At 37.0% G+C, this 241,109-nt stretch overlaps 1 protein-coding gene across 6 annotated transcripts; it reads left to right on the forward strand.

Annotated features, from left to right (window-relative positions):
• The first annotated feature begins 70,143 nt into the window (after positions 1-70,143).
• TBC1D19 (TBC1 domain family member 19) lies at positions 70,144-217,585 on the forward strand. 6 transcript variants are annotated; one of them, XM_036900553.2, is made up of 21 exons: positions 70,147-70,455; positions 87,656-87,728; positions 88,708-88,753; positions 93,105-93,180; positions 120,605-120,679; positions 128,207-128,270; positions 129,262-129,308; positions 131,787-131,897; positions 137,500-137,572; positions 142,491-142,529; positions 144,047-144,159; positions 155,133-155,207; positions 158,452-158,514; positions 184,036-184,120; positions 185,873-185,917; positions 199,273-199,305; positions 202,751-202,860; positions 205,001-205,092; positions 211,984-212,099; positions 216,299-216,369; positions 217,378-217,585. In XM_036900553.2, exons 1-21 carry the CDS (start codon positions 70,357-70,359, stop codon positions 217,450-217,452), a joined length of 1,581 nt encoding a protein of 526 aa, XP_036756448.1. In that variant the 5' UTR covers positions 70,147-70,356; the 3' UTR covers positions 217,453-217,585. The 6 variants fall into 6 exon arrangements, with proteins under 6 accessions (XP_057358122.1, XP_057358121.1, XP_057358123.1 ...); XM_057502142.1 differs by lacking the exon at positions 70,147-70,455 and adding an exon at positions 92,992-93,025 and having other exon boundaries at positions 87,679-87,728; XM_057502139.1 differs by lacking the exon at positions 120,605-120,679 and having other exon boundaries at positions 70,144-70,455.
• Positions 217,586-241,109: the final 23,524 nt, after the last annotated feature.

Raw genomic sequence — 241,109 nt, forward strand, 5'->3', positions numbered from 1 at the left:
CCTCTGCCAGGACCCTGACCGGAACATGTTTCCCTGTTGGGCATTCAGATGGCCCCCAGGTTTCTCCTTTCATTTACTCTGCACCTACATAGCACTCACTATGATTTGTAACATCACATTTGTGCCATTGCCAGGTGGTCATCCATCTCCCCACTAGCCCGAAGCTCCATGAAGACAAGGACCCTGTCCATCTTGCATGTCACTACAGTGACTCCTCAATGTAAGCATCCAGCACAGTTCCTCGTAAAGCCTCTATAGAGTTGTAATTACATATTATTATAATTTCCTCCTGCAGATGAGAAAGATTAAGTCTCAAAGAGATGGTAGATGCAGCATCGATATTCAGACCAAGTAGGACTAGTGCCAACATCTATGCTCATTTCATTACAGGCTACAGCATAAATACTGCATGGCAATTCCCAGAGTCTGATGGCAAAAGGGGCCACTATCTGACTCCCCACTCTGTCTGCTCCTCAGTGCGGTTGTGGAGGGGACTGTGCATCTTTAAGACCCAAGGGCATGCATCTCAGAATGGAATTTCATCATGTATGACAGACTGGGGGAGACACCTGAGGACAGAGGCTCTGGTAGTTTGAGAGTTACCAGGAAGACAAAATAGAGTAAGCTTAGAATTTTCCCTTTCTTTCCTAGTACCTCCAAGGGCCACTCAGAGAAGGACATCAATGGGCAACTGCTGGGAGGTGAACCCTCGAGGACCCAAGTGTGTGTCCTTAGTGCACCCTCTCCATGATCTGGCTTCCATCAATCCACCCTTGACCTTCATCCCTCTGAATGTCCAGTTCATCATCCGTAAAGTACAGATCATAATAGGAAACCCACAGGGTCAGGCGAGGATCCTGTGGGACCAGGTATGTGTGTGAAAGTTCTGTCTGAACTCTAGAGAGACACGTGCGTGACAGGAGCACCATTTCCTGAGCACAAGTGCTCCTGCAGGCACTTTATTCTTCTGTTTCTATTCCTCTTGCCACCTCATGAAGTAGCTATTATTATGCCATCTTACCAATGGGGAAACAGAGTCCCAGAAATCTGACCTGCTGCCTCACCATGCAGCCTCCTCCAGCTACATGTGGGAGCCCTCACGGTGGGGCTCAAATGCACCTACAAGCCTTTCTCTCAGCTACGGGTCCCTCATGACATGTATCATTTTATCTCCCACCCTGGGTCCCACAGTGGATGTGTGTTACCCTTACAACCACTGGAATCCTATAAACTGTCATGAGAAAGCTGTAGCCCCTGGGAAGGACAGTGTCTCCATATATCTTCACAATGGCAAGTCTAGGGCACCAGTGTGCACAGGTGGGAACCGGGAACCCAAATGGCTCTACTTGGGCCAGAACCTCCAAAATCCTCCTGTGAAAATAGTTCCCTCAGTGCTGGTCCTCATGTCCCATCCCAAGGCGTTCCCCGTCCCTCCATCTCCTGCTCTCCTGCCGTGTTCTCCTAGTGCCTTTCTCCTCCCTAGGTTAAATGCCAAAAGCCCTTATGGAGTCAAAAGGAGTATCAATGGATGCAGAGAGCTGGATGCGCCTCTCTGGGGTGGTGGGGAGGTCTGTGTCCCAGCTCTGCCAGCCGAACGTCCTACGACGTGATTATTATTGTCATCATTCAGTAATGGGTCCTGATTATGTCAGGAAGAGGCTGCTGCACACTGTTAGGTCACCAGAAACCTGAGGTTCGCATGCCGCAGAGGTGTGAGGAGCCAGCAACACCGCTTTACGGGAATGTTTCGGAGAGTGGTTCCTGGCTGGCATCTGATCCCCCCACGTGTCCACTTGCTATTTTGGGATTGTAACAGCTACTGAATCCATTAACTGGACTAAAAATGAAAGCAATTGGAAGCACGAGGACCTTGAAATGTTTAAGCACCATAATGCTGATCTGGCCTCGTTACTGCTGAAAGTAGGGTCAGATCGTAACTTTTCAGCTCAATGCCCTTCATGCCCCAATAAATTAAAGGAGAAACATCAGATTTAATGATTAAAAAATAGAGTTTCTATGCCTGTCAATAATAAAAGCTTGGCTTTGAAATTCTATTACTTAAGAAAGGTACTAACAGTTCACAGAGCGATTATAACACCTGAGCTCCTAGTCTCAGAGCTTTCTCTGTGGTGATGTGATTCCCCTCTGGTCTGTCTGCACAGCGGGCCCCAAGCTTCTTGCTGGCAGGGCCCTGTTAGCCATATTTGCGGCCCTTATATCTGCAGCTCTTCCTACAATGTCTAGCACATTGTAAGTGGTCACTAAATGTTCGTTGGGTTAAAGGATGAATAGATAGGAGGATTGATGTCACCTAATGTCATTTTATCATTCTTATGCATGGAAGAAAATTTAGGAGTCTGAAACTGTGGGATTTTCAAGACTGGATGGAGTTATCTTCCTTATTTTATTTGTGATATGACTGTTTGGAGAGCTCATGTCTCTTGAATAAAGTGCTCTTTTCAAGACATTAATAATAGCAGCTACAAGGAAAGTGATAATAATAGCTAACGTTTCCTGACTTCTGTTTCAAGAGCTTTACACACATTGACTCATGTATTCTTACATTAACTCATGAGGCTGGAACTATCACGAGCCCTATTTCCCAGGGAGACTGAGTAGCTTTTCAAGGCTGCCACAGAATAGGAACCTGTTCCACTATAGCTGCTGTTGACCTTTGGGTCTTGAGTCTTCCTTAGGAATCCATTATTATGAATCTCCACCTTGGGAAAAATATGCAGTCCTCAAAACACAGTCACAGACACCGTTTCAGGAAGGTGATGAACTTGCTAAAGTCCAACCATGAACCAGTATCGCTGGGTTCTGGAGGCAGACGCACCTGGGTTCTGTCTCTGTTTTTAAAGATTGTCAATTATTTATCCTCATTCAAACATTACTTTCATTGGTCTTTCAATTTTTCTTCAGTCTGATGGCTGAAAAGATATATCTTCTTTCATTTTGCATGTTTGATTACTCATGATGTTGAGCATCTTTTTGTGTTTTATTGATCATTTGTGTTTTTTCTTTTGTGAATTACCTGCTCATTTCTTTTACTCCTTTTTCTATGTATTTTCTTTTTGGCAGTGATTTATGAGCTGTCTACTACATTCTGATACTAAACTGCTACAATATTTTCCCTCAGTCTGTTTCTTGTGCTTGTAGTTTGTGTACCTGGATTGGAATCCTGGCACTAACATTAACTGACTTGAATAAATACTTACTCCTCCGGGCTTTAACGTCCTCATCTGCAAAATGGAAGTAGTATTTACCTTAATGGTGGTTGTTAGCATTAACTGAAATAGTGACTATAAAACGGTTGACCCAGTTCCTGGCATATAAGAAATGCTCAAAAATTAAAATAATTATTATTCATTGCTCATCTTTAAAAGATTCTTCCATGTGTAAGCCAAAACAATGCTTACCTTCAACTTTGCCCATTGGTTGTAGATCTATTTTTTTTTACTGGAAAACAAAAATGAAAGCCTGGAAGATCTTTTAGGGTGAATAGTAGAAAAAAAGTCACATCTGATTTTACTTTGTAACTTCTACAATAGATCTCTTTTACTTTCACTTCCAGCCAATGTTGCAGAAATGAAATTGTTAGCACAGCAGGGGAAAGCCTGACTAGAAGTAAAATTCAGTTTTCATTAAAAAAACAAACTTTTAAAACAAATTTATAAAATCATTTTTCATAGCAGCCTGGAAGATACAGAGACAACCAATCTTCTCCTTCCCCCTGTAACATTACCTACAAAGTCATTGTTCTTCAAACCACCCATTTGCTCTCAGAGACCAAACAGCTTCTGCTGAATCTGAATGACCATAGGACTCCCCATATGATTGGGCTGTCTGTACGACTCTCCGTATGACAGGCAGGTCTATGTCACAGACCTTCTTATGAACTTGATCCCTTCAACAAGCATCTATTTGGGGCAGGAAGAACTATTTCCTTAAACTTCCAAATGAGGAAGCAGAGGCTCTAAGAGCAAAGCTATCTTTGACTCTCCCAGTCTGACTTGGGGTCCCATCCTAGGCACCATGTACATACATCTATCAAACCATGTTCAAGTCATGCTTAAAAGTCTTGGTCTCATTCATTAGGTGAGTTCCCTGTGAGAAGAAACTCTACATACTACCCATGCATCCTGATACATGCCTAGCTTGAATGCACAGATGGACAGATGGATGGAGGGACAGATGGATGAGGGGATGAATGCAGGGATGTATGTCATACCTGCTAAGAAGTGCTAGCCAGGTTTCCATAAGCCATATCAAAGCATTCATATTTTAGATGTATCAAGTAAGAATTTTTAAATGACTTAAATGATCATATTGTTCAATTGACTTTTGGGGTTATGTATTTAGAGTTCTATAAATTTAGGACATGTACAGATGCCTGTACTCAATGCCAAAATCAAGTGATAGAACTGTTCCATCATCACAAAAATCACCCTCATATTGCTCTTCATAGTCACAATCTCTCCCACCTCAGCCACTGGTCTGTGCTCTGTCACCATCATTTTGTCTTTCAAGAATGTCCTATGAATGGAATTCTACAGTATGAGCCTTTTGAGACTTGTTTTGTTCATTCAGTTCAATGCATTTGAGGACCATTCAAATTGTTGTGTGTATCAGCAGTTTATTCTTTTTTATTGCTGAGCTGTGGCTGTAACACAAGGTATTTATCCATTCACTTATAGAAGATAATTAAGGTTGTTTCCAGTTTGGGGCAATTAGATGTAGACCTGTTATGAACACTCATATATAGGTTTTTATGTGAACTTAAGTTTTAATTTCTCCAGGGAAAATTCTCAGAACTGGTATTGCTGAGTCTCATGGTAGGTGTATGTTTAACTTTTTAGCAAATTACCAAACAGCTTTCCAGAGTGGCTATATCAAGCATTCTTACCTTTGTACCATAAACCTTTTTGAAAAAGTTCTCCACTTTTCCTCTCTTGGGATAGGATGTGTTTCCCAGGCTTCACTTCCTCCTCAGAAAGCTAGGTGCCCTCCTGAAGTCCAGGACCAGGGAGTCAGCCATGCATCATGGTGTGTGGGAAGGGGCTTTAGACGGTGCGCCCCTCCAAGCCTCTCCCTCTTGTGGAAGGAGCACCCTCCTTCCACAGCACCAGATTCTATCTTTCATCCTTGTTAAAAAGCAGATAGTCAGTACTGGGACCACAGTGAGCTCTCCTAAGTTATATTCTCCTTAGAACAAGCCACGTTCAGGGTTTTCCCAAGTATGGACCTGGTACGGGAAATGGAGCAACCAGGAGGAGGGCATCCAGAGGGCCTGAGGGGAAGGCAGAGGGGCCCCGCTTGTCTGTCCTGAGCCAGCTTTGCTCCCTTACACACTGACTCTTGGGAAGGGGCCAGGGAGACCCGCCCACCCTTTTTCCTCTGCACTTCAACTTGAGGAGCACAGTACCACTGGTTCCTTTCATTCAGCCTTTCACACTGTTGTGATTAGTGCAGAGAACCCATCTAGATGCTTTTGGATTAAGGGATTATAAGGCCCCAATACAATGGCATCTCACATCATAGCTTCTTTCTTTGGGTCTAATTATGTATCCCTCCTAATTCAACATCAGGATGGTGGTGCAGAGGCAGAGGCTATAATGCAGCTAAATGATATGAATCCTGATATGACCCAGGCTATATGATGGAAGATGGTCCTGACCCCAAAACTGTGGAACAGACACCACTGTCTCTTAAAATAACCTATGTATAATATTTCAAGCATCATGTTATTTATTTTATGTATGCTTTTTAAACACAGCCTTGGCAGTAAAGTATGATTATTTCAGACTTCATAGCCACAAACCATGATGTTATTTGAGTTGCCTCATTCTTGACAAACTTCACAAACACAGGGGATGGAAAGAAGAGGCTCCTTCTGTCTTCCTGGCTTTGTGAAATCTCGACACTATGCAGATCCACATTCTTCTAACAGGCCTCGGCCAGCCTGGTGGTGGTGCAGTCTGCCAGTGAAGCCCTGCTAGTGTTCACCTCTGGGAAGCTGGGAGGACCTGGGCCTGCTGGTGCTTCCCTTCCAGAGATGGTGTTTCAGGTAGACCCGCCACACTGATCCCCTCTGACCCTCCTCCCCTGCACGCTGGCGTGCTCCCCCCTAACTGGCCTGCTGGGATTTCAGGATGCTGACTGCCCAGAGGCTTCACAGGGCAAAGTCCTCCCTGCTGTGGCCCTTCCTACACTGGCCGGGCACCAGAAGCTCCTTTGCTCACCCCAGCTGGACTTCATTGCCCTTCCTCTGGGGCTTACAGGCTAGAGAGCAGTGAGGAGGGAAGACCAAGTGTGATGGCGAGTCTGATGGGGTCATGACCAGACAAACTCCCATCATGGGAGAGTGGGAGAAGGGGCACGGGGTTGCGGAGTCTACTGTGTGCTGTCAATCCTCAGCCACTCCGAATGCCCTCAACAAACTGAGTGCCAGGGAAACAGCCCATGCCTTTCTGTGCTGGGTCTTTCCTGCATCCTGAAGCTAACCACTTACCAGGGAGAAAAATGACATTTAAATGTGTTCTCCGAACACTAAGCTAAAGCAAGAAAAAAAAAATCTGTTTCCATGAAGAGGAAGATAGTAAATATTTTTGGCTTTGTAGAACATGTGTTCTTTTTCAAAACTATTCACCTCTACCTGGAGCATGAAGGAAGCCAAGATGACATATAAATAATGTGCATGGCTCTGTTCCAATAAAGCTTTATTGACAAAAACAGGCAGTGAACTGGATAGGGCCTGTGAGTGGACCATAGTTTGCTGACCGCTCATCTAGGGGATGGGAGATGAGACAGAAAGATTCTAGGTCCCCATCGTATCAGTTTTGGATTACTTACAGTCTGTTAAGTGAAAGAGAGATAAATATCTATCTTGTTTAGGCAGCTGTATTGTGGGGTCTCTGTTTGAGCAGCCTATGCTGTATTTGCCTGGTTTGCACCCTTACTTTATTTAAAACTTGTACTTGAAGAAACCTGAGAGACCTTCCCTGACTACCTCATGTAAAATAGCATCTCCTATCATCTCTAGCTCCTTGAACTGCTAAATTTTTTCATTGTACCTATTATGGTGACTTTCAATACTTTAAGTAATTTTTTGCTATCTATGTCTCCCAATAAGTTCTATAAGGACAAGGAAATTTTCCATCTGGAGGTTGTATTCCCACACCTGGAACAGGGGTAGCACACAGCAGGTGTTGGAGGGGGAGCGTTGGGCATTTCCTCTCGTCCTGCCGCAACAAAGAATTGAAGGGCAGAAACACAGTAATGAAGTGTAAAAGTTTTATTTAAAGTTATTTAAAGAGAGAAAAAGTGCAGACGACCTCAGGGAGGAGAGGCGCCCTGAAAGGTTTAAGCTTTATTTAAAGAGAGCAAGTGCACGCTTGGAGAAAGGGGCGTGTGAGCTACCTCACAGAAGAGGCGCGCTGAAAGGTTGAGATGAAGTTTTAAGACTAAATACTTAGAAAGTGTAGGCGACCTCAGAGAGAGAAGTGCACTGAAAGGCTGGGAAAGAGTTTTAGTAAAGTTACACACATAGAAAGTGTGGGCGACCTTGGAGAGAGGAGCACACCTGAGGGGTTAGGATCTGGGGTTTTGTAGGTGGTTGAGGGTTTTCAGAAAAGGGACAGAGGGCCAGGTGCAGACCTGCCAAATTGTCCCAGAATGTTCATCTTTCATAAGACATAAAGTTTCTTCTTTTTTAACTTAACACAAGAAATATACTGCTTTGATTCCTTTCCAGGATTATCAGCTTCTGTCTGGAAGCATATCAATCAAGACTGTCTGCCTTGTCTTCAATTTGGGCTGAGCCACTGTCCTTTTGATGAAAATGCAATCTTAGCTTTAAGATAGAGTTCTTCCTGAATAAGCTGGGCCTGTTAGCAGGTGCTAAACTAAATTTTACAATGGTATGTTCTAACTGACACAGTGAAGACATAGGCTATGCTGAGATACTTTTCCTTACCTGGGGAGTATTCAAACTTCTAGGCCAAGTTGCTCCTGGCTTTTTTGAGTTTTAACTGCTTAACTCATTAACTCTGGGTCTTTTTTAGTGGGCTTTTCTGGCTTTATTCTCTTTCCACCCTGCTCATATCTATTTTCCTGCCTAACACAGGTACTCCATGAATATTTGATGAGTGAAAGATCCAAAAAATTAATAACCTTAAAAGATCTGGAAAGTTCAAAATATAAGAGACAAAAACTGGTATACAAACTTTTTCATCAGGCTAAAACTTTTGAGCATGTACCTCCACTATAGGTCTATTTATTTATTTATAAATCATGTAGGAACTTTAAAAGGATAAGATTAAAAAATGGAACTTCCTAGCCATCAATGAATTGTCCCGGGCACCCACCTGGAGTCCACTGACTTAGAGGCAGTGGTAAGAGAAGAAGGCCTTGATAAAAGTTGGCCCTGGGGATGGAGGGAAAATGTAGCTATCAGTGCAAATCCAGCAGTGATTTATCAGATCACTGAAAATATCTTTGAGGGCCTGTCTTCCTCAAATCTTTGCTGATGGTGCCTATCAGCCAGGTGAATGGTTCAAGCAGCTGAATACTCTTCACAACGAATATAGAATCTGTGGGATGACCCCAGCCACAAAACAGCAAAAACGTATGCACAGGTTTTAGGACCAACAGGAAAACAAACTTTTCTTTAGCAGAGGAGTTTGAGGGTGGGGGTGGTCTCTCCTTTCCTGTAATTTCCTTACTGTGTAGAGTGCTAAATGCTACTTTTATTTTAAATAGATTAGCTCTATTCATTTGTTAAACAGGGTCTACAATGCCAAGCACTACACTAATCTGGGGTTAAATTAAAAAAACAGGGCTCTCAAAACCTCAGAAGCCCCTCCTCACTTTTGAATTAAAAAAAAAGCAGGAGGAACACAGATATGGATGATGCTTGTGGCTTAGAGAACATAGAGAACATTTTATAGGGCATTGAACATTCCAGAGACCAACCGAGGTGCTGTTCAGGACCCACGAGCTGCTCCTGTCTTGCTGGCGATTTTGCTTCTCCTGCAGGAACTGACCGCGCAAACCCTCTCAGCCTGCTCTTGCTTCTGGCTGCACTGAGAGGGGCTTTATTTGTGATTAACATTCTCCACACTGTATCTGTGTTTGGAATGTCTTTCTTCTTCACTTTATTAAAGCTGGATATGCTAACACTGGATCTTGCCATCCTTGCTATAGAAAGCTTGTTATTATAATTCCTTCTCCCAGAACTCAGGTGTGAATCCCAGGGGAGCTGGGTCAGAAGACAGGCAGTGGAAGTGACTCTGGACTCCCAGGCTGAGCTCAGACCCTCCCTCCATGCTAGTCCTGCTGAGCTTGGATCACATCTGCACACTTGGCTCCAGCCTAGAATGAGTGTTTTCCCAGGAGGATCCTCGTTCTTCATGCAGAAAGGGTCTTGGTATGATTCTCCCCACTACTTTTCCAGATGCATCTGAATCCTAGATTAAACACCCACTGGAGTCTCTACAGATTCATATGCACACACAGCATGTACCAGTTTGGTTGAAACAGCACAAGCTTTGCTGTCAGCCAGAACTGGAATTGAAGGAGATTTTGTGACTGCTCCATGTGTGACCTTGGTCAAGTCATTCAATATTCATGGACCTTGGGTCCCTTATGTTCATGTGATAAAGAAAAAAGGAAAGACATTAGATAATGATGTGGATAAAATGAAGGTTCCCATGGCCAGAATTCTCACCTGGCCCTGGCTGGCTAGCTCACCACACATGTGTGGGCAATGCATCGTTATTGACTCTGTATAGAGAGTCCTGCCCAGTGCCCTGGGCGACACGGTAGCACGGCTAGAAGGCTGCAGGAGACCAGAGCAGAGGCTGGAGAGGTGGCAGTGCCAAAGGCAGAAAGGTCCAGAGGCAGAGACCGGCTTGCTATATGCAGACTCGCTCTGAGTGACCGGGATTTTAGTGATTGACCTGCCACTGTGGAAACAAAGTTGGGTATAACCCTTTCACCCCAAGAACATTCTACTGTCATTTCTTTGGTCACACTGAATCCAGAGTGAACTTGCCTGGGGCTGAAACCCACTGGCAAGACAGTGAATATTGCACTCGTCTCTACTCACACTCACACACACATTCCACAATACAACACACCTGAAATAAGGATATTTGCTTGTTTACTCAGTTATTAGGCTTTGGATGGGTTTCATCAGGGTGGGAGGTGGAGAGGAGAATTAAAGAAACCAAACAAGGCCAGATTACATTATTTAAGAAAGATATGAAGGGGCGGTAGTGAGCCAGGAAACAGCGAACGGGAGCCTACTTCGTGGCTAAGTACAAGCACATGGGAGCTTTGGAGCCGGGACTTAGATGTGTTATTTTGGAGCTTCCAAGAAGCAGATGGTAAGATGTAATCAAAAGAACAGAGATTAACTGGGGCCAAATGCCTGTAGGATAAAAGAAAGAGGAAGCAGGAGGAGCAGGAGGGAAGTTTAACATCTGCGAGGAAAGAGTGGGAGGGAGGAGAACCGAATACGAAGCTTCAGTCTGCAGTACAGCGCTGAGGAAGCCTTGGCCGGGCTGCTGGGTCCCAGGCCGGGAGGGCGTGGCTCGGCCCTGTACACCCACCACGCGCAGCCATTGGCTGGGCAGCCCAGAGAGGGGGTGTCGGGCTGTAGATGTTACGGATCCTGAAGGTGCAGCAGCTGGAGGTCCTTGGCTGTGACGCTCCTCACAGCAGGTTCCGTCTGAAGGGAGATTACAGCGGGGCTCTCCCGTGTCTGCCGCAGATGGTGGTGTGCAGAGGGCCCGTCCCCCAGGACGCAGGTGTGAATCCCAGGGAGCTGGGTCATCGGAGCGGCAGGGTGGGTGGTCACTGTTGCTGGGTGTTCTGGTGCGGGCCTAACGTTCTGGTGCGGCCCTAACAGTTATTGCAAACCTAGAGGCCTAAAAGCTATTATCTTACAGTTCTGGAGGTTCAAAGTCTGATGGGAGTCTCGCTGGGCTTATTATATGCAAATGCGAGCAGGGCGGTGCTGCTTTCTGGAGGCTCTAGGGGAGAATCTTTGCCTTCAGCTCTCCCAGTTCTAGAGGCCCATGGCCTCTTTCCTCCATCTTCAAAGCCAGCAACAGCAGGTGAGTCCTTCGTACCTCCCTCAGATCTTTCTTCTGTAGTCACATTTCCCTCTCAATCTCTCCATTTCTACTTCTATTCCACTTGTGAGGACCTTGTGGTTACACTGGGCCTGTCTGAATAATTCAGGATAACCTCCCCATCTCAAGGTCCTTCATCGCATCTGCTGTGTAAGGCTGCGTATTCAGAGAGCCCAGGGATTAGGACACTGACCTCTTTGGGGAGCCACCATTCTGCCTATCACAGTGGATGGGAGTTTTTAGTTGTGGTCATGTGTCCTGGCCTTCCATAGGGAGGCAGTCTGGTTGTGTGGCAAAGATGTGAACTCCAGTGTCGGATTTTTATCAAGAATTATATAGGAAGTTAATGATGGGCATATCTGACAAACCATGTCCTAAAGATAGCTATGTTTAGGCAAAAATGGGAAGGGGATGATCCATTGGAGGGGGATGATCCATTGGAGGGCAGAAGTCGCTGTAATAAAATTCCGTCTGTGAAAAGAATATAAATGTAGCAAGTTGGATGTTTTCATCTGATGTTAGTTCTTTTTGTCCAACAGCCTTTTCCCTCAAGGACACATACTATCACCCACATGATCAATTTCCAAAGAAACAAATTCACATTAGAGCATAAAATAATCTAACAAAGAAAGAAAATCTTGAAATACAGTGAATTTGAAATGGGTTGAACTATTTTGCTTAAGAGCAGTGATTTCATTATGGGAGGAAATTCTCTGACAGTAAGGATTATGGGATGGCCTTCATCAATATTCAAATGTTATCAGCATCGTAAAATTGATCATGGAATAACAATCTGAGGATATAATAAATGCAGGGAGGTCTTTAGCCATGGATCTCATCTTATTCAACATCAACAAATATATATGCTGGAGAAAAAATACTATGGATACAAAAAATGTGAAAGGCTTTTTAGCCAATGCTCAATGTTTACTTTCTATAAGGGGTTTCATATTGTAGATAAAGCCTATGCATGTGAATGGTATAGAAAGGCTTTTACCAAATGCTCAGACTTCACTAGGCACCAATGAATTAATAATGAAGATGAAACCTATAAATAGAATGACTCAGAGGCAAGGCCCTCTGCTAATGATTCGAGCCTGGACTGGAATGAAAGAATTCATATTGGAGAAAAGCCCAATGAATATAATGATTGTAGGAAGTCTAGGCAGAGTTCAACCATCCATCAACATTACAGAATTCACACTTGAAAAAAAGCCCACGTAAGTAATGAATGCAGAGAAGCCTTTACTAGACATCAGCAATTCACACATTGAAAAACCCTATAAATATAAAGAATGTGGGAACACCTTTAGCCAATGTCACTCTTTATGCTTATCAGAGAATACATACTGGTTAGTGAAAGTGGAACTTACCTTAGTTATAAATTTCATTAATTTAACATCAGAAAATTCACAGCAATGGGAAACCTCTGAGTTTGGCAATGTCCTTTATTACAGCTCAAACTTACTGAAAAGCAGATAATTCTTACTGGGGAGATATCCAAATCATGGAGCAAGTGAGTAATTTAAATATACAGCAAAGCAGGTGAAATGTGAAGAAATCTGTTTATCTCTGTAAGTACATGGTTTTCATTACTATTTGGCAGTAAATATTGCTAAATTAAACCCAGTGTCTTGGAGTCAAAATCAGCTGAAGTAAGTGGCTAAAAATATGCGTCCTTTCTTTTGCAACAGAGAGACAATTTCTTTGTTATAAGGAAAGCCTGTCCCATCTGTTTGTAAAGGCCTTGCTTTCAATAATTTGTATGATAGGAACCATAAATGAGTTCATTTTTTCATAAGAAAAAGTAAAAGTCATGGATCTATTCTGAACGGCTCTGAGGAGATACTGAACAACTAATCACTCCAGAATTAAGAGTTTCCAGATGAGAGAAGTCCTGGTATCCAGGAGCAGCCAGTTTTCTGATGATAAGTGTAAAAAGGAGGACGCAGTCTAAGGCTGGAAGAACCCAGTGATTTTAGAGCAGAGAGCAGAGTCACGATGGTGATGAGACTTGACTTATGGGGGAGAAAATTAAGGACAAGGGTCACGATGGAGATCTGTGGAATCTGAGGGAAGTGTTTCCTTCAGGGACAGAAACCATGTCTGGAAGCAGTGTGGCCACGGCACATGGCGGTGAAGGGCCGAGGTGCTCCGGGAAGACTGTAGGGCGCGTGTGTGTGGTCCACAGTGAACATAAGAATTTGGGATCATGTTATTGTTTCACCTGAATTTGTAATTTAACATATTATACAAATAGAAGTAATTGTTTTGGAAAAAAAGAAGAAAGATGTCAGGTTACCACAGGGAGAAAAGATGTGAGAGTGCAGAGGAGAGAGGAACAGGGAATGACAGGTCAGGTGTTACGGGGAAGAGAGGAGAAGCGCAGCTCCCTGGTGAGTGGAAATTTGAGCTATGGAAAGGGTCTTAGTGGTGGCACAATGTAATTCCTTCTTTACCATTATGTGCTTCCCTGTCCTGCTCCCACCCGGATACAAACTACAGGAAAAATTGACACTGCTTTCAGTTAGGTGGCCTTATTTGATTTGGGTTATATGTGAAATGGCACTGTCACCTACCTTTTGCTATTATAAGGAATAAAGAGGTGCATGTGGGACTGCTTGACACACAGCATATTGAACATCTGACATGTACCTGTCACTATTATATGTGGTATGAATGAAGCAATGAACAGAATAGATATAGTCCTGGCCCTCATGGATCTTCAGAAGTGGTGATTTTTCTTATCTTCCTTTTCTTAGTGTCAGGGGGCATTTCCATTTAGGAGAGAATGCAACCAAAACGGACATTTTAGATCTCTTTGCAATCCTGACTTGACATAGGTGCGGTGTGAAATCCTTGGCTGGTATGATCCTGGTTAATTATCATAACAATCTTAGCACTTGTTGCTTGTGTTGTAGCTTTCGTGTGTTCACGCCCTGAATCCTCACAGCATACCTATAGAGCAAGTGTCTGTGTTACCCCTATTCTAAAGACAGGGAAAATGAAGCTCAGAGGTCTTGAAGCATTTAACAAGGTTTTGGTGGTGAGATTTAAACCAGATGCTGGCCTTCAAATCTGCAACTCTGTGGAGACTCTGCCACTGGAGTGAAAAGGCCTCTTTCCTTTGGAGAAATAAACATTGTCTAATGACCCTGTCCATGCAACCCCTACCAAGTTAAATGTTGGACAAATGTTTGCTTTTCAAAAAACAAACCTTAATGCCTTTATCTTTCTAAATGTGTGTAGTGCTGGACCCAAGGCCATTCAGGGAGCCAGGGAACAGAGGCAGGCCAAGTAAGCCTTTATTTACATTTTGAGAAAGGAGTTCAGCATTTTTCATGTCTACAGAAGAATGCCAACATCTGTCTTTGGAGCTCATTTTGGGTCCCACTGCTGTTTACTATTGCTGTCCCCAACCCCTGGCTGCCAAAACGGATTGCTCCCCTTCATCTCATGAGGCTGAGATTTCCCTTGCTCCCAGTGCCAGACAGGTATTTCTTATGCAACAAATTGATATTTCCTGCAACAAATTGCTGTGCTACTCCTTCATTTTTAAATTTGTAGTCCTGGTTAATTTTTCCCACTTCCATATTAATTTTTCATGTGAATGACATAAATTTTTCTGGATTTATTTCTACTTTTTTTTTCTCTTGGCTCATTTATTTTTTTTAATTGGCCCATCACTGCAAGGTCAATAGTGATATTAATATATTTGTATTAATATTTTATATTTGAATTACAAGTGCTTCCATTTATATTACTTTAATCCTCTCAATAGTTTCATGAGATGGATATTTTATACCCATTATATACATGAGGAAGCTGAGACCAGGGCACTCTTGGTGATTTGTCTAATGTTGACTGTAGTGGATGTTTGTTGTTTGCCTAGCCTCCATTTCTTTTCTAACACCATCTCAATTTTTGATGGAGTTGACTTTCCCAGCCTCAAGTCATGAGTACCGTGTGAAGCTGAATCATTCAAAGGTTCCACAAGTGAATATTAGAATAACACACCACCTGAGCAACATAGAAAATTGGTCAGTGACCCCCTCAGAGTTAGCCAACCTCATCCAGGTCGTGCCCTGGAGAAAGACTTCCTTTTTATTGGACATAAAGCTTGAGGAGGGGCCACAGGAGGAAAGATGCGACTGAAATAGTTCGTGGAGAGCTGAAGACAATCAACTTCTTTGTAACCCAGATCCGGCTGGAAGTTTCAATTGGGCAGGCCAAGGCACTGCCTCCTGGCTCACGCCAGGTGAGCGGAGTTTCTGTGGCCAAGCCCTGGTCAGGCCTTACGTGCTCAGAAGCAGCACAGCTGATGTGACCCAGCTCACCTGATTCCACCCCAGGTGTGTTTGCCCTGCTCAGAGCCACCTTCAGGGGACCAGCCATCCCACCAGAGTGTGACTGAAAGCCTAAAGGACCGCTTCGTTATGAAGTCACTCCTTCCTGTGCCCCGAGAATTTCGTGTTTATCCAGCAGCTGCACTTCTGCTTATTTAAGGATCTCTAATATTTTTGCAGTGATAAAAACAGAGTTAAAAAATGTCTAGCCTGTAAACCCAAGGTCATCCTTTTTTCATTTTGAGAAGAGTGACCTTTTCTCATTTGTTGAGAGCTTCCTTTATCCTTCTGAAGAACGAAAGAAATAATAGTTAATGGCTTTGCAGTCATATCTTTCCATTCCCTGAGTACCTTAGAATAAATGCCATCAGGCTGGGCTGATTGGAGTATGCTCAGCTTCTAAGGACTTCCCAGTCGTTCTATTTGTAGAGACAGAGATTAAAGAGAAAACAGTAAAAGCTGACGACCTTAGCGATGACACCTTTTTATCTATCTCTTTTGCATTTTGTTTTGTTTTTCTCTGATTTTTGTTATAAAATTAATAATACTTCCTGCAAAAATTTCAAATAAAGAACATAAAATCAAAAACATATTCCCACCTTCCACTAACCTACCCTTCCAATCCAACTCTCCAGAGATAACCACTGTTAACAAATTATGTTTGAATCTTTTCTGATAATTTTTTAAACATTTCAAACATATTCTCTGAAAAAAAAGTACATATATATAAATATTCCCTGTCTCCATTTTCAATTTCTCTCCCTTCAGGTAGCAGTTGGGACTATTGTATACCGTTCTGCAGTAGTTTTGATTTTTACTTAAGAATACATGACTGGCTCTTTCCAGATCCACATACATAGTTCTTTCCAAAGGCTGCATAATAGTTCCTAGTTTATTTATCCCATAATTTATTTAAGTATTCTCCAATTGAAGAGCACTTAAATTGTGCTTATTTTATATGATTATAGACAATAAAGTAATAAATATTCTCAGGCACATTTCTTTCCATACTGGGATAAGCATTTCTGAAGGTTCAATTTCTAATTTCTGGTTCATATATTAAGCACACATATATTAAATTATGCTCCACAAAGACTTTATCAGTTTATACTGTCATAAAGTATATGAAACTACCTGTTTCTCAACATGCTGGCCAACACCAAAGGTAATTGGTTTTTTAAATATTTTTTCCAGGCAACAGGTGGAAAATGGAATCTTTTTGCTATTTTAAACCCTCCTCTTTTACTTTTAGTAGGAGTTTTCTCCTTTTTAATATTTACTAAGCATTACTATTTCTTCAGTGAATTTCTTTAATACATCTTTTGGTCAGATTTCTATTGAGTTGTTTGACTTTTTCTTATTGATTTTGTGGGAACTTTCTATATTGTTTCTTTTTTTAATCTTATGTACCCCAAAAACTTTCATCTTATTGGATTATTTGTGTTGTGTTTTGTGGTAACTCATTTTACTCTAATTTGCCAAATGGAAGATTTCCCCCATTTTTATGTAGTTAAATTTGTTAGTTTTTCCTGACATAGTGTCTTCTTGGTTTCATCTCATCATTAGGAAAGTCAACTTCAATTAATAACTGATTTTTCTCCAATACATTTTTAGCACTTTCCAATTTATTTTTATTTTATGTTGTGTGAAATAGGAACTTAATTTTAATTTAATAAATTAGTCTCCAATTATTCCAACACACTGTATAGAATAGTTGTTCATCTTGTGTTTAAGGTAGGCCCTACGTCCATGACAGATGTCCTTGTGAGAAGGGAAGAGGGCACAGGGACGCACAGTGAAGAAGGGGATGTGACGATTAAGCAGGGCTTGGAGTGATAGTCTGCAAGCCAAGAAGCACCAAGGAGTGCAGGACACCGCTTGAAGCAAAGTGAGAGGCAAGGAAGAGAGTCTCCCTTAGAACCTCCAGACCGAGCCAACCCCACTGACTCCAGGGTTTCAGATTTCTGACCTCCAGAACTGAGAGAATAAATGCTGTGTCAAGCCACCCAGTTTGTGGTTAGTTGTTGTGGCAGCCCCAGAAAATTAAGAATCCCCTTTAGACCCTGCTGGGGCTGTTGGACTGCACGGAGAGCCTGCTGCCCAGCATCACACAGCCAGTTAGTAGTAGAATAGGATTTGATCTGGGTCCTTATGGGGCCCAAATTACGACTCTTGTTGCTCTACCTCTCTTAGGAGTATTTATGTGGCAGCACCTAATGGAGTGGAGAATGAGGTAGCAGGATGCCAAGAGCCTCACCAGTATCCACTTCATAGAGTTACTGGTTCAATATACTTGGTACCTAATTTCTACCCTTCCCACAAAGAAAAGAGAGAGTTGTCCACACCACCTGTTCTACACAATGAAATAGAAAGATTCTGTTCCTCATCTGAATTTTTATTTGCTAGTCCCGAACAGCTAAGTAGCAGAATCTTATAATTATCATCAGGATGTTTGCTTGGCGCAGGTATGGAGAGCATTAGACATCTCCACAATTGGCTTTGTTGAAGGAAAAAAAAAACAGTGGTGTCTCAGAATATTAAAAATCACATTACTTTAAATGATATGAATAGCAGTCCAAGCAGGAACACAATTATCTGTAGATGGAATCAAAAGCAGAGAGTCACAGTCACAGTCCGCAACAAGATTTGTGGTTGTCTGCTTTCCTTCCTTTCCTAGACAATTTAACTGACCGTTGATCAATCAAATGCATCTGAGATCACAGAAATGGACCCCAGTGTATTTAAGAAAATTAGATGGTCACTTAGTCTGTTTGGGTTGCTATAACAGAATACCATAGACTAAGTGGGTTGTAAACAGCAGCAATTTCTTTCTCACTGTCCTAGAGGCTGGGAAGTCCAAGATCAGTATGCAAGCAGATGCAGTGTCTGGTGAGAGCCTGCCTCCTGGTTCATAGAGAGTTGTTTTCTCTGTGTGTCTTCACATGGCAGAAGGGGCAAGGGAGCCAGGGTCTCTTTTGTAATGGCACTAATCCTATTCCCAAGAGCTCCACCCTCATGACCTAAGTACCTCCCAAAGGGCCCACTTCCACATATCACATTGGGATTTGGATTTCAATACATGAATCTTGGAGGGTTACAAACATTCCATCTGTAGCAGATGGCACTCCAAGTTAGTCAGGGGGAAAATAAATGATAATTATTATTTAGGAATTCATATAGGAGCAATTGGTTATGTATTTGAAAAAAGTTAAATTCTATTCTTACCTTTCAGTGCATTTGAGTTAGTGTTCTTGGTTGCAGGCAAAAACATGTCTCTAGCTAGTTTCAGCAGAAAAGGAAACTGTCAAAGGATAGTAAGTAGCCCTGAGACAGTCTAAGAAGGCCAAAACTCATGCAGCCAGGAACGGCCCAAATTACAGCACAGGTCAGCCCTCGTGGATACCCTACTGCTTCCCTCCTGGGTACCAACCTCCAGGCCTCACTGCTGTAACCAAAGAAAGTCGGGTCACCAGAAAGTCTGTCAACACTGTCTCTGAGATCTGGGGGCCTGTGCCACAACCAACCCCAGAAGGGGACTTTAGAGGCCCCCTACTATGCTCAGCACTGGTTTCTAAGTAGAAATTCCACAGGGATTGGTAGACCCTTGGTCACAAGCTGTGCCCTATTTACCTAAGCAGCTGAACATCAAGTTTCTGGCTAATAGCATGGGGAATTACAATCAGATAAGGCAGGAACACCCCCATGTGCACACACACATGCATGCGTGCACGCATGCACACACACACACACACACACAAAGGCTGTGTCCAAGTTGCTGCAAGCCAAACACATAATAAAAGTTCACTATAGTACTTGAGAATAAATTCTTGGAATTAAAGAGTTAGCCATAAAAAAAGGGAGAATCTGCATCCTGGTTCTGGGAGCCCTGAAAAGCCTGGAAGAAGATAGAGGCAAGTATGGAACCTGTCTCTGGGCAAGGAAGGACTTTCTGAGCATGAAAGAAATAGAAAATCACAAAGGAACAGATGAATAGATTCAACTCCTTACAGATCTGACCCTTCTTACACCAAGCAAACTATGTATGAATAGTTTGACTGGTTATCCCAGTGTTGTTTGCCCCCCTTAAAATATGCACATGCATAAGACTAAAGTCGACTGAAAAAAACATATTTGGAAAGTCATCAGATCACATAATTTGAGTCCAGATGAATCCATTTCAGTCCTCTCAGAATTGAGGGGGCCTGTGCCACAACTAACCCCTTTCAGTGCATTTGAGTTAGTGTTCTTGGTTGCAGGCAACAAAATGTCTAAACACCAGCTCAGTTCTATTCCAGAAGGAGCTTCTGTTTTCCTAGTCTCTTAAGAATTGCTCTTACATATTTGGGAAGTTTAATTATTTTTATTGTCCAAATTATTTTCTGTCTTTTAGAGGAATTTATGTCTAGACTTATGAGATTCTTTTAATTAGAAGAAGGATTGATTTGGGTCACAATGCAGACTTTTCCTCCAGTTCCCTCAGCCCTGTTTACAAGGTTATTGCTGACTGTATTATTGCTAAAGTGGAGGCCCATGTAGGGCAGTTAAAAAGAATCCTCTCTATTCCTTTTCATTAGAGCTACTGGAGAATGTCTGGGCTTGGCTTGTGTGGTTAGCTAGGGTCTGACAGTTGCTTTTTGCAGGCAACATATAATATATTGCCTTTTGATATCTTGTCAGATTTACAATGTATCACTCAGGTGAGAATATATTTAATCTGCAAAGAAAATGCAGGAAAGAAGATGAGCAAATCAGGATCTTGACCTAGAAGTGTGCCACGGGGAGTGATGCTGGGGACCTGAGACTGAGAGCAGCCCAGCCCACTGTTGGGTGGGACAAGGGATGAACCATAGCCGGCAGATGGGGAGGATATAGAGAAAGGTCTTTCAGTCAATGTGATCTTTATTGTTTTAGTGTTTATGACCTAAGATTAAGCAGACGAGGGCACTTGTAAGCAGATATGAAAATCAGAGTCTATTCCTAGCCAATACGTTCCACCCTTTGCATCCCCACCCCTGTAAACCTACCAATGTACCCATTTCATTCCAAGAAATGGGAAAAGTCAGAAAATTTTATTCTGGAATTTATAGGCCAAGTACTTTGAATAGGTAACAAAAATAATTTTGCTTTTGACAACCCTTTTTGAAGATGATGGGTATGGTGAGTTAAAAATGGCCCAAATTATTCACCCCCTTCTCCTCTTAACATGGTTAGCTCTAGTTTTGACCAATAGAAAGTAGAAGTGTTTACTGTAGAACTTCCAAGACTGGGTCTTAAGAGGCCTGCAGCTTTTGTGTTCAAGTGCTGGGAATGCTCCCTCCTGGAACCCCGTTGCCATACAATGAGAAGCCCAAGCAAGAGGAAGGGCCACATGGTGGAGGGCTGATTGGCTCCCGTTCAGCTCCCAGCAGCAACTGCCAGCCACGTTGAATAAACCATCATGGACATTTCAGCCTCCTGAGGCCTGCCAGGACATTTGGCACCATGTGGAACAGAAAACCATCAGGCTGAGCCCAGCCAACCCAAAAAAACTGTGAGAGAGATAATAAATGCTTGTTATGTAAGCCAGTATGTTTGGGGTGGGTTTTTATGCAGCAATCTGTAACCAGACAGTGGGCTCTGATAAAATAACCAGAGGACCCTTTGTTTGCTGAGTAGTGTGTCAAATTTGCATGTGTTAGTGGAGAATTCAGAGCTGGCTTCAAGCCAAAGTAATATGGTAATAAAAGTTTGATGGAGCTGTTTGGAGTGAAAGACCTTGGAGGGAGCAGGAATCTAAATGCTGAGAGTACATGGAGTTGGGATATAAAAGAGGAGAAAGAGAAAGAAGTGCAAACCACCATCCCACACTACCCCATCCGCTCTTGGGGTGCGTTAGCAGAGAAGGGAGTTGGGGAAAGAAAACTAAGTCATTTGCTCTGGTGGGTGATGTGTAAAACTCTTCTGCATTGCCCCCACACAATCTTCAGTAAAGTCCCTGTTACTTACAAATGCTCTGTACAAGTGCCTTCCTTGGTGAACACTAAGAAGTGATTTGAGTTTTGCACGTAAGTGAGTGGGGAGCAGTTAGACACAGCAACTACCCAGAGTTAGTCAGAAGCTACAGGACAAGAGGCAGAGCACAGGGCACAAATATTAGGCAGCATCTCATCTTGTCAACAATCCATAGGAACAGGATATCATTCAACTTATTGGCAGATGAACAAACGGAGCCTTCAAGATGTGAAGTAATGTTTCCTAAGCAGTGCAGCCTAGAAGTAGCAGAAGTGGGATACACACCCAGTTCACTCTGGTACCATTGCCTGGATTTTTTCTATCTCATCTTATTTTATGTGCCTTTTCTCATCTTTTATTGTTCAGATAAACAATCCTCAGACTTAAATGAAAGTTTCATATGCCTTTTATACCTTGGTTTCTCAAACGTTTTATTTTCTGTAAATACAATGCCCAATAGTATTTAAATACTGTTTGGGTGACTATTAGTCTAATGGTCCCATGCATAGATTCTGGAATCAGACTACCTTAGTTCAAAGCTCAGCTGTGCCACTTACTGGCTTTGTGATATTGGGCAATTTCTTTCACCCTTTTGTACCTCTGTTTCCTCACCTGTAAAATAGGGATGATGTTTTCTACCTCTTCAGTTTATTGGAAATTTTCAATAAGTTAAAGCCTAAAGTTCTTACAGCAGTACCAACTGCACACTAAATGCTACACAAGTATTGGCTCTTGTGATTATGTTCCCTGCACTGTTTCAGTTCCTTCCTGAATATGGAAAACTAATTTTTCTCAATTCCTTGGAGCATGGTGCTGCTATTCTTGGTTTGTATTAAAGATGAGAGGCAAGATGCTCTCTCCTTGCAGTGATCCTGCCCTGCCTACTCCGTGAGGTGGTCAGACTGTCCCCAGCAAGTAGAGAGGGAATTCTGTCCCAGGGTAGCAACTGTGGACTAATGAAGAAGTCCACTTAAGACTTCCTTTTCTTTATATTGAATGAGAAGAAATAAGTCCCTCCATAATTTAAGGTGACAAATACATCTCGGAAGAGCACACAAACAAGCTTATTAAATAAGAACTATAAATTAGGGATTTCTGTATGACACCAATTATCTTTTATTAAGGGATACTTTGTGACTTTGGTTAGCATACCTTATTTAAGAACCTTATCTATTTCCATGAGAAGGAAACAACATTACAGTCTAATGTCAGAAGTGTCAGATGCAATTTGGGTATTTGTCTCTAGGCTTTCTTCTATAAGATGAAATATACAGAAAGAGTCATGGAAAACAAAATATTAATGGTGAGAAATTTGAAGGTATCCCCCCAAGATCAAGGCAAGGAGATGTCCCCTTGTGCCCCTCCTACAATATTGCACTGGAAACTAGCTTTTTGCAATAAGGCAAGAAAAGGAAATACAATGTATATAGATTGGGAATGAAGAAATAAAATGATCTTTGTCCACAGATAACATGACCTTTTATGTACAAAATCCGAAAGATTTGACAAAATACCGCTGACATTAATAAGCTATTATAGCAACTTTGCAGGACACAGAGTTAATATACAAAAGTCAATTGTTTTCCTATTTTTCAACAGTGAACAAGTGGAATTTGAAATTAAAAACACCATTTAAATTAGCACTCCAAAACTTTCAACCTAGGTGTAAATCTAACAAAATATGTGTAAGATTTATGTGAGGAAAACTGCAAAACTGATGAAAAAAATCAAAGAACAAAATTAATGGAGAGAAATTCTATGTTAATGAATAGGAAGATTAAATACAGTCAGGATGTTAGCTCTTCCCAACTTGATCTCTAGATTCAGTGTAAATCCAGTCTAGTTCCAGCAAGTTATTTTGTATAGATGGATAAACTGAACCTAAAGTTTATACAGAGAGGCAGAAGACCCATATATATAGCCACAACATTGAAAGAAAAGAACAAAGTTCAAGACTGTCACTCTTTTACTTTAGGACTTAACTATAAACCTGCAGGAATCAAGATAGTATGTTATTAGAGAATGAATAGACAAAGAGATCAATGGAACAGAATAGAAATTTCAGAAATAAATCCTCTTAAATGTAGTCAACTGATCTTTGACAAAGGAGTAAAGGCAATTCAATGGTGCAAAGATAGTGTTTTCAACAAATTGTACTGGAACAATTGGACATCCACATGTAAAAAAAATGGATTTAGACACAGATTTTACATCCTTTGCAAAATTTAACTTAAAATGGATCAGACCTAAATGTAAAACACAAAACCGTAAAACTCCTAGAAGATAACATAGAAAATCTAAATGATCTTGAATATTGGGATGACTTTTCAGATACAACACCAAAAACACAAACTATGAAATAAATACTTGATAAGCTGGACTTCACTAAAATTTGAAAACTTATGCTCCACTAAAATATGAAAGATAGTGTCAGGAGAATTAGAAAACAAGCCACAGACTAAGAGAAAATATTTGCAAAAGACATGTCTGATGAAGGATTGTTACTCAAAATATACAAAGAACTCTTAAAACTCAACAATATTAAAACAACCTGATTAAAAAATGGACCAAAGACCTTCACAGACATTTCAAAGAAGATATACAGATGGCAAACAAGCCCATGGAAAGATGCTCCACATTATATGTCATCAGAGAAATGGAAATCAAAACAATGAGATAATCACTATATACCCATTAGAACGGCCCAAATCCAGAACATTATTAATAACAAATTCTGGTGAAAATGTGGAGGAACAGGAACTCCTATCCATTGCTGGGGGAAATGCAAACTTGTGCATTCACTTTGAAAGATAGTTTAGTTGTTTCTTATAAAACTAAACTTACTCATACTGTATGAGCCAGCAGTGGTGATCCTTGGTATTTGCCCAGAGAAGTTGAAAACTTATGTCCATGCAAAAACTTGCATACAGATGTTCATAGCAGCCTTATTCATAATTGCCAACAGTTGGAAGTAACCAAGATGTCCTTTGGTAGGCAAATAGATAAATAAACAGTGGTATATCTAAATAGTGAAATATTATTCAGCCCTAAAAAGAAATGAGCTATTAAGCCATGAAAAGACAAGGAGGAAACTTAAATGCATATTATTGAGTAAAAGAAAGCAATCTGAAAATGCTGCACATTTTATAATTTCAACTGTATGACATTCTGGGAATAGCAAAACTGTAGAGACAGTAAAAAGATCAGTGGTTGGCAGGGGTCATGGGAGATGTAGGGATGGAGGTGGAGCACAGAGGATTTTTAGGGCAGGAAAATACTTTGCATAGGATGGACATATATTATTATACATTTGTCCAAACCCATAGAATCTACAGTCCCAAGAGTGAACCCTAAGGTTAAGGTCATGCCTGATTATGACATATTGGTGTAGCTTCATCCTCAGTAAGAAATGCACCATTCTGGTGAGTAATGTTGATAACAGGGAAGGCCATGCATGTGTGGAGGCAAGAAGAATATGGGAAATATCTATACTTTCCCTTTTGTTAGGAACCTAAAATTGCTCTAAAAAATTAACAGTGGTCATCTCTTGTGAAAGCTAAACTTTTTCCTTTATACTTTTTGATATTTTCTGATTTTTTTTTTAAAGAACATGTTTTGCCCTTATTGTCAATATAAACAAGAAAGCCATTTCAAATAAAAAATAGCTCAGAATTAACTTTTACCTTGGGATTTATGGATTCACCAAGAAGTCTCAGCTCCAGTAACAATCTTTGTTACTCAGCTGAGCCTACCTGTCCTTAGTTGACAGAGAGAATACCTACTCATAGCCCTTAATGAAGGTCTTTCCTCTTGTTGGAAGGTTATTATGATGTTTCATCCTCTTTCCTTGAGGAAAATGACACCAATTTTGTCAGTCTTTTCTCCTAGAGCCATTTTTTCCAACCCATTCATCATGTTAACACCTCTCACTGGCAGCCCCACCAACTGTAAAAAAAAAATTACATTTCACTGACCTCCATTAAAGCAGGTTGACCGTATCCTGCAGCAGACATTTGGAAATTCTGAAGTAAAAACTTATCAGAACGTTTGTGTCTGAGAAAGGACTAAATAAGGTGTAGTGACTAAATGGGGTTCTGATGACCTTCAGCAATGCCTGCATCACTACCAAACCTTCAGTTTGCAACTCTTTTCCAGGGGCAGGCTTTAATTTGGTTTGTAATGAGATTTGTGAACTGGACTATTCCATTGTCAATTGTTCTTCCTTAATAATAATAATAGTTCTGATTATTAGATTAATAATAGCAAAATGATCAGATTGGCGTATTATTATTGCTACTATTACAATCAATTTTTGTTATTTGCAGTTGTTGTTTTATCAAGTTGCCAAGAACCTTAAATTTAATATTTAGTTGATACTAAACCAGTGCTCCTAAGGGAAGTGAAAGGTTAGGTACCTGCAAGCCTCTGGTACATTTTCATCCATTAATCAATACATACTTTGTTTCATGTGTGTTTCTGCTTAAAGACGCCTACATAGCAAATATTGTTGATTCATAAAGATTGAACTGATGACTAACGGGACTACAGCTCATGCCTGAAAGAAGCTATCTACCACATGCATTTTTTCTATAAGGCACATCATAGCATTGCACTTAGGAACATGACACAGCACTTCACCCGATACATGGGAACTATTTTAAACAGATAAATTACCAACTGAAAGCACAGCAATGCAAAAAACTTTGGTACTAAATAGATGGCAAAAACGACAGTTGTTTACCTTAGGAAAGTTGAAACAAGAAGGCAGAGCATTGCCTTGCTCCACCTCAGCTGGGAACGTTCTCATTAAATTCCTCCCTAATTCAAAGGGACAAAAACGTATCAGAAGAGCAAATGAACATGCTTGCCCAAAAAGAACTCCTTTGTCTTATTTCTCAATTTGTTCAGAACTTGGGGACCCTGGCGAATACCCCCAACACATAGTAGGAGTCTGATGGAAGCTCCTGGAATCTGAAACAGCTGAAACTTCCATCTCTGACGTCTGAAATTATCTGACCTACCCATTTTTCAAACACATCTGGTTTCCCGGAAAAAGGAGATGCTTTATACAACAGACTGAGAGAAACCATTGAGCAGTTCACAGCAACCCTTCAGGCTTGTCTTGCGATTTCACTGTACTCACTGCATATGCCAGAGGTTGGCTTAACACATTAGGATTACCCATTTCACAGTCCTAGTGCATGCAGACTTGACAGGGTACCCTGGTTATGTAGGACTAAATATTATCCAAACATCCGCCAGGAACTGGATCGCTGGTTACAAGCCAGATACATTTCCTTTGTTTTGTTTCAGAGTATATTCTCAGTCTCCCCAGGGCACTTTATATTCCGAAAAGATCTTCCTGGGAGCGGTAGGTAGCTTTTATAATTTGACAATGTTTATACAGGACTGGGCTTGAGAGCGGCAGAAATGAAGTAAAATCTCAACCTCATTTTTGTTCCGAGCTATTAGTTTACCTTAAAGAAGCAGTGCACTGCCTACAGAATAAGAGCAACCAACCCACAGGAACATGAGATGTTAAGTTCAGTTTAAATTTCTGGCAAATTCATTCTCTTATGAGGGCCTCTCTCCAGAGCCATTTGTTAATTAAAAACGTAAGTCTAAAACAGTTTATAAACAGGTTGGACATCTCTGTTGTAAAATAAAATGAAGTCAGAAGATCTTTCCCACTGAACATTTAGTCTTTCTGAGCATGGTACTAGATGCTTTCACAGGTAATATTCCCTTTCTGTGAATTGCACATTACTACTCCATTTTACTGGTAAAGAAACCAAGGTCCAAACCTATAACATAATTTGCCTGTAGTGACTTAGTTAATAATGAGAGAAGTGGAAGGGGAATAAAATGTTTAAGAGCATGTGTAGGATAAGTCTTTTTTTTTTTTTTCGCCAGGGTGAAAAGAATGACAAATAAGACTACATTAAGCAATCAAACAAATAACAAAACCTTGTACATGGCCAAATCACCATAAGTTAAAAAATGTCATGAACCTCCACATGCCAAAGTGAGCTGCTGGACCATCTCTGTAGGATTTGTGGAATACTTTGAAAAACCTATTTTGTGACCCCAAACTGAACCTGGAAAGTCAAAGGTGAAGAGAGCTGCATGTACTGTGCATTCTGTCTTCCTTCAATGAGGGTGGGGAGGAGAAGTCCGCCTGCCAGCTTTAAGTCAAACTAGGCATGTTGCAAGAGAGCTTGGCATGTGTTTGCTGGAGCATAGGGATTTGTATTTCACCCACTTCTGAAGAGTCTACAGGTAGGTAGCTAGGTGATGCAGCCTTCGGTGGTTGAGTAGAAAGGCCCACACTGGGGGCATATTGTAGTTTACTGATGGGGAGCACAGATGCTTCCTGGGGGACCAACTGGCAGACAAATTGGAAGGATTCAGCTTGGAGTCATTTTAGATTGCACCCCAAAGAACTTTTTGGAGGACTAATATTAACAGAGGGAATGGAATGCCAGATGCCCACAGGCTTAAGAGGAATTATAAGGAGACAGTGAAGGGGGAATTCTCCACATTTAGGAAGCTGCAATCACACAGGGCATCTCTGGGGAATCCATGAAAGCACCACAGGAGAGAAAGAATCAGCTTTGGGAATCTCCAAGAAGTGGAGACAATAGTAGCATTCCAACTCTCTGGTCCAGAGTTAGGCCACATTTCCCAGCTGCCCTTGTGGGTGGGTGGGATAACGTGACTGAGTTCCGACCAATGGAGTGTGTGCAAGAGAGGGTAGCAGACACCTTCCCAACTAAGGTACATCCCACTGAATCCTCTGTGCTTTTTCTTCCTTTCCCAACAAGAACAGAGCAGGACAAGGCCCTAGACAATAGAAAAAACCACACATTGGAAGAAGTTGGGCTTTGAATGACTGTGGTGATCAGGGTTCTGCCTCCCTCCCTCCCTCAAACACTGATGCACATTGCCTGTGACATTGGTTAGAGATAAATGTTCACCGTTGAGTCACTCTGATTTGGAGTTATTTGTTATTACTGTTAGTGTAAATCTGATTAATACACTCCAACACCTAGAGGACACTGTTGCCAGATTGTATCTGTGACAAACAACAAAGCCTTTTCTGTCCCTTACCTCTCATTTCTCCCCCCACCCAGTCCTCCAACGTGGAGAAGTCAGAGGCTGACTTGGGGTGGGGCAGGGAAGAGAGGAGCCAGGAAGGAAAATCAGAAGCAGCCAACTATGCCCCCTCCCCTACTGCGGATTTCCAACCTGTGGTTGTGGGGAGGTGGCATCGTTAAGTAGAATAGGAATATGACAATTTTAATATTACCCCAGGCTGGATATTCAGGCTAATACAATAGGGCCTATCTTGTAACTAAAATTACTAAGGGCATTTTTTATATCTAAAGTATCTGGGGAAAAAAACATTTGAGAATAGTTTGTAACTTCATCAGGGACAGAAAAGAGCAAGCCCCACCATGAGAGAAAAAATAAAGTAATGTTTTTATTGTTTCCTATAGAGTCAAGATCATTTAACACAAAGGTCAACACACTCAGAGTATTTCCAGTTTATTGCTACAATGCTTCAAGGAGTAACTTTGCACATACCTAATTTTATAGGCATGTGAGTAGATGCCTATAGGCATAGGAGTATGATAAATTCCTGAAATTGGAACTGCTGGTTCAAATGATGTGTATGTATAAAATTTTGATAAATATATTGCCAAATTGCCCTTCATAAAAGTTGCCCTCCAATTTATTACCCATCAGTAATGTGTGAGAGAACTGGTTTCCTTACACTCTCCATCCCTGAGTTTTGTATTGAGTTTCTGAGGCCACCATAACAAAATCACAAACTTGATGGCTTAAAACAATAGAAATGTATTCTTTCATAGTTCTGGAGGCCGAAAGTCTAAAACCAAAATGATGGCAGGGTCAGCTCCGCCCAGAGGCTGCCGGGAGACTCCTTCCGGCCTCTGGTGGCTGCCAGCGTTCATTGGCCACCTTGGCTTGTTGTCGCCTCACTGCAATCTGCCTCCACCTCCGCATGGCGTTGCCCTTTTCTGGCAGTGTAATGTCTACCTCACTCTCATAAGGACACTTGTTATTGGGTCCATCTGTATAATTCAGGATGATTTCATCTCAAGATTCTCAACCTAATTACATCTGCAAAGAACCTTTTCCCAAATAAGGTACCACTCACAGGTTCCAGGGATTAGGACATGGACATACTTTTTGGGAGCCACCATTCAACCCACTACAAGTTTATTAAAACTTTAGAAAATTTTTACCAATCTTACAGATGAAAAAATAGTGTCTATGTATAGTTTTATACTCCCTCCATAAAATGCACTTGGTCCTTGATCTCTGTGACCTCACTCCCTCGGGATCCCTCCTGCCTGCTCCTCTTCAGTCACATTTGCTCATCTCCCGTCATTTCTTCATGTCCCTCCCTTGGGGGTACCCTTCAGACCTCTCATCTCCTCTACCTTCATGGTGTTCCAGCTGACCTCAACCAGTCCCATGGTTTAAATACATTTGTGCGCCCACACTCCTACATTTATGTCTCCTGCTCCAACTTCTCTCCTGTGCTCCAGGCTGTATGTCCAGGCTCAACATTTCCACTTAGATGCTGCATCCTCCTGAGCATATTGACGCCTAGGACAAAAGCAAACATGGGAGCCCCTAGATATGCTTAGCAAAATCACCTAGTATTCTGAACCAAGTGCAAAAAGGTAATAAAAATTCTAAATTAAAAAACATGCTTGTATGTAAAGCTATGTGTTGCCTAATCTGTTCAGATGCCATTGTCAACCCCATAAAGAGGGGCAAGGAGTTCTTCAGGAACCACAGGCTGATGCAAATAATTACCCTGTTGCATAATAATGCAGGGTCATCCAACAAACAACAGTCTATCTTTATTTAAAATGTTGATACTTTATTCAACATAAATTTTTTTGCATTAATTTTTATTTTAAAATGCTATGTTAAAATATTACTTATCTTGATTACTGAGTTTTTTTGGTGGCCCTTAAATTTCCTGCCCAAGGTAAGTGCCACACTTGCTTCGCTCTGATCCCGGCCCAGCTTGTTATGGTAAAACCAAATTCTTGATTCCCCACCACACCCCCAATCTCAGCTTGTTCCTTGTTCACATCAGTAAATGTTAGCTCATTCTCCCAGTTGCTCAGGCCAAAAGCTTTTTGAATCATCCTTGATTCTTTGCTTTTTTCCAACCCCCTATTTAATCTATTAGTAAATCTTGTCAGTTGTACCCCCAAAATTACCCACAGTCTGCATTTGTCTCCATTTCTATCACTACTCACATAATCCAAGCTACCACTGTCTCTCAACTGTATCACTGCAAAAGCTTCCTAAATGGTCTCTCTGTCATGACTTCCTAGTGGCTCCCTGGCTCACTCAGAACAAGACCCAAAGCCATTCTATGTCCTGCAAGACCCTACATGATCGGGCACCACACCCTCACCTCGTCAACGCTCTGACTCGATCTCCTCTCCTCACCTCCCCTTCCCCAGTGCTCTAGCCGCACTGGCTTCCTTCCTGTTCCTCAGAAAGAGGGCCCTTGCATGCACTGTCCCTCTGCGCTGAGAAGTGTTCCTGCAGACAGCTATGTGGCCAGTTATCTCACTCCATTAGGATCTCTGCTCCAGTATCATTTCATAAAAAAGGTATTCTTGACCATTATTTCTACAGTGATATAATCCACCCATCTCCTACCCCCATACTTCTCTATCCTATAACCTGGTTTTAATTTCTTCATTATGACCAGTAACTACCTAATGCAATATATGCATTTTTATGTTTATTTTTTGTCTGTTACCTCCCACTAGATTGTAAATTCATGAAGGCAAGGAGTTTCTATTATTCAGTCATATATCCCCAGTGCCTAGAACAAGATCAGGCTTGGAGTAATTTCTTGGAGCTAATATCACTCAAACTTGGTTCCCATCTAAAAGACAGTTAAATATATTATCCTTTGCTTTATTTATAGCAACCTACTTGGCTTATTCAAGTTTATATATTCTGGATGTCTTTCCCTCTGTAAGCAAGATCAGGTTTTCCTGATGTCATCCCTGCCTGGCCCCCCTTAGCACTGCTTCAGGCAGTTAATAAAAATCCAATGATGATAATGATATTTCTCATTAAATCAGGAAGATGTGGTACAAATAGACTGACAGGTGGCTGAAAGTCACCCCAGAGAAGCATGCTGATTGGTACCCTATGAGATGGAGGTGAAAATGATTTAGTTCTTATTACATGAATGAAAACACTTTAAAGCTTGTTTATATTGCTTGTTGATGACTCCACTGAGCCTGTTGTTAACACACTGGGGAAAATAAATGTAATTCAAAGTCACCTTTACCAAAGAGAAAATGATCCATCAGGAATAAAAGTAAACTTCAAAAGGAACAAGTGAGATCGTTTTTGGGGAAAAAGAATGGCAATGACTCAGGTTGTGAAGGATGACTGTGCACAGGACAGATGGAGGCGTGGTGCCTTAGTCCAACTGGACTTAACAGTATAGAAAGACAGCAACTGGCATTTGTTGGGCACTTTTTAAGAGACAGCTACTATGGAATCCTGTAAGACTGGTAATGTTATTATCCCCATTTAACTGATAAGCAAACTGGAGTTCACAGAGGTTAGTGACTTGCTGCAGGTCACATAGACTAGAAGAGGCACACCCTACCTGGCACCACATCTGTGCCCAGGAGGATCACAGGAAACTGCGGAAGCTCTTCTTATCATGAATTAGAGTTTTGGGTCCCAATTCATTCTCTCTTCTTTGGACAGAATTTGAGACACCCTGAGAAGGAGTCAAGAAAAATGGTTTAAAGCAATGGACATGTGTGAAGAAAGCATAGAAGTCAGTCTTTTCACCCTAAAGGAGGGCAAGGGTGGATATAGTGTTTCCTAAACCTTCCTGCTCAAAAATGATTTCTTACTTTGCAACTGAGAAAAAGGTATACTGATTGGCTACTTGATTTAGACTTATGAATGGGCATACAATAGAATAGGAAAGGATAATTATACGATTTCTAAAATTGCAGTGTACTTTTAAATAAACTGTCCACCTACACATTTGGGGTAGTCAAAGGACAGAGGCAAGTGCCATTTAAATATGAGTTCCCCATAAACTTTAATGACAAAATGAAATTGGAGTTACAATGTAGTATTAGAATTACTGCATCCTGCATATAATTTTGTCATTGCTCTCGTCATACTATACTGTAGTTATTTGGTGAGTGTTTCCCCTATTGATTTTGAACATCATAACACTAATATCTACTTCTTTTTCATCTCTATAGTTCCATCGCCACATCACTTGTTGATTTTACTTATAATAAATAATGGTACCGATTTTCCTGTTAATTAGAGATAAATTTAACCCCCTAGAAATCCATCAATTGGAGTTGAGCCAGCTTGTATTAGTCAGGACTGCTGGTTGTAAGGGGTGGAATTTTAGCTCAAACTGGATGAAGTTAGTTGTGGATCCTATAATGGGCAGTTCACAAAATTAAAACAAGTTTTACAGGAATCATGGTGGCTCCAGGGGCATCTGGGATTGGAACCGGACCCCAGTGCTCCAGGACTCTGCATCATCTGTCTGCCATATTTTCTGGTCTCTATTTTTACCTTGAAAATGAGCTTTCTCCACATGGGAGGAAAGAGCGTCCCCAGCAGCTGCAGTTTCCTATATTTTATCTCCCTGTTCCTTCAACTCCAAATGGAAAAAAACCAAGGGAAAGGCCATGTTTGTCTCAGCCTGGCCAGGGGAATGGGAACCTGTGGCCTTTCCCAGAGGGATGGCTGAGTGACCAGGGAAAGGGGTAGGAGGGGGTTATTGCTTTACTGAAAGGGGAAGATCCATTCCTCTGTTTGGAGGAGATGCACTGGATAGGCAAAAACAACAGTTACTTCAGAAATGTTTTGCTATATTTTGGAATAAATTTTCCACCAGTAGATATTTACTGAGCTCCTGAAGCTTGACACTGTAGGTTGGGTACAGCAAAAGTTTGAGGCTCAATGTCTGCTCCAGGCATTCACATACCATTTCGAGAGACCCAAGGCCATGGACCATGCTGAGTTTACCTTCTTATCCTTCAGATCCCAGCTTAAATGCCAGTTTCCCTCATTGCCCACCTAGAAGCCTCCTTTTGTTACATACTCTATACTATAGAGGTCATCCCTGTCTTTAAGGCAACTTGCATTTATACATTTGCTTGTGTGTCTTTTTTGAATAAGTTGGTGTCCCTCCCTGGGGTGTAAGCCCATGAGGAGGGGCCATGTGGATTTAAGCTCTCCATTGTATCCCCAGCACTGAGCACACACTTAGAATAAAGGATGGATGTCATTGCTGAAGAACTCATCATGAATAACCTGTTTGAGGGAGCTGAAGGAAAAGTAAAACTGAGAGCCAGGGACTGAGCCTTGGGAAGGAGAATCAAGGAGGAGGAAGAAGAGGTGAATGATGAACCAAACAGAGGTGGGCCCAAGGAGGGAGATTTGCCCTATCTAGCAACAGTCTAGCCAAGATAGGATAAAGTTGCAAAGAAAATGGCGAGATGGCAATGATTACTGCAGTGAATCAGAAAAGGAAAAAATGTTTTTAAAAGTCATAGCTCCCAAGGTTTGTTTTAGAAGAAATAGATGAGACTCAACCCACAATCACAATTCCTCTTGACCCAAATAGAGACTGGTCTCTCCATGAGTTAGGGAAAGCTCTCCCACATAAAAGAAGCCATGAGCACTTTGCCTTGAGCCCAGCCTATGAACTGGATCTGGTGTCTTTATAGTTTTTAAGGAAAATGAAGTATTTCAAAGTTTCTCCTTGTTATATATTTTGCTAAAGGTCATAAGTTGGGATTCACTTCTGGTGGGACAAAGGAGTGATTAGGACTTTAGCTGTGCAGAAAGAGTGCAAACTCTTAAACTGGAATTGAGAAACCGAAACAGTGAGCAAGGCAGCTGGGGCTGCACACTGAACCACACAGGGAGCTTTTGAAACATAGTCACCCCTGGCCCTGATTCAGAGCATGTGTATCAGAATCTCTGCAGGTATGGTCCAATCACTGGAATATTTTAAAAGCTCCTCAGGTGATTCCAGTGTGTAGCCAAAATTGAGAACCACTGAACTAAACTGTTTTATATGATAAAATAAAAGTGCTATCATCCTTGGGGGCAGAGATTGTATGAGACTTTTGGAAGTCTAGCTTCCTGTGCATGGGCCTAGAGATGGGAATTTGGAGCTTGGGAGAGAGAGAAGAGGAGGGAGGTCTTTGATTTAATCAAGGAGTAGCCCCTTTGCAACATGGTGGCTGGCCGGGGGCTCAGAAAATATTGGAGGCCCCCCAGTCCCACTTCCACTCTTGTCTCCTATGAACACAGCCAGTGAATGCTAGGACTTACAGTATCTACTTTATGATTGATGTGATATTTAATGTTTTTGCCCTCCATGATCATTCCTCACAGTAAACTTCTGTCATTTAGCAGGGCCATGGCAAATGAGGGAAGGCACTGTGTGGCAAAGGTGTTGGGCAGGAGTGGCAAGATGGCAAGAGGTACCCAGCACAGCAGCCTGGCCCAACCATCTTGAGGGGGGTGACAAGCAGCTCTCACTCAGTAATCTTCAACTCTGTGTGTCAAGACACTGGGTTTCCCACAGTAATATGGGCAAATGTTTTATTTGAACATGGTTTTTAAAAGTAACATGAAAGAACAATAAATCCAATTGGGACAAGGAGGTCAAGAATGAAGGTAAGATTTTTAGATTTGGCATTAAGATGTGTGGGAACATCTGACTACCAGGTTCAGAGGCATGAAGTCATATTTGTAGGGTCTTGTGAACAGGGGCTGTGTGTGCATGTGTATGCTGCAGATGGTGGGGAAGACAAACAAAGGCAGTGAAAGTATAGTTATTCAAGCAACAGAGGCCCCACTGATGTGCACTGAGTCCAGAAACTTGGCAATTAAAAGGAGAGAAATAGAATCTCAGCTAGTGATGGTTATAGGATCCAATGAGGATACTCTTGTGTTTTTGTTTTCAAGACAGGATAGAGGTATGCATTCTAATAATAGAAAGGAAGATACACCCACAATGATTTTGGTAAAGATGTTGCAGAGGATGGGAATAGGTTAGGTGTGAGTCTACAGAAATAAAGTTTTAGGTGAGTGGTCTTAAAGCTTCTGATTGTGCCATTCCTATTGGTAAAATGTTTTTGAGCATTCATTTTGAATACAAATATGTTTACTTATTTATAAATTGCTTGCATGGGCATGCCAGTATTATATACATTATAAAATTGTGAAAGATTGATATTTTTAATGATATAAAATAAAATAGTTTAAAATAGATTTATTGATACATAAATCTTTTGTACTCAAAATATTATTTATATTCATTACTATATATCATTAATAGAAATAATATTTTAGTGGCTGCAAAGTGATTGAATATGCTTCACTAGTTTTGAAAATCTTGATTTAACATTTTGTATTATAGCAATTCAAAGGTCTGGTTCTAATTTCAGCTCATTTTGAGACTTGATTTTATGTCTGTCATAGCTGAAAAAGATACCTAACAAAGATATGTAGATATGACTGAGAGTAGTATACCATTTGTTTTGCTTACTAAATCATGGTGCTCATTTTTCATTCCCATCCATCAATTATGCAAGGGTTGTTATTGAAACCAAGCTAGGAAATTTCCATCTTCCCTGATGTCAATCATTTTTTCTTGGAAACAAATTGTAAGGTGTCTCTATATTTTTAACAAATAGGTTTAAAACTTTTAGGAAATTCTGTTTAGAAAAAAATACACAGTGAAATTACTAACTGTAAGCTCTATTGAAGATTTTTAAGCAGCAGAAAATTCAGTTTCCAAGTTTTCAAGTGTGAAGATGGGGCTGTTTCACCAGTAACTAACATGCATTGTTTGGAACAGCAACGTGAAATAACTGTGGAAAACTCCCAGGACCAGTTTCCAACTGATCTCTCTTCAATAAGTAGTATAGTTTTAAAAACAATGACTTTTTTACTCATCGTTAAAATATCATGTTTACTTTGAAGACACAAATTAAATGAATTTCCTTGTTTTGAAAACATCAGCTTTTGAATTCTAGTGACATTAACTGTCATCACAAAAAAGGGTCAGCTGATGTGTAATATTTATACTTTTTGTAAAATAAAAATGATTATCATCTGTAAGTTTAACAATGACTTCACCTTGAGATAACTGCTTTCTCTGTGGGGTACAGTATCAGTCTACTGTTCTGTAGTGATGCTGCTAGACAAACAACTACAGGACCTCAATGGCCCGTGGCATAAGCATTATTTCTTGCTCACAGGCGTGGGGAGACTCTGCTCTGGCTGTGGGTGACTGAGCTCGGCTCTGGGCTGCGCCAGGCATGTTGTTCGAGAGCCCGGGCTGGCAGGTAGGTATCAGCAACCCCGGCATATTCTCTCCTGGCTACCGCAGTGAGCAGGGATTGGCTAGTGCAGTTTAAACTTCTGTGCATGCGACAGCCTCTAACATCCCATTGGCCAAAACCAGCCATACAGTAAACCCAAGGTCAGGAGTGGAAAGCACACTCCGCTGACCTCGAGTCTATGTCAAGGACAGAGAAGTGTGATTTCTAGCAGGAGAATGAAACCAATCATTTAGTTCACCACAGGTTTCGGAGATGTTCGTGATCACTTCTCATCTCACTGAAACGTATCATACAAACTCCACCACAGGGAGTACTATCTTTGTAACCTTTCTTCAGAATATGTTTATTTATTCTTCTCAGTGCTCTTGTCCTGTCAGGAGTTAGGCTAACACATCTTTTGACAGAAACTTTTTTTTAATGGAGGGCATTCCCTATTGACTTCTCTGTTCAATTCTTCTCTCAGACACCTTTCTTTAGAGGTTCTCATGCACACACAAAAGTAGTCCTTCCTTTGTTGTTCAGTGAAACAGAATCCTGCAACTACCAAGAGAAGCCTGCTGGCAACGGTTCTATTTTCCCCCAGCAGAACAGCAAACTTCCCAAACCACTTACTTGCACTAATACTAATTTATATAATTTTGCTGCAGGTTTTTTTCATATCTTCCAACAGAATTTTCTGACAGATGGATGTATGTTTGTTTGTAACCATATTGTTTTCAATATATTGTTTCAGCCATTTTCACCACCTTGGGAAGAACAAGTGTTTTCACTGGTGGTGTGTGGCTTGTTTGATTTCAGCCCTATGACATTTCATATAAGCATTCTAAATGGTTGTCATTCAATGTAATGAAATATTTTCAAGTACTAGATTACTATCACATAATTTTAGATGTTGCTGAATGGTGTTAGGGGTTTTACATGCTTTGCCTGCTTGCTTTTCTTTTTTTAATGGGACTTGGTGTACTGTCAAAGGAGAATATCCACAAGATCTGAAAAGGATATTAAAACACTTCTCCCTTTTCCAGTATGTTTCTGTGTGACACTGAATTTTTAAAATCAACCAAAGACAACACTCACTAGAGATTAAATATCACAGAAAATTGAAGAATCTAGCTATCTTCTATTATGCCAGACATCAAGGAGATTTGCAGAAATCTAAAACAATGCCTCTTTTCTCACTAGTTTTTGTTTCTAAAAATACACTTCTTTTAAATAAAAGATTTAGGTTAATATATAATGAGCTTGTTATTGCTATTTTTAAATGAACTAATAGGCAATCCTTTCAGTGTGCTAAAATATACATAAAATTTACCATCTTATCCATTTCTAAGTGTACAGTTCAGTACAGATATTAATAAACATTCATATTGTTGTGCAACTATCACCACCACCTGTCTCCATCTATCTCCGGAACTATTTTGTCTTGCAAAATCGAAACCTATACCTATTAAACAATAATTCCCCATCTCTTCTTTCACCAGTCCCTGGCTACCACCATTTTGCTCTCTGTCTCTATGAGTTTGATTGATTACACTAACTACTTCATATAAGGGGTGTCATTTGTCTTCTTCCTGCCTAGTTTATTTCACTTAGCATAATTTCTTCAGGGTTCATCCATGTGTCATAATTGTTTTCCTTTTTAAGGCTGAGTAATATTCCATTGCATTCATATACCAGATTTTGTCTATCTGATCATCCATCAGTGGACACTTGAGTTACTTCCATGTTTTATCTATTGTGAATAATGCTGCTATGAACGGGTGTACAAATATCACTTTGAGACCCTGCTTTCAATTCTTAGGGCATATACCAAGGGTGGAATTGCTGGATCAAATGGTAATTCAATTTTTAATTTTGAAAGGAACTGCTATACTGTTTTACACAGCATCTGTACCATTTTACAGTCCCTTCAACAGTGCACAACAATTACAATTTCTTTTTTATCTCTGTAGAATCAGTAGTAATGTCCCCACTTTGGTAACTCTGGAAATCAGATTCTACCTCTTTCCCAGGATTTGCTGTGTTTTGTTTTGTTTCGATTGCTACAGGCTGTCTCTGTGCCAAGGATCAGCCTAAGGTGTAAACTTAAGACTTTTTTTTATGTCTTTTCTGAGCATACACCTTTCCCTGGATGGGTGCAGTGACTTTCCAATCTCCCCTATATGCATGGTTGCTTTTGAATGTTCTAGTCTTTAATGTCTGGCTCCAAAAAAGTGGAAAAGAAAAAAATGAAGAGAAAACAAAGGTTCTGGTCCTTTAAGTCCCCTGGAAGTCAGCTGGATGGGGCAGAGCTTGCAACACTAGAGGGCAGAGCAGCAACTGCAGCTATCCACCTCTGTGTGTCTGTACTTTTGGGATCAGAAGAGCAGTCATCAGAATACAGACCCCAGTGTTTGGAGGACCTGGTCCTTATTGCACACCCTGTCTCCCACAAGCTGCCTGTAAGCAGCTCCAGGAATATGTCACAGCTGCCTACCCCCAGGGTGGGTGATAGGTAGCTGCTGCTGAGCCAAGAGCTGAAGCTGACTGAAGTTTACCACCCAAACCTTCCCGAGAAGCTGCAAGCCTTCAGTAGACTCCAGAGTTTTAAAACAGTTACATCAGAGAGATTGGTCAGTGTGATTATTGTCTGAGTGGGGAAGAAGGACAGTGCTTCCTGTTGCTTCTTACTCTGTCATCTTCCCAGAATCCTCCTTGCTGCTTGATTTTAAGGGTCTTACAAATTGAGATGCCACCAGACTGTCAATAACTAATATCCAAACCACAAAATACAATTAGGATGAGGGTCATCGCTTCTGAGAATGGATGTAAACCTATATTTTGATAGACGTATTAATCTTTCCAAGGAGTATGGCCAACTTCTAGTCATATCATTGTTGGTGTTGTTTACAATGTTTTACATTGTCGTATGGTCATACTGTAGTTGTAAAATAATAGCCTTGCGGGGGAGATCAGAAGATGGTGGCGTGAGTAGAGCAGCGGAAATCTCCTCCCAAAACCACATATATCTATGAAAATATAACAAAGACAACTCTTCCTAGAATAAAGACCAGAGGACACAGGACAATATCCAGACCACATCCGCACCTGAGAGAACCCAGCGCCTCGCGAAGGGGGTAAGATACAAGCCCCGGCCCCGCGGGAGCCGAGCGCCCCTCCCCCCAGCTCCCGGCGGGAGAAGAGCAGGCAGAGCGGGAGGGAGACGGAGCCCAGGACTGCCGAACACCCAGCCCCAGCCATCCGGGCCAGAGTGCAGACACAGTACGTGCCCAGGGGGCCCTGAATGCTAGGGAAACAGGGCAGCAAGAACAGTGAGCGGGCACTGGAGGCCTGGCGCCGGAGGACATAAGAAAAGCGAGCGACCAATTTTTTTTTTTTTTTTTTTGCTTGCTGTTTTGTTTTGGTGAGCGCTTTTTGGAAGTCTTAAAGGGATAGGGACCCCAATACTAGGGAAACAGGGCAGCAAGACCAGTGAGCAGATGCCTAAGGCTGGCGCCAGAGAAAAAAGAAAAACGAGTGGCCACCTTTTTTTTTTTTTTTATTAAAAAAATTTTTTTTTTTTGTGGTCGTTGTTTTGTTCTGGCGGGTGCTTTTTGGAAGTCTTAAAGGGGCAGGGCGGGACACTTAATCCAGAGGTAGGGAATCTGGGGATCTCTGGGCACCCTAACCCCTGGGCTGCAGGGAGCAGGGAGGCCCCTTACGGAGATAAATAGCCTCCCAGCCGCTCCCCCTCCAACGCGACTCCACCATTTTGGAGTAGCTGCCCGAGCCAGGCCACGCCCACAGCAACAGCGGAGATTAACTCCATAGCAGCCGGGCAGGAAGCAGAAACCCTGTCTGCGCGCAGCTGCGCAGCACAAGCCACTAGAGGCCGCTGTTCTCCCAGGAGAGGAGGGCCACAAACCAACAAGAAAGGAAGTCCTTCCAGCCGTCACTCGTCCCAGTTCTGCAGACTATTCCTATCACCATGAAAAGGCAAAGCTACAGGCAGACAAAGATCACAGAGACAACACCAGAGAAGGAGACAGACCTAACCAGTCTTCCTGACAAAGAATTCAAAATAAGAATCATAAACATGCTGACAGAGATGCAGAGAAATACGCAAGACAAATGGGATGAAGTCCGGAGGGAGATCACAGATGCTAGAAAGGAGATCGCAGAAATGAAACAAACTCTGGAAGGGTTTATAAGCAGAATGGATAGAATGCAAGAGGCCACTGATGGAATTGAAACCAGAGAACAGGAACGCATAGAAGCTGACATAGAGAGAGACAAAAGGATCTCCAGGAATGAAACAATATTAAGAGAACTGTGTGACCAATCCAAAAGGAACAATATCCATATTATAGGGGTTCCAGAAGAAGAAGAGAGAGGAAAAGAGATGGAAAGTATCTTAGAAGAAATAATTGCTGAAAACTTCCCCAAACTGGGGGAGGAAATAATCGAACAGACCACAGAAATACACAGAACCCTCAATAGAAAGGATCCAAGGAGGACAACACCAAGACACATAATAATTAAAATGGCAAAGATCTATGGCAAGGAAAGAGTTTTAAAGGCATCTAGAGAGAAAAAGGACACCTATAAAGGAAAACCCATCACGCTAACATCAGACTTCTCGACAAAAACCCTAAAGGCCAGAAGAGAATGGCATGATATATTTAATACAATGAAACAGAAGGGCCTTGAACCAAGGATACTGTATCCAGCACGACTATCATTCAAATATGACGGTGGGATTAAACAATTCCCAGACAAACAAAAGCTGAGGGAATTTGCTTCCCACAAACCACCTCTACAGAACATCTTACAGGGACTGCTGTAGATGGGAGCACTACTAGAAAGAGCACAGCACAAAACACCAAACATATGAAGAATCGAGGAGGAGGAACAAGAAGGGAGAGAAGAAAAGAATCTCCAGACAGTGTATATAACAGCTCAATAAGCGAGCTAAGTTAGGCAGTAAGATACTAAAGAGGCTAACCTTGAACCTTTGGTAACCATGAATTTAAAGCCTGCAATGGCAATAAGTACATATCTTTCAATAGTCACCCTAAATGGTAATGGGCTGAATGCAACAATCAAAAGACACAGAGTAACAGAATGGATAAAAAAGCAAGACCCAACTATTTGCTGCTTACAAGAAACTCACCTTAAACCCAAAGACATGTACAGACTAAAAGTCAAGGGATGGAAAAACATATTTCAAGCAAACACCAGTGAGAAGAAAGCAGGGGTTGCAGTACTAATATCAGACAAAATAGACTTCAAAACAAAGAAAGTAACAAGATAAAGAAGGACACTACATAATGATAAAGGGCTCAGTCCAACAAGAGGATATAACCATTCTAAATATATATGAACCCAACACAGGAGCACCAGCATATGTGAAACAAATACTAACAGAACTAAAGGGGGAAATAGACTGCAATGCATTCATTCTAGGAGACTTCAACACACCACTCACTCCAAAGGACAGCTCCACCAGACAGAAAATAAGTAAGGACACAGAGGCACTGAACAACACACTAGAACAGATGGACCTAATGGACATCTATAGACTTCTACACCCAAAAGCAACAGGATACACATTCTTCTCAAGTGCACATGGAACATTCTCCAGAATAGACCACATACCAGGCCACAAAAAGAGCCTCAGAAAATTCCAAAAGATTGAAATCCTACCAACCAACTTTTCAGACCACAAAGGCATAAAACTAGAAATAAACTGTACAAAGAAAGCAAAGAGGCTCACAAACACATGGAGGCTTAACAACACGCTCCTAAATAATCAATGGATCAATGACCAAATCAAAATGGAGATCCAGCAATATATGGAAACAAATGACAACAACAACACTAAGCCCCAACTTCTGTGGGATGCAGCAAAAGCAGTCTTAAGAGGAAAGTATATAGCAATCCAAGCATATTTAAAAAAGGGAGAACAATCCCAAATGAATGATCTAATGTCACAATTATCGAAATTGGAAAAAGAAGAACAAATGAGGCCTACGGTCAGCAGAAGGAGGGACATAATAAAGATCAGAGAAGAAATAAATAAAATTGAGAAGAATAAAACAATAGCAAAAATCAATGAAACCAAGAGCTGGTTCTTCGAGAAAATAAACAAAATAGATAAGCCTCTAGCCAGACTTATTAAGAGGAAAAGAGAGTCAGCACACATCAACAGAATCAGAAATGAGAAAGGAAAAATCACGACGGACCCCACAGAAATACAAAGAATTATTAGAGAATACTATGAAAACCTATATGCTAACAAGCTGGGAAACCTAGGAGAAATGGACAACTTCCTAGAAAAATACAACCTTCCAAGATTGACCCAGAAAGAAACAGAAAATCTAAACAGACCAATTACCAGCAACAAAATTGAAGCGGTAATCAAAAAACTACCAAAGAACAAAACTCCCAGGCCAGATGGATTTACCTCGGAATTTTATCAGACATACAGGGAAGACATAATACCCATTCTCCTTACAGTTTTCCAAAAAATAGAGGAGGAGGGGATACTCCCAAACTCATTCTATGAAGCTAACATCACCCTAATACCAAAACCAGGCAAAGACCCCACCAAAAAAGAAAACTACAGACCAATATCCCTGATGAACGTAGATGCAAAAATACTCAACAAAATATTAGCAAACCTAATTCAAAAATACATCAAAAGGATCATACACCATGACCAAGTGGGATTCATCCCAGGGATGCAAGGATGGTACAACATTCGAAAGTCCATCAACATCATCCACCACATCAACAAAAAGAAAGACAAAAACCACATGATCATCTCCATAGATGCTGAAAAAGCATTTGACAAAGTTCAACATCCATTCATGATAAAAACTCTCAGCAAAATGGGAATAGAGGGCAAGTACCTCAACATAATAAAGGCCATCTATGATAAACCCACAGCCAATATTATATTGAACAGCGAGAAGCTGAAAGCATTTCCTCTGAGATCAGGAAGTAGACAGGGATGCCCACTCTCTCCACTGTTATTTAACATAGTACTGGAGGTCCTAGCCACTGCAATCAGACAAAACAAAGAAATACAAGGAATCCAGATTGGTAAAGAAGAAGTTAAACTGTCACTATTTGCAGATGACATGATACTGTATATAAAAAACCCTAAAGACCCCACCCCAAAACTACTAGAACTGATATCGGAATACAGCAAAGCTGCAGGATACAAAATCAACACACAGAAATCTGTGGCTTTCCTATACACTAACAATGAACCAACAGAAAGAGAAATCAGGAAAACAACTCCATTCACAATTGCATCAAAAAAAATAAAATACCTAGGAATAAACCTAACCAAAGAAGTGAAAGACTTATACTCTGAAAACTACAAGTCACTCTTAAGAGAAATTAAAGGGGACACTAACAGATGGAAACTCATCCCATGCACGTGGCTAGGAAGAATTAATATCGTCAAAATGGCCATCCTGCCCAAAGTAATATACAGATTTGATGCAATCCCTATGAAACTACCAGCAACATTCTTCAATGAACTGGAACAAATAATTCAAAAATTCATATGGAAGCATCAAAGACCCCGAATAGCCAAATCAATCCTGAGAAAGAAGAATAAAGTAGGGGGGATCTCACTCCCCAACTTCAAGCTCTACTATAAAGCCATAGTAATCAAGACAATTTGGTACTGGCACAAGAGCAGAGCCACAGACCAATGGAACAGACTAGAGAATCCAGACATTAACCCAGACATATATGGTCAATTAATATTTGATAAAGGAGCCATGGACATACAATGGCGAAATGACAGTCTCTTCAACAGGTGGTGCTGGCAAAGCTGGACAGCTACATGTAGGAGAATGAAACTGGACCATTGTCTAATCCCATATACAAAAGTAAACTCAAAATGGATCAAAGACCTGAATGTAAGTCATGAAACCATTAAACTCTTGGAAGAAAACATAGGCAGAAACCTCTTAGACATAAACATGAGTGACCTCTTCTTGAACATATCTCCCTGGGCAAGGAAAACAACAGCAAAAATGAATAAGAGGGACTATATTAAGCTGAAAAGCTTCTGTACATCAAAATACACCATCAATAGAACAAAAAGGAACTCTACAGTATGGGAAAATATATTTGAAAATGACACATCCGATAAAGGCTTGACGTCCAGAATATATAAAGAGCTCACACGCCTCAACAAACAAAAAACAAATAACCCAATTAAAAAATGGGCAGAGGAACTGAACAGGCAGTTCTCCAAAAAAGAAATACAGATGGCCAACAGACACATGAAAAGATGCTCCACATCACTAATTATCAGAGAAATGCAAATTAAAACTACAATGAGGTATCACCTCACACCAGTAAGGATGACTGCCATCCAAAAGACAAACAACAACAAATGTTGGTGAGGCTGTGGAGAAGGGGGAACCCTCCAACACTGCTGGTGGGAATGTAAGTTAGTTCAACCATTGTGGAAAGCAGTATGGAGGTACATCAAAATGTTCAAAACAGACATACCATTTGACCCAGGAATTGCACTCCTAGGAATTTACCCTAAGAATGCAGCAATCAATTATGAGAAAGATCAGTGTACCCCTATGTTTATCGCAGCACTATTTACAATAGCCAAGAATTGGAAGCAACCTAAATGTCCATCGATAGATGAATGGATAAAGAAGATGTGGTACATATACACAATGGAATACTACTCAGCCATAAGAAAAGGGCAAATCCAACAATTTGCAGCAACATGGATGGAGCTGGAGACTATAATGCTTAGTGAAACAAGCCAAGCAGAGAAAGAGAAATACCAAATGATTTCACTTATCTGTGGAATATAAGAACAAAGGAGAAACTGAAGGAACAAAACAGCAGCAGAATCACAGAACTCAAGAATGGACTAACAGGTACCAAAGGGAAAGGGACTGGGGAGGATGTGTGGGTAGGGAGGGAAAAGGGTGGGGGGAGAAGTAGGGGGGTATTAAGATTAGCATGCATGGGGGGGTAGGAGAAAAGGGAGGGCTGTACAACACAGAGAAGGCAAGTAGTGATTCTACAACATTTTGCTATGCTGATGGACAGTGACTGTAAAGGAGTTTATAGGGGGGACCTGGTATAGGGGAGAGCCTAGTAAACATAATATTCATCATGTAAGTGTAGATTAATGATACCAAAAAAAAAAAAAAAGGCAGTTCCTGTGTGGTAACCTCCAATGAGTTCTACACAAGGGTATAAAGGGCATATAAAAGTGTAGGCAAAGGGTCTGTTTGTGTTTATACAGAGGATCAAAGCCTAATTGGGCTACCCCGAAAATGAACTAAGATACGATATGAAAAAGAACTTCCAACATCAGCACTCTCTGGAAGACTCATGCCAGAAGATGATCATCAAAAACCCCAACAAAGATCCACGCAGTGCTACAACTGTAGATGCACTCATCCCACCAGTTCCTGGACTTGCCATGGGAATGAAGAAGGAGATATCTAAGCTGGCCTGTGCATACAGTAAAACAAAAAATTTGACTGGATCTATACTGTTGGAACTCAACCAAGAATTAGGAGAAGTGCAAATTGTAGTGCTCCAAAATCTTACAACTACAGACTATTTACTGTTAAAAGAATGTAAGGGATGTGAACATTCCCCAGGAATGGATTGTTTTAATTTGTCTGATTTCTCTCAAAGTGTTCAAGTTCAGTTGGACAATATCCACCATATCATAGATAAGTTTTCACAAATGCCTAAGGTGCCTAACTAGTTTTCTTGGTTTCACTGGAGATGACTAGTAATTACAGGTATGCTTTGGTTATGTAACTATACTCCTGTTATGTTAATGTATGTGCGCAATTTAAGTAGTAGCTTAAAACCTATACATGCTGAAGTTACTGTACAAGAAGATATGTCAAAGAAATAATCAATCTTCCCATGTTTTCTGCCACCTGCTACTTCTATAGCTTTTCTTCTTCCTTCCTAATTACAACCCTTAAATAGAATTCGTGCCTCATATCAAATTTACCGAGTATCATAATTCTTCCAAGTGGTAAAGATACCTCAAGACAAATGCTGGGCATAGAAGCCACAGGGCATAAATATGCAAAGAAGTAAAAAGCTAACCTTTTCAAACAATAAGGCTTCTCTCTCACTTACCAACTTTACATTTCCCTGTATGGCCCCGGAAGATGACTGGTTAGCCAGAGACGGGTAAGATTCCTCAAGGGAGGAACAACCTAAGACAGGCACAGTCGCAGGGGAGCCATCAGGTGAGAAATTGGGGATCAACAGAGGTGAGGCTTAGAACCTCACCTCCCCTGTTCTGAGAGAAATCTTCTGCATACGTGGATGTCTTATTGCCCTTGTCTAGCTTGGATTAACACATAGTCTACAGGCACACACCTGATCATCTACATTTGCTCTCTTACAACACTGAACTATGTTTTCTACCTTTATCTTGTATCTACCTACCACTTCAGCATTTTATTAAAAATAATAATAATAAAGAGAGAAATGTGGTATCCACATATAAATCAAGTATAAAAATCAAATGAATATTCATATTTGAACTGACTGTTTATAGTTCATAATGCATGAGCAAAACCGAAAGTTTCTGTGATGACTGCCCTTGTACTGTTCGCTATGTAACTTATTCACTATGTAAGAATTTGTTCTCCATGTAAGAACTTGTTTGTTATGCCTCAGAAGATTGGAGACTGACGAAAATTAGGCTTGGGGTGGATTAATGATTGTGCATTGAACATTGACTCCCCTATACAGAATTTTATTGTTGTTAACAGCCATTTGATCAATAAATATGAGAGATGCCCTCACAAAAAAAAAAAAAAAAAAAAAAAGTACACACTTCCAATGGTAAAATAAATAACCGGGATGTAATGTATAGCCTAAGGAATATAGTCAAAATATTGTAACAACTTGGTATGGTGATAGCTGGTACCTAGAATTATCATGTATATAAATGTTGAATCTCTATGTTGTACACCTGAAACTAATGTAATGTAATACTGTGTGTCAACTACCCTTCAATAAAAAATAATTATCTACAAAAAATAATAATAATAATAATAGCCTTGCCATTATGGTTTCTTTGTAGGTATTTTAGCTGTTGTTCGCCTGTTTTTGAGGGCTGATTTAATTGAAACATGAGCACAGGATCTGTAAATCCACTTTCCCCATCTCCAGTCCCTGTATCCCAAACTGCTGAGAGTGAAATGCCTGACACTACATGGTCTGCCCTTCAGGAAACCCTTTCCCCAGGACACCAATCATACTGAGTGTGCAGCATGTCCAAAGGATACATGTGTGAAATATAATGAAATTTTTATGGTTCCCCACATGATCCCACAGGCAAGGAAAGCTATGCAAGCTGTAGAGGCCCCTGAGACAGCCAGGACAACTCACGCTGTGCCGTGAAGATGCTATACAGCCATTGCTGCTGGTGATAGAAAGTGGCCACAGCCCCTCACCCGTGGCTGAGGAGAGAATCAGACTTGAATGATGGAAGAAGACAGAACTCAATGGGAGCTTGGTTCTCAAGTTCTTGTTCAAATTCTTTAGAACGAGGACCAAACCTAAACTTGGCCTCGTCTCACACATAAATAGCGCCAGAATGTACATAGTCTGTTCTTCGAAGACACTAACCAAATGTGTCCCTGACACACTGCTCTAACATATTGGTTAATGTATGTGTGCCCTGTTGTAAAAAGCTATATAAAGTGTCCTTTGACAAAAGGCCCGTGGAACAATCTGATCAGACCTCTTTCTCTGATTAACTGTTTCTGGGCCATGGTCCTCAGTGAGACTCTAAATAAAGTCTATCTTTCTTAATATAATAACCATTTTGACTTTGGTTGACACATGTAGTAAATGTGGGCAGTCCTTTTACTATGTAACAGTAAAGGTTAATTTTGTTTACATAAGATAAATGCATATTAACAGAATTTCTAATATTGATCCTATAATCCTGTTTTGCTAATTCAGGCCAAATAGTTACGTAATGGTAAAACAGTTTCTTAATAAAATATTTTAATTATTTGTTCAAGATTATGTTCTGCTGGCAAGGTTGGAAGGGCTACCTCAAGAGTCCTGCTTCTTGCCCCAGGAAGCCTGCTTCCCTTTCTTGGCTCTCTGATGTGGAAGAAGATCTTCATGGACTGGCATCTGGCAGCCAGGTGAGATATCTTCAGTCTAATTCCCACGGTTTAAGCCTTTCTTAGGTCACCTTTGTGACCTAAACAAAATATAATCTACACAGTACAATTTAGAAACTTCTTGAATTTTTTTGCATTTGGCTAAAATTTGTACCTGTGAAAATGGGCTATGAGTTCTTTTATGGCAGAACTGTCTGTCTAGTTTGTTGCAATCAGCTCTGGCAATGTTAAGAAAGCCATTTACAATCAGTTGTTTTTTTTTCCTTCCTGAGCTTAATAGACACCTATTCACACAAAGACCAATAAAGGATCTTTGTATTTCCAGGAAATAGGGAAGATCATGAGACTGTGCAAATAGTGGTCCCAATCACTGTGCAGTAGCTAACAGAATTTTAGGCTATTCAGGAAATAAGAAAGCAATATGAGCAAGGTAAAGAGCAAATTATAAATGGATTATTTCTTTTAACAGAGTATCCAAAGAATCAGACAAAGAACATTAAGTCCCAAAAGAAGAATGAAGAATCATTTGACCTATTGAAATAGTCGGCTCTGAGTCATGGGGAAATGAGCAAGGTTTCTCTTTAGCCATCTGCCTTCCCCAGTGATTAATAATGATTGCTAATATTTTTACAGCACTTTGCAGAGTACATGGAGCTTTTCTTGCTGGAGGCCCCTTGCTTCTCCTGCTCTACTCTGCCCTCATGGGCTGTCATCAGATCTGAGCAAATCATCCCCAGTAAGCAGCTTCAAACCTTTTATGGAACAAGGCAGGGACAGTTTTAAAAAAAATTCATTTAAACAAATGTAAAAGTGACTGAAAATGTTAATGAGTGACCTTTCCAGAAGCATTTGTATTTTATCAGAAGATAAGGCCTAAAGTTAAATAGATGAATCTAATTCAATAGGTCAGGCAGCAAGAGAGGAAGGGAGGGCATAGGACTTAAAGTGTCCTTTTGATGTCCCTGAAATGAAACTAGGAAGTCATTTGTTTTCTGGTAAGTTCTTCCTCTTTCCAGGTCTGTATAGCTGATAGCATACATTTCTTAGGTTGGTTAAATTTAATTAATTAGGGTCCAGTTTTCAAACCATCCAAAATATAGACTCTCAGAATTTTAGCAACTGGAAGAATCTTATAATTATTTTGCCAAACGTCTAATTTTATAGATAAGAAAATTAAGGGCAAAAAAATCTAAATCATTCTGATTATTTAGAGCCACAAGATCCAAATGCTTAAATAATCAAGGAAACTGATAATGTACGGACGAATCATTGATCCAGAAAGTCTCTTGAGAAGCATTGCTGTTATTTAGACACAGGCCAGAGGTAGTATGTTTTTTGCTGTTGCTGTTTCATAAGTTTAACTGAACTACATCTGGACAGATGTTACTATTCTAGTGCCTAACATTGTATTGTTTTGATCTAGTATAACCATGAACTTTTATCCCTAGTTAATCATTATTACTTGCATTAATCATCCCTAATTCTCTGTATATTCATGAAGTTTAATATGTAGCAGAATACTAGAAAAGTCAACAGATTGATTTTAATACTGGGTTCTTTCATCACATTACCAAAGATGTCATTCCTTAACATATAGTATTGTTGAGCAGCTGGACTCCTTGTGAACTTTATATCATCATAGATTTTGATGGGAGATCTTTACAGATCATCTTGTTTAGCCGCATCATGTTTTCAGGTGAGACACTGAACCCAGAGAGCCATACACCTAATTTGTAGATATCTTGAATCCGAGTCCACATCTCCATTCACCACATTTCACCTGGCACCATTTCAAGTTCAGAAGCCCCTTGTAGCTCCAGAAGGGCACTTGTCCCATCTACCTCAAACCTAGAGAATGTTGATTGACATGATTCCTTTGGAGTAAATCAAATTCTGGAAGAGCAAAGGAAACTAAGTTTTCCTTTTCCCATGCTTCATGAGAGCACCAAAATGTTCTCATATTGTGCGTTGGTCTCTATGAGTTTGATTTTTTCCATTCAGATCCCTTTTGTTTCTCTTGGTCTCACAAGGAAGGAAAATGCTTAACTGAGTGATAAAGCTGATAAAATCTGAATCATTCATTTGTTTTATGTTTTGCTCCTTAAGTGTTCCCATGTTGTGTTTAAAATTCAGAAGCTCCTCTTAAAGAGCAAAAGTTACATTCAAGATTAATGTCAAAGAGTTCCTAAGAAAACTGACTGTGAAACCAAGATCCTGGTCCTTGGAGGTTCTTTTCGAGAAAAGCCTGATGATTCATGCTGGTTGTAGAAGTTTGTAATTGGCCGTGAAAATTGAGCATTTACGATTCAAAGATTTCCTCGGCTGCATCTAAACTGAATCATCTGGAGGAAAATTGAGGGGAAAAAACAAACAAACCAGTCATTTATCTGGGTATTTTGGCTACATAATGACAAACATGTAGCTGTTTGCAAGTATCATATGACTGCCTGAATTTTTTATCATCCAGGTTTACAGTCATGGACACAGTCAATTTCAAGCCTGCATTATCATCAAGGAACAATTTGTTTCTACCTGGAATATAATTGGAAATTAAAGACACAGATTTTGATGATGACCAGCTTAATGAATGAACATAACTTAGTTGGTTATGAAATAGCACAACTCATATAATCAAAAATTAGTTGAAGAAAAAATATGTAAGAGAAAGGACTGAGGCAATCCAGCTGCAACTTGTAATCAGAAGCCAGCATACTGTTGGCATAATGAGGTGTATTTTAAATATAAATGCTCATTAAGACAATCATTTGAAAAATTACAATGTAATGGCAGGGCCTCTGCAATACTAAATTCTGAGTTCTGCTGATTACTGAAGAAGAAACAGCTACACATATCTTGCAGTTTCAAGGATTCACACTCATCTGTCCAAGAGTTCAGAAAAGAAACCCCCAGTTTCCAGAAAGCAGGGGAGAAAAAACACACTGAAACAGGAGACTGTTTAATAAATAAGAAAGATTTGTTCCTACATCTATTCATCTGTCTTTAGAAGCTTTACTGCTCTTAGCTACCAAACTTTTAATCACTAGCAGCTTGGGCTTCCTTTCCTTTTCATTTGTTCATACAAGCAATAGTTACCTTCAGGTTTGTATTAACTATTCAGATGATGAATATTATTTGATATCAATGGCTAAGTAACCTAGGTCAGCCTTTCAAATGTCACCACATCAGAGATGCGTACCCTGACCACTCAATCCACATATCAGGTATCTCCACCCATTGCAATATTTTGTTTTCTTCAAAGCAACCATGATCATCTAAAACTGTCCCTTTTTTAAAAATTTCAGTTATGTGTTTACAGTCTACTTCCTCCACAGGATGTAAGCACTGTAAGATCAATTTCCTTGATGGTTCAGGTCACTGCTGGATCTCCAGTGATTAGGACAAAGCTTGGCACTGAAACACCCCCAATAAATATTTGTTAAATGAATATCTGAAAGCCTAATGCACATGGCCTTAATTAGGTATTTTTCTTTCCTTTGAAATGAAGACTGAGTTTTAAGTTGCCATGCAAGGGAGAAAGTCCTCTAAAACAAATGGAGAACTTGGAAAAAGTTAGGAATAACTAAAATATAAGACTGAATAAAACAAGCAGTGCTAGATGGTTGAAAAATAAAGAAAAAATTATTAATTATTATTAAATGATTTCACTGAAATGATTTTACAGGTAAAAACTCAAAAGAAAGCAAAAAGATGAAAAAGCAGAAATATATTTGGCAAAAAAAAAAAAAGGTATGATACTGGATGGCAGTTCCAACTGCAGGGTAAGGAAGCTCCCTGGAGTGATCCTTGAGAATTAGAATTCTGGGTCACAAGGCAAGAAGGGTCCAGATCCTTCTGGCACCGTAAATAAAAGACCAATCATTGGAAACAGCCTAGATTCAGATCCTGGGAAGTATAGATAATTTTGAGATGAGGAGATAAAGAAGATTAAAGGAGATAAACATGTAAAAGTCAGCACTGTGCCTGCTTCTTAGTGAGTGTTCAAAACTATCATATTTTATTGTTTTTTTCCCCCATTCCTGTGACTAATTTAGTTTATAATTTGAAGTTTGTACCTCTTTATCCCCTTTACTTATTTCACCTAACCTACAACACCCCTCTTTTATAGTAGCCAGCAGTCTGTTGTCAGTATTTATGGGTCTATTTCTTTTTTGATTCTTTTTAAGATTCCACATGTAAGTTAAATTATAGAATATTTGTATTTTTTTGTCTGACTAGTTCACTTAGCATAATAACCTCTAGGTCCATCCATGTTGTCACAAATGACAAGATTTTCTTTTTTAATGGCTGAGTAATACTCCTTTATGTATATGTTTCACATCTTCTTTATCCATCCATGTATTGATGAGCACTTGGGTTGCTTCCATATCCTGGCTATTGTAAATAATTTTGCAATAAACATAGGTGTGCTTACATTTTTTTCAAATTAGTGATTTTCTTTTCTTCAAGTTAATTCCCAGAAGTGAATTTCTGGGTTATATGTTATTTCTGTTTTAGCTTTTTGAGAAACTTCCATACTGCTTTCCATAAAGACTTCACCAATTTACATTCCCATCAACAGTGTACAGGGTTCCCTTTTCTCCACATCCTCACCAACACTTGTTATTTCTTGTCTTTTTAGATAGTAGTCATTCTAACTGATGTGAGATGATAGCTCATTGTGATTTAAATGCATGTTCCTGATGATTAGTGATGTTGAGAACTTTTCATGTGTCTCTTGGCCATCTATATATCTCTTTGGAAAAATGTATACTCAGGTCTTCTGCCCTTTTTTTAATAAGATTATTTGTTTTTCTGGTGTTGAGCTTTATGAGTTTTTTACATATTTTGGATATTAGCCACTTATCGGATATGCCACTTGTAAATACATTCTTCCATATAGTAGGCTGCCTTTTTGTTTTGTTGATAATTTCCTTTGCTGTGCAGTATCTTTTTAGTTTTATGTAGTTCCATTTGTTTGTTTTTCCTTTTTTCCCTTGCCTAGGGAGACATATCCAGAAAAAATTTACTAATGTTGATGTTCAAGAGATTACTGCCTATGTTTTCTTTTAGGAGTTTTACCCATTGTATATTCTTGCCTTCTTTGTCATAGATTAGTTGACTACATAAGTGTAGGTTGATTTCTGGGCTCTCTATTCTGTTGCATTGATCTATGTGTCTGTTTTTGTGCCAGTATCATATTGTTTTGATTACTATAGATTTATAATATAGTTTGAAATCAGGGAGTGTGATGCCTCAAGCTTTGTTCTTTTTCAACATAGTTTTGGCCATTCAGGGTTTTTTGGGTTCCATGCAAATTTTAGGATTATATTGCTTTAGCTCTGTAATAACATGTCATTGATGTTTTGATAGGGATTGCATTGAATCTGCAGATTGCTTTGGGCAGGATGGTCATTTTGTCAGTATTAATTATTCCTATCCATGAGCTTGGGATAGATTTCCATTTATTTGTATCTTCTTCAATTTCTTTAATCAACATCTTATAGTGTTCAGCATACAAGTTTTTCACCTTCTTGGTTAAATTTATTCCTAGGTATTTCATTCTTTTTGATGTAATTATAAATGGGATTGATTTCTTAATTTCTCTTTGGGTTAGTTTATTATTTGTACATAGAAATACAACATGTTTCTGTATATTGATTTTGTATCCTGTAACTTTACTGAATTCATTTATGAATTCTAATTGTTTTTTGGTGGAATCTTCAGGGTTTTCTCTATATATTATCATGTTATCTGCAAATAGCAACAATTTTACTTCTTCCTTACCAACTTTGATGCTTTTTATTTCTTTTTCTTGCCTAATTGTTGTGGCTAGGACTTCTAGCACTATGTAAAATAGAAGTGGTGAGAGTGGGCATCTTTGTCTTCTTCCTAATCTTAGAGGAAAGGCTTTCAGTTTTTCACTATTGAGAATGATGTTAGTTATTGGTTTGTCATATATGGCCTTTGTTATGTTTAGCTATGTTCCTTCTATACCCTCTTTGTTGAGTTTTTTTTATCATAAATGGATTTTAAATTTTGTCTAATGCTTTTTCAGCATCTATTGAGATGATCATACAGTTTTTATTCATCCTTTTGTTAATGTGGTGTATCACATTGATTGATTTGCTGATATTGACCCAACCTTGCATCACTGGAATAAATCCTACTTGGTCATGGTAGGTAATCTTTTTAATATATTTTTGAATTTGGTTTACTAATATGTTATTGAGGATTTTTGCATCTATATCCACCAGGGATATTGGTCTGAAATTTTCTTTTTTGTATTGTTTTTTTTCTTGTTTTGGTATCAGGATGATGCTGGCCTTGTAGAATGAATTTGGAAGACTTGCCCAGACTGAGTCTTAAACTGGTGTATGTACCCCGACTCTGCTCCTGGCAGCACTATGATGTGTAGAAGGAATTCAAACAATGGCCCTGGCCAGCACCTCCAATCCTAGAGTGCATTATAGCAGTTCCCTTGCCAAATGACAGGTGTTTTAGTTTTGAAAACTGGGTTCCTTCACTTATGGTCTAGATACACTTTAAACTGCAAAGCTTTTTTCCCTGTGCCTCAGGGCAGAGAATCCGCACCTGGCTGTCTCAGTGGTATCCCCCACACTCCCATTTGCCTATTGTTATTCCTGTTGTCACCGTGTCCATCTCTCCTATTTATTTTTATTTTTATTTTTATTTTGGTATCATTAATCTACAATTACACAAAGAACATTATGTTTACTAGGTTCCCCCCTTCACCAAGTCCCCCCTCACATACCCCTTCACAGTCACTGTCCATCAGCATAGTAAGATGCTGTAAAATCACTACTTGTCTTCTCTGTGTTGCACAGCCCTCCCTGTGTCCCCCACGCACTATACATGCTAATCGTAATGCCCTCTTTCTTTTTCCCCGCCCTTATCCCTCCCTTCCCACCCATCCTCCCCAGTCCCTTTCCCTTTGGTAACTATTAGTCCATTCATGGGTTCTGTGATTCTGCTGCTGTTTTGTTCCTTCAGTTTTCCTTTGTTCTTATATTCCACATATGAGTGAAATCATTTGGTACTTGTCCTTCTCCACCTGGCTTATTTCACTGAACATAATACCCTCTAGCTCCATCCATGTTGTTGCAAATGGTAGGATCTGTTTTTTTCTTATGGCTGCGTAATATTCCATTGTGTATATGTACCACCTCTTCTTTATCCATTCACCTACTGATGGACATTTAGGTTGCTTCCATATCTTGGCTATTGTAAACAGTGCAGCGATAAACATAGGGGGTGCATCTGTCTTTTTCAAACTGGAGTGCTGCATTCTTAGGGTAAATTCCTAGAAGTGGAATTCCTGGGTCATCCCTCCTATTTTTTAATATGATCTTTCTATCCCTTTTTGTATAGGTGTTCACTAAGGTCTTAATTCTACTTCAGAAGGAAATGCTCTCTATGTAGGTGTAGATTCAGTGTATAGGTGGGAGAGGGTGGGCTCAGTCTCTGTCTATATTGTCATCTTCTCAGAATCCCCCTATTCTATATTTTTAAATCAGTCAACAGAGTGCTAGTGAGTGAAGTTGTCTTGCCTCCTTTCCTATAGCCCATCAGCCACCAGGTTGCTCCTGAAGTTGAAGGAATGGAGATTTGTGCAGAATTCCAGCAACCTTCTGCAGACAACACTTTGTACCATATCCTTTCCTCATTATTGGGCACTTGTGTTTGCACTAGAACTCCACACCTGGAATGGAAAACAAGAATTAATAAGGATATGGATTCCATTCTAAGCTCTATAATGACATATGCAATCCATCATCAAAGGTTCACAAATATCTTATGCTAGATAATTTTCACTATAAATTTGATTGAATGTTTCTCTACCTACCTCTGTTAAGGCATTTAACACCAGCAGCTATGTTTATAACCTTTTCTCCTAGAGCAAATTCTTCCAGGGCAGGTGCCTGTCTTACTATTGCTGTGGACTGAACTGTGTGTCCCTCCCACCCCAGTCTTCCCCCGAATTCATATGCTGAAGCCTTAGTTCCCAGTGTGACTACACTTGGAAATAAGGCATCCAAAGAGATAATGGAGATGAAATGAAGTCATAAGGATGAGGCACTAATCTGATAGGAATGGTGTCATTGTAAGAAGAAGAGACACCAGGGATGTACAGGCACAGATGAGAGATCATATGAGGACATAACAAGAAGCCCTGCAGCCATAGAAGCCACAGAGAGAAGCCTCAGGAGAAACCAAACCTGATGACACCCTGATCTTGGACTTTAAGCCTCCAGAAATGTGAAGAATAGATTTCTGTTGTTTAGGCCACCCCAGCCGTGGTGTTTCAGTGTGGCAGCCTGAGCCATACATTCATCTGTGGTGGAAATGGTGGACTGACCCTCAGCATCCCTTGTAACATCCTTCTAGTATGTCCTCCAGAGGTATGGTAGCCGCCAGAGAACTTAGTGTTCTTTTCCAGTCTCAAATGTAAATTAGTTGGCCCAATTAGATGCCCTTGGGAGATGTGGAAGAAGGAAGTGAGGCAAGGGCCATCTTCAGGCTGCTGTGGGTGGTGCTGGACAAGCCCAGTCATTATAGCACTGGGTATCCAGGCCTTACATTTGAGGGTATTGAGAGACAGCTGTGGTGGTCGGGGTAGACCCTTAGTGGCTCAGTGGCAGCTAAGCAGTGTGCCCTCAAACTCGACAGGTCCTGCAGGAGATCTTCTGATTCTCCCACTCCTGACTATGGCAGAGGTAGCAGCCTGCTTGGTAGGTCATCCTGACAATGTTGTTCTGAGAGTAACTTTGGGAACCCTCGTGTGGAAACAGTACTTCAAGGCATTCCTATTCTTTTGTAAGAAATTACTGGTCTGTGTAAAATCTCTTTCTGCTTAAGGAAGCTAGAGTAGTTTCTGATTTTTTCAACTGAACCCAGGCTGATGCCTTCTTGTGTCTTTGGTATTGAGCACACTGCCTGATATATGTAAAAGATGAACACATGCTTATTGTTGTTGTGCAAACCAGTGTTTCTACTCTTTGATGTGTATCACAATCACCTGGAAAGCTAACAAAGACCATGAAGGCCCAGGATCATTGAGGTAGACTAGGGCCTAGTCTTCATGTATTTATCAGGTTCTTTAGGAGATTCTAATGCCCACAAAATTTGAGAAGCTCTGGTTAAACATTCCTTGAAGCCTACCAGGGACCAGGCATACTTCTAAGCACTTGATACCCAGAGACTCACTTAATTCTCATAATAATCTTATGAAGTAGGAAGCAGTATTATCCCCATTTTATCAAAGGGAGACTGAGACAGAAAAAACTTAGAAAAATACCCAACATTATACAGCTACTGAGTGGCAGATTTTAGTATCTCACCCCAAGCACCAAGGGGCTACACCATGAGCCCCAAACTCAGAACTACTATGCTTTTGGACGATTTCACCTCTCTCTTCACAGAGCCTAAAGGTGGATCTCATTTAAATTTAAATCAGATTCCTCCAAAGAGTTTCTTTAAACTTAACAATATCCCATCTCATTTAGTTAGTAATATCCTAAATAGTTAAATATCCTATTTAGTTACTGGAGAAAAATACTGGGCTAACAGAAAAATCTTTCCAGCACCATAATAGTCTCTTGGGGAAATGCGAATATACTTCAAAGTCCAATAAAACCTACTTAAGGAGTAGCATGAAGGAATAATTGCTTTCAGACACAAAACTGAAATTTAGTATTATCTTTGAAGTAAAGAATAGTAAAACTGACCCTTAGATCCATCCATTTATTGGAGAAAACATATTTTCAAGAATAAGTCAAAATACTATTACTTAGCTGCAGAGTTCCACACTCCATTTTTCTTACTAATCATGTTTCTTACATTTTCAAGATTGCATCTCTAAGATTTAATGAAATCTTATTATTCTCCTAATGCTTAGAAATTAATAATGTAGAGGAAGATATTAGAAGAAGAACTTCTTATAGAGATGTGCAGAAATGCACAATGAACAAAAATAAATATTCTCCCCTTTTATATCTCATAACCTCTTTAGTCAGTAAAGGTTCTCATATTTAAATTTATCATTATTAAAAGGGAGGATTTCTAAAAACTTCTGGAGTTTTCATTTCATCACTAGTTGGACTTACAAGACGAAACTGGAACCTGAATATTTTTGAGGCAAAGTTACCTTCATTTGTCCCAGAGAGGAAATGTGATGCCAAACAAGCTGGGTTCAAATCCAAGTTCTGTTATTGTGAAGTTTATTGTGACTTTTTACAGCTTATCTGACTTCCAGTCTTAGTTTCCTGGTCTATAAAACTTAGAGAAAATAACCTCTACCTTATGAAGTATTACAAAGGTTAATTGAGATGTTAGTTTCTTTCCCTCCATGTTGAATCTTTGCAGCTCTGGAGTGAAGAAGAAGGAGAGGGGAAAGGAAGGAAGGAAGAACGATGACACAACAAAGCACTCACACCACAAGGAAACATTCTGAAATCAACGGAACACCTGGGATTAATTGTCAGAAAACTTGGATGTGAACTTGGAGTTCTGCCTCCATCTTGTGTGACATGGATCAACTCTCTTAATTTTACTCTTGGAAAGAGCAAATTTCACTCTTGTCAAAATGAAATGAGATATTTGACCTCTCAGTTTTGTTCTAATTCTGAGTCCATGTTCTAGATTTATAAATGTAATTCTTAAAATTTATTAAGATGTTTACACCTTTACTCATATCTGAAAAACCTAAAAATGTGCTTTTTAACCAACCATATTTCCTGTCCTTTTTATTGGTATCATTAAGTGACTTTGCTTCAGCATATGAGTCTGTTGAGATGAAAACATTTATTTATCTGATGTAATGTGTCAAAGATACTCTTTTAATGTGTTTCTAGCATGTTTTGATATTAAGTAACATCATGCACACACACACAGTCTGACTAAAATACAAGTGGTGAATAACAGCCATCCCTCCTGAAAGGGTATCTCGCTGCAACCCTCCTTACCCCAGAACGACTCAGGAGACATGAACCCATGCAAGAGATTTTATTATCTGAAAGAGAAAATGGCTGCCCCCAGAGAGAGGGAGCAGCAGCTCGTGGGTGAGGAAGCGTGTTTTTAGGAGTAGGGGTAGGGTGTGTTCTGCCTTGGTGATTGGATCTTAAGGTGTGAGTGACCATCTAGTCGGTGGTGATTGGATCTTAAGGGGTGGGGGTCTTAGTGCACCAGAATTTGCCTTCACCTCCCTTTCCCCTAGGGGCTATGGTTTGATTTTGCTACCTTCCCTTTCCCTTAACAGAAGTGCTATTTGACATATATTTCATGTTTAGTTCCATGAATTAAGCTTTGTCTTGTTTTGGGAATCTAGAGAATAAAAAATGCAGTCCCAAGAGTGGAGTCCAATTCAGCAGGGATAAACAAGAACAGAAGAACAATGAAACAAGATAAAGGGCCAAAGAGCCCCATGAAACAGAAAATCAAAGTGCTGAATGTTAGGGAGAAAAAGCGGGGTCAAAGTAGAATGGGATTCTGTAGAGGGAGGTGTCACTAGGACAAGGGCGGTTAAAGAACTATGTTAAGAAAACAGATACCTCTCATGATGGTTAATTTTATGTGTGAACCTGGCTAGACTGTGGTGCCCAGTTGTTTGTACAAACACTAACCTGGATGTTGCTGTGAAGGTCTTTTGTAGGTATGGTTAAGATCTATGATCAGCTGACTTCATGTAATGCAGATTGTCCTCAATAATGTGTCTGGCCTCATACAACCAGCAAAAATTGAGGTTTCCTGGAAAAGAAGGAATTCTGCCTGCAGATTGTGATTGAGAAGTCCTGCTGAGTTTCCAGCCTGCTGCCCTTTGGATTTTGGACTCTAGACCACAACATCGACTCTTACCTGAGTTGCCAGCCTGCTGACCTGCCCTACAGATTCCAGAGTATCCAGTCCCCACAATCTTGTGAGTCCATTTCTTAAAATAAATCTATTATATTTCTATCTTTTTATGTCTATCTTTATCATCACTATATACCTCCTCTATTAGTTTTAACCCCCTGGAGAATCCTGGTTGATAAAACCTCTTTTGTCATTCTTTTTAATGCAAGGATGTAAAATTTGGAAGGCTCTGCTGGAAGTTTAGGCTTAATGTGACAAGACTACGGCCAAGCAGCCCTGCCTGGAGAAAATTGGAGATGGTCATTCTTTTGACCAGCACTTAAAAAGTACTTGCTACCTTCCAGGCACCATACTAGATACTAGAATTAGGTTAGATATCTCCAGAAGCTGACTCTTAAATAAGAATTTGGGAATGATATTGTATTGAGATGACCTCAGCAAATACTGGTAAGGGACTAGAGAAATGAGGTAGAAAAGGAAAGAAGGACAAAACAGGGTATTGTTGATGAATAGAGGACCTCTGTGGGCTTTTAGATTCAATGGCACTGAGACCTGGGACATTATAAGTCCTGGGGACGCTCAGCCAGGGCGCATGCTCAAAACCAAGGACACAAGTAATGCGTTAATTTTCTAGCTGTTGCATTATTTAAAACATTTTTATATTAAAATAATCACAGGCATATTTGGGAATGCACACATAGTCTTCTGAATTTTTTAGATAAAGCATGAGAATTTAAGGATATTTGAGCCGAGAACCAGTTTTAGTATGGTATTTGTCTTTTTTCCTCTCCCTTCTCTGTATCAAACATTCGATTCAATTTTCCATTTGTAAAGTCTTCTCCTTGCCGAGACACCCACTTTGTTCTAGGATCCAGGGCCTTCCTCTTCGCACAGAACTTCTCTCAGGCTTAACTCCTTACAACAGACCTCGGGCCCCTTCCCAGGGAGCCCTTCCTGTTAATAGCATTGGCAGTGGGGTTACTGGTTATATACCAGAGTTCCATGCTTGCTCCTCACTGGCTCTGATAGCAGATGACTGAGACTCTGACATGGTGTGGGTAAAATTGCAATGTTTCCAGAATCTCTCACTTGGCTTTAGTGCATCTCCATATCAGTAGGTGTTTCTAAGGGGTGGAGAGAAGTAGTCCCTCTCCGTATCAATAGGTAATTACATGGGCAAAAAAGGTTTATCTAGACTGGAGAGGTTGGGTGAAGTGTTCTTCTGCTGCAGCCTGGTTGAGAGATGGGACGACTCATCATAAGAAATAAATGGGTTTCTTAAACTTTATTTATTTCTTTGACTAATTTCAGTTTCAAAGGTATTTTGCCCCTGGATTTGCCCCTGGAGTTACACACACACACACACACACACACACACACACACACACACACACATATATATATATATATATTTCTAGGTCATGACTTGATCCCAATTCCCCATCTGTTTCTAATGGACAACTTTTACCTTTCATAATAGATAGGGACAGGTGAAGGGCCCCCACCCATAAGATGGTGAACTTCCTGCTTCTCTTCCGGGTCCTCGGTTCCTGCTAGCGCCACCTGAAGCCCAATCACCCCTCGCCCCCCTAATCCCAGCACCTACCCAATAGCCTCCAGCCCCGTAGAAGTGACACCTCAATCAGCTCCTGCCCCTTCCTATATAACCCAGCACCTTTCCCTAATAAAGTGGAATTCTCCGGTGAATTGCTGCTGTGTGTCGCTCCTTTCCTTTCAACAGGTCCCATGTAACATTCAATTTGATCTCAAGTATGTAATATTATAGCTGTTCTTGTAGCATGTTGCTATGCCTTCAAGAAAACTGGAACAAGAAAAAGATGGCAGACCCTATATAAATTTCCCAGGAGGCAATGGAGGAAAGGCCATAAAAATAAGAAAGAACAATAAGGAGGAAACATTCTAGAATGGAAATGTGTGTGTGTGTGGTGGGGGGGTTGCAGATATAGTTTGGAGGGGAGGGTGAAAAAACAGAGTTGTGATCAGAGAATTGAGGAGAAATTGAGCCAAGCAGATCAAGCTCTACTATGTTACCTGAAACCTAGAGGAAGCTCCCAGAGAAACTAGGTCATCACTTTGCAGTGGCAAACCTCTTTTGCCCCAATCAGTACAGGTTATTTTAGAGAATGGATTATTTCCAATGTTCACTTCCACTTGTACAACCAGAGAGAATAACCTAGAATTGCATAGCTTGACCTCTAGATATAGGGAGGCCTTCACTGAAAGTCATTTATGAATAAGCTACTTTTTTCACAAGTCACCAACTTTTGTCTTTTTTTATAACACTTGAAAATATTCTGATGTTGTCACATAATCTTTTACCCACAGATCTGACTTTGCAAATAGGCCAAACTTTTGTTTTTAGCTTTAAAAAAAAATTATTGAAGTATAGTTGACATACCATATTATATTAGCTTCAGGTGTACAACAATTCAACAAATAAATGCACTATGAAATGCTCATAAGTAAATCTGTTACCATCCAAATTTATTACTATATATAATATATTATTGACTATATTCCCTATGCTGTACTTTTCAGCCCTGTGACTTACCTATTTTATCCTGGAAGTGTTTTGAGCTGCTAAAATGTCACCACGATACTGAGAAAATGCTACATCAATAAGTACTATAATTTAGATTCTGGGTCCTGAACTTTACACAATTAGTTTCATGTAAATGGAAGTGATCTGACATTGCTCAGCTCTAAGTAATTTATTTGTAGTCTTGTTGGCCCAAATACCAGTCAGGGATATTCATTTATAAGTGTTCATATCACAGGACTGTTACAAATGAAAAATCACAGGCCTAATGAGGTCACTTAAAGTTAGAGCCCCCATAAACCAAGACTTAACCCCTAACCTAAACTGCAGTTTCAGTCCCCTTAAGGAGTGTAACCTTAACCAGTCAAACTGGAATTTTCTAGAGGTAATCCCCTGGGACACCCTTTCTCCTTAGGAGGACAACCTTGCCTAAACAATGCATTCCTTCCCTTTACCTTTAAAAATTTTTCTTGCTGGTAGCCTGTTTGAGCTGCTCTCTCTACTTGATAGATAAGATATTGCTTGATTCATGAATCATTTAATTAATCAATTAAATCTGCAAATTACTCCGTTGAGATTTGTTTTTTATACTGAAGTTCACTTTGGACAACATAGTAGAATCAACAAGCCTTTCTTCATCTTTCTTCCACCATCAAGGATAAAAATACCAGATCATTTCTTGCCAGACTCTCTTGTGGCTACAGATGACCATGTGGCATAGCTTCAAGCAGTAAGATGCATGAAGAAGTCTTCTTGGAGAAAGTTTTCCTCAAAATAGACATGCAGTCATTGAGAACTTTTCTTTTGTCTCCTTACGCCTGCCTTTATAGGCAGTGGTAGTGTTAGGCACAAAGGCAGATAGGAACAGGATGAAAAGAGGGTGGGGTGCACCTAGAACTCAGGGAATTAATCAGATAAAGCCAGTGAGTCAGAAAGAACTCACAGAGTTAATGCCCTTTGCAATGTGAGTTTATTCTACATGCTCTTAATCTGGGCTGACCTTGAGATTTGCTCTAGCTAATGCAGGTGAGGTGGGGCAGAGACAAGGGACAAGCATCATGAGTAACTCTTCCTGCCCATGATGAAAAATGCCAGAATATAAATAGTATAGTAAAAAAAAAAGCAGGAGGGACTCCATCTTAAGGCTAAGATTCCATTTTAAAAGCAGAGAGTTGAGAAGTTAAATTCCTACATATTCTTTGGTAATCAGCCAATACCCCATCTTAAGACAAGGCAAGCCATCTTAACTGATATAGTCCCAGTGCTTAAGGGCAGCCACTGTCTTGGAGATGAACAGGAAGTTCATCCTACAGAATTACCTAGAGGACTCGCCATGGATAGTGAGATGATGTCTCTCACTGGATAGAGACATCGTGAGACCATAACTCAAGCCTATGCCCAACAACCTTCTTCCCCCCCTTTACCCAATTCTTGAAAGCCTTAAAAGACAGAATCCTACGCCCTTAATCACTCCTCCTCTATGAGGCTGACCACACTCCCCTTTACTGGAGTGTGAATTTTTAAGACTTCTTCTCTATTTACTATATTTTGTTTCTGTGCTTTTACAGTGCTTTGTCACTTCGCTATTTCATTCTATTTTCCAGGCTTTGAACACAAGTCTGCACTCTCTCTGCCCTACTTCAGGTAAGTCAGAAAGGGCTGCTCTGAAGCTTGCATGTTCCTGTCAATGAACTTCCCTTTTCTCTCTACTTTATTCAAGTAAACCCACCTTTGTTTACCTTGACTCTGGGCCATTCCTCCCTAGAGTGTATTCAAATAAAACTTCTGCTCTGCTTCACTGCTGTGTCTCTGCCCTTCAGTTCTTTTGTTGTGGTGGAAATAAGAACCGAGGAGAATAAATTCAACCCCCCTAATGGTAGGAAAACATGGTATTTGTTTTTTTGATTTTTTTTATTAAGGTATCATTGATACACAATCTTATGAAGGTTTCACAAGAAAAACAATGTGGTTACTACATTCACCCCTGTTATCATGTCCATCCCATACCCCATTGCAGTCACTGTCCATCAGTGTAGTAAGATGCCACAGAGTCCCTACTTGTCTTCTCTGTGATATACTGTCTTCCCTGTGACCCCCCCACACACCATGCACACTAATCATGATACCCCTCAATCCCCTTCTCCCTTTTTCCCCACCCACTCTCCCCAACCCCTCCCCTTTGGTAACCGCTAGTCCCTTCTTGGAGTCTGTGAGTCTGCTGCTATTTTCTTCCTTCAGTTTTGCTTCATTGTTATACTCCACAAATAAGGGAAATCATTTGGTATTTGTCTTTCTCTGCCTCTCTTATTTCACTGAGCATATTTTCCTCTAGCTCCGTCAGTGTTGTTGCAAATGGTAGGATTTCTTTCTTTCTTATGGCTGAATAGTACTCCATTGTGTATATGTACCACATCTTTTTTATCCATTCATCTACTGCTGGACACTTAGATTGCTTCTGTATCTTGGCTATTGTAAATAGTCCTGCAATAAACATAGGGGTGCAGATGTCTTTTTGAATCTGAGAACTGGAAAACATGATATTTGGAATGGAAGCAGCCACATTGTGACTGAGGAAATAAGCTAGACAGTGAAAGCCACTTGGCAAGGGTGGCAGGATAAAAAGAAGGAAAGAGCTTAGATTTTTGATGATGTTGTTGAGGCATCAAACCAGCCTTGGTACACTCCTTCAGACTTGTTGGTAATAATAAATATCCTATGACTGAAACCACTGTTACTTGGATTTTCTGCTAGGAGTTTTATATTTTGCATGGAGTCAGCCCCTGAGATTGTTCATGGAGCCAGTAGCCCAATCTTCCCCATTCACACACAATTGCCTGGGGCCAGAGCCATGAAAGACCGGGAAAGTGGAGGATAACATAGAAGCATAAAAATTTTCCCCTCCTCCTTTCTAGGTTTTGACTGGTTTAATAATTAAAATGATAAAGACAGATTAACAGGAGATAAACAAAATTATGTACATAAGCCTCACAAAGATACAAAGACTCAAAGGGCTGCTGGGTAATTGAGGCTTATACAACATCCTGAGGTAAGGAAAGGGGTAGGAGTCTGGGGATACAAAGGCGAAGGAAGGCCCATTCATGGGAAGGTGGAAATGTTCAGAAAACAAAAGTTGCCCTGTTATGCAGATAAGATTCTTAAAACTTATCTCTGGTAATTGGTCTTTTCCTGGTACAGGTCCCCTTTCCAATGTAAATTTAGGAAGTTGAGGGGGAGGTAAAGCACTTCTCCCAAGTCTGCTGGGTTTTGATTAGTTCAAAATAATCCTGTGCCAAAGAGAAATATTTTGGTGTGACAGAATCTGTTCCCTTTTAATAGCGTGGTCCAATATTCAGCCTGGATACAGAAACGAGGTATGAACACATAGTAAAGAGAGGTGGTAAGCAGAATCAAAAGGGGCTTTGTTCATGAGGGCTTTTGTGAGCTTTGGGATTTAAGTACCTTTGAGTTTTTGCAGTTTTGGGAGCACCAAGCAGCAGCACCCTGGACAGTGGCTTTGGGGCATCCAGCATTGCCAAAGTAGGCAGAGCAGGTCACAAACACCTTTTCTAAGCACACATGTGCCACTTCCTAAGGACTCCCCAAAGTAACAGGAAGAGACTTTGAAGAACCTGAGGCCCTGTGCTAGTATGTGGGGGTTAACTCTTCAGTGACAGGGAATTGATATCACTATGAGGTCATTTGTTCCCAAAGACAATGAGGCTAATGACATTTGTGATACACACAATACACATAATGCTTTTTATTTAAGCAAATTCCTGACAATATACAGTTCAATCTATTCTGCAGACCAGCATGCTAATAATGGCAATGTCTTCTAAAACAGCCTAAGAAAATAGTTTTCTTGTAGATGAACAGAACGTATTCCAGTATGCTCTGCAGTGTGTCTCATTTTTGTGTTGGGCTCACAGGATGTTTTTGATGATCAACATGTGAGGCTATTGATCAGTGGTTTTCAAATGCATCCCCCTATCCTCTTGCCCACAGTGAAATCCAACCCAGTATTATATGTAAAATACATCAAAGCAGAACAGGTCTGAGAAAGGCAGGATTGGGCTGCAAGCCTTGTGCATGTTGATCCAGAAGTGCCTTTGCTCTGAATTTGAAGGAATTTTGAGAATTCTTTCTCCACTTATTTTGTCTCTGTCTATGTAGTTTTAACTATACAGATGAGATTGGATCTTTTTCACTATTCATCTGTTAGGGTGGATCATGGTTTACTCTGAAATGCCAGAAATAGAGATTTTTCAATCATGTCCCACTCTGGATAGAAAAAGGATTTCCAAGACAAAGTTCCCCCTTGTCAGATAGAGATGGAAATCTGCACCTTCCATTTCTTATGGGACAATGACTTTAAGGCAAGAATTTCCCAGATACAAAGGTGGGAGTCTAAAGGGGTCTGTCTAACATTATAGCTGTTTATGTATTAGCCTCAGCCTCCCTTGGGGACTGAGAATTCCTTGAGAAGGTACCATTTCTTACTCATCTTTCTACTCATTCCTGAATGGTCCTAGCACAGAGCAGGTGTTCTGAAAAACTTTGCTAAGTTGAACTGGTAAAAGAGAACAGAAATAGAACTGAATTGTACTCCAACACACCTGCTTCTATGTATGCAAGAAACACATTTTTAATGTTAAGATTCTTTTTTTTTTTTTTTGCTTGGGCATGCCTGCAGAATCAAATCCAAACTTCCTAATTGTTATTTAATTGTCACAAATTATTCTCTCCTTAAACAAAACAAAACAACAAAAAAAGCCTCTATCCATTCAAAGAATTGTGCTGGGCACTTTCACATATGTTGCTACATTTATTTAGTTTCTTTCCATTCCTTTGTCAACAGTATTGGACATTATTTTTATCTACTTATCTCAATTATAACATTTATTAATATTTATTGATATTTTAATACTAGACCCACTTGTTCCTCATAATATCCCTTCACGTGGGTATATATCCTCCTGTTAAAGATGTGAAAGCTGAAACTCACAGGGGGAAGGAACTCATGCCAAAAATACATAGCAGGAAGGGAGCCAGCCTATTTTCTGACTCCAGGCACTGTACCTTTTCTCCTACTCCACAATTTCATGTTCTTTCCCTCAGTGATTTATGACCCTTCTTAACCTAAGCATCCAAGCTTATCTCTTTCATTATTAATCAACCCACCCCTTTTGATCTCAAAAGGACTATCTTCATAATTTTCTTTTTATTTAACATGAAGTTTGGGTTGGAGATTCATGGATGGATGGGGTTTTGGGATGGAGAGACTACAAATTTGAGGAAATCTACTTATCTATGAGTTTGAGAAATTCTGAGTTGTGAAGGATGTTTTGTAGAAAACTACATGTTTTGTAGAATCTGTCATTAGTTGCCTGTAAGTACTTTTTTTTCCTGCCTACTTCTTTCCAAAGTTGTTTTAATAAACAAACCTGACCAAATGGGTTATTTGTAATCTGTGTTTACCACTGTAGTATTCTGAACAGTGATTATGAATGCCAGAGTGCTGTGCATCTGGCCAGAAGTCCAGTCCCTTTGAATTTCTATTGTTTACCTGCTCTAGTCCTTTGCTATTCAGAATGTATTTCTTGAACCACCAGCCCAAGTTACTATCTGCTAAAAGCTTGCCAGAAATGCAGATTAGTAGGTCCCACACAGGCCTATTGAATCAGAAGATCTCATGATTCGTAAGAACATTAAGGTTTATTGTAGTTAGGCTAGAGTAGTTTTTACAGCAATCTTGGTCTGTTTTCTTGGAATCTTAATTTTGCTTTGCTTAAAATATATGCATACATACATTTGAAATTAGTTCTTGATTATTTCTGTTAGGTTATTAAAATGTGTGCATTATTCCATTAGGGATTTTTCTAGCTGCCTTTGGGAATGTCAATTAGTTAAATCAGTTACTTTTTGTTCTCCTAAAAAATCTTTCCTTGAAAGCAAGAGCCATGTTTTATTCACCTTCATGCCCACACAGTTTCTTGTATGTAAATGCTCAATAAGTTGAAAGCTGAGTTTTGAATATATGGTCAAGTCAATGAGTACATGGAAGAAGAATAATATAGATGGTACATCCCTTGAAGACTGGGACAATGTCAGTCATTGCTGAATTGCCAATGCCTTACAGAAAACCTATAGACATAAATACTTCTTGGTTAAGTTGAAGCTATTGGACGAGAAGATGTTTATTCCTGGCATAAGACCCCAGATAATGCAAACAGGAGAAGTGGAAATAAAATGGAGCACTAAGTACAGAGCTAGGCCCCTTCACAATTGTTACCTCAGCTAATCATCACATTATCTTGTGAATTAGGTGTTATTTTACAGAGGTGGAAACCGAATTCTGTAATTTAAACACCTCGTCCAAGTTCACACAACTAGTGTCAGAGCTTGATATTCTTGGGATTAATTTGCTATGTCATTGTGTGCACAGCTCTATTTCTGCAGATTGTAAGGTGGAAGAGGAATAATTTTAATACACAAAATAACACAGCTCTCAAGAGCTCCCCTTGTGCATCAGAGGCGCTGTGGCTCCAGAGGAAGAAGCTCCTTTTCCTGCCTTTCAACCACATTCTGAGCAGGAACAATGAAATGAAAACCTACTCCCTCCCGTGCTTCCCTCGCAGGTCGTTTTCCACCGGCGGAACGCAGGTGCTGGGGTCTTCAGGCGCCAGCGGGGACGAAAGAGGAACGGACACCCGGCCTCGCAGTTGCCTGGTAACGCCCGCTGGAGGAGTCCTAGAGTAATAAGGTCCGGGAGAAGTGTCACTGGCCCTAAGCGAGACCCTGTAGCCCGTTCTCGAGGCGCCAGCGGTCTGTCCCCGCGGCTTGGCGGGCTAGGGCAGGGCAATGTTGCAGGAGGAGTCGGATCTGTCTCTCATCATTGCCCAGATAGTTCAAAAGCTCAAGGGCTCCAGTTTGTACGCTCAGTTGGAACGCCAGGCCTGGGTAAGTGAGGCCGAGGGGGACGGGAGGGAGACGGGCGGGGCCGCGGCGCTGCCTTGTCCCCTGCATCCCGCTAACCTAAGCCGGAGCCCCTCTCTGGGCTCCCCAGCTCCGCCCCTGTGCACGGGAAAACCTCCCTTGCCGGTGTAAGCTCCACTTGCTCAGCATCGCGCGTGGGGTAATCGATATTTAAAGAAGGGTGGGACGCATCACGTCTTTCTTCAGGTCAGAGAAACGCTGAGGCTATTCATTCATACTGTAGTCCTTTATAGGGTCTAATGTTTTAAGGTACTGGAGTCAGTGGAGGTAGGTTGGACCAGGCTTTTCCTCACATTTATCGCCCTATGTATGGTTTGGGGCCCCCGGCACCTTTCTGGTTTCCAGTCAGGCTGTCACCTTCTTGCACTCAATCCTCCCTGCAATGATTTCGCCCTCTATCTGTCCACCCAACCAACATTTATTGAGTGATTTCTCATGTGCTAGGTTCAGAGGAAATCTTTGCCTTTTTTGGGAATGACATATGAATAAAATCATAGAGTATGTAAATTTGTGTGCCTGGTTTCTGTGATCTAGCATAATGTTTTTGAGATTCATCCATGTTGTTGGTATTTCAGTAGTTCTTTTTATTGCTGAGTAGTATTTCATTGTTTGGATGTACTACAATTTTTTTAATCCATTCATTGGTTGCTGGACATTTTCAGTTATAGAGTTATGGGTTGTTGATTATAAATTATGAGTAAAGCTGATATATACATTCTGGTATGGGTTTTTGCTTCAATATTTGTTTTCTTTTCTCAGATAAATACCTAGGAATGGAACTGCTGAGTTGTATTACAGAATCTGCTAAATTTTCCCAAGTGGCTGTGACATTTTGCCACCAGCAATTATGAGAGTTTCAGTTCCTCTGCATCCTTGCTAACACTTGATGTCTGTTTTTTATTAATTAATTTTCATTTATTAATCAAATGATAGGAGTGTAATCATATCCCATTGTGGCTTTAATTGCATTTCTCTAATAACTTAGTGATACTGAACTTGTTTGTATCTTCTGTAGTGAAGTAGTCTGTTTACATCATTAGAAACATTGTATTTGCTCTCTTACTGATTATAGGGATTCTTTATATATGACACAAGTCCTTTATCATATATACATCTTGCAAATATTTTCTCCTAGTCTGTGGTTATCTTTTTGTTTTCACTGGGTCTTTCAAAGAGCAAAAATGTTTAGTTTTGATGACATAAATTTTTATCAATTTCTTTTTTTATGATTTATGCTTTTTGTGTCTTGCCTAAGAATCTTTGCCTAACCCAAGGTTTCAAAAAGTTTCTTCTATGGTTTGTTCTAGGAGTTTTATAGTTCTAGCTTTTACATTTAGATCTGTGATTCATTGTGAGTTAGTTTTTGTATGTGGTACAATATAATGCTTTTTTTTGGTAGGGGGACATGTAGATGTCCATTACGTTACCTATTTCCAGTACCTATTTGTTGACAAAGTTGTCCTTTCTTCACTAATTTCCTTTGCACCTTTATTGAAAATTGATTTAGTATACACATGTGTGTGCACACGCACAAACACACACACACGCATACCTGCCTATTTCTGGCTCTTTATTCTGTTTCATTGATCTATTTGTCTACTATGCTATTACCACACTGCTTTGATTTTTGTAACTTTATAGTAAGTTTGAAATCAGGTAATTAGTTCTCTAAATTTGTTCCTCTTTTTCAAAATTGTTTTGGGTATCCTAGGTCCTTTGCTTTGACATACACGTTTTAGAATCATCTTTTAATTACTACAAAAAAGTTTGCTGGGATTTGAATTGGGATTAGGTTGAATTTATAGATCAATTTAGGGAGAATTGCCATCTAACAATATTGAATTTTCTGGCCTCTGTGAACAGTTTATCTTTCCATTTATTTATATTTACTTTTGTCAGTATTTTATAGTTCAGTATACAAATCTTGCACATATATTGTCAAGATTTTCCCTTAAGTATTTCATATTTTTTGATTCTATGGTTTGGCTAATGCTAGTGATTTTTCTCATTTCAGTTTCAATTTGTTGTTAGTATGCAGAAATACAGTTGATATTTGTACATGTACCATGTATCCTGTGACCTTACTAGACTTATTATAGTAGACTTTTTTGTAGATTGCTTAGGGGTTTCCAAGTACATTCCTTCCAATCTGTATGCCTTGTATTTCTTTTATTTTTCCTGACTTCTTTCACTGACTAGAGCCTCCAGTGCAGTGTTGTACAGATGCTTTTTATTAGGTTGAGGATGCTCTCTTTTATTCCTAGTTTTCTGAGAGTTTTGTTATGAATAGATGGTGAATTTTGTTAAAAACTTTTCTTATATTTAGTATAAGAAATGCTATCTCTATAGAGATGCTCATTGGATTTTTCTTTTTAATATGTGAATATGATAAATAATACTGACTGGTTTTGAATGTTGAACCAATTTTGCATTCCTGAGGTAAATGCCACTTAGTTATGATGCATTATCCTTTTAATGTCTTTCTTGATTCCCTTTGCTAATATTTTGTTGAAAAATTTGCAAGTATTTTCATGGCAGTTATTGGTTTAGTTTTATTTTAGCATCTTTGTCTAGTTTTGATATCTGCTAAATCTTATCTCATCAATTGAGTTGGGAAGTGTTCCCTGTTCTGGAAGAATTTGTGTAGATTTAGTATTATTTTCCCCTTAAATGTTTGGTAGAATTTCCAGTAAGGTTATTAGGGCCAGGATTTTTCTTTGTGGGAACATTTTTAATAAAAATTTAATTTTTAAAATGTATGCAGAACTATTCAGGTTACTTACTTTGTTGAATGTTCTATGTGTGCTTGAAAGCATGAACATTCTGCTGTTGCTCTTCTATAAAGGTCAGGTCAAGTAGATTGACAATTCTGTTCAAGTGTTCTATATCCTTACTGAGTGTGGAGGTGTTGGTCAATCCATTCAGGAGTCAGGTTAGGTTTGAGTTTTGCTACTGCTATCATTGGCTTCAGTATACCACAGGTTCTAATCCAGTAGGCTGGTATAACTTTGTGCTTAGAAGGGATCCTGGGGTATTGGAGAGTTTTTCTGTGTTTCTACTACATCCTTAGCTTTCATCTGTCCCTGCTTGCCTATATCTCAGAGAGAAGTCCACCTTCATTCGCTTATCCCCCTCTCGGCAGTAGTCTGGTGTTACTCAATCTTAAGCTCATGATAGGTACAGCTGTTCTTTTTCCTCCTGGTCCTGTTTCAGTCCATGTGCCTCAGGGTTGGTCTTTCTCAGTGTGCCTTCCTTTTCTTCCTTTGGCAGCCAAGCTCTGCCTTGTATCTGTGGCAGATAATGGATAAAGATGCTGGGTCTGGTCTTTCCTAATGCTGGCTTAACCGCTGCTTTGTACTGGTCTAGGATCTGGGACCCAGAGAATTTTCTTACCTTCCCATGAAGAAGGCAGTTTTTTGCATCTATTTCACCCTCAGAAGCAATGAATGATACCTTGTCTTCAGAGTAGGATGGTTTCTGAACTCTACCCCAGAGGTTTAAGGCCTTTTCCTTACATGAAAGGAGAGTTAGGGCAGTGCAACACAGTTTTATGGTTGTCAAGCACGAGTGGTCTATCCTCTCTTGCGTACCTGTGTCACAAAAGGGACTCTGCAAATTCCCTACTCTACCCCTAGTCTGGTGCCTGATAGAGACTCATGGGCAAAGCCATGCAAGTGTGAATTCCCCTTGTGTTTTGAGCTCCCAGTTATTCTAAACTGACATGCTAGTCCAGATCTAGTCTCTTACAGTTAAAATTTTAGCTGATTTCTTCTTTCTCAGTTATATGGTAGCCTCCTTTTTCCCCCTGTACTCTGCCAAAGGTAAAATCACTGGGAGTACCATATGTCCTTGGAGGGGCTTGTTACTCTTTGGAATTTACTTTACTTGATTGTTTTACAATTTCAGTTTTCTGATAGGTTCAGAAGATATGATTTGTATATGATTATACCACTTTTTCTCAGGGTGGGAGTGACATTCTTGCCTACTGGCTTTCTACATCCAATGCTTTGGCAGAACTCCAATAATGTGTTTAAGGATTGCATCTCTGTCCCTCAGAAAGATTAGTCTGTGACTTTCCTTTCTTGTAGTGTCTTTGACAAGCTTTATGTCAATGTTATGCTGGCCTGATAAAATGAGTAAGGAAGTGTTCCCTTTTAAATTTTCTATTTGCTGCAAGTGTTACAAGAGGTTATGAGATTGTGTGTGTGTGTGTGTGTGTGTGTGTGTGTGTGTGTGTGTGTGTGTGTATCTGTGGCTTCTTTTTTAATGTTTCAAAGAGCTTTCCAATGAAACCTGTGTCCCAGATTTTCTTCTGGGAAAATTTTTTTTTACATTAGTAGTCTTTATTTTTTGCAATAGTTTTAGGTTTCAAGAAAAATTGAGTAGAAGGTACAGAGTTCTCATATATCCCCTTTCTCCTTGTACACAGTTTTCCCTATTATTAACATTTTGCATAGTGTAGTGCATTTGTTATAATTGGTGAACCAATATCAATACATTCTTATTAAATAAAGTTGGTTTACATCAGGATTATTCTTTGTGTTTTACAGTTCTAATGGTTTTGACAAATGTATATTGCCATGTATCCACTATTACAGAATAGTTTCACTGCCCTAAAAACAGTGTTTGCCCCAACTACTTGTCCCTTATTCCTCTCATCCCAAGACCTTGGCAACCACTATTTATTTTTTATTGTCTTTATAGTTCCGCCTTTAAGAATGACATATATTTGGAATCATACAGTATGTAGCCTTTTCAACTGGCTTCTTTCACTTAGTAATATGCATTATGTTCTTCTATGTCTTTTTGTGACTTGATAGCTATTTTTCTTTTCTTTCTGTTTTTTTTTCCTGAATAATTTTATTGTGTGAATATATCACAGTTTATTTGTATATTTATCTATTGAAGGACTCTTGGTTGCATCCCAAGTTTTGGTGTTCATGAATAAAACTGCTATAAATATTCCTGTGTAGACTTTTGTGTTGACATACATTTTCCACTCATTTGTGTAAACACCAAGGAGTGTGATTGGTGTATGGTAAGACTATGATTAACTTTGTTAGAAACTGACAACTTCTCTTCCAATGTGGGTGTCACATTTTGCTTTCTCACCATCAGTGAATTGAATTCCTGTTGCTCCATATTCCCACTAACATTTGGTGTTATCAGTGTTTTAGATTTTAGCCATTCTAATAGATGTGTTGTGATATTTCACTACTGCTTTAATTTGCAATTCCCTAAAGACATATGATTTTGAGTATTTTGTCATGTTTGTTTGCCATCTGTATGTCTTCTTTTGTGTGGTATCTGTTCAGATCCTTTGCCCATTTTTTTTAATTGGGCGTTTCCTTATTGTTGAGTTTTAAGAGTTTGGTGCATATTTTGGGTACAAGTTCTTTATCAGTTATGTGTTTTAGAAATATTTTCTCTCAGTCTGTCACTAGTCTTTCATATTCTTAACAATATCTTTTGCAGATAAATTTTTAAAATTTAATGAAGTCCAATTTATCAGTTTTTTCTTTTATGGATTGTACATTTGGTATTGACTATGTTTGTGTTGGTATTTCTGGGTCTTTATTCTACTACTCCATTGATCTATTTTTCTATTCTTTCACCATTACCACACTCTCTTGATTTTCATAGCTTTATAATAAGTTGAAGTTGGGTGGTGTCAGACCTAGAGCTTTCTTCTTCAATATTGTTTGGACAAGATTTTTATAATAGATTAAAATTTAATAGATATAGGAGTATTCACAGTTTCTGTTCCTTTTATTATCAGTTTTGATAAGTTGTGTTTTTCAAAGAATTTGTCCATTTTATTTAAATGATATAAATCATTGACCTAAAGTTGTTTATAATAAACTTTTATTTCTTTTTAATATCTGGAAAGTCTACTGTAATTTCTGAGAATGGTAATTTGTGTAATTGTGTGTGTATGTTTGAACAGTTTTGCTTGGGGTTTATCATTTTATTAATTTCATGGAAAAACATTGACTTTGCTGATTTTCTCTTAATTTTAGATCATGTCTTTACTATTAACTTATCCCTATTTTCTTTGGGATTGATATGCTGTTCTATTTTTAATTTCTTGAGATGGAAGCTTAAATCAAAGATTTGAAACTTTTCATTTCTAAAATATGCATTTAAGGTTATAATTTTCCCCCAATCACTTCTTTAATTGCATCCCACAACTTTAATGAGTCACATTTTCATTATCTTTTTGTTAAAAATATTTCTTAATATTTTTTGTGATTTTTAAAATTTGATCCAAGGCTTATCCTAAAGCATATTGCTTAATTTCTAAGCAGTTGAATTACTCTTTTTATGTTTTTGTTATCGATTTTCAACTTAATTTCAGTGTTGTCAGAGAACATTCCCTCATGATTAAATACTTTAAAACTTATTGAGGTTTGCTTTATAACCCAGTATATAATCAATATTTCTGACTGTTCCTTGTACACTTGTAAAGAACGCGTGTACTGTTACAGCGGGGTCAAGTTATCTGTATATATCCCTGAGGTTCAGTTGTCCATTATGCTATTTTGAACTCTACTTACATTAATTGTATGTGATTATTTATTTGATTATTCAATAAGTTTTTATTGAGTGTTTAATATGTGTCAGGCACAATTCTAGGCCCAGGGGATACAATAGTGAATAAGTTAAAGTTCTGCCCTCCTAGAAAGATGATAGTCATACAGATAAACACAGGCCCATAATCCCTTATCCAAAACCTGAGGGCCAGATATGTTTTGAAATTCAGTTTTTTTTCAAATTTTGGGAAAGTAATTCATGCATGTTTTATGTTTATTATTTAATATCTCTGCAATCTTACAGCACACTGTAATTATACCCATTAATATTTCTGCAGCAATACATATGAATTTTCACACATTTTGTGCGGAAAAATAAGGACTGTTTTTAGTCTCATGTCAATTTAGATCAGATTTTGCCACCAAATGAGTTCAGCTCAGGACAGATTTTGCTACCAATTCAGTTAAAAAAACTTTGGTTTTCAAAACTTTTCAGGTTTTGGAATTTCAAATAAAAGATTATGTATCTGTATATACAACATTAGGCAGTCGCCTTAATTGCCTTGATGTAATAAAGAGTAAGGCAAAGGAATAGAAAGAAAGTTAAAGCAAGGTTAGGAGATAACTACATGGGAAACTAAAAAACATACATTTGGCTGGTTCTGAAGATAAATAAAATGAAAGATCTATAATATAGATTCATACTTTAAAATAATATATTTATAGATCTTTTAAAAGTAGTAGAATCTTGGACTTGAAAAGATATGTAACCACTTTGCCTGAGTTTATGTCCAGATATTTAATAGAAAATTGCTAACTTTTAAAGAGCAACTTTACAATCAGCTTTAATAATACACTTTCAACAACTGGCTATTTATTTGTTACATGAATTTAAAATTTTAATGAGGAGGGCATTTTCCTGCTACTGGTATTTTCTGTACTGCCTCCATTTTGTATGTTTGAGTGTACTCAGAAAGTGCTAAGCAATGCTGGCCCAACTTAAATAGAAAAATAAAATCACAAAGAATATTTTAAAGCCAAATACGAATGATTCTTAGATTATTTTCCCCTGCCACTATTGTTTCTCTTTTAGTATTATAATTCAACATTGACCGTATTTTAATGTATCCTTTTATATATTGAAGTTTAATTATTCAAGATCTTTGTGTGATAACATGGAATTCTTGTTTCTAAAATGGGATTATGGTTTTTAATTTCTGAGCTTTCCTGAATAATTTTGTTATGAAGTCAACATGCATCTTAAGATTGAATTTGCTCACTCATCCTCTAGACATTAGAGTGGTAGCTTAATTCCAAATTTGATGTCTAGCACCAGATCAGCATTGTTATTTTGCATCATGCATTATTTGTATTTAAAATGGATGTTGTTTAAAACCACAAATGTTATTTCCATTCCATTAAGTGTTTAATAAGTCTTGTTGCTCAGATTGTCATTATAAATAATAGAATTGTGGAAGGAAGGAAACTGAAAGAAGATAGGCTTTGGAGAAAAAGGCATAATATAACTAATAGGATGTTGTCATAAATCTAGAACCACAGAGCATCTCAACGGTAGTGTCCCTTCCTAAGAAACTTCCGAAACTATATCTCAAATATGTTTGTTTTTTGTTTGTCATTATGAGAAATACAAACCACATATAAAGAATTTTGAGATCATAAAAGCAAGAGAAGAAACTTTCATTCATTTATTATTATTTTAGGGAAATGAAAATGAAATGGATTTCATTAAATAGATTTTAGTTATATTTTCTGTAAGTCATAGATAGTGGAACATATCTTGGTATTGAAAGGCCTGTGCCATGATTTGAGCTTTCTATCTTCATTTTTTTCTCTCTGGGGTGGGATTTGGCACGTAGTAGGGGAAGCTCCGGATTGGACTACTGTAGTTGTTATATGAATAATAATTCAGGGACTCTGATTGTGTTTGCTATGAACCAGGGAGTGGTGTCATCCTTACCCTGTCTACCTTGGCTACTGTTGTATCCTTTATCCTGGAAAGTAAGACAGGGAAGAAATGAATTGTGGTGTAAAGTATTTCAAAGTAAGGAACCTCTTGTCTCCATAGAATTTATATACTTGAGGGATAATATATCTTCGTATTTTATTTCAGCACTGAGTTGCTTTGAGAAGGTCAGAAAGGGTTCTGGAATTAGGTAAGACCAAATTGAAATGAGAGGGAAAAGACCAGTTACTATATGTGAACTGAACACTGTTTCGGATGTAAAATGAAAGGAGCAAAGATATGGAGTAATGGGAATAAGATAGCCAGTGCTGGCAGAGAGATGGGTCAGCTTAGGGATTTCAGCAAAAGAAAACCAGAGAGGGATCCATCTGCATCTGAGAAAAACCAAAGCAGAGCTCAAATTACACCACACAGATTGAGTATAGGGCATGGTCAGCTTGTACAGAGACAAAATTTCCAGTTTGAAACTAAAACTCATTCCTGACTGCAATGCATGTCTATTGGGACTACTAGGATTATAGAAACAAATCTATCTATAATTTTCAAAAGAACCATAAGTATTAGGAAGAAATAGGGACAATTCAACATGTTTTAGTTCAGCCTCTCTTCTGTGATAGTGATGGGCTCTTAAGAGAAATTAGAGTCCCAAACAATTTTATTAATGATAAGAATGTTTGGGGATTGATGTGGGAAAAAGGCATTTGTGTCCTTTTTATCACACTTCTCTGTTAGCTTTTTGTGTCCCTCAATACATTGTGAGTTCCTCCAGAGTGAAGGGGTCTATGTCTTGTTTTTCTTTATATATGCACAATTGGCACACAAGAAGTATTCAATTAATTATTAAAAGAAGAATATAAATGAATAGGCATATACTATGGTATAAATATACCATATAAAGGAAATGGCTGGGGATGGATAAGGCTTGGATGGCCCTCAAGGTGGGAAAATTGGAGTGAATTTCCAACGTAGGAAGAGTGAGCAAGCTAAGCAGAAGGTTTCTATTGTAGGGCAGTTCTGCAGAGATAACATTGTGTAGACTGGGTGGGACTAGATTTTTAGAGGATTGTAAATGCTGGAATGAATTTACCTTTATTTTCAGGCAGTGAAGGGGTCACTGAGATATTCTGAGGAGGGTGGAGAAATGAAGGTGATTTTTAGGGAACACTAATCTGGCATTGATGAGCAGGTTAGATAGGAAACGAAACGGAGAGAGTGTTCTAGCTTCATTTTCCACTTTATTCCTATATTTTGTTGTTAATTTTGTTGTTCCATAAACTGAGTGTGCACAAGAACATTCTGTTTGGTCTGTCCACTCAGCCTATCATCCTTTGCCCTCCCTTGTCCATTTTCTTCAATGGGAATTAAGTGCTCCTTTCTCTGTGGATTATACTTCTGTTGCAACATACTCTCTTTCTTATAGTGGGGTTCATTTTCTCATTGGCTATCTTCTTTTCTGGACTAAATATTCCCGAGAACAAGGACAATGTCTTATTTGTCTTGTGTTTCCCATGGGGTTTTGAATTGTTGGTCTAGGGAATCTTTAGTGTAAATGCATTCATGAAAAACATGCTTATCAAGTACTATATGTTGGCTATTGTGCTGGATCTTAGGGTACAGAGATGAAAGACACTTGTCCTCAAGAAGTCTATAGTCCAGTGCAGTGGTTCTCAAAGTATAGTCTGTGGACCTCTGGTGGTCCCTAAGATTCTTTCAGGTCAAAACTATTTTATATAATACAAAGACCTTTTTTCAAGTTTTTAAAAAATTCTTTGTGCTAATGTTGCTCTGATGGTATAAAAGCAATGGTGATGCGTTTAACTTCTGGTGTCTTAGCACAAATCAAGGAACTGTACTAGTATTCTTTACCACCACACATTAACCATAAAAAACAAGCCAGTTTCCCTTGAGTGTCCTTGAGGAACCAGTAAACAATTATTAATTTTATTAAATCTCATTCCTTGAATATACATCTTTTTAATATTCTGTTTCAGGAAGTGAAAAGTACGCATAAGGTACTTCTCTTGTATATTGAAATAATGATTATCTCGAAGAAAAGGACTCCTGTGATTGATTTATAAGCCAAACTGCCTTTTTTTTTTTAAATGAAATAGTATTTTACTTGAAAGAATGAATGAGAAACTTGTTATTCAGACTTGGGTACTTGGCAGATATTTGCTCTAAAATGAGAAAAAGTGAGCTTATCTCTTCAAGGAAAACCATTATGGATTGCCCATAATAAAATTCAAACTTTAAATATAAATTAGATTCTGGGAAACTTGTACCCACCATGATGAAATTGATGACTTCCCAATATTTAAAAACTTTTCTGATGATATTGATGGTAATGTTAACATGTTACTTCTTTTTGATACTGTTTAATGAAATGTGTCCACTACAGCACTTAGTTAATCAATATATTTGAAATTTTCAATGCATGATGTTACAAAATCATGTATAGATAGAAGAATTGATTCAAAAGGCAAGGCATATTGATACATGTGTAAGTAAAAAAGTATGAAAAGTTTGTTGATGTTAAGATTCCACATTGCAACTAATCCTTAGGGAACTACTATTGGTCAAATTTTGATATATTATCAAAGGAGAATAGCCACAATTATCTGAAAAGTATATTAAAAATACCCTTCCCTTTTCCAGTTTTATATATATATACATGACCCTTATTTTTTTCATATACATCAGTCAAAACAACATAGTGCTACAGATGGAATATCACAGCAGATTGAAGAATCGAGGTGTCTTCTGTTAAGCCAAATATCAAAGAGATTTGGAAAAATGTGAAAAGTGGTATTTTTTCCTTTTGCTAGTTTTTGTTTCTGAAAATACAGTTCTATTAAATTAACATATTTAGGCAAATATATAACAGGTTTATATTGTTATTTTTAAATGAATTAAATAATTTTTATTGTGGTAAAATATACATAAAATTTGGCATTTTAACCACTTTTAAGTGTATGGTACAGTGGCATTAAGTTCATTCATGTTGCTGTGCAACTATCACCACCATCCATCTCCAGATCTTTTTCATCTTCCCAAACTGAAACTCTGCACCTATTAAACAGTAATTCCCTATTCTCTCCTTCCCACAACCTATGGGAGCTACCATTCTACTTTCTGTCTCTATGAATTTGACTGTTCCAGGTGCCTCATATAAGTGGAATCAAACAGTATTTGTCATTTTGTGACTGTCTTGTTTCACTTAGCATAATGTCCTCAAGGTTCATCCATGTTGTACATGTGTCAAATTTTCTTCCATTTTAAAGGCTGTATAGTGTTCTGTTATATGTACCTACCACATTTTATTTATCCATTTATTGGCCTATGGACAGTTGAGTTGCTTCCACATTTTAGTTATTGTGAATAATGCTGCTACAAACATGAATGTACAAGCAACTGTTCAAGTTCCTACTTTCAGTTCTTTTGCATATATACCCAGAATTGGACTTGCTGGATCATATGATGATTCCATTTTTAATTTTTTGAGGAACTGCCATACTAATAAATGAATGGTTTGATTTTTTCTGTTTTAATTTCTAATGCTGTAAATATCAGTAGAATACAGTACACATAAACAAAAGTACTCTTAGATCTTCTGTAATTTTTAAGAGCGTGAGGGTCATGAGATTAAAAGTTTGAGAATCAATGGTTTAGTGGAGTGTGTGAAGTAGAGAGGTCAACTAGGAAGTTACTATAGGAGGGGACAAGTTGGATTGGCTTTTGCTCAGATAAGAATGGTCATACAAAGGGAACTTACAGAACCTGGAAACATATGTGACTTCGAGCAAAGAAGCTTATAGGAAAGACCCAATAGCTATCTTTAAATGTTTGAAGTTCTTGAACAGAAAAGTCATTAGGCTTAGTTCTGTGACCTTGGGGTGGGGTTGGGGGATGTGATGGTGGCAGATTTTAAGTTAAGGAATCACTTTTAGCTCATAATAAAGAATTTCGAACACAATAGTTCAAAGGTGAAATTGGCTAAGGTAGGGATGTAGTGAATGAGTTTCTAAACTAGAAAGCTACAGTTTTTAGAGTATCTAAGCTAGAAAACCACTTGGAGAGGAGAGTCAGTCATTAAATGGTTAATTGACCTCAAAGACCTCTAGAGTCTCACCTAAGCCTGAACTTCCGTGATTCTTCCAGCACAGAAAGATGAAGTCCAGGATTAGATGGTGGCATAGTAAGAAGTGGAGAGGATGGGAACTCTTTAGAGGAATTAAAAGACCATTGGAATCCTTTTCGTACACCTTCTATGTTCGGGTTTGTAATTCATGGAGTGTTTATCCTCAGTTTACTTCCCAACTTCTTTGACCCAACTGCAACTTCAGCCACTTTGTTTTTCCAGTTTCCTTTACAAACCAAGTTTAGAAATTTATGATTGCCAGTGGCCAGTGCGATGCAGGAAATATCAGCATACATAAATGGGTGAAGGATGTATGCGGGGCCATGACTACAAACGTACTGCTCATATTCTCACTAGATCATACTTTTGATCATATTCTTCACCAGCTCTTATAGTGTGCTAGAGACATTTTGTTTAAAAGAAGGTTTAGCTTTTGTATATATTTTTAAAACTTCTATCTCCAGTCACTCTTCCCTTCCAAATTTTACATTTATCCCATTGCCATCTGGGCACATCTTATATTTTATAACACAACTTTAATTTATGTTGGACTTCACAGCCTAAAAAAGCTGAAATGTTTTCTATTTGAGTCATGGTAACCTAGTTCAGATATTATTTTCTCTATTACATGAAGAAGAAAATTGAGATACAAACATGTTAAGTGACTTGACCAAGGTAATAAATAAGGCCGAGAGATGATTCCAGATCTTTTGGTGCCAAATCGTACTCTCATTTAGTCTCAAATAGTTTTAAAACTATGTTCTGTTATCTCCAAGGATTCTGAAATGTTCTATTCATTTAAAAATAGTTAACTTAAAAATTATATTGAGAGAGTACACTCTTTCAAATACATTGTTATTTAAATTACTTCATAATCCACTACCATGCTTCCAAATCAACCTGTTTCTTGGGAAGCCCTAGAAAAACTTACCCTGCTCCTTTCATTTTTCTCCATATGTTTGGGATGCTTATAAATGTGTGATAAGGAAGGATGTAATTCTGCACTGGCTTTCAAAATATTTGGGCTTGTGCATGTCTGTTCACAGTACATAATGCAAGTGGGGATACTATGGTAGGGAGTTGCAGTCCTTGGTGTTGGCCAGGCAGAGTGTAGGTGCATCAGCTTAGCAGGAGCTCCCATCCTGCTATACTGCTGAGATGGGGAACAAGAGAGCCATTAATGCATCATGTGGTGATAATACCATGATATGCTTAGTTTTAGCAGTTTTAGGTATCAGCAGCTCTTTGTCTGATTTTTGTATTTATGATAAATATTTTCAGTGATTTGTCTTCAAAATAAAAAATTCCAACAATTTGTCTTTCAATTCCTGCAGCAGTTTAATTTGGGAGTGTGTTTAGATTGCCAAGAAGACTATTAAAACAAACTCTTCTCTCTGTGTATCAGGATTTTTCTTTATATTGAGCAAGCAAAATAAAATCCAAAAATAAATTGGATATTGAGATTACATCAGAAGAAAGCTGTACTTTTCAATGTTAATTGTACCTTAGTCAATGAGAAAATGCATTGTTCTCATTGTCTGGTAATACCACTTTCAATGTGTTTTATATATTAGGTTCCTAATAGGATTCAGATTTCATTTGAAAAAAGGATGATGCTGCTAAATCATGTTAGAGAACTGCTGTCCCTTACCATGTTGTCCTGTCACTGTTGGGCTTTTGATTTTCAGATTTCTCAAGATTTTTGTAATTAGTTTGATGATTAGTAAATTTGGTTTGACTTTGATATAAAAAAAACTATATCTAGGAGGTCCAGCAACCTTGAAGTACTGAAAATTTTTAGAAGGAACAACCAATATTTTCTTGTGAAATTCTTTAAACTGTGCTACCTCTGAGTTATTTCCAAGAACAGGCATAGTAAAAGAAAACCTATTTCCTTCTGCCTTGGTACTTTTGAATAATGAGCAGGGTTTGGAGGTTTTAAAGTCCTAGGAAACAGACTGGAAACTGGTCTCTTCAGTTAAAGATATTCTTTATAGATACCTTTAAACTTTTAAGTGAAAATATTTATAAAATTCTTTGTTTATTTCAGGGAAATTGGTTAAAAACCATAAAACATGGTTTGTTCATTATAGTTTTGTCAAGGAACAATTAATGCCAAGTTAATACCTGGTATGCAGAAATGAAGAAGATACAGTCTTTGCCTTTGAATTTAAGAACCAGAAAAAGAAATAGATAAGCTGAAAATGACAGTATAAGTTGGTAAATGCTGTACTAGAGGGACAGAGTGTACCATCTTTGAAGGCAGTGGGGAGTGGGGAGTTGGGAAGAGAGGTAATATTTGAGGGATGCCCTGGAAGCTAGTAGGTATTTGCCAGGGTGGTGAGGAAGCACATGCATTTAAGGAAACAACATGAACAGAATTTGAGGGGGATCAGTGAGTATAGTTCACCATGACTAGAAGTACAGTGGGTGGCAGGGAGAGGGTGTGAGGAAAAAGAGGATTTTGTTAGCTTGGTGAAAGAGCAGCTGATGAATTTGGAGAGATTAGTTGGTTTGCACTGTGAAGGGCCAGCTGTGCTCTGTTGCAAAAGTTTAGACTTCTCTGTAGGCTGTAGAGGTCTGCAGCCAGGGAAGACTTACATTTTGAAACTCTTATTTATTTATAAAGATATTTATTAAATATCTTTAACTATATGAAGGAAATGCTGAAGGATGAATTGGAAAAGAAAAATTGATTCATTTATTCAATAAACATTTGTTTATTGCTCACCTACTTATGTGAAAGTAACTATTCTAGGCACTCTCTTGGGATACAACAGGGAACAAAAAGACAAAGATACTTCCTTTATTGGAGCTTCCCACTTCTGGTATAAGGCAATAGATAATATACTAATAAACATAGTAAATTAATCATACAGTACATCAGGAAGTAATAAATGCTGAGAAAAAAGAAAAAGTCAAATAAGGGGAGGTGTGAGAATACCAGGTGAGGAATATTTATAATTTAAATAAGGTGGCAGAATGTCCTGAAGCTGTTGCAAAATTGTAATATTCAAATTATATTGTATCTGTTTTAGTTATTAGCTGGAATACCTTTGTAAAGACATTTTCCCTTATCTATTATTTAGTTATCCAGCAATTCCTATAGGAAAGGCAGGACAGTTGTCTTTTCCCTTATTTTCTAATTTTCCAGGTAGCAAGTTGGTTCTCTGTCATCCCCAATTTTTATTACTATGTCAGTGTTTTCTCCTCAGTGTGGCCTTGTCTGGAAAGGGAGTTCTGGTTGGTCAGTTTCAAGAATTCCTAGGTGTTAGGCTCCTCCATTCTCTGAAGACCTTATTTGCTATATTGGATTAGGCAAAACCTCTCCCATTTTCAACTCCTGTTCTAAAATTGGCTTATTATATGTTCCAGTGAAAAAAGTGTTGGCTATTTTGGGGTTCTCCTGTTTTCACATCCATCAGATACCCACCTGCTTCCCTCTGCTCTTTCTTGCATGAATGCTAATACCGTACAGGTCCTGTGGCTGTTGGTTTGTCTGCTACTTCTTGTATTTTAGATTTGTGGTGGATATTTGATCGCAACTTTTGTTAATGTTTTCCATGGGGTTTTGGTTTTGCTATCTAGTTAACTCATCTGTTTTTATGTGGCAGTTAGGGAGTTTAAGGAAAACAACAGCTCACTACCTTCAATGCCACTTCCCAGAAGGGAGTTGAATCCTGGAAGGGAGAGTGAAATTGAGAATAACTCAGTTTCTGACATAGGAGACCTGGTAGATGGTAATTTCATGGAAAGACTAAAACATAGAAGCGAAGTAACAACATTGTGAGTAGAACATAATCAATTTTTGTTTTTTCAGGTTTAAAATGCTTATGAGATACCCTAATAGAGATGTTCTAAAAAATAAGATTTTTGAATTTGATAGAGCTATGTGATGAAAGAGCAACACTTTGAAACTGAAGTCATTATAAGTTGCAGAAATTACTATTTCTGGTAAAAATTACAGCTTGAAAAACTGTACACTTGAAACATGCACTTGAAGGTGAAAGAGACACTAATAAGCATTTGTGAACTGGTAGTTTCATGTATTTTCCATAAATATGCACAACATATGTGGGTTGATAGTGAGCAACAATCCAAAGAGGAAGACGCTCTTCAAAGATCCATTCATATGGATGCAGATGGGCTTTTGGTCATTAGGTACACATGCCATGTATGTTGGGTATAATGTTAAGGTAACGAACTTATAAAATCTAAGTGTTTTTAACATCTAGAAAAATAGATATTAAGTATTTATAAGCAGCAACTTTTATATTTTGAGTAGACTTCAGTGTACTATCACTATTTTAAGAGTGGGTGAAAAAATGTTCTCTTTTATGAGCTCTTCCAGGTAATTCTAAGGTGCTCTGACTCCAAAAGGGGATTTTTAAAATAGTAAGCACATTTGGATGCTCCTTTTTAAATTTTTCATTTAAATATTAACCCAAATGGCTTACCTGTGACCTCTTTCTTTTCCTTTCTTTTTTTTCCTCTTCTTTCTAATACTAGGCCAGTCTTCAGAGACCTGAGATTAAACTTGAATCATTAAAAGAAGATATTAAGGAATTCTTTAAAACATCAGGTTAGTAAGTTGCTTTTTTCCCCTAACTCTTCCTGCGAAATAAGGAAATACTTTATTTGGAGGGTATATTTTATCTCCAGTCTTCCAGTTACTCACTCAAAATTGTGAAATAGTAGCTGGATATGTTTCTATTTGGAGAGGATTAGAAGTTTCAGACATGTTGATAAAATACTTCAAAAATTCAGGAACACTGTGGGAATGACTGCTTTACACTAGTCAGTTTTGAATTCTCTTTGCCTTCCTGTTCAAAGCTCATCCTGAATGTATGAAGAATCTCCTTAGTTAAGCAACTTGTCTTTTACTTTTCATGTGTTGCTTTTTTCCTTCTACACCCTCATTTTCCTCTTTTCTACCCTTTCAAAGAAAACAAAAGAAAATCCTAATTCTAATTCTTTTAGAGCAAGAAGAGAGGTTCCCTTTTCCAACCTTTGCACATGGAAATTGAGATGTTAAAGGGTTTACTTACCAGAAATTTGAAGTAGTTAATAATCAGGCTGATTGCTCTGACTGGTGGTACCTTATAATAATCTGCTCTGTCATTCACGAGTTTACTTACTCATTAATTGTAACAAACTGCTTATGCTCTGTCTTTGACAAGTGCCCAGCTGTTTCTTGCCCCTACCTTGGCACATTCCTCACAGCACCAATAGTACTGTAGTCAAAGACTTAGGCCTTCGTGGTGCACCTTAACTGGTGGAAAAAGGAAATGTCTCTCCCATCTTGAGAAAGTGGTGTAATAGTTTTATTTTAAAAATGGTACCATGTTGATAACTTTGCTACTCAGTGTTTGCCAAGGGATGTAATGAATGTATAGGAAATAATTCCTTAATAACATTTTACACAGCATTTGGCAGCTGATAAAGTTCTTTCACAAATTAATATGATGCTATAGTTTGAGTGAGATAAATTTAATTCTGATGTATGCTTATTTTAAAACTAATATGTCTATATACTATATTCTTCTTTTTAAAAAAAACAGGTTGGGAGAAGAAACTTCAGAATGCTGTTTATTGTGAACTGAGTGTGTGAGTTTTTCCTACCTATTTTAAGATAATGTTATGTTTAGTTATATTTATTTTGTAAGTAATAAATATAATATTGCTATGTATACTCATTGTATTTATTACCCATTATTATTTATGTAGTATTTCAGATAATTTAATACTTTTAAAAATTGCAGTTGTGCCTAATACTTAATAATGAATAGGAAGGTTTTTTTTATGCTATGAAAAATTTTATATTAGTAATTCATTTATTCAGTGTAATTAGGGAGTAAGATATTTCTCATAAGTTATTATTTCAGGTGACTGAAGCTTACTAATATTCTTTTTATTATTGACATTTTGGATATTACCTTTTCCTGTTTTTATAAACCAACCATTAGAAGCATAATTAATTTTTTTTTGCAAAATTGGTGTCATTATTAAGAACATCAGTGTTTTTATCTGGACTTGCCCAGTATGTATAGAGATACCACAGGTTGCTTAAACTAATATGAACCTAGTGATTTATCTTTCTGACTATTACATAGGAAGCTTGAAACTTCACTATCTTTGTCTCTGATACTGATGGAGTAAAAGCATCTGTTGTGTGTAATTCCAGTAGATTCTCATTCCAGTAGATTTTCATCTGTGGAGATATTACTGGTGATGGCTATTTTTGGGGTCTAATGTATTCCTGAAAATTGTTCCATGAGTCAGACTGACCTTTTACTTGATGGCAGAGACAGTGTTTCATTCATTGTCATATCTTCAATATCCTATACAATAGATGTTAAATAAATGTTTTTGAATAATGTGTTGGGATTTTTGAAGGAGTCCAATAATACCTTTTTTTCCTTGGGTTCTGAACAAACTGAGAAACAAGATAAAACATAAAGGTAAAAGGGGGATAAAAATTATACTTCTATTTCTGATAAAAAATAGCAAGAGCAAAGAGCCCTTTCGCTGAACTCCACAATTAAATTAACTGAACTTCCAGTTAAATGGTGTTTGTTCAGTTTATCCTTCCAAAATATAAAAGTTGGATAAGGAATTAAACCTCTTCTGTGGTGTAGTGAGAGAGGCCAAGAATGTTACAGTAATGGAACTCTTTTCACATGGAAGGACACATGCAGAGTGGGGAAGAAGTATTTCCTCTAACATAAATCAGAAGAAGAAAGACTTATATTTTGTTGCATTTTCCATTGGCAAAAACTGTGAGATGGATGGGTAAAGGAAGCAAAAAGTAAAGTAGATGTATTCATTAGGTTAAATAATTGGAGCTGGAAAAATTTATTCTCATGCCTGTTAGAGGTGTGGACACATGTATAGGGCACATCTATTCAGATGATACATGGAAATCTCTCACTTCATTTTATTTATAATAGTAAACGTTCCAAAGATTTTTGTAAGATTCTTATTTAACAAATAGAGCAGAAAAATTTCTGTATTCTGTTACTTATGTGAAACTTGTAACTCTAGCCCAGGTCAGCTCTTCCCATTTAAGATTTCCTACTTTAATTATTGTTGTGTTAGTAACTGTTTAATATAATATTAATGGTAATTTACATTGAATACACACTGTGCTAAGCACTTTATATGCACTGCCTTGTGTAATTAATCTTCATAACAATCCTATGATATAGAATTTATTATTATCACCATTTTACAGAAGAGAAAATTGAGGCTTAGACCACTGAAGTGAAGATCATATAGCTAGTAAATGCTTGGTCTTGACTTCCAAAGCACTAATTCCAAAGTATGTGCATTTTATTACATCTCACATATGTTTATATCTTATCTCTTGCCTAGATTAAAAGTGTTACAAAACAAAGAATTATGTCTTATGTTTCTCTTAGTAGCTCCTATAGCATCAAATAAATGACATTGAGTCAGCAAATAGTTGTTGAGCTACCTACCAATGCGAATATACAATAAATACTTGTTGAATTGAGGAAACTCATATTATTAATCCTAAACTTACTATAAAGATTTAACTAAGACAGTCTGTAATTAAAAAAGCACTGATTTCTTTCTGTATCTTAGTTTTCATTGTACTTTGTGTAGAGCAGTTTATAAAGAATTAGGCGATTTATTTTCCCTTAAGAAACATAAATTAAATCTTTAAAAAACCTTTCTATATATGTATATATTATAAAACATATACCATACTGTAGTGTTATAGTGGGTATATGCAAATGTGTACCATACTTTGGAGAGGTATGAGTTTTGAACAGACAAAAATGTATTTTATTCATTCAACAATGGGTCTAGTTTGTACCAAGTGTTATGCTAGACACTGGGAATACATAACTATTGAATAAGGAAGATGTTGCTCCTGGCTAACAACCAGGCAAATTGGCAAACAGGTTGAAAATAGTGTGGAAGCACGGGACACTGCTTAAGAATCTGTCAGATGAATGCAGGCAAGAGGTGTTCATTGCCTAAAATAGTATCAGTGGTGTGGAAAAAGATGAGATGTATTTAGGGGGATTTAAAACGTAGGAAGAGGCAGGAGTCAAGAATGATGCACAGGTTTCTATGCATTATTCCTATCTGGCAGCCTTTATCGCTTCATATTACTAAATATGAGCTCTGTGAAGGCAGAGATTTTAGCCTGTTTTGTTCAGTGCCATATCTGTATTACCTTGAACATTTAGTGGTTCTCATTAAATATTTCTGAATAAATGAATATCTAACTTCATTTGATTTACTATTAATCATTTTTGGGTTGTCAGTTCTTGTCTGTTTTTATGGATATATTTCTTTGAGTATTAAATCACTTAAGTTCAATATTAAATTTCTAAGTTTTATTCTATTTAGAAATAATTACCATTAAAATTGAAGGATTTTAGAGTGATATTTAATTATAAATCACACATTTCTTTACAAATGATACATTTAGCAGTATGAAATGGATAGTTTTTAAACTATCTTGTATATAAGAAGAAATACTGAGGTATCTAGAGATTATCTTTTTTCATTTTCATTTGTAATTGGGAAAAGGTGATTTATTTAGGTACATGGAATGCAGATTTTAGTGGAAATGACAGCTAGAAATAATCAGTTAGTGACATTGTTTTATAGATTAGGTAGGATAGGCTGTGTTTTTCCATTCCAGAAATGTTTCTTAAGGACTTTTGAGCCTTTTACACTTAGGTTCTGGGATAGGTGCAAAAGGCTTGTATTTCATTAACTCTTTATGTGTCGATGTCCACTTGAGATGAGGAATTTCTTGAGAATTCAAGTGTTTGTTTCTTGATTCTTGGAACATGGTTGCTTTGACATAGGTACAAGTCCTGTGACTAATTTCACTAGGTGTTACATGTTGTGTGAAAGAGATGGGAATTGCTAAGTAAATGCTCAACTATCGTGTTTCTGTTTTGCCTTCTGTTTGTGATTTCATGTCACTTTGTGTCTCAATCATTATATTCCAACCATTCTGGCTCTTTCTGATTTTTAAACATTCCACATATTCCCACCTCAGCATCCTGTGCTTGCTGTTCCTCTGCCTGAAATATTTTTACCCCACTTTGTATGGTTTGCTCCTTCACATATTAACTCCTCTAGATGCTTTCCCTACCTTTCCAAATCACTTCTATCTTATTACTATGCTTTGATTTTCTCATAGAACTTATTACTATCTGATTTTTATTCTGTTTGTTTTTATAATCATTGACTATCTTCCTTCCCTAGAATGTTAGGTATATGAGAACAGGTGATATTGTCTAATAATTACTATATGCTTATTCAGTACATAGAATGGCTCCAAATTTGTTGAATAAATAAATCTGAAATAAATCTGTTTTCTTAATAAAAACAATACATTTTAATATAATTTGTAAAGTTACTCAGAAAATAGAATTCAGAAGACATTAAAATTTTTAAATTTTATTAATTTTGAATTTAAGTATTATATTTTAAACATGGCTATTATGAAAGATAGTATTTGTGTTATATTTCAAATATGTAAAAACTATAATTATATGGAAAATTAAATTGGGAAGAATGAAAAAAGTTGATATGTTAGCTAATGGATTTTTCAAACTTAAAAAATTCCTGTTATGATATTTATATGCTAAAATTAAGTTATGACAATTGTCATATGAGCATTAACAGCTAAGTAATTTTAAAATCACCTCAATTTATGAATTCGATTATCATGCAATTTAAGTTTTGACAAGAAATTAAATTGCTAAGCTAAAACTACAATACTAGCGTGATAAAAATTAAAGTTTTATTAGGCTTTTACACCTTGTGTAAATATACCAAACTGTTAACAGGTACTGTATTTCATCTGTCACATGGACTACCGAGGTAAGTAATTTCTAAACAAGAGAATTAATTAACTAAAAAGAATAATGTTCAATACTTAGCGGTCTCTTTTTTTCCCTAGGTTTCCTTTACCTCATCATCCTGCCGCACCTCCAGAGCATCTTAAAGAACCTTTGGTGTACATGAGGAAAGCACAGGTTGGCAATTGTTCATTTTTAATTTTATTTTTCTATGCCAAGTTATATAATGCAAGTTAGATATCAGAGCATAGATCACTCAGTATATGAAAGACTGGGTAAGAACTACTACTCAGGTGATGTGAACATTTTTTGCATGTTGTTCCTTCTTACTTTCAGTAACCAAGGATCACACCTATTTAATTTTAGTAATCTTGAAAATGTTGAATAGACGAAAAGAAATTATGTACATACTGGCCTGAAATTTAAAATATAATAAAAGTATTATGCAACAGTTTATTTTTCATGCTCTGTAATATTAAAGGAATGAAATGGGAATAAACTGACTCACTCTTCTGTTAATGTTTTGGTTTTTGAAGCCAGTGTTATGGTTACTGTATTGAAATAGATTTGTTCTTACAATAAGCTGGTACATACTAATTGTGTCCTGTTACAAAACTTAGATGAACTTGCTATCTAAAATGGGCTAAAAAAAAGTCATTTTAAAAGTGTAAAATAATTTAAACAGAAAAACTTCAAAAACTGTTTAAATAGAAACTTAGTAAGTTGTGTTACGTGCTTCCAACCCTAAATTGTCCTTTGTCTTGATGCAGCCTGGCCCACCTGCCCTGGAGGTAGTCCTTCTGAGAGCCTCACTCACAGTGCTGGGTAGGACTCTGTGACTGACACTGCTGAGGCATTTAATGGAAGATCGCAGAGTCGACCTTCTTTCTTCTTCATAGTCACAGAAATTTGAAAAGTTCAAATACACCCAAGTTCATGAACCCATTATCCAGCTTCAACAATTATCAAACTAGTTCTGCTGCCTCTGAGAAATGTGCTGCTTTGAGTTACCACATTCCACAGCAGTGGATATTAGGCAGATTTTTATTCTTCAACTTTATTTTCATTTACAAAATTCTCAAAATTAGATGGTGAAAGGCAGCAATAGACACAAAAAACATGGAGATATTTGAGGAAATATGTAACATATTTCTATCTCTAGGTGGTAGTTTTAGGGCCAGCAATCAGATAATGTTTATTTATTGTCAATATATCATAAAGCATAATTGTTAAGTATGATACATGTATAAAAGAATTGTTTAATCTTTTGGTGCACAGATATGCACTCAAAAAATAAAAATAAAAGGTGGATCTAAATATTTTTGATGAACTTTGAAAATCTCCAAAAGGTTTTGAGAAGGTACCAGTTTTAGCATATTAGGTATAAGAAAACACTAAAGCTGGTTTCCCATCATAACTGAAAAGAGAAATAGCGAGGTAAATAATAGGTCTGTTCTTAAAGCCTGCTACTAGCAGCTGAGAAAAATGTATGAATGGCAAGTGTATATGTTGTGTATATGTATGATACTCCTCTCCTTTTTTTCTAGTCTTACCCACTAAATCAGGGGTTGACACACTGCAGCCCATGGGCCAAATTTGCTCTGCTACCTATTTTTATATGGTTGACAATCTAATATTTTTTTACATTTTCAATTTGTTGAAAAATCAAAAGAATATCTTGTGATCTATGAAAATTATGGGAATTAGTAAAATATACTTAATTGGAAAATAGTCTTGCTTATTAATTTACATATTGTCTATGGGTGCTTTTGTACTACAGGTCAGAGTTAAGTAGTTGCAGTAGAGACCTTACGACCGACAAAGTCTAAGGTATTTACTGCTTGCCCTTTTATAGGAAGTTTGCTAATCACTGCACAAAATTATTAATTCTTTAACAGAAGAGACTTTTTTTTTCTTTTTTTTGTCCTCAGCATCCAACACAGTGTCTAGACCAAAGAACACTCTCAGTGTTTGTTGAAATAATTGATTTTTTTAACCATAGTCATACTAAATATCTCCTCTATCAGGTTGTATCTACCTATCTTCCTATATTTGTTTTCCTTGAGTCATCTAGTTCTTCAACTCCCTGTTGTTCTGGGCAGTTCTCTCCTCTTAGAATGAAAGCTGCCAAATCTGGATTGCCTAACTACCATTTTGTCATGTTCTCTCCTGTACTTCATAATCTCCTGCCCCATTAGGCCTCTATTCTGTCTGCCATTTCAGTCCTCTGCCTAAGGCAACCTCTACTGTTTACTTTCTCACTTCTCCCAAACTATTGAATACTTTCTAGGAAAATCACAAAAGTTTTGTTTACCATTAGTATAATCTAAGTCCACTTCTTTATCTTAATGGGTTCGTTTTGCAACCTGTCAATCCTTTTATTATCCTGCTTTCCAGTTAGCATTTCCCAAAGTTTTTCCATGCTTGTGCAGTCCCCAGTTTCCCATCCATCTCATTCATTTTAACATTTGTCATTTATTTTATTAAGAATATTCAGGTCATCTCATTCAAGCTTCCACAGCTTTCCTCTTCTTTGCTGCCACATCTTTTTTGGCTCTAGTCCTCTGTGATCAACAATTTATTGTATATTTATTTATTCTGAAGTTATTATGTTATTTCTAAAATGATTGTCTCTTCTGATCTTCCTATTTCTGTTTACTGGTTTCCATCATTATGATAGTAATTTAGACTTGAAATATCTTTGACCTCAGTTTTCCATATCCAGATAGTCATTAAGGTGTATAAATTATTTCTTCTCATAGTTTTATAGCCTTCTCTTCCTTTTTATTATCAAGGCCATTACCATAGTGACCACCGTGATAAAGATGACAATAATGACTATCTTTTCCTTAGTGCTTACTTTGTTTCAGACATTAAATCACATATTTGCCTTATTCTTAACACCTCCCAATCTTTCTCTCCATCTTCTTAGTAACTCTCAATACAATTAACTTTAACTACAAGCAGATGAACCCTTATAATGTATCTCACTGCCTTCTAACACAGTGACTCCCAATTGCCTAACAAAGTAAGTTCCTATTCCAAAACCCAACATTTAAAAATTTTTACTATTTGTCCCCAGCTTCCCTTCCACTTTATCAGTCTCTGCTGTCTTATAACTGTCCTATGTGCCCTTCCAAATGAGTCATTTTGCCTTTCCCTCTTGCATCCTTAGCACTTACTTTGTTTTCTTGTCATGGAAAACATACCTGCTTTTCATTATGAAAATCCCATCCACTTTGTGAGGGTCAGCTCAGAGAACATCTCTTCTCTGATGTTATTAGTCCTGTTGAAAAGATCTCCCTCTCTCTTGAACTCTTGTAGCACACTATCATTTTATGGCCCTGTCTCACCTGAGGGGGATTGCCCCTGGGCAAGTTTACTCTGGATTTGGTGAACCCTAATAACAACAACTGAACATTAGGGGTAAAAGGGTACCAAGCTTTCTTCTCACTGTGGCAGGTCAAGTGCTAGAGTCACTCTGCCTCTGGGTTGTTCACAATCTGTCTCTGTCTCTGCCACCAGACAGAGCACTGAGGGAAGCTCTTTATATAGTAACACTGACAATAGTGGCTCATTGCCAACAGGTGTAAGCATTAGCCTACTCAATAGGCCAATTACATCATCAAACTGTTTAAATCAGGTGAGGATCTGGCCATAGGAACTTTCATTTTCCTACAGGCCCTTATCACAAATAGCATGCAATTATAATAATTTCTGTATGCATCTTCCTGACTTTTGTTATAAGCTTCTTGAAAGCAGTAGCAATTTTTTTATTAAAGTATCATTAATATACAATCTTATGATGGTTTTAAATATACAACCCAGTGGTCCAACTTTCACCCATATTATCAAATCCTTACTCCCTCCATTGTGGGCACAGTCAACATAGTAAGATGTTATAGAGTCATTAATTGTATTCTCCATGCTAACATCCCCATGACCTACCTATATTGTGATTGTGAATTATTGTGCCCCTTAATCCCATTCTCCCTTCCCTGCTATCCTCCCCAACCCCTTTTCTTTGGTAATCACTAGTCCCTTCTTGATGTCCATGAGTCTACTGCTCTTTTGTCCCTTCTGTTTTGCTTTGTTTTTATACTCCACATATAAGTAAATCATTTGGTATTTGTCTTTCTCTGCCTGGCTTATTTCACCGAGCCTAATACCCTCTAGATCTATCCATGTTGTTGCAAATGGCAGGATTTCTTTTCTTTTTATGGCTGAATAATATTCCACTGTGTATATGTACCACATCTTTGTTATTCATTCATCTAATAATCGACACTTAGGTTGCTTCCATATCTTGACTATTGTAAATAATACAGCAGTTAACATAGGAGTGCATGTCTTTTTGAATCAGGTATCTTGTTTTCTTTGTGTAAATTCGTAGGAGTGGAATTCCTGGGTATTTTTATTTTTAGTTTTTTGAGGAAGCTCCGTATTGCTTTCCTTAGTGTCTGCATCAGTTTACATTCCCACCAACAGTGTAAGAGGGTTACTCTTTCTCCACATCCTCCCCAGATTTGTTGTTTCTTGTCTTTTGGATGTTGGCCGTCCTAACTTGTGTGAGGTGATATGTCGTTGTGGTTTTAATTTGCATTTTGCTGATGATGAGTGATGTGGAACATCTTTTCATGTGCCTATTGGCCATCTGTATTTCTTCTTTGGATAAATGTCTGTTTAGGTCCTCTGCCCATTTTTAATCGCTTATTTGTTTTTTTGGTGTTGAGGCATATGAGTTCTTTATATATTTTGGATGTTAACCCCTTGCCAGATAAATCATTTCCAAATATATTATCCTATACTGTAAGAAGCCTTTTTGTTCTGCTAATGGTGTCCTTTGCTGTACAGAAGCTTCTTAGTTTCATGTATTCCCACTTGTTGATTTTTTATTTAGTTTCCCTTGCCTGAGGAGATTTGTTAAGGAAAAAGTTGCTTATGTTTATATTCAAGAGATTTTTGCCTGTTTTCTTCTAAGAGTTTTATGGTTTCATGTCTAACATTCAGGTCTTTGATCCATTTTGAGTTTACTTTTGTCTATGGAGTTAGGCAATAATCCAGTTTCATTCTCTTACATGTACTTGTCTAGTTTTACAGCACCAGTTGTTGAAGAAGCTGTCATTTCCCCATTGTATGTCCATGGCTCCTTTATCATTTATTAATTGGCCATATATGTGTGGGTTTATATCTGGGCTCTCTATTCTGTTTCATTGATCTATGGCTCTGTTCTTGTGCTGGTACCAAATTGTTTTGATTACTGTGGCTTTGTAGTAGAGCTTCAAGTCAGGGAGCATAATTCCCCCAACTTTGTTCTTCTTTCTCAGGATTGCTTTGGCTATTCAGGATCTTTTGTGGTTCCATATGAATTTTAGAACTATTTGTTTTAATTCACTGAAGAAAGCTGTTGGTACTTTGATAGGGATTGCATTGAATCTGTAAATTGCTTTGGGCAGGATGGCCATTTTGAGAATATTAAATCTTCCTATCCATGAGCATGGGAAAGATTTCCATTTATTAGTGCCTTCTTTAATTTCCCTCGTGAGGGTCTTGTAGTTTTCAGAATAAAGGTGTTTCAGTTTCACCTCCTTGGTTAGGTTTATTCCTATGTATTTTATTCTTTTTGATGCAGTTGTAAATCAAGTTGTTTTCCTGATTTCCCTTTCTGCTAATTCTTTGTTAGTATAGAGGAATGCAACAGATTTCTGTGTATTAATTTTGTATCCTGCAACTTTGCTGAATTTAGCTATTAGTTCTAGTAGTTTTGGGGTGGATTCTTTAGGGTTTTTTATGTACAATGTCATGTCACCTGCAAAGAGTAACAGTTTAACCAAAACCAAAATCAGACAAAGACACCACAAAGAAAGAAAATTATAGACCAATATCCCTGATGAACATAGATGTAAAAGTCCTCAACAAAATATTAGTAGATTTCCTGTTTCTTCCTGGGTCAGTCTTGGAAGGTTGTATTTTTCTGGAAAGTTGTCCATTTTTTCCAGTTTGTCCAATTTGTTGGAATATTATTTTTAATAGTATTCTCTAATAATTCTTTGTACTTATATGATGTTTGTTATGATTATTCCTTTTCTGTTTCTGATTCTGTTTATGTGTGTACACTGTCTTTTCTTCTTGATGAGTCTGGCTAGGGGTTTATCTATTTTGTTTATTTTTTCAAAGAACTAGCTCCTGGTTTCATTGATTCTTTCTATTTATTTCTACTCTGATCTTTATTATGTTCCTCCTTCTACTTACTTTAGGCTTCATTTGTTCTTCTTTTTCTAATTTCCTTAATTGTGAGTTTATACTGTTTATTCGGAATTGTTCTTGTTTCTTGAGGTAAGCCTATATTTCTGTGTACTTTCTTCTAAGAACTGCCTTCATTGCATCCCACAGGTTTTGGGCTGTTGAGTTGTTTTAATTTTAATTTGTCTTCATATAGTGCTTGATATCTGTTTTTATTTGGTTATCGATCTATTGATTATTTAGAAGCATGTTGTTTAGTTCCATGTGTTTGTAGGCTTTTTTTTTCTTTGTGTAATTTATTTCTAGTTTCATACCATTGTGGTCATATTCTACTTTTTGTGTATCTCTTGACTGTTTATGTACATAGTGTATTTAATTTTGTACTTGCTTGGTAATTGATCTACTACCTTTACTGTGAGTTTGTTTTCACTGGTGAAAGCTATTTAGCCTTAGAAACATTGTCATCTAGAGAATTCCCTTTAACATATCCTGTAGGACTAGCTTAGTGGTAGTGAATTCATTTCAACTTATGTTTTCGGAAAATTGTTTAATCCCTGCTTCAAATTTAAATGATAATCTTGTAGGACAGAGTATTCTTAGTTGGAGGTCCTTCTGATTCATTACATTAAATATATCATGCCACTTCCTTCTGACCTGTAATGTTTCTGCTGAGAGGTCTGCCAATAGCCTGATGGGGTTTCATTTATCATCTTTTTCTCTCTGGCTGCTTTTAATACTTTCTCCTTGTCCTTGATCTTTGCCATTTTAATTATATGTCTTGGTGTTGTCTTCCTAGGGTTCCTTTTGTTAGGTGCTCTCTGTATTTTCATGACCTTAGTATCTATTTCCTTCCCCAGTTTTGGGAAGTTTTCAACAATTACTTCCTCAAAGAAACTTTCTATCCCTTTCTCTACCTTTTCTCTTTCTTGTACCCCTAGCAAATATTGTTCCATTTGGATTGGTCACACAGTTCTCTTATTATTCTTTCATTTCTGAAGATCTTTTTTTATCTCTGTTTTTTGGCTTCATTGTTTTCTTACTCCCTAATTTCTAGATCATTTATAATGAAAGCAGTAACAATTTGAAAACATTTTTGTATATCCATTATATCTAGTATACTAACCTTTATGTAGCATGAGCTTATTAAGTTTATATTGAATTAATAATAAAGGTATTTGCCATGTCTTCTACCAATTATTACAGTATTCATTTAGAAGATGCTTCCTGAATACCTGCTAGTAGAAGACACTCTGCTAAGTGCTATGAAGATTCAGCAATAAATTAGATACAATTCTGCTTTTAGGTAACCTCATGGTTTAATAATTGAAAGAAGACTTGGACACAAGTAGCTATAATATAATATAGGAAGTGCTGTGTGCTAGGAAGTTTTGTAGGAGGACTGAGAAGATGCTGGGGATAGGTGGTATTTTTTTGTTGTTTTTTGCTCTTTACAATAAAAAAAAATCTTTGATTCTAATTAAAACATCCAGTTAGTGTTTCTTTCCCTTTTTATTTGGTAAAACATGTGGGCAGAAAATATTTCTGGAGCTATAGTCTGGAAAATTTTGATTCCTTTTTTTTTCCTATTAAATTTTTATGAGTTATTTTAACTTTACTTAGCTCTTGATTATGTCTTCAGAGTTTGGATGTAAGTCAGCTCTCTGCAATTTTTGGCAAGCTAAGGGAAAGAGCCTTCTTATACTGCATTAATATTTCCCAAAGTGTTTTCTGCTGAATACTAGCCCTGAGAGATGCTCCACAAAAAAGTGTTCCATGGACAAATAAGTTTGGGAATTGAGGCACACACTGCCTTCCTCTTGGTGTGAATAACAGTTTATTTTATTATTTTTAATAGACTTGACTTTTTACAAGAGTTTTAGATTTAGCGAAAAACTGAGAAGATAGTATAGGAAGTTTCTGTAGGTCCCATACCTAGTTTCCCCTATTATTAACATCTTACATTAGTATGGTACATTTGTTACAGTTAGTAAACCAATATTGGGACATTAAAGATCAGACTTTATTCAGATTTCCTTAGTGTTAACCTAGTGTACTCTTTCTGTTCCAGGATCCCATCCAGTAAACTACATTACATTTGGTTCTCATGTCTCCTTAGGCTCCTCTTGGCTTTGACAGTTTCTCAGACTTTCCTTGTTTTTGATGACCTTGACAATTTTGAGAAGTACTGGTCAGATATTTTCTAGAATATCCCTCTGTTGGAATTTATCTGTTTTGTTTTTCTCATGGTTAGACTGGGGCTGTGGGTTTTTAGAGGAAGATCACAGATAATAAAGTGGAATTTATATTCATCACATCATATGAGAGTTCATACTATCAATATGATTTATCACTGTTGATGTTTACCTTCACTGCCTGGCTGAGGGAGAATTTGTGAGTTTTTTCCACTGTAAAATCACTCTTTATTCCTCCCTTTGTATACTGTACTCTTTGGAAGCAAGTCGCTATATATGGTCCACACTTAAGGCTTAAGGAGGGGCAGTTATGTTCCACGTTCTTGAAGGGGGAGTATCTACAGAAATTATTTGGAATTTTTATGCATGGAAAATTTTCTGTTGTCTCTTCCCTTTCCCCCTGTTTATTTATTTAGTCAATCATTTATTTATAGCAGTATGGACTCATGGATATTTATTTTATTCCTTGGGTTTTAATATAATACTCCTTACTTTTGTTGCTCACAATTTGTTTTGACATGTTAAAGACTGAGAGAAGTTCTGCAGTAAAGAAACTGTTTAATTTTATTTAAAATAGTGTTATTCAAACTTATGTGACCATGAAACTCTACTTCCATGTAAAATAATTTGGGAATTACTTTGCTTCATCTTTCAGAGAAAGTAGTGTTTGCAGAAACTGATATATAGTGTGATAAATATATGTACATGAGTTTTCTTGTAAAAATTACTAGTAAACACATAGAGCTCTAATTATGTCCCAGGTACCATTCTAGTGCTTTATAAGTATTTACTATTTAATATTCATGACAAGCCTTTGAGGTGAGTTACTCATATGATCTTAAATAGGCCCAACTTCCACAAAACTAGTAAGTGCAGGAGTTGGATTTTGAACCTCCGCAGTGTGGCCCCAGAATTTGCACTATCTGATGATATTCAAGCCTATTTCTCTATCCAGTTAAGAAATGCTCAGGCAAGCTCAAGTTATGTGATGTGGTTTAATTTAGCCTGTTTTCTTTCAATCCAGTAACCTAAACAAAAATGAGACTTTTGTTAGATTTATATTACTTCAATTCTCATCCCTTTCCTAATGGTTTTTCTGCCTTCTGCATTGTAACTGCATTTCTTAAAACTTCCAAGACTTTTAACATACAACTCCAACTCCTTACTTTTTTTCTTTTTTGGTATCATTAATCTACAATTACATGAAGAACATTATGTTTACCAGACTACCCCTTTCACCAAGTCCCCCCCCCCACATACCCCTTCACAGTCGCTATCCATCAGCATAGTAAGATGCTGTAAAATCATTACTTGCCTTCTCTGTGTTGTAGAGCCCGCCCCGTACCCCCCCAGCATTATACATGCTAATTGTAATGCCCCCTTTCTTTTTACCACCCTTATCCCTCCCTTCCCATCCATCCTCCCCAGTCCCTTTCCCTTTGGTAACTGTTAGTCCTTTCATGGGTTCTATGATTCTGCTGCTGTTTTGTTCCTTCAGTTTCTCTTTGTTCTTCTACTCCACATATGAGTGAAATCATTTGGTACTTGTCTTTCTCCATCTGGCTTATTTCACTGAGTATAATACCCTCTAGCTCCATCCATGTTGTTGCAAATGGTAGAAATTGTTTTCTTCTTATGGCTGAATAATATTCAATTGTGTATATGTACCACATCTTCTTTATTCATTCATCTACTGATGGACACTTAGGTTGCTTCCATTTCTTGGCTATTGTAAATAGTGCTGCGATAAACTAGGGGTGCATATGTCTTTTTCAAACTGGGCTGCTGCATTCTTAGGGTAAATTCCTAGAAGTGGAATTCCTGGGTCAAACGGTACTTCTATTTTGAGCATTTTGAGGAAACTCCATACTGCTTTCCACAATGGTTGAACTAATTTACATTCCCACCAGCAGTGTAGGAGGGTTCCCCTTTCTCCACAACCTCGCCAACATTTGCTGTTGTTTCTCTTTTGGATGGTAGCCATCCTTACTGGTGTGAGGTGATATCTCATTGTGGTTTTAATTTGCATTTCTCTGATGACAAGCGATGTGGAGCATCTTTTCATGTGTCTGTTGGCCATCTGAATTTCTTCTTTTGAGAACTGTCTATTCAGCTCCTCTCCCCATTTTTTAATTGGATTATTTGCTTTCTGTTTGTTGAGGTGCATGAGCTCTTTATATATTTTGGATATCAACCCTTTATCAGATCTGTCATTTATGAATATATTCTCCCATATTGTAGGATACCTTTTTGTTCTACTGATGGTGTCCTTTGCTGTACAGAAGCTTTTCAGCTGGATATAGTCCCACCTGTTCATTTTTGCTTTTGTTTTCCTTGCCCGGGGAGATATGTTCGTGAAAAAGTCACTCATGTTTATGTCTAAGAGATTTTTGCCTATGTTTTTTTCTAAGAGTTTTATGGTTTCATGACTTACATTCAGATCTTTGATCTATTTTGAATTTACTTTTGTGTATGGGGTTAGACGGTGATCCAGTTTCATTCTCTTACATGTAGCTGTCCAGTTTTGCCAGCACCATCTGTTGAAGGGACTGTCATTTCCCCATTGTATGTCCATGGCTCCTTTATCGTATATTAATTGACCATATATGTTTGGGTTAATGTTTGGAGTCTCTATTCTGTTCCACTGGTCTGTGGCTCTGTTCTTGTGCCAGTACCAAATTGTCTTGATTACTATGGCTTTGTAGTAGAGCTTGAAGTTGGGAAGTGAGATCCTCCCCACTTTATTCTTCCTTCTCAGGATTGCTTTGGCTATTTGGGGTCTTTTGTGGTTCCATATGGATTTTTGAACTATTTGTTCCAGTTCGATGAAGAATGCTGTTGGTAATTTGATAGGGATTGCATTGAATCTGTATATTGCTTTAGGCAGGATGACCATTTTGACGATATTAATTCTTCCTAGCCAGGAGCATAGAATGAGTTTCCATTTGTTAGTGTCCTCTTTAATTTCTCTTAAGAGTGACTTGTAGTTTTCAGGGTATAGGTCTTTCACTTCTTTGGTTAGGTTTATTCCTAGGTATTTTATTCTTTTTGATGCTATTGTGAATGGAATTGTTCTCCTGATTTCTCTTTCTATTAGTTCATTGTTAGTATATAGGAAAGCCACAGATTTCTGTGTGTTAATTTTGTATCCTGCAACTTTGCTGAATTCTGATATTAGTTCTAGTAGTTTTGCAGTGGAGTCTTTAGGGTTTTGTGTGTACAATATCATGTCATCATCTGCAAATAGTGACAGTTTGACTTCTTCTTTACCAATCTGGATTCCTTGTATTTCTTTGTTTTGTCTAATTGCCATGGCTAGGATATCCAGTACTATGTTGAATAACAGTAGGGAGAGTGGACATCCCTGTCTTGTTCCCGATCTCAAAGAAAAGCTTTCAGCCACTTGCTGTTCAGTATGATGTTAGCTGTGGATTTATCATATATGGCCTTTATTATGTTGAGGTACTTGCCCTCTATGTCCATTTTGTTGAGAGTTTTTATCATGAATAGATGTTGTATTTTGTTGAATGCTTGTTCAGCATCTATGGAGAAGATCATGTGGTTTTTGTCCTTCTTTGTTGATGTGATGGATGATGTTGATGGATTTTCAAACACTGTAACATCCTTGCATCCCTGGGATGAATCCTACTTGGTCATGGTGTTTGATCCTTTTGATGTATTTTTGAATTTGGTTTGCTAATATTTTGTTGAGTATTTTTGCATCTATGTTCATCAGGGATATTGCTCTGTACTTTTCTTTTTTGGTATTCTTTGCCTGGTTTTGGTATTAGGGTGATGTTGGCCTCATAGAATGAGTTTGGGGGTATTCCCTCCTCTTCTATTTTTTGGAAAACTTTAAGGAGAATTGGTATTATGTCTTCTCTGTATGTCTGATAAAATCCCGAGGTAAATCCATCTGTCCTGGGTGTTTTGTTCTTGGGTAGTTTTTTGATTACAGCTTCAATTTTGTTACTGGTAATTGGTCTGTTTAGATTTTCTGTTTCTTTCTGAGTCAGTCTTGGAAGGTTGTATTTTTCTAGGAAGTTTTCCATTTCTCCTGGGTTTTCCAGCTTGTTAGCATATAGGTTTTCATAGTATTCTTTAATAATTCTTTCTAATTCTGTGGGGTCTGTCGTGATTTTTCCTTTCTCATTTCTGATTCTGTTGATGTGTGTTGATTCTCTTTTTCTCTTAATAAGTCTGGCTAGAGGCTTGTCTATTTTATTTTCTCAAATAATCAGCTCTTGGTTTCATTGATTTTTTTCTATTATTTTATTCTTCTCAATTTTATTTATTTCTTCTCTGATCTTTATTATGTCCCTCCGTCTGCTGACCTTAGGCCTCATTTGTTCTTCTTTTTCCAATTTTGATAATTGTGACATTAGACTATTCATTTGGAATTGTTCTTCCTTCTTTAAATATGCCTGGATTGCTATATGCTTTCCTCTTAAGACTGCTTTTGCTGCGTCCCACAGATGTTGGGGCTTTGTGGTGGTGTTGTCATTTGTTTCCATATATTGCTGGATCTCCATTTTGATTTGGTCATTGATCCATTGATTATTTAGGAGCGTGTTGTTAAGCCTCCATGTGTTTGTGAGCCTTTTTGCTTTCTTTGTACAGTTTATTTCTAGTTTTATGCCTTTGTGGTCTGAAAAGTTGGTTGGTAGGATTTCAATCTTTTGGAATTTACTGAGGCTCTTTTTGTGGCCTAGTATGTGGTCTATTCTGGAGAATGTTCCATGTGCACTTGAGAAGAATGTGTATCCTGTTGCTTTTGGATGTAGAGTTCTATAGATGTCTATTAGGTCCATCTGTTCTAGCATGTTGTTCAGTGCCTCTGTGTCCTTACTTATTTTCTGTCTGGTGGATCTGTCCTTTGGAGTGAGTGGTGTGTTGAAGTCTCCCAAAATGAATGCATTACCTTCTATTTCCTTCTTTAGTTCTGTTAGTATTTGTTTCACATATGTTGGTGCTCCTGTATTGGGTGCATATATGTTTATAATGGTTATATCCTCTTGTTGGACTGAGCCCTTTATCATTATGTAATGTCCTTGTTTATCTCTTGTTACTTTCTTTGTTTTGAAGTCTATTTTGTCTGATACTAGTACTGCAACACCTGCTTTTTTCTCGCTATTGTTTGCATGGAACTTCTTTTTCCGTCCCTTGACTTTTAATTTTTGCATGTCTTTGGGTTTGAGGTGAGTCTCTTGTAAGCAGCATATAGATGGGTCTCACTTTTTTATCCATTATTTTAATCTGTGTCTTTTGATTGGTGCATTCAGTCCATTTACATTTAGTGTGATTATTGAATGATATATACTTATTGTCATTGCAGGCTTTAAGTTTGTGGTTACCAAAGGTTCAAGGTTAGCTTCCTTACTACCTTTCTGTCTTACTTAACTCACTTATTGAGCTATTACAAACACAGTCTGATGATTCTTTGTTTCTCTCCCTTCTTATTCCTCCTCCTCCATTCTTCATATGTTGGGTGTTTTTTTCTGTGCTCTTTTTAGGAGTGCTCCCATCTAGAGCAGTGCCTCTAAGATACCCTGTAGAGGTGGTTTGTGGGAGGCAAATTCCCTCAACTTTTGCTTGTCTGGGAATTGTTTAATCCCTCCTTCATATTTAAATAATAATCGTGCTGAATACAGTATTCTTGGTTCAAGGCCCTTCTGTTTCTTTGCATTAAATATGTCATGCCATTCTCTTCTGGCCTGTAAGGTTTCTGTTGAGAAGTCTGATGATATCTTGGTATGTTTTCCTTTGCAGGTGACCTTTTTTCTCTCTGTGGCTGCCTTTAGTACTCTGTCCTTGTCCTTGATCTTTGCTATTTTAATTATTATGTGTCTTGGTGTTGTCCTCTTTGGGTCCCTTCTGTTGCGAGTTCTGTGTGCTTCTGTGGTCTGAGCAGCTATTTCCTCCCCCATTTGAGGGAAGTTCTCAGCAATTATTTCTTCAAAGACACTTTCTATTCCTTTTTCTCTCTCTTCTTCTTCTGGCACCCCTATAATGCAGATATTATTCCATTTGGATTGGTCACACAGTTCTCTTAATATTGTTTCATTTCTGGAGATCCTTTTATCTCTCTCTGCATCAGCTTCTATGTGTTCCTGTTCTCTGGTTTCTATTCCATTAATGGCCTCTTGCATACCATCCATTCTCCTTTTAAGTCCTTCCAGAGATTGTTTTATTTCTGTAGTCTCCCTCTGTACTTGCACCTTTAGCTCTTGCATATTTCTCTGGAAATCCATCATCATTTTTATGATTTTTATTTTGAAATCTTTTTCAGGGAGACTGGTTAGGTCTGTCTCTGCAGATCCTCTCTCAGGGGTTGTCTGCTCTCTTTTGGACTCGACTAAATTTTTCTACCTTTTCATGGTGATAGCGGTGGATGTAGGCAGGTTGTGGGTGTGTCAGCTGGGAGAAGAAAGTCCTTTCCTACTTGCTGGATGCCTTGCCCTTCTCCGCTGCCTCTGACAGTTACCTGCACTCCTGGAGCAGCCACCGGGTTATTCCCCTAAGCTGCTGTGGGTGGGGTCTCTGTCAGAGCCATGCAGAGCCCTACGGGGAGTGGCAAGCATGCCGGGTGTGCTCCTCCACAATAGCAGTTCCCTTGCTGGGCAGCTATGTGCTGGCAGCAGCCTTTGGGTCTAGCCCAGGTGGCTGTGCATTGGGCTGGGATTCCAGTCGGCTACCGGGAGCGCGGCTGCTCCTCTGCCACCGCCGCAGGCTCCTGCGAGCCTCTCCTGTGCCTCTCTAGCACCCCCATCGCTGGTACCCGCGGGTCGCTCCTGGGCCGCTCAGTCGCTGTTGCCACGGGCTCACACGGATCTCTCCCGGGTCCCTCTGGTGCCCTGTCCGCCAGCGCACATGGGCTGCTCCTGGGCCACTCGGTCACTGCCGTGGCATGCTCACACAGCTCACTCCCGATCCCCTCTGGTACTGCCCGCATGCGTGGGCCGCTCCCAGCCCCCTGTGGCACCACTGCCCCCGCCGCGCGCTGCAGCTCTCCCACTACTGGGCCGGTGTGTTGGGTTCTGTGCCTGTTGGGGGAACGACTGGCACACTGCTTAGTGCCATGAGGGGCTTCAGAGCTGTGCTGCCGCCCAGGGGATTAGTGCGCCTAAAGTTCCCTGGGATTCCCAGCTGCTGGCTAAGTGTGCTGGGATGACTTCTTCCACCTGTGGGGTCTCTGTCTCTTTAAGACTTGCAAAGAGCGCTCGCTTTTCTTTTGTCTCAGGGGCACCGGTTGTGGGGACCTGCCTGCAGGGTTTTGTTTTTCCGTTTCTCTAATATCCAGCACCCCATGCACCTTGTGTCTGCGCTCCAGGTGCAGATTTCTAGAGCTGGTTGTTTAGCAGTCCTGGGCTTTCACTCCCTTCCCATTCTCACTCCTTTCTTCCTGCCAGGTTCTGGGGTGGGGGGTTGTTCGGGTATCGCCAGACTGCCGCTTGTATCTTACCCCCTTCATATGACGTTGAGTTCTCGCAGATGTCGATGTATCCTGGCTGTTGTACTGTATCCACTGGTGTCTCTTTTAGGAATAGTTGTATTTATTGTATTTTCATAAATATATATGTTTTTGGGAGGAGATTTCCTCTGAACTACTCATGCCGCCATCTTGGCTCTGCCCCTCCTTACTTTTGTTTTTAATGTTGTAAATGATCTTGCCCCTCTTTGCCTCCACACACTGTCTTTCCCCACCCTGTCATTCCCCGCCCCACTTTCCACACACATATGCTTTCTCTCTCTCATCACACTTGACCTTCCTCAGTCATTCCAGCAGAACTGTTTGCTTCTGCTGTTGCTTCTGCCTGAAACTGCCTTTCCACAAATCCCATATATTTCTGACTAACCCACACATTCTGCAGGTATCAGATTACATGACTGTTTCCTTAGGAAGGCTCTCTGACCCCCAGATCTCAAATTCTCAGGTACTTTTCCTGTGTCTTCAATCCTCCACACAGGAGGCACCTGGAATTCCTACTATAATACCTAGGTTGTCTGTATCATCTCCAAGAACTTTTAGTCTCTGTCCAGCAGGTTCAGCATCTCTCTTCACAACTGTATCTCCAACATCTGGTGTAGTGCCTGGCGATGGTAGATAGACATTTTTTGAAATGATGAATCAACTGAATAAAGAAAAAATAGAAAATGCTTCCTAACAGAAAATATTTATACCCTTTTTCCTAGTATTTCCACTTCCAAAACCTTATCTAAATGAAAGAATCAAAGAAACACAGAAATTTATGTTGATGATAGTAGTAGAAAATTTAAATGAATCTAAATGAACAGAAATAAGATTTGCTTAGGTATAACATAGTATCCCCAAAAGACAGTGTTATACAGGCATCAGAAGTATCATTTTGGAAAGAATATAATGAAATAGGGAAGTGCATACAATATAATCTTAAATGGAAAAAGCAAAATATAAAAAATGTAATCATACTTTAATATACATATGTACATGTATTTATACACATATCTATAGCTCAATTGTTCACATACATGTATAGAAAAAATGAAAGAACAGAACAAAATATTAATGGTTGTCTTTGGCTGATGGAAATTTATGTATATTCATTATTTTATTCTTTACATATTGTTCTCTTTTTCCAGATTATCTTCAATAAATGTTATTTTTATAATCAGGAAAATCTCTTTCTATTAGATAGTCGAGTTATAATTCATTTTTATTTTTCTCAGGGTGAAGGAAATCATATAATTTTTTTACATGCTATATACTTATTATATGGTTTTAAAAGACTTGTTATTTACTTTCATTTTTATAGAAAGGTAGCCAGGTGACAGTTAGTACCAATTTAAAGATATCAATATGACTGTAAATTTTGTAAATCCTTTGCCTCTCATGGCTTAGAAATTGCCTTACATATAAAACTCTTGAAATCCTTTGAGTTAGTATCGTAGATTCCAATTATTAGGGAAACTGATTTGAAGGCAACAGTAATTTCATTTGGAGAGGATATGGGTTAGGGTAAAAAGGTAATGTCTTCCTATTTAAACATTTTAAATGTAAAAGGTCATTTATTTTCCTTTTAAATAACATTTAAAGCTTTATTTTATAAGTCTTAGGTAGAAACATTATTTTGTTTTTATTTTGTATTAGTGCACTGTCATTTTTTCAGTAAGTTATGTGCCACTTCTACTTATTTATTATTTTTGGTTCTGACAGTATATTGAAATTTGTATTTAAATAATAGCACAGGAATAACTGTAGTGTTTTTGAGAATTTATTTTTGAGACCTAGGGCTTATTTAGTCAATAAGCCCTCTTTTAGTCCTCTATGAAAACCTGAGAAAAATTAGTTATCAATAAAACTGGAGAAGAAGTGGACCTTCAAATTTTATCCAGTCCAACCTCTGGAATTCATCTCCTTTTGTTTGACTGCTTTTGGAAACAGGGAATTTACAGTCTCACTGACAAGCCAGTATGGTTAAGTCTTTCTACTTGTTGAAAGGTTTCTTTATTTTAGTACACAGTCATATGCTCCTTAAAATGTTTACTCACTGGTCCAATTTTATGCTTGGCATATAGATGGCATCCAAAATATGTTGGTCAGTGAGTAAACTAAGGAATGGATGACTACCACTTAACTGAGATTATAGTTCTTGAGGGATCCTAAAGAATAACTCAGCTTGAAAGCAGCCACTTTCTTCATCTTGAATTTCCACTTATTGTCAGGAAATTCTATTTCCTACTTCTGATTTCTATGGGAATGACTTCTCCAACTATCCTAAAGTTCTATGAAAGTGACTTCGTTCACCATCTGACTGGAGTTCTTGCATGGGGCACCTTGGAAAAGCCCTGCCAACCTTGCTCTTGTGTCATAGATATGGAACAGGGATGAAGACATGGAGAACCACTGAGGTCACTTTTCTTTTATTATTTTTAGGATTTTAAAGGAAGTGGTATGTGTTCTATTGACAAGTAGAACTTTTAATATATCTAGCTTCCTGTTTTTTTGCTCATTCTTTTCTGTTCTTTCTGTGGTTTGTGGCATATGGACTGATACAGCCCTTAAGAACTTTTTTAACTTGTTTCATACTATTTGTGTATCTGCCTTATCCTCCCCAACCCCACCACAAAAATGGTGTGTTTCTTACGGAGAGGGTGCTGTTTTATTCATCCTTAATAGCATGTTTTTAATAGGTGTCTAATGAATATTTGTTCAATTAATGCCTTTTCATTATTTGAAAACTCAGCTATTATATCTCATTTCACACTTTTTATAGCCATAAAAATCCCAATTTTTCTGAATTGAGCATCCTTCTTTCCCCTCAATTGGTAGTCATGTGCTTTCTTCTCCTCTGGGTTATTTCTAAGTCCTTGCTTTAGTTGTGGAGCACAGGAAGAACAATAATTGAATAAAGATATGGTCAACATTGCTCCACTACTTAATATACCTTCTCATTCTACTTTCATGTGTTCTTTTTAAAAGTTTCTTCATTTATAAAATGCAAGTAATGATACATATCTCACAGGATTAATAACATGTAAACACATGTGAATTATATAACTCTGTTTCTTAAACTCTTTCCATTCAGAATGCCTTCTTCTGATGTCCAATTTCTTTTCTGTGTAACTTTATTTCCTCACTATTTTCTCTCTATATTACATCAAACGTTAAATTCAAATAAAATGGTAAGTTGAAATACTTAGTACAGTGGGGAATATTATTTTAGGAAGACTATGATTAATCACTTAAAATTGTACTTTTTAGAAAACACCTTATTGAGATGTATTTACCAGAATAAGAGAAGTTAAGTCAAATTTTCTTTCAGAATATTTATTAAGGTATTATTCAATTTTGAATGGTTCAGTTTTTAGGAGACTATGTTCTATTAAAGTTATATACTGCAGTTTTGAAAATATGTATAGTATATATTATGAGCCACATAGTGATGTCTATTGTAACTTTAATTTTGTTTTTATATCTGAGAATTACTATCTTTTTATCAATTCAAGAGTCCTTTTCATGAGTGGTTTAAAATGAAACTACTTGGAATAATAATTCAATAGATAGAAATTTGGGTCTTTATATAAAAGCAAATTCAGATACTGAATTTTTAGTCTTTATGAAAATTTTATTTTTATGGCAATGATTTAATGAAAATTACTTTTTTTGTAAAAAATATTTCTTGTACCTGCTTCCTGCACAGTCTGGAGTGGGGTGGAGCAAGAGACAGAAGGCATATTAAAATAATCCTTAGGCTGAGATCTGAAAGTTGAATAAGATTTTTTCTAGGTAAATTGAGGATAAGTATGTTGGGAGTGGAAGTGGGTTGTATTATTATTATTATTAATATTTGATCATGAATAAGGGATTCAAATGTATTTGAAGTTTTGGATCTAAAAGAAATAGTTACTATAAAAAGAAAGATTATTGAAAATAAGCCAGTAAGTGGAATTAGTTTTCGGGGTATTCATACAATTTGTTCATTTATTATTTTTTTAATTGAAGTATAGTTGATATAGAATGCAACATAGAGAAGACAAGTAGTGATTCTACAACATCTTACTATGCTGATGGACAGTGACTGTAATGGGGTTTGTGGGGAGTACTTGGGGTAGGGGAGAGCCTAGTAAACATAATGTTCTTCATGTAATTGTAGATTCATGATAACAAAATAAAAAATAAAATAAAATAAATTTTTTTAATAAAAAAAAATAGAATGTTATACTGGTTTCAAGTATACAACATAGTGATTCAACAGTTATATACATTATTAAATCTTCACCCCAACTAGTATAGTTACTATGTTAACATAGAAAGATGTTACAGAACTATTGACTATATTCCCTGTGCTGGATTTTCATCCCCATGACTAATTTATATTTTGACTGATATTTTGTGCCTCTTTGTCCCCTTCATGTATTTCACATACTCAAACCAATCTGTCCCCCATGGTAATCACCAGTCATTCTCAGTATCTGAGTCTACTGCTATTTGGCTCATTTTGTTTTGTTTTGTTTTAAGATTCCACGTATAAGTGAAATCATATGCTATTTGTCTTTCTCCACCTAGCTTATTTCATTTAGCATAATACCCTCTAGGTCCATCCCTGTTGTCACAAATTCTTTCTTCTTTATGGCTGAATAATATTCCATTGTGTATATGTACCACCCCTTCTTCATTCATCTACTGATTGACACTTTGATTGCTTCCTTATGTTAATTATTGTAAATAATGCAGCAATAAACATAGATGTGTATGTATCTTTTCAAACCAGAGATGCTGTTTTCTTCAGGTAAATTCCTACAAGTGGAGTTACTGGGTCATAAGGTATTTCTATTTTTAGTTTTTTTAGGAACCTGCATACTGCTTTCCATAGTGGCTGCACCAATTTACATTCCCACCAACAGTATAGGAGGTTTCTCTTTTCACCATATACTCTTCAATACTTGTTATTTCTTGTCTTTTTGATAGTGTCCATTCTGACTGGTGTGAGGCAGTATCTCATTGTGGTTTTGATTTGCATTTCCCTGATTATTAGTGATGTGAACATCTTCCATGTTCCTGTGGCCATCTGTAGGTCTTTGGAAAAATGTCTATTTATGTCCTCTGCCAATTTTTTAGTCAGGTTATTTGTTTATTTGGTGTTGAGGTGTAAGAATTGTTTATGTATTTTGGATGTTATCCTCTTATAAGATACATCATTTACGAATATATTCTCCCATACTGTAGGTTTTTTTTGTTTTTGTTTTTATTGATGGTGTCCTTTGCTGTAGAGAAGTTTTTTAGTTTGATGTAATCCCTCTTGTTTATTCTTGCTCATTTCCCTTGCTCAGGAAGATATATCCAGGAAAAAAATTGTTCATGCTTATGTTCAAGAGATTTTTCCTATGTTTTCTTTTAAGAGTTTTATGGTTTCATGTCATATATTTAGGTCTTCAATCCATTTCAAGTTTACTTTTTTATAAGGAGTTAGACAATAATCCAGTTTCATTCTCTTTCAGGTAACTGTCCAGTTTCCCCAACACCATTTATTGATGACTGTCTTTTCCTCTATTGTGTTTTCATGGTCCCTTTATCATATATTATTTAACTGTATATGTGTGGGTTTATTTCTGGGCTCTCTATTCTGTTCCACTGATCTATTGGTCTGTACTTATGCTAGTACCATACTGTTTTGATTACTATAGCTTTGTAGTATAGCTTAAAGTCAAGAAGTGTAACACCCCCACCTTTGTACTTTGTACTTCTTTCTCAAGATTGCTTTGGCTATTTGGGGTCTTTTGTGGTTCCATATAAATTTTAGAATTATTTGCTCTAGTTTGTTGAAAAATGCCTTTGATATTTTGATAGGGATTGTGTTTAATTTGTAAATTGCTTTGGGAAGGATGACCATTTTTACAATATTAATTCTTCCTACCCATGAGCATGGGATAGGTTTACATTTATTTGTGTCTTTTTCAGTTAATTTCATCAGCATCTTACAGTTTTCAGAGTATAGATCTTTCACCTTGATTAGGCTTATTCCTAGGTATTTTATTCTTTTTGAAACAATTGTAAATGGAAGTGTTTTCCTGATTTTACTTTCTGCTGCTTCACTGTTAGAATATATATACATTTCTGTATACTGGTTTTGTATCCTGCAAGTTTGCTGAATCCAGTTATTCTAATAGTTTTTGGTGGAGTCTTTATGGTTTTTTATGTATATTATGTCATTTGCAAATAGTGACAGTTTCACTTCTTCCACATCTGTTTGGGCGCCTTTCATCTCTTTATCTTGTCCAATTGCTTTGGATAGGACTTCTAGTACTATGTTGAATTGAAGTGGTGAGAGTGGGCATCCTTATCTTGTTCCTAATCTTAAAGGAAAAGTTTTAAGGTTTTTCCCATTGAGTATGATGCTAGTCATGGGTTTGTCATATATGGACTTCCTTATGTTAAGGTGTGTTTCCTTTATACCCATTTTGTTAAGAATTTTTTATTATGACTGGATATTGAATTAAAATGCTTTTCAGCGTCTATTGAGGTGACTATGTGTTTCTTTTATCCTTTTGTTAATGTGGTGTATCACATTGATTGATTTACAAATATTGGGCCATTATTACATCCCTGGAATAAATCCCAGTTGGTTGTGATAGATGATCCTTTTGATGTATTATTGAATTTGATTGGCTAATATTTTGTTGAAGAGCTTTGCACCTAGGTTCAGGGATATTGGTCTGTAATTTTTTTTCATTTGTACTGTCTTTGTCTAGTTTTGGTATTAGAGTGATGCTAACCTCATTGAATGAGTTCGGGAGTGTTCCCTCATGTTCTATTTTTTGGAATACTTTAAGAAGGATTGGTATTAACTCTTCTTTAAGTGTTTGGTAGAATTCAGCTGTGAAGCCATCTGGGTCTGGAATTTTGTTTGTTGGTAGTTTTTTGATTACCAGTTCAATTTTTGTTACTGGTAATTGGTCTGTTCAGATTTTCTGTTTCTTCCTGGGTCAATCTTGGAAGGCTGTACATTACTAAGAATTTGCCCATTTCTCCTAGGTTGTCAAATTTATAGGCAAATAATTTTTCATAGAATTCTTTAATAATAATTCCTTGTATTTCTGTGGTGTCTATTGTAACTTTTTTTTCACTTCTGATTTTATTTATTTGTGTCCTCTTTTTTTCTTGATAAGACTGGCTGTCTCTTTTGTTTATCATAAAGAACCACCTCTTGGTTTTACTGATTGTTTTTCTAATATTTTCTTATTCTCCATTTTTATTTATTTCTGCTCTGATCTTTATTATGTCCCTCCTGCTAACTTGGGGTTTCATTTGTCTTTTTCTAGTTCTTTTAGTTGTGAGTTTAGATTGTTTATTTGGGGTTTTTCTTGTTTTTTGAGGTAGGCTTGTATTGCTATGTACTTCCCTCTTAGAACTGCTTTTGTGGTATCCCACATATTTTGAACTGTTTTTGTTTTCATTTGTCTCCAGGTATTGCTGATTTTCTCTTTGTTCATTGATCCATTGATTATTTAGATGCATGTTGTTTAGCCTCCATTTGTTTGTGGTTTTTCTTTTGTTTTCTTCATGTAATTGTTTCTAGTTTCATACCACTGTGAACTGAAAAGATGCTTGATACAATTATAATCTTTTTAAGTTTATTGAGGCCCTTTTTGTGTCCTAATATGTGAACTATGCTGGAGAGCATTCCATGTGCCCTTGAGAAAAATATGTATCCTGCTTCTTTTGGGTAGAGTGTTCTGTAGATATCTGTTAAGTCATCTGGTCTAATGTGTCATTCAAGACCTTTGCTTTCTTATTTATTTTCTGTTTGGATGATCTGTCCATTGGTGTGAGTTGTGTGTTAACATCTCCTGAGATGCCTGTATTGCTATTTCTCCCTTAGGGTCCGTTAGTATTTGTTTTACATATTAGGTACTCCTATGTTGGGTGCAGAGATACTTATGATTGTTATATCCTCTTACTGGACTGATCTCTTTACCATTATGTAATGTTCTTTGTCTCTTATTTTGTTTTAAAGTCAATTTTTCTCATATAAGTACTGCTACTCCTGCTTTTTTCCTCCCTTTTACTTGCATGAAATCTCTTTTTCCATCCCTTCCCTTTCAGTCTATATATGTCTTTAGGTCTGAAGTGAGTATCTTGTAGGCAGCATATAGATGCTTAACATATCCTGTAAGACCAGTTTAGTCATTGTGAATTTAATCTCTCAGGTTAGTCTCCTCTTCTATTCTGAATGACAACCATGCTGGGTAGAAGATTATTGGTTGTAAGTTCTTCCCTTCCAATACATTAAATATTTCATGCCACTGCCTTCTAGCCTGTAAAGTTTCTTTTGAGAAATCTGTTCATAGCCTTATGGAGTTTTCCTTATAGGTAACTGTCTGCCTCTCTCTTGCTGCTTTTAAGATGCTCTCTTTATATTTAATCTTTTCCATTTTAATTACTATATGTCTTGATGTTGTCTTCCTGGGGCTTCTTTTGTTAGGAGTTCTCTGTACTTCCAGGACCCAGGTGTATGTTTCCTTTCCCAGATAGCTATTATTTCTTCAAAGAGACTTTCTATTCCTTTGTTCCTTTCTTCTCCTTCTGGAACCTCTGTTATACAGATAGTTTTGTTTGGAGTTTCATACAGCTATCAGCCTCTTCTCATTTTTAGAAATTATTTCTCCTTTGTTCCTCAGCTTGGTTACTTTTATGTTGTCTGTCTTCCATCACTTTGATCTTTCCCCTACTTCCAGCACTCTACTATTCATTCCTTCCATTGTATTTTCATCAGTTATGTATTCTTCAGCTCTGGGTGATTCTTTTTCATATTTTCTATCTTGTTGAGATTCTCACTGAGATCATCAATTCTTTATCAGTTCAGTGAGCATCTTTATGACTGTTACTTTGAAATATTTATCAAAAAGATTGCTAATCTACATTTCATTTAACCCTTTTTCTTGTTTCTTGTCTTGTTCTTTTGTTTTGAACATATTTCTCTGTGTCATCATTTTATCTGTGTTTCTGTGTTTCTTCCTTTATATTACATAGATCATTTATTCCTCCTGATCTAGAAAGTAAGAGCTCTATGAAGTAGGAATTCTGTAATGCCTAGAAACTCAAGACTCCTTGTTCACCAGTGCCTGATTCTCCTCTGTTGTGGAGCCTCAGTTGCTTCTGGTGGGCTGTGGGGCCACCTTTCTGAATGTCTGCTGGCAGTGGCTGATCTTTGTCAGCAGAGGCTGACAACTCACCTCTGGGTACCCTTTGTGTGACATGAAGCACTTCTGTTGGGATTCATTGTGGGCAGGGCCCTTCTTTGCCTGCTGATCAACAAGGGCAGCCACTGCTGGTTCCAGCTGGTCAGGTGGGGTGGGTGCACAGGGGAGACTGCTTGGGGTGCGGAGCTTCCAGTGAGGGAGCTAGAGAATTTAGACATGGCTCCCTTGAGTGCCACACTTGGGCTGAAGGAGAGCTAGGAATACCAAAAAGTGTCCTTCCTTCACCTGCAGGCAGCATAGTTGTACTGCTGCTGGGATGAGTGGGCTGGGTGGGGCAGGTGTGTAGGAAATTGCTGCTTTGGGGTTGAGATACCAGGAAGGGGATGGAGCATTTGGGGTTGTCTCCTGTGAGCGCCTGAGCAGTAGGGCTGAGGGAGGCCTGGAAAAGCATAGTCTGGCACCCCTCTGGCACACTTCCTGCTGCTGATAGTCTTTCAGACTGCTACCTGTGTGTTGGATCTCAGCAGAACCAATGAAGTGTGCCTGTCCTTCACAAGTGACAGGAGTTTGGGCCCCCTATAGTGCTCAACTATCCCTGGTGTCCAGCCCTGTTAATCACCAAAGTCCAATGCTATGTGGACTCATTGTATTTCTGGAGCAGATCTCTAGGGCTAGGTGTTCTGGATTCCTGAGCATTTACCCTTTCCCATTCCGTTTCTCTCTCTTCCACTTGTGGACTTGGATGATGGAGGGGCTAGGGTCTCAATTGATCACTGCTCTGCCACTTTAACCTTCTCAATGTGGTTTTATCTTTTTTACCAGGTGTAGATGGTCTGTTTTTTAGTTTTCAGGTTGTTTTCAGGGTTACTTGTATTTGCTTTAGTTACTGCCTTGATGTGTATGTGCTATAATTTTAGTAAACTAAGCCTTATACATTTCACACAGCTCTATTTCTCGTATCAATGATTTTTTTTTTCATTCATTGCTTAGGCCATTGTATCAAAATTTTTTAAATGTCCGCAACATTGCCTAGAGTAGAAATCTGTTCAATTATGAGCACCTGTTATGTGCTAGATGCAGTAAATTATGTGCCATGATAGGTGAAAGAAGGGCTGCTGTGAGAACTCATAAACAAAGGCACCTAATACCACTTGGAGTAGAGAATAGTGAGAGAAGGCTTACTAGAGGTGAATATCTGAAAGGTGAATAAGATACAGTACAAGTTCAAATAGGTATGTTGAGATTAGGAGTAGAGCATGGAGGGTATATTCCTGATAAAGAATGATGTATTTAAATATGTGTAAAGAAGCTATGAGTAATGATAGCTATTGTAAAAACTATCAATTGTTGAATATTATCATTATTATTTCACCGTTCAAAGCACTTCACATCTTTAATCTTTTTAACACCACATAATGGAGCTGTTATTATTCTACTTTTATTGACTGGTTATAACTGTCCTTTATGAGTGATGCCCTCATTTAGTCTAAATGTTGGAGCTTTAGTATTATTTTATTTTGGTTTCAGTGAGTAAGAAGTGATCTGTAGGAATGTTTTAGTAAAAAAACAAAAACTTATGGCACTTTAACTTGGCATTAAAAAATAGTTAACTAAAAAATGATAAATACACATAGATAATCCATGACTATTCAAGGTGTTATTATTAAAGTTTATAAGAAATTTGGGGATAGAGAAGAAGGTAATCAATACTCTGAAAAAATAGGAAAATCCAGATTGTGACACAATTTAAAAGATAACTGGCCTGAACTCCTCAAAAAGAGTCAATATTACAAAGAAGAAAAGGACAAAAAGACTCTAGATTAAACTACACTGAAAGAGACATAACAACCAAAAATAATATGCATGGATTTTTAATGGATTCTGGATTTTAAAAAATGACATTTTGGGGACAATTGGAAAATTGTAAATATGAAGTAAATATTAGATGATATGGAATATTCTTGTTACTATTTTTAGGTGTGATAGTAGTGTTGTAGTTATATACCAGAAGAGTCTTAGAATGTTTATGCTGAGGTATTTAGGGATAAAATGTTATGTCTGGAAAAATAACATTATAATAATTTCTATAAAATTGTATTTTTTACTAGGTCATTAATAGGATTCCTGAATATTAAATACTTATAAAATGCTTAAATTTACCTTTTTTATCTGCTATTTTTCCTTATAATGTTTATCAGCCTATGATTTGGTTTATTTATTTTTACCTGTGTCATTCCCATTCTCCATTAGAACATCAGTTTTATGAGGACTGAGACTTTCTATTAGTGATGGTTTAAATTATAGCACTGAGGATATCTGGTACATAGTGAGCAGTATCCAGTATTTTTTGAGTGGACTAATGAATAATGGTAACCAATCTCAACCAACCTTACCATTTCCATATAACTCATGATATTTTTAATTCTTTCAAACTCAGTTTTGATATTGTTAACAAAAATAATAATAGATTGTTTCTTATATTTCAGGGAAGTTGGGAAAAAAGAATTTTGAAGAGTTTAAATAGTATGTGCACTGAACTGAGTATCCCATTGGCACGTAAGGTACTTTTAATATTTAAGCAATTTTTTTGTTAAGATATCATTGATATACAATCTTATGCTCAGGTTTCACATGAGCAACATTGTGCTTACTACATTTTCCCCTATTATCAAGTCCCCACCACATACCCCATTACAGTCATTGTCCATCAGCATAGTAAGATGCTGTGGAGTCACTACTTGTCTTCTCTGTGATATACTGCCTTCCCCATGCCCCTCCCCTATATTATGTGCACTAATCATAATGCCCCTTAAACCCCTTATCCCTCCCTTCCCACCCATCCTCCCCAGTACCTTTCCCTTTGGTAACCATTAGTCCATTCTTGGGTTCTGTGAGTCTGTTGCTGTTTTGTTCCTTCACTTTTTGCTTTGTTGTTATACCCCACAGATAAGTGAAATCATTTGGTACCTGTCTTTCTCCACCTGGCTTAATTCACTGAGCATAATACCCTCTAGCTCCATCCATGTTGTTGCAAATGGTAGGATTTGTTTTCTTCTCATGGCTGAATAATATTCCATTGTGTATATGTACCACCTCTTCTTTATCCATTCATCTACTGATGGACACTTAGGTTGCTTCCATTTCTTGGCTATTGTAAATAGTGCTGCAATAAACATAGGGGTGCATGTGTCTTTTTGAATCTGTGATCCTCTTTTCTTAGGGTAAATTCCTAGGAGTAGAATTCCTGGGTCAAATGGTATTTCTGTTTTTAGTTTTTTGAGGAACCTCCATATTGCTTTCCACAATGGTTGAACTAATTTACATTCCCACCAGCAGTGTAGGAGGGTTCCTCTTTCTCCATATCCTTGCCAGCATTTGTTGTTGCTTGTCTTTTGGATATGGACCATCCTAACCTGTATGAGGTTATGTCTCACTGTGGTTTTAATTTGCATTTCTCTGATGATTAGCGATGTGGAGCATCTTTTCATGTGCCTGTTGGCCATCTTAATTTCTTTTTTAGAGAAGTGTCTGTTCAGATCCTCTGACCATTTTTTAATCGGTTAATTTGCTTTTTGGTTGTTGAGGCATGTGAGTTCTTTATATATTTTGGATGTCAACCCCTTATCAGATATGTCATTTATGAATATATTCTCCCATACAGTAGGATACCTTTTTGTTCTGCTGATGGTGTCCTTTGCTGTACAGAATATTTTCAGTTTGATGTAGTCTCACTTGTTCATTTTTGCTTTTGTTTCCCTTGCCTGAGGAGTTATCTTCATGAAAAAGTTGCTCATGTTTATATTCAAGTGATTTTTGCCTATATTTTCTTCAAAGAGTTTTATGGTTTAATGACTTACATTCAGGTCTTTGATCCATTTTGAATTTACTTTTGTGTATGGAGTTACACAGTAATCCAGTTTCATTCTCTTACATGTAGCTGTCCAGTTTTGTCAACACCAGCTGTTGAAGAGGCTGTCATTTTCCCATTGTATGTCCATGGCTCTTTTATCATATATTAATTGGCCATATATCTGTGGGTTTATATCCTATTCTATTCCATTGATCTATGGCTCTGTTCTTGTGCCAGTACCAATTGTTTTGATTATTGCAGCTTTGTAGTAGAGCTTGAAGTTGGGGAGCATAATCCCCCCTGCTTTATTTTTCCTTCTCAGGATTGCTTTGGCTATTCAGTGTATTTTGTGGTTCCATATGAATTTTAGAACTATTTGTTCTAATTCATTGAAGAATGCTGTTGTTATTTTGATAGGGATTGCACTGAATCTGTAGATTGCTTTAGGCAGGATGGCCATTTTATCTATATTAATTCTTCCTACACAAGAGCATGGGATGTACTTCCATTTATTAGTGTCCTCTTTAATTTCTCTCAAGAGTGACTTGTAGTTTTCAGGGTATCGGTCTTTTCATTTCCTTGGTTAGGTTTATTCCTGGGTATTTTATTCTTTTTGATGCAATTGTGAATGGAATTGTTTCATGATTTCTCATTCTGCTATTTCATTACTAGTATATAGGAATGCAACAGATTTCTGTGTATTAATTTTGTATCCTGCAAATTTGCTGAATTCAGATATTAGTTCTAGTAGTTTTGGGGTGGATTCTTTAGGGTTTTTTATGTACAATATCATGTCATCTGCAAATAGTGACAGTTTAACTTCTTCCTTAGCAATCTGGATGCGTTTTATTTCTTTGTGTTGTCTGATTGCCATGGCTAGGACCTCCAGTACTAGGTTGAATGAAAGTGAGGAGAGTGGGTATCCTTATCTTGTTCCCAATCTTAGAGTAAAAGCTTTCAGCTTTTCACTGTTATGTATGATATTGGCTGTGGATATGACATAAATGGCCTTTATTGTGTTGAGGTACTTGCTCTCTATACCCATTTTGTTGAGAGTTTTTATCATGAATGCATGTTGAAATTTGTCAAATGCTTTTTCAGCATCTATGGAGATGATCATTTGATTTTTATCCTTTTTGTTGATGTTGATGGATTTTCGAATGTTGTACCATCCTTGCATCCCTGGGATGAATCCCATTTGATCATGATGTATGATCCTCTTGATGTATTTTTGAATTTGGTTTGCTAATTTTTTATTGGGTATTTTTGCATATATGTTCATCAAGATATTGGCCTGTAATTTTCTTCTTTTGTGGTGTCTTTGCCTGGTTTGGATATTAGAGTGATGCTGGCTTAATAGGATGAGTTGAAAGTATTCTCTCCTCTTCTATTTTTTGGAAACCTTTAAGGAGAATGAGTATTAGGTCTTCACTAAATAAATTCAGCATGGAGCCATCTGGTCCGGGCATTTTGTTCTTGGGTAGTTTTTTGATTACTGATTCAATTTCATTGCTGATAATTGGTCTGTTCAGATTTTCTTTTTTTTCCTGGTCAGTCTTGGAAGGTTGTATTTTTCTAGAAAGTTGTCCATTTCTTCTAGGTTATCCAGTTTTTTAGCATATGGATTTTCATAGTATTCTCTAATAATTCTTTGTATTTCTGTGCTTTCTGTCATGATTTTTCCTTTCTCATTTCTAATTCTGTTTATGTTTGTAGATTCTCTTTTTCTCTTAATAAGTCTGTGCAGGGGTTTATCTATTTTGTTTATTTTCTCAAAGAGCCAGCTCTTGGTTTCATTAATTTTTTCTGTTGTTTCATTATTCTTAATTTTATTTCTTCTCTGATTTTAATTATGTCCCTACTTCTGCTGACTTTGGGCCTCATTTATTCTTCTTTTTCCAGTTTCAATAATTGTGACTTTAGACTATTCATTTGAAATTGTTTTTCCTTCTTTAAATAGGCCTCCATTGCTATGTACTTTCCTCTTAGAACTGCCTTTGCTGTGTCCCACAGAAGTTGGGGCACGTGCTGTTGTTTTCATTTGTCTCCATATATTGCTTGATCTCTGTTTTAGTTTGGTCATTGATCCATTGATTATTTAGGAGCATGTTGTTATGCCTCCATGTGTTTGTGAACCTTTTTGGGTTTTTTTTTTACAATTTATTTATAGTTTTATACCTTTGTGATCTGAGAATTTGGTTGGTAAAATTTCAATCTTTTTGAATTTACTGAGGTTCTTTTTGTGGCCTAGTATGTGGTCTATTCTGGAAAACGTCCCGTGTGCACTTGAGAAGAGTGTGTTTCCTGTTCCTGTTGGATGGAGTGTTCTATAGATGCTTGTTTTAGTATGTTGTTCAGTGCCTCTATCTCCTTACCTATTTTCTGTCTTGTTGATCTGTCCTTTGGAGTGAGAGGTGTGTTGAAGTCTCCTAAAGTGAATGCATTGCATTCCATTTCCCCCTTTAATTCTATTAGTGTTTGTCTCACATATTTGGGTGCTCCTATGTTGGGTGCTTAGATATTTATAATGGTTATATACACTTGTTGGACCCCTTTATCATTATATAATGTCCTTCTCTGTCTCTTGTTACTTTATTTGTTTTGAAGTCTATTTTATCTGATACAAGTATTGCAACTCCTGCTTTTTTCTCCCTATTTTTTGCATGAAATATCTTTTTTCCATCCCTTCACTTTCAGTCTGTGTATGTCTTTGCATTTGAATTGAGTCTCTTATAGGCAGCATATAGATGGGACTTGCTTTTTATCCACTTCGTAACTTTATGTCTTTTGACTGGTTCATTTATTCCATTTACATTTAGGGTGATTATTGATAGATACGTTCTTATTACCATTGCAGGCTTTGGATTCATGCTTACCAAAGGTTCAAGGGCAGCTTCTTTACTGTCCAACAGTCTAACTTAACTAGCTTATTATGCTATTATAAACACAATCTGAAGATTCTTTTTTTTTCTCCCTTCTTTTTTTTCCTCTTCCACTCTTTATATGTTAGGTGTCATATTCTGTACTTTTTGTGTATCCCTTGACTGCCTTTGTGGGTAGCTGATTTAATTTTGCATTTGTTAGTGTTTAATTGGTCTACTTCCTTTACTGTGGTTTCATTTTCTCTCATGACAGGTATTTAGACTTAGGAGAACTTCCATCTAGATCAGTCCATTAAAAATACACTGTAGAAATGGTTTATGGGAGGTAAATTCCCTCCACTTTTGCTTATCTGGGAATTGTTTAATCCCTCCTTCAAATTTAAATGATAATCTTGCTGGGTAGAGTATTCTTGGTTTGAGGCCTTTCTGTTTCATTGCATTGAATATATCATGCCACTCCCTTCTGGCCTGTAAGATTTCTGCTGAGAAGTCTGATGATAGCCTGATGGGTTTTCCTTTGTAAGTGATCTTTTTTCTCTCTCTGGCTGCCTTTAATACTCTGTCCTTGTCCTTGATCTTTGCCATTTTAATTATTATATGTCTTGGTGTTGTCTTTCTAGGATCCCTTGTGTTGGGAGATCTGTGGACTTCCATGGCCTGAGAGACTAGGTCCTTCCCCAGACTGGGGAAGTTTTCAGCTACTATTTCTTCAAAGACACTTTCTATACCTTTTTATTTTTCTTCTCCTTCTGGTGCCCCTATAATATGAATATTGTTCTGTTTGTATTGGTCACACAGTTGTAATATTCTTTCATTTATAGAGGTCCTTTTCTCTCTGCCTCAGATTCTTTGTATTCCTGTTCTCTAGTTTCTATTGCATTTACCATTTCCTCTATCTCATCTAATCCGCTTTTAAATCTGTCCATTATTTGTTTCATCTCAGCTACTATATTTTTTAAGGTGTCTGTCTCCCTCATGAATTCATCCCTTAACTCTTGAATATTTTTCTGTTCCTCCATTAGCATGCTTATGACTTTTATTTTGAATTATTTTCCAGTAAGATTGGTGACTGTAGTCTCACAGAGTCCTGTTTCTGGTATCTGATGGATTTTGGATTGAACAAGGTTCTTCTGCCTTTTCATAATCCTGTTGGATAGTGAGAAATATTAGGTTTGTGTAGGTGGTGCCCTCTAGTGCTCAGAAGCTCTGCTCTTCAGAGCTGCTCTGTACCTGGAGCAATGCAAGTGGTTGCTGGCGAGTGGTGCTGTTGCTTGCTGGGAGGAGAAAGCCCTTTCTTGCTTCCCTATTATAGTGCCTATCTCCACTGCCAGGATCCGTGAGCCGCACGCAGGGCACAGATTTTGGTTTAATTCCCTAAATTGCCATGGATGGAGCTGCTCTCAGGCTGGCCTGGAGCAATGGTGGGGGGCCCTGCTGTCAGAGCTGGTTAGCTGCACACAGGGAGAAGCCTCTGCATTGATCTGTGTAGGTGCTGTAGGCAGGGCTGCTTTTCAGCTTGTCTGAAACAATGGCAGGACAGCAGGTTTGTGCACAGGTGCCTGCGGGGAGGAAGAAGTAGCAGGCTGCTCATCACAGTGAGGCATCTCGGGGCTGCATTGCTAGTCAGGGGGATGGAATGCCTGAAGCTCCTGAAATTTCCCAACTGCTAGACTGAGTGTGCTGGGAAGATTTTGTCCACCTGTTCCTTCTCCTAAACCCTTGCCCCTTTAGCAGCCCTCTCACTGTTGATAAATCTTTCAAAGTGCCTGCCTTTCTTTTGTCCCAGAGCAGCTGGTTGTGGAGCCTGTTCACAGTCTCAGTCTCTGACTTTGGTTTTCACCCCCTCTATCTCCAGAGTACCATGCAATGTGGGTTGTGCTCCCAGAGTAGATTTCTAGGGCTAGGTATTTAGCAGTCCTGGGCTTTACTCCCTCCCTGCTCTGATTCTCTTCCTCCTGTGGTGGGCTGCAGTGGGGGTAGTGCTCGGGTCCCTCCAGGTCACAACTTTTTTACTGTATCCTTTTCCATCAGATATTCACCTCTTCCAAATGTAGACTGGCTGATGCACTCTTACTTCTGGTCACTCTTCTAGGAGTCATTTTATTTGCTGTATTTTCATAATATACATGGTTTTGGGAAGAGATTTTTGCCTCACTTCTCAAGCTGCCATCATTTTTTTGAGTCAATGCCAAACATTTAAGCATTTTATTGTGAATCAAGTACTAGGAAGTATCATGAAGTTATAACTGTTAGGTAGGTTTATCTCTCTTTTACTAGTGTATCAGTGTTTTGAAACAAAAATATCTGCAAAAGACCAATTATATGGGTGTGTTCTTCATAGATTTCTATTATATATGCTTTAATGCTTTTTGTAGTGGAGTTGTATCTTGAGAATAGATAGAAATGAAGTATACAATCTGCAGTATAGATTGCTTTTAGTCTCCTTACTTTTTGCCCAATTAGCACAATAGCCATATTTTTAAAATTAGAGATATACTATCACTGTTTTAGAACTTTAATACTATACTATTTAAAATTAGAGGTGGAGTATCAGGCATTGTAATAGCCAATATGGTACCATCTTTCAGTATTAATATAGGGAATAGTTTGTCATTTCTCTGCAGACTATTTAGATTTAATAGTATTAGATCTACTTAGATTTAATACTCAACATTTATCTGTCACTCTGGGCTTTGAGAGAGCAGAGATAAAAAAGGAGAGACCACTTTAAGAATGTTCTGGATTCTTTGGATTCTTTATAGTTGCTCATGAGTAGAAGAGAACAAGTTTCTCCTCATTTCATTTTCCCTACCTGCTATTATTCCTTGTTGTTGGACAGGATATGGTGGATGTACTTTGGATAATATTGAAGGACAAGCCACTGAAAGCACCAGAAGGATGGTGTACAAAAAGGATAAATTTATATGAAAAACTGTCTAAATATGTAGTACTGTGTAATATACTGTCTTTCATATAGAGAGATGATGCTACTGACTCACAGTCATACTCTCTTGGCCAGTCCCCCTTGTGATGCATTTCTGAGATTGCTGGATGGAGCAAGAGATGTAGTATGTGGCTGAGGATCAGTTTTTCTTTGTGAAATTTACTGGCCAGCCCAGATCACTTACCTTTTCTTGGACTCATTAGCCCCATATTCTAACTGAGCCATTGAGACTAGATAAAATAGTTAAATAATTTAAATGTAACTCAAAAAAAAGTTCACCACATGTAATGAAATTATTTTTCCTTATGTTTTAGTAGCTCATTAAACTGTTAGGTAAGTTATTGATTCTTATTTTTCAGCTGCATAGCTAAACTTCACAAAATGAAAACAATTTTAAAATTACCTTTTTTAGAGGCCTGTTGGAGAACAGAAAGAACTTCTCAGTAAATGGAATGAAATGGGAACTGATGAGCCAGGTATATGAAGAACTTTTTTTCAAAATATGGTAGTGGAAAAAATTATCTTGGTTGTGGACCCAAAATAACAATATTAACATTTATTTTGGAAAGACAGCAAATTTTCTTCCACACTGATTAACCATGATCTATTTTGTTTGCTTAACTTTCTACTTTGCATTTTTAAAATTCCTAACTTTTGTCAGTGTTCTGTATTATTTTGAGAATATTTAAATCCTTTTTTAAAGCAGCATTGGAAAAACATTTTTATAAAAGAGTAAATTAAATCGTTTGAGTGGAGTTCTTAGATTCATAATTAAGGTAAATACTTTTTAAGCTTTAATTACATTGAGATGTTAGAGACTGCTTAAATGGTATGAAGTCTTAAGACTTCTGAAATGTTTTTAAGAATTTATTTTAATTCTTATGTAATGTTTACAATGGAGTCAATTTTATAAACATGTAATGAGTGACAACTATATATCATTTACTGTAATAAGTAGATGTGTGTAATTGCATGTGTAAATATGTACATAATCCCTCACAATTCTTGTTTAAAAAAAAACATGTGGGGGACTTGGCAAGAACTAAGTGCCATAATAGCGGAAACTGTTACAGAAGTTCCAAAGGGAGAACAGTTTAATACTAGAGGAATTCACTAAGCATGCATTAGTACTACTAGATTCTGTGTACCCTGAGAATTCTCATATAGAACTTTTATAAATATTGACATTTTTTTCTATGTAATTATAAATAGTTAATTAAAATTTTATGAAAAGAGACTCTTAAATTTCTTCTAGAATATCATCTATGCTCTCAAGGGGAGGGACTGTCTTTTCATTTTTCGTTTCCAATACTTAACACAATGTAGGATAAATAATTGATACTCTGGAAGTGTTTGAATTAATCTAGCTGCACAGCAATGTGTGAAAGACCATTAACATTTATTACTAATATGTATTCATATAATAAATTAACTAAATTTTGTTTTAATCTCTCTTACTAATTCTAGATTTAAGCCTTTTCAGACCTGTTTATGCACCTAAGGATTTTCTTGAGGTAGGTTCTGTTGGGTAAATATATGTATTAATAAGGGAAAATTGTGAAAGAAATGATATAAGAATATCTCCAGACAGAGAGATCACCATGTAAAAAGCCCCAGAGCCATTAAGGGGGTGGAATGACATGATCAGATTTGTGTCATTTGTGCAATTTGAAAAATTGCTCTTGGACAATACAATGGAGTATGGAAATATTAGACACAGGTAAATCTATTAGGAAGATTTTGATTAAAAAGTAGTGATTGTAAATCAGGTAGCCTGCTGCCTGGCACATACAGGTGCTCAGTGCATCTTTTCCCTTTTTAGTCCCTCTCTGTTCTAGTAGTCTAGACAAGGTATGATGATGGTTTGAACCAAGAGAAGAGCATTAGAAATAGAAAGAATTCTACAGATTTGAAAGACATTCTAGGGAGGATATGGGAACTGATTAGATATGGGGAATGTGAGAAATAGAAAAGATAAGGATGACCTTTAAGTCTAGATTGGGTAATTGGGCAGAGGTAACTTCCCTTGAGATAGAGAATAGAGGAGAGGAACAGGACCATTAGTGAAGATGATGAGCTGAATTACGTTTGAGAGGCATATCCAGTATTTGAGTGGAACTCTTCTGTAGGCAGTTAGAACTCACTAATTATTTTAACTCACCCATCTTTGATTCCACTCTTTCTCTTGTACCTCACGTGTTATTAGTCCATCAGCAAATCTTGTCCACTTTATCTTAAAAATATGTCTGGAATCCATCCACTTCTTATCACCACCACTCCTACCTCCCTAGTCCAGGCTATCATCTCATGGCCGGACTGTTGCTGTAGTCTACTAACTGTTCTTCCTGCTTCTACCCTTGTCTACCTAGGATCTGTTCTTAGTTCAAGTCCAAGTACAATTCCAAATAAGCCACTCTTCTGGTATCCAATGGCTTCCCATCTCATTCTACTTAAAAGCCAAAGTCATGGCAATGGCCTAAAACACCTTATTTGATCTGATACTCCATTACTTTTCTGAATCCATCTCCTCTTACTTTTCCTCCTTTTACTTTTACTACTCCAGCTCTGTTAGCCTTCTTGCTGTCCCTTGGCTTCCTCCCATCTGAGGGCCTTTACTCCTTGTTTTCCCTGCCTACAGTGCTTTCTCCCCAGGTAACCTGCCTGCCTGTTCCCTAACTCCTTAGGTCTTTACTTAAGTGTCACCATTTAAGTTTATTTTTTATTGCCCATATGTTATATTGAGAGTGAGTTGCTGTGCTAGTAGGACATAGTCTATATTTAACACTGTTGATTCTTTGCTAAATCTTTTATTTTTTAAAGCCAATACCACTGATGTTTTTAGTTTTAATTTAGTGTTTGCAATTTTAGGAAACTCTCTTGGCATTATGGCACATTCCATTTTATCAGCCATTAGTTATTAATTCATTACTGCCTTCCTCGGATATGATAGTGTTTCTACCATCATAATCTCCTTCACTGGATTCTTGATGGTATCTTGCCCTCAAGAGCTACAATTTAAAAATATTTTAAAGTTATTATTATTCTTTCCCAAAACTATGTTAGTTGTTAGAAAAATTAAAAAAAAACATACGTAGGAAACAAATTTTAAAGAAAAAATTTCTCATTTAAAAATTACACATAATACCATAACATAGCAATATACATTACCATTACTACAAAACTAATTATCTTAACTTAATTATTGTGAACATTTTTTCATGTCATTACCTATGTTACCTTTATTAATTGAGGCATATTACATTATTTTGTTATGTGAATTAACCATAATTTAAGTAATTTCCTATAATGAATGTCTAAACTTTTTCATATTTTTTGTTATAAAAGAACTTCATGAACATTCTTCCTGTATTATTTTTTGCAAACATCTTTAATTATTTCCCTAATCATACTCCTAGAAGTAAGATTCCTAGATTAAAGGACACACAAATATCTAAGATTTTCTGTATCTGCTTACTTATAGAAAATGTAAATGGTCTTTCTTGTTAGCTTGGTTTCTAGAATTTCTTCTTTTAATCTTTGTGGGTTTGGTTTAGAGTTAATACCCTGCACTGTTGTTCCACCATCTTTGTCAATATCTGTTCGCAAAAGGGTTAGAGTTGTTTCTAAAATTTTCCCTGGCAGGTATTGCAATCAAGCAATTTAAATTTTTTGTTACCTTCCCTGGTAATGTATTACAATCAAGTAACTTTTATTTATTATTACTATCAAAAGGTTTCCATTCTAACTAAATTCTTAACTTTTTAGAAGTTTATATGGTAGGTCATCAGTTGGGATATTAAATTAAAAAGCATGTCTGTGGTATTTTAACATTTCAACACAATTTTGTAGTCTTTTAGAATGTAATTAAAATTTATACATAACCCCAAGTAGTTTTTAGTTTTGTGGTGATACACCAAGAATATCACCGCAAATTTTAAAAGTGTAAACAACCTGTAAAAAACTAACCAATTTTGTTGGATTTGTTTTTGAAGGTATTAGTTAATCTTCGCAACCCAAATTATGAAAATGGTGATTCTCCTAGTTTCAGGACTCATTTGGGTTTAATCCAAGTTCCTCTGAAAGTAAAAGACATCCCTGAATTGGTAAGTATAGGCATTTGAAAATAAATTAACATATTTTACAAGACACCATTCAAAAAATATTTTAGTGCAACATATACCTAAACCAGTAGGATACTCTGCTCATTAAATAAATGAATAAATTGAAAAGTTTATTTGTTATTGCCCATATGTTATATTGAGAGTGAGTTGCTATGCTAGTAGGACTAAAGATAAGCTTTTATTGGCCTATAAATGCTTTTGCTATTCCTCATTTTAATAAACAGCATACATTTCTAAGACAGCTTATTGAGATTCAGATGTCTGATGTACAACTATAAAACTGATTGAAACAGGTTGTGAATTTTATAAAAATTTGTTAAAGAATGTACATTTTATTTAATTCAACCAACCTTTATTAAGTTTAACCCTGTGAGGCACTGAGGGAGATCAGGGAAAGAAAGATGAGGTGGAGACTTTGCTCTGGAGACTGTCATTTTTTGGTGAGGAAGTTAGTTTTAAAGTAGAGTAATTATTGAAAGGTGAGGAGATCTCCTGATGGTAAAGTTAAGAAATTGACATTCCTTCTTTTCTTAAGCACCCCAAAGCAATAAGGAGCACAGAAATGTAAATACTGTCTTTGGTGAAACTAGGAAACAACTTGTAACTCTAAACATTAATGTATTAAGCTAGAAAGTTGATGGGAGAATGATGAATGGAAGTGTGGTGGGCTTAAGCATGGAAGAAGGTCAAGCCTAAATACCTTTTGAATATGGGAGGTATGGATAAGTGTGCCAGTATTCAATTGGTTATGTCAGCTCCAAATCTACCTTTTTTTGCTCTTCTTCATCATACTGAAGCTGGCTCTTTTGCCAGCTGGCTTGATGTTAGGCTTTATCAATAGAAGAACACCGCAAGACCATAGCAGGAGAAAGGTGCTTCTCTGCCTGGTACCTGCATGGAAGCCAGCATATCAGCACCCAGAAGGCCCAGAAGAACATGCCTCACACCTCGGCAGCCTGCAACCATCTCCAGGCTGTACTCTCCAGCAGATTTCTTGACTACCCCAGGCCTGCGTATTCCTGTGGCAGCCACTCCCTCTCTGAAAGTCTGAGTCTCAGTCTTGAGGGCAGGGGGATCCTTTCCTTAGTTCTTAGTTCCTTCTTGGTGCATTCTCCAAAAAAAAAAAAAAAAAGTTGTTGCTTTCTGCATTTGCTAATTCTGTTTTTCCCCTGTTCATATTTCTGGTATGGTTTCTATTTCCTGACTGGACACTGATTGGTACAAGAAGCAAGATGATTTTTCTCTGTAGATCTTTGGAAAGGCTCAGTAATTGGAGATACTGCATATTACAGAAGGCATTAGTGAGCCATAGAGCTGAAAATGAGATTACGTAAAAGCTCTGTCAGGAGGTGTTAAACTCCCCAGACTCCTACCACCCTGCAAATGCAGAAAGCAACAACTTTTTTTTTTCTTTCCCCCCCACGAGAGACCAGAGGTGTATTTATTTGAGAAACAGAATCAGAAAGACCAAATGGTAAGAGTAATACCCTCCTCCCCTACCACACCATAAGCCTGCCCTGTTTTCTCCTCTCCGACCCTCCACCAACAATAGAATGCCACAGAAAAGACTAACAGAAATTTGGAGAACTCTTACAGAAAAAAAGAATCTGGATAGCTATAAAATTACTTCACAGTGAAGCCCACCGCACTCTGTGCTCAATCCTTGCAGACAGAGTCTCTAGTCAGTTGTTTATTGCTTCATTTTTAAGTGCAACTGATCAGCCTAGGATCTGCAGATATTTGAAATCTTCCAGTTTGAAAGGTAGAGACCAAAATGAAAACAAACAAGTAAAAAAATAAAGAAGAAATATCTAACTTAGGGTATGAGTGCTAATAGTTACTTCAGGTTTGATTCATATTCACACTAACAGTATACTATAGGCCATAACCTGGTAACAGGTTTACTTAGATTTGTGGAATGATATAGGATAGGACAGAAAACATAGCATGTCAGTAGGTCAGGTAGATCTTCATAGGAAGTCCTGACAGGCAACCAGATGCTACTTACCAGCCCTGCAAGGAATGCATGCAACTGGAAATGTGTGCACTTTTTTTTTTTATGGCAGCTTCAGGAAACGAATATATCAAGCATATAGATTGTCTTGGAACATAGTAATAAGCAGTATATAACTATTAACCATTACCACTCCAACTTTGATAAAAAATTAATTTGCAAATTATTTATTTATTTATTTATTTTCCTGTGAAAAATACGTTTTATCTTTATTCCTTCACAGAAGAGCAGGGTTTCTTCATTATTTGATTTTCTCCAAAATTAAACAGCAGACCATAAACTGAATGAAATTACTTTAGATCTCATGGAGAAAGAAGTCAGCATGCACATTATGATGTAGAAAATGACCTCATCCTCTCTTCAAGGAAGAAAATAATGACCTATGCAGTCATGCTATTTGTCCCAAAGTTCAGTATGTCTAAGTGATGTGACTTGATTTTTTAGAGTGACTTGCTTTTCTCAATCTCTGCTTTATTTTAGAGATCAATGTATGTTTACAATATTTAATTTTGATGTAATACAATTCTTTTACTTCCCATAGTGTATTTTCTATGAATATAAAGCAATATCTTTATTCATTTTTCTATTATAGACATTTATATTGCCAACTTTTTCCTAATAGAGACCATACATCTGTGGGCATCTTAATACATATCTCTGGTATAATCATGTAAGAGTTTCTTTGGACAAAGAATACATTTAGAAACAGGAGTGCAGAGTCTTAGATTGCTTTTTGAAATGTTGTAATATGTTTACACATGACCTATATTTAATTTCTTTCTTCTTTGCATTTTGACAAAACTTGATACTGTCAAACTTTCTGACTGCCACCAATAAAATTCATGTAATGACACTAAATGGTTGGTTCAATTTGCATTTACCTTATTACTAGTGACATATAGGATTCTTTTTACATTTTTAATACCAGTTTAGTTTTCTTGTAGAAATTACACACATAATATTAATACAGTTACTGCATTCTTGTCATTTTCTTGGTGATTTGTAGAAATTCTATATGCATTGTATAGCAATTTTATGCATTGAACTCCTCTCTTCCATATGTGTAGCTGGTTTTTAAGCTTCATTTACACTATTTTATGATCTTATGACTTTGTCTACTCATGTGAATATTTAGAATCAGTTTGTCTAGTCATAAAAGGAATCATACCTTTGGTATCCAATTTATTTTTCTTCTTTTGTTGCTTGGACTTGATGTCATATCTGAAAGGCTTTGCCTTATTCAAGATCATGAAGACTTATGCATACAGTTTCTTCCAAGAGCTATATAGCTGAGTTCTTACATTTAGGTTTATGATTTAGTTTTGTGAATAATGTGATGAAATGGTCCCACTTCATCCATTTGCTTGTAGATATCCATTTGTCCAAGAACCACTTGTTGAAAAGACTTATCTTTTCTTATATTCTTGAAATCATGATGGTGGACTCTTTAATCCCAAAAGTCATGTTAGAGGGCAATCTGACAGCATTTGTGTGCAGGATGTTCTTTTATCAGCTGGATATAAATAGTTGCAGCCTTACAGCTGAACACATCAGTAGCTTTGAAAAAAATGACACTCATCTTCTCCCTCTTGCCTCTTTGTTCTGGTTTAATTAGATCATCATCAAATTGTCAAGGTATTACTCATTGTACTATTGTCATTTGTAATTTTTAGACTTATCTGTTCCTTTTTTCTTCCTCTCCTTTCTTCCTTCTCTTTTTTTCCTTTTTCTTCTTGAAACGTTTATTCCAATAACTATTAAGTTAGTATTACACAAAGTGGGAAGGTGAGAGGTGGGGCATGGTGGCCCAGAATGCAAATTATTTTTAAAGTGTTAGAAGTCCTTTTAGTAGTCATTCATACAAAGTGCTATGGCTGTATAGACAAGGAAGTAGCAGATTCTTGTGGAAGTAGTAGGAAGTCTGCTCAGAGGTAGTCATTTGAACTAAGTTGAAGGAGGTTGCTAGATAAAGAAGCAGAGAGGGAATAATGCATGTTTGTGAGTGGGACTAATTATGTCTTCTGTCTGTCTGAAGGGGACTTGGAACTGATGTGGATTCATTCTTAGCTGTTGGAAAACCAAAAGCCTGTGGCTAAAGTCCAAAATATTATGGCTGCTCTAAAAGTACGGTTAGTTTTTCCTTTTCCTGCAGCTGTTAGGGAGAGTTGTCCCTGCTTTTCCTGAATCATGTGGCCTGGTGATGTAATGATTCTGACTCATGGAGGCATGGTTTATCTGTGACTTTGTTCTGTCTGTGGGAGTATTGAACTTGGCGAGACTCAGTGAGTCTTATGATCCCATAATAGATGGTTCTTAAACCTACACTCATCTGTGTTAAAAGGAAATTTCTTGAAACTGAAACTTATTAGCTTTAAAGTGAAGTTGCTGACTAATTCCTGTTTACTAATTCAGTCATGTGGAACAGCAGGTTGTAACTAGAGCTCAGTATCGTGGTTCAGTTTTTATTAAGTCCACTACTATGCCAACAATTCTAATGATTTCAATGAAGGAAGAATATTTAAAACAAATGGAAGACTGGTTGAAATGGAAGAATAACATTAAATTTTTACCTTTTTAGTTATTAAAGTTGGTAACATAATTGCAGTGCTTTTTAAAAACACAGATAAAAGCCAAGTTTAATTAAAAATTGAAATATACTGGCAGTTATTTAAAATCAATACAAAAATGAAATGTGTGTGTGTTACACTGAATAGCTCTTATGAGGGACACAAATAAATTACTAACTTAAATTATAATAGATAATTATGAAGGATTAAAACTAATTCCATTTTTTAAAGGAGAAGGAAGTTTGGTTTTAGCAATTAGAATGGTAACAAAACGCTGAGGCAAATATTAATAGAAATATTTAATTACTTAGGGAATAAAAATAAAGTGAATAATATTGGATTGTTACATATTTAAAAAATAACCAACAAACATGATTACTTTCCCTAGACATTACTAGATAAGTAGAGGATGTCTGGAGAAAAAAATCTGATTTATACTTATTTTAGCAGAGCACTTGGTAGTCTAATTTTGCTTTAAAATTAATTTAAGTTGTTTTGGATATTTGCAGTGGTTAGTTAATTAAAAGCTGAGTGAAGTACCATAGAAAGCACAGATACAGAATTGTATTGGTAATTTTAGACAATGAATTTAGAAGGCAAAATTGGTAAGTACTTTTTGTGTGTGTGTATGTCTTGGGAAAGATTTGAATGTAATTAGTTCTTTGCTCAAAAAGATAATTATCATTCCTTATTTACTGATTAGCCTATTACCTAAAAAGGCAAAATTTTGGACTAATGCATTACTATTTAAGGCTTAATAATATCCTTTCCTTTTTTAGATTTTTTGAATGAAGCAAAGATTCATTTTAAAATGTGATTTTTTACTGTGTTGTACACCTGAAACTAATGTAATACTGTGTGTCAACTACCCTTCAATAAAAAATTATCTAAAAAAAAAAATGTGATTTTTTTTAAGGTGATGTTTAGGTGAAGGTGATTTTTTTAACTGATGTGTGTAGCAAAGTCTGAGATGTATGTTAACTCTATGTATGTTATTTTTCAGAAAGAACTCTTCATAGAACTCGGCTTAACTACAGGACAACTAGGTATAGATGATTCTACACAAGTGCCTCCTGGTTAGTATTTCTTCCATGTGGCACATAATAAATGGTAAATAAGAGTGAGTTGAAGGCTTAGCTTGTCTTTTCCAAATTCATCTAGTTACTCTTTTATGTTTTTTTGCCTCTCCTTGGTTATTATTAATTATTGAATAGAATCTCACATGTAATGACCAGGTTCAACTAAATTTTGTCTTTTTATTTGAAGGTCTGTAAAATAATTTTGAAAAGTCATTAACATACATAAGTCATTTTGTTGGCAAAATCTTCATTGGCAGCACTCTTATTTCCCTTTACTGGCCATCACAATCTATTTTTATTATTTTTCATATCACCAAGTTAATCACACACTGACATTCTACCTTGTATAAACTTAGGATTTAAAACTGATATCTTATAAACTTTAATCACCCAGAATATTTCCCTAACTTTTCTCTTTTTGCACATAAATGCAATGTGTTTTTCATAAAGACAAAATTGGTATTTAGCTTTATAATAACCAGAAAGTAAAAATTAACCTAAAATATAGGAGGCCTACATTGTAGTGGGAATCATATTAGACAGGAGTCAGGAAACTGTTCTAATTTTTCCTTGGCCACTGCTTAGACCTATGTGACTTGGACAAGTCACTTTGCATCTCTGCATTTGTTTCTTCCTCTATGCAATAGGGAAGTTGACTGTTTATTATTATTGCTAATAATATTATTAATGTTATAATTAATGATATAAGTATTGTAATTGCTAATAATAAAAAACATAAATAGTGAGTACATGCTATGTGCTATTAATGTATAATGCATATTGAAAAGTACATATATTGTAAGAGAATGGCTCAATGAATTTTTATGAGTTGGACACACCTATTAAAATACCACCCAGATGAATAAACTGAAGCCCCTCCCACCCTCTTTCAATCTTTATCCCCCATGTCAAAGAAAACCACTATTATGATTTCTAGCATTATAGATTAGTTTTGACAATTTTTGAATATCATTTGAATGGAAGCATACAGTACATATCCTTTGAAGTTTGACTTCCTCTGTTCAACATTATGTTTGTGAGATTCAGCCACCATTTTTTTGCATTATAGTGTTCCATTGTATTAATATATCACACATTTGTTTATCCATTTCACTGTTGATGGGTATTTGGGAAGTTTCAGGTTTGAGTCTATAACAAATAAGGCTACTATGAATATCCCAGTATGTGTCTTTTGGTGAATAGATGTATATGTTGAGTGTGTACATCTGGGAATTCACTTTCTCCACCCTAGAGTTTGCATAAGTTCAGCTTGAATAGATAAGTGCCAAAGATTTTCAAAAGTGGTCGTACTAGTTTACACTTCCACCACCAATGTATACGAGTAGTGGCTTCTCTATGTGCTTGCTAATGATTGGTGTATTACATCTTTTGTTTTAGTCATTCTGATGGTATACAGTGACAATGCATTATGGTTTTAATTTTCTAGGATAATGTGAGACAGAAGTATTACTACCATTTTAAAGTTGAAGAAGTGGAGATGTTAAGTAACTTGCCGAAGGTCAGAGAGCTAGTAAGTGGTAGAACCAAGATTCAAAACTAAGCAGTCTGCCTCCCCTCTTTATCCCTTAGATAGTCTTTTCTTGTCTTATAAGATGATATCAGATATCTTATAGAAAAAGGTATTGCTATGGTTTGAATGTTTGTGTTGAAGTCCTAATCCCCAAGGTGATGATATTAAGAGATGGGGCCTTTGGAAAGTGATTAGGTCAAGAGAGCAGAGCCCTCAAGCATGGAATTTAGTGCCATTATGGAAGAGTTCTGTAGCCCCTTCTGTCATGTGAGGTTACAGTGACAAGTTGGCAGTCTGCAGTCCAGAAGAGGGCCTTCACCAAAATCCAATCACACTGGCATCTTGATCTTGGATTTCTAGCTTCCAGAACTGTGAGAAATAAATGTCTGTTGACTATAAACTTCCCAGTCTGTGGGTATTTTTTTATAGCAGCCTGAAGAAACTAAGACAGACATCTTATATTTCTGTTCATGGCCAGTGATAGCCATATATAACAAAAGAAGAAGGAAATAACAATACAACCTTGAACGATATTTATGCTTTCGACTTTTGAAAAATCCTTAAGAATTGCTTAAAATTATTCTAAATCTTATAGTAGCTATGCTTTAGAAAACCTAATTTTTTTCTTAATCTAGTGGATAGTTACTTTTCCCTTGATTCATTCATAGTACAATATGGGCCTGCTAAGGGCCAAGGACTAGTGAATACATAGATAAGACATCTTCTTTACTCTTAGGGAAGATACAGTAGAATATAAGGTTCAGGATAAGAATTAAAGTGGTATTTGCTGTGATTATATACAAGGGGCAGTTGGAGCAGAGGAGAGAACACCCAAGTCGGCCTCGAGGAGGTTGATAATCTCTTCAGTTGATAACAGTTATTTTTGTTCTCTTTGCTTCTCAATGCAGGACTGCTAAAAACTGGGTTAAGTTAGTGTTCATCGAATGAGATCGTTTCTGGTGGCACAGTACATGGATTTTTGCCTGACATGAGGATTGCTAGTGAGCAATACTACTTGAAAACAAGAGTGGTGTCATGTATGATGACTTTTGCCTAGAATTCATTGTTACTTTTATTTTTTTAGCCTGTGTCTATGACTTTGGTTAAATTGGATCTATTGATAAATGTTTGAAGATGTTGCTAATACTTGTGTTTGGCTCCAGGCAAATTTTAAATTTAGGATTAAGCTATGTGTGACTTAAGGGAACTATATCTTTCTTACACATCTTAAAAAACCCATATTATCTATGTTTTATCAATACTATTATACAATTTTTATGTTTGAAGTGCATTCCTCAAAAGTCCTTCCCTGTGTAGTACAGAATCCTTATTTAACAATAATAAAAAAGCAGGCTTATTTATTATTCCTACAAACTCTCATGAATATGCATTTATTTTAAATATGCACATGAATACACAAGCATATTTACTATGGAAATTATAAGGCCCATGCTAAAAAGGGTGAGCAGAATCAACATTCTTTCATAATACTTTATAATAATGGAGGATCATATGTGTGACACTGTCTACATATAGATAATAACAAATCTTGACGGGGATTCTGCTAAATAGACACTTTCTACTGCTTATTTCTAAAAGAAAAAAGTATCGTCAGTTTTCACAGCTTTTCCTGAAGTGTTTTCCATGAAACATTCATCAGATAGATGTCCTGTGAAAAAGAAGAGCTCATAAAATCTAACAAATCCAAAATTAGGAGCTCATCCTTTCTCAGGTAGTAAGGAGAAAGAGGAGGAAAGGAAATTGAAAAACTGGTTTTCTCTAGAGTGGGGAGAAAAGTTGAAAGTTTTCCCCCTTATGATTTTCATAATCTTTTCTTATTTGTTTTGCTTTAATTTTAAAGTAACTTTTATACATATATAACTTTTATAATGTACACATTGAAAAGAACACAAATCACAAGTGTACAGATGAGTGAATTTGTATAAGTGGACACAGTTGTGAAACCTCCAACCAGATCAAGAAATAGAATATTACTAGCATCTCAGAAGCCTACTTAGACTTCCAGACTCTACCATCCCCATGGGTAACAACTCTCCTGACTTCTGATATCATAGGTTAGTTTGCCTGTTTGTACTTTATAGATGTGAGATCATACAGTATGTACTCTGTGTTTAGCTTCTCTTGCTTAATGTTGGTTGTGAGATTATCCATAGTGTTGTGTGTAGTCATAAATCATTCATTCTCATTGCTGTATTGTAATCCAGTATATAAATATGCTACTATTTATCCATTCTCCTATTGATGATCATTTGAGTTGTTTACACTATTTAGTTATTATCAATAGTGCTGGTGTGAATATTCCTGTATATGTCTCTTGGTACATATATGTATGTATTAGGGTATATACCTGAGAGTGAATTGCTAATTGTCATAGGATGTGCATATATTCAGTGTTCATAGATGTTGCCAAACAGTTTTCCAAGGTGGTTGTACATAATTTAAACTCTTACCACCTTTGTATGAAAAGTTCATTTTGCTTCATTTCCTTTGCATCTAGAATTGTCAATCTTTTTCATTTTAGCCATTGCAGCCATGTATTTCATAATGGTTTTAATTGCATTTCTCTGATGACTGATGTGGTTGAGCATCTTTTCATGACTTTATTAGTCCTTTGGATCTCCACTTTTGTAAAGAACCTGTTCAAGTCTTTTGCCTATTTGTGTCAGGTAGTTGCCTGTCTTTATCTCATTGACTTAACCAGGAGTTCTTTTTATGTTCTGGTTACAAGTCCTTTCTCAGACATATGTATTGCAAATATATTCTCCTACTCTGTGACTTACCTTTTCACTTTCAATGCTGTCTTTCAATGAATAGAAGTTTTTAAAAAATTTTAATATGGTCTAGTTTATGAGATTTCCCAGTATGAATGGTACTTTAAGTCAAATCATTGCATCTCCCATATATTCTTTTTTAAATGGCATTTTTAATGGTAAGATTTTACCTATAATAGTATTAAGACTTATATTAAACATGCTTTTATGGTAAATTAGAGTAGAGGTAGAGCTTTACAAATGAAGCTGTCAAATGTTTTGTTTTGTTTAGGAAAAATATCAAAGATAAAGCACAAAATGTTTTTGCCTTATGAGAAGATACTCTTATTTTAACAAAGGAAAATTGGTTTATCAATTTTTCCTCTAATTAAATGTACATAACTCCCTTTTAATTCTATAAACTTTAAACAACTTAGAAAAATAAATTTTTCTACATATAAAGATAAATATTCTTAAAGTTTTCTATTCTAGAGCCACTCAGCCTTAAAAATAATTTAAAGTGTCAATACCAGAAAAAATATACCTAATATTGTTTTAATTGTAGTGGATCATATTTGTATCTGATAATTTTATTTGATTTGATCATTTTTAGAACTTTTTGAAAATGAGCATGTACGTATTGGGCAAAAAGGTAAGCTCATTTTGATTATTCTTATGCCAATTTCTGAAAATTAAGCAGTCTTAAGTAGATGTCTATATTTTATACCCACAACTGAAATTTAATCTCTGAAAAGCTGAAAACCTAAAAAGCGGTAATATTCAGCTACTTAGAAAATATAATGAGAATCTTTATAAAGAGGAGAGATACATCATTTTGGGTTTGTTAATGTCAGATAAAGAAGTACATGGGTGGTTCACTAAAAAGGAAATAATAAATGCAGACACACATTCTTCAAGGATGTTCGCTTAGTCCATTCAGCAGAATTTCATTTTAAAATCAAAGAGGCAGATTCTCTCTTTGATGTGCCCACATACTTCTCATTAGTGTTAACAAGAGTATGTTCCTGCATCAAGAAAGAATGTAACTGTCAGTTCACAATGGTAAGACTTAATAATTGAAGTGGCTCTTAGGGTTCTGGGAATAATTTCCCCCCATCTTTTGAAGATTCTTTTCCTTGTTTTTATAAATCCTGTTTTATCTTTGAAATATGAAATGTGGATAAGTTTGTGACAAAATGAACCTTCTATGGAAATTATATTGTCATATTCTAAACTCCCTAGTTCAATTTTTCAAAGTCATACCTATTTAAAAGACTTCATTTGTATGATTTGGCATTTTCATTAAACACAAATTAAAGAATATGTTTTGTCTCTTTATTTCACGTGATCTCTTTGTTTCTTTTGGTCTTGCTATTTTCATTTAGTATAAGATTTTTTTTCCCTTTGAAGAAGAAATGTAAGAAAACAGTATGTTAGACAAACATCAGCAGTTGTCTAGTGTGCCTTTTTTTGCTTTTTTGGTTTTGTTTGTTTTGGGAGGACTTTTATTTCCAGACTTACCACCTGGTATTTTCACTACAGAAAATAAAAATAAAAATAAAACTGAAAGCATAACATATTAATTTTGTGAATTTGACTCTTTATGAGTAATTTTTGGCCTTCCTAAAAGGTTATCAGATGTTTTTTGCTTTTACTCCTTTTAAAAATCCATTTTTCTGTTGATTTTGACAGATAGCTAAGAAGTCATCGAGTAGAATGGATATCTTACATCCTTTGTACTTTGTAATTCTTAGCCATAATACTTCAATACCATACTACTTCCAAATACTAGACCATTCATGACTTAGTACAATATGCAGAGGAAATTTAGGGTTTCTGTAGATATGACTTTACTTGATCATAGAATCCAAAATTATTTTATGTACTAACCACTAATTTCAGTTCCATGGAGCTATAGTGAAAGCAAAGTGACCTCAGATTACCTACATTAAAATTTTTGCCATGTGAGATAGGAGGTAGAGGAGCTTAAGGCTTGAAACTTTTAGGGCTGTAAATAGGGCCACATAAAAATTCAGAGTAAAAGAAGGTTGTCAACATGATACTAGAAAAAGGATAAAATGTTAGCTTCCCAAAAATTTGTTATTAAAGATTGCAATGTTATTTCTTACATATGAATTTTCTAATGAGGTTTTAATATACTTTTGGCAGTTCTAGCAGAACAAGATAGTGCTGCTGCTCAACAGTATGTCAGACAAGGAAGCCCCACAGCACTGAGAGCTGAATTATGGGCTCTCATTTTGAATATTTCCAGTCAACCTGAGGTAAGAAGAAAGGATGGGCTAAATCTGAGCTATTGATATTCATTTTCCAAAGACCAGTTATTCAAAATAGAAATGCTCTTGTTTCTTAGTCTTATATACACTCTTTAAAAAATTTTCAAATCACTGTAGTTTTGAGGTCTAAGAAACCTTAACATAATTTAATCACTGTGGACTTAACATAGAAGTTTTTGTTATTAATAATTAGTTGGATTGTGTAAATTCAGACATACAAGAGAACAATAAGTAAAATTTTAAGAAATGGAGTCTACCAATTTAGATCAGTGAAGATTTGTGGAAGAACTGGGACAAATAAGGATGGGTAACACAATATATGTAAATGAATACTTTTTCTCTATAGTTACTTTTGAAATATGCAATATTTTTATTGTTCTAAAAATTGACAGGTTATGTGGGAATATTATTTTTCTAAGTATAAGAACATTTTATTTTAGGAGATATAATGAATATGAGGAGAAATCAACAGATAATAAAATCAATAAAGAAAAATTATGTAAGACATTGATTCTTTTGAACTATTCTTAGTGGGGATTTTCTTCCTTTTTTTGTGTGTGTGTAAATCATCCATTTAAGGATTGGAATATATAGTAAATAAATAGTTCCTTTGCCTAGTGGTTAAAAACATGGGTTTTGTAATCATATCGACCTGATTTCAACTCCTAGCTCCCCTACCTTATTTGAAATATGTCATTGAGTGAGTTCAATTTCTTCAAACCTCAATTTACCCATACTTAAATATAGGTAATGATTATATCACAGAGGGGTTGTGAGAATTAAATGAAATAATGTATGTGAGTCTTTTAACACAGTGGCTGACATAAATGGTCACTATTAATCGCAATAATAATAAGTACATATAATTTTTTTATGAATTAACTATAATTTATAATAATGTAGTTTTTAAGAAAAATCAAACATTATTAGTATTTGCTATAAAAACTGCATTTGTAACTTCTGAAAGTTATGTATGCATGCATGGTGTGTGTGTGTGTATGTGTGTGTGTGTTTGTTTTAAATCTCCCTCTGTAAACAGCACAGTCAAAAATCAGTTGCTTCCTTTTTGAAAGAATAACCTTGTGATTTATTTCAAAGCAGTTTTAACCCAAATGATATTGTTGCTGATCTTTTGTGGCAACACTTTAGAAGTAACAGTTTGCAAATAGATTTGAGTGTAATGCTTGGCATTTTTGTAGAAATCAACTCTTGTAGAAGAGGTAATAACTTTTCCTGATGTGTCTGTGTAGATGACCTACCTGATTCACTGATCAGGAGCTAGATTAACAAATCCTGTCTCTGCAGAGGAACTAAACACTGCTGTTTCAAATTCAAGTTTAGAATTTTTCCAGAAGTATCATCCTAGAATAAAAGTAGTAATCCCAGATAATGATTATTTATAGTAATGTTCAAAGGCAGCTTTTACTCTTGAATTTTGGAGCTAATAATCATCTTAATTTTCTAAATGCAAAATAACAGGTCTGTAAGTAGAAATTACTATTTTCAAAAAAGCAATTTGATTTTATTGAATAATATATTTTCTGCCTGTTACACTTATTTTTAGCTATAAAAGTGTAAACTCAGTAAACTGTAGCAGTTCCAAAATAATTGTGGCAGGTGTACATTGAGGGGGAAGGGGAAAGGAGAATGCTTACTTCCTACCAAGAATACTTTATCAGAACTTTTCTTCAATTATTTTTCAATCACTTAAAATAAGTTATACATACAAATTCATCATAATTGAAGAGTTAGGGAGATAAACAGAATATTTCACATTTCACATCCATAAAGCTATTTTTAAAAAACTTACATCAACAGAAAGACTTCGGATATAATGCTTTAAGTTCCTAGTAGTTAATTTACTTATGACTTTCACTAGAACATTACTGATTTTTTTCTTTTTAAGAAAGAATGTGATAAGGTTATGATTGCTTTAGTATATTTCTACAATTCTAGGTATGTATCAAGATATCCATATTCAGTAAACATTCATATTTTTAAACTCTTTGCTTAATTTCAGTTTGCTAATGAGAGGAAGACAGAAAATTTTCCTATGCTTTGTTTTAGGTACTTGCCTACTGACAAAATAGCCAAGACTAGTATTAATATTTAAGGTTTTCTTTAGTGATTTCATAATAGGTTCTTCACAACCTTACCTGGGTCCACAAAAATACCCAACACTCCTAGATTTTCCTGGACAGCTGATCTTGTCTTCACAGTGCCTGTTTCTGGCCTTCACTCTCCTCAACCACTTCTTTTCAGACTCTTAGCAAAAGACCTCACCTTCTCCTTCAGAATAAATGGAAACCATTATAAGAATTTAATTCAAATTCCTTCCACCAAATCTGTAAACTTAATTGCATCAGCACCTGTTCTTGTCTCCTCTACTTTAACAGATAAGCCTTCTGAAAGAAAAGTCAGTGCTGGATGCTCCTACTTCCTTAATTTCACTAATTACTCAGTCTGCTCTAGTCTGGCATCCACCCCACTTCATAATTACTACTGCTTACCTAAAGCCACCAGGAGCAGTGAGCCCATTTTAGTCTTTACATCTACTGCATTGTACACTATTGCCTACTCTGTCCTTGAAGTATTCTTCGTCTTTAGTTTACCCTGTTTTCTTAGTTTTTATTTCTCTCCTTTTTCCTTTTTTAAAGTTTCTATTTGGGTTTCTCTGCTGGACCTTAAGTGCTTGTATTTCCCAGAATTCCATTTTGATCCTCTTTTCATTCTGTACATTTTTCCTGGACTGTCTCATCCACAAGTCACCTATTCCCGAATGGCTTCAACTCTTGTTTTCAACCAAACTTTCTCTTAAACCTAAAACATTTATTTCCAGTTGCCTATAGATCTCCATCCAGTATGTGTTCTGAAAGTGTATCAGATTTATGATATCTAAAAGAAAAGGCAATATCTTTACCCCAATGTGTTTGTGGACCTCCAAGAGATGCTGTATTGTCTCTCTTTGCACCACGCTGTTCTCTCCTTAGATTTTGTCTGTTTAGAGACTCATACTCTTCTGTCAGATACAGATTATTCTTACCTTTTCTGAGGAGCCCTTGAACATCTCCTTTACCTTCTCTTCTCCCAACTCCATCACTTCTATAGTTAGATACTTCCTTCTTTTTTCCTCCTGTCACAACCTGGGCAGGAGCAAAGTCCTAAAGACAGAGAAACATATACCATACTTCCTACTCCATTTGGCTGCCTCCCTTTCTAGGTTGCGTACCTGAGGACAGGTTTTTTTCTTCTTCACCATCTGTCATGTCAGTATCTTGTACAGTGTTTAGAAATGATAGGCTTATCTAAATGTTTAGTGAACTATAAAATGTCAGAAATGTTCTGTGAGTTCTTTCATTTCCTCAGAGTAAATTTCTTTATTCTTTAGTTAAAGAGAGTGTAAATCTGCATAAAATAATAAATACATTTATACTAAAATTTAAGTATTCTTTGAGTCTAAAAATTTGGGCTACTTTCTTTTTCAAAGATTGCCTTTGATAACCATAATACATTAGTCTTAAACATCTATATTACCAGCACTTATACAAAATATTCTTTAAAAATATTGTTATTGGTAATCACTGCATTTTATAAATGCTTATGTAATTTTATCAATTAAAATTGACATAAAAATTGTCCCTTATCACTGTACATGTTGTAATTTTGACTCCCCTATCCACGCTTTTCTTACATTTTTTATGGACAAATTATACTAAGAACTGTTGAAACCAAATACCTTAGACTGGGAATTAGGAGAACTGGTTCAGGCACTAGCTAGTTCTGTAATTTTGGCTAAGGCAATTAATTTGGCCAGATCTCATTTTCTTCATGTGCAGGTAAGGAAATTTGACTAGGTATTTCTAAGGTCCCTTCTAGGTCTCAAATTCTCTGATATGTTTTGCTTTTTTCTCTATAATTGAAAATAGATTTTTGTCAGTAGCACTGTTACATGTCTAAAGTTATAGACATTAAGTTATTCACAGCATTTTGAAGATATGCTTCTTAATGGAAGCATATTACACTAAAATTAGAATTGTAATGCCTTCTATTAAAATATGTATTAATTTTCTAGCACTGGTCTTGAAGGGTGTTTGTTACAAACTTATAACAAAAGCATTACAAATAATTATAATTTAAATAGCAATAAAATGGCATTCCTTGTGAGAATTTATAAATTGTAGGTAATAATGCAAGTATGAATCCATGTTTACAGTATATATTACCTAAAGAAATATTTCATTTAATTGTTTGGCTTCACTTTTTTAATATAAATGTAAACTCCCAAAAATTTAAATAACAAAATAAATTAAAATCACTCAAACTGTTCTAAAGCAGTATTGTTTTATTAAGACTATTTTTTAGATTAGTTTTAGGTTCACAAGAATTGAGGGGAAGCTACAGAGATCTTCCAGATGTCCCATGCCTCCACACATGGAATTATCAACATCTGCTACCAGAGTGGTACATTTGTTACAATTGATGAACTTACATTGACACATTATAATCACTCAAAGTTCAGTGTTCACCTTAGGGTTCATCTTGGTGTTGCATAGTCTATGAGTCTGGACAAATGTATAATTATATTTATCTGACATTATGGTATCAGAAGGAGTATTTTCACTGCCCTAACAATACTCTGTGTTCCACCTATTCATCCCTCCCCATCCCCCCTCACCACCCCAGCAATGACTAATCTTTTTACTCTTCTCATAATTTTGTTTTTCCCATAATGTCGTGTAGTTGGAATCATCTAGTATGTAGCCTTTTCATATTGTAGCCTTTTCTTTCACTTAGTAATATGCATTTAAGATTCCTCTATGTCTTTTCATAACTTGATAACTCATTTCTTTATAGCACTGAATATTATTTCACTGTGTATGTATCACAGTTTATCCATTCACCTACTAAAGGGCATCTTGGTCATTTTCAAGTTGTGGCAATTATGAATAAAGCTGCTGAAAACATCCATGTGAAGGTTTTTATGGTGACATAAGTTTTCAGCTCCTTTGTGTAAATACCAAGTACAATGTAGATCATATGGTAAAGAATATTTAGTTTTGTAAAGAATCTATCAAATTGTGTTCCAAAATGGCTGTACCACTTTGCACTTCCACCAGCAATGTTTGAGAGTTTCTGTTGCTCCACATCCTCATCAGCATTTGGTGTTGTCAGTGTTCCAGATTTTAGCCTTTCTAATAGCTGCATAGTAGTATCTCATTGCTGCTTTAATTTGTATTCCCCTGACGATATGATGCAGAGCATCTTTTCTTATGTTTATTTGCCATCTGTGTATCTTCACTAGTGAAGTGTCTGTGAAGATCTTTCACCCATTTCTTAATCAGGTTTTTTGTTTTCTTCTTTTTGAGTTTTAAGAGTTGTTTATTTTGGATAACAGTCCTTTATCAGATATGTCTTTTGCAAAATTTTCTCTCATTCTGTGGCTTGTCTTCTCATTCTCTAGATGTTGTCTTTCACAAAGCACAAGTTTTTAATTTTAATGAAGCTAGCTTGTTCATTATTTATTTCACTGGTCATGTGTTTGGTGTTACACCTAAAAAGGCATCATCATACCTAAGATCATCTAGGTTTTCTCCTATGTCATCTTCTAGGAATTTTATAGTTTGCATTTTACATTTAGGTCTGTGATCTGTTTTGAGTTAATTGTGAAGGGTGTAACGTCTGTGTCTAGATTTTGTTTTGCACATGGATATTTAGTTGTTCCAGCATCATTTGTTGAAAAGACTCTTTGCTCCCTTGTATTGCCTTTGCTCCTCTGTCAAAGATCAGTTGACTATATTTATGGGGGTTTCTTTCTAGAATCTATATTATTTTCCACTGACTTATTTGTTGATTGTTTTGCCAATACCACACCATCTTGATTACTATAGTTTTATGGTAAGTCTTGAAATTGAGTAGTGTCTGTCCTTCAACTTTGTTGTTCTTATTCAATATTGTGTTAGCTATTCTGGGTCTTTGGACTGCCCATATAAACTTTATAACCAGTTTATTGATATCCCCAAAATACCTTGCTGGAATTTTGATTGAGATTGCATTGAATGTATAGATCAAGTTGGGAAGAATGCACATCCTGACAATATTGAGAGTCTTCTCTCTATGAACATGGAATATCTTTCCATTTATTTAGTTTTGAACTCATTCATCAGAGTTTTGTGCTTTTGTTCATATAGATCTTGTGCAAATTTTGTTAGATTTATACTAAGTTGAAATCATTGTTTTTCTGGTGCTAATGTAAATGATACTCTGCTCTTAACTTCAAATTCTACTTGTTCATTGTTGATGTGTAAGAAAGAATTTGACTTTAGTATATTAACCTTATGCCTTGCAACCTTGCTATCATTGCTTATTAGTTCTAGGAGTTTTTTGGTTTGTTTTATTTTATTTTTTCTACACAGACAATCCTGTCATCAGTGAACAAAGACAGATTTATTTCTTCATTCCCAATATGAATACTTTTGATTTCCTTTTCTTGTCTTATTTCATTAGCTAGAAATTCCAATATGATGTTGAAAGGAATGTTAATAGGGGACATCCTTGCCTTGTACCTGATTTTAGTTTGATAGCTTTGAGTTTCTTGGTATTAAGTAGATCTTTGCTACAAGTCTTTTGTAGGCTTTTCTTATCAAGTTGAGGAAGTTCCCTTCTATTCCTAGTTTACTTGGAATTTCTATTTATCTATTGATATGATCATGTGTTTTTTCTTTTTTAGCCTTCTAATGTGATGGATTACAGTAATTGATTTTCAAATGTTGAACCAGCCCTGCAGATGTGGGATAAATCTCATTTGGTCATGGTATATAATTCTTCTTATACATTATTGGATTCAATTTTACTAATATTTTGTTAAGAATTTTGTGTCATTGTTCATGAGAGATGTTGGTCTATAGTTTTCTTGTAATGTCTTTGTCTATTTTCAGTATTAGGGTAATGCTTGCCTTATAGAGTAAGTTAGAAAATATTCCCTCTGCTTCTGTTCTCTGAAAGAGATTGTAGAAATTTGGTAGAATTTCTTCCTTAAATGTTTGGTAGAATTAAGAAGTGAACCCCTCTAGGCCTGTCTGTTCTAGAAGGTTATTAGTAAATACAGACCTACTCAGATTTCTATTTCTTCTTATGTGAATTTTGGCAAATTTTGATGTCCAAGTAATTGTTCCATTTCATCTAGGTTATCAGATTTGTGGGCATAGAGTTGTACATAGTATTCCTTTATTATTCTCTTAATGTCCACAGGATCTGTAGTGATGTCTCCTCTTTCATTTCTGATATTAGTAATTTGCATCCTCTCTCATTTTTTCTTAGCCTGGCTAGAGGCTCATCAGTTTTACTGATCTTCTCAAAGAGCCAGGTTTTGATTTCAGTGATTTTTCTCTAGATTCCTGTTTACAGTTTCATTTATTTCTGCTCTAATATCATTTCCTTTCTTCTGCCTCCTTTGGATTTAATTTGTTCTTTTTCTAACTTCCTGGAAATCTAGATGATTGATTTTAGATCTTTCTTGTTTCCTAATGTATGCATTCAATGCTGTAAGTATTCCTCTTAAACACTGCTTTTACTGCATCCCACAAATTTTAATGTAACACTTCCATTTTCATTTAGTTCAGAATATTCTAAAATTTCTGTTGAGATTTCTTCTTTGATCCATGCATTATTTAGAAGCGTGTTGTTTAATCTCCATGTATTTAGGGGATTATCTAGTTATCTTTCTGTTAGTGATTTTTAATTTAATTCCATTGTGATCCAAGTGCAGGCACTGTATGATTTTTGTTCTTTTAAATTTGTAAAGGTTGTATGTTTTATGACCCAGAATGTGGTCTACTTGCTGAATGTTCCATGTGAGCTTGAGAACCATGTGTATTCTGCTGTTGTTGGGTGAAGTACTGTGTAATGTCCATTATATATAGTCGATGGCTGTATTGAGTCCAACTTTGTCCTTACTGATTTTATGCCTGCTGAATCTGTCCATTTCTGATAGATAAGTATTGAAGTTTCATTTCAAGTGGAAATGTATGACTTATTAAATAAATGATGCTGATAATTAACCATCTTCCTGAAAGAAAACAGTCAGCCCTCTTGTTTTCCATATATAACAATAAGTTCCAGGTAGATTATAAATATTTAAATAAAAAATAGCAATTTTCAGAAAAAATAGGAAACTATTTGTATAAATATGTGGTAGGAGAGCCTTGCTTTAGGCAAGCAAGAAAATCCAAAGCCACAAAGAACTTTTTAAAGATTTGTCTATGGATACCACAAACAAGAATCACACACACATGTTGTTTTGAGAAAAAAGTACTTGCAACACAAATGACAAAGGGTTAATCCTCATTATAAATATAATCTGTCCAATTAATAAAATAAATTGAATTTTCTTATAGAAAAATAAGTAAATGTTATGACAGGCAAATCATTGATGTGGAAATTCAGATGGCCAGTAAACAAATGAAAGTATGTTGAACTTTATTATTATTTGGAAAAGTATAAATTAACACAAAAATAAGGTACCATTTTCCATGGGTATGTTAAAAGAGGTGAAAGTAAACTTATGCTTTCATGTGTTGCTGGTGGGAATTTGAATTGATACTTTTTCGGAAAGTATCCAGGCAATCTGTAGTCCAACTAAAGATACATACAGCTTTCATCCTTCCATCCTATCTTTGCCAGTTTATGCCATAAACATAAAAACATGTGCTTAAGGACATTGATTGCAGTGTTACTTGTAGGTACAAACAGCTAGAAATAACCTGAGTGTCCATCTAATAGGGGAATGAGTAAATAAACGGTGATGCATCTATTGCACAGCTTTAAAAATATTGAAGTATATGTAGCTATCACAAAGAATGAGATAGGTATATACTTGTTAACATTAGAGCAATGACCACGATAAATTGCTAGGTTAAAGAATGAATAATGAGTATAGTATGATTCCATTTTATGTTTAAAAACAACAACCAAGACCCTAAATATTATTTTATATTTGTATAAGCATGGAGAAAGGTATAGAAGATAAATTATAAATAAATTCACAAATATAATGTAAATCACATTAGTTTCTTCAGGAGGGTGGGATGGAAAAAGAAAAGATTATTAACTTTTTTTTTACCCAGCTTTTAATGTTTCATTTATTATAATGGTCATATATCAGTTTGTAACTTTAAACTAATTTTATTTTTAAAGAGAGCTATAACTTTAAACTTCTTAGCTTTTCAATTCCCTTCACTAGAAAACATTAGAATACAATACTAGGCCCATTGCCAATTATCAAGGGTTTGTTTTTGAATTAGGTGCTGTTTCTGCCATTAAGAATGTTTTATCCTAATGGGAAAGGCAGTATATACAGAGAAGACAAGTAATGATTCTATAGCATCTTACTACACTGATGGATAGTGACAGTAATGTAATGGGGTATGTTGGGGGAACTTGATAATAGGGGGAGTCTAGTATCCATAATGTTCAAGTAATTGTACATTAACGATATCAAAAAATTAAAAAAAAAACAGAATGTTTTATTCTAGCAGAGAGATGGGTTCAATAGGTACAATAGAAGTTAAATAAAATAGTAAAATAATTTTGATTTAGTTAAGAAATCATAAGAACATGAATGGGAATAAAATAAGGCTTTTTAAATTTCAAGATTAAAATTACTAAAAATAGCCAGAAAATGCCCAGATTATCTTTAGTCAAGGAGCACTTTAACTGAAATCAGGGAACCATGTATGAAGCATATTTCAAGATTAAGAAATCATATTTCAGGAAACATCGGGTTGGATGCCGCCATGCCAAGGCAACCACATGCCGCAGTTACTCTTCTTTGTCCCCGACTACCCTCCTGCAAAATTCTTCCTTGTTTGAGGGAATGTCTTCAGAAAGAATCACACATATTGGTGTGCACTGATGGAGCCGAGCAGTGTTTGGAAATGGGCAGAAACCAAGGCTAAATTGCCTGAGAGTTGAATGGAGGGATTCGGAAGAACATAGGGGTCAGTTAAAGCAAGGAGATGATGCATACATACCTCTAACACAACTAACTGCACGCTTGATCCTTACTTTCATTTTATTTTAACCTTTATTATAAATGTCCTGATCATTAACCTGATGCTTAACTGGATTACAGTCTCAGATTCCTCTTCCCTCTTTCCTTGCCTCCCTCCTTCCCTCTTTTTCCTTTCCTCTCCATTCCCATCCTTTCCATCTTCCCTCTGTTCCTTCAGTTTCTAATTCTCTGTTAAACATTGGCCTAATCTCTTCACTGTATGGAGTTAATCAGATTTTATAGCATTATGGGACTATATTCTAACATTTGAAAGAACTGACTTTTTTCATATGCTGTATGATTGCTTTTACTACCAGGGATGATTTAGTATGCTTAAACTTTTCTATTTTATAATTATTTAGATATTAGAAAGTAAGTATAGAGTAGTCCTTCTGGGTTTTTATACAGTTCTAGGCCCAGGTGATCAAATCTTACTACTTTTGTCACCTTGGACAAGTTGTTTTTTTTCCCTGAGCCTCAGTTTCTCAAATGTAAATGTGAATAATAATCACTGAACTATTTTATTATGTTGGCATAGGATTAAATGAGTTAATTCATGTATAGTGGGTAAAACAGCTCCTGGCACTTAGTAATTAATAAATACTATATTTGCTATTAAAGTTAAATGACAGTTAATCAGTTTAGCAAACATTAATTGAATTACCCACCAGGGGCCAAATCTTATCCTAAGTGACAGGATTAAGTATATTTATTGAGCATCTATTATTGGCCTGGCATGGAGAATATAGTGGGGAATAAAATAAAGTCCCTATTCCTCTTCATGTTTATAAAACTATTAATGACTATTATTTATTAAAGTTTGAGTTTATATTTATGTTGTATTTATATTTATACTAAGTTGACATTATGTGATTGGCCTTTAATTTTTTGTTTGTTTTACTTTTAAATCTAGGATATCTTATATTATGAGCAGCTTAAGACCAATGTGATACAACATGACCTTTTGGTGGACAGTCTAATTTATAAAGTAAGTAAAAGTGTGCATAGTTTTCCATTTCCATTAGAAATTATTAAGGGACTTCAACATACAGGGCCTGTGCTATGTATGATGATACATGTCAACCTTGAAAGATAATTTAAAGTGATCATTATACTTACAAAGTTAAGATTGATTTTCAAAATCTGCAGTCTCCATTCAATATCTGCTTTCCCTTTGAAGCTGTCCTCATGATCCTTTCCTGGGCCTTCCATTTTTTTTGTTTAAAGAATGGCAAGTATTTCTTGTCCTTACAAATTCAAGTTTTCCACACAAACTATGGAACTGAAAGGAAAACGTGACTATAATTCTTTCATCTTATTTGTCTCATGATTCTTCAGGGCCTACTTGTTTACTCTTTCATATTGAAGTCATTTTTATTTTTAATATTTTGTAGTTTCTAGACATATGGTTAAGTACATTTTTTTGATCAAGTTGAGAGTTGACATGTAGATGTAAGCATATATAGGCTGTGACTGATTCTGGATTAATAAGTAAGCTCTTTAAAAAACTTAGATTTTAAATTTAGAACTTGTAAAATAGAGGAGAAGGGCATATTAGTCCAAGACTCAGAAATAGGGGAGAGAAGATTGAGGACCTGAAGATTTGTGTGGGTAGAACATGCCCAAGGTTAATAATGGCAACAACTACTAGCATTTAGTACTGCTTACTATGTGCCATACAGTGTTCCAGGCTTATTACACAGATTGTCATTTGATCTGGGCAGCTCCCTTAAGAGTAGCAAATACCAGCATTTAGGTTGTAAATGATTCCATACACTAAATGATAAATGCATTTTTTTCCTGGAAAAGAAACCTGCATTCTACAAAATCATGCCTTAAAAATAATAGAGCTTATAGGAAAAATAGGGTAGGGATAGGTTTTGCAACTTTGTTCCCAGAGTACTAACAAAAAATAATCAGTAGCTTGGGAGATGAATTGGACAGTTCAGGCAGGCTGCTCCCAGAGGAGCATTAAAAATGTACAAAAATAACAAAGTTGAAATGCTAAAATAAATTAGATGGAAGTGATGTGCTGGGCCACTGGGGCTGCTGTTAAGTTGGACAAAGAGGAAGTGCAGCAACTAACAGTCATGCAAGACTGGGGATGGGCCTCTTTGGAGAGGGAGCCCAGTATAGTCATTCATGTTTAATTTTCTTGAAACACAATTATAAGGGCTCATTCCTGTGCAGTAGCTGAGCTGAAGGTTTTTCCCTTCCTCGTTGAAGGTTATGCTTCTGTTGTTCTGGCTCCCCTGTTTTAAAGAAAAATTGCATACGAATACACAATTACCATGTTATACAGACATCATTACCTTACTGACATCATTCCCTTTTACTATAACAAAACAGGAAGTGCTATTTTTTTTACCATTTTACAGATGAGGGAACTGAGGTAGAGATTAAGTAAATTTGTTTAAATTCACTTATTAAATAAGAAAATCAAGATTTGAACATAGGTAATCTGACTTCACAATCATACTCTTAACCACTGTACAGGGAGCAAAGATGAGGAGAGTTAAGAGGATACAGTCTTTTGATGAAAAGGCTTGACTTTCACAGAGGTTTTACAGCAGATTGGGGTCTCAGGTACTACTATGAACTTTTGAGGTCAAATAATTATGCTCAGGGGATTATGTTAGCAACAGTGTAAAAGAGCTTTTGGACTTTAAGACCTTCAACCTCTTTTCTATTCAAATGAGAGAAGGCTCAGAAGAGAAATTCAGAAAATCAGACAGCGCTAACATGAGTTCTCTTCACTGCCAACATGAATTTCAGTTTAAATCAGTAAAGAAAATCTGCTGTGAGAAACAGGTTGCATCTGAAGAACTGAATATGAGTTTTGGTAGAATCAAGCTGGACTATCTACAACATGAGTGTTTTTAGGAAAATATCTGCCTCTGGGTGTTCCTCACTTGGATTAGTTGAGTTCCACTGAGCTTGTTGGAGTGATTCCAAATGTTATTAAAGTCATTCTTTGAGGGAATGAGCATTTAAAAAAATTATTTGAAGTTTCATTACAGCTCCTTTTGGCAAAGACTCATTTTTACTGTAACTGAAAATAAAGTAGAATTATTTTAGTATTTAAACGAATGAATGGAGCAAGGCAAATTCAACTCAGAACATCATCAAACCCTCTCTAAGCTAGATTTTTAAATGGTTCTCTTTGGACTGTATATTTTTCTCCCACAAACTGGCCTTGTATCCACATCTACAGTTTTTTTACCACTTAGTATGATCCAACAGTTGATACCCATGTTTCTCAACATTTTCTTAATTATTACCCCCCCTAAGAAGAACATTTAATTAATTTTTCTCTAAAATAAAAAATTAAATACTAAAGAATATTATTTTCTTGGGCAGAAGATAAGCTTTGGAGGTTCACAAACGATTGAAATATGTAAAATTTTTTGGCTCCTAAGAATCAGCTTTCACCCCCTTACAGACAATATCATCCCTGTTGAGAATGCATTATCTCTACCTCTATTCACATTGTCTTCTGACTTAGAAGACTGCCCCTTTCTTTTCTGTTAATTTGTATCTTTAAGTGTTTCTAGATTTAGTACACATTTACTACCTCCAGAGTCATACATGACTCATTTCATCCTCCCCTGATTGCTGCCTTACTCAAAAGCCTGGTTGAGTTTTGTAGAATAAACAATATTATCATGAATTTCTATAATATTTCTTGGCAATTATTCCCGTATTTCTACTATCTATGTTTTCCTGCTGGTGAGATTGTAGACTTCTTAAAGAAAAACACTGTCTTGCTTGTTGGGTAATAAGCAATGACCTGCAAATGAAATCACAAAGGCATGGAAGATTGTTGGTACTTGGAGGGAATGGCAAGAATGTGGACTTGAACAGTGCAGGATGAGATTGGAACAGTAATTTGGGGCCAGATTGTTATAGTTGCTTCTGAATGTTAAGATTGCATTTGCTTTTCCAACTCTAAGACACCTAAATATTAGATTAAAAGGAGGTAAAATTAAAATAAATAATGAGGAATTACTAAGGAAATCTTAAAAAGTATGAGCAATTTAAGGTAAAATAATGTGTCACATATATTATTCAAGTAAATTTATAACAGTGATAAAATCTGGGAAGTTTATAATCATACATCAAGTAACAAAATCCATTGCAGTCTTGTTTCTAGATAGATACTTTATTTATGTCTCAATGCTATGGACATATTTGTTTAGGCTCTTATCAGTACTTTCTACTTTTAATTCTAGGATGTGAAGTTGACAGCAAGCAATGATGATTATTATTTTGTATTTGAAGATTATTTATATCAGGTAAGTTGAAAAAATAATGTTTTAAGTTCTGTAACTCAGGATACCTTAGCAGATATCTCTGTTTTTAACTGAATCCTGAAATTCAAGCCATTTTTTTTTTCATATGTTCCAAGTTTGGAATAAGTTAACTTGTATTCTTAAGTGGGATTAAGTTGTGAGAACCTGAGTTCCCAAATAAGTATTTTAGACTGTTCCTTTTGGTCATATCTGCTACAACCAGTAGAGGTATAAACACAGATTATTACATTGGATGTCAAATTTAGGTTTAAGCCATGTAAAGATGTTTAGAGAAAGCATTTTACATGATACTTTTCTATTAAAGGTATTGAATAAATAATAAAATGTTTTAGTTTGAAGTGACACGATTACTCTTTGATCATTTCATGTGCTGCTATTGTGGATTTTTGGATCCTTACCTACATCTTTTTCATATCTACTAAATAAAACACATATATAGAAAAAAATATAATTTATATAGAATTTCCTATATGATCTTTTTTTTAAAGATCACACATACATCACATACATAATAATAATTTTATTTTGAGTGAATATTGATGTAAGTTCCACATAGCAATTTTCTGCTTGATTAAGTATAAATCAATCCCAGCTGTTTGCATCAGCAGGTTTCTGTTTGGTAACAGTGGTGGTGGTGTGCATTGGGTAACTCCCTGGAAAGGAAATCCGGGACAAAATACCTCTAAAACCGAAATCAGTCAAAGGGAGAAATACCTTTATTGCTTACAAACTGCAGTCTGGGGCCATCTCTCTTTCCTGCTCTGGCAACTCTCCCCCTAACCTCTCAGGTTCAGATAAGCCCTTGATTGCCCAGGTAATTACCCATTGATATGGAGATGGTGTACTGCTCTCTACCCCTGAGGACCGCCTGTTCATATGCAGATGAACTAAAGCCAGGCAAGATATTCTGGAAATATTACAATTTTATCCACAATCAGCTTTAAGAAAAAAGAGCTAAGTAAGAATTTCTCATGAAGATTTAATTCTACAAACTGAAGTGCAAAGATTTTATAAAATTTACTTGTTAAATTAAAATTTGAAATAACCATAGAAATAATTTTGAAGGAATGTGATTAATTTTTTAATTTTAAAAAATAGTGAAGATCTAAAATCCTAATCTTTAATGTAAAGTTAGTGATTAATTAAAAGTGAAAAAATACAGAAATCTAAAAGCTGATTTACTTATGTAGCCTTGTACATAATTCTCAGTACTCAGTAAAAGTTTGAATATACTGATGAAGTTAATGCTTCATTTATATAGTGAGTGGAAATTTTCACGTTTGGAATGGCAGCATAAGGAGCTCCAGAGAACCATCTCCCACAGAAAAACCATAACTGATGAAAAATTATTTTAAAAACAGAAATATTTAAAGTATCAGGAATCTGGCCTAAGGTCATACATCAAGTCAGCAAATGAATAAAAACATTTATTCAAGAAAAGCTGCTGTCTTTTCTTGAATCTCAGTAAGAACAATCTGCCATCACTTAAACCATGACACCCTCTCTCCCTACCCTACCCTCCACCCAAATCTACATGGTGGATTGATTCTTCAGTTCAGCCGAGTGTGCTCAAGAAGTTGGGTTTCCTTTCCCTCTAACTTCTAGTCAAGGTTACAATATTTCTACAGGGTGGGGGCATATGGCTAGTATTTCTAATACCCCTCAGCTCTGTGTTGAGGATGCTAAATCCTAGAAGAATGCTGCCAAGAAGTTAGACGCTTCCTTTTTCTACCCAGCCTCCACTCATAAGGCAGGCACCTGCCCCAAGAGCTTTACCTGCTCTCAACAAACTAAGAACGCTGGGGCCCTGTTGCTCTCACCCCAGCTTGCTTATAGGATGGAGGTTCCACCTGGGGTGAGGCAAGCTGAAAAGACCAGAGGCTACCAACCCCACCCAGTGACATTTTCAGAAAATAGAAGTGTGATTCTGAGAGAGAGAGAAATGGGCCACTGTCTCCACCCGGAACTCCAGAGCAGTGACTCAGATTTTGCCCAGGGAGAGAGGCAGCCAAAAGAACAGAGAGCTCTGAAGCACTCCTCAAAGAACTGACTTTAAATGGAGTATGGGAAAGTTCAAGCTAATGGGGCTCTCTAAAACAATGGAGATTTTAATGGTAGGCAAATAGGAGGCAGTGAACTAACTCAGCAAGAGTAACAAGCTAAACTAAAAGCCAGCTAGTTTACCAAAGGGGCCATGGATAGAGGCAGGATAAGTCTTGCTGGGTAGGGACAAACCTCAAAGACTGGCTTAAAAAAATAACTGCAAAGGATTGCAAATCGTGCAAAGAATTCCAAATTTAACTGAATCAGATATAGTCCAATTTATACTTGAGAGCATTGTTGAAAACAATAGAGCAATCAGCTGGCAATTTGTGGAGTCTAACATCTGGTTGTGATAACAATCGAGGCAGAAAGCTTAGAAGAGAGATCAGGGAAAGAGTAAAAAAAAGCCCTGCTTAAACCAGCGTCATCAAAGAGGGACTGCCTCTTTGAGGTACATCAGAGATTTCACACTGGAGAGAAATGAACTCCAAAAAAATATTAAAACTGTCACTAAACAAATAAAAAGCAAACTTAGGTTTGATGTAGTCCCATTTATTTATCTTTGCTTTTGTTGGTTGTACTTGCAGCATCATATCCAGGAAATCATGCCAGGACCAACGTCAAGGAGCTTTTTCTCTGTTTTTTTTTGTAGAAGTTTTATGGTTCAGGTCTTACATTTAAACAGTTAATCTATTGAAAAGACTATCTTTTCTCCACTGAGTATTCTTGGCTCTCTTGTCACATGTATTTCTTGACAATGTATGCGGGGGTTATTTCTGGCCCCTTAATTCTGTTCCATTGGTATATGTGTCTGTTTTTATGCCAGTGCCATACTGTTTTGATTACTATAGCTTCATAGTATAGTTTGAAATCAGGAAGTGTGAGGTGTCTGGCTTTGTTCTTAAGATTTTTTTTGGCTATCTGGGGTCTTTTGTGGCTCTATACTAATTTTAGGATAGGTGAAAAATATCATTGGAATTTTGATAAGGATTACACTGAATCTATGGATGTTTGGGGCAATATGGACATTTGTTATTTCTTCCAATCTATGACATCTTTCATTTGTTTGTGTCTTCTTCAGTTTCTTTCATCAGTCTTATAGTTTTCAGTGTACAGATATTTCACCTCCTTTGTTAAATTTATTTCTTAGTATCTTACTGTTTTTGATGCTATTGTGAATGGGATTGTTTCTTCTATTTTTTTTTTTTCAGATATTCTGTTAATATATATAAATGCAAATATTTTCTGTATGTTGATTTTGTATCCTGCAACTTCACTGAATTTATTGATTAGTCCTAGCAGGTTTTTGGTGGAATCTTTAGGAGTTTTTAATATATAAGATTGTATCATCTGAAAATGAAGACAGTTTTACTTCTTTCTTTCATATTTGGATGCCTTTTATTTCTTTTTCTTCCCTGATTGCCCAGAGTGATCTTTTAAAAATACCAGTCAATTCATGTCACCTGTGTGATTAAAACCAAAAAGGCCAAAATTGGGACTCTCTTGTCCCCTCCTGGCATGAGCCGGGAGATCTGTCCTTTCACCTTCTAAATAAAAGCCTGTACCTTGCTCTCCTAAAAAAAAAAAAAAAAATGCCAAAATCCTTCAAGGGCCTACCTGACTCTGCATGACCTGGCCCACCTCTCCAGCCTCATTTTTCATCTCTCCCCTGACATTCTCTGGCTCTGCAGTTCCTCTGATGTAGAAGACTGTTACCCTCCCCATTTCCCTTAGTTAATTCCTGTTTTTCTTCGGCTCTAAGCTAAAATATCTGTGCTCACATACACTTTCCCTGACCTTCTCCCTACCTCCCAACATGAACATACACAACAAGGTCATGGTTGTCTAATGTTTTTAGTATTACATAGTACTATTAATACTTTTTATTTATAGTACTTATTATAGCTTATTTTATAATTGTCTCTCCCATATAAATTCTATAAGTGTTTTGGTCTTCATTGTTAATTCTAGTCATAGCATGCTATAGTACTGAATAAAAATTTATCTTAACATCATATACTTTTTATCATTGATAGGCTTTTTTTTATTATTGAGAGGAAAACTTTCTTCTTTTATCTGGAAGCTTAATATTAGTACTTATTTGTTGGCTAAGGTTTTGCTGTCATTTTACAGGACTCTAGATTTCCTTCCGTTAGAATTTAGTTCTAGATGTCATGGATCCTTTTTATGAACTAACTCCTAAGGGAAACAGACTATTAATGTTGTGCAGTGCAAAAGATATAAAACAAACAAAATAAACTCAATATCTACTACCTGGCAAACATTTAGCTTGTTAAATTTTTTTCCCTTCATAAGTTAACTGTTTTGATCTATTTTGTCAAAGCCATTATGACATTAAACATATGAATACATAAATTATATTTTTAACCAAAGGCCAGTAATGGCATGATTTATAATGTGTTGACTATTCTACATGTCGACTATAGTGTGTGAGAAAAGAGACTATAAATTTGACAGTTTCATCCTTTTTGGTGACTGGAGAGAAGCGGTTGTCAATTTTAAATTTCAATTCCAAAGGCTTTTTGCTGATGGTAAAGGGATTTGCCAGGTAACAAATCTGTCTCATTTGGTAAACAGGGTCAGTAAGGGTATTGTTTTAAATGAGAATAGTAATAATTTCTCATAGTGCCAAAATTAACCTTGAAGATACAGTAGTCTCACTTTCTGCAGTTTCAGTTACCTGCAGTCAACCATGTCTATAAGTGGATGATCCCCCTTCTGACAAAGCACAGGAAGGTCAGTAGTAGCCTAACACTGCATCACAATACCTCCATCATTTACCTCACTTCATCACATCACATAGGCATTTTATCATCCTACATCATCACAAGGAAAAAAACAGTAAGTACAGTACAATAAGATATTTTCAGAGAAAGAGACTCCATACACAGAACTTTTATAACAGTATACTGTATAATTATTCTGTTATTAATTGTTGTTAATCTCTTACCATGCCTAATTTATAAATTAAACTTTATCATAGGTATGTATGTATAGGAGAAAACATACTGCAGTTGACCCTTGAACAACACAAGGATTAGGGGTGCTAAACCCCTGCACAGTAAAAAATTCAGGTGTAATTTATGACTCCCCAAAAACTTAAATACTAATAATCTATTGTTGACTGGGAGCCTTGACAATAAAATAAACAGTCGATTAACACATATTTTAAATGTCATATGTATTACATACTCTATTTTTACAATATAGTAGGCAAAGAAAAGAAAATATTAAAATCACAGGGAAGAAGAAATACATTTACAGTACTGTACTGTATTTGTCAATAACATAGTTTATATTGTTTACAAGATGAATCATTTAATGTCAGTACTTATGTCAATATTGTATTATATGACATAGCACACTATAGTTACATGTATTACTAACACTAGACATCAAAAATGAAAAGATAATGTGAAAAAGAAATTCATATTTACAGGTATAATGATGCATATATTGATAACAAAGAAGCAGTAATAGGATTACTTTATGGTAGCCTAGTGTGATGATAGGATTGCTTCATGGTAGCCTAGCCTATACACTAATAAATGAATCATAAAATTTTTATGACATATAGTATTACAGTCATATTCATAATGCAGTATTGGAAATATTGTTACATTAAAAAAAACCACCTATGGTGATAGTCTGATAATGCTGTTTCTCCAATTATGAGAGAGAGTACCGTAATATAATGTAATTCTTTGAAAGCAGTTATACTAACAAATTACAAATTTTATATTAAATATCACTCACTTATGCCTGTGTAAGGATGCGCTATCCACTTCTATACAAGTCTTGCATACAATGTTCAACATGATGAGTACCTAGGCGATGATGATGGTGATGGCACAGAAATGTCTCATACGGTTCTTTCCATGTAGTCAGTAAATGTTCACATGAAGACACTCATGCACACACACGACAAGTACATCTATTAATTGTATGGCATGATGATTAGTATTCTGTAAGTGGAAGTGGATCAAAAGAAGGTCTTCATCCTAGTCCTCTTCACTTGGGTAGGCTGAGGAGGCAGCAGAAAGAGGAGGGGCTGGTCGTGCTCTCTCGGTGGTGAGGCAGAGGAGGTGGGGGAGGAAGGAGGTGAGGGAGCAGGAGTCAGGCACACTGGGTAACTGTTCAGAAATAATCATAATTTCTTTCTGACTTTTTTGTTTTTCCATTTCTCTAAAAACATTTGTATGTGGCATCAATCCTTCCTCCATTTACTTTAGTTTGAGTGCCAGTATCATAGAAGGGTCCAAGTTGTAAAAGAAATTTAAAAAACTGTCTTGAAAAATCAAGATGCTTCTGCCAAATTGTCTCATGTCAATTTGTTTTCTGGCACTGCTTCTGCTATGTCTCCTTCCTCATTGTCTGGAACTAGTTCAGAAGTACTCATCTCCATTAAGCCATCTTCTGTTAATTCACTGGTGAGGTACCTATTAGCTCTTAAATTTCTCCAAGATTCGTATCTTGAAACCCTTCACCATCACCACCCCCTTTTTGCCATATCCACAATTTCATGATTCCCTTGGTTGGCTCTGTCATCAATCCTGTGAAGTCATGCGCAAACTGTGGACACAGTTTTCTCCTGCAGCAGGAATTAATTGTGTTGGGCTTGATGACTTCCATGGTTTTTTTTAATAACAAGGATATCATCTTCAATTTTGTAATCCTCCCAGACTTTCATGATGTTCTCTCTATCAGGGTTCTCTTCCACGGTATTGACAATCCTTTCCTTAGAGTAGCATGTGTGCTGAGCATTAAAAATCCTTATGAAAAGGGGGCGGAAGATGGCGGCGTGAGTAGAGCAGCGGAAATCTCCTCCCAAAACAACATATATCTATGAAAATATAACAAAGACAACCCTTCCTAGAATAAAGACCAGAGGACACAGGACAATATCCAGACCACATCCACACCTGAGAGAACCCAGCGCCTCGCGAAGGGGGTAAGATACAAGCCCCGGCCCCGCGGGAGCCGAGCGCCCCTCCCCCCAGCTCCCGGCGGGAGAAGAGCAGGCAGAGCGGGAGGGAGACGGAGCCCAGGACTGCCGAACACCCAGCCCCAGCCATCCGGGCCAGAGTGTAGGGCCCTCGATACTGGGAAAACAGGGCAGCAAGAACAGTGAGCAGGCACTGGAGGCTGGGCGACAGAGGACATAAGAAAAGCGCGCGACCATTTTTTTTTTTTTTTGCTTTTTTGCTGCTTTGTTTTGGCGAGCGCTGTTTGGAAGTCTTAAAGGGACAGGGACCCCAATATTAGGGAAACAGGGCAGAAAGACCGGTGAGCAGAGGCCTGAGGCTGGCACCGGAGAATAAAGAAAAACGAACGACCACCTTTTTTTTTTTTTAAATAAAAATTTTTTTTTCTTGTTTTTTTTTGTGGTCGTTGTTTTGTTTTGGCGGGTGCTTTTTGGAAGTCTTAAAGGGGCAGGGCGGGCCACTTAATTCAGAGGTAGGGAATCCGGGACCTCTGGGCACCCTAACCCCTGGGCTGCAGGGAGCAGGGAGGCCCCTTACGGAGATAAATAGCCTCCCAGCAGCTCCTGCTCCAACGCGACTCCACCATTTTGGAGTAGCTGCCCGAGCCAGGCCACGCCCACAGCAACAGCGGAGATTAACTCCATAGCAGCCGGGCAGGAAGCAGAAGCCCTGTCTGCGCGCAGCTGTGCAGCACAAGCCACTAGAGGCCGCTGTTCTCCCAGGAGAGGAGGGCCACAAACCAACAAGAAAGGAAGTCCTTCCAGCCGTCACTCGTCCCAGTTCTGCAGACTATTCCTATCACCATGAAAAGGCAAAGCTACAGGCAGACAAAGATCACAGAGACAACACCAGAGAAGGAGACAGACCTAACCAGTCTTCCTGACAAAGAATTCAAAATAAGAATCATAAACATGCTGACAGAGATGCAGAGAAATACGCAAGAAAAATGGGATGAAGTCCGGAAAGAGATCACAGATGCCAGAAAGGAGATCGCAGAAATGAAACAAACTCTGGAAGGGTTTATAAGCAGAATGGATAGAATGCAAGAGGCCATTGATGGAATTGAAATCAGAGAACAGGAACGCATGGAAGCTGACATAGAGAGAGACAAAAGGATCTCCAGGAATGAAACAATATTAAGAGAACTGTGTGACCAATCTAAAAGGAGCAATATCCGTATTATAGGGGTCCCAGAAGAAGAAGAGAGAGGCAAAGAGATGGAAAGTATCTTAGAAGAAATAATTGCTGAAAACTTCCCCACACTGGGGGAGGAAGTAATCAAACAGACCACGGAAATACACAGAACCCCCAACAGAAAGGATCCAAGAAGGGCAACACCAAGACACATAATAATTAAAATGGCAAAGATCAAGGACAAGGAAAGAGTGTTAAAGGCAGCTAGAGAGAAAAAGGTCACCTATAAAGGAAAACCCATCAGGCTAACGTCAGATTTCTCAACAGAAACCCTACAGGCCAGAAGAGAATGGCATGATATATTTAATACAATGAAACAGAAGGGCCTTGAACCAAGGATACTGTATCCAGCACGACTATCATTCAAATATGACGGTGGGATTAAACAATTCCCAGACAAACAAAAGCTGAGGGAATTTGCTTTCCACAAACCACCTCTACAGAACATCTTACAGGGACTGCTCTAGATGGGAGCACTCCTAGAAGGAGCACAGCACAAAACACCCAACATATGAAGAATCGAGGAGGAGGAACAAGAAGGGAGAGAAGAAAAGAATCTCCAGACAGTGTATATAACAGCTCAATAAGCGAGCTAAGTTAGGCAGTAAGATACTAAAGAGGCTAACCTTGAACCTTTGGTAACCACAAATTTAAAGCCTGCAATGGCAATAAGTACATATCTTTCAATAGTCACCCTAAATGTTAATGGGTTGAATGCACCAATCAAAAGACACAGAGTAACAGAATGGATAAAAAAGCAAGACCCATCTATATGCTGCTTACAAGAAACTCACCTCAAACCCAAAGACATGTACAGACTAAAAGTCAAGGGATGGAAAAACATATTTCAAGCAAACAACAGTGAGAAGAAAGCAGGGGTTGCAGTACTAATATCAGACAAAATAGACTTCAAAACAAAGAAAGTAACAAGAGATAAAGAAGGACACTACATAATGATAAAGGGCTCAGTCAAACAAGAGGATATAACCATTCTAAATATATATGCACCCAACACAGGAGCACCAGCATATGTGAAACAAATACTAACAGAACTAAAGGGGGATATAGACTGCAATGCATTCATTCTAGGAGACTTCAACACACCACTCACCCCAAAGGATAGATCCACTGGGCAGAAAATAAGTAAGGACACGGAAGCACTGAACAACACAGTAGAGCAGATGGACCTAATAGACATCTATAGAACTCTACATCCAAAAGCAGCGGGATATACATTCTTCTCAAGTGCACATGGAACATTCTCCAGAATAGACCACATACTAGGCCACAAAAAGAGCCTCAGAAAATTCCAAAAGATTGAAATCCTACCAACCAACTTTTCAGACCACAAAGGCATAAAACTAGAAATAAACTGTACAAAGAAAGCAAAGAGGCTCACGAACACATGGAGGCTTAACAACATGCTCCTAAATAATCAATGGATCAATGACCAAATCAAAATGGAGATCCAGCAATATATGGAAACAAATGACAACAACAACACTAAGCCCCAACTTCTGTGGGACACAGCAAAAGCAGTCTTAAGAGGAAAGTATATAGCAATCCAAGCATATTTAAAAAAGGAAGAGCAATCCCAAATGAATGGTCTAATGTCACAATTATCGAAATTGGAAAAAGAAGAACAGATGAGGCCTAAGGTCAGCAGAAGGAGGGACATAATAAAGATCAGAGAAGAAATAAATAAAATTGAGAAGAATAAAACAATAGCAAAAATCAATGAAACCAAGAGCTGGTTCTTCGAGAAAATAAACAAAATCGATAAGCCTCTAGCCAGACTTATTAAGAAGAAAAGAGAGTCAACACAAATCAACAGTATCAGAAACGAGAAAGGAAAAATCACGACGGACCCCACGGAAATGCAAAGAATTATTGGAGAATACTATGAAAACCTATATGCTAACAAGCTGGGAAACCTAGGAGAAATGGACAACTTCCTAGAAAAATATAACCTTCCAAGATTGACCCAGGAAGAAACAGAAAATCTAAACAGACCAATTACCAGCAACGAAATTGAAGAGGTAATCAAAAAACTACCAAAGAACAAAACCCCCGGGCCAGATGGATTTACCTCGGAATTTTATCAGACATACAGGGAAGACATAATACCCATTCTCCTTAAAGTTTTCCAAGAAATAGAAGAGGAGGGGATACTCCCAAACTCATTCTATGAAGCTAACATCACCCTAATACCAAAACCAGGCAAAGACCCCACCAAAAAAGAAAACTACAGACCAATATCCCTGATGAACGTAGATGCAAAAATACTCAACAAAATATTAGCAAACCGAATTCAAAAATACATCAAAAGGATCATACACCATGACCAAGTGGGATTCATTCCAGGGATGCAAGGATGGTACAACATTCGAAAGTCCATCAACATCATCCACCACATCAACAAAAAGAAAGACAAAAACCACATGATCATCTCAATAGATGCTGAAAAAGCATTTGACAAAGTTCAACATCCATTCATGTTAAAAACTCTCAGCAAAATGGGAATAGAGGGCAAGTACCTCAACATAATAAAGGCCATCTATGATAAACCCACAGCCAACATTATATTGAACAGCGAGAAGCTGAAAGCATTTCCTCTGAGATCGGGAACTAGACAGGGATGCCCACTCTCTCCACTGTTATTTAACATAGTACTGGAGGTCCTAGCCACGGCAATCAGACAAAATAAAGAAATACAAGGAATCCAGATTGGTAAAGAAGAAGTTAAACTGTCACTATTTGCAGATGACATGATACTGTACATAAAAAACCCTAAAGACTCCACCCCAAAACTACTAGAACTGATATCGGAATACAGCAAAGTTGCAGGATACAAAATCAACACACAGAAATCTGTGGCTTTCCTATATACTAACAATGAACCAACAGAGAGAGAAATCAGGAAAACAACTCCATTCACAATTGCATCAAAAAAAATAAAATACCTAGGAATAAACCTAACCAAAGAAGTGAAAGACTTATACTCTGAAAACTACAAGTCACTCTTAAGAGAAATTAAAGGGGACACTAACAGATGGAAACTCATCCCATGCTCGTGGCTAGGAAGAATTAATATCGTTAAAATGGCCATCCTGCCCAAAGCAATATACAGATTTGATGCAATCCCTATGAAACTACCAGCAACATTCTTCAATGAACTGGAACAAATAATTCAAAAATTCATATGGAAACACCAAAGACCCCGAATAGCCAAAGCAATCCTGAGAAAGAAGAATAAAGTAGGGGGGATCTCACTCCCCAACTTCAAGCTCTACTATAAAGCCATAGTAATCAAGACAATTTGGTACTGGCACAAGAGCAGAGCCACAGACCAATGGAACAGACTAGAGAATCCAGACATTAACCCAGACATATATGGTCAATTAATATTTGATAAAGGAGCCATGGACATACAATGGCGAAATGACAGTCTCTTCAACAGGTGGTGCTGGCAAAACTGGACAGCTACATGTAGGAGAATGAAACTGGACCATTGTCTAACCCCATATACAAAAGTAAACTCAAAATGGATCAAAGACCTGAATGTAAGCCATGAAACCATTAAACTCCTGGAAGAAAACATAGGCGAAAACCTCTTAGACATAAACATGAGTGACCTCTTCTTGAACATATCTCCCCGGGCAAGGAAAACAACAGCAAAAATGAGTAAGTGGGACTATATTAAGCTGAAAAGCTTCTGTACAGCAAAAGACACCATCAATAGAACAAGAAGGATCCCTACAGTATGGGAGAATATATTTGAAAATGACACATCCGATAAAGGCTTGACGTCCAGAATATATAAGGAGCTCTCACGCCTCAACAAACAAAAAACAAATAACCCAATTAAAAAATGGGCAGAGGAACTGAACAGACAGTTCTCCAAAAAAGAAATACAGATGGCCAACAGACACATGAAAAGATGCTCCACATCGCTAATTATCAGAGAAATGCAAATTAAAACTACAATGAGGTATCACCTCACACCAGTAAGGATGGCTGCCATCCAAAAGACAAACAACAACAAATGTTGGCGAGGCTGTGGAGAAAGGGGAACCCTCCTACACTGCTGGTGGGAATGTAAGTTAGTTCAACCATTGTGGAAAGCAGTATGGAGGTACATCAAAATGCTCAAAACAGACTTACCATTTGACCCAGGAATTCCACTCCTAGGAATTTACCCTAAGAATGCAGCAATCAAGTTTGAGAAAGACAGATGCACCCCTATGTTTATTGCAGCACTATTTACAATAGCCAAGAATTGGAAGCAACCTAAATGTCCATCAATAGATGAATGGATAAAGAAGATGTGGTACATATACACAATGGAATACTACTCAGCTATAAGAAAAGGGCAAATCCAATCATTTGCAGCAACATGGATGGAGCTGGAGGGTATTATGCTCAGTGAAACAAGCCAAGCGGAGAAAGAGAAATACCAAATGATTTCACTTATCTGTGGAATATAAGAACAAAGGAAAAACTGAAGGAACAAAACAGCAGCAGAATCACAGAACTCAAGAATGGACTAACAGGTACCAAAGGGAAAGGGACTGGGGAGGATGGGTGGGTAGGGAGGGATAAGGGGGGGAGAAGTAGGGGGGTATTAAGATTAACATGCATGGGGGGGTAGGAGAAAAGGGAGGGCTGTACAACACAGAGAAGGCAAGTAGTGATTCTACAACATTTTGCTATGCTGATGGACAGTGACTGTAAAGGGGTTTATAGGGGAGACCTGGTATAGGGGAGAGCCTAGTAAACATAATATTCGTCATGTAAGTGTAGATTAGTGATAGCAAAAAAAAAAAAAAAAAAGGGCAGTTCCTGTGTGGTAACCTCCAACGAGTTCTACACAAGGGTATAAAGGGCATATAAAAGTGTAGGCAAAGGGTCTGTTTGTGTTTATACAGAGGATCAAAGCCTAATTGGGCTACCCCGAAAATGAACTAAGATACGATATGAAAAAGAACTTCCAACATCTGCACCCTCTGGAAGACTCATGCCAGAAGATGATCATCAAAAAACCCCAACAAAGATCCACGCACTGCTACAGCTGTAGATGCACTCATCCCACCAGTTCCTGGACCTGCCATGGGAATGAGGAAGGAGATATCTAAGCTGGCCTGTGCATACAGTAAAACAACAAAATTGGACTGGATCTATACTGTTGGAACTCAACCAAGAATTTGGAGAAGTGCAAATTGTAGCGCTCCAAAGTCTTACAACTACAAACTATTTATTGTTAAAAGAACATATGGCATGTGAACAGTCCCCAGGAATGGGTTGTTTTAATTTGTCTGATTTCTCTCAGACTGTTCAAGTTCATTTGGACAATATCCACCATATCATAGATAAGTTTTCACAAATGCCTAAGGTGCCTAACTGGTTTTCTTGGTTTCACTGCAGATGGCTGGTAATTACAGATATGCTTTGGTTATGTAACTATACTCCTATTATGTTAATGTGTGTGTGCAATTTAAGTAGTAGCTTAAAACCTATACATGCTGAAGTTAGTCTACAAGAAGATATATCAAAGAAATAATCAATCTTCCCATGTTTTCTTCCGCCTGCTACTTCTATAGCTTTTCTTCTTCCTTCCTAATTACAACCCTTAAATAGAATTCGTGCCTCATATCAAATTTACCGAGTATCATAATTCTTCCAAGTGGTAAAGATACCTCAAGACAAATGCTGGGCATAGAAGCCACAGGGCATAAATATGCAAAGAAGTAAAAAGCTAACTTTTTCAAACAATAAGGCTTCTCTCTCACTTACCAACTTCACATTTCCCTGTATGGCCCCGGAAGATGACTGGTTAGCCAGAGACGGGTAAGATTCCTCAAGGGAGGAACAACCTAAGACAGGCACAGTCGCAGGGGGGCCATCAGGTGAGAAATTGGGGATCAACAGAGGTGAGGCTTAGAACCTCACCCCCCCGTTCTGAGAGAAATCTTCTGCATACGTGGATGTTTTATTGCCCTGGTCTAGCTTGGATTAACACATAGTCTACAGGCACACACCTGATCATCTACATGTGCTCTCTTACAACACTAAACTATGTTTTCTACCTTTATCTTGTATCTACCTACCACTTCAGCATTTTATTAAAAATAATAATAATAAAGAGAGAAATGTGGTATCCACATATAAATCAAGTATAAAAACCAAATGAGTATTCATATTTGAACTGACTGTTTATAGTTCATAATGCATGAGCAAAACCGAAAGTTTCTGTGATGACTGCCCTTGTACTGTTCACTATGTAACTTATTCATTATGTAAGAATTTGTTCTACATGTAAAAACTTGTTTGTTATGCCTCAGAAGATTGGAGACTGACAAAAATTAGGCTTGGGGTGGAATAATGATTGTGCATTGAGCATTGACTCCCCTATACAGAATTTTATTGTCGTTAACAACCATTTGATCAATAAATATGAGAGATGCCCTCACAAAAAAAAAAAAAAAAAAAAAAAAAAAAAAAAAAAAAAAAAGGACAGACTTCCAATGGTAAAATAAATTAGTAACCGGGATGTAATGTATAGCATAAGGAATATAGTCAAGATATTGTAACAGCCTGGTAGGGTGATAGCTGGAACCTAGAATTATGTATATAAATGTTCTACCACTGTGTTGTACACTTGAAACTCATGTAATGTAATACTGTGTGTCAACTACCCTTCAATAAAAAATAATTATTAAAAAAAAAAAAAAAAAAAAAAAAAAAAAAAAATCCTTATGACTCCTGATCTAGAGGCAGAATTAGAGACCTTGTTTGGGAACGAGCAGACCACACTTTGACACCTTTAGTGTTGAACTCATGGGGTTCTAGGTAACCAGTAGCATTGTCCAACATCAAAAGAACTCTAAAATATTTACTGGAAAGGTGCTTCCTGACTTAGGGGACAAAGCATTGATGGAGCCAATCCAGAAAAAGGGTTCTTGTAGTCCAGGCCTTCTTGTATAATCAAAAGCCTGGCAACTGGTATATTCATCTTTTTCCTTGAAGGCTTGAGAATTAGCAACTTTATAGATAAGGGCAGTCCTGATCTTAAATTTGACTGCCTTTGCACAAAACAGAAAAGTTATATTCCTTTCTGCCTTAAATCTTGGTGCTCACTTCTCTTCCTTACTAGTAAATGTCCTTGGTGGAATTTTTTACCAGAATAGGGGACTTTTGTCTGCATTAAAAACCTGTTCAGGCAGATATCCTTTCTCCTCAATCATTTTCTTAATGGCTCTGGGAATTTGAATGTGGCATCTTGGTCGGTACAAGCTGATATCTTGACATTTTTTAAGTTAAACCTCTTTCTGAAATCATCAAACCTTCCTTTCCTGGCATTAAATTCTCCAGCTTTATATCATTCACCTTCTTTTTGCTTTAAGTTGTCATATAATGACTTTGCTTTTTCTCCACTCATATTAGAGTCTATAGATATGCCTTTCTTAGACCAATCATGCACCTATGTAAAAGCTACATTTTCAACACAGAGTAAAAAAAGGCATTTTGCCAAAAAAAGGTACATTTTTTGTGCCTGGTAGTATTTGCAGAAACAGCTTCATGATTTTCCTTTTCCTTTTTTCACAATGGCCATTTATCTTAAAATGGCAGATAACTGCAGAGCTCAATCTATAAAGCAACTCAGTTTTTCTTGTAATGTCATGACTTTTCTCTGTTTCATGGGAGCACTTCCAGCATCACTGTGGCACTTCATATGGGTCCATGGTTTTATACAAGGTTTACCTGTCCACATTATCGGGGATCCACTGAATATCTGGATGAGAAGGGACTACTGTATATTCATTTTTGTCTGTCCCACATAAACAGAAAACTTGTAAGTGACTGAATCTGAAAGAATTATTTTTAAACAATAGATGCATTCTCTGAGAAAAGGCAGAATGATCATCAGTAAATATTTATTGAATCCTTATATTTGAATGATACCACCTTTGATGGGCTTATATTCTAGCTAAGGAGACAAAACATGAGAATTAGAAATGTTTCAAAATTGTGTTAAGCAGTTTGTATAAAGCACCAGCTATTGATAACACAAACAGTAAGCTGTAGAATTATGCTTGTACCTTTATTTTCCATTTTTATCAATAGTTTAGTCCAAATTGTATTATCTTTAGATTTCACATAATTTTTTTCATAGATCTCATGGCTTCTGCTACTTTTAGTACTTTGGAAATAGCACTAAATAAGCTTTAATGTGGATCTTTATCTCCATAACATAAATAAAGGGATAATTATAATATCTAAGCACTGTCTTTGGGAATTATGCAGAAATAAATTTTCCTCATGTGGATAGTTACTAAGAAAATACTTTCCATGATCATACCTTTTAATGATTTATTTTACAATTAGTCTGACTTTAAATTAGAGAGAAGTTCATTTCAAGTAATACAAATAGATGTAATTGTATGCACTGAAAATAATATTGTTATCAGAAATTGAGTTCTGATTTTTTCTCACATACATGTGTATGTGCATATGTGCATGTGTGTTTGAGGTAAGATGGAAGAAAGTCTCTTCTCATCATTAATTACAGGCTTCCTTTAGCAGAGCTGCCTAGCAACACAGCTGTTCTATGGGAAAATTGTGATCAAGGAGTAAATTAAATGTTTGTGGCCATGCTCTGGGTCATAACCCATTTATTGGGTTTAGTGACTAGACTACAAAATTAGATGGCATGTGAATTGCTGTGTCCATATGTACATTAGAAAACCTCTAATAATCCCTTTTGAAGGAAAACCTGGGCCTGAGTTACAAGGATACACAGACACTTCCTGAATGCTTCATTTTAGTTGTCTACATTTTATAGGCACTGACATCAAGTATTATAGAAATAATGTTTTGAGTAATAAGTCAACTTTTTAGTATTCTAAAGTTTAGTTTTTGTTTTGCATGAGATTTTTAGAAATACTTGGTTGTATTGAAAGAGTTAAATTATGTCAGAGTTTTAAAATGTGTTCACACAGAAGATGACCTTATTCGATGGAAGTAAACTGGGTAGTTTGACAATGTCATTTTCAGGTTCCAGTACTTACTGCTGTCATAACAGCCTACAAAAGTTAACGTATTGTCCAAAGTGCATAACATATTCATAGGGAAGAACTCCTATATAGTAAAGGGAAGCTGTGGGGATTTATTCTTTCTGTTGTGTGACAGAAGCTCTATCATTTGCTTGGCTTTTCTTGTGTATGCTTAGTAGCAGTACTGTAATTTTAGAATATGCCATAATTAGAGATGTTTTAATGCCTTTGGGTGGAATTTAAGAGAGATCCAAGTGCAATCAGCTTTCCCTTATTCATATATCCATGTCAAATTATTGAGTGTCTGTTCTGATACAGGCACTGTGTTAGATGCTGCATAAGAAGATTTTTATTAAGCTCAGGTTTTAGTGGGGAATGAGGGGAAAGGCAAATACATAGTTGTAATTTGATAAATGCTCTGAAATAGGTTCATGTAATGTTCCATGCAAATGCAATTGAAGGAGAAATAAATTCTGGGAGTTGTGAAGTTTAGTGGTGGCTTCAAATTAGCTTAGCATACATGGCAGGGAACTGCTCTTAACAGTTCACGTTGGCATTAATGAGCACCTGATAGCACAGACTATGTGAAAAGACAAGAGAAAACAAATGTGAAAGACATGTCAATACCATGATCTATCATTACAGTCACTTCTTGAGTACATGTTCAGCTCCCTTGCCCTTCTCCCACTTTCCGGTGTTATTACTTGACAAAACCTTAACCAATTATCCACCAATTTTGTGGCTGCAAGGTACATTTGAATGTGGCTGGAGAAAAACCTGCATCCATGATAACTAACTTTACTTTAAATTCCTGACCTCTAACCTCAAGCTAGTCCGTAGTTCTGCCCAACAATTATCCTACATTTCCCTAGTCCAGTCATTCATACAGTTTCCTAGATGACTTTGCACACCGTCTCTTCAAACCCGACTTCACTCTCAGCTGATGACTTTGAGTCCTGTTTCTGAAAAAACGCTCTGAGAAGTGAACCCCTACATATACTGCCACTACCATGTGTACTCCACCTACCTGCATCTGAACCCATATACTCAACTTTTCCTTCCTGTTATTATGAATAAACTGCCTTTGCTTTTGTTTATGATAAGGCCAATCCCTGCATTTGGACATTAAAACTCATCTCTCCTGATACTCAAAAGCCGGTGCAATAGTTATTTTTTCTATTATCAGTTTTCCCATCTCTATTAAATCACTCTTCTCAGAATACAAATATGCTGTTACTCCTCTCATCTGAAAAACAAAGCAAAATAAAGTGAAAAGAAAATCTTTCTTTATTCCATATCCCTTCCAGCTACTGCCCTATTTCTGCATTCCCTTCTTTTAAAACAGCTGTAGATATTATTTCTAATTCCTATCATCCTATTTGCTATTGAACCCTCCCTGATCACTGTTGCCCAGCTGCCCAACTCCACTCAAGGTCATGAATGACTCCATATTTCTAAATCCAATGGTTAATTCCCACTTCTCATCTTACTTTACCTGTTTGGCCTTTCAGTAACCATACCCTCTCCTTCATTCTGTTCCTTCACTTGTCTTCTAGGATATAATGCTTTCTGGTTTCCTTCTATCTTACTAACTAGCATTCTCATTTACCTCTGCTGGTTCCTCCTCACCTCCCTGTCCTGCCCTGGAGTACCCCAAGGAAAAGTCTTTGGACCTCTTTTTCTTTTTTTCCCTATCTTTGCCTTTGTTGATCTCATCTTTTCATAGCTTAAAATACCATCTATACATTGACAACTCCCAATTTTATGTCTCTTTCTTGGCCTCTCCCTTCAATTCCAGGCTTACCTAGCTGCTCCCTGGAAGCTGTTTTCTACCAAGAATTTTGTTACCCCAGGCTCATTCCTCACTACTTTTAGGCCCCTAACTAAAATAGCAAACTTCTCCCAATATATCAAGGTGCATGTACACTGCATTATCCTTCTTGTCTGTACTTTTTTTTCTCCATACCACTTAACACCATATGACATAGAATCTTTTTTTTCCTGTCTCCCTTCATAAAAACATAAATACTATGAGGGCAGGGATTTGGGTTTGTTTCTTTTTCATGGCTATATTCTTATTACCTAGAATAGTGCCTGCTACATAGTAGGTATTCAATAAATACTTGTTGGAAGGAGGGAGGGAGGAAGGTAGGACAGAAAGAAAGAAGGAAAGAACTATCAAAGGCAGAATCAGGAGGATTTGGGTGAGAGGCTAAATAAGCAGGTTGAGAGAATGGAAGAATGACCGGATTTTCAGGCTTTGGATAAGTTAAAAGCATTACAAGGTGATGCTGGGAATTTAAGATTAGAAACATAGGAAGAATATATAGGTTGGGGAGTCAGCAGGACAGAGAAGGGGAAGACTTTAAAAGTTTTTCTACACAAGACTGTGATAAGAAGAAGACAGAGTGCCTATGCACTAGAAACTAGACCAGAAAAAAGTCTTTGTTTTTTATTTTTCTCCCAGTATCTTCTAATCATTGGAAGTGAGATTATGAGCACTATCTTTATCATTTACTTGTGGAGTGCTTATTAGGTGCCAGGATCTGCTCTAGACACTTCATGTCTAAACAGTAGTTTATAACTAATTCTTAAAGCTGCCAGGAGCCCAGGCCATGTCTGTCCAGTTTCAGTCTTGTAAGCCACATTGCCTTTTAATTTATGAAAATTTAAATTAGGGCAGAGTGTCTTAATGAGTCATTCTTGAAATTTATCATTTGAAATTCCCCAAATTAGTATGGATAAAAATGCAAAAGCACCACAAATGAAAAAAATGTGTAGTAGTTGTAAGTTGAAGTGATTTTCCAATTGACAACCATCATTTCTTATGTGCTTTTTATTACATAAATAACTTATTTCTCAGAAACAGTCACCATAAATGTATTTTCAAGAGATTAAAGAAAGGTATAAGCCCAAGTAACTCTTTTGCAGCTGTATGTAGACATTTAGGTTTAATTCTGCTATGTAAACCGTAGTTCAGACTTGCACATCCAGTTTCTTACAGCTCTGTTGAGTACAGTAAATCATTACCATGTATAACCTCATCCTTATAAAGTCCGATTTTTACTTAATTAGTAAATAATCAAAGTTAAATTTTCTAATTTATTTGATTGAAATTTTCATATTCATATAATCACAACATTTTCTAGCAAATTTACAATTGAACTGTTACTTCCTTACAGATACAAAATTGGAATCTCAGAACTTAAAACAACTCAGGTTAGGAGTGGGCAGCTCTTTGATTGTATGCTAGGGCTGCACACCAGCACATAATATCTAACATACTACCTCTGGTATTATCACCTTGTAGTCACCAATATTCTCTCTAGAACAGTCTCAGATAGCTTGTCTTCTCTAGGGCAACAGGGACATGAAGGATATATATTAGGTTCAGAATTTCTCCTAACATTAGTATGTTGCCACCAGTCTGCTAAAGGAAAGTTATTGCAAACATTTCTTTAGGAATTGAGGAATTGTTTTGCCTCTAGACAATGGTAGAAAGATATTTGTAAGTATATTTTGCTTTTGTATTATTTTACTTAAATTATATTTGTTTATTTTTATATTTATTTTTGTTATTTTATATTATTTATTTTTATTATTGTTATTTTATATTGTTTATTTTATTATTAGTTATATTCTATTAGTTAATTATTGGTGCAATAACAAATGACCCTGAATTTAGTTTAAAACAAAACAAATATGTTCTCTTATAGTTCTAAAGGTGGGAAGTCTGAAATGGGTCTCAGTGGGCTAAACTCAGGGCTGTGTTCCTTCTGGAGGCTGTGGAAGAGAGTACGTTCTCTTGCCTTTGCCAGCTTCTGGAGTGCACCTTTATTCTTTGGCTTGTGGGCCCTGTCTGCCTCTCCAAAGCCATGTGATAGCATCTTCAAATCTCTCTGATTCTGACCCTGCTGCCTCTCATTTATGAGGATCTTTGTGACTACATTGGACCTATCAAAGTAGTCTAAAATAATCTCCTCTTCTAAAGACCTCCAACTGCCTTTTCAACATCTCCATTTAGATATATTGCAGATATCTCAAACTTAGCATGTTGAAAACTGAACCCCTGATCTCACTGCCAAAACTGTTGCACTCAACTTTCCCTATCTTAAGATGGTAAGTCCATCTGTCCATTTACTCAGCTCAAGCATCCTTCCACTTGGCATCATCCTTGATTCCTACCTTTCTTTCTCATACACACCATCCAATCTGTTAGTAAATCCCGTTGGCCCTTTACATTGTGTTTAGAATTTGACTACTTGTCCCACTTTCACTATGTTGCAAGACAGGTTCCTAGGGAAGCCAATCAGGTGGAGTTAGCATGCCACAGATTTATTAGGGAGTGCTCTTGGGATCAACACCTAAAGAAGGGCAGTGACACAGCAGGACAGCGGAGGAAGTCTAGCTCAATAGAGTTTAAATGGAAGCTTCAACTAATGCTGCAGAGTTCTGACAATAAACCCACAGACCTGTCCTGAGATAGGGGCAAGAGGTTGGACCTTTTCCCCAAGCATCAGTTGTCATTGGATGTGGGCCATTCTAGGGAAAGGGCATAATCCTTGAGCAAAACAGCTCTCTTCTCAAAATAGCAGGGGCATTCCCTGAAAGGAGTTGACTGCTGAGGACAGCGGAGGGTTACCTGCTGCAGCACCAGCAGTTTTAATAGTCCTTTATACCTGAAGAGAGATGTGAGTGGCACATCCCCACCCCCACACACTGCTACCATTTTAGTCCAAGTCTCTATCAATAGTCTCATAAAGAGTCTCCCTACTTCTGCCCTTGCCCCCAACCATGGCCAATTCTCTTCATAGTGGCTATAGTGATTCTTATAAAACAGAAAATAATTTCACTCCTCTGCTGAAAATCCTGCAGTTGCTCTCCTGACAGTGACCTGCAATGCCTTGTTAACGTCGCCTCTCTTGACCTCTCTCACTTATCTCTTCCCACTCATCTTTTGCAGCCATACTTGTATCCAGGTTGTTGCTCCAACACATTAGGATATTCCTGCCTTAGCACCGTTGCAATTGTTAACTTTTCTGCCTGGAATGCTGCTCCCCTGATAACTGTGTGTTAACTTTCTCAAGTCTTTGATCAGATATTACCTTCTCAATAAAGCTTTTCCTGACCACTCTCTTTAAAATGGCAACTACCCTTCCCCATTTCCCCTTTACTTTATTCCCATAACACTTAGAACACCTAATATACTACATAATATAATTATTTATAATGTTTGCTATTATACCTCCCACCATAATTAAATACCATAAGGGAGGTTTTTTCACTTGTCTGCTTCTTTTGTGTATCCCAAGTACCACACATCCAGAACAATGCCTAGTGCATAGTAGAAATAGAGGGACAGAATTTGTGAATTGATTAAAAAAAAAAATCTGAGGAAGTTATCCAGAATGGAGCACAGAGGGATAAAACTAATAAAGAGATATGGCAGGTTGAAAAAAAGCATAGGTCACTCTTGCATTTTAGAGGAGTCAGGTATAAGTAAATAGAGAATATGGGAACAGTATCATTCAAGAAGAAAGTGGCTGAGAATTTTTCAGAAATGGACATAACAAAGTATAAAATTCCAGAAACATGACAATATTGAGCCATACAAACAAAAACAAACTGAAAATTAAATGTTTTTGGGGAAAAAAACTACAGAATATAGAATAATTTAAGGTTATACTAATAGTAGTAGTAGTAATTGCAGCTAACATTTTAATAATAATCACCATGTGCAAGGCAGTGTTCTAAGTGCTCTGTGTATATTAATCCCCACAATAAACTTTGATGTAGGTATTATTATTCTAACCATATTACAAGTGAGAAAACTGAGACACCAAGAAGTCCAGTACCTTGCCTAGTGTCACACATCTAGTAGGTGGGAGAGCTAGAATTTGAACTCAGCAGTCTAGTTTCAAAATAAATTCCAGATGAGTTATTGATTTTGCCACAAAATGAATCTATCAAAAATGCTGACGAAATTTTCTGTTTTAGTCAGGATGCGCTGGATTGTTCTGTGATAACATACAAGTTCAAAATCTCAGTGGCTTAAGAACAACAAAGGTTAATTTCTTGCTCATGGTCATGTCTATCTCAAGTAGGATGGGGACCTCGCTCCGTGTCATCCTCACTGCGGGACCTGGGCCAGCCGAGTAACCACTGTGATGGTTGCTGTGCAGAGGGAAAGAGGGAAGCTGGTTCACTGCTCTGTTCCTGAACATTCCATGTGGAAACTTACAAGTGAATGTGTATTTCTTTGAGTAAAGAGCAAATCACATGGCCACACCTATCACCAAAGTGACTGGAAAAGATAAGCTGACATGTGTTCCCTAAGGGGAAGAACCAGAAATACTTGATGTAAAACACTTTCATAAATGACTTTCGTAATTTAGGTGAATATATAAAAACTATTATAAATATGAGGAGGGGCTCTTTAAGCATGAAAGAAAGTATTGGTACATTTGAGCATATAAAAATTTTAAAATCTCTGTCAAAAACAACAGTTTGAGCAAAACCATTTGTAATATATAATTAGACCAAAGGATAGAATCCTTAATATACAGAAAATTTAAACAAATCAATAATTTTAAAAACATTAATTTTGAAATGAACTAAGATTATGAACTGGAAAATAACAAAAGAAATACAAATGGAAGTATTAAACCTCTTTAGTAAAGCAAGATGCCATTTTTTACCTGTAAGATGATAATAACCCATTTTGATGTTAACAAGAGAAAATGTGTACTGTTTTCTGTAGATGTTAAAAACAAAACCTTTCTGGAGAGCAGTCTGGCAATGATGTATCAAAAGTTTTAGGTTTAAAATGCCCATCACTTTGATCATACAGCTAGTCCAGATTTGGGAATTAAAAAAAAAAAGATGTACATACATATTTAGCTGTAAGGAAGTTCACTGCAGCATTGTTTATAGTTGGAGAAAAGTAGAAATAATTTAATCTCAACACTAAAAGGCAGGTTAAATAAATTATTGTTCATCCATATAGTGGAATATTCTACAACATTAAAAAGTATGGGGAGGAAATATTTATTTTATAATATTGAGAGAAAATCAATTATAGAACAGTATGCATAATCCTATTTGTTTAAAAAATTATATGTGTATGTATAAAAGCAGTGAGAGAATATACATCAAAATATTAACACTGGTAGGATTATGGATGTTTTTCCTCCTTTTTTGATCATCTGTATTTCTAATTTTTATCATAAACATGTACTGCCTGTAGGTCTTTAAAAATACAATAAAAATAAATCACTTGCAGGTTGGTATACATTTCACCATTGGGTCTGACCAATGTCCAGTCTCTATGTTATCCTTTTTCCTAAAGCTAGGCTCCTTTCCTATGTCTTGGACCCATAGTTTCCCTCTCCATTTGCTTCTGCTCTTAGTCTGGCCCTGACTTTGTGTCTCTATTCTATTAACTGAGTTTCTGCCTTTTGCTGTCATTCCCAAATTCTTTTCTTAGTAACATCTTTTGAAACCCAGTTCTTCTAATACCAGGACCCAGATCTCTTGTTACTAATTGCCTTCCTGGGGATTAAACCCCTCCCCCAAATTCCAGACTTGTGTCAGCAATCCAGTTTCTCCTAATGGACATCCTTGATTCTCACTTTCTGCCCAGAGTTGCCACACTCTTGTTTGCTGGTCCCCACAACCAGCTTCTAACCTGTTTCGGGCTGCCACTTGCTCTGTAGCTACTACATCCCTTCTAGATGCTGTGAGTTGCCTTCCTGCCCACCCTGACATGCCCAGCTGCCTGCTCCCGCATCCCAGCAGTGAGTCTGTTCCAGTTTTCTGTAGTTCCCAAATTGCTTAATGCCATTGGGGTTGCCTAGGGTCCCCCCTATACATTTCTTACCTTGTTAATTTCTCCCAACTATTTCTCTTTTCCAGATAGAAAATACAGTAAGAGAATCAAGTGGTATTAGTGACTTGCATTTTCTGCTCTTCAAGGTTCAGAAGGTTAACGATGAGAAATCCTTGGATGAAACTGAGCCCTACACTTGGCATTTATTGTAACACTTACCATGAGTTACCAGTAGAGGGCACTCTTCCCACCACAAGGAGCAGTACTCAACTTGAAAAATAATATCTCAATGCCTCCCAAGCAGGAAATAGCAATGAATTACCTGTTATAAAACAATAGTTAATTGTTTGTTTGTTTGTTTTTTCAATGTTGTACCCAGGTATTACTTTGTTTTTCCCGGGATACATCTGTGTTGGGTCACTTTGCATACAACAGTGCTTCACCACCGAAATCATATATAAGAGGTAAAATTTTAGTAACATAGAAGTATTCTTTAAGGCCTACTTAATCATACCAGACTGTTCTATTTCATAACATATATTGGTGTTGTCAAATTTTTATTGTAAATTATTTAATAAGATTTCACTCAGATTATTTTAACGATTCTATCACTCCCACTTAAATCTGTGCCCAAGCAACTTACCACATACCACAGGAAAGTGGTTCTCAGAAGCAGCATTTGAAGTTACCTTCTTTATCTTTCCTGTTTGCTTTCTCCTCTTTGCTGTTTTTGCCCTTTTTGTTGACTTTTATTTCCCTTCGAACTATGAGTTTATCACATACATTTGCTTTTTCTATTTTTTTAACCTTCTATATTCCTTCTATTCCTTCTCTCAAAATGTTCTACCACTTAAGCTTTCGATACAATTTATTAGTTATTTGCTCTCTATTTTCATGCTTTCTTCTCCTCTGTCACTAACTGCCTATAAGATATTGCTATTTGAATATCCTGCTATCACCTGACACCTGACTGAACTAATCACAGCCAGCAGACATTCCCAATTTCTACTTTTTATTAAGTGGTAAAGTCCCAGCACTGAAAGCTTATAACCCTATTGGGTATGGTCATCGTTGTTCCCATGAAGGCAGAAACTGTCTTCCCTGCATTCCCTCAGCCTGGCTGGCTGCCTGATGGCTACGGCCCTGCCTTAGAACACGCCCACCTTACCTGGTGCAGCGGTCCCCCTCTGCCAGCTTGGAGGCTCTCAGTTCCATGGCTTCTAAATTGAACTTACAGAAAACTCTGGTTTGCTTGTTTGTTTCTTTAACATTATCTGCTAAAAAGTTGATTGTAGAACTTAATTACAATAAATCTCATCTATTTATATATCATCTATTTTTCTTATTCCATTCTCTCTTTACTCACAGGACCTGTCCTTGTTGTCTCCACCCTAACCTAAACTGCCCAGGCTTCTTCTTCATCTCCTCTTGCCACCACTCCCAACAAGAGCAAAACAAAACAAACACAATCTTTATTTAAATTAAAAATTTACCTTAAAGCCAAGTGGGGGAATGCATGTGACTTTTCAATAGATTCAAAGGTGTAGAAAACCTGTCAAGATAAAAGCTACCTAAAGATACTCAGTAGAAGGTGGGGAAAAACTCAGAACCATAAGTTTTGAGGAAAACTTTTTAAAAACTCCTTTAAAACATATTATGGGGAATATATTTTAATTTTCTGAGATAATTCTGATTTCACATATTTAGTCTCATTCTTGGGCCATATGAACTGTTATAGGATTCAGAAAATGTTACCACCATTATAGTTAAGGACATTTAATTTTTAACTGTTCTGCACATTCTGTAAAAATGTAAACTAATGGGGCGTTGCAAAGCTTAGAACTTACTGTAATGAATAGATTAGAATTATTTATAAGTTAATATATAAGTAAGCAAGACATAAAAGCAATACAATTCTATGCTTATAAATAGATACTTCTTTTGCATGCTTACAGAGCTAGAAATCACTTGTTTTTCTCATCATCTTGTTTCAGTTGCCTTGTACTAAGATTATATTACTGACTTAAATTGTTGAAAGGATTTGCTAGTATCAAAAGTTGCTGGCATATTTGCAAAATAATTCCATGCCATGAAATAAAAGAAGATATATTACAGTAGTTTTTAAAATTCCATTAGTTATTAGTACATTCACAAAATTAGTTAATTTTTAAAGTTTTGTTTATCATATTGAAACTCTCAAAGTTTTTTTCTTATAGGAAAACTAGGACTAGAAGAATATGCTGTCTTTTATCCACCAAATGGTAAGAGTAATGCTATTGCTTCCTCTAGTGGGAAAGAGGAGAATTACAACTTTTATAATAGGAATGTGACTCTCTATCTCTAAATGGGTATTTTATTATGTAAAATAAACCTTCTCTAGAATACCTACTTTAATTTTTCCATGTTTGTGCTGAATGGTGCATACCCTCTCTGGCTTTCCTTGAGACCAATAATAATAATATTTGTGTAGAAGCTAAGTAGACTTAGGTGTCCAGGTCCAGGACACTTAGTTTTCCTCTGAAGGGCACTAACTGGCCCATATAGGACCTTCCTTTTGGCCTTTCTGGAGCAGTGCTCTAATCAGATGAACGTATTACCTTGTGTTGCACTTTACTGTTCTCATAATTTAAGTGTGGTATTGATGATATTGTGAAGAAATATATCACCAAATAATATATTTTGATTATATCAAGTGATCAAATGCCTAACAGCCTTATTAGATATTAAATATTCATTTGAGAACATTAAGCATATTTTAAGATATGCTTCCTGGAAAGGAGTATATAGCAGTCCTTATGATAATATTAAGATGCATCCTGAAGAAGTTCTTTTACTCCAGCAGAGTTAAGAACATGGGCTTTGTAATCCAGCAGAACCTGGGTTCAGATCCCAGTTCTGCCAGCTCACCCTATGACCTTGGGTAAGTTACACTGAACTTCAGATTGGTTTATCTATAACATAAGGATTAAGTGAGATAAAATGTATAAAACTGTGCAGTTCCTGGTATGTAGTTAGTGCTCAAAACATGGAGCTGTTACAGTGTGTTTAGCTTCTTCGTTGACCACTCCATCTAAAACTCACGCTTGGCTTTCAGGGCGCTGTTCTTGCCTTGCGCCGCTCGGTGCGGTGTCCCAGGTTCTTGCACGGCCGTCTTCCTCTGCCCTTCTCTAAGCACCGGTGCTGTCCAGTGTCCCACCCCACCTTGTTTCGCTGCTCTTCTTTTCATACATTTTTCTAGGGCTTATCTGCTTTCTTGGTTCTATTTGTTAATTATTGTAAAATGTATATCTTCAGTTCTGACCTCTATAATAATTAGCTCCAACTTAACATGTCTCAGTCTGAATTCATTGATTTCTCTTCCTATGCCCATTATTCAAGAGAGAAAACAAAAACAAGATTAAATTTAAAAACAAAACAAAATGAAAAAACTGTGCTATTTCTCTCTCGGTTAATTATGCTCTCATCTAACCAGTAACACAAGACCTAAAATCTGGTAGTCATCCTTGACTCCTGTCAGTCTGGGACCTCCCTCTTCTCCTAAGTCACCAGGGTATCCGTGGTTATCTGCAAAATACATCTGGACCCTCTCTCTTCCTCACCATGACTTCTGCTTTGTCCTCATTCAGGCTTTACTATCTTGAGCTTATTATTGCAACAGACCCCTAACTGGTCTGTCTCTTTCCAGTTTTCTCTAGCTTTGCTCTGTCTTTCACAATGCTGTCTGAGTTACACATCTAAAAGGAAAATCTGAAAATTGCCTTTTTTCTCCTTCACATTTTCTTAATGGTTCTCCTTCTCCTTACAAGCAATGTCCAAGCCTGTTGGCAGGGCATATAAGGCCCTCTTTTGATTCTGGCTTCTGTTCAGTCTAACTCCTGGCTTTTTATCTCACCGTTTACCATTTTACTTTTTAAAAAATTGAATCAATATCAAATAATTAATTACACACACACACACACCTATATACCGTCACAAAAGCACTATGCTGTTTCTTACCTTATTACGTTTCCTATTCCCATGCTTGGAAAGCCCATTCAGCCTTTCTGCACTTGCCTGTCAAAGGCTCAGTTCAGGCACAATCCTCTTCAGGAAGCCTTCCCTGCATCCCCAGGTTAAGTTCAGGGCCCTTTCTCTAGGCTCCTATAGTACCCAGTGTGAAAATCTTTGGTATCTCTTACATATTATCTTTACATTGTTTATGCTTTATCTCCCTCTCCAGATTGTAAGCTTTTTGAGGCTTGGGACCATATTATTCATTTTTATTCCCCCAAAATCTAGCTATAGTAGGAGCTTAATGAATATTTATTTGAACTAAGAGGCTTTTTATATATAAACTTTGTTCTATCTATGTCCGTAGAAATTTAGTTTTCAGATAGCTTTTTATATCTATCTAAGAATCAGGAAATTAGAAAATATAAAATACCTCTGAAGAGCCAAAAGAGATGTCTGTGGAGTCAAGTTCCTTCTCTCTAGTCATAGGAGAGCTTTTCCAACTTAGTTTAGAATGTATTAGCTTTCACTTAATACACTTGTATAACAGCCTTGGTTTACTGATTTTTATAGCACACTGTAAAAATGGAAGCATGGAAAAAGGCTGATAAAGATAGGGAAAATGGCTAACAACAGTAGAAGTAAAAATCAGAGACTTTACAAAACACAATGAAAAAACTATGAAACAGCAAAGAGCAGTCCAGCAACTTAGTCTGGAACTGTGTCAAACCATATGCCCTTTAAAAAAATATCACTATGTTGTAGCATATTCTAATAATTTAAGACTTACAATGAGCTCAAGGCACCAAGAAAAATATATTGCTATATTAATGTTAATAACAGTCACAGCAGCAGCAGCTGAATTTTCCAAGCAGTACTATGTACCAGACAGCGTGCTAAGTGCATTATTACAGGTATTAATTCAGTTAATTCTTACAAGAAATTTCTGAGGCAGGTACTGCTATTATTCCTATTTATAGATAAAGAAACTAAGGCACAGAGTATTAACTTGCCCAGATGGTGAGTTGCAAAGCCCTATTTTGAACCTAAGCTCTTTGACTTAAGAAGCAATATTTTTAATCACCATGACCATGATAGTGTTTTTAGAAGATAAGAAAGTGGTTAATATATTGAAAAAGTATATATATATGACAGGTTCTAGAAATATTTTCATCTAGAATAAAAATAGTTTAATGCTTAGTGCAGTAAAACCACGGCTGTTCATAAACCTATTTCTTGAGGATCATTTCCTCTCTCAGGTTGTTTTAGAACCTTAACAAGAATCAGAGAGACCTCTCTTCTCTGAAGTTGAATAAGAAAAGACAGACCAGTCAATCCTTTGTCCCTTTGTTCTTTACTCAAAACAAAGATGTTACTTAATAACACCTTTATATCACCCACCCTGATTTCTCAACCTCTGCCAAAGATTGGATTACTTTGAAATCTCAAGGACACCTTTACCACTGCCACCACCCGCCTGGCTTTCTCTGTGTCAGGGGCCCTCATCAAGAGGTTTGCCTGAAGCTTACCCACACACTCTCCATCCCTGACCAGGCTGTGCTTACCTGGGGGCAGATTTGCTCACCCACCTCCCTACCAGTGACTGCTTTTCCTAGAATGGAAATGACAGGCTATGTGGCTTTGGGCATTACCCTTTCACCTCATTTGAGGCCTTATCAATGGGTGGACTCTAGTAGATTCATTAAACAAGAGACGAGCAAAATTTCTGAGCTGAAGAGACCCCTCATAGGAATTTTATAGTTTTTTTCTTGTTTCAATTCTTTCTTAAATATGTATAACATGTTTATTTACTCATTTAATAAATACTTATTTAACCCTGCTCTGGCTCCCTCTTTTAAGTGGGTGATCTGCAGTAAATAACAGCAGATAAAATGCCTTTCTGCCAGGGAGCATACATTCTAGGGAGAAAGACACACAATTTAAAAAAAAGTAAATAAATAGCTAATGAAAATAATTTCAGAGAGTAATGACATGAACAATAAAAGGAAACAGAAATTGATAGCCGTTAGGGATGTGGGGGAGGGCACAGCTATTTTAGATAAGATGGTCAGGAAAGGTGCTTCTGAGGATGTGGAAAGTGAGTGGAGACCAGAATATGCAGAGTGAGGTATGCAAAGAAGTAGAACATTCCAGAGACAATATGCAGCATGTTTAAAGGCCTAAGGCAGGAACATACTTGATAGTTTGAAGAACAAGAAGACAGGAATGACTGGTGACAGGGAGCAAAACATAAACTGGTTCAAGATGAGGTATAAGACATGGACAGGGTCCAGGTCCTAAGTTTTGTCTAGTAGTAAGTCTAATGTCTGAACTTCCTCAGTGACAGTTTCTTTTTATTTCTTATTTTCTGGTGAATGGGCTATACTTTCTTTACATGCCAAGTAATTTTGTTGTTGTTGATAACTGGATATCTTGGCTATTATAATATGGTAACTCTAGAAATCAGATTTTTTTGCCTCCCCAGGATTTGTTGTTGTCATGGGTAGATTGTAGTTGTTTGTTTAGTGACTTTTCTAAGCTATTTTTTTAAAGATTGTGTTCTTTGTATTGAGTTTCCACTGAAGTCTTTGTTAGTTTAGTGGTCAACTAGTTATTTGACAGAGATTTCCTTAAACATATGAAACCAAAAAGACACAAAAATTCTCACAGTCTTTGAAGACTGGCTCCTTCAAGGCTCAGCTATTTACAGCTCAACTTTAGCCTTCACTTCCTGCTTGCACAGAGCCTAGAAGTCAATCAGAAGGTTATCTCAGGGCTCTTCTAGATTCACCTGAATACAAAAGAGCTTTTCAAAGCCTATATGTAATATATTTATGTATCCTTCCCTGGCCTTTTCCTTTCCAGGCTTTTCAATCTATTACTGTTTGCCCCATCTGTTATCCTTTGCAGCCCCAGGTGGCTGTGGCCAGTATATTTGCATTTAAATGCTTTTGATAAATGTTGCCTGGCAGGCCACTTGAACCCAGTCCCTCAGGTAGCTACAAGACACGTCAAAACACACAGCCATATTCGTTTGATGCAAGATGTATTGCTCTTCCTGGCACCTGTAAGCTGCACCAGAAACATGGGGAGCTATCTTATAGCTGCCTCCAGGCTAGAGAGTGAGAGATAGTAGGCAGGTAAATTAAATGACCACACTGCTCTCTGTCCAAAATTCAGCAGCTTCTTTCTAAATTAAGTATTTCTTGATTGCTGTGAGTTTTTTTATTAGGTTCCAGAATTCAAAAAAGTTGATCCTAATAATTCCAGACTGCTTCAACATTGCTTTTAGTGGAGGGGCAGAGTTTGGAGTTCCCTACTTGTCTCTTCTCAGTGACATCTGTCCTCCAATTCCTGATTAATATTTTTGGAAAATCATCCTGACTACTGTGTAGAATAAAAATGTCATTCTAATGTAAACTCCAAGAGAATAAGGACCTTTTGATAATTAACATATTTAGCATCTGGAATCATGCATGGCATAATGTTGTTGTTCAATACACATTTTTGAATGAATGAGTAAATGAATAAGGAATAAATGTAGAAGAATATAGAGGAGCCACAATAGAAGCAAGGAGACAAGACTTACGGGAAAAATACACATACATTGGACTGAGACTTAAAATACACAAACATCGTAATTTGCTGATATCATTTGTTTCCTATAAGATAAGAAAATACTTAATAGCTAATGAACATTAGCTAGAGGAGTTTTAGGACCCAAGAGCAGTGGTTCTCATCCAAGGGTGATCCTACCCCCATCCACCAGGGAACATTTGGCAATGTCTACAGATATTTACGGCGGTCAGAGCCGTGGGTAGGTAGCACTATTGGTATCTCATGGGTAAGGGCCAGGGATGCTGTTAAACATCCTATGGTGCATATCAGACACTCAGAACAAAGATTAGGAATAGCTCTTGGAAGAAATAATGAAAATATGAGATGTTAAATCTGCTAAGTGTCAGGTTTTGTCATCATATTAATTAAATAAATTCAAAACAATCTCATAATCAAAAAGTCATTTGATGCATAACTTTAGACATAAATTGAAAACAATTAAAATTTTATTTCAAGTATGATTTTTAGATTAATATTTAAATATGGTTATGTTCTATGTGTTGGTGAAATTTTGAATGCTGAAATAAAGTAACAAACTCGTATTCTGAAGTTCTACTTCAGAAAGATAATAGAAATAGCTAGAAAACAATTTAACCATTGTCACAATTCCTACTCTATAACTGACTTTAAGGCTACATGTAGAATGAGAATAAACAGAGGAAATGATTATTTCAACAAACAAATTAAATAAACTATGCTAAGTAATCTCAAATGAAAGACCATAAAAATTTGGAGTGATATTAAAGTGAACCAGATGTGAGAGTTATGGTACAACTAAAATGCTAAGTACTAATAGAGATAGTGAGGAAATGAAGGGAAAATATTTAGTAAGTGCAAAACGTGTTAATATTTGGGGTATTTTCTGAGTCATATTTACTATTTATATCTTATCTGTTTCAAGATTTATTTTTGTTGATGTTTACCATTCTGAGCTATATCAGAGGCTGATTAACTTATTACTTTATAATGTAAGTACTTTATAATATGTTATAAGAGATTACTTTATAATCTCATTTTTATAAAGTTATTCCTTTTGGCTGGAATAGGCAGTTAATATTTTAGACTTTCTTCAGGTGGATAAAGGAAGGCTATGATCTTAAAATAATCACTTATAGCAGACTTGCAGAACTCTGAGGCCAGAGACGAGGTGGCATCCCAAGCATCTTGATGCCTGTTAGAAGTAAGTACACTCTTGGATGATGGCCAGGTGGATGAAACTTGACCCTTGAAAGACTGAAGCGATGAGAGGCAAAGGAAAGGATTCCTAAAAACTGGCCAAGGACATTATAACCTCTGAGATCAAAGAACTGTTCTAGGTGGTATATGCCCCAACGTGTTAATAGATTCTTCACTGTTTCTTATGCCTTCTGCTTTTGTTTGCCAGAATCTGACTTTGTTCTTCTTCAACATAGTGGCCTTTATACCCATTTTCTGGAGTTTTAAGCCCTGACTAACCTGATTAAGTTGAAATGAACTCTTATCTAAAAACTGACAAAAAAAATATTTTCTTAGGTTTAAACTGATACTTAAATAAGGTACTCTCCCTTCTGAGAGTGTAAACAAGCTACTGTTATGAGCATCTGCTATATACTAAATACGATACTGGTGCAATTTAAATAAATTAACTCACTGCTGCTTTAGTGCCACCCAGTGAAGTTGGTCTTATTCATCTCCATTTTCAGAAATGAAAATAAACTCAGGGAGCTTGGAACCAACAGAATTTGAATAGATTTCTGTATGATTTCATTGGCCATTTGTAATTTTAACATTGAGTTACTGATCACCTCCTATCCTATATGTTAATTATTTATTCATGAATGAATTTTAAACTATAATATTTTATTTATAAACCTTGATTATATTTATAAATTCTTAAATTTCCATTATTAACAACATATATTGTTTCCCTTGTAGAAGATACTGTGCTAGATGCTGAAGATGAATACAGTATGAATTGTGTCCCCTGCCTCAAATAGCCTTTATCCTAGTTACTTATAAAGCAGCTATAGATTTCAGAATTTGGGGGAATGTGGTGTAAGTGTGATTAACCACAAGTCTTCTTAATACATGCATCCCTTAGAATTTTAATTAGATGATAATTCAGCAAAAATCTTAGTCCCTTTGTATGATGAGCAGTTACTAAAGCTCAGGAGGTTCAATGACTTTCTTAAGGTTACCCAGCTAGTTGTGATAGGTCCACAATGGAATCTTGATCCTCTGATTAGAGAGCAGTACTTCTCTTGCTGCTTCTCTATTCATCATTTACTCATCCATGCACCCATTCATTCATTCAGCAAATATGTGTTCATTGTCAACATTTTCTGTCCTCTGGAGCAATCTGTTAAACATCTAATTATAACACAAAATATGATAATTATAGTGATGGAAATAAAAACAAAATACCATAACAGCACAAGAATGAGCATTTAATTATGATTTAGAGTCCAACTGGGTTTCTCTGAGGTTGTACCTTACCTTAGTAAGGTTTTGATAGGCTGACAAGAAAACAAAAAAGCATTTCAGGATACAGAATTATCAAATTCAAAGCTACTAAAGTATGATAGTGCATGTGAGTCTAGTAATGATAAGTAATCTACTGTGGCTATGTAATAATGGGTGTGGAGTCAGGGTGGTGTGATGTGTCTCAGGTCACCATTGTGAATGGTTAAAATCAGATCAAAGTTTTTGAACTTCACTTTGCAGACACTTAGCCTATATTACAAGGCTAGAATGAGAATTCCATAAATATGAGGGGAAGTGTCATACTTATTTTTCTATCTCCAAAGGCTACATACAGAGTAGGTTTTTAAACATTGGTTAATTGGATGAGTAGGAGCTAAGCAAATACTTGGTGGGTAGTCAGTGGAAAACCCACAGGGGATGTAGAGATCTTTTTCATGGTCTCATCAACATTTTGGGGAGATAACATGAACCATTATGAAAATTGGTTGGAGGGCTGAGAGTTTGGAGGAAGGGGTACCACTTAGGAGGTTCTTGGAGGATGATAGGTACAGTTCGTCAGAGCCTAAATTCAGGCTCTAGCAGTTGGAAGGAAATGAATGGCCGAAAAATGGGAAAGATAGATTCTCTAGGGCTTCATATATTCACTGCATAAACATTTAATGAATGCCTGTTATATTCTGGACATTATGCTTGTCTCTGGGGATAGAAATAAATAAGGAGTATATTCTGTTGGGAGGGAGAAAAACAAAGTATGATTACAGTATAGTGTGATAAGGGAAGGAAAGCTTAGGGAAACAAAGCATCATTTGTTAAGCACTGACTATACATCAAGTGTTGATCTAGGCACAGTACATATATTATCTCATTTAATACTCACAACCTCACTGGTATTGTCTTCACTTTATAGATAAAAGCAGGTCTCTTCCTAACTTTTGTAGGGCCCAAGACAGGAGTACAAATGGAGGCCCACCTACCATAAGTCTAGATATTTAAAAGTTATAAATCAGACTAACAAACTGAAAAGGTCTAGTCTGGTTTTCTTGTCTTGCTGAATATACTTTTCTAACAATATGGAAGGCCAGGTTCAAATTCAGAATTCTCAGACTGCTCAATAGTTATTAGCTTGTGTCTCCATCCCCTTCTCATCTATGGCTCTACCATACATCTGGACAGGCTTCATGCACATGCATCTGGAACTCCCAGCCTGCAGGTCAAAGCTCTGTTCACACCTTCCACAAATAGCCAACCTTTGACCCCCTTTTCATCCCTAGGGTATGCACCCATCAGGGTATGGATCCACTGAAGAAGCCATGCAGACCCTAGAAGCTAGGGGCCTTTGGGCTGGGGATTTCAGAATCTTGGGTACCTGGGTTATGGTCTGAAGGAAGGACATGGACTCTGGGTTTGGGGTACAATTAGAGCAGGGCTCTGATTCCCAGCCCTCCTGTCTTAATAGCAGTACTGGATGAGGAAACAGGTTAAGTAACTGACCTAAGTATACACAGGTAGAAAGTGGTGTAGCTATTACTATGTAGGACTGTCTAGGGGCACAGAGGAGACGCGGTGCCTCAACCAGTCAGGGCAAGTCAGCTGATACAAAGAGTACTGATTAATGAATTGATAGCAGGTAGGGAATAGGAGGCTGTCAGGGAGAGCTTTCTAGGAGGAGTATTGTTTAAAATCTTGAAGGGGTGGGTCTGGGAAAGGTCTGGAGGTGAGGTGAGCATTGCCTACAGCCCATATCCTAAGCTCCAGAGGCTGTAGGCCGGGAGATAGGCAATCAGTTCAGCAGGATTGGAGTTGTGCTTATAGGGTAAGGAAGACAAATCAATCTGCTGACATTAGATTGTGACCAAATTATGAAGTTAGGTACCCTTTATCCTAAAGGGATAGGACAGGAATACAGTCACATTTTAGGCATTAGGGCTGAGGGAAAACTAGAAAGCGAAGATGACTCAAAGCTTTCTCCCCCGATGACTAGGGCAGTGAGGAGTCGTTGACAGGAATAGAAAGTCCAGAAGGAGACACAGGATACTGGGCTCTTACAGTTTGAATTACTAGGTTAATAATGAGAATATTGGTGGAAGGAGAGAAAAAACAAGTATGACAGAGTCTTGAAAAGTAGCTATATTTAAGGAGTGGGCAGAAGAGAAAACCAGCCAAAAATAAACAAACAAAAACAAAAAACTGAGCAGTAGGTTTCTGACAGGCAGGGAATCTGCCTTGTATAGCGTCATCAGTGCCTGGTAGGCTCAAGTTTGAGAATGAACTTCACTTGCTGTGGGACCAGGACACATACAGAGAGGAAACCCTCGATTTAGCAATCAGAAGTTGGGGCCATGAAGGTAGAAACCAGCTGAGAGGGGGTTGAGGAATATACAATGAGGAAGTAAAGAAAGTTAATTTAGATAGTCTTCAAAAAATTAAGCTTGGCTTCAAGGGAAAGAGGGAGGTCAAATTTTTGTTTGATGGGAAAGTAAGGTCCAGGGAAGAAAGAAGACTCCTCCTCTTCCTCCTTATGATGATGATGATGATGAAGGATATTTACAATATACTTGGCTGAAAGGCTTCAGTGAAATAGGAAAGACTGAAGGTAGGAGTACTTTGATAGGACCTACCTACTCATTGCCTCTACTTCTCCATTAGGTGGTGTGAAATGCCAGCACCATCTGCCTTAAGACCAGCTAACTTCAGTAAACTTAGCCCTGTTTATGGCAATCACCACATGAATTCCAGGTCACCCTTATCCAGTGATTCTTGCCTCCAAAGCTTCAACGACCCTTTTATCAGTAAGGCCTCCCCACCTCCGCTGGCCTTGCCCTCTCTATTCCCCGTCTCTCCACAGCACTTACAACTATCTGACATACATTCACTTACCTCTCCATGGCTTTTCCACCCCTAGTAAAAAGTAAGGTCCAGTTCTTAGAATAGTGTCTGGCACATAGTAGAGTCCCAATACAAGGCCAGATGCATACAATGAATGATGCACATAAAGGGGGAAAGAGGGAAGAATTGAAGGCACTAGGATTCCAAAGCAGAGATTGGCCAACTTTTTTAGTAAAGGGCCAGATGGTATATATATTTTAAATTTTGCTGGAACCGTCTTTGTCACATATTCTTTTTTATTGTTTTTTAAGGTAATCCTTTAAAAATATAAAGGCTATTCTTAGCTTGCAGGCTACACAAAAACAAGCCACAGACCTGTCCATAGCCTGTCAGCCATTGTGAAAGAAAGTCTGGAAATAAGATTAAGAGCATGGGTGAAGATGTTGACTCTGAAAAAGAAAAAGGAAATGCCTTCCCCTGAAGACCTCCCTAAAGTGAAGGAAAAAACATTTGAGATAAAGAACAGACAAGTGAGAGACTTCACATCAGTGGCATCAGCCCCGTAGTGAGGAGGGAAGTGAGTTCTGAAGTTGAGTGTTGAACACTTGAAGAGTAAGAAAGTTTTGAAAGAACAGGGTGCCTCATCAAATAGAGATGAGCAAGAAAACTGATGAGCAACACAGGATTCAGCCAAAGTTGGACAACACAAGTCTACAGTATGTTCTAGAAGATTAGGGAAAAATGAGAAGATGTAGATACTGAGAATTTTAGCTTATGAAGCTTGAGTGATACTGTGCAAAATTCTAAAGACTGTTGGCCTGGCCATACTACTTCAGAATAATATTGGGTTCTCATTATACTCTATTTTGATAAAATTACTTCCAGAGAAATATAAGCTAATTTGTGAATGATAATATCAATAATTAGCTTTTATTAAGGGCAGCTATTTATTTTTTAATGGCTAAGGAATACCCATTGCTCATTTAAGCATATTACGTAGGTGCCAGCAGCATCTCTGATTTACAGATGAGGAAACTGAAGCCCAGAGAAGTTAAGAAACTTACCCAAAGCACACAAAGTTGTTAGTGGCAGAGCTAGGTGACCCCAACCAAGACTGTCTGACAACTGGCTTGTGATCTTAACTTACCTCAATAGGGTAATAGTTACTGAATTACTGTCAATATGGAATGAGGTCTCTAGTGACAACTCCTGTCCTCATTCTGTCTTGTTCAGAATTTTTTACGTGTTTTAATTGAGGACATAGATAGTATACTTTTTAAGTTTTTTAATAATGTAAAACCAGAAAGAATACGGAATACATTAGATAACAGAATAAGAATCAAGGATTATATCAAACTGGCATGGTTCACCAAAAAAGGAAATGCAGTCAAAGTAAGAATATAACCCTTAGGTCAGAAACAACTGCACAAGTGTGCTGTGTCTGAGCTATGAGATGTTTAAGAAGGAAAAATGCTTAGAGGTTTTAGTCACCTCACTTTAAGGACTGTGATGAACTGCAGCTTGTTCAGAGGAAAATATAATAGAGAAGCTATTCAGGACCACTTCGTCTAGGAAACATTAATGAAACTCATAAAGTCTTAGAGCAAAAAAAGCCTGGTGGTGATGGGGGTGATGAAAGTGTGAGAGGAGAGAATAGTGTTTTCAAATATTTCTACAAGTTTTCTTAGAAGGGAAGTTAGAGTTATTCTATGTGACCTTTGTGGTCAGAACTAGCAATAGTAAGTGGGGGTTACAGGGAGCCAGAGTTTGACTCATTATGAGAAATATCTCCCCTCCAAATTAAACCTGTTCAAAATTGTAATTGGTTGTATTAGGAATTAATGTGTCCCCTATTGCTGAATGTGCTTTAAACTGAGATAGAACAATCATTTGTTGTAACTTACTCTATATGACCTTTGAAATCTCCACCAAAACTAAGAGTTTTTGCCTCTGAACATATCAGATAAATAAAGTATTTCTGTCCTATTTTTCAAAAAAGTAAATTTCTCAGCTTGCTTCTCTACTGTGTTTGCAACCTGATTTAGTAATGTTAAATGTACGGTATATATGTTACAGAATATCTGTTGTGAACCTAAGATGCACTAATTCTAATTTTTCACTTAGAATGTGACAAAAGGTTTAGCACACCAAGTTAGGCTGTTTCTTTGAAATGGATGTGTACTTTACATGTGTATAATTCTTGCCAAAGGTTACACTGACTTTGTACCATATTCCTGCCAATATTTTTTCTAAACCACATCCAATGATACAGTTTTTTGGTAAGTATACATTGGAATACATCTAAAAATGGCAAGTGCCTTAAAATGCCTTTTAGTGAATTGGATTCTAATATACAGGATGAAGTTGTTTCGGGAAGGACATATCTATTGACTTTTATCTGGACACCAGCTCTTAAACTTAGTTTTGTGACCTGCCTTGTTCTATTTTTGTCCTGTCTTTGTAACATATTCAAAGTTTGCATTTTTCAATATTATTAATAGAAAGTTAACTGGATAAAAATTGAAAACCTCTTGTTTGTTTTTCTAAAGGTCTTAAAAAGCATCTTTTTCTTGGTTACCATCACTAAGTCTTTCTGACATTCATGAACAAAGTTGAAGCAAAAATAGGAAGCCTTTTTGTTTTCTGTTTTAGTCCTCCAAAGTTTCCTAATAATTCAGTGGTTATACCATGTGAAAAGAACACTTCTTTGTTTTTTTAGGTGTAATCCCTTTTCATGGATTTTCAATGTATGGTAAGTTAGCTTTAAAATATCCACCGTATTTATTACACTTTAGAAAATTAAGCATGAAGATCACACTTCATATCACATCACCAACACAGTAAGTTACTGTGAACATTTTTAACCATTGAGTTTAATACTTCTTTATATGTCCAATTAAAACAATTTTAAATAAAGGGTCATCATATTTGCCCCGATGATGATTGCTCGACAGATTAGAATTAGAACATGCTGTGAAAGTGGTTCTGTGGTTTACCATTTTCTAATCTGTAGGAAACTAGAGATACACATTAATATTTAGTTCTAATAGGTGTAAATGAGGTTGCTTAAATTCTGAACTAATTCTCCTAAGTCTTTTAAGAAACTATAGGTCAGAGAGAATGCAAAGGGAGGGGCAACACCGAGTTTGAGTTCATGATTTCTTCAGACTACTGGAATGCACAGCAACAATTAAATTGAAGGATTCAGTCATCCCAAGGTACCCGTAAAAAGCGCACGCTTAGGCTTGAGAGCCCTGAGTGCCTTTCTGGCCTCACATGTCATTGAGCAATATGAGCAGCTTAACATGGATTAGCAAGAAGAGAAATACTCTACACCTTAATGTCACTTAATTTTTACATTTGTAGACATATAAACTTGTTGAAGAATGTTGCTACCCCACAACCTTTAGGCTAAACAGAAATACTTCGTTTTACTGTTGTAAAAAGAATTAGCAACAAATGAATAATTTTCTTTGTAAAAAGACCCTCAGTGTCCAACATCAGGCACTCATGGTGAATGACACAATAAAACACTTTCAAAGCTAGCATCCAATGAAAAGAATTTGAAGTACCTTGGAATTTACACATTGTGTTGCCCTTGACAGTGTTGGTCACACCCTTGAGGTATAGGTCACTCTGCTTTGTTCTCCTGAGCAACCAAACTCATAATCTAATACATAATGTTATAGTGATCCCCCAGCATATTCCTCTTTTATAAATATCTGAGAAATTTAAAATAGAAAACCTAAGAAGGTTAGAACATTGACTTTTACCTCTTATAATAAAAAAATGTTAGCTCTTTATCCTTCTATTTTAGTAATTTTAACTGCAAGAATTTTTCAAATAGATTTTTAAAAGTGTCCTGGGGTGATTTAGAGGACATTAATGATATCATGAAAGCTTAAATCTTCTAATAATTCTCAGGGAACAAATACATCGTTGAGTCTGCCCTGCCTAGTAACATTTCCGATCACTTAAATAGGCTAAGGTTTATAGCCCTGAGGGGAAAATATTCACTAAGGAAATAGATGATGCAAAATGTTTGATAAAGGGTTTATTTATACTATTTTAGAAAAAAATGTTAAACAGCCACAAATACTTTAGCAGCAACCACTTATTTAGAACCAGTCTACTAAAATAATCACGAATTATCCCTAAGGAATTCCAGTAAGTACTGTGCCACTTAGCTTTAGTTACTGTATTTCTTTAAAATTATTATACTTATCACTTTTAAAAATTGATTCAAAGCTTTTCTCTAAATTGGCCTTCCCCTCTTCCCCTTCTAAGACTGACATTTTGTTGTAGGTGTAGAATATTGATTTCATAAATAAATTCTTACAGTACAGTATTTGATTGGTTAAAAATTTAATGAGATAATTCATTTTTATAGAAGAACCAAGTAGTAGGGAAAAGTGCTTAAAATAGAAAATAAAGTCATGTAAGAGACTTTTTACATATTGTATATAATGAACTAAAGCTTTTCCATTTCGTAGCTAAGGGAATTCAACATAAACAATAGTGGTAATCATGAGTAATAACTGGCTAGTTTTTTTTCTTTATATATGTTTGTAGAAAAATGCTTATTTTGAAATTCTTTTCATTTCTTCACTGGAAATGATTGTTAGTGATTACTGAACTCCATAAAATCTTTAGACTCAGATTATAGGTTTTTGCATATCAATAACTTAAAAAGTAGAGAAGAAAATATGCATTGTTAAAAACAGTAAATAAATTCCAAACCTTCACTTTGAGTTTATAATAATACCATGCATTGGTGCCACATTACTTTTTCTTAGGTTGTTGCAATTAGAATGTGAGTTTTCTTTTAAATATATAAAAAAACTTAATGTGGGCTGCTTTAATAAGTAGCAGTTTATTTTGAGAGTAAAGTAAGTTCTTTAATTTTGAAGAGGAAGGACATGCCTGTCAGTTTTTAAATGTATATATGTTCATATGTAATGTAAATTTTTTCTATATATATAAATAGTTATTTTTGTATGTATTTTGATATTTACCCCCCTAAAATTGATTCCTCTCTCCTTTGCCCTTCAGAAAAATTGAAGTTTCTCACTTGTAATGCTAGTTTTTAATCATTTATTCATGAACAATACTGTGCACTGCCATTTATCCCAGATCATCGAATTCTTGTATTTGTAAGAGTTTAACATTTTCTTAATCATTTTTCTTTTCACTTTATCAAAAAGAAATGAGCTGAGTTGGCTCACTGGTTTCTCTGATTACTGAATGCCTACTGCCCTCAGAGCATAACTGACAGATCATAGAGCCTAAGGACTCCTTACCATTTATATCATAGTTGAAATTACCCAATAAGGCAGTCATTTTTAAAAATTAACATTTAGTAATGCAGCAATAATAGTATCTACATTATTAGGTATTTATGCTGCCTACAATTCTTGAGGCTTGAAAAGATGAAAACCATCACTGTCTGGGTCAGTGCAGAACAATCACACTGCCAGGTCAGCGTCTGAGATTAGGACTTCCTGACATGCAGACCTGGGGCGTATGATTGAGTTGACCCAACCTTTGCTTAATTGACGAGAACTGGGTACAAAGGAAATTTTAATTCAATGTTCATTTGAGAAATAATCCTCTGCTTAAGAGATGTTTAAGTCTGTGAAAATTCTCTTGATACATACTGAAATATGCTAATATAGACCAGTAGTCTAAACTATTATTTGAAGTTCTTATTTTAAATTGAATTAGTTGAAGACCATGATTTTAAAAGCTAGTTATAAATCATCTTTTATTTTACTTGCCTAGCTTCCAAAATTAAAAATTTTGAACAGTGGCCTGGATCCTTCGTGGGACAAAAAAAATGAATTGCCTGATTGTCACCTCACTACTTCAACTTAAAAGAGACTTGACTTTATGCAGTTCTTAAAAGTTCCTTTAAATGTTTAATATCCTTCTACATGTAATTCCATTGTGTCATTCTGTGCCAAGTTGGGAATTATAAGATTGTAATTTACTCCTTTCTTTATAGTCTTTAATGACTGAGTTTTTCACATGTGCATATAATCCTTTTTCAACATGAAAACAATGTATGTATGATTTTAAACTTATCTTTGAATGAATATTATTACTATAAAATACTGATTTATTCTTTCATGTTTCATGAACTTTTTAAAATTTTATTACTTCTGTGGTATTATCAATTAATTTTTTTATTCTTTCAGTTGCACCACTTTGTTTTCTATACCATGAACCTTCCAAATTGTATCAGATATTCCGTGAGATATATGTGCGTTTTTTCTTCAGACTCCATTCCATCTCTTCTCATCCTTCTGTAAGTTCACAAAAAATTGGATCAAATTTTAATTTGTAGTATTAAGCAACATGTTTCTATAGAATAAGTCAAAGAGAAGAAATTGATATTTAAGTGTTTTTAGTAATATTCAAGAAGAAAAAGTCCTTATCAATTGCATTTGTTATATTTTACATGTTAAAAGAAAAAATCAGAAATGTTTGTATTATTCATTTTGACAAAGATGCCTACCTTCCTTGAATGCTTATTTCTTCACTTACAAAATGAAATTAATAGTATGTTTCTGTAGTGCTGTAACAAAGTCTACAAAGCCCTTGGTATTACTCGGCTCATGGCAGGTGTTCAGGAAATAACCGGCTGCTGTTTTTATTGTTATGATTATCATCATCATCGTCTCATCTTTGTTAATGAACATCAAACATTTATTTGTCACTTAGTTTTCAGTTTCTTTTTTGGCTAATTATCAGTTATCACACTAAATACTTTCTTTGTGTTTATTCAATGATAGCCTCTTTGGCCTCAATATGAAAGTCAAGGGGAAGCATATTGGAAGTTAAACATTTTTATGGCTGGTTCTTTATCATATCCTCCTCCCCACCAACCAACCCACCCACCCATGAGCTTGAGTAAAAGCAGTGTTTTTTTTTTTTTATTATTATTATTTCAGTTATGTTTTTTCTGCCTTTGGGCCTGATTTGGTCTTGTGGGTAACTTGACTGACTCTCCAGAAGGAACATTATATTGGAATGTATCAAGACTACCAAACTTCCCCAAAGAAGAGGCTGTCATTGCTACTAAACTAAATAGCTGTTCTTTATCCCCCAGCTCAATCCTATGTATTCCTATTCCACCTTCCTGTCTCCAGTTTTGCTGTCACACCTTGCTAGTGAAAGCTGGCAAATAAGAGAAATCCAGGATATCACAGATGAGCAAATAAAGCACCACCAATTATTTTGGGTTTCTGTCCTCTGAGACAACTTGGTTTAATGCTTACCCTCCATCAACGTTTAATCTAAAAAATCAGAAATTAATTTGTTATTGATGATTCTCTTTTCTAGTACTTCATTCTTAGTATATGATTCCCTAATATTCTGTACCATTTTATGCTTTAGAGTTTTAAAAAATCCTTTTTTTAACTGGCTGCACAGTACTCACCCATAATGTTTTTTCTGCGCAGCACACTGAGGCTTGACCCTGAGCAGCTGTGGGTCTTCCTTCTCCACCCCCACACTGACCCTGAGATGTCCTTTTTCAGCTGATTGGTTGGGCCAGCGCTGCCTCTGCGCTTTCTTTATTCAGTAGAATAAAGACTTCCAGGCGGTCATCTCCTTTTCTGGCTTGGAGCCTGACTGAACTATTTGGAACCATGACAGCCTCTTTTTTTTTAGAATCTCAAAAAGAGGATTAAAACTTCCTTACAAAGATCAAACCCTAAGGAATGCTGAGCTGCAAGAAAGATTTTATTCAGAGTTCTCAAATAATAAACTCACTTGAAAAATCACCTGCTTAAGTCAGTTACTTCTTGTACCATACAAATAATGCCTTTTTTAAAAAGTAGATTTCACTAAAAAAAAATCTGTGTACTAAGTAATCAAACATTCTTGTTTGATAACTTCCTGATGCAAATTTCAAGCAGTCAGGGGTCAGTTTTTCCCGGATTTCAAAGAAAGAGTGAAAAAAGCAGGAAATATTTTCCCTGATGGGTGTGGCAGCTGGAAGGGAAGGGACATATGGAGGGAGTAAGTAAAGGGTGTGGCTATAGCACCAGAGAAATACCTGGAAACTGGAATGCATCCAGAAAAAACTAGTTTTTCTGGGCCTGAGAGATAATATGTGGATTACAAAATAGCACGTTTTCTCTAAAATGATGTTTTCTTTGGACTCTCTGAATATTACGTATCAGGTTATGTGGGAAGCCACTGTTTTGAAAAGGAAGCTCCTTCGCATATCTATAAGAGTGGGTATCCATAAATAGGGATAAAATGTATCTTTAAACACATTGTTAGAGATCATTAGTGCATTTTCTATTTTTGACTTTTAAAAAATATAAAAAATATTTATATTGATAATCTTTTTCTCACTTCCATTTGAATAATTTTTGGCAAGTTAATGTTTAAACACTAAAATATGTGTTTCTCTTGTGATTTTCTATTAAATCCAGGGTATTGTGTCACTCTGTTTGCTGTTTGAAACGCTTCTTCAAACTTATCTCCCCCAGCTCTTTTATCATCTACGAGAAATTGGGGCTCAACCGTGAGTATTTTTCTCTCCTAATTGAAGAATAGATTGTTTGACATTGGAAGGCTCTTTTCCATCATTGTAAAGCGCTTGCAAAGATGCAGTAATTCTTCAGAGAAATTAAACTAACAATTTCCCCAATAAAACAGTAATTATCAAGTACTAAGTTTTAACTACATTGTGCCAAAAATTCCTGGAAGAATTACCGAAATAGGAATTTATTAGGATTTTTGTGTCTGGCCCAAGAATCACCAAAATAAACTAATTTCTATTCATAATGAAGGGTATTGGCCAAAAATGAGACAATAGTTTGTGGAAACAAATACCACCTGAGAAATGTGATGATAATAAAATTAAGTCAGTACTAGCTAAATCTATCAGAGCAGTTTGCGACAACTGTATGGGTTTAAGTTTACTGTCTTTTGTTAAAGGAAAGTAGATCAGCTACTCAACAATGGTTGGACACTGTTGAGACAGGGACCATGGATATAGTCAGAGTAGGGTGAGAGCCTCCGGAGGGGGCAGGGCGGGATATTTGCAGTCAGAGCAATGTAACTACATGCAAGGAAACCCCCCCTGCTAAAACTCTATGTTAAACATTGAGCTCTAGAATCATTCTTCAGTGAGATTAGTTAATGTTCCCCAGATAAAGAAGGGTAGCACATGTTTTATTATGCTAATCATTTGTAACCATGTATAAGATTCTAAAAGGCCCAGGCCTATGTGCTGTCTTTCCTCCTTCAGATCTGACGAGGTAATTCTGCAAACTGAGCAACTAACTTAGCATGCAGACCCAGCTGTAGACGACATGGTAAAAGGCAGGAAGAATTACATCTTAAAGATAAGATTGCATTTTAACACCCAGGAAGTTCAAGAGGCAAGATTCTTTAGCAAGTAGACAATACCTCAGCCCACCTTGGGGCTGGGCAGGCAGCCTTTTGATATGCTCCCAGACCAAGGCGCCGGTGTCCCAGAGAGAAATCAAGGCAGGAAATTCCTTACAGTTAAGTTAATTTTTAATATTCAGGGACCACTTAACAAGTCCCCACCCCTAGGTTTTTTCATGTTCTCTGAAAAATCCTCAACTGCCTATAAAACCCCCTAGACAACGCACCAACGACAGACTCTCTTGTCACCTCCTGGAGTGAGCCGGGAGCTCTGTCCTTTCACTTTATCTCTAAATAAAAGCCTGTACCTTGCTCTCCTACCTTGACTGTGAAGCTCATTCTTCGGCTCCGCAAACAAGAACCCCGGCATCACTGTCACTTTTCCTTCCAAAAGTTTGAGTATTTCTTCATGTCTCTCAGTATGAGTTATCAAACAATATGTAGAGTACCTCTGTGCTTCAATATTATTAGTTATCTCCTCTCTTTTTTAAATAACAATGTCTAAGACAACAGAAGTTTCTAAATGATTTATCAGTGTTTTATTAGGTCTTCCTCTCTGTGCAACCATTTTCCCCTATTGCGAAGGGTATATTTGAAAGGAGCATTAGCTTTTTGAGGCCACAAAAGGAGTTAATGGGAAACACAAGAGTTTACTATTTGTCTTCTTTACACTGGAATCCACAGCAGATGGATGGATGGATGGATGAGCGGGTGGGTTTAAGAGACAGACCAGATTTAAATTCTAACTCTTCTAAACTATATAATCCTGGTAAAGTTATTTAATTTATCTAAGCCTCAATTTCTTTCTTTAATCGTGATGATTCAATTTCCCCCTCTTTAAAATCAAGAGAGGATTTGCCTCAATTTCTTTCTTTAATCATGGTGATTCAATTTCCCCATCTTTAAAAACCTCATGGAGTTGTTTCAAAAGGGAATGATTATATATATATATATATATATCCTTTCTATAAAGCACCATTGAATTTCAGATATCTTAGATGTTAGATATTCCACTTCTAAAACAACACTTCATATTATCCATTAATAGTACTGAGCTCACACTCTTTCCTTTATAGCCATTAAGAAAATAGGATTCTGTTAATGATTAAGATTTTAAAACAAGAATGTGGCAGAAAAATTTATATTGCACAGAAGTCTTTTTTCTTAAGCTTGTAATAAATTAACTTTTTTTTATTGTGCAATGAATAATTGCATATAATTAGGCTTGTCTTTACTAGGATGAAGACATTTAGTTTATTGTGAGAAACTAAAGTCCTTATATTTTTCACTAACCAATTTATATACTTAAATTGCAACAGATTTATTTCAGTGACTTGTAAAAATTAAAATTTTTATTCAGGAGGAAGTATAAAAATTCAGTTGTCAAGCTAGCAATCAATTTTTAAAAGGCTTTCATGAATTAAAACTGATGCTGTTGGAAGGTTTCTAATTTAGAATTTAATTTCTTCAATAGATATGGGACTATTCAGGCTATTTCTTCTTGGGCACACTTTGGTACTATTTGCATTTTATCTAAGTTACACTTAGAGACATAAATTATTCATAGTATTTCCTAATTATTCTTAATTAGCCTTTTAATATCTATGGAATCAGAGTGACATCAGCTCTCTCATTTCTGAGGTTGGTATTTGTATCTCCTCTTTTTTTTCTTGATTGTTTTGGCTACAAGTTTATTAATTTGTTTGTCTTTGAAAGAACCAGCTTTTCATTTTGTTGATTTTTCTCTATTGTTTTCTGTTTCTTTTTTCAATTTCATTGGTTTATGCCCTTTTACTTATTATTTCCTTCCTTATGCTTGCTTTAGGTTTATGGTGACCTTTTTTCTCTAATTGTGTAAGGTGAAAGATCATTGGTTTGATACCATTCCTAGTATAAACGATAATGTTATAATTTGTCCTCAAAGCACTTCTTTACCTCTACCCAGTAAATTTTGATATGTTGTATTTTCATTTTCATTCAATTCAAAATGTTTCTTAATTTCTCTTGTAACTTTTTCTCTAAATGGGTTATATAGAAGTGTGTTGTTTAATTTCCAAATGTTTGGAAAGATATGATATCTTTCTGTTACTGATTTCTATTTTAATTCTATTTTAATTAGAAAACATGTACCAAAAGTTTCAATTCTTTTAAATGTATTGAGCTTTGTTATATGACCCAGAGTATGACCTATCTTGGTGCATGTCCCATGTGCCTTCTTGAAAAGAATCCCTGTTCTGCTAGTGTTGCTGGGCAGAACATTCTATAAATATCAGTGAAGTTAAATTTGTTGATAATGTTCAAGCCTTCTACACACTTGTTAATTTTTTGTCTTCTCTTTCTATTATTGAGAAAGAAATGTTACAGGTGCCAATTATAATTGTGAATTTGTCTATTTCTTCCTTCATTGCTATATATATATTTTTATTTCATGTATTTGAAGCTCTGTTTTTAGAATTGATTCCTTTGTTATTATGTAATGACTTCATCCCTGGTAAAATATTTATCATATCTGATAATAGCCATTCCAGCTTTCTTTTGATTACAGTTTGCATGGTGTATTCTTTTCTATTCTTTTACTTATGACCTATTGACTGTCAATGTCTGTATTTTTCAGGTGGCTTTCTTTTCAAAAGTATAGTTGGGTTTTCCAGTGGGGCAATGTATTTTTTAATTGGACTGTTTGTTTCATTTACATTTAATGTAACTGATATCACTGGATTAAAGTAATATCAATTGATATTATCTACTGTCTTGCTAGACAATTTCTGTTCGTTCTATATGCTCTTTATTCCTCTTTTCCTGCCTACTTTTGAATTGAGTATTTTTTATTCCATATATCTCTACTATTGGATTATAATTTATACCTTTTTAAAAACTGTTTTTGATAGGTGCCTCTCTTAGTTCTTTCTGCTACAACAAATTACTGTAAATTGTATGGCTAATGAACAACTGAAATTTATTTCTCACAGTTCTGGACGCTGTAAGTCCAAAATCAGGGTGATAATATGGTCAAGTTCCAGTGACAACTCTCTTCTAGGTTGCACACTACCAACTTCTTATTGTATCTTCCCATGGTGGCAAGCAGAGAGGAGAAACAAGTTCTATTATGACTCTTATGAGGGCACTAATCCCAATCATGAGGGTTCTGCCTTCATAATTTCATTTAATCCTAATTACCTCCCAAAGGGCTCACCTCCTTCCTATTACCATCATATTGAGCGTAGAAGTTCAACATATGAATTTGGGGGTTGTGGTTGCACATTCAGTCCATAGTAATGCCCTATGGTTTACAGAATACATCTTTAATTAATCACATTCTGCCTTCAGATAAACTTCAGGTCTGGATGGCTTCACTGACAAATTCTATCAAACATTTCAGGAAGAAATAATATCAGTCCTTGTTTTTCTGTGGCTGCTATCAAGCTCTTTGTCTTTAGTTCTCAGCAATTTGACTCTGATGTATCTAGGCATGTTTTTATTTGGGTTTATCCTGTTTGGGATTTGCTGAGCTTCTTGAATCATAGGCTTATGTCTTTTGCCAACTTTAGGAAGTTTTCAACCATTATTTCTTTTTTTTTTTTTTTTTTATTGAAGGGTAGTTGACACACAGTATTACATTAGTTTCAGGTGTACAACACAGTGATTCAACATTTATATACATGATAATTCTAGGTACCAGCTATCACCATACCAAGTTGTTACAATATTTTGACTATATTCCTTATGCTATACATTACATCCCAGTTACTTATTTATTTTACAATTGGAAGTGTGTTTATATATATATTTTTGTGTGTGTGTGTGTGTGTGTGGGCATCTCTCATATTTATTGATCAAATGGTTGTTAACAACAATAAAATTCTGTATAGGGGGGTCAATACTCAATGCACAATCATTAATCCACCCCAAGCCTAATTTTTATCAGTCTCCAATCTTCTGAAGCATAACGAACAAGTTCTTACATAGAGTACAAATTCTTACATAGTGAATAAGTTACATGGTGAACATTACAAGGGCAGTCATCACAGAAGCTTTCGGTTTTGTTCATGCATTATGAACTATAAACAGTTCAAATATGAATATTCATTTGATTTTTAAACTTGATTTATATGTGGATACCACATTTCTCTCTTTATTATTATTATTTTTAATAAAATGCTGAAGTGGTAGGTAGATACGAGATAAAGGTAGAAAACAGAGTTTTGTGTTGTAAGAGAGCAAATGTAGATGATCAGGTGTGTGCCTGTAGATTATATGTGTTAATCCGAGCTAGACAAGGGCAATAAAACATCCACGTATGCAGAAGATTTCTCTCAGAACATGAGGAGGGAGGTTCTAAGCCTCACCTCTGCTGATCCCCATTTTCTCACCTGATGGCCCCCTGCGACTGTGCCTGTCTTAGTCAACCATTATTTCTTTAAATATTTTTCTTTTTTCTCCTGGGATTCCAGTGACACAAATATTAAAAACTTTTGGTCTTTCCTACAAGTCCCTGAAGCTCTGTTCAGTTCATCTAAAATGCTTTTTACTGTATTGTTTAGACTGGACACTTTCTATGGACCTATATTCAAAAACACTGGCTTTTTCCTTGGTCATTCCCGTCTTGCCCATGGATCATCCAGTGATGGCTGGTGGTGGTGGTGTTATATTTTTCAGTTCTAAATTCCCCATTTGGTTCCTAACAGAATTTATAGATTGTGCATTAGTAAGGGTATATTCTATTATATATAAATTATGCCTCAGTAATCTTTATTTCTAAGTAACTGATTCTGTGCTATATATTGGAGGAGGGAGCACAATGTCTAACAATATTAGAACTATTGTTCTAATATGACACTATGAGAGATCCAGTAAAATGAAACTAGTTGGCTTAAATAGTTTAGACTTTAAAGTCAAATGAAATTTTTTTAAAATTTAAAACAGGCCGGGGCCAAAAGTTTCTTTGGCTTCTATAAACAGACATTCTAAAACCAATCAAAAACTTTAATTTGTCAATACTACCACCTACATGCACTTTGTTTTATTAGTTATATAACTTAACAATAGTTACATAGTACTGAGAAATTTCTGGAACTTGGGTGTCTTTTCCAGTCTTGAGTGCATATGACACCAACAAGACAATCTCCAGATCCCTTTCTTTAAGAAAATAGCATAGATATTTATCTATATAATATTATAGCAGTTCCAGCAAAGAGTTTGGCTAGCACTTCTCAGGGGCAGTCAAGTGATGTTTAGATGCTAATAGATAGTATACAGAAATGTGAGGGACTGATTTATTACTTAAGATACCAAAGCCAATGAGATTTAACCTGATTTCAGAGATAAATTATTATTTCAACATACCCTGTTTATAAACAGTGGGATCTCACACCTCTTAGCTTTTTGTTTGTTGGCAAAATGGAATTCAGGTGAATGATCTTTCAGAGTTCTGATAACCTCCTCTTTAAAACAAAAGGTTTGAAATCTAGAAATCTTTTTTTAGGTCCCTTGCAGCATGAAAACTATTTTTCATTGTCTTCAAAAACTCCTACCTATTATTTTATTTTATTCATCCTATGTAGCCATTTGACTAAAATATGGAAATAAATGTATTGAATTGGAAAAATATGCAGCTGTCAAGCACTCTTTCACATATTTTTAATAACAATTCAGATGATCATGTCTTGCCTAGAACTGTTGACTATAAGAAACTTCATTGATAGCTAATTAGTACACATACTGAAAAGCAAAACATGGAAGTGATTTTTTTCTAAAGACTGAACTGTAACATAAAAGAAGATCCAGCAGATACAATTCTTCCTCTAAATACTTTGAGCCCACTAATTTGAGGACTCATAGCTTCTCACCATTGCACTTTTGCAGGTTTTAAGAGAGTACTTGAGTTTTAAATACTCACGTGTTCTAGGACTCACAGAAGAGTTTCTGTAACAATAGCTTTGGTTGGGCTCTTCTGGTACTACCTTTTTTGTAAGAAAAAAATCCACTGGTAAAATTTATTTTCTCATTTCTTTTCATACAGACTACGCATATCATTTAAGTGGATGGTTCGAGCTTTTTCTGGATACTTAGCCACAGATCAACTCTTGCTTTTGTGGGATAGAATCCTAGGATACAATTCTCTGGAAATTCTTGCTGGTAAGAGTAAGTTCTTGTTTGTAAAACACATGCTGTTTCTACAGTAAAACACCTTTCCTTTCTGACATTCACCATTTGTGATCGGAATTGGAGTCTTCAGTTCTGTCATTTCTCATTTGTGAACATTTAGTAGATTTATCTGCCTTAGAAGACAAGTACTAAGGTTCAGCAGTCTAGATACTTCTGTGTAACTGCCTAACATCATTGTGTTCCTAAACTGTCTTCTTTGCTCCCAAGAAAATCCATTTCTCTTCCCCTACTTTTAGTCCAGCCAGAGTTTACTCCCTGTCAGCAGCTGTGAGGTCTGTGCAGCAGAATACAGGTATCTTTCTGTTCTATTCCAGGACTTCTCTGACCATCTTAGCATCTGTTCTGTGCTCCAGTTCAACTATTACCTAAAACCCAAACCAAGACTGAGCATCCCTGAATAGCTCTTCTGGACTGCAGTTTGTACTGAATTCAAAATCTTTTCCTTTTTGCTAAGTCTCTGATGCCTGCCCTGCTGGCTGAGTTTCCCCTTTTAGGTATTCTCTTAAGCCAAAAAGTATTTCATCTTTTTCTCAGAAAGCCATAGATTCATCTCTTATTTAATAATTAAGCAGTTCTTACAACAGATATACACATAAAGCAACTGTGTGATAATACATAGGGCACAGATTTCTTATGAATTATATTATTTTGCTTTTCTTATGCAAAATAGACAGTTATTTTTATTATTGGGATTATCAGAAAATTCTAATAAATATCACAAGATTTTCACAACAATGGATAGAGAGTAGAAAAGTTGACAGAGTACTGGGTCCAACCTTCTCCAGTTGTGTGTGATATTGAGCAAATTATTTAACTTGTGTGAGCCTTAGTTTCTTTACCACTTGTTGATAATGTTGTAAAGACAGCTCTCTGGGCGATTGTGAAAATAATGCTAATTTGAAGAAGACCTTTTTCTTGCAGAAGATTCTCTAGGTACTATATTAACATATTCTTGAATGCTGAGAGTTCTAGAGTGATTGGGTGGCATTTTGAAAAAAAAATTAGAGTAATAATAAAGTGCTATGAAGATAAATGTTACCCCTGGTATAATGAGAGATATCTTTTACTGTTTAACAACACTTAGAATCTTTCTTTCTCAATTGTTTTTAGAGCCCATACAAATATGAGTTAGGAAATAATGATCTGCCCTCATCTCTTTTGGCTGAACTGCAGTAACACACATAACTTAGAGAAAGAAGGAATTGTAGATATCATCAAGTATAACTTTTTAAAAATATTTCTGACAGGCAGTACTCATTCTCTGTTTGAACACTTCTGGGCTGGGTAACCCCTGTCTTACCATGTTTTTTCTACCATCAGTTCCTCTCCTTCCCCCGGTCTTCTATTTTCCAGGCTAAGAAGCCTTGTTTTCTGCAGCCATTTCTCAGGCAGCTGGATTTTAGACTTTATACTTCTGAATAACTCTCCTCTGAGTATGTCATAAATTTTGAAGAGTATTGTATATAGGTTTTTGTATCATTTTAAAAAGATATTAGAGCATGTTAAAGAAAGGGGTTCAGTATAAGAAAGTATTTTCTAATTACTAGGACTTTACAAAAGTAGAATGGGTTTTTTAACTGTCACCTGAAGGTTAAGGGGCTTTCTACTATGAAAGAGATGTTGAATTGGAAGAACTTCAAAGCCTCTAAATGTAAGTTCTTTCATTCTGTGACTTATTACTCCTCAACGAACTAAAGTAAAAAAATAAGTGAATGTTGAATACTGTATTTTATCTAAGCTAGGCACTCTGCTGTGAGCTCAATATATTAATTAAAAAATTACTGATAGAAATGCAGTCCACACTGTTGCATCCATTCACTTTCCCTGAATGTTTTAAAAATTAATTGCAAATTAATTAGGGCCTTTTGAAAAACAGTTTAAAGCAAAGGTGTCAATGTTCATGATAGAGTTTCTTATAATTAAAGTAATGAGAATGACTGATGAAAAGTAAATATTATAGTTTGTATATTTCATATATAGTATGATTTCAGTTGAAAATATCCCAAAGTAGAGACCTTTTCTCCTTGGCAAACAAACCTGTTCTGCGGAAGGGCTGGGCAAACCAAACATGAAGCAGACAGAAAGGAACTTCCGTGATGTGACACCAAGATAAATAAAGGTTGTGAGCACATAAGCATTTTGGGTGTTGAGGTCAATTAGTGAACTGATCTTTTTCCCCCTTATCTACCTTTGGAAAAACAGTTTCCCGCCATGTAAAATTCCTTCCTGCTACAGCAGAAAATTTGATCATTCTGTCAAGTTTTTGCCAACGCTGTTAAATTATGTACAAAAAAGAAAGTCGTAATCACACTCTTTAGCTTGTAAAATGTCTCCACTGTCAAATATCATTCCAGATGTTAGGAAACTATAAACAAGTTGCTGGTCCACAGAAATTATTTTCTTGATACTCTTGTAAACATAGAAGCTTAGTGACTTTAAAGTACTTAAGTTTTCTCCCTCTCAATTAAAGGGTAAATTCTTTGTCTCAGATCTCTTATATCTTTTGTTACACATTAAATTATCCCTGCTGATTTGACCTTTTAAATTTTGTTTTACCACCACCAACTTTTTCACCCAAATTTTCCTAAATAGTTCTAATGCTTTTTTGCCAGACTGTCCAAAATCTGTTGTCCCCTAAAAGAATGCCTTTGCTTCCAGTCTGATGTGGCTGCACTCTGCCTTTATCTGAGGAAATTAAGAGGCCTTGTCCTGACTTCTACTCCTCAAGCACAACCTCCCACTTGTCAGAGCCTAGGACCACTGTGGCATCATCCTCCATGCCATCTCTGGAAACCTTCTGAAGGACAGCAGAGAAGTCGATTCTTAGGAAAGCATGCAAATTGTCATGTCAGGGATGAGTCATTACTACTTACCTTCAATCTCAGTAATGTCATCACATGGTAGTTAGATGCTCCAGAGTGAAGGTTGAGTATTCACTGTGCTATTTTCTACCTGTGCAACTCTGAACATGTCATCAAATCCACTGTGCCTTAGCTTCCACATTAGATGGCACTAACAACAGTACTTACATAGCTCACAGAGTTGATGTGAGGATTAACTGCTATTACCATTATCATTATTATTACTCCCATAGTAAAAAATGTATTTTATAGATATATGTACATATATATATATACACATATATATACATATAGATATATGCATTGCATTAGTTGTGCATTGTACTTGGGAACCAGTTTCCAAATAATTTTGAAGAGTCCTTGGCATTTGCTTCCTTGAAGGCCTGTGTAGAGAGTGCAGTACCACCACTGGTGATGATAAAAGGGGGCGGGGGTGGGGAGGAATCAGAAGTCATTCCCAGGCAGCACTGTCTCCTCACCAGGCTTGCCCACCCCTTACGTGGGTCCTCCCGTTGTTCATGGTGGCGCATCCCTCACATGGGGTTTTACAGTAGATTATGTAGTAGAAGGATTACAAGCCAGTATTACTCTCTTCATATGCATATCATTAAGGGAAACAAAACTCAAATGTTGTTTTCTACTCACATTTACTAACTTTCAATATGTCTTATAGTGGTTTGTTTTTTCAAGGTTTCAACTTCTTTTTCCTGTAGCTAACATTAATGTAAGTTTCAGGATCAATCCCATGCTGCCAGCTCACAGACACATTTATTCATGGCACTCGAAGAAAGTCAATGCTGAATATAAAATATTATATACAAATACTATACAAAATATCATTAAAATATTTTTAAGGAAAATGCTTTCTTGCCACATTTCTATCAGGACACCTCCTTGATACATACAAAATATTATCTGCTATTTTTAAAAATTCAGTCTCCACATGACTTCTCAGAAGCCTCTCTAGTGCGTTAGTAAGAAACACCTTAATTTATAAGACAGTCATTAGATCTTCATGCCATTTAAAAACTATTATAATTTAAGTGGTACATATAAAAGAAGCAATGTATAAAATGGCTTTTTAAAGACCATTAATTTTCCTTTTTCCCAAAACTATGGGATTCACTTCATCCACTGTCTGACTCTCCAAAGGAGACAATTTCCATTCATCACAAGATCTTAACTCAGAATGCAGGCATGGAGGCATGTACAGCACTAGTTCTGAGCTCTCGTGCTTGTGTGCACAGCAGTGGATTTGTTGGGCTGGTGCACAGGCCAGCAGCTGAAACAGTGTGTATTCTTTTCCAGTGCTGGCAGCTGCTGTGTTTGCTTTCCGAGCGGTGAACCTGATGGAGGTGACATCACTGGCTGCAGCTGAAGTAAGGATAAGTTTCACTTGGATGGGATGGAAATAGTTCCTGAGAGATTGCCAGGCTTGGGCACTTCAGTCTCAGATGCATAGGACACACATTACTCACAGCCTAATTTTCTAACTTGGGTAAAACCTGTAAGTTCCAAGCTAAGTATTCAAAATCCCTTAATTACTTGAAACCAGTCTTCTTGTAAAGGAGTCATAAGTAAGATTATTATAGGAAACCATTATAACCATTATGGGGATCAAGATACCTAGTAATTTTAATAGAAAGTATTGGGGCTTACGTTGTGTTTCCTTATTATTGTTCCCATCTATGTGTTATGCTCAAAGAACAAAGAAAAACTAGTTGAAAGGGTGAAAGAGCAAGTGTTTGGATCATAAAGATGCAAAGGCCTTTTGGTTATTTTGAGTTGTGAGTTAATTATTTAAAGCTGGTTTGTTTTCAGTAGTATAATTTATACCTGAAACATGGCTCAATTAAATAGTGGCTCATCATATTACTCTATTTGTTATCTCTCATAGAAATGTACATTTTTATCCTTAAAATAGCTGCCTACATCTTTTGTTTAAAGGGAAGAGGATGTTTATCCATCTTGCCACTAAATAAACACTAGTTCCATCTCAGAATGATTTCCTGAAGTCAGTTACTCCTTATACTAGTATAACGGGACTAGGATTCATAATGTACGTTTATTTATAGAAGCAACTTGAAATGTTAGACCTCTTATAAACTCATGCTACCTTGTATATTTGAAGAAGGCTCTAGGCTAAAGTCAAGGTTATTTTCTACTGCACATTTAGCATTTTGTACATGTTGCTACTAACATTAAGGTAATTCAGAAAAGAGAAGTTGTGGCTTCAGCACAGAGATTTAGGGAAAATCTGAAGAACTGAGAGTGTGTGTCAGTGCCAGAATTACACTGTAATGGCGTTTCTGTTGTACTGATTTCATGGGCTTCACATTGTTGATCAGAATACTAATACTAATAGTTCTTTTTGTTTTTTGTTTCAGGCAGTTCTTGCTGACCTTTCTACTTTAAAAGTTATGCCTCTTCTTCAAATTTTTCTGTTTGCCACTGTCACATGATCTTCTTCAAGGTCACCGACAACACATCTAGTTTTTCACTAGAAACTAATCATGAACTATGCAAATTCTGCATAAAACCAAAATGAAACTTTGCATATAAGCCAATAAAGATCATGTTCCCTCCTCAGTTAAACCTAAGTAGTTTTTCACTTTTTGAAACAATAACTCTGCAGACCAAATATTGTACTGCATGCTGCTGATTTTCAAGAGAGAAGCAATAGACACAACTTCTGCTTAAATTGAAAATACTATATATGTAATCCTGATTTATAAGAGGCATGTAACAATATATGCAATAAGGATTGACGATACTGTAATAAATTTGAAGAGGTAATGTAACCTCTGGGATAATTATCTTATGTCAGTTGGTAAATTTATCTCTAGATAATATATCATTATGTCTTATATATTGCTCTTCACTAAGAGCTGGGGTGGGGTAGGATGTGGGCAGACTTGAAAAACACAATGCTTTTAAGTAGGAATTTAGATGTACTTTGATGTTTCCAACAACATTTCTCTCACTAGAGATCTTCTAGGTCCTGCTACACTTTATTTCTCTCTCAAAGGTCTCTACTGGGGAAGGTCAAATGCAATTGTGTCCATTTAACAGTATTTTATTTATCAGTTTCTGAAAAATGAAAATTATGGAGTGATCCCTTCAACTTCTGGACCTTCCATCTCTTAGTTTAGAAGACTCGACACTGCTGAGGCCCATCGCCAGATTCTGTACTTTGGAAGTATACAGAGAAGACGCCCAAGGAGTCAGTGAAGGGGATGAAGAATCAAAACCATGTCCACTTTTGCTGAAGCTTGGTTTAACAAGATTTTCCCGTAGGGTAGAGCAGCTGAGACTGGAATAGAGACTGTAAATTCATTCTTGAACTGAAGACATTACGCAAGGCATCAGTCTTATTTTGGTTTTTATTATAAGTGAAGGGCCTTATTTTGTATTACTTCATAAAGACCTACCACCTGTCTAATACAGAATAATAGAGTGTGGGAAAAAAGTCTAAAACCATTGTCTTTTGATTTTAGACTCAAATTCAAGATGCTGATCATTTCAGCAGAACTCTAAGTCAACTGATACTCTTACTGAATGCCTGGAATTTTATCCAAATGTATTTCCTGAGTCTTTAATTAGAGACCATATATATTAGGAAATGTATGAGGTTTAACACAAGACTGCAAGTGTGGTAGAGTTTGATACAACCAGTTATTACTTCAAAAATGTCTGTTATATGCTTTTATTCATCAGGTACTTGTTGACTTATGAGGACTAAATAATTTCACTCCATGACTGATTAAAAATAAATTCCGTTTTATTGCCTTTGAAGGTGACAGTCATAATCACATGCTCTGCCATTGTGTGTGCAGATGCATGTTCACCATAGGGATAAGCACACACTTAGGACTGTTCTCTCTTTTCTGTTAGGAAGAAAGCAAGTTTTGAATGGTTAAGGTCAAATGTGTACATGTCCTTTGGCTTCTTTCTTTAGAAGAATATTCGTAAGCCTTTTTAAAAGCAGCAATGTAGTGGTCTAGTAGGAAAAACACTAGACGAGGGAGTTCTTGTGCTAGCTTAAAGTCCCTAGATAATTTAACCTGTCTTATCTGTAAGGGGGTGGGAGGAGCAAGGACAGACAGCAGGAAATTACTGTATTTGCTCTGTTTGCCTTACAGGGTTGAGTAAGACCAAATGAGAAAATATATTTGACAGTGATTTTATTTTAACTGCAAAGCACCAAGTAAATATAAGATGTTTTTGGTAATATGACATTTCAAGGTTAAGTGGTAGAGGATGATAATATATTAATAACGCCCAAATTCATTAGCATCTGTGTGACTTTATTTGATAATTTGAGACTGTGTTTATAAAAAAATGAATGGACTATGGCTCAGTAGGTCCTTTAATTTGGAACTGGTGGTTCCAACCAGTAGTTCTGAATCTGAATCCCAAACCAAAGCTGGTAGCCTGCGACAGTTTGCTGCTGTCACAAACCTCTCTTGGCCATGTGCTGCTGCTCTTGGCTGCTTGTTAAAATACTGCATTGAGGACCCTCACGCCCCCTCCATCTCTAACTCCTTCCTCGTATTACCTCTCTCAGCTTCCTTCTGCTTTCTCCCACATCATCTCCTGTCAGCCCCAAACAGCCCTCATATATGCTCTGCCAGTGATCACAATGAGTTGAGTGACCAGTGATCATTATATAACTTTTCTATCTATGGTATACACACTGAGGGTGAAATAGCCCAATAGACAAATTATATTTGGCTCTTCTGGATTTCAGTTCACCCTCAAATGAAGTATGTATGAGCTTATATTATGTAAGAGTTTATTGAACAATCATTTTGGTTACAATGTTTTGGTAATATAGCATTCTAGCTAATTGAAATTTTCAGTTTGTCTTAACTGCATAGCACCCCTGTACACTCAGCATGTACTCTTTCTTCCTATTTCATAGAGAAAATAGTGACTATTAGGTTTGAACTTGTTTAGCCTTCCAGTTCAAAACTTAGCTTTATCCCCTGTACTTAACTCCTTCCTTCTTGTCTCAGGAAGTATCTAATCTTTTCCTACAGCTCTCTAAGTACAGAGTTGATTATGTCACTTCCTTGCTTAAAATTTAGACAATACCCCATTGCTTAAAGGATAAAGTCCAGGCTCTATAGCATCACAGGGAAAATTCTCCGCAAGTCGGTCCTTCCGTTCCTGTATTCCCACATTGATTCATTATCCTATAGATTACATGCTGATCCTCAACCAGCTATGGCAGTGCACTTTGTCTCTGCCAGAAGGACCTCCACTTTTCAAGGCCCAACTAAGAAAATCTCCTCTATTATGAAAATAACCTGGAGGTTGTGAATCAGAATTAATTATGCCCTTTTCTTTATTCTCATAAAACTGCTCATCCATTAACATGGTGCTTAGGATATCGAGTGATAGTTTTTTGTATATGTGTTGACTCTCATATCACTTTATTCTGAAACCAGTTTTCATTGACTAGTCTTAGATATGGAAGGTGAAAGAAGAAATTTGTCCATATGTATTTGTATCCCTTGACTTTTCTAAAAATTTTGTAATCTGTTTTTCTTAAAATATAATTCCTTCTCAATACCTGGTCTCCCTTCTTCCACAAAGGCTCTAATTTTTATTTGGAAATCTATCCTCTCCTCTAGGCTTCAGATGAGGCTGACTCCTACCCCAGGACCCCTGGGTCCTGGCCAAGACAGTCACCATGTTCCATCCCTCTGGCCATAGGGATTGCTTGAAGATCAGTGAATAATGTAAGAACAATAAAGACCAATGAAACTTGATTACAAGGCTTTGCTTTAATCTTTCAGAGAAGCTGGATATGAAAAAGAGAGGATTATAGGCTCTGGAGTTGCCACAGCCTAGGAATGGGAAAAGTAAAAAGCTGCCGTGTTGACCTCGTTGATCCCCATCACACTCCACCAGTTTCTCCTGGACTATTTCATTACATGAGCCAAAAGATTCTCTTTGCGACAGAAAGGATCCTAACTGAAGGTACAGTTATTTTACCTGTTAGATGACTCACTACAATGTGGGTATCATGATTTGGTACAGAACCCCTGTGTACACACTGTTTAAACTAGAGGAATCTTTTAAAACTTTTTTTCAGTTAAGACATTCTGTGACTTTACAAGGTTGATTTCTGTGTTCCAGAGGTACTTGAAGTACCTTGAACACGTGGTATGTCTCTCTCCTTTGGCCCTTTGCCCATACAGCACCCTCTGCTTGGAATGCCTTCTCTTCCTTGTTTACCTAACTCTCACTTGTACCTCAAAACCTAGCTCAGGTGTTGCATCATCAGGGAAGACAGCTTCTCTTGTGAATTCTCCACATACTCTAAATATATATAAGCTGTATCATAATATGTTGGTTTTTCTTTCTCTTCTGCTAGACTGTGACCCCTTAAGGGCAAAAATAGTTTCTTTTTTGGCCTTATATTTCTATAACCTGATACAGTGTTTGCCCCAGTGGACTTTAATAAAAGTTTATTGAAGGAGCAAATGAAGTCATCTAATCTAATTTTTTTCATTTTACTAGTGAGGCACCTTGCTCAGTTCAGAGTAATAACTTACTTGTTCAGTGTTACACAGCTATTTTATCCACTAAATTGACTTGTAAAGTTGCCTGTGGAAGACCAAAAAGGAAAAATATTTTGAGAGAAAAAAACATAAACCCTTCAACTCACTCAGTTTTCTTCATTTAAAGCAACTTTATTAAGTTGTAATTCATGTACAAAAATGTATGCAGTTTTATTGTACAATTCTGTAAGTCATGAAAAATGTATGTACCTACATCACCACCACCACAGTCAAGGTTCAGAACATTTCCATCACCTGAAACACTTCTCTTTAAACCCCTTCCCATTTGGTCTCGCATATACACATTCATTCCAGATGACCACTTTCTTCTCTGTCTCTACAGATTAAATTTTATTCCTAGAGTTTCATGTAAATGGAATCATACATATGTACCACTTTGTTTCTGGCTTTTTTTGTTCAGCATAATGTTTTGAGATTCATCCATTTGTTATGTGCTTAGTTATCCATTCCTTTTTATTATTGAATCATATTTCATTGTATGACTATTTCATATAATTTGTTTATCCATTTGTTAATGGGTATCCCTGTTCTCATTTTTTGGTGTATTATAGATACAGCTACTATAAATATTTGGATACAATCTTTCATGTGGACGTATATCTTCATTCCTTTTGAATAGAATTGTTGACATATATGTAGACATGAGTTTAACTTTCTAAGAAACCTCCAAATTTTTTTTGAAGTGATTCTGTAATTTTATATTCCCACTAGCAATGTGTAAGAGTTCTAGTTGCTCCAAATCCTCACCATCACTTGGTATTATAGTGTTAATCATTCTAATATTTGGTTTTAATTTGCATTTTCCTAATTACTAACAATGTTGAGTGTCTTTTCATGCTTATTTGCTATTTTTACATCTTCTTTTGTAGTGTCTGTTCAAGTCTTTTGTCCATTTTTAATCAATTATCTTAAGTTGTAAGAAGTCTTTATTCTGGATACACTTATCGTTTGTAACATTTCCTCCCATCCTGTGGCTTGTCTCTTTATTTTATTAACTACATTTTAAAGAGCAGAAGTTTTAATTTTGTTGAATCAGTTTATCTAATTTCTTTTATGGTTCATATTTTTTGTGTCCTAAGAAATCTTTGTATATCTTAAGATCAAAGGTTTTTTTGCCTGTTTTCTTCTAGAAATGATACAGTTTTAGGTCTTACATTTGGGCCTATGATTTTAAAAAAAGAAATTTGTATATGATACAAATTAAGGGTTGAAGGTCATGTTTTTATATATGGATATACTGTTGTTTCAGTGCCATTGCTAAAAAAAACTTATCCTGTCCCTTTTACATCAGCACCTCTGCATAAAAATCAATTGCTTTTATTTCTATGGGCTTATTTCTGGACTCTGTTTGGCTCCATAAATTTATTCCAATACCACACTGTCTTGATTTTTGTAGCTTTAGAGTAAGTCTTGAAATCAGGTAGTGTAAATCCTCTAATTTCGTTCACCTTCATCAAAATTATCTTGGTTAGTCTAAGTTCTTTGCATTTCTAGAAATACTTTTAGAATCAGTTTCTCCCATTGTACAAAAAAAAAGCTGCTGGCATTTTTATTGTGATAGCATTGAATCTGTAGATGAGTTTGGGGGACAATTGATATCTTAACTATATTGAGTCTGTCAATCCATGAACATGGAATATCTCTCCATTTAAGTCTTCTCTAATTTCACAGAGCAATATTTTATAGTTATCCATGTAGAGTTCTTACACATATTTTGTTCTAATTATCTCTAATTATTTCACATTTTATGCTATTGTGTCATTTTTTATTTCAATTTAAAATGGTTTGTCAATATATAGAAATACAATTGATTTTTTTTATATTGACCTTGTATCCTGAGGCCTTGCTAAACTTACTTATTACTTCTACTCACTACTTCCTTTTTGTAGTTTCCCTGGAATATTCTACATATACAATATGTCGTCAATAAATAAAGACAATTTTACATTTTTTCCAAATCTATATGCCTTTTATTTCTCTTTCTTCAAACCTGCAATAGAATGTAGAAGTGTTGCAGCTCACCTAGTTTTAAATCAAATACATCTCTTTCTTGAATAAGTGCAATAAATATTTCAAATATATATCAGTTAAATAGTTTGGCCAATTTAGGTATAAAACAGTGGGAGGAAATGAAACAGATACAGAATATGGTGAGGAGACATACTGATACACCATGAAAATAATTTGTTAAACTTTGTATCACTGATGATTCAAAAACTTTTCTTCAAATCATTCTTTCAACTTACGCAGTTGGCCTTAGTAGTATCAGTGCCTTTGTTATGTTACTTAGGAGATTGTTTTTGTATTACACCAACTATTTATCCTTAAAACTTTTTTTAGATATGTGATGTGCATATATGTATTCAACAAACATTAAATGCTTACTCTGAACAAAAAGTACTATGCTGGGCACTCAATGTTTATATTTATTTGTATGTTTGATTTTTCAGTGACAAATATGATGAGACAGCATTCTATTTCCATCAAAAGTACTAACACCTCTTTTTCAAACCAATGGTGCCATACTTCCATTAGAAGAATAATGGTCCCCCAAAGATATTAATGTCCCAATCCCTAAATCCTGTAAATATATTACCTTGTATATCAAAAGGCACTTTGCTTGTGTGACAAAATTAAGGATTTTGAGATGGCGACATTATCCAGGATTATCAGGTGGGCCCAATGTGATGGCAAGGGCCCTAACAGGGGAAAGAGGGAGTCAGACAGGAGTTTCAGAGTCAGAGAGGGATGTGAAGATGCTATGCTGCTGGCTTTAAAAATGGGGGAAGGGGTCATGAGCCAAGGAATGCAGGTAGCCTCTAGCAGCTGGAGATGGCAAGGTAATGGATTCTCCCACTAGAGCTTCCAGAAGGAACTCAGCCTTGTTGATATCTTGATTTTAGGACTTCTGACCTCTGCTGGGAAGGAAAAATTGTTCCTGTACCCTTCAAGGTTCTCCTAATTTGTCTAAGAATTAAATTGACATGAGACAGATTAACAGAATAAAGTCCAATTTAACTTTGTATGTGTGGGGGAACCCCACATGCATCACAGGTTCAAAGATAAGTAAAATGAGGTATATATGCCCTCCTGAGCTAAAAATGGGTAGGGTTTTGAAGTTTTAAGGGGAAGAGGGCAATGCACAGGGCAATAAAGAGCAGATGTTTGGTGACTGGATGTTTGTGCTGCCATACAGATGGGTCACTCAAATAAAATTTATCTCTGATAATAATTTTTATCCTGGGAAAGACCCCAATTTAGATTTTTCTAAGTAGTTAGGGAGGGGCAAAACTTTCACTTGAGCCCACAAGGTCTTGATTGCATTCAGCTCAAAATAGTCCACACACCAAAGTGGCACAATTTAGGGAGACTTGTCCTGAGCCCCTTCACTACCAGAGCTATAAGGTAATAACTTTGTATTTTTTTAAGCCACTAAGTGTGTGGTAATTTGTTACAGCAACAAGAAACTAAGCCATCTCCTCTCAGATAAATTGGGTTTATCATATCAATTGTAACATATGTCAGTTCACATTGCTTCAATTATCTTACCTATAAAACAGGTGATTCTACCTATCCAGTTTCTCTCATGTAGTTATTCTAACGATCAAATAAAATAAAATGTGTGAAAGTGTTCTGAAGACTACTTCCTACTGCTCTGGGACTGACAGGGAAAAGACCCTAGAAAGGTGGGCATTTATAACGCAAGTATAACAAAGGAAGAGAGGTGTTGGGAGAAATGTGTTTCCAAGTCCTAATGTTTCTCTCCCTGTGGTGGGAGCTCACTGGTGTATGTATGCTCCTCACTCTTTCTGCCTGGGGAAAGAAGTGAATTATATTAGTGAGGTTGGGATCATTAAGTGGGCATGTAAGCCAACCCCTCTCTCATCTTTCTCTTAGAATACAGCAGTCCACAGTAAACATATATTTTCATGTGTACTGCTCCTCTCTGCCCTAGCTGTAGGAAGTCTGGATCTCATGGTATGGGGTGGGGAGAGGGTTGCCAGCAGTTGTTCAGTACGTGTGCTACTGAGTGCGTAAGTCTGAAACTCAGCTTTGAAAAGCCTGTCCTTGCTGCAAAATTAAGTCACATTCCCTAGGATTAACTTGATCAGCGAGAAAGATGATACATCATCTTCACCAGCTTTTATTTTCCTAGGTTTTAATTTTCTCTCGCAAGTATTCAGAACTCAGGGAGGAAGAAGGTTGCTATTTATTGGACCTTCAACCCTCATTCAACAGGGCAAAGAAATTAAAGCCTGCAAGGGAGAAACTATAAAGATAGGTCACATAAGCTAGAAATATATATATAAGCTAGGAAAGAAGAAAATGAAGGGTAATAAGGGGTTGGTTTAGGTATGGATAAAGAGGAATAGATGGATTAAAGGTAACAACAAAAAAGTAAAAGCACTTTTGAAGGAAGAATACTTGAGCAAGTAACTTGAAAGGATAAAATCTGTAGCCAGAATGAGATACTTGCATTTGAAATTTGGGAGATGGCCCATTTTTGTTGATGCCAAGATGTAAGGTGTGATGGCTAGCTGAGGTAGAGTAGAAGACAACATCGTTGAAGATATAAGGATGTCAAGAAACCAGGAGTCTATGGTGTTGGATGAATCATCACATATTGAAGTCACCAAGGAAGACAGGAGTAAGGATGAAGAAGGAAACTGAGCTGCAAGCTAGTTTAACTGAGAATAAGGAGGAAAGATCCAGAGGTTACTAGTTAGTGACTAACATACAGGAGGAAGAGTAGTGTAACCAGATGGTGTGAACCTCAAAGAAACAGTAGGGGTTAACAAGAGGGAAAGGGGCATAAACTCAAATTGGCATTGAGGATAACTGAAGCACTTCAGGTGTAAGAGAAAAGAAATCATTTGAGAGGGCTGCAGAGAAACTGTTTCCCCAAGATACTGCCTGCTTTTAGTTAAGTGAAGAGGTGAATAAAACCTTCAGCGAAGAGGTTGAAAAACAGTTTATTGATCTCACATTGGCAACTGGGAATTCGCAGAGACAGGGGAATAGTTTACTAGGGAGAGGAATGAAGGTGGGAATTAGTAGGTGGGAATTGGGTCAGATTAAGGGAAGGCAATTAATTGAACTGATGACTGAGAATCTTGAAATTCTGATGGAGAGTGGGATAAACAGGGTTGTGTTGATGGGTTGATCCTCTGAAAGGTGACTGAACAATAATTTCTATTGCTGTGGTCCAGACCATTACTCTGTCGGGAGGCCGGGATCACCTCAGGCAGCCTGAGATTGGTGTGGTCCGATTCTAGTCAGCGGCTTCTTCAGAAGCAGGAGTGTGGTTGTTTCTGCTCTAGCACTGCACTAATTTGGTGACTTAGCCATTTTCCCCCCACCACCTAATGAATTTGATTCTCCTTTCCCTCCTTTGGCTTTTCTCTATTCATTCTTTCAACTTAGAGCTTGGGGAGTTATTATCTTAACTACACAGACAAAAGGATCCCTCCATTATAAATGGAATCACTGCAAAGTTTTCATGAAATAGAAAGGAACAAATTATCTCTAATATATAACTAAATTTGTACCCATAGCATGCATAGTGATAGACTGACCCATGGAGGGAGAGAGAGATAATGAATGAATCAATGAATCAATGAGAGGATTAGAATGTCAATGGTAAAATTCTATAGGGGGAAATAAGCAAGCTTTTCTCTTACCCTCTGACCTTTCAAAGGACTGTGTGCCTTACCCCGAAAGAGTGGCATACTATTTTTTGCATTGATGGGCTTCCTTTGCTAGTGTAGGGGAAAAGTGGCTGAATGATAAAATATTTCATTTGTAAGAGCCTAACAAAAATGGAAAGACTTGAATACATATATGGGAAGAAAGATCTGGATCTGTGGACAGGCTGATAGAACCCCAACTCTGTTAGAGGTCTGATACTGCCAGGCTGGTAGCCAAGTACAGAAATGTTGTAAGTGGGCACTGTGGGAAAGACAGGAACTCCCCTGGACAGAAGGCCAACCCAGAACTTCAGCCCTAGGATAAGGTCACTGGCCTCTCCAGAAAGTAGGAAAACATCATTCTTGACCCTCCAGACTTCTCTTGCCAATATAATCAACTACTGTGAGGACACTTGTGGATAAAATGAGAGTTCCTGTGGCCAGGATTCTCACCTGGCCCTGGTTGACCAGCTCACTGCACACCTCTGGGCAATACATAACTGTTGACTCTATATAAAGAGCTCTGCCCAGTGCTCTGGGCAACAGGGTGGCAGGGCTGCAAGGCTGCAGAAGAGCAGAGGCTGGAGCGGTGGCAGTGCCGAGGACAGAGGCCCAGAGGACCGCTGTGTGGGCAGAGAGAGGGCTGTGCAGACAGAGGGGCCCAGAGGCAGAGACCCGCTTGCTGCGTGCAGACTCGCTCTGAGTGAATGGGATTCTAGTGACTGAGCTGCCACCTGGAAATAAGTTGCGTCTAACCCTTTCACCCCAAGAATGTTTTGCTGTCAATTTCTTTGGTCACATTGAATCCATAGCGAACTTGTCTGGGGCTGAAACTCACTGGCAAGACAACACTTCTCAGCATTACCTTTAGGAATCTCTTTAAGGAACCACCAGAAACCTATACCATGTGAGGGGGATGGCTGGAAGTGAGGGTGAGAATTCCTGTACCGGTACTTTATGGAGAACCATGCATATTAGTGACTCCTGTGCTGGAGACAGAGAGAATAGTTACCACTGTTGAAAACAAATATTTTCAGAATATTCGATATTTTTGTTTAAACTCTAGTAGACATAGACTTGAAACCCATCTCCACCATTTGCTAGCTATGTGACCTTGGTAAAATTACCTGTGATTTATAAGCCTTCATTTCTTCATCTATAAAATGCTAATCAATACTAAATAGGGCTGGTTACTATGAAAACTAAGTGAGATGGTGCATACAAAATATTTAACACTAGACATTTTAGCTACCAAGAAGAAATGAAACCTGTTCTTGTCTTCCAGGGATATAGAATTAATAGGTACATAATCATGCAAAAAATAGCAATCTCAGAATAGTAGGATAAAGTCTCTGCCATTTTTAGGATTTCATAATTAATAAATTTGGGAAATGATTAGTACTGGTCTTCCTTTTGGAGATTTACACTGCATGTTAGACCATTAGAGACTCTGAAAATTCTTGAAGTAAACAACCTGATTAACTGCTTAGCCCAAAGTTTCTTAACATCATTTATAAACAAACTATTAACATCTTGTATATTTAGTCTTCCTCAAAACACAGGGGAGACATCTGCTTCTGCCTAAGATAGACGTTTTGGATGAAATATGTTGCCCCAAAATTCATTAAGTTGAAACCCTAACAACACAGAGTGTGATGGTATTAGGAAATGGGGCCTATGGAAGGTAATTAGGTTTAGATGGGGTCATAAGGATGAACTCCTCATGATGATATCAGTGTCATTATAAGAAGAGGAAGAGACCAGAGCTCTCCAGCACAACAAAGAAAATAGCATGTGAGCACACAGAAATACAGCGGTGACCTACAAGCCAAGAGAACAGGTCTTAGAATGAAGTTTATCTTGCCAGTAACCTGATCTTAAACTTCCCAGCCTCCAGAATTGTGAGAAATAAGTTTCTGTTGTTTAAGCTTTTCAGTTCATAGTATTTGGTTATAGCAGCCTGAGCAGACTAAGGCAGCAGAGTAACTGGAATCATACTATTTACTCTTCACCTAAAACAACTGAAAAACCAGACTAAGACAACAGTTCTCATGATGTGGGACATCAAGCACTAAGGACCGCGAGCCTTATGATTGCCCCAACTTACTGCCTATGGAGCTTCCATGATGCAACATAGGAAGGGGAACCCAGTAAGAATTTGGTGGTCTCCCTGAGTTGAAGAGATGGAACTTGAAGTCCAAGGGAGCCAAGACAACATGAGTTCACAAGACAGTACAAGAGAGAGGTGAGCACAGAAGGAAAACTAAGGATTTGAAAAAGATCCTCATCAACTATTCAGCTGGGAGCTTTCCTCAGAGCATGCATGTAAGGAAACTCCCCAAGCCCCCCCACCCAAAAAAAAAAGAACTGCCAAAAAGGATTAGAAGGAACAATCCCCTGAGCTCACATAGGGCCAAAATGGTGTCTGTTCACACCCTGAGAGAGGAAAACCTCTTAACTCATGGAGCATTAGCAGACTACATAGAAGGGTTTTGATTTGTTAGTGGGGTATTACACTAAGTGCTGTCCTGGTCCCACCTAACAAAGCTTAAAAGCAAGACTGAAGATCAAACGGTTTCCAAGTACTTAACTCCATTGCAGAAGAGAGCTCAAGAATATTTACAGGCATGCAAACCAAATATATCTAACTCCCAACAAGGTAAAATTCATAGTATTTGGCATTTAATTTTAAAAAATTACCAGGCATGCAAAGAAGCAGACAAATTCAACTCATAATAGGAGAAAAACCAATACATCAAAACTGATTGAAAATGATATGGATGATAGATTATATAAACAAGGACATTGAAACAGTATTTTTATAACTGTGTCCTATATGTTCAAAAAGCTAGAGAAAAACTTGACTATGTTAAGTAAGTAGAGACATGGAAGATATTAAAAAGTTCCAAATCAGCCTTCTAGAGAAAAATGCAATGTCTGTGATGAAAAATAGCCAGATATTTTAATACTAAACATTTCAGAAGAAAAGGTCAGTGAACCATGAGGATATTACAATAGAAACTATTCAAAATGAAATACAGAGAAAAAAAATGGAAAAAAAAAAGATAACCAATGAGCTGTTTGTCAACCTTAGGCAATCTAATCATACTTGTAACTGGAATCCCCAAAGGAAGAGGGGGGTTCACATCTGAAAAATAAAGGTAAAAATTGTTCCAAATTTGATGAAAAATAAAAACCCTCATGAGCAAGTTGATCAACAAGGCCAAGCAAAAAAACCATAAGGAAATCATAAGACACATCATAAATTTGGTTAAAATCAGTGATAAAGAGAAAAATCTTAAAAGCAGCCCAAGAAGTCCCATTCTGTGAAAACGAATAAGGTTAAGATAGGTTATTACTTGTCAGAAACATGCAAGCTAGAAGACTGAAGCAATATCTTTGAAGTACTACAAGAAAAATATGGTCAATCTAGAATTCGTACCCAGTGAAAATATCTTTGAGAAGTGAATGGGAAATGAACATTCTCTTTTCACACATTCAAAAGCTGATAGAAGTCATTACCACCAGACATGCCTTAAAAGAAATGGTAAAGGAAGTCCTTCAAGCAGAGAAAAAATGACGTCAGAAGGAAATGTGGATCTACACAAAAGAATGAAGAGCATTGGAAATTATAACTGTGGGTAAGTATACTTTTTTCTTATTATTTAAATCTATTTTTAAACCATGTAAAGTAAAAATATTAAATCATGAGGTTTATATAGGAGTAGAAGTAAAATATGTGACAACAATAGCAAAAAAAGCAAGTAGGGTAGAGATGTAGTATATATACAGTTTAAAGTAGTTCTATACATGAATGGAATGCTATCACTTGAAGGTTTACTGTGATAAGTTAAAGATATATATATATAATGAAGCCTAAAGCAACACTAAATTAAAACAACAAAGCTATAATTCATAAGCCAAAGGAGAAAAAATGGAATCATAAAATGATGCAGTTCAAAAGAAGACGGAAAAGGAGTAAAAAGGAAACAAAGTACAGATGGAGAAAATAGAAAATAACAAAATTCTCAACCATATCAATAATCACCTTAGAAGTAAGATTTAAATGTAAACATTTTGATTAAAAGGCAGATTGTCAGAATGGATAAGAAAACAAGACCTAACTATATGTTTCTTACAATAAATCCATTTTAATATAAAAAAATTAGGTTAAAAGTAAAAGGATGAAATAAGATATAACATGCTAACACTAGTGAAAAGTCAGCTGGATTGACTGTATTAATAACAGACAAGTTACATTTCAAAACATGACCATAATAATAAAAGGTGAATTCATCAAGAAGACATAACAGTCCTAAACATTTATACACATAACATATAGTTTCTAAATAATATGAAACAAAACTGAAAGAAGTACAAAGAAAAATAGACAAATCTAAAATTATAGTCAGAGATTTCAACATTCCATCAATTTATAGAAAAAGTACACAGAAAAATCAGTAAGGTTATAGAAGAACATTATTAACCAACTTCATCTAATTACACTTACAGAGTTCTCCATCCAGCAACAGCAAAAAGTACATCATTTCAAGTGCACACAGAACTTACATGACTATAGAACATATATTGGGCCATATAACAAGTCTCAATAAGTTTAAAAGGATTCAAGTCATATAAAGTATGTTCTCTGATTACAATGGAATTATATTAGAAATCAATAACAAAAATATCTGGAAAAAACTTGATTTGGAAACTAAGACACTGATAAATAACCCATGGATCAAAGAATAAATCAAAAGGGAAATTAGAAAGTATTTGAACTGAATGAAAACATAATATATCAAAATTTTTGGAATGCAGCTAAAGCAGTATATAATGGGATATTTATACAAAAAATGTCTATATTAGGAAAGAAGAAATGTCTCAAATCAATGGTTTTAGCTTCCATTAAAACAGACAAAAAAATTAAGCTAAAAGTAAGTAGAAAAGGGAAATAATAAAGATCAGAGCAGAAAACAAAAGCAACAGAAAAATCAATAAAACAAGAAGCTGGTTCTTTGACAAGATTAATACAATTGATAAGCCTCTATCCAGACTGATCAGGGAGTAAAGAGAAAAGACAAAAATTACGAATATTAAAAGTGAGAGAGGTGATATAACTATGGAAAATATGAACAACTTCATGCCAATAAATCTGACAACAGCTCAGTTTTAGCCCTACAACTTTGTTCTTTTCAAAGTTGTTTTGGCTACTACTCTGGTATATCTGCATCTCTTTATTGAGGAGTCTGTCTTCTGGCCAAAACCTACATGTAATTTTTTTTCTTCGCAATTACAAAGTCTTTACCTGATAAGCCTCATGGGGGAAAGCTGTCCTCCCCACACCAGACCTGGTGCACAGCCAGTACATTGCAGCCTCTAAAGAGAGTTGCAGTCCTGGACATAGGCCCCCTTGGCTGGTCATGCTCTTAAATATATCTGTATTCGTAATTAGATGACTCCATACTTGGAAGCCTCTTTGTCAAAGGCCTTCTACGGAGACCTTCCTCAGGTGTCTCTGCCAAATCTCTATCAGAGTGTTGGTGATGGGGAGTACGTGAGGACATTGTTTTTTCCTCTCTGACTCAGTGCTCCTACTCTTCCATTCCTATCTTTATCTCCTCTCTCTTTCTTGTCCCCAGGTCCATAATACTGCAGGAGACTTTTGTTTAGGTCTCCCTGAGCCTTAAGACAATTCCCTACAACTGTGCTGATCTACCTGACCTTCAACCAGAGTTACTTCATGGGGGAAAAGATGGAAGAGAAGGGTGGTACTTTCGCCAGTTTAGCCTCTTGCTTATAATATTGGAGTAAGTGATTCAAGTCTTCACTGTTATTTTCATTTTGTCTGATTGCCTTAATCAACTACTCTGACACAGGGCAGCTCAGTGCTTTCTCAGCTGTGGTCTTGAGACATCTGAATTATAAAATTAGGTTGTCAATTTCTGCAAAGTCACCCAGGATTTTGATTGAGACTTCATTGAATCCATAGGTCAATTTTGGTAGAACTGATATATTAACAATATTGAATTTTGCAATCCATGAATATGGTATATGTCCATTTATTTAGATCTTTTTAAATTTTACTTAGCAACATTGTCACAGTATACCTCTGCATTAGTTGTCAATGTACAGGTCTTATACATCCTTTGTCAGAGTTTTCTCTTAAGTTTCATATTTTTTATGCTATTGTAAGTGCTACTGTTTAATTTCTATTTCTAACAGTTGCTGGTTATATAGAAATTAATTGATTCTGTATATTTATCTTCTGTACTGAAACCTTGCTGAACTCACTTATTGGTTCTAGTAGCTTTTTGTAGATTTCCTATCATTTTCCACATAAATGATAATGTGTGTGAATAAAAACAGTTTTACTTCTTCCTTTCTGATATGAATGCCTTTTCTTTCTTTTTCTGGCATTTTTCCCTTGCCAAAAGCTTCCAATAAATTGTTGAGTAGAAGTTGTAAGAGTGGACATTCCCCCTTGTTCCTAATCTTTGGAAGAAAGCATTCACTATTGCTCCATTATGTATGGTGTTGCACTAGGTTTTTTTTATCATGTTAACTTTTGTCATGTTAAGGAAGTTATCTTCTATTCTTAGTTTGCTGGTAGTTTTTATTAGGGACTGATGCTGAATTCTATAAAATGCCTTTTCTGCATCTACTGAAATAATCATATGGTTTTGCTCTCTTAGTGTGTGTATATGGTGAATTGTATTTGAATAATTTGGTGTAGTACTTATAGGAAAGCCAGGATAATGCTTGATTCTTTCCCTTTATCAGTTTTCAAGGAAATGGATTGTTTCCTGATTATTCCTCAAAGATGGTCAGTTGTTTTTTAAATATCATTATGAACATCATGGATTTAAATATGATATTTTATGGGTTTCAATCCATCGTGTTTTTATGGGTATTGAAGCTCAGGTTGCCCCGTCTTTGGTCAGTGACAGCCTCTTCAGGGAGGCTCCTGAGTCTTTGTGGTATGACTCTAGTCACCACTGAAAGCTCTCTTGCTCGTGTGATAAAGTGTTCCAGGTTCATCTTGTACATTTCCCACCCCAAATGTGAAATTATTCAATTCCCCCAGAAATCCTGGTATCTCTTAGTGGGAAACAGTATTTCAAAGATAACAATCTGGTTGTTAGGGCTATTCTTTGCTACTGGGTTCATCATTTTTGCTAGGTCTTTTGAAGTGTTCATAGGTAATTTCCAACTTCAGTGCAGACTCCAGTATTTTTACTTTGGCTCTTGTACACTATATGTCCTCTCCTCCACATTGACAATCATGGTTCCCAAGGACATGAGAGATGATGAAATAAAATCTTATCACTTACTTAGTTTATCCCAAAATTCACGTGCCATAGTCTCCAAACAACAAAACTATCACCCCAACACAAAAGGGTTTTTAAATGTCTTGGTCATATGTTCTCACCATTCTTGCATTGTTATTTATAGTTGCACCATATCTACATTGTCAGAGGATACAGTCAGAACATAGTACACCCTCCTCCATTTAACCCATATTTAGTTTTAGTTCTGTAAGTAACTATTTTGAATACTCACCATTGTACCTATGTCAATATCTTGCTAATCATTTTAGTTGTCTGAAGCTTGTTTTCTAGTAGATTCATAGTTTTTGTGTCTGTTCTACTTCCTCGTTTTAGTTTTCTTCTAATGGAAACCCTAGGATGGTAGGTCCCTTTACATCTTTACCTGCCTCTATTAGATAGGCCTTCTTATCACCATTTTTCAATTAAGGAAACTGATAATCAGAAAGATTATATAATTTGTTCAAGTTCCCACAGCTCGTAAGGAAGAATTGGAACTCCAGTCTGCTCAACTCTGAATCCAGAGGTCTTTCTCCCATACTACCCTGCTGCCTGGCTCTAGGTATTGTGCAATTGGATTTTCTTAGGGTTTCTTTTTTTTGTTTTTTCACTTCTTTTCTTTCCAGTGGTCATTCTCATGTGTCTTAAAACCTTGCTTCTCAAAGGAAGGTCATTAGGCCAGCAGCATTGGCATCTCCTTGGAGCTCATTAGAACTATGGAATCTGTTTCTTCAGGACTGCTGAATGAGAAACTGAACTTTTACAAGATATCCTGGTGATTCCTGTGCCCAATAAACATTGAGAAGCACTAGACTAGGAGAAAAATCTGAAGGTGTGTTAGGCAGTGGCTTTTAAACCTCACTGCATGTAAACAGCTTGGAGTCATTTAAAAATCCTGATACCCAGGCCACAAACCTACCAATTAAGTCAGAATCTCTGGGGATGGAACCCAGATATTAGTGTAATTTAAAGCTCCCCAAAAGTACCATCAGTTTTGGGAAACAGTGCTTAAAACAGCATTCTTCAGTCCTTAATATTCCCAGAAATCACCTGAGGGCATTTTAAATTACTGTTGCTGATTCAGTAGATCTAAGGTGGGGCCTGAGATTCTACATTCCTGACAGATTCCCAGATGACAGGTGCTGCTTCTCCAAGGAGTTTCTGGAGTAAAACGAAACCACCTGGGGTTTCCTACAACAATACCAGCATGTACAAATGGTCCAGAACCAAGGCAAGCGACAGTCCTGGCCTGCCTATCTCTGAATAGATAAAATAAGGAACTCTGGAAGTAGGTGATGTGGTGCTGCAGCCTCTTCTGCAGCCTTCCAGGCTCTCTGCTTCTCACCGGTGCTGGGCTGGGAGCCTCACCTAGCGAGGCAGGCCTGTGGTTTCTGGTGCTGAGTTGACCCCCAGCATCAGGCTGCTGCACTGCAGGCCCAGGGCAAGGGCTCTTGCAAGAACTCACTTCATTCTGGCTCCTGTGCTCTCACTGGCTGTCTGTCTTTTTGCTTAGTCTATCCTGCCCTCACCTTTCCCATGTCTGTGCCTCCCAGAAGTTCCTGGGGCACTGGCTTGGTCCCATGTGTGCTTACCTGGGTTTTGAACTGCATCAGAATGGTAAAAGCTCAGGCCGCACCACTGAGGAACTCAAGCCAGAAGAAGGGCCATGGGGATGACGGCATGACCATGACGGAACTTGATTTGTTTTTCAGCCTGGCTCCCTTCACGACATGCAAGATTAGGTCTGATGACTGTAGCTTGGCAGGACTTAACATGCAGTTCTCACTCCAGCTTATAATTTACATATTTTTCTCCCTTGGCAAGACCTAAGCCACTGTCATCAGCAGGTGTGTGGGACTTGCCAAGTTTGAGGCAGGCCCATGTTGGGTTCAGCTGTGGCCCAGAGTTCTGACTCAGATCCTCTGGCCTGCGGCAGTGGGGATGCTTGCTGGTGAAATAAGGGATTCCCTCTGGACGCCAACGCTGAGGGATCCCCCGGCAGCTTTAACTGGCCCTGTTTCTGAGATAGCAAAACACTTACCCACAATTCCAGTGGCCCAAAAGTTAGCCTCTACAATAGAGCAAATAATTCACTTTTTCTCAAGGTTTGACAGAAAGGAAGGAACAACAGAAAGAGAAGGGAAAAACTGAGACCTTAGGATGTCCAATACAAAGGTAGCTGGATAGGGGATTCTTTAATCTCACTTTCTACATTGAGATCATCCCATGTTTTATATTTGGGGTTTACTCACTGACATTTTTCTAAGCATTACTTACAAGGCATTTTACCACATTCCAGATAAAACTAGTCATCAGAACACAACCTGTTTGCCCTCTGGAATAACACTTTTTTCCCCTCAGATTCTTAAGACTCTCTAATTTCCTGCCAGTTGCTAAGGGTTCAGTAAAAATCTAGGACCTGTAACAGTTAATGTAGCTCCAAGGCTGAGCAGGTTTCTCATCTTTACTGATAGCATAATTAATCCCTACTCTTCTCCAAAGGACAGCCAAGGGAACACTTCATTCCCCAGAAGAGTGGTTCAGTCACCTCACCAAGACCCTTGTCCCAGCCAGCAAGCCGCTAGTAAGTGTGCTCTGTGGACTGCCCCAGCCTCCTGGGATCTGCCTCTGGTATCCCATGACTAGTCTAAGTAGACTTAAGTTCCTCTCTTCAGCTCCCTAAGCCTAATAACACCCCCTTGAGGTACTATTTAAATGTATGTATTTGAGGGCTAAAACAAAAGAAGAAATTTCCTGGTGCATAAGTGAGTAATTAGCCTAGTGAAATCTCAGCTGGTGGAGTAATTAATCAACCAATAGAAAGCAAAGGATGGAGCAGCTCTGAAAGTCATCAGCAACTGAATATCAAAACTGGAGTTAGATGATTATTTACCCAGTTTTGCATTTTGTCTTATATTTAGCATGTGTGTTCTGTGTTTAAGGGTGACCAAAAGCTTGATTGTCAAACTAAATTTCTTTTGACATTGACCTCCTGTAGCATTGCCAGTTTCCCTGTAGGCTAACCATTCATACTCCAGAAGGTTGTGTAGATTAAAAACAACACTGATTTTTTTCTTAGAAAACAAACAAAAAAGATCATGGAAGAATAAAACATAGCGTGTGTTCTAAAAACGATGCATCAGTAAATTTGCCTTGAAAATAAGTACACTTCAAGGAAGAGAATACATACAGTTTTGTTGTGTTTGAGTGTATTTGCGTTTTTATGATCACACATGACTCTTGCTATTCTGTAAAATATGGCTCCAGAATGTGAGTCATATATCTAATCTGCCTTTAAATATTGATCCTGAAGAATGTCGATACTTATAATCCTGCAGTTGGAGTCCACGCCTTGTGACAACAAAAGACAACTGAAGTTGGCTTCAAACAGGAGCTGTAACTAACCACAGGGATATTTCTTCCATCTCTAAGAAGGAATATTCCAATATCTGTAATGACCAAAGATAATCCTCAGTCGTCATCTTGTGCATTTAGGTTATAAAAGTATATACCCTGCTCCGAAGAAAGGTTCTGATCCCCTGATGTCAAATGAAGGTCAAATTATGGGAAGTTGGCACTGTTAAAACAAGAAATGAAGCCTGCCTATGTTTTCTCTTGTTATATATAAAGAATAAAGAATCTTACTACATAGTTTCCAAACTGAAGATTATTTAATTAAGGGCATGAAGAGTGACTGATTCTAGATGCTGACCACTGAAGATGAGTTGCCATGCATTAGAGCAACACCTCCTGTTGAAATGTATGAGGGAAAACAAAAAATCTGGTTTCAGATGGAAGGTCTACTGGAAAATGTTTTGAATAGATCAGGAAGATCGGAACAAATTGGATTATCTTATTCCAAGGTATAAAATTACTTAAAAAGAAAAGCTATTTGATAGGAACATTAGCCAGTCCTATTTTTTCCTTCAATGCAAAATAATTTGTCATCCCTAAGAAATAAAGTGGGCCTGCTTTTTGAACTGAAGTGTAAAGATCGGCAATACAATGTCAAAATAATAGCTAGATGGATGAGAAATGAGACAGAGGATGGAGCTGGGGTGAAGAAATTAAGAAGGTATGCTCTTTACAGGTTTTAATTTAGAGAAATGGGTGCTCCTCCAACTTCACCTAAGAGGTGTGGCTCCCTGGCCATGGCAGAAATGCTCCTGGGGTGCATCTTCTGGTGGCTCCTGTCTCCAAGAGGATGCTCCCAGACTTTGGTACTGGTCACGTGGGAGCCAAGTCAGAGCTGAGCTCACACCCCTTCCTTCTGGAAGCCCTGTGTGCTATTAGTGTGATTTTGAGCCACTTGTTAGCTTCAAATTGCCTCCCCTGTTTTCAACACTCAAAAAGAACTCCTTCATCATCCTTACCAAGTATAGAAAGCAGCCCGAATGAACTTGTTCACACTACGTTGTGGAGAAGGAGACTGACCCTCTCCTTTCCCCTCTGCCCAGGCTGAGACAAAGGCGGTGGTGGCTGACAGCACAGAGCAAGGATCCTTTAGCCCCAGGTGATTCCACCAGCACAGAATCTTGGAGGTTGTGTCTTTGCTAGCATCTTTGTGCTCTAGAAATCTGGTGTGGGGTAGCCTGGGAGAGATTCAAGACTGTTGTGTAAGCCTCTCATCTCCAAGTCCCAGTGCCATCTCCTGACTGCTCCAGGCACTTGGCAGGCATGCAGGGCCCAGCCTGGGCTCCTGCACTGGAGTTGACCTCATCATCATGCTGCCCCCTGCAGCTATGAAAAATGCCTGGCTAGCAACCCACTGGGCACACCACCCAGTTTCCACTACAACACAACACAAACCCTGTTACGGGCATTCCCGGCGTTTGTGCTTCGATGGACCCAAGAGACATTTCTAAGGGCTGTCTGTCTCTGCTTCCCTCTGCCTGTAGAGCTCCTAAGGTGTCCAGCTGCTGCAGAGCGAGAGCTCCATGTGGTCATGTTAACTCTTGACCCAGTACAGGAGTTTTCATGGTGACCCCAATCTATAATGGACCCCATGAATCTTCTAAAGATGTGAAAGATCTTAACCCTAGATCAAAACATGTTTGAGTATCTTTATACCTCTTATATGGGAAGTTCATGTTCTAATGCTAAGCACTTTCTGAAAATTTTTGAGGGGGGAAATAGTCATCTGCCTTGGGGAACATGGGCTAATTATTTGTAGAGAATTAAAAACAGCCTTGACTTAAATTCAGGCTAAACCACAGCTTGTATTACTCTCTAATATTGAAGGTATTAACCATTAAAATAATGGTAATAATGACCACAATTTATTAAACAGTTACTTTGTGCCACATGCCATGACTACCCACTGCCTACATCCCAGTGCCTACATTCTCCCTAGTTTTCCCAATACCACCATGAGCCACATTTTGTCACCCTACCTCACATTTGTTAAGACTGAGGCTCAGTGGTTAGAGGACTGGCCCACAGTCGCATAGCCTATTGGAGGCAGGTTGACACCCAGGTCTGACTGTCTTTTACCTCTCCACCCCTCTAGATATATTTTGACACTGCCTTGGCAATCTTCACAATTTCATTCCAAAAGTTTATGTCTCAAGGATGAGAAATTCTTTTGCACTAAAAGGGGAAAATATTTCTGCTAAATATCTTTTTTTTTTAAAGAGCTTTTACAATAAGATAGACCTTGCTGAACTATGCATGTTGGGACTTCAGAGAATCAAAATGGGCCCTGAGAGCACCTACCTTATGCAGTTATTTTGGCTGGATTCCAATAATGCATGTAGAGCAGTTAACACAAGGTCTGAACAATATTCACTATCAGCACGACAATGGCAGTGATGACAACGACATGCTTATTGCCCTCAAGAAGTTCAGTCTAGTGGAGGAAGCATTCCAGTACACAGAAGGTCAGAATTCAGGGTAGGAAGAAGATGCATGTAGAATGGCCAGGACCAGAGGGAGGAGAGCTCAGCCTGGCAGGGAGCAGGTGTGTGGTTGGACTCTGCACCACCCACCCAACACGCATACATGCAGTATGCGTGTGCATGTGTGACTAAGGCGCCTGCTGCCCTGTGCAGCTGTCTGCATAAACAGGAACCGAGTCAGGTTCAGACAACCGCCACTTTTATCATTTCCTTTTCCTTGTGCTACATAGGGTCTCCGGGAGCTTTTTAAAATGCTACTTTGGATGTTATCGAAGCATATTTTGGATTTGTATTCCAGTATCAGTGATCCCATTGTAACATTAAGGGGCAGACAGGATGGAAAGAAAAAGAATTATGGTTACCTATGAAACTGAACACTGTTTGCTGTAATGACAATCTCAAAACTGAAGTTCTGTGCTCACTGCAGGATTTTCTTAACAGCAGTGTATACCTGTCAAGGCTTTAAAGGAGCATAAATCTATGGTTGTTTTGGGTTCCAGGAGATTCTTGCTCAGGCCTCTGGCAAGAGGCCCTTCATCTGTTGACCTTTCTTGAGTGGCCTTCCCTGGCCCTGGCTACCTGAAGACAATGCCTCCTGGCTGCTGATCATCTGG

This window comes from Manis pentadactyla, chromosome 5 (assembly GCF_030020395.1).
Source record: "Manis pentadactyla isolate mManPen7 chromosome 5, mManPen7.hap1, whole genome shotgun sequence".
NCBI classification, from domain to species: domain Eukaryota; kingdom Metazoa; phylum Chordata; class Mammalia; order Pholidota; family Manidae; genus Manis; species Manis pentadactyla.

Bases quoted from the DNA above. Each gene is read 5' to 3' on its own strand.
- TBC1D19 (XM_036900553.2), top strand. From the start codon at position 70,357: ATGTTGCAGGAGGAGTCGGATCTGTCTCTCATCATTGCCCAGATAGTT. The intron at 93,181-120,604 runs GTTGGCAATTGT...CTTATATTTCAG, and splicing joins TGTACATGAGGAAAGCACAG to GGAAGTTGGGAAAAAAGAAT. The intron at 185,918-199,272 runs GTAAGAGTAATG...TTGTTTTTTTAG, and splicing joins TGTCTTTTATCCACCAAATG to GTGTAATCCCTTTTCATGGA.